Source organism: Neopelma chrysocephalum, unplaced genomic scaffold, assembly GCF_003984885.1.
Source record: "Neopelma chrysocephalum unplaced genomic scaffold, ASM398488v2 Primary Assembly neopelma1_159, whole genome shotgun sequence".
NCBI lineage: Eukaryota > Metazoa > Chordata > Aves > Passeriformes > Pipridae > Neopelma > Neopelma chrysocephalum.
This window is the reverse complement of record NW_020897821.1, coordinates 481,593-732,905: the sequence shown is the minus strand read 5'-3', so window position 1 is coordinate 732,905 and position 251,313 is coordinate 481,593. Positions and strand designations below refer to the sequence as shown.

The 251,313-nt window shown below is 41.8% G+C and overlaps 1 protein-coding gene across 2 annotated transcripts; it reads left to right on the top strand.

The window, feature by feature from the left end:
* The first annotated feature begins 41,791 nt into the window (after window positions 1-41,791).
* Window positions 41,792-218,026, top strand: CHST8 (carbohydrate sulfotransferase 8). Of its 2 annotated transcripts, none has more exons than XM_027701544.1 (4): window positions 41,792-41,862; window positions 84,575-84,798; window positions 214,217-214,254; window positions 216,614-218,026. In XM_027701544.1, exons 2-4 carry the CDS (start codon window positions 84,690-84,692, stop codon window positions 217,760-217,762), a joined length of 1,296 nt encoding a protein of 431 aa, XP_027557345.1. In that variant the 5' UTR covers window positions 41,792-41,862; window positions 84,575-84,689; the 3' UTR covers window positions 217,763-218,026. The 2 variants fall into 2 exon arrangements, with proteins under 2 accessions (XP_027557345.1, XP_027557346.1); XM_027701545.1 differs by lacking the exon at window positions 41,792-41,862 and adding an exon at window positions 42,031-42,077.
* Window positions 218,027-251,313: the final 33,287 nt, after the last annotated feature.

The window sequence follows — 251,313 nt, the reverse complement described above, 5'->3', positions numbered from 1 at the left end:
GTACACAGCACATTGTACACAGCACGTTGTACACAGCACACTGTACACAGCACACTGTGCACAGCACGCCTGCTCGAGACAGCCACAGCCATTATGCACGGGTAATTTTTATTACCCAGGGGCATTTCTCTTTTACATATCCCTAGTTTCAATTTTACTGAAATCGCTTTCTTTTTTATTGGCCCCTTACATTGTTAGAGTGCCCGTGATTTCCCCAAGGTTAGATGATGAATGACAACACATCATACAAAGACAAAATACAGGCATTTGCCAACTATAAAACGGATTTTTTTCATTTGACGCGTTTCCTTTTCTTGTGCAACAATGATAAGCAACCTTGATGGGATGAACAGTGCAAATAGAAGTTTAACAAGCTCTCTTATGAAACCAGGATCACACAAAACATAGATTACATAAAGATACTAGATTTCTACTAACATGATGGACCTTCAGAAAATGGAGTAACCATTACGAAGACAATTTCAAATATAATCCAGTGGGTTCAATCCTGCAATTAGTTGTGCCTGGGCAGCCAGCTGAGTCCTTGAGAGGTTCCTGTGACCACAGCAAAATCAGTGGGAATGTAAAGAGACATAACCTTTAATCTCTACACTATCAAATGCAGGCTCAAATCCTCATTAGCTCAGGGTCCCCTTTTCCCCTTTCCTTTTCCCCAGACCTCTCCCTCAGACCAGGCAGCACAGACACCCACAAGCAGGGAGTGTGCCCCTTTCCCTCCCACCCTCCCGTCTCCTTGTGAGCATTTGATGGCAGCAATAGCTCCCAGCCAACCCCATGCTGGAGGCAGCTTTTGTACAGACAGTATTTTCTGTTCAAACAGGCATTCCCAGCTGCTCCCAGGGAACAGAACATGAATATCATCATTTTCCTGGCTGAAGCTACATGATCTCAGCCAAGCTTCAATCTGACCAATAGGTCTTTCCTTAAAAAGCCAGGGAGGAAGTAGAAAGCAACGTGTGGGTGTCCACAGGCAGGGGCCTGGTGAGACAGTGATGCTGCACCTGTGGATGGAAGGGGCTCAGTGACACTCCACAGAAAGACAGTATTGATCCAAACATGGGAACAGAGGTTTCCTCTCAAACACATGCACATTGTATGGGCAGCAGTGATTTGGCCTGAAAAAAAAAAAAAAAAACAAAACAAAAAAACCCCAAGACAACAACAACAAAAACAACAAAACAAAACAAAAAACCCCCATACCAACTTAAATTCAGATTAGAAAAATAAAGTAAAAGAGAGACAATTTGAACCATTTTATTATATCAAATATTTACAGAAAATCCAATTACCAAAATCTCCACGTGAACACTGTTAGGCTCACTGGTCTGAAAGTGAATATTTTGGTGGCAGAATGGTAGGACATGCAAATACCAAGTGCCCCAAACACTCCAGAAGTACTTCTAATCAAATACTACACAGCTACCTATCCATACCTATCCACACCACACTCGAGGGAGAGCAGGTAGCCACTTTTATCCTGCCTTCTTTAGTCCTGGCTGCTGAGGGTGATGAGGTGCCACCTCAGTCCTATCCCCCTTTTTAAAGAATTGGTGCCAGGCTCTGTGAAGTTCACTGAAAGACTTCAACTGACCCAGGGCTTCGGTTGACCTTTCTACTCTAATTTCATCTTTGACCGGGATGGGAAAAAAGAGACTCTATTGTTAAAAAATAGCAGAAGAGGAAAAAATCCAGCGGAATAGAATTTCAGAGTATCAAACATAACTAAGAGAGTTTTAAGGAGGACTAAGCAGGAAGCATAAATAACATGTAACCCAAAAAGAGCTTAGAAATGAGTTAAACACCTGAACTTTTGAACTCAATCTTCCCACTGTACTATTATATAAAGAAATGACATGATTGATGGACCTGAAATTCACATTTCAAATTTTGCAGATGAGATTAAATTAGAGAAAACATCCAAACCATTTCTAATGCCATGGAGGCGTTAGATTGACTATACCCTTGGATTAACAGATGGTAATTGTAGATACATGAAGACTTTTAAGTCTTCAAGCAAAGGACTTGCAGAAGAAATAACTATTATTTGGAAAGGCACTGGAGCAATCTACCTCATAAAAGAGATAAAACTTACAGCGTAATATTGTTAAGGTTTTCAGCCAATGTACATATGAAATGAAAAATAGAGAATCAGATTGCTAAAGGAATAATGGAGAGATAAAAGGAGCGACAGTTTTATTGTGTGAGGCATTGGCTGGGTGTCACAGAGGCTTCAATCACTGAAATGAAAAAATATTTTCACCATACCAGTAGCAAGCAGAGAAAGAATAACATAATTAAGGGTTTACTCAGGCTGTGTGTCTCACAGTGTGTGAGCTCCTCATGACCACTTGTGTACCAGGGTAGCAGGAAATGTAGAGCAGATGACACAAATACTGTGTAACTCTTTCCCTACGTGTTTTGAGGCAAGTTGAAAACGGGAATCCCCAGAGTTTCAGCATTAGGTGGCAAGTGAAAAGGATCCAAATGGAGCAGCTATAAAATCTCATGATTGATCTAATGTTTCTATGCTTGAAGTAGGCTCTTATATCCAAAGTTCTGCCAATCATATAGAAATTGCTGACAAAACTATGAAAATCAAAACTAAGGGTTTAAAAACACAGAGCTTTTCCCTGAGCGATCATAATATTGACTAACAGGCAGGCTGGGTGCTACAAATGCACAAACCTCCCCATACCAGGTGCAAGATTTCTGCTCTTGCCTACACGTATGTAACCACAGTTGACTCTTTCACCCATGTTCCTTTGATTAAAACTATTTATTTGGGATTTTCCAAAGTCTTCATAAAAGCGGTGTATACGCTGGGGAGAAGTAAATGATCAAAGTATTTGCAACAGCTACTACCTTTTGTAGCCTTGGATCAATCAATACTAGTTGTATCTGGCATTACTGTGACAGACCTGTGCTTTGAAAGCTTAAGGGAAGGCAACGTTGGGTTGGGCTCTCAGGGCCAACAAGAAACAGATGCCACTCACCAGAATTTTTTTAATATACAAAATAAAGTCCTTTTGTTCACATGTAGCAATGATGAAGTAGTGTTATATCTTGATCTATTTGTCACAAAAATGCTATGCGATTTCCAGACCTCTCCCTACCCCTGGCATTTGCAAAACAGGAAAGTTTCCTGCTATTCAGCAGCTTCCACTTAAACTGGGAATCCTCCTGACAAACTGGTGGCACAGCAGTGCAGGGGCCAAGGGTTTGTGTAGCAGTAAGAGCAGCTTCTCTCACACATGCAAGCTTTGGAGTTTGGATTTAAGCAGAGCATTTATTTGCTCACATGTGGACAAACATGGAACCTGGTGAGAGAAAGCTAACTGGAAAATAGCAGCTTAAAATACTATCCTAACCTTACAGGCCTCAGACAGATCTCCTGAATGTGGGAAATGTGAGTTCAAACCCTTTTGGAGGTGAAGAAATCCCCTGCTTCCTAATCAACACCAGTTCACAACAGCAGCCTGCTCTGCCCCGTGCCAAGCACAACTGTCGTGACATTGTCATGACACACCACTCAGAACTATGAAAAGAACAATCAAAACACCTCCTGCTTCAAATGAACCATCTCGATTCACTGCAGGACCTGAAAACACTTTTGACATAGAGTTCCAAGGAATAGAGCTTGTTTTTACAAAACCTGTAAATTTTTAGCACTAGCAGATTTGCCACCAAGCCTTATAATAAGAAAACCCAACAAAACAAAACAACCAAACCAAAACCCGAAAAAACCAAACAAACTAAAATCTTAGATGATTGAAACTGATACTTGTTTTCCTGCTGAGTTGCTGTTTAAATGCAGGCTTAATACAATTTTCCCCTGTAAAACAAACTCAGTCTGGAAAACAGGGAACCTCCTCATCCTGCTTTATTGCTTAAACCAGACCTTCTGGAGACGGTCCTTACTCTGCAAGAAAAACCCTGTTAGCAGTGACAAATAAGGCTGAGATCAATGTTTTATTAAGCACAGACTCCTGCTACAACCTGCACAGATTATTTTAAATCATGTCTTCGTGTCTAAATTACAATTTTCATTTGAATAGCATTTTTGGATAGAGAGAGGATTTATTCTCAAGGTCTAGAGTTCCTGTTGGGGTACCAAAAATATAGCAGGAGCTGTCAAGAAAATATGCGTTCTTTTATTAAATCTATTATCCTGACCAGAGCTCAGTTATGAGGCACAGTACTTATACTTGTAGCTATCTTTATTTCCATTTAGATATGTTCTGTAGCAAAAGCAGCTTTGTCATTCTAGCCACTGCAGTAGCATTGAAGAACTTTTAAAACAGGAGCAGATATAAAGGATTTAATTATTCCTTCCTCGGCTGCACATTCGCACATTTCTCTCTGGAGAAAACAAAAATTCTGCACATACAGTTGTTTGCAAGCTAATGCCTTAGATACATTTCTGAGTAGAAGTTAATTTGCTTGCACATTTACAGTAAATTTATAGCTAAACCTAAGTTTGGCTGCCTCTGAACAAAGCAGCGTGTTTGAGAAATGATAGCCAGTCTTAGGTTCTGTGCACTTATGCCCTGTTAGAGGACAAGTGGTTATGGGAGTCTGCTCCAAAGGAAGCCATTTCAGATAACATGGTACTGAAAAGGTGCACAGATTTCAGAGAGCAAAACTGACAGATATTTACACTTTAACTTAATTATAAAATGCATCTAGATCACATGCAAAATACTAATTGTAGCTCACTGCCTTTTTTTTTTTTTCACTGCCAATATCCAGCCTCTGGTCTCCTGCAACCATGGTGTGACCTGCCCAAGTGGGACAGCTGAAGGAGACCTGCCCACAGAGCAGCTCTTTGTGTGGTTTGGGACAGAATCATAGAATCAGCTGGGTTGGAAAAGACCTCCGAGATCATCAAGTCCAACCCTTGATCCAACCCCGCCGTGGTTCCCAGCCCATGGCACTGATGCCACATCCAGTCTCACCTTAAACACCTCCAGGGACGGTGACTCCACCACCTCCCTGGGCAGCCCATTCCAATGGCTGATCACTCTCTCTGTAAAAAATTTCTTCCTGATATCCAACCTAAACCTCCCCTGGCACAGCTGAAGACCCTGAGCCCTCTTGTCCTACTGCTGCTTCCTGGGAGCAGAGCCCGACCCCCACTTGGCTACACCCTCCTGTCAGGGAGTTGCAGAGAGTGAGGAGGTCTCCCCTGAGCCTCCTCCTCTCCAGGCTGAGCCCTCCCAGCTCCCTCAGCCTCTCCTCACAGCACTTGTGCTCCAGTCCCTTCCCCAGCCTCGTTGCTCTTCTCTGGACCTGCTCCAGCCCCTCCATGTCCTTCCTGAGCTGAGGGCCCAGAACTGGACACAGCACTCCAGGGGTGGCCTCACCAGTGCTGAGTCCAGGGGCAGAATCATTTCCCTGGTCCTGCTGCCACACTGTTCCTGATCCAGGCCAGGATGCCATTGGCCTTCTTGGCCACCTGGGCACACTCTGGCTCCTGTTCAGCTTAAAAAAACTGGGCTTTGCAAAAAGTTCGTCCTCCTTGGGGACAGAACCCTTCATGCTGTGTGTTGTACTGCTGCCCAGGTACCAAAACAAAGGGAAAGGCACAAAAGAGGGACACAAAAGGACCTGTAGGGTTTGGGGGTGAGAGCTTTGAAGTGAAACAGGGGTGGTTGTTGTGGGGACGTGGGGCCATGAATCCTTCCCCGGCTTCAGCAGGACAGTGTTGGGGCTGATGACCAGCGTGGAGCATCTCCTGGGCTGAACTCCTGCTTCCAGCAGCTCCACCAGACTCGTGTTGGAAACACACACAAAGTGCTGTGGAGCCAGGCTGTGGGAAGCTGTTCACTGTGTGTGTGGATGGCAGAGCCACACCGTCCTGCTGAGCAGCTCAGAGCATGCACACGACTCGATTGGAACTTGGAAGTGCCAAAACATCGCTGCAGATTTTGGGACCATAATTTTAAAAGCCTGCTTGAGAATTCGATCGGAAAATATGGAAATTACGTGCATAAACTTAGTTTCTCTGCAGAAGTGACACATGCTCCCAAAGCCTCCTATTGACATGTTTTTGGTGCTGAATTCTCTCTTGAACTTGAAAAAATTAGAGCTCCCAACTGCAAGTTTCTGACTTCCATTCTGCTATATGTTCTGTGCTATATTTGTGCAGATTATCATAAAGGAAAATTAGCATTCTCATAAAGCAGAAGGCTTGTATTAAGGTCATGCAATGGGTATTTATAGTCTTGTTACTCTTTAGTCCCTGGTAACAACTACTAAAATAACCATGTAATGTGATATTATCACACTCCTACTAGTTTCAGTGTGAAAAGTGAATAAAAACATGGTTAAAATTTTCTCCATGGAAGCTCTGAAGAGAGGCCAGAAGAAGGGCAAAGGAGGACAATGAAAGACAGATCTGAAAGCACAGCACATCCTCCTGTTGCTCTGTGTGAAGATTCGTGGCCCACCATGCCCCAGTGGAATTGCTTCACTGTTTTACGCTGCGCCGGCAGGAAGAGAGCAAAGAAAATCAGGGTAGAAAGTGCCATTTGGATTTGTATGGTAACAAATAATATACCTCCAAAAGTTCATCAGTTCAGGCTACAATTCCTCCTTGTGCTATGATTGTGTGAACAAACAGTTCCTTCTGGTATCATGGATTTAAGACACCTGCAGCCAGACTCTTAGAGGAATGAGATGAGATGCTCACTGTGGGCAGTGAGGGGGTGTTTCCAGCTCTGCTAGTTATATTCTTCATGAGCTGCTTCTCCTTCCTTCCACAGCACCCCCACTCCCATTTTATCTCCTTTGCACACACACATACAAGAGACAAACTCTCTTCATCCTCCCTCCATGATACCACATCATTTTGGTCTTATGTGGAAAGATGGAGCCAAGAGGCCAAAAGTTGAGCTTCCTTCCATGGCACAGAGACGGGAGAAAATGATAAATTTATGGCAAATCACAAAGTGTTATCCTGCAAACTGAAGAAGGTGCAAAGCAGAGCCATCTGGCAATCTCTTCTCCCTCCCTCTGAATCGCTGTCACATTTCGAGATCAGCCTGTGTTTTCCATCAAAACTGGGAACCCATGGGCCACAGGCTGGGAAATATCTCTAGAGTAGGTGGAAGAGGGGACAGGAAGCTTGAATCCTTACTTGATACTTTATTTTGTGTTGATTTACTTCCAATCTGCTGCTTCCACTGCTCCTAGGAGAGGGAGGGGAGCTGGCAGCTGGAGGGTAGGCACTCAGTCAGTCCTTTGGCCACAACCATAAACACTGGAGTAGTGGAGGGGCAGGACAGAACCCCAAAATTTCCTGAGGATCCTTCATTTCTCCGAGGTCATGAGACCAAAACAGTTGTTCTACTGCAGGAGACCCCTCCTCTAGGGAAAAACCATCCCTTCCCCACACCCCCACTCCCAAGCTGTAGCTATGCTGACATTTTGCTGCACCAGAGTAAACAAGTTTCTGCAGGGAGACAGAGAGGAGCATGAGCCCAAATTCAGCTCTTTTGATGAAAAGAGGATTTTTCTCGGTGTAGGTATGTGATTGTTAAGCTGTGTCTGAATGGAGTTCATGGATAAGCACAGGTACCCATGACAACCCAGCACACAGAGGCCTGGATGTTCTGCATGGGGATGGATGGGGTAGGACATCCACAATGATGAGGATCTTCCAAACGAGGGATGACAGCAAATTACTTCCATCTGTGATGTAAAAGAAAACCTTGGCATTTCATTCTACATACTTGATGTCCTCTTAAGTACCTTCCCATTTGTCCTATAAATAAATAATAGTTTTACTTTGAGTGTGCTGTTCTCCCAGGTAAGTGGGAAAGGCTTGTTCCCTTATCAAACACAGAAAATGTGCTATTGGCTATAGGAGTGTCAACAAGGCAACATTTGTACAGCCCAGAGAACCCCGGGAAACAAAACAGAAAAATTATACATAGAGTGGCTCCAAGTTTACTTTGTTTCTTGCTGTTCTCATTCTGTCTGTTCCTTTCTGTTACCAATCCAAAATTCTCAAATCTTTTGGGGTAAAATACTGGCTTAACTAGCAAAACAGAACTACTCTGTAATCACAGTTCTGACCCAATTATTTCACTCTGCTTGGCAATCATTCACTGCCACAGGTGAGGACAGCAATGTAGAGCAGTACTCTGGAGTGAAAAATACTGCCCAAGAACAGGATCGTGCCACTTTTTTCCCCCCACACTGTTGTGATGCATCCTTTGGACAGGTCCTTGTGAGGATACAATATATGGCAGCACTTCCATGCATTTGCTTATGAGTCACAGAGAGCTCCATGTACATCTTAGTTCCATATCTCTCCCATAGGAGAACCACTTTTAAAATTTTTTTGAACACAAGCCATAAATCCTTGATCCAGTACTATCCTGAATTGGGACTTGCTCTCATGTCAGACTGCATCACAGCATAAAAAGACAGAATATGTCCTTTAAATGCTATGGAAATATTGCCCCTTACAAAGATGCTTAAAATGCCACAGAATGCAGAGTACACTTACGTCTCTTTTATTCATACTGAGATATTTGAATAGTTCTACTATTACCATTTATTTGATTGGGGCAGTATTTACTGCAACATATTCATGCTAATTCTCAGGCAAGTGCCTCAGCCCAATTTATGATGTAAGTTCTTTCTATTTTTTAAGCCGTTCATGCAGGCTTTTCATTAAAGTAGAAGAGAATCTATAATGCATTCAATATGTAATGCAAAGATTAGCTTTGAAAATAGACCTATTTCTGCCTAAGTCATCAAATATTACATGTACATGAGTCTAAGTTCTGAGAAAACCAACAGAAATGAGAAGCTGCCTCTGAAGATGATTCTGTGGGTGCTGGGAATTAAAAGGATTTTTCATTTGTTCGAAGTCTCCTTTCTACTTCTGTACTCAGATCTTCCTTCCCAAGGCTGCATATCCTCCCTTTCCATATCCCACATCCTCTTTGCCACTTCTGCTCCTAAAACTCCCCCTGGCATCTCCTCCTTTTGCTGATGTTGTGTCCTCCGTCGCGCTTGTCTAAGGTGTGAGACAGGCAGTGTTTCTGTAGTGATGAAACTGGTAACTGGCCCAAACCTTTCACACTCATTTGGCAAAGCTTCTACTGAAGTTTTCAGTTAAATAGTCAATGAGTGATTTTGCCTGATTTGGCCTTAAATGCTGTGTATATTAAAATGGGAAGGAAAGCAAATTGATGCTGTCAGTTAGTATTGAGTACAAAATTAAGAATCAAAGTCTTTTCTCAAATTAGAGCAGACATGAACTCTTAAGAATAGGGCAGAACCTACCAGCAAAACATACAAACGAGTTCTCAACAGCCATTTCTATTAATAATGAGCCACCAGTCCATCTGGACAAGACTTTTAAGTTCCCAGGGACATTTACAGGTTAATAACTAAATGAAATAGGGTGACAAGGAGACAAAGGAACAGAAATCTTCAAGGTATCAGTACAGTAAATGGAAGGAAATGAGAAGATATTCACAGAAGTTCTTTTTCAGCAGTTTGCTGTGGAGGATCTGCCAAGGGCAGAAGGTAAAATGGAACCCTACAGTGACATACAGCTATTTGGACATCTAGCAGTGCATAGCCAAATTCATGAAGAATCTGAGCAGCTTAATAATTTGGCCTAGAGAATTTCAAGGCCAACTCAACATGCACTGGTGAGCCAAGCTAATGCTGATTCAATGTAGTTCTCCAACATACCACTACATGGGACCAAAAACTGCTCGCTCCATATTGGACAAATAATTGATCTGACAACTTCTTTGATTTATTTGGAATAAGCTGAATAATGATCTACCTTCCTCCTTCACATCTTTATTTTCAGGTCATAGAGCTGCATAAATGACTAGTGAATATATTCATTGACCATTTTATCGGATCGATTTTTCAGAGATGCTTATGGACAGCCAATGTTTTTTCCTTTTCATTTTCTTGTTCATGCCGTGCCACTACACTGAGAGTTACAGACGGCCAGGAGCACAGGAATCAGAGCCTCAGGGAGCCCTCAGCCTTCTTGGTTACAAACAACAGCAGCTAGCACCTCTTCATTAGCAGCTATGAGAGGACTTACAACACACCAGTGGCAACCCTGCCTCCATCCATCAGGACAGCTCCCCTTTTACCCTAAGAATACCCAAACCACTGCAACAGTCTTGTGAACAAGAGAAAGTGTGTATATTTGCCTATTGTCAGAGCCTGAAGTATTCCAGTAACAGAGATTTGACAATGCTCAACATTTTACATTTATTTTTAATGTCACTCTGCGTAAAATCAGAACCATTCAAATTCTTTCTGTAAAGATATTTCAGTAAAAGTTTTGCTGGTAAGATGAGAAGATGCTTGTTGTTTAATCCCCCACATCTTTGCTGTATTTCTCCTGCTGTTCTTGTTGTGCTCAGTTCCTTTGCTGTTGGCTCAGTAAAAAAACAGAGCATCCTGCTACTACTTGTTTAAATATATTTGGGGGGAAGAAAGCAAGCCCCCTGCAAAACCCTGACTAACAGGATTGCTGTAAGCCCTTAGGAGCTGCAGCACTGCCTCTGTGTGTAGGTGGCCTGAGCAAATGGCAGACACAGCAAAGCACCAGGAACCTCAATGCTCCTGCAGAGTGGAGGATCGAGCTCAGGCCAAGTGTAAACAAGTGTAACCACATCCAAATTGGGAGCTGCCCCTGCTTTTCCCAGTATGTTTTTTTGCCAAATATGTATCCAGCAGCAAGTCCCTGTAGCCAAGGTGGACCAGCCTTCCAGAAGATCCTGCTGGCCAACAAGGAAGGGCAGCACTGGGAAACTTGCTTAGCCAAAAACTGCCGTTTTACAAACATTATTGTTTAGCATCGCTGTTATCGCTTCTCTTCGTTGTAGGCTGTGTGTAGGCTTCTCTTCATATGAAGTCTGTACTGCCTGGGAAAGGCTCAAAAAGGATGAACTCCTATGCATGTGACATGTTTGCATGACATGCTTGCACATCACCTTTGCTGTGCAGGGAGCAAGGGAAGGACCAGATCAGAAGCCAGAACTTCAGCAGCGAACAAGTTCCCCAGAGATTTCCCTCTGGAGCCCCAGCACAGCAGCTGCTAGGTACAGGTCACGTGGAAGCTTGCAGAATGTGGAAAATCAAACAGCAGTACAAACCATATCAAAGCCCAGCTCAAAATTGGTGAAGATTGTGCCATGCTCTTCTTTAAAGCCTTCTGTTCTGTATGGCAGAGATTACAGCGACGCCAGGTCAAACCCTGAAGCGGATCAAAGCTCAGAGGGACTGTTCTCACACAGAGACCCTACTTCAAATAGAGAAATCAGAGAAGGGGAACAGGTGATAAAACATACTTCAAATGCCAAAAATCATTCCCCAGCTACTGCTGAGCCAGAGGCGCAGATTAACTTGCCATGGCACACAGGGAGCAACAGCATCACCAGAACAAGCAATCCAACTCCAGGGTCTGATGCTGCTTAATCATTGTGAAGGATGTTTGGCCTGTCTACCACATGTACCCCAATCAGAGATTCCTCACACTTTTACAGCAGGCCTACTCATCTTTCTTCCTAAAACAAATAATCTCTCAGGCTCATTGCAAACCACCAGTGACACTTAGTATTCTGATCACTCCGTGCGAGTCCACCTGGTATATTGTGTTTTAAATCCGAGTGCTGTTATGGCTATGCATTTTCACTAGCTCCATGGTACAACACAATAGCTCTGTTCAGTAAGAAGTAAATCTAAATTCCAGTCCTTGACTGATGAGGTTTATATAGGGGGTTTTTTCAGACTTTTATGCATCTTGAAACCACATCTGTCAAAACATGTTAACTAAACAATAGGATACTTAAACACTCACTGCAATATCAAGAAGCTTTTTCTTCCTCCCATTTCACCGGTTACAAACCTTTTTGATCTTAAATGGTGACAAAGGCTCATTGAAAAAGTCCCCACTGTCTGGTAATGTCTGGAAAACACTATTTATCCTAGACAGTTTATCAATGTGTCATTTAGCTCAAGGAGATTATAAAAAGGGATGAAGCACATCAGCTCCAGAGAGACTTTCAGAAATCCTGACAACACCCCCACTTGGCTCTTGGCTCACCTGCCCCCACATCCCTGCATAAAAGGATCCTACCAAGATTTCTACTCTGCTGCCATATGGATGGAGCTGTGCAGTGCATCCTTCAGCTTGGCAGTGGATGAAATCCCTGACCCTGATCCTGAGGGTGTGAAGCGTGATCCAGAACAAGAGGGACCAAGAAGAACATGGCACTTCAACAGCAAAGGGAAGCAAAATACTGGATCTGTTCCAAGGACTACTAACATCACCTGGAGTTATTGTGGAGATCTCAAGTCCTTTGTGAACATTTTTGCTGTTCTTTAAGCAAAGTCATTGATAAAAGTAGGACAGACAGGAGCTCAAGTCTACCTAAGCTGCCAGGTCTAAATAGAATAATGATAAAAGGTTAATAATTTCCTGTAATCCTGTAAACGTCTCTCATTTACCAGTGTCCAGCTCTCCTGGCTGCAGGTACTGCCCATATTTCCCCATTAGCCTCTCTAGCAAAGATCACACTTGCACGTCTCCCAACTCCTTGGTGTGATTTATAAAGCTATCTAACTTGTTTTCTTCCCAGCTTATCTCATGTAACCTATTTGTCTTTTTATCACAGCATCTTATCTGCCCCTTATTTGCAGCAGCTATTTATCAAAGACTTACAGTAATACCTATTCCTCTTCCGTTGTTGATGGGGGTGCCTCCCCAGCCCAAACCCGGGCTGGCCACAGCGCTGTGACGGTGACAAAGCACGGGGTGACAAAGCACGGGCTGCGGAGCAGCGGCACCAGCGGTGCCACAGGGTAACTCCACACGCCTCCCACCTTCCCCTCATCCGCACACACCTCAGGTGAGGTGTCTCTGGGTATCACCAAGCGCGGGGGATGCCCCGCCGTGGTTGTGCACCCGGGGATTGGCAAGGCAGCAACTCTCACCCACCGTCAGCTGTTCGCTGCGGCTGGTGAGGGTGCGTTTCCACTTTTGGAGAGTGACTCACACTCTCTACCTTAGCTTGTCTATGGTAAGTGAGTTATACTGGTATTTTGCTGCATGACAGAAGATTTACAAGTCTTAGATCATTCAGTAGGTAGAGCCCTCTGGAGATGTGCTTAGTTTTACAACTCTATTGCCAGCGCTGTTGCTGCCATAGTTGCGGTTATTTCCAGTCAAACACTGTGCTGTTCTGCACCAGCCAGCGACAGCTCTTTGCAGTTGGTTTTGAGTCTGATTTGCTACTTAACATCAGCTTTAAAGAGGTAATGAAAAGCAAAATAATGACAAAAATATTGATGTTTAATATTAAAAAAAGGCAATGGGAAAAAAATGCTTCCTAGGGTGCACGTATATTTACATACATGTGCACACATCTGTGAGAGAGAGATGTTCCAAGGCTCAGTAAAGCAGCTGCCAGGTATGAGCTCTCCCAGGCAGAAGGGCTTTGTGGTGTGCCCTGGGAATGCAAAGCTCCTTCAGAGCCTTATTCTGTGTATTTAATACTGAAAGTTAAAGTTGTAGCTAAAGCCCATCTGGCTGTGTGTTCTCATGAAGAGATCTCTTCAAACTTCTCTGAAATGCCAGGATGCCACTTCTACCATCTTGAAAAAAGCCTCGTGCAGCCAGGCTGCCTAAAATGCCCTACACTTTCCCCAGCCAGGAGAGGCTCCACTGGGTGCCAGGAGCTGCTGCAGGCAGGTCACAGCCCTCGGGCAGAGCCTGCTGCCCACCATGGATGTTACAGCAAAACTCTCTCCTGTTAGTGGCTGCTTTGTGCTCTGAAGCCAGGGGATTTATTTCTAAATGGACACACACACACCTCTAAGTATACTTTCAGCATACACCTTACAAATTCCTTCTATTAATTAAATCTTCTCTAATTGTATGAGTTCTTATTAGACACATAAATAAATGCCTGACTCCTTTTCCCATGAATGTTACAATAGGTTGATAGCCAAAAAGTAGGAGGTTCCAGGCACTCACGATGTATCATGTTAAAACACTTACTACTTTTTGCATTGTTGTCTTTCTCTTGTCAATTTAATATTTCCATGCCCTTTTATTTTTCAAAACAGCAAATAGGATGAAATTTGACTTGAAATTCTGATTTATTTCATCAACTCCTAGTTTTCTTCAGAAGTAGTCTTGACCTTCTAACCCTGATTTCACACAGAAATTTATCTAATTATTAGCAATCCCGTTCTCATTTACCAGATCTATCAGGTGCAGAAAAATCTTAAAATGGGCAAGTGACAAGCATGAGAGGAATGATGAAAAAGAAAATGAGGTGTCAGGCTCACAAATAAAAGAAGATACAAGAGAGGTACAGTGAGAAAAGCAGAGGATGGGAGCAGCAGTGCTTTATTGGTTGTAAAAGGTTTATTAGCTTTTTCCAGCTATGGCTTTGAGCAGCAGACAGGAGAGCATGTCAGCTGGCCAGGGAAGCTGGCATTAGTCCTGTGCCCTCTGGGGAATGCAATTTCCCCACCCAGAGCATGAGGAAGTTCCCCTGGCAAATTTGCTGGAAGGAAGATGTATCAGACAACTGGGATACTGGAGAAAGGATCCTGCTGCAGTTGGGAGAGGCCAAGGGCTGAAAGTAGAAGGGGGATGACAGGAACTACGAGATGGTCTCCTTTAAATCTCCCACAAAGGCTTCCTCATGCACTGGTTAAGCCCACAAAAATTGAGACATCAGAGAGATGCGGATGGCAGGGCAAGAGGAGAGGTCGGGCCTGAACAAGGGGAAACAAAAGGCAATATTTTATCTGCGGCAGAAAAGCAGCAGGATGCTTCAGGTACCGAGTGACCTGACCAGAGAACACAAAAAGCATTGGGAAGTCTGCAGTAAGGAGAATAATTTCTTCTTTTCAAAATCAAATTCGAGTAGAAGCAGCCTTAGCAAAAAGCCACTTTATATAAATTAACACAATTCTTTCATGTATCAGAATAACTGGCTGGGCCAGAGGACTTTCATTGTGTGCAATTTCCTCCCAGCTGTGGTCCTTTGGCTGCGCCGTACGCGGGCACATGCGACAGAAACGCAATAGAGCTGCTCAGCATGAAGACAAGGGCTGTCTGTGATATTTTCCAGTTGCCTTCTGCCTCCTAAATGGAAAATGAAGGCCAGATCATCTAATTAGCCTGCACTGGCTCACTATAGACGGAGAACAAGGGATGGAGGTGGCTCTAAGACATGCTTATTTCTGTGTGATCGCTGAGCAACCCTGGTTGACAGCAGGGAACCAGCAGCAAGGCCCTGGTGTGCCCACCCCAGGCTCTGCCCCTGCACTGCCAGCTGCTCTGTGTGACATGGCACCCCTGGCCCTACCAGGGCAGGCACCATCACATTGCAAAGGAGGTTGGAAGGTCAGGGAGTTCACAGAGCGTGGTACAGGTAGGAAATTCAGCACGTACCCGAATAACTGAGGAGACTGGAGGAAAACCAGGAGTGTCATACCTCTGTACAGCAGAGGTGAATCTGATGATTTCAAGGCTTTCTTTGGAGCAATAACCTCCATCAACAGGTCAACACCCTGTAGATGGATAACAATTAAGAACTATGATGGAAGTAACTATCACCATCTATATAAAGGGAAATTAAAACCCCAACAACCCAGTCTCAAGGGTACTTGAGTAAGTTTGGTCTCTCTGATTGCTTCAGCCAATTAGTTCCTGAGGTCAGTAGCCTCTAGGTTGTTACACAGAACAAGTCAGGACATCACTAGGGGTTCACCTTGGAGAAGTCATGGAGGAGGCACAGGACAATTGGGAAATGACAGTGCCCCTGCTGAACGTGGGGAGGATGGCAGAGTGAGGAATGAAAGGACAGTCAAGAACACTGAAACAAATAAACAAGTGATTTGTAAGGCCAGGGAGGACACAAAGGAGATGAACAGCACTGAGCATGAATCTGTCATAAAGATAATGTCAAAACAATATCATTTAACTTTGCTACAGGGTAGCAGACCTTGTGGTGAAGGGAGGAGGGCAAATGTCATACTTCACCTAGTAAGTCTCTGACACTGTTTCCCATATTTTTGTAGAAGCTATGGATATACAGTTGAACTACTGTAGGTGGATGCAAGACAGACAGGGTGACTCAAGCTGGGGAGGAGTTATTGATTGTTTACTGTTCAAAATGGAAGGATGCACAAAACAAAGGTATTCCCTGGGGATTTGTCCTGAGCCAGCTCCGTTCAATGTCGCATCACAGTGACCTGGAAGGTAGGATATAGAGTATTCTCAGTACATTTGCAAATGACCCTCAGCTAGAAGGGACTGCAAATGTGTGGGAGGACAGCATCAGAATTGCAAATAGTCCCAACAAGCTGGGGAACTGGCACAAACAATAGGGTGCATTTCAATTAGAGCCTGCAAAAGTACTCCACTGCAGAAATACAGGGTGGAGGAAAATTGGCTAGTTGGAAGTTCTTTAGGAAAGGATCTAAGAATGATAGTAAATTATGCTGAGCAGGAATCAAAAGCACCACAATTTTGAAAGAGACAAACAGGCACTCATGAATAAAGGGATAGTCTGAAAGTTGAGCAGTGTAGCAAGGCTTCTGTTGGGGAAGGTTAGCAGTGCACTGTCCTTCAGGAGAGACCTAAGAGTCTGAAGGAGATCAGTGGGAAAGGTCAAAGTCCAGAAAACAGGCCTACATAGAACTGTGAATGAGTATTTTTGTTTAGCCTAATGCTCTGGTGCAAGGACACGAGGAATCAAATGCTTTCTTTGTCCACAGCTGACAGAATAGGAAGCAGTGGGAACACAGCATCCCCAGCCCTGCACAAAGAGAGGCAGCAGAGCTGGTTTGTACAGACACTGCAGATGGGGGCTTTTATTAGATGAAAAAAAATTTCAAACCCACTGAAATAATCTGAAACCAGTTTAGCATGTGCTCCCAGAACTACTTCAGACTTCAAATCCTATGATGAGAAAGGCATGGCCAAGATCAGCCGACAACAATCAAGGAATGTTGAACACTGAATAGCTGAGTTCAAGGTGTGCCAGTCAATCAAGGTGAAAAAAAATAATGTAAAACAAATCCTACTTCAAGGATAAAAACCCTCCGTGATTTGTATGTTCATGTGATTGCAATATTATAAGAGAGATCATCACATTGAATATTCATAGACTGCCTTGGGCAAGGGCTTAATGTGATTAGAGAAGTCTCTGACTGCCCAGCAATATAATTTTATTTGTTCTTAATCAAAATTTAGGATCAGGCAAGCTTGTGTAATTGCCCTTATAACACTCCCTCACTGGACATCTATCCTGCTAAACCTCACCTCTGACTGTCTAGCCTTGTTTCTTGGGCACTGCTTTTGTGTTAGCTGCACAGAGCCTACCCCAAAGCCTGCAGAAGGAAGCTCCTTAAAACACAGGCAGTGGCAAGGAGCCCTTCATCACCATTCCATCCATCTGCTGTAAACCATCCAAAAGATCCAGCACTTTGAGAGCCACGACTCTGTAGCTGAAGCACACCAGGACACCACTGCAGCCACCAGGACCCACCTCTGGACCCAGCCAAGGGCAGCCCTTGGCCATCACAGCCTGCTCAGATCCAGCACAGGAATCACCCTCTGGAGCAGAATCATCGAGACACAACCAGAGCGAGTCAAACTCATCTCTAGCAAAACCCCCACAATGCCTGGTTCACAACCACCCTGCTTTTTGTGGCTTATAGCCATAATGATAATATTCACCCTGAGAAACTCCCACATCTCCTTCTGACAGCATATACAGTGCTGTAACATTAATGAATTAGAAGGAGGAGAAAACCACTCATTTGGAAGAAGACTTCTGGAGCAATATAAAGCTGCAGGAAACCTGCCTGATTTGTCTTTTGCCGAGTTCTGCTGCGAGCTTTAAATTAACACTGCAAGTGTTATCAGCTGATTCCCTCCAGGAACTAGTCCAGTGAACCTGAGCACACCTGTAATTGCACGTCAAAGTTACACAAACCCCAGTTTTCTGTCTTAGAACAAATTAGGTGTATTTTTAGATTTTTGTCTTCACCTGAATATGAAGCTCCAGCTCCAGCTTTGTAACATTAAACCCACAAAGGTCAAAATCAGAGGAAAATTATTGCAGCGGCCGTTATGAAGAGAAACATGCATTTTACAGAGCTCTGCTGGTAATGTTTTGTTCTGCTTCTCTGTTCTTTCACAATTCTCTGCGCAAAGAGACTCTTTTGACATTGGCATTGTATTCTGCAAGTGCTGGCTAGGAACAACTTCTCCAGCTTACACAAGGTTTTTAAAACTAACAGGTTTTTTAGTATGATCTTCATCCCTCCCATGTCAACTGAGTAATGATTGAGAAAGGCTCATTAGGTTCTGTGGGTTTTCCTTACATCTTGAGTGCAATAATGTGGATCTGTTTGTTTTGTCAGATTAGGGTGGTTTATGAGCTAAGAAAATTTTTACATTATTACAACTTCTATATTCCAGGCAATATATGATGAACAGGACGAAACTTAAAAATATGGAAAAAAGTTTGTGGAAACTTGAGAACATTGAAAACTATATGGAAACTATATCAACTTTTAAAATTTTATAACTCATCCCACATGCTTGCTACTGTTGCCAAGAGCAATCTGGAAGTCAAAGTCAACAAAAGCTCTCACCCCAAGTCATCCATGTCTCAGTCACTATCAAAACCTCTAAATTACATCAGCTCTAACAGTTGGCTCTGATTAAGAGTGTTTTGGAGACAGGATTTAATTCCTCCCAATCTTGGTAGCACAATACCTATATTTTCTCTCAGCTTTTCTTTATGTGTCAGACTTTGCTGTTTCCCCTGCCAGCTCCCTGGTCCCTACTCCCAGGCCCTGCTGTCCTTTGTGGTGATCTTCTGGAGCCTGGCATTCACCAGAGGCACTCAGAGCAGCCTTCAACTGTTTTTCCTTCTACTGAAAGACCTACCCAGTGCTAAAGCAGCTGAAAATCAGGCAGCTGAACATCAGGCAGCCATATAGATGGTTTCAGCAGTGTCTCCGTTAGCAAGTTCAGCTGGAGTGGGTTCAGGACACCAAGGCACATCTCCAGCATGTGTGGATCATGGGTTTAATTTCCATTGGATTTAGCTTGATCATTCCTCAGGGAATCAAAACTTTCTGAAGAGAAAAAACATTAGATACACTCTAAAATAACCTTATAGTCCACAGCACAGTTCAGATCCCAGGGTCCTGCTAAACACTAGAGACCATCAGATGGCCCAGCTCAAGGCAAGTCACTGCCCCTGCCTAAACCACTGTGTCAAAGGCCTACCTTCCCCACTCTGTCCTAAATCATTGGAAAGTTTCTTCAGGTGATTGGGTTCATTTGGGGAGGAATGCTGCAGATGCCTTGAATATCAGGGTATCATGCAAATCTAACAATCTCAGTTATGAAGTGCCTTAGCTGTGCCCACTGCTCTGTATTACATAGGTCTAATTCCCATTTGAACTGCACAACCATTACATTCAATTATCATATGATTTCTAGGAAAGGGTAACATTGCCAAGTTGCAGAAATCTTCCTGAGCTGTTTCAGTCAGGTTTGATTAAAGCAGCAGTGCATGTTTCCCTTCTCTGTGCATTACAAACTTCGTCTACTTCCACTTAGTTACGAAGTCGAGTTCTAAAAAGGCAAACCCCCCAATGTCTGCACAAAGAAACACCTTGATTTATAATCTCAAGGTTGGAAGAAGTAAATTTCCAGCATAGTGAGCTACCCACCTAGCTGCAGTTATTATGTCTTATAACTCCCTCTACACCACGCAGAAAATTTGCCTCTAAGCATATTTTTTAATTTTTTTTCCCCATCTTAAAAATTGCAGGTTACTAAGGAGATTTTTAGGAAGTTGCTCTCAATGGTAAAAATCCACTATCTGATCTCCAGGCAGAATTATAAGTGTGAAACACAGAGGTCAGATCCAACCCTCTCATTAGGAGTAGGTAGGGATTTTCAATGTCAATTAATCAACTTTCCCCCCAAAAAGGAGACTTTATTTCATTAAAACATTCCCTGAGGAGTGTCTGAGTGCCAGCATGGACAAAACAGGCTCCTTTCCCACCTAACTCCCAGCAGAAACTGGACCAGAAAGTGCTGGGGCACCAGGCTGGGCCTCTCCTTGCTCCATTTTCCCATGTGTGATGTTTACTGAATAATTAACCATTTAGTGGCCCCAAGAGCCCATGGGGGCAGGCCAGCAGTTCTGCCACCCTTGGAGGAGCAGCAAATTAGAAGGATGTCTCCTCTCCAGCCCTAATTACAAACCGTCAGGACTGGGTGTTTAACACTGGTGTCCTGACACGTGGCTCAGTCCCAGCATCCTCAGCTGGAATCCCCAACCCCCTGGAATTACTGTAGCTCACTGTGAGCTTTGGCTAAGTACAGAAGGTAGCTTTGGACAGTGGCAAGTTCTTTAAGGATAGTAAATAATAGGGATTTGTCATTTCCTCTGCGAGATGTGAGAAAGGCTATCTGCCAATCTGCCCCACTCACAGCGCTGTCAACATCCCACTCCCTCCACCAGACTTTGGCCAATACATCACAAACTGATGCTCGTGGTGGAAATTCATTAAAAGAGATGTGTCTGGGTTGCTGCTTCTGCAGGAGTGAGATTTTCTTCTGCAAACTGCGAGCTGATAAAAATTCCCTTTGTATATACCATGGTTGTTGAAATTTTTCCTTCTAATTTTCTTTTATGAATGCGTTGGGGAATTTTTGTGGAGGATGTTCGAGGAGAGGACTGCAGAACAGGGAACGGCAGAAATGTGGGGTTTTTCCCTCCTGAAGCAGTCTGCTTTTTATGGAAAAGCTGAAAACATTTTAATTTTCTCCAGTTCTGAACTAAAAATGTTTATTTGTGCATCTTCTAAGGCTTCTACAAGGGATCGAAATTTTTCTTCCAAAAAATAATCGTTTTACCAAAGCAGGCCAGTGTCTCCCAAAGGAATGAATAGCAGCCTGTTCCTCACAGCTGTGCTTCTCAGCCCTGCTCAGCACATTCTGCACATCAGAACGAGAGAAAGATGTGAAGAACTATTGATCACTGCCTCTTAAATGCACTGAAATTCTGAATTTAACAAAAGCACAGGCCCGATGCTGGAAATTTCTGTATGTTCCCAAGGCAAGCACGTTACGAGCACGGCTTGCAGTGAATTGCTTATGGTGCCCCAAGTTTAATTATTTTCCCCAGAACCAAACCTGCCTTGGTCCTGTTGCAGGTTGTAATCAGGGCGTTCGAACAGGCTGTCAATTAATGTTCAGCTTGGGAGATTTTTATCATGTCCATAAAGAATTACACTGTGGCCACTGCACTCACACACTGAATCAAATGGGAATGATATACAGCCAGAGGAAGCCTGAAATAATGCCTTGCTACTAACCTAGCCACATTATTTTAATTCTCTCTAATTCTCTGTGCCTGTGGAAATCCCACAAGAGAAAATCTAAATAAATGAATCATAATTATAAATGTTGTTTATGTAATTGGTAAATGATGCAGAGATAAGTGAGCACTGCTCATTCCTACACAAATACAAATTAAATCTGGACACTGCACCAAAGATGTGCCCTCTAGTAGTCCAGATTTAACAAGGTTCAAAGATTAAAAGCACAGCCCACTACTGTGATTTGTCTCTCTTTCTGTCATACCAACCCATCCTATCAAAGCAGCCCTGTGCACCAAGGGTCCCAAACTGGAATTATGGATCAGATATTTTCAAGAAAACATACAAAGCACATTTTTCACAATCCAAGCGAAAAAGGAAAGGGCAAGATAATCCGTCAGCAAACTAACCCCTTATCAGGATCATAGGCAGTCCCATTACTGCTGTGACAGCCAGCTCAGCTGCGAGCCAAATGCCTGGAAAAGGCCAGCCAAAAATCCATCAGTTAAACCTCATTTATCACCGCTAAAGGAAAAACCAGCACTGCCATCTGAGCTGGCACTGGGGGAGCTGGCCAGCCCTGCCCGTGGAGAGCAGGCTCCAGAGCCCGGGTCTGCGCCTCCAGGGCTGGTCAGGGAGCTGCTCCTGGCGGGAAACAGCCGTGCTCCCATTCAAACCAAAACCTATTAAAGCGGAAATAGCAGCGCAGGGCAGAGTGATTTGCAAAGCTCAGAGGTTACAGTGTGTCGCTGAGTCACTCGGAGCCTCCCCCGGCGAGGACCAACATTGATTTTAATATTTTACCAAACGAACTTCTGAAGTTCAGAAGAGGGATTATTTGGTGGAGCAAGGAAGCCTACAGATAGGCTTTTGGACACATCCTAGCTTTTTTTTTTTTTTTTTCCCCAAGCACAATGCATCTGTAGCTTTCTTTAAAAACATCTTTTCTGGGGACTCCAGTGCTGGATTGACAGCTCCGGAGATTCATTCCGCTGTTTACCCACTGAACAGGCACAACACAGGCAGCACAACCTTTGCTGAGCCTGCCCTACCAATGTGCCTTTGGCACTTCTTAAAAAATTTAACACCCTCCAGAAGATGGGATGCATTGCAGAGGGAGGAGGCTGGAGCACCCAGCGCCTCGGCTGCCAGTGACTGTCACACACCGACCGACAGCGGGAGAGGTGCAGGTACACCTTGACTCGGTGCTGCTGGTGGGCTGATGGCAGTGTTGCTGCTCTGCCCAGCCCCAAGGAGGGCTGTGGAGCAGCTCTTTTTGTGTGTTTGACTAAGAGCACTGCAAGCCTCTCTCCGCAGAGAGGAGAGGCAATAGCATTCCTTCTCCGTTTACCCAGACACAGAGCACCAGGGGTGCAGAAGAGAAGCAGCAGGAGGTGGCCTCCCAGGGCTGGGGGAGTGGGTGCATGGCCTGGTCCCTGCCCCTCATGCCCCCTGGTCTCTGGCACTGCTGCCCTCCTCCCTCACCTCACTGATCAGGCCACTTCCAGGGGGTATCCCAGGGCTGAGCACAGGAGTGCATTACAGCCATGCAAATTCAGAATTCTTCATTTTCAGCAAGAAACCACATCTAGCCTCTAAAAATTGATGCCAGGCAGTTTGCCTGAGGGACCTCATACACAGCAGATTCTCAAAGGCACCGTTCCTTACTCCAGCAGCAGCCTGGCAGTCATGGCAGGAGCACGACAGGGATGTAGGAGTCACAGGCAGGAGCGGGAGATGGAAGTCTGCTGTTTAAATATCTCCTGCACACTGTGTAAGCACATTCAAGCTCATCTTCCCCAAATTGCTTTACTAACCACATTAACCTCTGGGACTCCCCTTTGTTTCCCGGGGTGAGTGAGTAATAACTCAGGGATACAGCACTAATGGCTGGGCTCACTCTGCAGTGAGTGCTGCACGAGCCGACCGGTGCAGTGTGCCCTCCATGGGAAGCTGTGGTTTGCAGAAATGATGTATTATTAGTGCTGCATCTGAAATAACCCAGTAATTGCTTAATGTTTTATATTTACATGGGCTGTACATTATGTTTGCTCTGAGAGAGGGAAGGAAAACCGAGCAGGAAAGGAGTTTGCAATAAACCTACAGTAAGCAATAAAGAGCTATAAATGGTAATCCGTCAATAGCATCAGCTTTGCGAAGGGCTTGATTCAGGAAAAGAGGAGCATCCTCAGCTCCCAACAGATCTAAACCAGCCCAAATTGATGTAGTACCTACCAGGACTTCCTGAAGGATGAACTATTAAATGTAAAGATACATAAAATCTTATTTGAAAGATCATATTAATTATTAACAAGGGGAAGGATGATCTTTCAGATAAGGCACTGGTGTGCTGGGACTCTGCAATGAGCACTATCTCTGCCACAGATTCCTTGCTTCATCCTGTTCCTCCTGTCTTTAGCCTCACAATGGGAATAATTCCTCTCCTTCCCTCCCTGTATTGGGCTGTGCTGTCTTCCTGTGAGCATGGGCAGTTCCTTAGTAAAAGTAGGTCCCACAGGTCAGTTGTAAAGTAAATAATGATTGGTAATATTAATTTTTGAGTATTTCTTCTTTCTCTCTTTCTACCTCAGTAATTGCTTCTTACAATAACATACATCACAGCAATACTCTGAGACAGTGGGTTGGATTTATGTGGGGGGAGAAAGGGGCAAGGATCCATTTTATTTCATTTATATAGCAAATGAATAATTCTGCAGAGTTCACCATATTCCCGAAGAAACTGATACTAAATCAGGTCATTGCTAGGTCATCATTTTGATCCCAAAGGTGTTTGGTCTCCTCCAACTTTGCTGGCTGCATTTAAACTTCTGTCCCTGGAAAATGGAGAACAGTCATTCACACCAACTTGTGGGTGCTCATCTGTTTTCAAAAAAAAAAAAGCTTCTTAAGATTTTAATAGAGAAACTGCCCACCCTGAGAAACACACAGCCAAACCCTCGTGAGTAAGTAAGCAAGTATGTGCACATGTGTGTGCAGCATGATGTGAATACAAACTCAGAGGGACGGTGGGTAACCAAAGTTTGCAATCTACTGGTTTTCCAGGTCTTCAGTCTTCAATTGATGTCACACTGAATGCAAAATGAAACACCTCTTAGCTGAACGGGCTGAAGAACACCTCTGCAATCAGCTAGAACTGATAGCTAAAAACTATTAGGTCATGAATTTTTAAAGTGTGTGCAATGTGGGAAAAACCCACTGGAGAGAGTGTTCTGCACGAACCTGCAGCTGTGGTGGAGGGTGGGGAGGCAGGTGAGACGAGGAGCACCACCCAACCTCCCACCAGCCACACGCTGCCATATGGTGTACTGAGAAACTGGCAGGTATGAGGATACAGGAAAACTGGGAGCTGTAAAAACTGAGGATATTATACAAGGATTACCGTGTTATACATATTGCAGTCCACTGTGGGCGAAAAGAAAGGAAAAAAAAAAAAGAAGGAAGAAAGAAAGAAAAAACCCAACTGAAGCTAATTCCCTCAATTTACATACAGTTGTGTCTTGCAAGTAAAATACAAGATTCTGCCATTCCCAGCTTCTTGCTATACCAAGGGAAAAGCTGCTTCATTGGTAAAAAGGTCGTGCAGGGGTGAGCAGCGACCAGAGCAGAAGGAGAAGCCGTGATAAAGAGTCTGGGGTAGGAGGGAGCAAAGGGCACAGATCCAAGATTATAAAACCCAGGCAGGTCTCACATTAACGTGACAATTGCCTCCTCAAGGGTCTGCTGCCTGTACAAACTGCATGGGCCAGCACCCAAAATACACAATACATCACAGACCGGGGCAGGGCTGCCAGCCTGACTGTGAAGCAGAACTCTCCCTTCCCAGTGCCATCACTTCTCCACACCACCCTGATAATTCACACATATGATGATGTCTGCAGAATAGCCAGGGGAAGTGGCAGAACCCCTTCTGTGTGGCCATGCAAAGGATTTACGCAGCGACAGGGCTGTGTGCCACAGAAGGTAAGAAACCCTGTAGGAGATGCCACCACACCTGGTTGTTGAGAGAGCTTTATCAAAATTATGGGAAGAAAGAACTAATTAGCAGTTAGTTGTAGGAGCAGAAGAACTTCTTAAAAAGGAAGATCTTCTGGCACCTCAGTAAAAAGCAGAAAGGAGAAGAAATATAGAAAGTATGTGAGACTGATGAGAAATTATTTGAAAATTCATAGAGCAGGACTGGGCACTTAGTTACAACAACTGAACAGGAGATGTGTTACTGCTCTATCTGAGCAGCTGCTGCACAGAGAGAAGCCTCCTGAGCTCCAGTGTGCCTTTTCTGGGGCAGGGATTCCCTGCACATTTGCAGACAGGAGAAGGGATGTTTCAAGGTGCAGCACCTCAGAGAAGGGTGCCTGCATCTCTCCCTGAGACGGGAGCTGTGAATGCCATCCAACGTTCAGGGAATGACAGAGAGATCATACTCACCTAATAAAATGTGTCCTGTTATGGACTGACCCAACCCACAGCAAACACAGAGCAAAGACCTCATGGATGTCAGTGAGAAACAGCAGAGTCCCGGGTGGCACCTGCAAAGGACAAATGGAGGAATATTTGCACAAAACACCTCTTAGTGGGACAGTCAGCAGGAGTCTCAGTGAGGCAGAAATGGCAACACTGAGAAGCTGCCTTCCCTCTGCCTTCAGACCTCGTCACAAGGCTTCCTGGCAGCAGTCTGGCCATGGGCAGCACTGCAAAGGCTGAAGAATCTGCCCTAACAATGAGAAAAGTATTTTTCTGACAAAATCCTCGAGGCCCACCCCTCCCTAAGCGCTGTGCAATGAGATACTCTTACAATAGCTTGTGGGGAAAATCTTCCAGTTGGTCAGCCCAGCCGTGGATCTGGGCAGCTTAAGGAGTCTGAATACATTTAATTTATTATTTTCACCATGGAAATGCTCAACAAAACTGACCTTTTCGGTTTCAATAAAACTGGATTTTCCTGCAGGTCCCCTGTCAGCCACTGCAATAATAAGTGGGAGTGCTAAAACCCAGAATTATTAAAAACTGAAAAAGAGTAAAATGGTGCCCCAGCCCCAATGCTGCTGGGCTGGATCCAACTGCACTCACTCTGCTGGCAGAGCCACATTGTCCTTCAAACAGAAAACCCAATTCCATCTGTGATTTTGCTGATGCAAATCTGGAGCATCTGCTAACTTCTATGAAGTTAATCCTGGCTTGCTGGGTCCCACTTGGAGCAGGGTATGGCCACTGCATCTCTGCTGCAACTCCTTTCACCTAAGGCAGGCCATTTATGGGGATTCTTTGGTACTGCTGACTATCCTGGCATGTTTATCCTTCCTCATCAAGTTCTACATTTACCTATTCCTAAGCAGAGCACTAAGACTCAACCTTCAGGCACTGAGGAAGATGCACCTTCCTTTGCCCTCCCTCTGGCTGGCCAGGGCAAGGATGGACAAGGATGCAGGTGGGGAAAGTGAGCAGGATGAGGAAATGGAGAGGGGCATGGGCAGACATTCACAGAATTATTTCAAACCTCAAAGTTTCTTATGTTTTTTACCACGGAGTTATGGCGTGCCTGACCTTCAGACTGTGACCAAGAACAATAGTTATAAAATATGGCTAGAAAAATATTGATGTCTGTTTAGACACATGCATTGTTAAGTATCCATTGTTTGGCAGCAGTTGAACACAGAAATTATTTCTCTCTTGTGTTTAACTTCCCCCAGTGTCTGTGTTCAGGAAGGTATCCTCAAGCCTGATGAAATTCAGGGATTCACATCTAAGTCAATGCTCCTGGAACCAGGTAGTTCTGAAGCATCCAAATCTGCATTTCACATGTCACACTTTTAGCCAAATATAGATATGGGTAGAAAAAACGTAAAACAGAGCAGCTTTTAATAACCCTTTCAGATCCCAGGCAAGCCACATAGTTAACAACAGCTACAACCCCCTCCCATCGTGCCCCTTTCCCCCCCCGCTGCATGCTGTGTGAGCTCCAGAGGCTGCATTTTCTCTTGAGACTCAAAATGAGTTGTTAACACGCCAGTTGTTAACACTGTACTTGATCCAGATATTTCACGTGTCAGACAGACAACAACCAACAACATCTGACTGAGAACAGGAGCCACTGCTCAGGAGGCTGTGATGGGCTGAGGAGTTGCTGTGTGGCACAGGGAGCTCTGGGGACACAGCTCATGGGATCCCACTCTCTGTACCTGCCTCCCCATCCATAACAGACATGTGGCTCCACTAAATCAGGGCTTGTTTGCCACCTCTGCAGTGAAGTACTGCCTCTCTATGACTGCAATGCATTACTGGGACAAGACATGGTCCCTGCCAAGTATTGGTGATGCCATTTCCATGCAAAGTGTGGTTCCAAGCAAGGCTTCTGTGCACGGTGCCTGCTGCCTAAAAGAAAGATGCAAAACCAGACCAAACCTTTTTTCTTGGCTGTTTACTGTTCCTTTGCACTTTCCAAAATACAAGATCGTGCAAGTATCTGAGCTCACATCACTTTCTTTCCTTTTGCTGTTATGACACAAGCTTTGGGTCCCCCCATTTCCACAGTGGAATTAATCCCTGGAGGCCCAGCCTCAGCTGAACTCAGTATTTGTTGGCTGCAACAGCAAGTGCAGAATGTGCTGCTCAGTAGTGACTCTGCAGCTTTCAGTGGTGCCCCCCTGCTCTCCCTTGTACAGAGGCATGAAAGCAGAAATACTCATGTTCTGCTCCTGAGTATCATGGACTACATGGTGATGGAGAACCACTTGGTCCAGATTTTCAGCTCCTGGACAAAATCCAGCTGGAACAGAGAGCTGGTGGAGCCAAGAGCCCCAGTAGGTGCTTCCACATGGGGAACTGCTGAAAGCTCCTGCTCCATCCAAGTTGTCTTAAGCTCAGCCTCTGCTTCAACACAATATTTTCCCCTTGACAGCCGGAGTAAAAATAACTCTTGTTATTGTGAAGACCATCTAAAGTAAAAGCCAACAAAAATAAAAACTTTCTTCCTATTTCTCACTGTCGTTTTTGGAAGAGCTTTACAGCAAAATTGCTGAGGCTGTTGGCATGGGAATAGCTTTTGGTGATACTGTTCCCTGAATGCTGTTATCACATAACTTACTGCAGTTACACAGTGCAGGTGCTGCAGTGGCTCCTAGAGCTGCACGTGGGGTCGGGGCCATTGGGCAGGACATGCATCAGCTCTGTGGGATGAGATGGTCCCTGCCCTGGGGAACTTAGAGCCCAAGGGTGTGATGGCACCCTTGCTAGGACATCTCCAAGTGATCTTCAAGTCCTCAAGTCTTCAGAGAGGTCCAAATAAAAGCAACTCTCAGAAGAGTTAATTCAAAGTTTTAGGTTCACCAGAATAAGCAGATTTATGTTCCCACCCAACAGCCCCGTCTCTGCCCGCTGTGCCTGCACTGGATAGCAGCAATGCCTTCAGTGGGGAGGCTGTCAGGCTCCATCAATACAGGGCAAATTACAGAGCAAAGGATTTTAATTATTTATATCATACCCCCTAAACATAAATAATGTTCCTGAAAAACCATAGCAAAGCCAGCTGAAAAGTAACAGAAATAAAGGGAGCAAGTGAAAAGCTAATCCTGAAGTAAGGATGAGGATGTGCCCATCCATGAGCTCTGAGTTATAGCATTTTATTTAAGACCTTTTATCTGTTGTTTTGTTCTGTTTACTGGAGCTTTAGACCTTTGATCCTACCATTGCATTTGCCAAAGGCAGTATGGATGATTGCACCTGACACGTTTCCTCTACCAGTGACATTCAGATGCCTTTCAGCCATATGACCAATGCAGCTGCAGAGCAGGATGCTGATGGAAAGTGGATTAGGAGATTGCTCATCCTCTCAGAAAGTCACCTGGGACAACTGTGTGTCACTAGACCCTGAATCAGATGGAAAGAAAAGGGTATTTTGCACAAATCGGGAATTTGGTTTAATTATCACAGTTCACAGCTTGGGCAGGAACCCAAGGCAGGAGGCTGGTGGTTCACACTCCAGCAAGAAACATAAGAAAACAAGCCAGAGGTTTTTAAAATAGGCATGACACCTCAGGCAAAGTCTGTGGCAGAGAGAGGGAAGGTCCCAGAGCATCCACATCCCAGCCCTGCACCAGGCTGTGCACGCAGAGAAAGGGTGTGTGAACAGCGCCGGCCTCTCTCCCTGGCACAGACATGAGCTCTGAACTTCCTACCAGCAATCTGGCTACTGAGTCAGAGCACATTTTAAGCCAAGTGCTTGTGAGATGGGTGTGGGGGGAAGGGGAAACCTCTTCATAGTTTATTCTGCAGAAATTAAAGGTTCTTCATTTCAGCCCCACTTGGTACACACGGCGTCTTCGGAAGTGTTCCTTCACATCCAGGTCCAAACACAGGCTGCTGCCACCCCACTGTCCCTATGATATGCAGAAATGGGCTTGCCCCTGTCCCCCTTAGGAAATGTGGTGACTATTACCTTCCCAACACATCCTTCTGTGAAACTGGACTCAAAGGAACAGTGCAAACCCAAAGACTGCCTGGAGGAAATTAAGCAAGCCCCTTTCTGCACGTCATTAAAGCCCAAATATTAAGGAAATAACCTTATGAGCTTCAGACAGTTTATTTCACTCTGCTAGTTCTTCAAATGGCTTTAAATTACACATGCTCAAATAGAAAAGGATGGCAGTGGGTGCTGTAAAGGATCCTGAAAAGGCTGCTGTAACTAAACATTGCTCCTTAACAGGTAGCAGATGAGATGCCAGCCATACCACACAACAGCATAAAATATAAACAGAGTTTCCTAATATTTCTCCTTCACTTTGATTCAAGAAAAAGAGGGCTCCCATTTGCAGCCTATCAAGGAGCACTCTGAACACTGCTGGGATTTTTCTTTGGGTTCCTTGTTATTTATCTATTTTCCTAAGAACATTTCTTAAGAATCATCCACGGATCAGATACTTTCAAAAAAACAAGTTTTTATATTATTTTTAAATACTTTTAATACTGTTACTCCAGTTTGTCTCAGTCTCAGTATTCCCACAGGAATTAAAGCAACTGAACACAGAATCTGCCTTGTTTTCAAGAGATGCAGCTCTTTGTGTGGTCAAAGAAGACAACTCCAGGCATTTGCTCTATACCACAACCTGTCCTCTGTGTAGTCCTTAGCTCTGCTCACCTGTTACCTACTCCCTGGATAGTTTACCCTGCTGCATGGATACAAAGAGAGAAAGTGAGGGTTTGTGTGACAACACACAGTTAGTGGGGACAGGGCAACCCAGTTCCCCTGGGCTGGGAGGAGCCTCAGGGGAGGAAGTCCAAGGCCTGATAAATCCAATTACAGCCACTTAACACCTGCTGGTGCAAAGGCCCACCCAAGGAGGCCCATCACTAATATTACACCATGTTACATGTTGGTAATACCCCCTCTTGCCTGGGCAGGGACTCTGGGGAGACTCTTCCCAAGAGCCATCACTGCTGGGACAACTCTAGCAGTGTTCCAGTGTGTCAGTGCCAGCTGTTGTCAGGAGCCTGAGCAGCCCCTGAAACAGAGGGCTCAAAAGTGCCCCAAAATAAGTGCTAATAGCTGCTGGGTCAAACTCTTTGCTGGCTCAGTGGCCACGGCTACCCTGTGACAGACACACGGGGCTTCCTTCAGCTGCCTTCTCTGCTTCTGTTCCGCTCCTTTGTTAAACATGCTGAGGAAAAGACACTTTCTTTCATAAATTGGACGGTTACCTCAGATTCAGCTTTTCTCTTCCCCTAATGAAGAGCAAGTTTCTACAGCATGTCAAATAAATAGCCCATAAGTACAGGATAGTCAACCTATACCGTAATTCTTGGAAGACGGGGAGTTCTCATGGAAGGTCCAGCCGCGTTTGCATCCGTCACCACCCTCAGCAGAAGGATGACCGGCCTCTTTGAACCAGAAAGCAGCACCACCTCCCTCTTGTTACCAACTGCAACTGCTTTCAAAAGCACTCCCTCTTTTTTCTCTTCAGTTTCCTTTTAGGCTTTTCTTCTCGCTCCTGCCATTGCTCAGCCTGAGAGGCAATGCTCGAACATCAGGTCTTGTTCTGGTCCCCAGAGAGTCTAATTTTTTGAAAAGATGAGATTTCCCAGCATCCTCAAGCCACTTCACATTTTCCTGTCCTTTTTCTAACATAAGCCCTATCCCTTCATTCTTGTTTACCACTCTTATCACCTTTACTATTTTTTTCCCCATTTTTTTATTGACCCATTTTTCTTTTCACCCTCTTCCCTTCAACTCTTTGCTTCTCTTTTTTCTCCCTGCCCCATTCTAGTGAAGCTTTCTGGCTAGATGTATTACCCACTGTGCTCAGGGGAAGCAGTGCATCTGAATTCAAGCTGCACTGTACAACAAGGACAATACTGTACATACACTTAGAGAAACAGCAAATCAAAATCTCAGTTTTCTCCCCGCCCTGTGCTAAACTCCCAAAGCCAGACGCCTCCCATTATCAAAACAATTTTAAATAAAGCTAAGGAGAGAATTAAATGAAAAATAAATTGGGCATTTAAAGCCTGATTCCTGAGCACTCAGCTGCTCTCCCTTCAGTAGCTGCACTGCACACCTTCCATCAGGCCCCGGCTCTGCAGAGGCGTCTCCGTTCGCCGGCGTGTTCCCCATTCTGCCAGAGATGATACGACGCCCTGCATTCCCAGATAAGCAAATATGTCACTCTTCCTTGCCTGAGATTAAAATGAATATGTTAATTTATTTTCTATTTACAGGCTACAGCACAAATCAGAGAGGGAGAGGGAGCGTGTTCTGCTCTTGGCTTTCTGCTCAGAACCGCGGGTCGCCCCAGGGACAGACTTGCCTTCCTGCACACACTTGGCCAACCAGCCCCTCACTGTCATGGTAAACCCTCAGATACTTCTGCATAAAATGAGTGTCACTAAATAACTAATGCTCTGAGATTACATGATTTTGAGCTTTTTACACCTAAAGCAAGTGAATCCTGACCTACCTTCTAACCTCATCCTTTTAGGACAGGCCTTGCCCAGCTGGATGGGAGGCAGAGCACATCTGGGTAACAGGCATTCCCTTCATAACCAATACAACATCATCAGAGAAATAAAAATCCTTAAATTGAAAGCAATGAAAAATCAGAGTGATGCCAAGAAATTCTTTTTTCAGCCCTAAACACAATGAGAATAAAAATTAAGAGATTAGTTGTTCAGAGTTGTTCAGAGGAGAACTAGCTAGAAGGAGACAGTACTACAAGTTTATACATTCTGTGTATTTTCTTTCCATTTTAAAGAGAATAGTTTCTAAACTGGCTGTCACCCATGTGTGAATTATGACATCTGGCTCTGGAGGTTGTAGATACAGAGACTAAACACATGTATACCCCACCCTTACATGCTGACACAGGGCTCTTTCTTGCACTGCTGGAGGGATACAGAGGTAGCAACAAAGAACTGTGTCTCCCACTTTTAAGATCCAGAAAAGGAAAGTCTTCTTGTTAATGAAAAACTTACAGAGTATTTACAGAGATACACACAGACAAGCGTGTGGCATTGTGGGAGGGAAGGAGGGACAATGAGACATGGGGAAAACCATAAAGATCTTCCTGTTCTCAGCAAAACGCACTAGTCCTGTTAAAAGGAAAAAATCTCATCCTGGTAAACAAGCAAATCTCCCAAGTTGTTGTCTAACATGTATCTTTTGCTTTCTATTTAGCTGTACTCTTGGACTACTGAGTTACAGATTGAAAATATGCAGAATCAGTGTAGGGAACCGTAGGCAAAAGCAGAAATAGGTTTCTCCTGAAGACTTAATTGAATTACCCTGAAAAGATTAATTAAAATTGAATTCTCTTTTGACACAAAATCTCCTGTTTCCTAGTTCTTGGTATGTCTATTGCCTAGTTCCCATTAGGAGATATTATACTCTGTAATGAAATAAACTTCAAGGACCCTGTGGGATGAAACAAAAAGTTTGCTGTATTCTGAGAGCTGGAGGAGCAGTCAGGTTCCAATGCAAGCTGGAATGCTTAATGAAAAAGGGTTGACATGTTACCACTGAGCTCCTACCAGTGGTCTCTGCCACTGCTTTTTAAGGTACAGAAGGGCAAGTAACTGTGTTGATTAGAAGCAGCTTGATTTGCAAAGTGAAGCCTAGAGGAAGGTCTTTATTCAGTCTCTCCAAAAACCTGGGGAAATGGGAGGGGAAGGAGGGGATTTCCTTCAACCCTAGGAACAGCTTTGTAACCAGATTAAGAATTATTAAAAAAGAAAGGCCACTGGCATCTCCAGCATAGGGCTGTGATTTTGCCATCAGTATTTGGGGAAGCCATCCAGGGGATCACCTGCACTGGGGATCAGTGTGAGTGAATTAGATACAGGAGTGAGAACATTTACATTGCAATTGGTGCTTCAGGTCTGACAGGCTATAAAATATTGCTCTGTGCTTTACCATATCACACTTGGAGCCTAACACACTGGACATACTAAGAAACCATCCAAAATGGGCATGAGGGCAGAGCCTGGCCCTGGATGAAATAAGGGAGAATTTCAATGCGGTCTTGAATTAACAGGAGCACAAAGAGTCACCAACCACTTTCACTGTATAGGTAAAGCCAGTCTGAGAGAGACAGAGCAAATATTATTTGTGTCTCTTTTTTATTGCATATTCTCATTTTATGGGACTTGCAAAGACAATGAAATCCCCAGTGCCATAAGGCCCCAGAAGCTATCATGGACATCAAAAGGATGATGTTTGTGTGTTGGCTGCTTGGGGCACTGTAAGAGGGCCCACAAAACAGGTACTCGCCACATCCCAAAACTGTGCTTCCAGCTACACAGCCAGCAGCCTCAGAATGGAAAGTTAAAATGTAAACACAAGCTGCTATTTTAGTGCAATCACACAAATGTAGCAGCTTGTGTTCTCTCTTCCTTTATTTCCAGAATGGACGGAATGCCTGAATCAAGCTACAGATATTCCTTTTTCTTTTTTCTTCTCCCTAAGTGCCCAGTCAATTAAATCTTGCTCACATAAGGAATTCTCGCTCGCCTTATTTCTACAATGACAGTTGACAATGTTCAGACTAAAGGATGCCAAAATCTGTTTTTCCCTAGATAGTAAAAATACAAACAGAAATCAAACCCAAGCAGACTAATAAAGGATTACAAGAGCTGACAACGCTTGGTGAATTTGAAAGGTTACATTGCTTGGTTCAAAATAAACCTGAAATCCTGAGTCCGCCCTGAGCTTTTGCCTCCCCTTTTCACAACATTCTTCCCTTTGTCATATGGATAGTTGTTCACAAAGGAGTTCACTGACATCACCTTGCTCATCTAGTCCAGATGGCCCAAAGTGATGAAAATCCAAAGGTATTCCAGGAAGTGACCTTGGAGGTGCTTTAGTGATTCAAAATTCAGGGAAGACTGAAAGCCTGGCTCTGAAAGCATCACTGCTTTAGCTCTGAGGAAAACCAATGCACCTAGGCAACATCTGATTTTTAAAGGACAGCAGCAGATTCCCCAGTTGACAAGACATCTGCTGCACTCTTCCACAATCCCCTATTTACAAAGGAAGTAAGAGCTAGTTTGCATCACATATGTCACATATGTCAATAGCCAGGATTTTTGCCTTCTTACCCTTCAGATTGTATTGCCTCTAATGAGACAAGATGACAATGACTGTTCAGAAATGAGAACGAGAGGGAAGAATCAGGGCAAAATCTACAGGCCAAAGATAGTTTACTTTTTTTTTTCCCCTAATTGATCTGTTAGCTTTCCTCTGAGAAGCTGGCCAGACTAAAAATCGCAGGTCTGTGCTGCCCTCACCCTCTGTGTGTTAACACATATAGAACCTCTGCCCAAACCACACCCAGCTTGGCAAAATAAATATTAAATCAACAGGGGTTTGCAACACAAAAGCCACCCTCTTCTTTTGCTGAGTACTATTTGAAATAAAGATGGATCATAATGTGAGTCATTTGTCTCTCCTCTCTGATGCATTCACACACGCCTACCACTGCAGGGGGATTGAGAGAAGTGACCTGAATCTCAAGCACCCTTGGGTTTGCAAACAAAACCCAGCCATTGAGGTCATGCAAATCCAGGCCTAAATCTGTGGCTTCCCCTTTGCCCCTGGTTTTGCTCCTCTCAGTATTCCACACAGTGGAAGTGCAGGAGAAACAGGGAGCAGTATCATGTAATGAAATCGTGTATCATACAGCAGCTCCAGAATGTGGCATTCCCACTTCACAGGAGGGATATTCAGGCAAGCAGACTAGGTGAAATCCCAGTTGACCACAATACTTGTACTTTATTTGTTTATTGAAAACAGCATGACAGATGCAAAACAATGGTAGAAGGAAGAAAAAGAAACATTGGCTTCATTCACAGGCTCAGCCCCCTCTGCATGAACCACACACAGAATCAATTCTTCACATTATATGTTAAAAAAAAAAGGTAGAACTGTTAATAGGAACATGAGAGGGAGGAGATAGAGGCAGCAAAGAAAAGAGGTGGCAGGAAGGTCTGGTCAAAGGCAGGTTTGTTTTTCCAGCAGGTGGGTGGGATGGACAGCACAGAGGCACATTCCCTGGGATAAAGGAGCAGAAGGCAAGAGATGCTGAAGAGAGAGAAGGTCTGTGATAAGGGATCAGGAGCCAGGCCCAACCTGAGCCTGGGAAGAGTGTTGTGGGTTACACTTTGTACATTTTGCTTTGTTGGTCCTCAGAACGGATGTTCAGGAGCAGGTTCACACGCCTGCACAGTGCTCCCCCTCTGCTGAGTCATACCACCAACTCACAAAACACATCAAATCCAGAAGAATCAGTGCAAGTGCCAGAAGATCTGCCCCTGTTCCCGGCAGCCTAAAAAGGAACTTGTTTATGTCACCTATGAAAGAGCTGTGACACATTCCCTCAGTGATGGAGTGATCCCACTAGGATCACTTTTGCTAGCCAACATTGAGCATATTTTTCTCCAATTCATCTTTCCAGTATGATTTATTCCACACACCCACTTGGGAAAGCATGCTCAGTGTCACCCCAACAGCTGCACAGCACAGTCCATCACCACACTGATGGATCATGGTTCCATTTCTTGTCCAAACACAGTCAATAAGGAGCTGCACATGAGGTGCACACAAATTCTGTCCCTGAGCTTAACTGTCTCTGGAAATGACAAAGCAAATCCATCCAGGACAATGAAGCCATTCCTAAAGAGCCCCAAGCCCCCAAAGCCAGAACTGGATGGGATTGGAATACATCCAGTGGAGACCCAAACTTAGAACAGCACATTGTATCACCTGCAACAAATTATGTCTTGAAAAACAATATTTTACCTTCAGGTTCAGTGCTTTGAAGGGCCATCAGCAATTTCTCCATCTCAACCACCATTGTCCCAGGATGGACAAAACAGGAGCAGTAAAATACTCCAAACCCCTGCACCCCTGTATGTTGTTCTGGGGAGTATTTCAACATACGTGTTTGTACATCCTGTGGAAAAGAATCCCTTCAGCACCTCCCCAGTGTAACAAGGACAAAAGCTCCAGCTCCCAGTTACTCAAGGTGATCCATGGAGTTTCCAAAGAGAAGTTTGGAGTGCCATTTTTGGATTCTGAGTCTGGTAGGTCTGGCTGTTCTCACTTAGACTAAATCAAATGCTTCTCAGGCTTCCCTTTCTAAACCATACTGTCCCTTCTGGGCTTTTTGGCTATATTTTATGAAATAACTGATGTTCTCTGTCTCCAGGGGACAATTTGTTACTGCTGCTACCAAAGGACAAACCAGATGATCTAATACATCTCTTCCAATTCTGTCTTTTGAGGTTTCTATAATTTTTTCAGAGATTTCTATTTTGTTCCCAAAGAATGGCTTTGTACCCTACAATTTGTCCCACTGATATTTCTTGGTCTGATAAAGACATTGCCTCTCCATAGAAACCTTGCCAGATATACCCGTGGAGAAGCATTGCTCCAGGGGCAGAGTGCACGGAATTATTTCATATTTTTTTAATTTTGTTTAAGTCCCAGAAAATGCACTTTTATTCCACTTTCTTCTATCCCCAGCATTACCTACCTACCATTACCTTCCATACCTCGCACTACCTTGTGCTTTTCCCTCTCCCACAACCCCACCTGCCACTGTCCCGTGTCCCAGCCTGCCAAGCTCATCCTCACTGGCTGTTTCTGTGTAAGCAATTTTAAGAAAATGGTCTTTAGAGAAAAGCTGTGTTTCCCCAGTCAGGCCTGGCTACTCTAAGGCACCATCAGTGATATAATCAGATCCTGGGACTGGTCATAGAAGAAATTTAAGTCTAGCCCAAGAGTCTGCAGAGGCAATAGTTTGAACCATGGTTTTATCAAGCACCTATTTCAGCTGGGCACCAAAATGAGAGGAGCTTGCAGATGAGCCTGCTCCCCATGTAGCTTGTGCTTGGGCTCAATTCCAGGTGCATTAGCATCCTGTTATGAGCTGCTTTTGAGGGAAGGATCCAAAGGGAATGAGGGATTAGAGATCTGGGAGACAATCTGGCCCAGATTTGCTTTAGAGTTTCCAACAAGGCTCTTAATTTGCTGCTTTGTTGCACCATTCTGGATGTACCACTTGGAGCTGCCTTTGGGTCTCTGCAGTATTGAAACAGCACTGGGGGAAGGGGAAGAGGTAGAAGGAAAAAATGAACACTTTGTTTTTTCTGGCCTGAAAATTTGCCGGATTTCCAGAAATATATAATATTACAGATAAATACACACACACACACATATGTATATATACTTTTTTCCCCATAAACCTCAACTGCTTTTGCTGCTCCTATAGGAGGGTGGTTTTGAATTATCCCTTCCAAAGCTGGGATGGATGTTTCCAGTGTTGGGGTTTATTAAGTTCCTACAGCAGCTGTTTCCAAGGTTGCTTTGTCATATATTTCTTTTCAAGAGACTAAGAATGGCAGAGGGGCTTTGCAGATAAGGATTTGAATTGCAACCTTTACACTAGAAGTGTAATAGGAATATCAGGGAATTAAATAAAATTATATTTTTCCTAGATGTCTGCTTTAAAAGGAAATTCAGGATTTTATGGAAGCCCCAGAGACAAACTATTACATTATATTCCTCACAGTTGTTATTTGAGTTCTGTCTGTTTGAGTACCACAAATAGCACAGAATCATTCATAAAGAATGGGCAGGAGAGACTGTGTCCCATCAATATTTCAAGCTTGGTTATCAAATCAAGAGAAATTCATGAGTTCTGCTCCAGCTCAACATTTTCAGGTTTGATACTATTGTTTGACAGTTTAGGGGGTTTTCCCTCTGCATTCTCATTGTCTTTAATATTTTATATAATCTTCCAGTTGATGCTATTGTAATACTTATTAATTTATTTTTTTTTTACTTGGCTGGCTGCACTAACCAGTTTTTGCTTTTCTCTTTCAGCAGGGCGAATTCACACTCATTTGCTATTTGTGGGGTGATGACATAGTGTGAAGAAGCAGTAATGATGACTGACTGATAGAAGACACCATATGTTCTCTTCATTTTTCTCTGTGCTTTTTTCTGAGAGATGCATAAAGACTCAGTATAAGATGAACTTTCCTATAAGATATAATATTAAAAAATTACTTTTTTTCCCAAATAATTGTCAGAATGGGGGAAATAATCTTTTTTTCTAAAGCATTCAGACAGTATTGCTATAAATATCAGTCTCCAAATAACCAAGATAAATAATTTGCAGTGTCTTCCTTTAGAAATATTTTACATGTATCTAAGCACCAAAACCAACTTTACAATCAATTTGACTCACCCCCAACTGTTTTCTAGCTTTCCATAGCAAACATTCTGAAAATCTAAGTTGCATTTGCTGATGGCTAAGCAAAGGTAAACAATTCCTTCCAGTTTTAAAAGAAATTAGAATCTATATAGGACTCCTAAGTGACAGTCTGCAATGTATAATAACCAGAAATCCTGATTATAAGCACAGTACTAGTATTGCTAGATCACAACAATAGTAGATTATATGCTGGGATGTTTCTTTGCACCCTGAGCATATGAGTCTGTGCAACTAATAAAAAAAAGATTCCCTTCAATAAATATTGAATTTACTATAACATGTTTTAATATCAAAATAATTAGAAATCTCATTTCTTAGAAATAACTGAATAAAAATCTTTCACTGTTCTGGCATGTGCATTTATGAAGTATATTCTTTTCTTACATAAATATTTTCTTCTTTTTTTTCTGTTCTGTCCTCTCAGTTCATTCTACCCTCTCAAAACAAAGGTTTTGTGATTGTTGCTCTTCCTCCTAACTTTTTAATAGCCACTAACTAGCCCCAGACTACAGCAGAGCCATACACATCATCTGCTTATATTATTAAGCAGTCAGGAGCAGAAACAAAGAAGTAAACAAAAGGGATTCACGTTGCCTTCTGTTCCACTGGAGACAGAGAGGGAAAAAAAATAAAAATCAATCCTCCCAAAGACAAAAATAACCCCCAGAAATCGTTGGTTTGAGATACCTTATTTTTCAAATTCTTGGGAATTTTTTGCAAGTAATAGGGTTAAAATTGAAGAAGAACATAATTGTGAGTCTTGCAGGCAGCGGGGCAGAGAACTCACTGTCACTGACCTAGTGCCAGGGCTCTCGTTTGGAGCTTTGTTTTCAAGGTCATTCATTTAAAGCGTTTTTTCATAACACAACCTGAACAAAGAATACAGAGCCACATTCTGCTCAGCCTGCTCACAGAGGTGTCCACCAGGGATGTAGCAGGGAAGGTTCCTTGTGCCACACGAGCAGGAGTTGGCCCTTGGAGGACAGTATTCTCCCCGGTCACCTGCCATAGCAACAGACATGGAGGAATGTTTTACATTTAGAGTATGCAACTCACTTTCCCCAGTTAGGCTTATTATTTTTGCTGTGACAGCTCATGCGCCCTGCGCCACAGAGAGTAGGACAGAAGGTGCTCAGGTAAAGCAGTGATTGCAGTTTTCACATGTTATTCTTCCTTTGAACTCCAAGTGGCATGAATGCATCTTCCCCTGGAAAAGCCGTATCACGTGCACCTTTTTTTCCTATGACAATAGAATTACATAAAGTCTGGCCTCGAAACTCTCAATCAAATATTCCATCCTATCAGCAAAGAACTGGCTTGCTCGAGGACTACAGAATTGGGTCCCCAATCAATACTTTAATAAATAACACCTACTTAGTCAGAACAATTGATTGATGGGGAGCAGACTAAGTATAATGTATTTCTGCTAATGTAGTCACAGGATAAATGTCATAGTTTATTTATAAAACACACCTGAAACTATTCTGAGGGCTGTGGATAGGCTCCATCTTGACACACATTTAACACTGTACACACACAGTGTCTGGCTGAGGCTGGATGGTGGGGACTCAACACAACACATCTGGCTTTCCTTGTTGGCAAACCCCGCTCCCATGGCTCCCTGGCAGGAAGGGCAGCTCCTGGGACCCACACTCCCGAAGCTCAGGAATGGGTACAGGGCACGCCCTCGATGCCCAGGCTCTGGGGGCACTGTTTAATATAATTCCGGTGTTTCTTAATTTCAGCCAGTAGCCACTTCATTACAGTAGCAATAGCCGGGCATGCCACTGAGGCCACTCTTGGGGATCACAGCCATACTCTGGTTTTGCTCTTATTAGACTTTATTCTGCTGCACAGACGTGCTGAAAAACCTCCCAGTATTTTAGGGTGGGAAATAGCCAGCAGAGAGTGCAAGAGGCCCCTTCTGTACAGTCCATATCCAGGCTCGAGACAAGGCACCTTGGTGCCCACCATGCCCTGGCTGCAGTGAGTCTGCTCCGATTTGTTGTTTGAGGGCACCACCACTTCAATTCTCTTCCAATTAATTCTACTGCGTCTGCCCTTGGGGCGCGTGTTCACAATCGCCTCCTTTTGGGAGCAAGTGTGGGCCACCGATCTTCCCAACTAGTCTCAAAACACATATATTTTCAATAACGACGTCAAATTGCAGCCCGCAGGAGACGCCCGGCAGGATGTTCGTATCCACGCTGAGGATACGGAAAAGCCTCCCTGCCCCGTTCCTCCCAGACGACACCCGGCAGCCGGGGCGCAGAGGCTCTCCCAGCACCCTGCCCGGGACCTTTCCTCGCTCCCCGCAACTTCCCGCTCGGGGGCTGCGATGTCTCCGTGGGAGCCGCGCGGGCGGAGGCTCGGGATGCAGGAGCCGGGTGCGCGCAGGGCGGTCACACCCGCGCCGGCACACACGGCTCTGGGCACACACGGCTCTGGGCCCGCGGCGCTGCCCTTCACACACCGCCCGGCGCAGCCCGAGCCGCGGGGACGCGTCGGGCTCCAGAGGCGAGCGGCTCCCCGGCAAGGCGGCGGCCCCGCCCGCGGCGGGGGACGATGCGCGGGGGCGCGGCCGGGCCGGGGCCGCTCCCGGCGGAGGCCGTACCTGCTGCCGGAGGTGCGCGGGGCGGGGGCCGAGCGGAGCGCGGAGCGGGGATCGGGGGGCGGGGAGGGGGCGGCGGCCTCCCGTCTCCGGGCGGGCTGTCCCGCTTCACTCTCTCCTCCCCGCCGAGCATCGCGGGTGCGGAGCCGCGGCTGCGGCGCGCAGGGCGGCGGCGGGAGCGGCGCGGAGGATGCGCTGAGCGGGCGCGGGAGGCGGCGCGGCCGCGGCAGGTCAGTGGTGAGACCCCCACCCTCTGTCCCCGTCCCCGGGCCGCGCTGCTCCCCCCGGCCCCCCGCAACCCCGGCTGCTCCCCAACTTTTCCCCGCACCACTTCGGGAAAGTGCCCAAACTTGCGATGGGGACCCTCGTCCCGTGTCCCCCCCTTTCCCCGGCGGCGCGACCCCCTCACCTCAGGGCTGCCCTGGCGGCGCCGTAATTCCCGGTGCCGGTAATTGGGGGTGGAGGGGCGGGGGTCACCCCATCCCGCTCCGCTGCCCCCGCAGCCGGGCGGGGCCGGCCCAGCCCCGCTCGGGCACCGGGACACAACTCCAGGTGAGGATGGAGCCGGCGGCTCCGCCGGGCTGTGACTGCTCGCGGGTACGAGTCCGGCGTGGGTTTGTGTAGCGAAAATAACGGGATTCAAAGCAAACTAGTTGATAAATGCGGGCATCTCCCTGGACTGGAAACCCAGTTCTCCCGGAGTTCAGCCTACGCGAGCAGGAGCGGTGCGAGGGGACAGGAGGGCACTTTTTCATTTCTGGAGTTCTGTGTAGAGGACAGGGGTTTGCTTTGGGCGCTGCTCTCCCGGAGGAGCACTTCTCGGCGCGTCCCGATTCCCCCGCCCCTGCTGGGCGACACGGGCAGCCCGGACCTTGAAAAGCCACTTTACACCTCACCCAGCGCTCCAGAACGGGCAGATTCAAACCATGGCAAACACACGGCAGAGGATAATTTGTCCAAGTGTGTTAGCCCCAGTGTGCTCGAGATGGGCAACCGGACAGCCCGGGCACCTGGCTGACACCTGGGATTCCCCGGTGTTGGCTGTGGAAGTAGCCAGAAATGATGTGATACCCGGTCGTAGCTGTGTGGTTATTTTTTTTAAGCTTTCTGAGGGGTTAGGAAAGCCCTTATTGTAATTGTATTATAATGTTGTTTTCTGTCTATAGCTGACTTGTGTTGCGTGCAGATTAACATGCTTAAAAAAACCCTAAAGATGCTCTTTTTTTTTTAATGTTAGATGCTTACCCTGAAATGCTTGTGTTTTATTGCAAGATTTAAAAGTTGCAGCTCCTCAGAGAACAGGCTGAATAGCAGTGAGGGAAGGTGAATGGTAAACCTGAACAGTCTCAGAAGTGAAAATTGGAAATGCCACTGCTAAATCCGTTTTGTTTATTAATGATGCTCACCATTTGAGGGGGGAGATATCCCCAGTTTATCCCAAGAAGATTTCATTTTGTCAGATGCCTGGTGTCTCATCAATTCCTTTCATGTTCCTGGGATTTTCTCTTTTCCAGGCTCAGGCCACAGCAGCTCTCTGTGTTGGGGATAACTGTTAAGCTCTTCTTTTGAATTCATGAGCTTCCAAATTAAACTTTTGCTGACACCTGCTACCTAGCCTGGTTGAGCAGACTGACACTGTCAGCCTGGCTACTGGAGACCTGCCACCAAACAAAGTAAATAGCAAAAAAAAAAAGTGTAAAGTGCCTGTACTAGGTCACACAGTGATTTGGGGGAGCTCTGGGAAACTCTGGTGACTGGAAATCCAATCAAAGTCTGCTTCTAATGGAGCAAACTTTGCAACAGCAATCACAGGCAGGAATTAAATCCATAGAGTAGATGGCAACGGAGATTAATAATCATCATCAATTAGCTGATGGAATCAAACAGAACAAAATGAGGGTAAACAAAAACCTGGCTCCCCCTTCCCCTCAAACCCAGTCCTACCTTTATTTATCCAGAGTCAAGGATCTCTCCTGAGCACTGGTTTCAAGTGCCAAAAAATTTAGCAGGTGTCATAACATAAGGTCAAGACTTAATTATTTATATGGAGACATCAATCATCGTGTGGGGATGATTTATTTATAAATCACCAGAGCTGTAGCACAAGTCAGTGAATTCTGATTTCCTCCTGCTCCTTCCTGAAGGGGACCAGGAAGGTCCACGCTGTGGCTGAGGGACCTCTGGAGCCTGCAGAAGTTTCTGCCCGGCCCCACGTGGAGAAGGCTTTTCTACACCTTTTAAGTCGTGCAATCAAAATGCCACCGGGGAAATCTCGTGCATATTTGCTGCATCTCAGTAATGAACACTTACTGATTATCTGGAGAATTTAGCTTTTTAAACATTATTCAAATTTTTATGTTTATGTAAGCTAATAAGACTGAGGAGATTCAGTAACTACTCTTTGCCTTATGGTATTTGAAAAGTGTGTCCATTGGGCTTAGCTCAGCATCTTCCAGAATCACTTTTCAAAGACTAAAATAGAATCTTTCTGCCTGAAAAAACCCACCCTCTCTGTACTCAGTATAATGTTCTTTGCTCACAATTAATGCCAAAAATCAATTTTCTCTCATGCTTTTTATGTTTCTGCTGATCACAAACAGGATGGCACAGTAAAAGCTTTTATTGCCATCTGATTAGTCCACAGTGGTGGTGAGTAAATAGCTTGGGCTGGTGTGGCTGCAAGATTGCTGTGCTGGAAGCAGCAGATACAGAGAAGGGCATGGGGTGCTGAGCACCAGCCCTAATCCTGCTCTCAGGGTCATTCAGAGAGATTTGGGCACTGTTTGGGCAGAAGCATGACCAGGCCCATAGGTTTTCTGATAGCCAGACAAAGTAACAAACAGGCTCTTGGGATGTTCCTGAACCTCCTCTTCTGGGATTTTGATAAAGGGTTAATTATAGCCAGGCATTCTTGGAGATTTGCCCATTTATTTATCTGTTGAGAGAAATCATGCTACTGAATCTTATTTCCATGACTGTTTTTCAGACAGGGAGGTGATTAATTTTGAATGAAACTGGTAAAAAAAGGTAGAATACAGAAACAGAGAGATGGGAAGGAAAGTTATGGTGAAAATAAGTAGAGCTAGGAGGGAAGGTTTCCTTTGCTTTTCTGTCTTTATCTTGTAAAACGGTGTAGCCCAAACCTATAAGCTTTACCATTAAACAAAGAGAAGCATGAGAAGTATCCAGGGCATCTTGTGATCCTTCTAAACTTCATGGCAGGACTCTGTTTTGGCAAGAGCAAGTCAATAAGCTCTCCTGCACATCCATTATTCTGTTCCCACTGATCTTAAAAGAAGACCATTTTATCATTGTATTTCAGTGACAGAAATACTAAAATAATATTTCACTGGGTTTGTAAGAGGGTGTAAAAAAAGGATGGGTGAGCTTGCAATGTCTTCAAGGAACAATTAAGATATTAAGAGTGTGGGAAAATATTTTTAGACATTAACCAATCAGTGAGAAAATAGGAATTTAGGACCCAATTCAGTTATGAGATGTTCCTTGAGCACCCTCTGGATTTTGCCCAGAGCATGTGAAAAAATGAAAAATTCATAGTATTTCTTGTAGGCAAGACCAGTCATCTGCTTGTGTATTTTTATGGTATACTGGGTATATTTATAGCATTTAGTAATGCCAGCAATGTTCAATATAAAGAGTAACAGATGAATGTATGTGAAACAAGGCACTGGCAAGGCAGGTGGGAAATGATTTCCAAAATATTGCAGCAACCAGGCTGGGAGAAATGTAGTAAGATGGTAAACATAATATAATAGACCTAAGCAGCTTTAACCAAAGCCAGGGTTAAAGCCTCGGCTTGAGTCAGGTTGAGCCCTGTGCACAGGTTCTACAGAGGAGGAAAGCCAGGACTTGCTGTGCAAGCCCCAGCAAAGATGGCTCCACAGTGCTCCAGCCCCGGCACAGCCAAAGGCAAAAGCCACAGTGAAATCACAGTCGAGTGCAAAGAGGAGGAAGGAGGGGAATGAAATTGTATTGGCTCAACTGCAAGAAACAAATCACAGATTTCCCTAATCAGACAGATGATGCCTGACTAGGGCACAACGGAACCACAAAGGAAGGTGGCAGATTTCACAAATTAGTCATGGCAAAAATGGTGAATTTCACAGCTTGAAGTGAATTCATGTTATAGGATGAAACAGCACAAAGTGATTAAGAGCTCTAACTGATAGGAGCAATAAGCATGTGAGACTTAGTCATCACACAGCAGCTGACATTTCTCTCTGGCTTTGGCTGAGGCACAGGAGCAGCACCTTCAGCCTCCGGTTTCTGATGCTGAGTGAGAGATGCTGGGGACAACCACAAACAAACGAGGTCCCACAGATGCTTCCAGGAGTTCTCTGTTTCTGTGAAGCACGACCATGGCAGTCCAGTGGGAGCTGGAGCAGCTGCTCTGCAGGGAGATGTTCTGCAGGCACAGTCTCTGCTCCCAGTGCCCACTGAAACCTGGAGCTGTGGCTTCAGCAGTGGAGCACACACTGTGAGAAGAGCAAATCGGGGGACAGCAGGGCCCCATCTTCACAGCATGTGAAGAGCAGAGAGGGAGGACAGCTGAGAAGGGTTGGAACAAGGGAGGACACTGTTGCAGCACACCCTGCCATGCTGGGGATGACCTTCCAGGTCTGGCAGTGCCATTTTTGGAGCCATTAGGTGTTGGCATGTGCCACCTCGTGGTAACCACACCACAGCATGCATCCCTAATAGTAAACAACCATGACATGGTCCATTCAGTGGCTTCCTTTGCAAAGCCACCCAATTCCCATTCTTTCAGGGGATCAAAACCAACGTCACAAGTCTCTCTCACAGGTGGTGTTACATGACTTTTGCTGGCAAAACATTTCAATAGCTGTTACAGCACACTTTCAAGGAAATGTCTGTTAACAGATACTGGAACCTTACCCTACCATTTGTAACCCTGCTTAGATGAAGACAAAAATTCTGGAGAAAAATGTCGCCATTCTATCTCAGTTGTCTTGATTCAATGTATGCTCTTCTATCATTGCTCTTGAAAACCCATAGAGCAAAATGGAAGCAAAGTGAGCTAATACCAACCAGGACAAGGCCACCCTGGAGAATTCCTCCTCTGGCAGCATAAGCCTTCTTAAAACTCTTCTCCTCCGTGGCAGGCTGTGGCCAGGCTCCGGCAGCGTCCCGGGAGCCCCAGAGCAGAGCAGAGCAGGCTGCCAGGAAGGTTAACAAAGCCCGGCGCTGGCAGGCGGAGCCGGAGCTGCAGTGGAGTCGTGAACCCTTCGGAGAGCAGAGCCTGGCAGCTTTCCCCTGTTTATTGAAGGGTGTTCCAGCATCGCCGGGGCCGCTGAGCGCAGCTGTATTAACAACATGCGGGGAGAGGGGAAGCTGCTGGAGTTGCCAGGACTGAAGCCGTAGAGGAATGTGATGGGGCAGTGCCAGTTCCTTCAAATCCCACCTGGAAGTTATTAGCCATGCGCTGGAGGCGGCGGAGCACCTGAATCCCAGAGTGTCACACACGCACCGTCTGAGAGGGTCCAGCTGCAGCTCCGCTGGGCACCGCGGCTCATCCCTCCGACCCACATCGAGAGGAGAGGAAATTGTACGCTGAAGAAAGACTCTGGGAGGAATCGATCATTCTTGAATGAGGATGGGAAAACAAAGTTTGAAAAGAATTAACATTTCTAAAGCATTTCTGAAGGAATGCCCTTGGACTCCTGGTAGGGGACTAGAAAGGACTTTAAAAGGGCAGGGTGGAGGAGAGACCTCTTCTCCTAAATTGTTTTCAGAACCTGGCAGATTTTGAGAAACCTTTCAGTAACATTTTGCAAATCAATGCTAATTTGATGTTTCAGAGCTCAGCACTTTGCCAATCCACTGTCAAACCAATATTAACCAGGCATTTTTGAGGGCTGTTTATAGCTCAAGGTCCATTAAACATGCAAACCTGGCAATTGTTTCACTTCCCTTAAAACACTTAATTTGAAATGTGTATCAGACCATCCATAAATGGCCTTTCAGCCTTCATCAGAGAGAAGCCTTCCTCCCTTGGAAGTGCGAGTCAGTGCCCTGGGAGAGGAGGCTGGGACTGTGCCGGGGGTGAGGACAGAAGGACAGATGCTGCCTGCAGAGCTGCCAAGGAGCAGCACAGCCACCGTAAAATCTCCTAGGGCCTGATCTGCCAACCCCCACTCATACAGCAACCAACCTCGGGAAGGCCAGGAAATGTTAAGTAAATGGCACTTCTTGGGAGAGCAGTAATTACTCACCTTGGGAAAGGTGGCGGGAGCAGTTACATAAACTTTGTGAGTGCTTTTTGAACTTGAGTGCCTGTGATCTGACATCCACTTGAAGGTGGGAGCTAAATACAAGTTGCTTTATTTTTTAACAGTTGCTAATTTGAGCCAAAGCTGAAGGAGATCCTGGTCTTTAAATTTGGGTTCCTTTAATACCTGCACAGAAATAGTTTGAGATAGGGTGGTTTCTCCTTCTCTTCAGTGTGGTCCTCAAATGCAAACCTGATCCCCTTCTGAGTTGGAAGAATCACAGCAGTAGTTAGCTGGTGACATGTATATTTAGATGACTGACTTTAGGCACCTACATTTGAATATATGATTTCATATGCCTTCATTTTTATGTCCTGAAATGGGGAAAGTACTCAGCTCAAAGAAGATCAATTAATTTTTCTGTTGCTTTTAAGTTCTTTAATGGAAGATGTTACATGAATAATTATTTAATATACTTTAACATGGGGTTTTTTTGCATGAGCTGCTTGATCTGCTTAAAGCATATAAATCAGTATGAGCTGAATTAGTTAAATAAATTCAGAAATCTAAAGGGTGCATCAGAAGCTAGACTAAGGGATAAAAGGGATAAAGGCTAGGTTGCTCTTTCATTTGGCAAAAAAAGCACACAGATTGTCATTTTGTGAACCTGTGGACTTCTCATTTTTCAGGAATCACAAAATCCATTCGTGAAAAGACCTAGGAAATAAAGAAAGAAATTGTATGAGTAGCATCCTGGTCAGTAAAACATATTAGGCTGCAGGAACATGGATGGGATGATGCCATGAATCTCCTCTTTGTGTTGCAGCTCAGAAGAGCAGCTATTTTCTTCATTTTAGCAGATGCCAAAGGCTCAGAGAAGGGAGCACAGACAGAATGCAGCCCCTTTCTTGTGGCAGAAATGTATTTGCCTGGTAACAGAAGAGATAATCCTGTCCTAATCTGCAGTGATCCAAACCTGTTCCTATGGGGGCTGTCACAGCACTGGGGTGCAAGGCAGAGTTGGTGTAATGACCAGCTATTGTTTCATCCTTCCATCTCCCAGTCCAAAGGTTGGTCCATCCAACACAGATTTACACATCCACCAGTTCTAGGGAAAGTTCCTTCCTGCCATCTCTGTGATGTTTCACAAATACTTCCATAGTTTTTTCCAGCTTTCCCAAGAAGTATCACACTCACATCCAAAAACCTTCCAACTGCACAAGCTAATTTATGACTTTTCTGTCTTTTCTTCTTGACAGCTATTTGCATTTTGTTTGTGTTTCTTTGTAGTACCTTTCCTGGTCACAAAGCCCTGTGACAATGTTTTAACAAATCCCTCATAATTACGAGCAAAATGGTTCACATCTCCATGTTCCTTATGGCCATATGAGCCACCCAAGGAAGCTGCTGTCCAATAAATTACTGACCTGTCTGCCTTTGCACGGTCCTCCCCAAACTCTCCAGCATCTCTTCATTGCTTTCCATCACCTTCCTTAGTGCCAAGATGAAGGATGGCAGCTGTTTCAGCAATTAATGCCAGTATTCCTCCTTTGTAAACTAGGGGGAGGGGATTTGCTTTCAAGCTGCCCCTCTTCCCACTGAGACTGGCAATAATATTATCTCACATCTTTAAATACCAGTCTCAGAGCTGATGGTGTGACAGCAAGATGCAGAGGTTTTATGATACAGAAAATTTACCTGGATTTTTTTTTTATTTTATTTTTTCAACCTGTAAAATCTGAAGTGACTTTTCCATCCTTGAAACGATGAATTCATCCTTTTCTCTTAAAAACTGTAATTGTTTAACGCTTTGGAATAGCACTGCCCATGTTGTTTTGTGTGTGCTGCCACTTCTGGAGGACTCTGTGTATCCCCACAGCATTAGATATTGTATATGCACATAACACATAAAGCTCTTCTATTCTGTAGCTTACACAGGAGGTCTGCAGCACTGATGGCAGTCTGCACACAGTATCTACAAATAATAAATCATGACACTTACCTGCACCACGTTCTTCTAACTACATTGCTATTAACCTCTGTTGCAGCACTTTTACTTCAAAATACTAGAATCAGCTTGCTGTTCTACCTTTGGTTTACACGGGGAGAAACCTCAGCTCAGGTTAATGTCAGGAGTTTATCTGAGGTCTCTGTTATAATAGCAGCGTGTCGCTGGCACAGAAATTCATCTGGTTTTCATAAATATTTGATGGGGCTCTATCACCCTCATCATCATTGTGGGCTGGTTGGAAGAGGATCCCCCCGCGATTGCAACCCATTTCCGAGTTGTCATGGAAAGTCAGTTGGTGATATTTCAATCAGAGTGTTCTTATAACAAATTCCATTCAAATTCTGTCTGAAAGAGAGTTAAGGTTTCATCCTGCTGCTTAGAGAATGATATGCTAAATGCAGCTTCCCATGGGCTTGGCTGCAGTCCAGCGCTTTGTAATTTAGAGTTCTCCTTCCCAATTCTGGCTGTGACCTTGGGACCAAACTCTGAAGTTCCCCCAGCTGCCTCCACTCTTTGCTAAAACACTGTCCCAGAGTCCTCACCCCCTTCCCAGAGTCCTCACCCCCTTCCCAGCCAGCACATGGCAGCAGCCGGGCAGCTCCCGGGAAACCGAGGGCAGTGCCCTGGCACACGGGCAGGTGGGAGCAGCAGCCCAGGGAGTGCTCATTTTCTCTTTTTTTACTGGTAGGAGCATTGTTCTTAAACGACAGAAATTATTAGCTGGCTTCAAAGCATGAAATTCATTCACAGAAAAGGTTTAAATTGTATTGGCCAGAGGCGTTTTCTGTAGAGACAGCCACAAAACAGCTCTAATTGGAGATCTCCAAACAGCTGTTGTGCCCTGTGTGTTTATATTGGAAAAGTAACTTCAAAGATTATGTTAACATGTGATTAAATAAAAAAGTTTTAACGTTATTACTGATCTTATTGATAGCGTACTGGGGGTGCCTAAGATGCTTTACTGAGAAATGTGTGTGTTCGTGGCCAGAGGAGCTGACAACCCAGACTGTAACACAGGCCACTTTTAACAGAAAAATTGTGTAATTGAGAGAAATTATTGCCCCTTGAAGAATACATTCATTATAGATTGTAACAGAGATATGTCTCCAGAATGACTGCAGATCCCTTCAGTTAAGGAGCTGTTCAGACATGCCAGTCTTTGAGCTCGTGTACGTAACTGCAATTGTTTTAACAAAGTTAGTGAAGGAAAGTAACTTAGAGGAAGGTGCAGCTCTTCTGTTCTTTTTTCTTTTCCAGATTTTTAAAGAACGTAGCTTCTGGAAATACATGTTTGTATTTACCTGTCTGGATTCCTTAGGATGGGGAATAATTTTAAAATAAAAAAGGGTGCCTTTTAAAATAATGATTTTTTTTTTTTTTACTTTTAAAATCATTACTTTAAAAGTCCTTTAGATTTGTTATTTCATCAGTAATTGCCATGGATTTTCAGCAAAACAAGTGATACACATTTAGCTTTAAAACCAAAGAAAAACAACTTTTCATTGTTTTTGATCTTCCAAATATTGTGTCTGACATTTTTAGTGATTGGCATTTACCATAAATTAATGTGCTCTGTAACCCAGTTGTATCCCTGACCTTACATAGATCTCCTTTGAAATGCTGCTTCTATTACTGTTGTGAAGACATCAGAGAATCAGTATGTCAAGTAGTTCTTTGTAAACAATAAACCAACAAAACCCTCTGCTAGATGCTCATCGCCAAGATACCTCTGGCAAAACATTCCTCAGCTCTCTGGATCGGTCTAAAAATGGTGACCTTCAACTGGAGAGCTTCAGCATACATTCATTTAGGCTTTGTTGCTTCACTTGTAGCACAACCACAATTCAGCAGCTCGGACTGTGGGCAGTGCTCTGTGGAGAGGCCCTTGGACAGCACTGGTGCTGCGTGTGCAGATCCCTTTGCAGCGGTTCCTGAAGGGAAAGGGCAACAGGCAGTATTTATGGCAGGTTTCTCTACAAGAGGTTTCTGTGCTTTACACCGAGTATTTATTCTGGCAGTAGCTGTGTAATTGTGCTGTAAACCACCCTGGGTGCTGGTTGCTGTGTCCCCAGGAGTTTGACTCGATGCCAGCCAACAGTGAGCTCTGTGATAATGGTGTATCATTTCGCTGCGGGAGCCTCGTGCCCGTGGGTAGCAACAGCCTTCCTGCTTCCTCCCACGCTCCTCTGAGCTACCAAATCCCATCTCCAGGGTGTCTTCTGGACTATGAACTCGCTGTTGTTTATTATTAGCACACCTTACGAAGCATGAGGTATGTGTTAGGAACACTTTTCTCTCTCACGTCAGAGAATTAACATCAGCCTGTCTCCAACCTGGCTGACCCCATTCCTGTGCACTTCTAGGACAAAGAAGGAGTGGGGAGAGCTTGTGCAGAGGGGACCCACCACCAGAGTTCACAATTTCCTCCAGGGAAAGCTTTCTCTTTGCAGAGTCCCACTCAGCACTGGGAATCTCCTCATTCTTTCAGTGAAGACCAACCAGCGTTGGCTTTTGTGGTGCTCTGAGCAGAGGCAGCAGTTTCTTCCAACTTTTCGGTGTTGCAGAGTTTTTTGTAGGATTATTGGCATTATTCATGCAAACCTCCAGCTCCTCATCCTTGACTTTGAGACTTCCTTCTATAATCCATCTTGTCAGCAGCCCTCTTGGCTGGCCTTGCCTCAGTAACAACTGCTCCTTCTCCCTGCAGTTCTCCTGACGCCTCTGTCAGAGGGACAGAAAGCTGAACTCAGTAAGAGGGGACTACATGGAATTCATCCACGTTTGGATGAGGTGGGTGCATGATGGACAAAGGAAATCTGTAAGATAGCAACAGAAGAAGCAGCTGGGCCAGTTCAGAGCAGCAGCTCTGCCTCCGTGTGCATTCTGTGCCGTTACCTGCAGCACAGCCTGGGACACCAAGGAGCACTCTTTCCATCTCACCTGGCTGTTGTGTGTCTGATTGAAGCCTCCCTCCTTTTTCCAGCAATGTGTCATCTCACTGGCTGCATGAGCCTGGCAGTTGTGCTGCACTGGGCACCTTCCATGTTCACCTGTCACTTCCTTTCCTCAGGGCTTCTTTTTCCTGCTAATAACTCACCTAAACTTTTTCTTTCTTAGCTTCAGGCCATGGCTCCCTAGCCTACAGTTTTCTGAGACTGTGAATAATTTCCTCCCTTCATTTCTGTTGTTACCTTGAAGGTGTTTTAGGCTGTGGTCATGTTCACCCTGTGCCATCTCTTTCACTGGGCTCTCTGAGTTTGTCTTTCTCAGACTCTCCACATATTATGTTCTCTAATCCATATATCCTTTGCCCTCCTTTGTTTTCATCTTCTTATGAAGGTTGGTTGCTGGAAATAAACAGCATCATGGTTTTAGATGGCCATTATTTATATTGATTTACATGCACTTCCCCCAGTTAGCTGCATTTTCTTACCCGGAGGGGCTATTTTTGTTTATATTGGTTTACGTTATGAAATTATCTCTCTCCTCTCCAAATTTGATTTTTCAAATGAAAATATAGCAAAAAACTCTCCATTTTGCTGCCTAGGTATCAACAGAAAGCAGTAAGACTAAAGAAGGCAGCTGCCAAGATTCCTTAGTTGATTTTTGGTAAAGACTTCTAAGATCAATTTTTGGTAAAGACCTCTAAAGTCAATTTTTGTTTGTTGCAAAGGCCTTGTGTGAGTTCAGTGCAGCTTCTGCACAGGTACCTGCTCGCACAGGAGGGAGGAGTGTCCTCAGGATTATCCCTATGCCATGTGCGAGGACCTCTGTCATTTTGGAAAGTACAGTCAGCTGCCTGCCCCCAACCATTCAGCTTCTCCATTTGGCACAGTTCCCTCTGCTTTATCACCAAAATATGAATTTCTGTCCTATGGGAAGTTCTACGTTTGGTTTCTTTTAAGATTAAGAAAAATCTCAGTTTGAAAACTTGTCATGAAATACAAAATTCTTGGGAAGGAAATTCAGTTTTGGGAAAGCAGAAATGCCCCACCTAGATGATTTTTAGCCAGCCTGGGTACTATGATTTGGCTGTACTGATTTGTAAGGTCTCAGCTCAGCACCCCACAGGAGCTGCTGGTCCCAGCCCACCCTGTCCCCAGCAAACCCCGGGGCTCTGATGCTTCCACCACACAGCACTGCCTCTTTTACCTTGCTGCTTTTTCTAAAGATTGTAACTAATCTACACATGACAAATGTAAAAAGCAAAAAGCCTCAGGAAAAGGTTGCATCCTGTCGTGGAAAGGGAGACTGTGCATGGGAGCGAGATGGTTGTGTGGTGAAACAACTACAGCTGCCCCAGAGCAACAGGGAGGTTGAGAGGAAGGGAGAAGTTTGAACCTAGATTTGTAAAGTTAGGCCATATAAAGATTTCTAACAGTGTCAAAGTACTGGAAGATGGAAACAACCTCCTGGACTGCAGCACGTGTTGCTCTGTGGACATGCTCAGGGTTAGATTTCTGCACGTCTGATACCTGACTACAGCCTGACACTGATGGTGTTCCTCATAAAACAGAACCTTCTATCAAACCAACAGTGTTTCTCCAGCATCTTCCTTGTGCTTCCCCATCACTCTGGACAGTCCTTTGGTTTTGTTTACATGTTTATGGTTTGAAACAACTGTAATGGGTTTGCAATTGGGGTCTCAGTTCTGAAAAATTAGAAGGAAAAGAATACCTGGAATAATAATTTTTTTTTTTCAAATAACTAATTCTTAGTTCTACATTGGCTTATTAAAAAAACAAACCTCCAATAACTAATAATAGCAATGCTCATGAGGACTGCTGACATAAAGGACAGGACAAACTTTCTGAAATATCTCCTGTCTTCGAACTCTATAAATATTTATCCTTAGCAATGATGCTGATTTCACTGGCACATCACCTGTTTCAGCAGAGCCATGACAGGCTGCACAGGACAACACCAAGTGAACAAGTACCTTCTGCAGGGCTCGTTGCTGCCAGAAGGATTGAACTCTGAATAATTTTTCTTTTCAGTGGTTAACCAGAATTAGTGGGGGAGAAGAATTCTTCAGGTCTGTCCAAAAGACAACTCAAGTGTTTAATTTTTATCACTGAAACAGAAATCTTCAAAATTAAAAATAGTTTCCAATACAAAGATTTTTTTTCTTACAAGTATAAAACAAACCAACAGGCAGTTCACAAAACAATAAAAGAAAGATCCCAGCAAGCCTCAGCAAGAATTACAAGGAGTTATAATCTCCTGCCTTTCAGGCAATCAGCGTTTTTAGTGGACACCAAAATGCATTTGGGAAAAGGGCTGTTGCTTCTCCCTTTTAGTTAATTATTAAATTCAAAATGTTTGAAATATGCGTTGTAAGACAACGACTTTATTTTCATTTTCCCAGCAGAGACGTTGACAGGTTCTGGATGATGCTGCACTGAACTGTCCCCTTTAATGACATTTTCTTTTTAATAATCATTGATCCACACAAATTTGTCAGTTCCTAAACAGGAGCTCATCACTCACATTGCTTGTGAGAGCTCTGTCAAGGGCTGAGCATGGCACAGAGGATCTCCAGCTATGCAAGTTTGCCATATACTCACATGATAGGTTGGGTATGATTTGGATTCTAATTTTTTGTGGCTGTTCTAAATACAACAGTGTTCCAAAATACCGCATCGTCTGTCCCTGAGTGCTGACAACATTCAGAAAGGAAAGGTAAAATCCTGTGGTGAATCATAAGCAAAATAAACTAAAAGCAGTACTTGCTGTCTGTCCCCAAGAACAAGAGCTTCTCATCTCCATCTCTGTCCCGTTTGGGCCAAAATACCAGCTTTTTCTTAATTTATTGTTTAAAAGATTGGCCATCCCAGCTCAGTTGTTCACGCAATAGGAACACAAAGGTCTCTCCCATCCTTCAGCAGACGGCAGGGATGGCTCAGCTGGACCCCCCAGCACGAGCCCTGGTCCAGAACCCAGGGAACAGGCTGTGCTCTTTGCTCATGCAGCAGGAGGGCAAAGGGGTGAAAGAGGGCAGGGGGAGGCTGAGGAGGGCATGGTCTGGTGAGACACTGATCCATTACCTGTTCTGTTTTTCCTGACCTCTCTGGACGTTGCTCCCTGTGTATCAGCCCCAGCCCACACCCTGACTGCAAAACACACTAAATAAAATCAGGCAAAGACAGCACAACCTGCAACTGCTAAAGGCAAGAAAAGAGAGGTCTGAGCTGTTCAGGGGCCTCAGTGAGGCAACAGATATGAGGCAAAGGGGGGAAAATGTGCAAGAGGGAGGTGTAAATTTGAGACCAAGAGCTGAGAGTGAGAAGGAGCCAGATGAGCTGAAAGGGGAGCTGCCATCCATGCCCCAAGGGATTCATGGAGAACAGAAGGCTGCCTGGCTGTTAAAGTCTCCTTTCAAGGACACCAGGGAGGACAGGGGAACATTTTACAGCAATTCCCAGTGACAGAGACAGGGTGAGTCTCCCACAGCTGGACCTTGGATCAGTGAAAGCATTGCAAAGCCTCACTTTTCCCTCTCGCTGCTCCAGGTCTTGGTCCCAGAGTCACCTTAAATGTTATGAAAGCAAACACCTGCTGGAAATGGAATTGTAACTTGTGGTAGAAGAGAACATGTGAAGCCCTGAAAAAACACTGACATTACAAAATCATGTCTTAGTGGGTCTGGAGCTAAGGAGCAACTGTGGCTTCCAGCTGTTGTGCAGAGCCTGGAGGGGCATCATCCTCTTTATAACTTTAGGAAGAAAAGACATCGACACTTATGATTTTTTTTCCTGAGTACTATAGGTAAAAGAGATGGGGAAGGACTGCCAGTCCTTTCCCAGACAATCCACTGGATTAGGGAAGCAGAGTCCTTTAGGACCCCTTAGATACCATTGCTACATTTATTCCCTTGTCAGTGATTTCCAGCAATTCTCAGAGATTAGCAGCCCTTTAGGACAGTGCTGCTTGCAGATACATAATGGTCTGTTTTCTCCTTCCCTCAGCATCTCCCCTGAGCTGGCATCCCTGGGAAGGAGAAAGGTTTACAGTTCTTCCCCCCTTTTCATCTTGTATTCTGTACTCTGATCTCATTCTCTGCTGCTATACGAACAATAAACCAGGCACCCGAGCAGGGTCTGTCTTGGTAATATTCAATTTCTCTGTCAGACTTCAGGTCAGGTGGTAATTTTGGGTGAGGTATTGTCTGCAAAGACAACAAATGCAAGGAACCATCTTTCTCCCTGCAAAGGATAAACTAGATGATCCAAGTGATTTTCTCTGTCACTACTATCTCTGTTTCTATTTTGGAATAAACCACTGGACAAAGAGAAGAATTCATTGCTTGGATTGTAGTGATGGATACTTCCAAAAAGCTCCATTTGGGTTATTTCCTCACTGCCTCATAAGGGGCAGGACATGTCCAGTGGAGCAGTGGCAGTTCCCTGCTGTGCAGGGGTGGCTGGAGGGCACAGCATATTCCCCCTGAAGGGTGTCACAGATGGCAAAGATCCTTGGTGTGAATGGCTCGGGTGTTGAAGAGCTGCAGGAACTTAAGAGGCAAATTTTGGCTTTCTTTCCTTATTTTCAGCCTTTCTGTGACGTATTTGATGCTAGAACGAATCCTTAGGACTTGTGTTCTAATAAAGATCTAGAAATACTAAAGTAGGGAGGAGAGTTCTGGGGAAATGCAGCATTTTCCTTCCCTGGAAGCCTGAAGTACATTCATACCCTGTCCATTACTGACCTCAGGGCAGGGGGAAATTTGCACTCCTGGTGCCAGCAGAAAACTCCTCTGTGAAACACTCTAAGATCCTATTCATTATACAGTAAAGGTCTCACAGGTTAGCCTGTTGTTTTACTTTTCAAATGAGAATGCCATAGTCCAGCAAGGTACCAGCCCTCAGCCTTGTACATCCCTTTTTCCAGGCAACTGAAGAAAAAACCCTTTTTGAGTGACTTCAACAAAAGGAACCAAAGATAATTATGTTTATATTATATAAATATGAAGGTGGCTCGTGTATGGTTATACTGCCCAGACTGAGAAATGTCGTTAAAGAGAACAGGATGCCTTGATCCTACAGCGTCCTAATTTTTTCTCTGAAGTAAAACTCCATAGTACAACAGGGTGAATAGTTTTCTTCTGCTGTTAGTCCCTCAATTCTATTAAGAAACTCTTGAATATTCTTTCCCTGACTCTTTCTTCTTTTTCCTGTTTTTGGAGTTGTTTTTTTTTTTGTTTACCAGATAGAGAAATGCTTCCCTTAGAACTTCATTGTAGATAGTAAGTGTCTGTAGCTGACACTGGATAACATTGTCATTATGATTTAGGATTTCACTGATCATGCTTTATTCTTTTCATATTTTGCAGAAGGTTTTTAACTCTCATTTTATGTGTTCATGGAATTGTTTGAAGTGAAGGGGCTCTCAGTCTCCTTTGCCATACTAAAAGGAAATTGAGGAGAGCCTGTTGTTATTACCATGCAGGCTAGACAGTCTGAACACTCTTTTAGCCAGATGTAAATCCACAATTATAAATCACCACGGGAAGGGGAATAACAATCACTGCATTTTGATCTATCACCACAATACTTTTCACAGAAATGTACTGACCAGAATAGGGAATTTAGGTGTATTTTCTATGTCTTTATGCAGTAAACATCTCTTTGAAGCACCATTTGTGCTAGAAGTCAAAAGAGTATCTCTGAGTAAGAACTACTCGCAAAGAAGAGATGGTGCCAGGCTTAGGCAGAGCAGAGGGATTAAAAAAACCCTGCTGCATGGCAGAACTGTGTAGGGCTGTATAATTCCTACAAATTGTGATGTACAGCATGTGTAGCTGTGTTTATGTGATGCATAAATAGTTCCCCCTGCTTCAAAGGGAAGGGCTGCCCTGGGAGCTATGGGACAGTCAGAGTTTAGTTCCTATTTTTCCATGGACTTCTGTGGTATTTTCTGCAAGTCATTTCATTTCATTGTGCCTAAGTTTCTTCGTCTATAAAATAAATCCTTCAAATACAATTGGATCAGCTTCATACAGCAAATTACATCTGATGCTGAATCATGTCTTTTATCTCTCTATCTGCCTGCTTATTTTTATTGTGAGCTCCTCAGGGCAAAGACTATCACTTGAAGTCTCATATATAATAAAAGTGTCTTTAGCACCACAGATCCCATTCTTGGGGACTGGAAGCTCAGTGTAATAAAAATAAACAAATGTGATCAGCCACGGGAATTAAAATAAAGCATCCAAACCAAAGAAAATCTATACTTATGACCTTCTGTCATGAATATACTGGCCCCCAAAACAGATATACTGCTTGGGTGCATCCCTGGGCAGATGTAAAACACTGGCTACACTTCAGCTTTTGGCCAATTGGAAGTGTTAAGGAAAGCTTTCTTGCTACAACAGAGCCATTTAAGAATAAAATAAAGACCAAAGGCTAGGAAGTGGGGTACTCAATGGTTCAGTGACCTTAACAACAGACTGGGAAGGAACATTAATATTCCTGAACCTCTATTTTCATTCGTAGGAGCAGATTGGCTACTCTAAACATACCTGAGCTGGAAAAAAAATGGGGAAAAAAAGGATTTTTCTAAAGACACAGACACATGGGATTGGGGGTATCTGGAAAAGAGAGCTGGGAACACCAACAGGTTCTGCCTGTTTCTAGAGCCAGGGCAACATGCCAGGTTTTGGGGCATGCTCACATGGCATGGAAAGACTCATTAAAAAAGTTCTTTCTTAAATGACAGAAGCTAAAATTTTGTTCTGACTGAAATGTCATCTCCTGCTACAGAATAGAGATACAACATGAATAGAAACATGACAGGGATTTGGTCTGCTGAGCAGTTTCAGAGCATGTTTACCATACTTCATCTGGTCAAAAACCTGAAGAATGGCAAAGGTGGAAATGTTTTCTTTTTTTTAAGGACTGGATTTGATAGATTCAAGCATTAATTGCACATGAATACAGAGGAGATAATAGGCTCATTAGGCTGCAGAAACACTCCTGAAAACCACGTGAGGAGGTGCTGGATCACTGAGGTCAGTCCCTTCTGTTTAAGCAGGAGCTCCTCTCTCAGACAGAACTCAGCGTCTCCCTTCAGAGTTGCTTGCAAGTCTCAAGCCCAGGGTTGTGTCCTAGTGATGGTGTCGTGACACACTGCTCATTATTTTTCATAAATATTAAACTCATTTTGTTCTCAGAGGAGGTCTCTGGGGTCAGCAGACGCCTCCTGACTCTCGTTCCCTGCAGTGGCATCGATGCCCTCTGCGAGAGCTGTCCCGGCAGCTCCTCTTGCTGTGCCTACATTTGCAAGAACATTATTTTCTTCCAGAAAAACATTTCAGTTCTTGCAATCAGTGCTTGTTGCTGTAAATTAAGGAATGAATTGTGCCAAATTGTCCTCCTCTTTTTCTCTCTTTTAGGGTTATTTGCAACGTAGCTTATGCTACTGTCGGTACATCCACTGTGTGCTTTACAGGGAAATGAAATCATTACACACAACACAAATTACGAGACCTCTTTCATAATCACACACTCTTAATTGGCATGTAAGCAACGAGATCACTGTAATACATGCAGTAAAATGTCTCTGACTCATTTTTTCCTCCTAGGTCGAAAGGTCAACGAGAATCTTTTTCTTTAATTTGACAGGCACACAAGAAATAATGCAAGACTCATTTATGGTCAGGTAATGCACAAAGAAATCTATAAATCAAGCTAAGGGGAATATTAGATCATGCTCATATCTGAACCCATCTGGCTTAGTTCACGAAAGAATCAATATAAGGCAGAGAGCTAAGTATTACTCATGATTTATGCTCTTGCATCTAAGGGGAGAAACATTTGCAATTTTTAAGTCTCTTCATCTGAAACAAAAGGGTATGAAAAAGAAACTACAGTTGGCTATTACAACATATGCATTAGGTAAGTAATCCAGTGACAGATTACAGCTGCTGGGGGAAGGGATGGTTCTGGTGGTTCATTCCACTTAATGACTCAGCACATTGTTTTAGTATTCTAATCTTCACACCACCAGCACCACCCCCCCACAAGGTGTATTAGTACAGAGCTGTTAAGAAATAAAATCAGCTAGATTTTCACATTTGATATTTGTAGATGAATTGCAATTGATAATTCTTGGGCACAGTGCTGTTAGAAAATACAACATATTGTAACAGACAGCTTTTCTTCACTCTCTCTTTCAAATACTACTTTCAATGAACCTCACACCTAAAAACGTCTCGTAACTAAATATTAATCCTGCCCCGTGCCATCATACACACATAAGCCTTTGATCCTTCTGTGAACACCCAGGATTTACATGAAAGCTTTCTACCTGTACAGTACATCTCTCAACTAAATAAAAGCTCCAGTTGGCCTCCAGTTCAGCCTCCCCAAGAGGCAGGATGAAGTGTCAGACAGCACTGCCGAGCGCACCGGGGTGGGAGGCAGAGGAAGAGCGAGAGATCTCACAAAGCAATTAGGGTATGAAAAACAGACACTGCAGTGATGGGTGCCATAAAAGCATCAGGGGAACTGGGGCAAGTAAAACATCCATTTCAGCTTCAGTGGTTTGTTTTACATACAGTGCTAATATCCTTCATACAAATACCAAATGCAGCTTAATTTAAATCGAGGAAGACATTTAGACTGAAGTGAGAGCCTGACGTATTTTTCTCCCCTCTAATGTGTGCAAGAAGAATCAATAATTTTCCCAGTGTATGTTGATAAATTATTACATCAGACATTATTGATCCACCCAAAGAAGGAGGTCAAAATAATGGAAATCAGATGGTTGTGATTAGAAATGCTTGGGATATTCATTTGGAAAAGGCTGATAACTAAAATGGTCTATGGGCTTTACACTTATTGATTTAATAAATAGAATAAGCCTTGGTGATCCAAAACAAGGTTACTTGTATAGGTGTTTCAGGGGGTTGTGCTGCTGAAAGCCAGTCTATATGTCTTCTGTGTGTGTTTGAATTATATTTTAGTTCAGCCCACTGAAAGCATTTCATTCTAAACATCTGTTCCTTTCAGCCACAATTTTCTGCTGCACTTTGCTGCTGAGAACACTTAGATTTCATTCTGGTAGTAAGCTTAGTACTTTTTCAAGTATTCATTTAAAAGTTTTTCATATGTTTGTGTCGTTATTAGCAAGGAATACATTCATTAATTTACACACGCTGGGAAGGATCCAAGAGCCTCCTGCACAAGGAGCGATTGTGTTGGGGCTACGCTGTCGATTCTGTCTTGAGTATGTCCTTCTAGCAGAGAATAAATACATCAGTGTTGCATCTTTCACCCCCAAAGACTCCAAAATGTTTTGAAAAACATAAGAGGGCAGTGTGCATGTTAGCAGAGAGCACATCATCCATCCCAGGAAGGCCCAGCCCTTGAGGCATTGTATGGCAGTAGCCTGGCAGTGCAGAGCCCCCAGGACTGCATGGGCAGGGAGCAGAGCCTGCCATATCACTCTCTACACACAGCAGAGAGGAAAAAAAGGGGTAGAATGTGCTTTATCTGACCAGGACAGAGTCAGGATACGATAGCCACAGCTTTCTCTCCTCTTATCTGCATACCACTGGAATCTCTTCTGTTTTGGGAGTCTCACTAGTCTTTGTTTCATATTGAATAATCTGCATTGGAAGAGACCCACAAGGATCATCAAGTCCAGCTCTTGAGTGAATGGCCCATACAGGGATCAAGCCCGTGACCTTGGCTTTATTAGTTCCATGCTCTAACCAACTGAGTAGTCTCAAGGTCTTCCCTCCCTAGCTTTACTGTCCAGCCACTATTCCCCTACCTGAGGCTCAATTTTTCTTTTTGCAATCTCAGCCTCCTACTTCAATGCTTTTGCTGTTAATGTGGGCTCCAGCTGCCTCTTCTGCACAGCACTCCTGCACCATACATCCTCCAGCCAGCAACCCTGCCCTCCCCATGGCCCTGGGACAAGCTGGCCCTTTTTCGGTGCCACTGCCCAGCCCCAGGTGTGGCCCCTGCCTGTGCCTCTGCCCTAGGGCCTTGGCAAGGGAATGTGGGGCACTGGTGGCAGGCAGCAAAGACAAGGAAACAGCTTCAACACACTCCTTCCAAGGACTTTGAATGCTCCTACCAGATGAGGCTCCTAAGGAAGCAGTGGACCAGAATGTGTTTCACCTGCTCCCTCACAGGAGGCGTTTTTCCTGGTACCCATAGGAGCAGGCTGGAGCAATGCCTCTGGGAAGGGTAATTTAACTGAGCATACAGTGCAAGTGTTATTACCACGGCCCTGAACTGCAAAAGAGAATCAGAACTCCACTGCTTTTCTGGGAATGGTGGGGGTTGGTCACATACCATCGGTTTCGAAAGTCCATCTAAAATATCGTAACACAGGAAATGTGTATGTGCAGATATGGCTCATTGAAAGTTAAAATTTTTTATCCTATCTTCTTTCCCCACTTGGGATTTTTTCTCTTGAGCATGAGAAAGCAAATATGCTTTCCTTAAGGCCTCTAGAAATTCCTTGCTCTGGTCCTGGTGCAATGAACACCAAGTGACATTTGAGTTGACAGTAGTTCCAACACCTGGGCCACATGGGACAGCAATACAGTGTGAAAAATTAAAACATCCATATGTACTGCTCCTTTGCTGTGAGTAGAAGGAGATCCTGAAAATTAATTCTATATTTCATCCCAATCATCCTTCACCATGGCCAGTGCCTGAAGAGTTGTGTGTTTTCCCTTGCCAGCACCACATCCAGCAGGCACAGCAACTGCATACAGTTTCTGTCACCAGGGTGACAAAAATCATCTCCCAGACAGGTAGGAAATGATAGAAGCCCCACAGCACATGACTGGATTGATCATACCTGCTCTGTACCAGTTTAACCCAGGCCAATCCATGATTCTATGATTCTGTGAAAGGTACAATAGCTGAGCATAACAAGTTATATTGGCTGACTCAGTGTAGCAGCATCATAGCCTCTCTACTGAGTTACAGTTAGGAATCTGCTTTGGATAGTACAAATGCAACTTTTCCTTCTGGATAAGATCTATATTTGTTCTCTGCTCTATAATAAGACACCTGTACCATCATTATCCCACACCAACTTTATAGGTTCTTTCGGCTGCCCTGATTCTTTCATCCTAAAACTCACCAAAATGAGCAGTGTTAGAATGAAAAGGGCTTGGCTGGGGTGAAAAGGGAGAGAAACACTAATTCCCTGTTCCTGTACATGCTGCAGGATGAAGCAGAGTCTTCTGGGTTATAACAGTGGAGCATGGCAAAGCTTTCTGGTCCTTTCTAAAAACAGCCCAAACTTCACTGGTGTGAGGCCAGGCTGGAAAGTATAAGACAGAGGGTGCTCAAAGGGCCATTGCTAAACATTTCCTTCACTTTCCAGGCACTAAATTCAGCTCTGGACATTACCATGCAATAGTAGTTTGGGATTAGATTAAGAGGTACTTCATGCCTGGGATTACACCCAAATGCAGGGAAGTCATTTCAAATCTCTGAGGAGCAGTCGTACCTGAAGCAGAAAGGCAGCTGTCCCGTGCATGGTGAGGTACTGAGCTCTTACAGGGCACCAGAGAGTAATTTGGTGTCCCTCACCTGAAATGAGATATGATTTCCCCTGTGGGGAGCCTGGTATTTGTACTACAGTCACGTGATAGTGTTTGTGTATCTCTGTTAAAATGGCATATTATTCCCAGGGCTGGTATCTTTTGGCTAAACTAGTATTTCCTGTTCATACTTCATGGGTTTTTTTTTTTCCTGCAAAGCTTCACTGCTTTAACGTTTCTTATTTAGAAACTTTGAGTTTATGTAAATAAAAGCATGACTTTTGCCTTTCCATGGTCTGAAGCTAGGTTAATGCAGAACAGTGCCAAGGAGCAAACAGGGTTAGAACACATTTTAAAATGCCATTTTCTTGCTTGTAATTTATTCTTCCTATCTCTAGCATTCCTCTGCAGAGATATTTATAAAAATAGGTGTTCCATGCAGTGTATATCACAGGTTTATTTAGGACTCTTGTTGAAGATTTACGCTGCTCAAAAGAGCAGTCATAGCAGATAATTCCATTTGCAAGCTTCAACAAAATGTTCTGAGGAAAGTGCTGTTACCACTGTGGAGAATTTTAATGATGGCAGAGTTTACAGACAACTTATTTGGCAAACAAGGCTGGGGGAAGAAAACTCAGCACGTTCCTTTGCCAGTGGTAGGTTTGTGATTTTTGCTGCTGCCTGCAGCCTGTTAAACACACCTTACATCTACCTCCCAGCCCTCTCCAGAACCTTCAGGGCCACGTTTATCCTGCAGTGCCAACCTTGCTCCTCATAAAACACCTCTCAGGATCTCACCTACAGGAGTTGCTGAGCACCTCACAGACTGGTCATTGCCTCTTGTGTCATAAAACTTCTTGTTAGGTAAATGTTTTGGCTTTGCCATTACAATAAGGACAGAAATAACTTTACTAGTAACATAATATGATGCAAGGTGATCATGGGAGAAGCTGGGTTAAGGTACTTCTTGCTTTCTGGGAGATTCCTATTTCATTCACATCTTGCTGACCACAAGTTTCCCTGTTGCAGTAGATTAATACTGAGTTTTACCAATCCATTACCAACTGTTTCAGGAGCTTGCAAGCTGGTAACTCCCTTCACCTCATAGTCCTCACTGACCAGAGACCCTCTCTGCACATTTACACCTGCAGGGACGCTCCAGAGAGTCATCAGTGATATTCTTGCTACATATTGCATGTAATATGTAATTATTATGTGTCCTATATTGCACATAGTGTGTAATGATAGTTAATCCTATAGGTTACACTCATCCAGCTTAGATTCCCTTCCCTGCAGACAAACTGCTTTTCTGTGGCACAGCCTTGGCAAACCCTAAGAACCTGCTCACTTGCTCAGCTCATGGTCACAGTGCAGCAGGCACCTCTGCTGGAAGGGGAAGAGGGACTCAGTGGCTGTGGCCTTCACAACCATTCACTGCTTTCTGGAAAAGGGAATTTGAGCTACTCCTTCTCATACTGTTCCTTTTCAGCAAATGCATCAGATTTTGGCGTTGTCAGTCGGACACCCCTTCATTAGCACTAGAAAAGCTCATCAGTGTAATTCTGTGTATATTGCACTGGAAACCTTGCAAGACACCACAGAAATCCCCAGTGATTTTTTTCCTTTCTCTCATTGCTTTTATGTTGTCAGCAAGAACAAAAGGAGTTTCAGTTAATTATCTGTGTATTTGCTGAAAGCTCTAACCTACATCCCAGTTAGCACAAAACAGTTGCTTGACTGAAGTTCTTGGCAGATTTACACACCTTCTGCTTGTAAGTTCAAAAAAATCTATTCCCATTTTCAAATTTGCATATTCAATTTCTTCTTATAAAAAAAAATAAACGTTCTACTTTTTTTCATTATTCTCCAGTACCTAAGTCAAAGGAGGAGGATTCAGTAGCTGGAAAATAAACCTGAACTGTGGAAGGTCCAGACTCAGCCTCTTCTTGTCCACAGGTTTCCCACTTCTCTAGGCAAGTTCTTGAGGTTTCTCTGCCTCACCTTTGCATTTGTAAAATGTGAGCAACACGTTGTTTTCACAACTACAGATTGTGAAAATCTCACCTATTACAGTGACAGGGACGGTGCAGGGACTAAATTGATAAACTGTACTACAAGAACAGAACGTGGAGGGATTTATTCCAATTTAGTGCATTGAAAATGTATTTGTCTCCATGAATCTGACTTTCTCTTGGTGCCATTCTGTTTTGGTGGACTGTTTCTTAGCTAAATCAGTTTTCTCAGTTCTCTACCCAGCTCAAAGACATGATGCCAGTGTAATGCAGCAGGCAGGATGAGATGGCTCAAAGTATTAACTGCTTGAGTTGAACCACCACCAAACAGCAAATCATGGCCCTAGAGATTCAGGAATCATTTTTTTTTGCACAGTAGCACGTGACATAGCTGGAACTCAATTAATATTTCCCCTGATTTTCCACATAGATCTGTGACCTCGCATACAATATCCAAACAGATCACATGCCAAGTCACAGCCACCTCACTGACAGATACAAACTGAATGTCACCATCCATGCACCCACCATGTTTTCCTCACCCTTGATGGTAATTAAATGTGATTTTTCTCCTCCTGGGCAAAAATTAAACATCTGCAAGATGTGGAGATTTTTATCATGGGTGTGGAGGGAGAGGGGTTCAGATGTCTCTCTTCTTTGCAGATAATTGCTTAGTTTAATGAGGAAGCTTTGGAATATTTTTAACCATTACTTCTGTGCCTTGTTTAATTATTTGCATGTGGCATCGTCAAGTTAAAAAGAGTGTGCATATACAGCTTCTTCTCAGTCTTGTATTAGACATTAATGAAAGGAAGCATGAGGATAAGTTTCTCACTAATGATGATGGAACATTAGCTTCAAACCCCAGAGGTGTCTTGCAAGATACACCAATGATATATAAAGGTCCAAGGAGAGAAATTCCACGAAAAATATTGCCTGGGCCCTTTTGGGCCATTCCTCCAGGAGATACTCTTCCCATTTAATTTTGTAGTTATGAGGGAGGATGGCAAAGAGTAAACAGAAGGTTCTCAGAGACTGCAATGCTCACAGCAAGCGAGCGAGGCTGATAAACACGGCGCAGACGAGACAGCGAATGCCAGCTTGGCATATCCAGGAAAGGTTACACGCCTGGAGACCTGCAGCAACAGACAGATTCATGGCTTTTTTTCCTGAGTCTTGAGCTAGCGAAAAGTTGAGTGTCTGGAGAGGAGCAACGCTTTATGCATTAGTCATAACATTTTGAAGGGCAGCAAATCCACAGGCAGGAGCACAAGGTAGGAGGGAAACGGTTGCTGGTTCTTTTCCTCTCTCGTTCTGCGAGACTCAGTCTCCTGTTACTCCCAGGCATCTCAGCCAAGCAACAAGGAGCCAGTTCAGAGAGGATGGTGCTCTTTTTACACTCTGTGCTGCCTCTTGCTTCAGCAGCTCATTTGCAATCCAGTGTATTCCTTTTCTCTGCTAAGATGGTTTGAGTTCTGCAGTTGTTTTCAGGGCGAAGGGAAGAGACAGTGTTGACCACTGGGAAAACCTGGGTTAGTCAGTGGTAAGCAGTCATGCCAATGTATAATGCAAGCCACATTTAACAGTAAGGGATCTGTTTGCCCAGCTTCAGCTTTTCCTGCAGATAAATTGGGAAGAGCTGCAGGAGGGAGGGTCAGGTGATGCTGCTGACATGGTTCAACCATTCCAACACATCAGATAGGTCTTGTTTGGGGGGTTGTTTATTTTCCTCCTAGTTTTTTTTTTTGCTTAAGAGTGCCTGCATGCCTACAGATAAATAAGTCCATGACAATAAGGCTGCTTTTTTTAAAGATTTTTTTTTTTTTTTTTTTTTTCCAGAACAGTTTAGAAGTAGCCCATGTACACACTGAGCTTGAGAATTCCTCCACCACACAGCTGGTGCTCACTGCCTACGGTTGCTGTTTGCATTGTCTCCCAAGTCCCCTGGGTTATCCTTTTAATGTCTTTGACATTAAACACCTGAACAGTTGCTCAATATACAGGATAGGAAAAAAAAGGTGAGGCAAGACAGATAAAAGATAAATGGTGGTGGCAAAGACGGTATCACTAATGGTTCAAACCAAAATAGCTTTTTTAATGTTTCAGTAGGTCTCTGAAACACAAATACACCACAACCATTAGCCATAAGATGTCAGTTTACTTGTATTAGTCCTGGTGCTTTGAATTCATTCTGTTTTACTGATCTCAAGTATTTTATACACAATTATGATTCTGTAGTGACAGTTTACTTATGGGGGAAAGAAGCTTTAAAGTGTTTTCTTCACACAGTGTGTGCTGGAAGTGTTTTTAAATCAGAGCTAATGGTTTGAAGAGATCTCAGGTCCTCCCTGTCTTGCAACATAACATTTAGTAATAATGCAGTCATGATGCTACTGAAAAGGGGTGCAAAATTCACATGTAAAAGTCAACAATAAAATATATTAGCAATTTGGAAGAAAAGTAACAGAGTGGAAACTGTGGAAGTCTAGAATGAAATCCAAAATGGTGCACTTAATCCCTCTGTTACACCTGAGTATTTTGGGGATCTGACGCTGGTCCAGCCCCAGCAAGACAGTATTTGGGCAAAGCTGTCATTTTGCCTGTGGAGCATGTACACAAGCTCCAGTCACTGTTAGCCCTGAAGGGGGCTGCAGAGCTGCAACATTGCTGTCTGGAACCTCTACTGGCTTCTGCACTTTGTTGAATTAAGCTTTTACAGCAAGGTGTGACACCCAGAGCAGCGCAGCGAAGTTTTGGTGCTAATCACAGCTCAGTGCTAGTAGTCAGCCCACACACTGCTAATTAGGGGGGTAGAAATAATGTTTGATTTGACTTAAATTGTATTTTCCTCAAATCCTACGCTGTTTTTCCTCTGTTGGAGTCACACGACCATGAACTGTCATCTGATGAGGCAACAGAACACATTATGATTACTAAAAGGTACATTTCAGGCTCTGGATATTTCCATCTTGCCAGGATGAGTAGAGGCACCGGTCTGAAAAGAAAATTGCTAAGGAGCCAGAAGTTGCTTTCAGTGAACTTGAGCAAAACCAGGAGGGTGAAAGGAATTCCCTGAGAAATACACCGCAGTAAATCCAGGCTGTGTCGTTATCAGCAGCGCACCCCTCTGGTGTGAACAGAACCCACCACCTGAGAGCTCCTCTTTAAACCAGCTCCTGTGAGCTGCTGCCAGGCAGTGCAGAATTGGCTCCATCAGCCACACTTGTTGAGGTCAGAAAGCACAAAATCTGTTGTGTGCCTTAACTTAATCCAGCTAAAAAGTATGGAGTGACTGGGCAGGATCTGGATCTACCTCAGGAAAAATTAACAGGAAGGGTACTCTTCCTTCTTAAAAACCAGACTTCCCTCTGCTGAGAAGTATTATGGTGTGCATTTACTGCAGCAAACAGCTCCAAGTTTTTTTCCTGGAGAATGGAGTCCTTAAGAGTGTTCTGTATCAATGTAATTCTGGAGTCCTTAAGAGTGTTTTGCATCAATATATTTACCATGCAGGGTATTATAAAATTATAGTAATATTTAAAATATTGGTTTGGGCAATACAGGCCACAGAACTTAGGTTTGTCAAGGAAAGCACCACTTACATCACAAAATTATGACCAAGGAATCCATTTTCAGAAAGGTATCGTTTTGTTAAAAAGCCATTTGGGCAAAGAAAATTGACTTGCTCTAATCAAAACCACAACACTATTACAATGTGAAAAAACAGAGAGGTGACTACACTTTTATGGACATCTGAGCATAAAATGGTGAAATAAGATTACCTATGAAATGAAGGAACACAAGGGCACTTGCTGTCACCTACCTACTGCTCAATCCTTAAAAGAGAGAAATCACACTAAAGAGAGCACCGGGGTCAGGTGAAGAAAAAAATCATGCATCATTTAATTTTTCTGTTTTACTGATTTCAAGTGTTCAAAAGTCTTGAATGGTGCTCTCCAAAATAATGAGGTTTAAAAATAGTAAATGTCATAAATGCTTTCTGGGTTTTATTTCATAATCAAAGTAATTACAACGCTATTCAAGGTTAAGTGCCTTAATATTATTAATAGTTCATTACCTATGATTGATTTAAGAGCCAGCAGCATTTAAAACAGTCCTGCAGACACTTGTTAGCTGGCTACTACCCTTTTCCTAATATGAGTAGCACAACTCCATCGTCTCCAGGGACTCTAGCAAAACATTAGCTTTTGTAACATGACTGGGAAGTTACCAAGTTTGGGTTATTTTCAGTCTGTGGGAGTAAGTTCCTGAAAAAGAGCTGGTTGGGGAATTCTCCAGCAGAAGGTTTTTCAGTAAGAAAATGCCCTTTTCTCAGAACCTAAGTTTTCTTGCGGAGAAAGAAAGTTTGGAAAAATACATTTTTCCCTGGGAGAATGAAAACAAAGGCTGGCCCAGCTGCTGTCTGCTGCACACTCTTCAGATCCACTTACAGCAAAAAGTGAGTTTAACAGCTGCTTCCCAGGCAGGCTGCTGGAGGTTAACAGTCCCCAGCTCTCTGTCCTCCTGCAATGCCACGGCTGCAAAGGCAGAGGAGGAGGATGAAGTGGGAAGGATTAGAGCCCTCCACATGCCTGGAGAACCCTTCCCAAGCTTTGCTGCACAGCTCTCTCACAGTGGTTAGCAGCCGCACACAATGGAAACGCCACTTCAGAGCCCAAGAAATTAGATTTCTCTGCAAATCCATTTCCACAAAAATGTCACTTTGACATTTCATCCTGATTCAATACACCTCTTTTCCCTGGGGAGAAGGGCTTCTGTTTTCCAGACAATTCTGCCCACGTGTCACAGGCTCTCGGGAGACCCCCCTGCTGCCCCTCCCGTGTGTGTGATGAGGTCACTGTGGAGTGACCTTGCTGGCCATGGCCACTGCCACATCCCATGGGGAAGGGTGTCCCCAGGGTGAGGTCTTGGGGGAGATGCTGGGCTGCCTGAGTAAGCAGGTGACAAAGAGGCCTTGAAATTACAGTTGAGATCAGAAGAAAAGCTCAAAACCCTCTACCAACAGAGCTGCAAAATGTTTATTCCAGCCACAGCGTAGAAACATGGGTTTAATGGCCCTTAAATATATTGGTGTCTTACAGCATTCTAGGACATGAATATATTCATCTCTTTGCTTAGTCGCAGGAAATTGCAGTGATGGATTGACATCATTTTATAATTGCATGCGATGCACAACCAAAACAGAGCTCAGGCAGTGAGCTGCATTCCAACTAAATTCTCACTATTTGTTAATAACGAAAGTTCAGCTGGCATGATAGAAGAACTGCATGTATAGGATGAAATATTAATTTACTATGCTTCAGTTGATATTTTTAAGGTAGTCTGATTTTCCTTGAATGCATGGGTTTATCATTATCAGCCTGAGCACAACTAGCACTCTTCAAGGTTTTCTTGCTGAAAAGAAATTGAGCGTGCAAATACTCTTTCATCATAATCACGCTGGCTGTGCAGGGTAATTCATAAAAGAGCCCAAAATATATTGAAATTCAATATTGTTTTAGTCCAAATCAATATTAATAATTGTTTGCATTTTTGAAGTGCAATTTACAATTGAAAAATGTACAGAGATCAACCCATAGTTGCTAACACATCGAATTTTCCTCTTAAAATTAAAGGCACAGTAATTTTACTTCAAAATATTTCTTATAAAGCAAGAGAAGGCATTGATCTGTGAAAACAGCTATCTATTATTTATATGAACAACACTGGAACAGGTTTTAATTATAAATGAACTAAAAGGTCAGGAACTATTTTATTTTTAGGGTCTTGATTTTAAATTTGGGTAGCTTAATAAAAATATTTATGTGGGACAGCTCCCAGTGGAAAGCACATAGAGGGAGTAGGCACACGACACCATATCTTCAGTCTAACCACCATTCTATTGCACCTTTTATAGAACTATGAAATGGGAGGGATTATGGAAAACTAACAATAATTTCTTTGTGCTTCAGTCACAGAACCATAGAATCATAGAATGGTTTGGGTTGGAAGGGACCTTAAAGATCATCTCCTTCCAGCCAGGTTTCAGTCTAGTTTGTTCCAGGTTCCAATGTAGCTCCTTCCATGTTCCAGTCTAGTTCCTTCCAGGTTCTTCTGGATGTGAATGCCTCACTTTCAGTACCAAATGCAGGTGTTTGTGTTTGCAGTGATGTCTGAGCCCTCGGCCAGAACTCAATCAGTGTGAACCCACAGGAGAGATGGTGCAGGCATAGGGAGGGGATGACAATGAGAGCCATCCCCTGTGTTCAATAACCCTTCATGGTACAGGGCTGCTCACTCCAAAGAGGGAAACATCCCTGATTTGTATTATATTTGCTGCTTCAATATCTGCAGCATGCTGGTAGGTGGCTCAGCAGTACAACCAGAGCAGTGGTGCTGGGGAGAGGAATACCACAATGCCCTTTTTCCTCCCCTGGAGGATTCCTCTGTGTCACAAATACTTTTACAGTTGTTCCATTTCCTGGAGCAGGCACCATTCTGCCTGTCCACATTACAGCAAAAAGAGGGAGGAAAGGACTGAAGTTTTTAGGCCACGTCTACCTTCCTCTCACTGAGTGCAGGAGCTGAGAAAGGATGGAGTTACAAACCGAGTCTGATGTCAAATGCATCGAGTCACTGGAGTATATCCATTCCTACAGAGTATCAGTGGAACAACAGGAAGTTTCCCAGTGACATTTAATGATCTCCAATATTTACAGCACACAAGTGTGCCTACCAGCTACTTGCCTTATCTGTTCTTACTGCAAATCACACAAAAGGTGCTTAAAAATAATTGAATAACAGCAAAACAAATAGCAATATTCTCCCACTGTACCAGCATTACAGAACCGATTTTAAAGAGATTTCATGCCTATTCAGGATTCTCATTACAGCTCAATATTGAAAATTGAATTCTGTTTAAAAGGTTTAGTAGTTGCTCTGAAATCCACGTGCTCCCTCTGACTGCTCTGAATTTTGGAGTGTCTAAAATTCTGGTGCAGATTAGCTTACGGAAAGGGAAGAAGTAGAAGTACATCACATATAGGACACCAAGGTCCTTGTGCAGTGACCATCATACTGGGGACTGCTCCCCTGCATGAACAGAACCTGTGGTTCTTTGCCAGACAACCTTGCACCTCCTTTCGTACCCTCTTGTACAGTTACTGCAACCACCTCCTAATGGGACAGCCACATTTCTGAACACAGCCTATGTCTGTCCCTCCGTGGCTCTGTGGGCAGCTCTGCCCTCCTGCCACTCCCAGCAGACTGTGCTGAAGCTGTGGGTGGTGTTGCACCCCTTCCCCAAAGCTGACCTTGCCAAAATGCAAAACTTTTGGAAAGCAAGGAGTGCAAGGGCAGGGCAAACACTCACCACCCTGTGTAAGCAGTGCTCCAGTATAACACCAATAACCATTCCCTTTCAGCAGGCACTCTCTACCCCAAATGCTCATTTTGCTTCCCCAGGAAGCTCCTGACCAGGTCAGAGCTCTGCCCCTCTGCAGCTCCACCAGCCTCCACATGCACCTGCCCTCACTCACCATGACACAGAACCATTTCACTCCTCCTTAAGGGATGGCAAAGCCTCCAGATATTTCTCTTCCCTAACACACACCTGGGAGATCTCTCAGTTTGCAGCAGATCTGCCCTTTGGTCCCACAAGGCACGTGAGCAGGAGGGGCTCAGTCCCTGCTCCAGCCCATGCAGGTGGTGGCACATCACATCTCTGCACCCAGCCAGCTGACCAAGCTCAGTGCAGCTTCCCTTTATGTGCTGCAGGAACATGATAACTGAACTAAAAATTAAAACTCTGTTGTTTGGAAATTGCACTTCAAAATAGAATTTGTTTCGGTTTGCTTTGCAGTATATCCCAAGTAAATAGTTTCCCAAGTAGATCTACTTATAGAATATGTCCTTTCAACTGGCTGATGTGTTTTAACTGTCCAAGTGAAGAACAAGAGGAAATAACTTAGCTCTGACATAGTTTAAGAGAAAAAGCACCTTGACTAAACAGATGGTGATCTTTCATTAGGGAGAAAGCAAATTTCAATGAAAACAAATTAGTCATCGTGGTTGGAAGGATTAAGAGGCAGTGCTAGGTGAGAACAGTCAAATGTACACCTTTGCAAAAGTTGCTAGAGCCCATAAAGGAGCCTTCTCCCCTACCACAGCAAAATGTGCCATTTCAAGGAGGACTGTTTTCTTCTTCTTGTAGTAGCATCACCATGAACCCAAGCAGTGTGAGCCAGGAGTTGGTTTTCTTTCTGCTTTTGCTGTGTTTTGTCTCCCTAAGTGCAGAATTAAAACCACCCTTGCTTGTGACAAAGGTTTTTAATTCCAAGGTTACTGGGGCCATTTCAGAGTTTTCCTGGTTTTCTTGTTTGTTTATGACTCCCAGACACAGAATCTCCACTTCAAACACTTTTATCTTTTAGGAAAAGGAAATACCATTGAGGAATCAAAACCTCCACGCTGTATTACACAAACTGTTACATATGGCACAGTTAAGCCACAATGTGGAAGGAGAGGGCCCCACACATACATATACATAGAGCCACCTAAAATTAATGTTATAAAAACTGTTCAAATCTCAGGATATCAAGAGGTTTGGCATGGGAATAAAACTTTTGCCCAATGGATGGGAACATATTGATTAAGTTTTTACAAACACACACACACATATACGTAGGAATCTCTCTCTCTCTATGTATATATATATGCATATAAGCAGTTCATAAAATTTTTCAGTTTTGTCATCTTTTTGTCCTTATCACAGCACATCTAAAGCTGCACAGAAAAATTAAATTATGAAGGAAAAGATCTAATTTACATTTGCTTCATCTGACATAAAGGAGGAAAGATGTTTGGGGTAATTGCTCTGGAAATCCAGCTTCCTCCGTGTGCATTGTATCTTCTGAAAGAAGGCATTTTCATTTGGAATACCTGGGAAACCTGTGGAAGAGACAAATGAAGCAGGACAACTGAAGAAGAGTATAACCACTGTTATATCATGGTGCAACCATCTAAAAAAACCCTTTGAAAATGTGAGAGTTACTTTAAATATAAAAGAGATTGAGGCAAGTGGAGGGGGAGGGAAGCATTTCAAACCAGGCTTTAACGAGAACCAAGTGGGCTTCTGAATAACTAGGAACATTTCTGCTGTATTTATATACAAGACAGTTCATTGCTTTCCACACAGTTGTTTATATGTAATATTGTACGTGGGACAACATCCCTATAAATCCTGCTGCCAGGCAGTGCCTGGGAAGGCTGGGCTGCCAACGTGTGGGATCTGCCATGCAAATCATGTGCCTTCCCCTCTGGTGTGGAAAAAAGCTGGACAAGTCCATTATTGACACTGTTCACACTGTCACTGCGCAGTTCCTGTGAGATGTCAACTTGAAACAAAGTAAAAAAACTTTTTTTTTCATTTCAAATGCAAACTGCTTTAGAGATTATGGTTCAGTTTAGGAATAGGATTATAACCCCTCGAGGATCTTGGAGAGGTGTGTGTGTTGCAGTACTGAGGAGATTAGTAACACATGACTCCTGCTACGATTCGCACCCAGAAAGATAGGAAAGAAATCTTCTTGACTTTGAAAGGATTATTTTGGTTGTTTACCGAGTGCTGTCCCTTTTGGTCTTAAGTTGTAGATGAAAGTGGAAACCAGAAGTGCCCGCTTCCCATGGCAACATGTGATGGGAATGAGAGGAGCAGCTTTAGCAGCTTTGCCAGGGGTTTTGGAATGGGGAAAAGGGGTCATACACTGTCACTCTGACTTCAGCCACAAAAGACAATGTCACAGCTTTTTGCAGTTATGCCAGAATTCAGGCTCTGGCACATTATGTGGGTTTACCATACTTTGTAGCCATGTATGGGTCCAAAGGACAAAACTGGTGTGTGTGAGAGAGTAGAACTGGACTCACTAATACCTGACAAAACAAGTTTCCACTAGAATAAGAGAAAGCCTCTAACCCCCACCTTTCCTCACTCTTTTCAGTATATGGCTTAATGTAAATTTGAGCAAAAGAGGATCCTGTAATTTTCAAGATTCTCTTCAAGTCAAGAAATCCCCATTTTGCATAATCGGAGGAGCTGCTGAAAGATGAGACGTGTAATGACACCAGTGACTGGAGAATGGAGCCCTTAATAGGCAATAAGTTCTGCCTAATTTCCTGGCACATCACAGAGGTGGTCAGCTCAGGATGGCTGGGATGCAGGAGAGGCTAATTAGGCTGCAGGGAGGAAGAGGTGTCAGCTCATCAGGCAGGTCAGCAGGTCCCAGCACCCGACTGCCAGTTCCTGCCTCTGCCTGGGTTCTCAGGGAAACAGAGAGCACAAAGCAGTGCTGCACAAAGTGACCCAGGGCAGGGGTGCTCACCCTTCCTGAGTTCAGACTGCCCAGCTGGTCTGTGCTTCTGGCAGCACTGATGGGCAGCTCGGGAGATGCCCATTGGAGTCCTGGGGTGAGGGTTCCCCAGCATCCTTTGGACTCCAGCTGGTATCAGCCTGAGCCACCCCTCTCCATTCAACTAGTTCACTTCTGATTTCCAAGGATTTCAGTGTCAGAGGAACCTTTAACTTCACTGGTGATTTCATTGAAGCAGGTTTAATTCCTTTCCGCATATAAAAGGAAAATGTGAATCCAGATCTTTTCAGGAAAGAATTTTGGGGGCATTTCAGGGGCAGGGCATTTTTAACAGATTCAACTTTAAATTTCATATTTCACCCTTCTTCACAATATTTCTTTTCTGTTATTACACAGAGAAGCACATGATTACATATGAAGTTGATATGAACCAGACAAAATGTGTTTTTTTAAATATCATCTGGAAACAAATTTTTCCTTTCCAAATCTCAAGGAAAATCAAAATTTTTTTCCAGTGAGCAAGAATACAGTGACAGAAAATCCAGCATCCAATGAACATTTGATGAATGTAAGCAGCCACGGGATTAATAGTTTTCTACTTCTTTCTATGCCAAAGAAGCTAGAGGATTTGGGGCATAATACTTGGGATTCATTTGCATTTCCTATTTCCAAAGAGAAGTCATGACAGCAACAGAATAATATGACTTCTAATATCTCCACCTCTAGTACCAGTGCTTGCTTTTGTAAAACTGCTATAAAAAGTTTTCCTGGTGAATGTGAATAATGTTTACAAATCCTTTTTTCTTCTGTAAATGTTATGACAAGCATGGTCTAGAAGTCAGGGGTAAAGCAGAGAGTGGACACTTGAGTGATGAGAAAACTGAGTGCCCTGTGTCTGTAAGTGCTTTGAAGCAAGGAAACACATGCTTGGCTCAGCTGCAGAGTTCACACACCTCATAGAAACAGCTAATGATCACTTCAGCAATAATATTCTTTTTCCTATATTCTTGTAAGAATATTATTCCCTTTTTTAAATTCAGCTAATTGCCTGGTGTCACTGTCACAGTTTCTGACTATAGTAGAAAATCTGAGTAAAATTATCTTAATAACACATAAAGTAAGTGCTCCATTATGGTGCCCTTTCAGAACGCACAAAACAAAAACCAGCTGAAGAAAAAACTCCCAGCTGCCAACAGCTCCCAGTGAAAAACTACCCCAGACCAGCTACAGGAGTGCTGAAATTTCACATGGAGTTTTTACTGCTGTCAGGCAAATCTTGACTTATAAAAACATTTCTGCATTAATAAGCATCTCTCTCTGAACTGGCAGTCCGAGCAGCCGACACGTGTCCTTCGCTGGGGACAGGTCAGCAAGGACAGAGGGCACTGCTGAGGCGTCTGCAGGGAGAGCCTGCACAGTGGTGCCTCCACAGAGCCCCACAGCACCAGGGAGACTTCCCAGCTTGCCTCTCAAGAATGGCACAACCAGAGCAGTGGGAGTGCCCGAGCTAATCTCTGCTGCTTAGTACCTGCTTATCCACCAGCACACAAAGTGGAAGCGCAGGAATCCCTGCTTTCAAAAGACACCTGCATCCTGCTGCTCCCTTTGGATACACAGCGGGCTCTGGCTCGGCTCTGAACCCCCAGCCTGCTATCAGCTGCAGAAATAGCAGCTGAAGCTCACACAGCATGAGAAATTAAGTTGGTTTACCATGTACGTGTGAACTCGGCATTTACATTCATTCATAGGTGATTTGTAATTGTCCAATTTAGCAATCAGGAGATGTTTGCAAAGAATTTGGGTGTTCTGTTGACTTGCTGATGTGTATGGCAATAATACATAACAGTGGGGCTGGCATTAGTCTGTGTTTCTTCATTCACTGGGAGCTGCACTGGCACCTTGCAGTGAAGCCTCAGGGAGGGAGAGTATAAAGGTGCCCTGCAGTGAGCAAGGGCTTTACAGGGTCTCTGGCCCACCCTGGTCCTTCCCTTCCCCTGGTTCCACAGAAAAAAGCCTATTTTGCTCTCATCTAGGCACAGTGCCTTTCATCTTCAGGATAATTTAGCTGGGCTGGCCACCAGCTCTCCAGTGGAGTGAAAGCACCCCAGCACCACCTGCACAGAGGGCCAGACAGCTTGGGTTCAGCAGGGTGGGTCCCTGTGAGCAGCCAGCAGAGAGAAAGGAGGGGCTGTAGCTGCCTTGGGCCCTCTGTCATAGAATCATAGAATCAGCTGGGTTGGAAGGGACCTCCGAGATCATCAAGTCCAACCCTTGATCCAACCCCGCCGTGGTTCCCAGACCATGGCACTGATGCCACATCCAGTCCCTCCTGCTCTCTGCAGAGGGCCAAGCTCTTGTTAAGCAACTGTTGGCAGTGCTGTGAAAGCTGCACACCCTGACATTGTGCTTTCCTAAGACAGCCAGTCTCAGATGTGCTACCCTCATGAAACGCTGACCTCAGCTAGAGATCAACAGACCTTTTCCTGGGGCAGCTTACCCCCATACTTTGCTCTGCGGGGTTTTCTTTTACTTTCCTTTGATGCGTCAGTGTAGCTACTGTTAGGGAAAGATCCAGTTCTAGATGGATCAAAGGCAAGCTCCTGAGTTTCTACCCAAGAATTACACCATGCCCTTAGATTTTATCTTATCAATGCCATTTTTCACACAGCAGACAAAGGAGAGAATGTCATGTCATGTCATGTCATGTCCACAAAACTCATGAGTGAACAAACAGCCATGTGCACCCCAAGTGCAGCCTGGCTGACCCACCTGATTAGGAGAGAAACAACAGAGGTGTTGGTAGAAAACTGTCCTATTGTCTTTCTTGGGCTGATCCTGTATCACAACATCAGATTGCTCACAGTGAAAGTGTTCGGTCATTGGGCTGACAGGAGGTGATTGCCAAAAAGCAGAACCTACACAGCGCTACTTTCAGAGCCACTCTTTTCAGAAGATTTAAATAAATCTTTGCAGGGTGTTTCAATACTGTTTGGGAGCATGGGGGAACTGGTTCTGCTTTTGTGTTTGTGAAGAAAAGATTTGGTGCCTGAAAATTTTGTTATAATATGCAAGCATTTGCCACAAATATTTGGGTTTTTTTTTTACCTAAAACTGTACATATTTTTCCTTAAAAGTCTTGCTTTAATGATGCAACACCTATTCTCCTACCTGATGCTGATACTTCCTCAGCTCACAATTCATAGGAGTGCTGTGGTGATTAATGAATGTCTTTGAACTGGAAAGTGCTATCTGAGTGCTAATTACTATCCATGCATACTCATACTTCTGCTGCTTTCAAGTGCAGAGCATTCGCATACCATGGTAATGGGAAAACTTAGGAAAACAGATATTGATACCTAGGAGTTTTATCCACCATAGAAATGTATGAAGGAAGAATAATTTAAAAGTTAGAAGTTTCAATTCATTATTGCATGTTCTAATGAACTGCTCTCCATCTGTTTAATAGGTTCAGGGCAGCTGAAAATGGATTTTAGATTGGAAGCTGCTTGCAGCCTTATCTGCTTGCACTCTCAGTAATGCTAAGTATTATAAAAATATGTTATTGCCCATTGTGAGGAGCACAGTCAAAGTATGTGACCTCAAATGCAAAGTGCGAGTTGAAGGGTACGGATTCATCCAAATTCTGCCTCCCAGATGCCAGGACTCTGTGTGGATCAATCCAAGGCTCCCACATAAAGCATCTCTCTCCCTCACATGCCCGAGGAAGTATTGCCTGAAGAAACTGTTAGCTCAAGCTGCACTTGGGGTTTTTTTGTAGGGATTTTTCTCTCATCCACCTTTAAAATGATGTGATTTGAGTGTAAATGATATTTTCAAATGTTTCCTTAATGAGGATACTTTGTTCACATTTGTCAGTCAGTGCTAACTGCTTTCAGAGTTCCTCTGCTCCTGTAACTCAACCACCAGCCTGGGAGGGCTCGGGAAGCACACACTCAGCATCTCAAACCAGCCATTGCCATTCACCCACTTTGCTCTCTGAGGACGTGTTAATTAAAGTCAACTGATTGAAAAATAATTACAGGAGAATAGGGAGGGGGAAAGCTTAGACCCATAATTTAAAGATCTCTGATGTTTGAGTTCTGTTGAGAGGTAGTAATTTTGTTGAGAGGGAAGAGGTTCTTTTTCCTTCTCAGACTCCTTCTGTGTTCACTGCTTGCAGAGGCATGCAATGACTACAGGCAACAACGAGTGGCCTTTTCTTCCTTCAGATATATGCTTTCATCTAGCTTTTGTTGCTGTTGTATCTTGAGGTGTCCTGAAGAGGCTGCAATGCCTGACCTAAAAGGCTGTGTGCTCCTGGACACAGTTGTCCTATAGGATGTGGAATAATGTAAACATTCTAACTGTTAAAAACTGCTACTGTAGCATTTCTGGCACTAATTAAAAACTGGCTAGGGATCTTCTTTCTTGATGCTGCCTCTACTTCAAACAAAAACATTTCAACAAATCAAATCCAGGGAAAACAGTTTCACATTTTAAGCTAATAATAACAATTGTTTTAGAAACCCATATTTGCTCAAGGGTATAACTCCTTAAAAAATGACCTGAAAACTCAGCATTAAGCAAATATAAACCCCTTGTTGTTTGGGAGTGGGTGTTTTTCAGCTACTCTCTCTCAAATGAGGATTATGTGTTTCTCACCCTCTCTCTGTCCCAGGAGCTGCCAGGACATTCCCAGCAGAGAAGGGCAGAGCTGCCAATGCCTGCCCAGGGTTGGGACAGCCTTCAGCTGCCTGGGGCATCACAGCCTTTCTGTAAACTTGGGCAAGACACCTCCCTCATGCCTGTCCTGTGAAACTGTGGTCGTAGCATCCTCCTCCCCAGGGGCGTGCAGAGACCACAAATGGATGACCAAAAGGAAAACCTTTATGTTAGGAAGTCAAATACAATTTTTAGAAAGCTCTGACTGGACAGATTTACGAAATGATAGTGTGATTTTGGTGTTGTACCAGCCCTGCTGAAGTTGGATTTATTTCAAAGTACCCATTTATCCAAATCACTGCCTGTGTAGCCAAACAAACACCATAGTGAACCAGAGAGGGGGTGGGTCCTGTTCCCTGATTGTTTCCTTATAACAACAGCATTTGGAATGATAACACAGGTGCTTTGAAGGCTAATCTGACTCCCCTAGGACTTTAGAGTTGCACTTGACATTTAAAAATAAATATATGCAATAAATACATGTTCCAAATGTCTATCCATACTACATACACATGCATGCAACAGGCACAGATGGACCTGCACAAGGACTTAGAACAATTTGGCTTCGCTAGTGCTGAAAAACTTAGTGACATTTTCTTTTAGTTTTACTTTCAAAGGTGCGAGAAAGGTTTAAGGTGAAAAATAGTAAAAACACAGTTAATATCTGCCATAATTTTAACAGAAAATAAAGCTGAGTTTGCCTATGGATAGAGAGAATGCTCTGCATTCATTTAAGATACAAGCATCCACTGGTGTTCCTGGCCTGGAGCTCTGGCTGCTTTACACACTGAATAAATATAGTTGCCATTAAACAACCTTAATAACCTTATCAGTCAGAGTCACAGTGTTCTTTGGTGCATTTTAGAAATTTAGAATGCCAGTACACTGCAGAAGATTAAAAACCTGCTATGGAAGCCATGAAAAGCAAACAAGTTGCCCCAACACCAAATATTCCAGGCCCATTTAGGACAAATCTTTAAGACTTTTCCTGACATAACTACTTTGAATCATCACCTCTCCACAACCCATCTTCCCTGCAAAGCAATGTTACACAGTCTTACCCTACTTAAAACACCCTTTGCAAACAAAGACCACCTTCAAAAACTTTCCTTTCGATCAGGTCACATTTGCAATAAGAAATATGAGGAAAGCAAAGTGATCACCCCCCACCACCCGCTGCTGAGCTGCGGCTGAGCCCCTGCAGTCAATAATTTGCTGGTAAAAAATCCAGTTACATTTTAGGAACCAGTTCCACTGCCTGTGCTCTGATGCACCTTTCACTGTGTTACTGAAAAACACAGGATTGGCATAGCTGTGTGGCAAAAGCATTTATTTTAATTAATAAAGCCATGTGACACTGGTAGTAATTGTCCTCTTTGGTTCCCGTTCTTTCACTACTTAGTATCGTACCAGAACAGACTGGGTTCCAGCAGGACTATTCATGGGCTTAAAGCCTCAGGGCTGTGCTCAGCCAGGGGTTTAGAAAGACACACAAGGTGCCCATCTGGGAGCAGGGCTGCTGCTGTTCCTCTGGGACTGCTCTTAACAGCAGGAGTCGGAGCCAGCAGGGAGGATCTGCAGAACCATGGCTCCTGCACAAACAGCCCTCCTGCTGCCCACGCTCTTGCCTCATGTTTCCTGCCAGCCAGTGAAAGGAGGTGCAAGCCCTGTGACCAGGATTTCCCTTGTGTGCTGGTTTAAAGGAAAACCAGCAGGGGAAATGAACTCAACTCAAAGGAGAGATTGTAAGTCAGAATAACAATTTAATAAAATAATACAATAAATACGATTATACAGACAAACAGTTGGTTTTAACCCACAAAACCCAAATGTATAACCCAGCACCCTGGGGCAGGAACAGAGTGGTGTTCATTGGGCCACCTGAGTCCAAAGGAAAAGGAGAGGGTGAGAGTGCTGTTGCAGTCTGGTCAAGAGTGGTGGTTGCAGTCCGGTTGAGAGTGGTGGTCTCAGTCTTCCTCTGGATCCCACGAGTGGTTAAAAAAGTCCCAAGAAAGTCCCAAGACCCCAAGATTATATATCTTCCAGTTCAGGCAGGAATGCCCAGTGCCTCCCTCAGGGCGGGGAGTTCCACAGTGGGTGTGAGGACAGGAGCACCCTCCTATCTCACAGGCCTCTTAACACCCAGTTTGTAGCCTGAGGAGTCAGGGATGCTCTGGGCAGAGGGTGTAAATGGTTCATTGATAACAGTTTCTGGGAAATGGCATGGAAGGCTCTAGAATACACAGTTTTGGGTTACACCCATCCAGTGATGAACTGGTCCCAGTTGTTCTAACTAGGACACCTTGGAAATCCATAGGGCTGCAGAGCTTTTTCCATGGGTGACCTGTGGTGCATTGTTTGGATGCAGCTGTTTTTGTCACAGGTGAAACAGGCAGCTACCAGTTGTTCATCCCTCTCTCCATGTTTGGCACGCAAGGTGCAGCTTTTGGGATCATTTCTTGCACATTACCGCACTTTATGGTTTTAATATTGTTTAATCGGTGAAAAATAAAAATAAAAAGTGACACATGGTTCATTTGGAGGAAGCAATCTACTTAGAGGGCTTTCTCTACAAATTTTGCAGCCATGGCATGACCATTTTTCCCAAAATGTGCTTTTTAACTATATACTACATTGTGTTTTCAACATATTAAAAGCAGGGACATATAATTAAAGACAAACTGATGGGGCAGAAATGGACCAGATGACTGCAATTAACTGTACAAAAGAAATACTAAAGAAATCAGTTATTTGGTCTAAACAAGAACTTAAATCTACTAATCTGCACTGAAAAAATAAATGCTCTATATGTTAAGTTTAAGGAGTTTGTATTTTTTTATCTCTTGTAGATGTATTACACCAGACTTCCAGATGAGAGGACGAGACTATGAGTGAAGAGTGCCCTGGAGATCAAATGCACTTCTTTTCCTGCCTCAAAACTGGATTGATCTGAGAACAGTAATTATGAAGCTGACCTGTATGTTCTCCTTCATCTTGCTGTTTGGAGCAGTTGGACTCGTTGTCTTCATTCACCTGCAGGATCCAGAAGAAATAGTTCATCAGCAGACACCAGGTTAGCATTCCTATTTCTATTTGAATCACCTACCCTTTCATGTTCAGTATTTTGTGCTTTTACCCTTAGCACGTTTTACATATTTCACAGAGGTTGCCTAAAAAAAGGTATGTAATTCTTAAAGAAGGCTATCTTGAAAGTAATTATCAATTTCTTTTAAAAAAAAAAAAGCATTTGCTGGAAAAACTGTTCCAAGAACCAATTAGCTCATTGATTATACAGGGATCTTTGCCAAGGTGCAAAGGGTCCAGCTGGATGGAGTTAAGTTTCTGCTAAACTCGAGACCAACTTCTGCTACCAACTACACCACAATAAATATGAAAGTGAGATATTTCACCAAAAGTTCTGTTCCTGTAAATGCACCCCTCTGGATCTACCTTTGCCTGCATCTGGTATTCAATGTGTCGTGAGATGCAAAATAAGAGATGCACAAATGAGTCACACAAGAAACATAAAATGCTTTGGGATGCATTTATTCAATTTGCTTAACTTTGATTAAACACGTCATAACTATCATTCATGTGTGTGCCATCTTCCTGCACCACTCACTTGAAACTGTGCAAAGCCACAGAGACCACAGCAATGGGACAAACAGAAAACTGTGGGCTGAAACAGTAGTTTTCTTTCAAAGGAGGGGCACACAAGAGGTATGAAAGGGCACAAGATCTCTTGATTTACTTACAGTCCCCTTTTTTTTTTGACTAAGGCTGTAGTGAAGGATGGTTTAGAGCCTTGACAAATGCCAGTGCAGTCCCTCTGGTTCAGAATAATGCCACTGTGTGTTGGGGTTCAGTTCCTGTGCTGGCTCTTACGTGCACTGAAATTGTCCCTTGAATTAATGAGTGCTTTATAAAAAGTCCATTCATTTGACACCTTCATCATATGACCAACACAACTGTGTATATTTAAAAGTATTACTAACATTTTTGAAGGAGCTGAACCGTAACACAGAGAACTCTTAAATAATTACATTAATTGCTAATTTCTGTGTCCAGGTTTATTAAGTGCTTATTTCCATGTCACTAAACGATCTGTGCTTTAATATGTTTATTATTTAGTCCAACTGCACACCAATTTTGAAAGCAGCCACTCAGCTGAAACTATAGAAATAATGAATCTTCAGTGTTGTGCAAAGCAGAGGATTAACTAGTCCCTTCAGTGCTTTTGCAATTTATTTTTGTATGCTTAGATGCAAAAGAGCTTACAGATTAAAACCAGGAGTACTGGCCATATTCAACCAAAACTGCCCAGTAGTTTGGGGTTAGGGGAAAGATGTATGGGCAGCCAGTGTAGGCAGTACTCTAGTACATCTGAGAATGTGTAACTTTACATGGAAAAGTTAATTATTTTCTCCTGAAAGAGAAGGATTTTCTAGTGTTGTTTCAAAACCAGTGCAATTTCCTTTCCATTTCTTTCATTATCGGTCCCTCATCTTGACCTGTGGTACCTCTGTTCTCTGCCACAAACCTCTTGAATGCCAATTGCTGATTGGAGTACACTGTGAAGTGATTTTTGAGGGCATATAACTGGAGAAGGGGGCACCCAAGCACATTTAAATAAAAGCAAGTTTGAACAGAGCTCCTACCCCCAGCAGGGAAGCTCATTCTGGAACGCACTCGATTGCTGTGGACACCTGAAACATGCCAAGGGTGTGTAATCAATTCCTCCAGTCTCACATTCAATTACTATTTATGTTAATAGGAACCAGGCTGTACCCTTGAGTAAAAGGTGCTCAATACAATTACTCTTATTTCTGTTTGGCTGATTTTCATGTGCGTTAAGTGCTTTCAACTCCCAGAGGACTCAGGAACTACTCACATCCCCTGCTTCTGAAAATGATACCAGTTATCACTAAACACATTAGGTGGCTTAAAGGACACAGGAAAAAATATCCATTCATTTCATTATAAAGAGAGGTAAGCATATTTAATTTCTAGACAGTCTCCTGTGGAAAGCTGTCAATCACAGATGACACTTTTGGCATGCTGAGAAGGATCCTTCCCTTCCTCTGTTCAGAGTGTTTCTCCTTAAAGGGGCCTGGTTCTAATGGAGATGGGATATTGCTATAATTTGCTTGCCTGATTGCTCTCTCAATAGAATTGAACAAATGCATGTGTCATTAAGCTACTTAGGACAACAGATTCTGCATGGAAAAGCTTTACTGGATTAGCCTTTGCTGTTGTATTTCCTGTGTAGTGAAACACATTTGCCAGACGCTGGAATCTCATCAGCAGGGCTGGAGACAGGTCACTAACATTTATTTCCCACTGAAAAGCAGCGTAGGAGAACTTTGCATTGTCCAAAAGGACATTTTTCATTGTTAGTACGTTCAGTCACCTTTAATTTGAGATAGTATGACTTATGAAACAAGATTAAAAAATACTTTGGTTCTTTGGTTTTATCTGTCTGTTCTGGAAATTGTTCTTGATTGTTTTAGTTGTAGCAAGCATGACGGTGAGACCTTGATGTACTACTTAAACCAGTATAAAATCCACGGTCATAAAACTTTAAGTAATGCTTACATTACTTTCACTGAGCAAAGTACTCCTGACAGTAGCTGTTTGTGTTGATTTGTTACTATTCATTTATTCTTTCCCTGTGCTTCACATTGCTACCTAATTGTGATGCTGTACTGAGGAAGCAATATCAAAGTAATTTTCCACAACATTAGTTACAATTTTCTTCTGATCTTTCAAGTGAAAAAATCCCATCCTGTTGGCTTCTGTGAGCATATAAACCTTGATTACATTTATCTGTTGGAAACCAATGCTTAGGAAGTACATGTGCCCGGGACAGTGGATGTAGAGCCTTTTTTGCTGATTGACAAACATGCTGTCTGTGTAGTTTTATTTATATAACACGCATCACTCTGAGCAGATGTATTTAAGACAGATAGCCATTTAGGGTGGGCAAAACAGATTTCCCAAGCCAATATATTAAATTCAGTAGATATTCCTGTGGTCATTAATGAGACAATAGCTTCACTTATGACAGTTGTTTTCTTGGCATCTATGAAGAGTGCTCTTACCAGGGAGAAGGAGGATAAAACAGGGGTGTGGACTGAGAAGTGGTATGAGTGATAGTCATACACTGCACAGAAATGCAATGTTATTTTAATAATTCTCCTTGTATAGCTATATACCCCCTGCACATCATCAGAGCAATCCCAGGCACAAACACAGGCTGGGCAGGGAGAGGATTGAGAGCAGAGAAGGACTTAGGGGTGTTGGTGGATGAGAAGTTGGACATGACCTGGCCATGGCTCACCCATGTCCTGGGCAGCACCAAGAGCAGTGTGGGCAGCAGGGGAGGGAGGTTCTGCCCCTCTGCCCTGCTCAGGTGAGACCCCACCTGCAGAGCTGCCCCAGCTCTGGGGCACCAGCACAAGGACATGGAGCTGCTGGAGCAAGTCCAGAGAAGGCCACAAAGGCTCTGAGAGCTGGAGCCCTGGAGACAGGCTGGGAGAGCCAGGGCTGTTTAGCTTGGAGAAGGCACTGGGGAGACTTTGGAGCCCTTTCCAGTGCCTAAAGGAGATCCAAGAGAGCTGGAGAGGGAACTTTTTACAAGGGCCTGGAGTGAAGAAGGAATGGCTTCAAACTGAAAGAGGATGGATTTGGATCAGATACAAGGAAAAAAATTCTTCCCTGTGAAGGTGGTGAGGCCTTGGCACAGGTTGTCCAGAGAAGCTGTGGATGATCCATCTCTGGAAGTGTCCAAGGCAAGGGCTGAGCAACCTGAACTAGTGGAAGATGTCCCTGCCCATGGCAGGGGGTGGAACAAAATGAGATTTAAGGTTCCTTCCAACCCAAATCATTCTATGACTATGATTTTATGACATAAAACTTGGCTTGTGTTGTAATCGTACCTTTATTCTTAAACAGACACACGAAAGGATTTGTTATGAGTAAGTCAAGCACATTTGCACATGGTGCACAAGAAAAATTTAATATATATATCCCCATCCTAATGCTAATGCATGAATGCATGAATCTCTTGTCTGTGACAGAATATTAAACTATCACACCAGGGACACAGTATCTGCAATACCTACATCTGTACTACAGACTGTGTGCTCTATGGACTTTAGTCAGAAGAGGTGGGATAGTCTGAAATGGTATAGACTTTTCTAACAGGAGATTTTACCACATAAAAACTCGGGGACATATTAATATTCCTCTACATCTACATTTGTGTAGCAGATTTCTCTATATGGTGAAAAAGTCTGTGAGAAAAAAAAATTACTGCGTTTTTGCCACATGGGTATTGAATTCACAAACCTGTAAGAGTTTTCAGCTAGAACTTTTAAGATGAATATATATGGTCACATGTTCCTCTGGGAGCTGATAAAAGGTGGAAAATACATCTCAAAGGATCCGTGTTGTGAAAGCTCCAAAAGGGTGAAAACAGGGAGTAGAATGGAAATGGCTTTGCACTCTGACCGTATCAGAATTTGAAAGTCAAATATGAATATAACCAAGCCTGAGATTCTTCTGACTGAGATTCTGCAGTGATTGCTGTCCTTACCTCTTCAACCAGTTTTATTCTGTCATCCCCTTTTATTTTCTACTTTACTAAGGGTGTGATGGGGAGAAGGGAGGAAGGAGAGACTGCGGATGCTCTTGTCCCTGATGGCACAAGGGAGCTGCAGGGAATATTGCAGTAGCGTAAGAGCAAATACCAATGCTCTAGCTGTGCTGAAAGTTACTTATTCAGAGCACACACACCTCGTTATTCACAAATTACACTCCTGTGCACATCTCAGTGCTCACTGTACATTTCCATAATACTGTCCCAGTGCACAGTGCACATGCCACTTGTTTGTCAGACTGGAAACTTTTCATAAATACAATTGAAAATGAACTAGCATTGATACATAATTTCAGAGCTAATTTTCCTGCAATTTACAACTTCCTGTTCTTTATAAACTATTTAATCTACTTCTCAACTGACAGAATGAGCAGAGATCATGAGCAAAGAATCTGGTGACTGTAGCAGAGGCGAGTGGGCTCTCCGATGCTCTTCTGAAGCATCTGTTATGTGTGTAAAAGTAGTTCCACCAACTCAAGAGTGGATGAACCTTGTGCAGTGTCACATCCTCGGAGTCTTCTGCAGCTGAACTTCCCCAAACAAAGCACTTCCCTACAGACTGGTTCCCAATGGTCAGCAGTTCTTGGGATGAAAAGAGAAAGATCTATTTCCTTGCCTGCTGAGGCAAGGCACTTATTAGGGAAATGTGGTCTTACGAGTATGATACTCCCTTTTGTGCTGCTTGAAATGATTGGGGTTTAGATTGTGAATATGAACCTAGTTATTTTTCACACTGGAAAGAAGTGCTGGCAATGACTTCATCATCCTGCTGCTATAGGGGATCAAACACTGGTCAGATGGTTTCAAAGGAAACCCTACATCACACTGCCAGTGCAAACCTGTTCAAAAGAAACGTAGTCTGGTGCTGAAAGCAATCACAAACAAGCTGTTTTATCACAAGTAATAAACAGAGATTGTCTCCTACAACACTTTCTCCCTGCTTTCCTGACTATGCCATATCCTTGGCAGTCTTATGAAAAATGCAGCATTCATTTATTGCATGGTCTTGAGAAAGGGCCACTTTTTTTTTTCTTTTCTTTTATTTTTTTTCACAGTTTCTGTTGACATGCTTTAGCCCAAACCCCAGTAAAGCAAATACAGCTCTTATGCTATAGCATGGCAGGCCAGCATTTATTTGACCAGTGTTTCCTGTCAACCATCAGCAAGTGCTTCACAGGAGTCAGAGCACTTAGGTGTTAAGGCTGGGGATTTGGGACCCAAAGCTGCTGTGGTTTGTCCTTGTCTTGCCCTGCTGCTCATAGATTGTGCTGTATAGTGTTGTATCAGGCAATTCACCCACTAAATGTTTCCGTTTCCTGTTCTAAAGGGAATGCTCTGCAGAGGATTCCAGGTCCCTAAGGACTGCTAGATCCCACAACCAAAATGCAAGACCAAACCATATTAACTATGACATTATTACCAAATCCAGTGCATTACCAGCAGCAGTTATAATCCTACTGCAGTGGTGCACACACACATCAGATGATGAACCACGTCCACTGCCCATTTATTTGATGGCATAGAGACCATGTCACCTAATCCCAGATGTATTTATCAGCGTAAAACCAGAGTGATGTAGTGCTAAATCACTCCTGTAGTGCAGCTTTCACCTCCACAATTTCCCTATCCTCTCCCTGTGAACATTTCTTCTCTGATACTGAATGGTAAAAAAAAAAAAAGAAAGAGGTTTGATATTTCCTTTAAAGCCTACTCTTAAAAACTGTCAGAGGTTGACACTTCTTTGTTGTGTCTGGCAAAATAAAAAGTGACCTGCCATCTCAGAGCTGCATTCATTTATGGTGCTTGGCAACATATCACAGGCAAAACTCAACTGCACTGTGATATACCAGAGTGGCAGCTTTATGAAAGTATATTCCTAGGGAATGAACCTGGATGCTTCTCAGATTCCCCTGGAAATTTGCAGAGGTCTTACAGAAGTGTGCAAAAGTTGATCAGCAGACTTTCCTTTCACCTCAAAACATTTATTCCTAAATACATTGAATTTTTCATACAAAATTTGTCAGCACCAGAAAGCCCTTCCACGTGTCAGGTGTTGTTCAGTTTGTGTGATTTTTAAAACATGATAACACATTGAGAAGCTTAGGTCAGTTTAAAATACTTTCTGGATTTTCTGCAGTTTATGCCATTTTAAATGCGTTTTATACTATATGTTTCCATTTCTGAAAGTTATTAATGTTCCCCTAAAAGCTTATCCAAAACTTCCTCTCTCCAGCAATATCATCCTTTTTCATTTAGTAAACATTAATTTTCCTTTCATGATTCTAGTGGAGCTTGAAATTAAAGGTGGCTTTCTTCTCTATTATGGCTTTCTTTGAGTATCAGCATCAAAACTGCCAGTTTAGTGCTTTAGAACCAGTCAAGAGAGCACAAAAGCCAAATAATTGATCTTGGGTAGGCTCTATACAAGAGCAACTTCTTATGGTCATCTTTATCCAGACAAATAACCTATCTGTTTTTTAAAGTAAATGACTGGTTTTGGATCTGTAACCACTTGACATCCACTAAGTGGTTAACTGATTTTAATCTTATTCTGCACAGGACCTCTCTTACAAGACACTAACTCGTAGCATTAGTGCAGAAAAGCACTTTACTATCTGCTGAGTGTCTCAACTGCTCTGCTCTGGTGCCTGAAGGGCTCTGCTGCCCAAGGGACAAAATATTCTGCATCTTGTGAAATTAAGTCCCATCTTTGTCCCTTTTTTGGTCTCAGCCGCTTCACAAGACCTGTGTGGTGATTAAGGGACAAAATGCTCCAGGCAGGCGCTTCCTCCACTGCCCCTCCTGCACACCAGGGCAGTTCAGACATGCTCTGTCCCTCTTTTTTTTTCAGGATTACTACCCATACCTACAGGACTGGAGTCTTTTGGGGCTTCTGTTCCTGTGTTTGATTGGAAACCACACATTTTCTCATTCAGCTCTTTACAGGGACTATATGTCTGATGTTTTGCTCTTTGTGGCACATTAGCCAAGAGATTCCTGTTTACAGACTTTGGATATCTCTAAATGACGAAAGGGAAACCCACTGTGCCACCTGTATGTGCACACACATGGGCCTGGAGGAAGTCAGGGACATCCTCCTTTATGGAGCAGTGGGACTCAAAACAGCCTTGGGAGGGAAAACAGTCAGGGTGTGACCAAAATTCCTCATCCTTGGAGAAGGCATCTGTGCTCCACCACCCTGTTCCTTTTCTATTCCAATTCATTTACCTTGCTCCTGCCATTTGGCATCATGACTGGCAGTGCTGAGCTTCCTGTGATGATGGCACAGTTGATGCACGGGGCAAACAAAGGTATGTTGGCTTCAGAATTACTTTAGGCTCGAATTCAAGGGAATCTTTGGATGGCCTGGACCCACTGCAGTCAGAGTGGCTGACATGGAAGCAGAGGAGACACGAGTACTCATTCTTGTGGCCAGGAGGACAGAAAGCAGAGCCTAAACAGAGGAAACTGGTCATTTGCCCAGTGGCTACTTGAGAGGGGTGGGAGGGCAGACTCCTTTTCTCAGGCTGTAGAGAGCATACAAGGGCCAGTACCCTACACACCAGTTTTCAGCTTGTTGCATTTTTTTTTCTTGACTTGTTTGACTTGACTTTGTTTGTTAATAAAGTCCTGAACAACTTAATACCCATAAGTCAAGCCACAGGAGAAATTACAGACAGCAATCACTGCTGCTCTGTGTGAACTGAATGCAGCTTTAATTGGGCCCTCCTAATTGTGCATGCAGCTGCTCAGGAAAACATGATGATGCTTATCTCATACAGGAAAACAAACTCCTCTCACTACTCCACTGTAAACAAATGAGAAGGTGTGTATTCGAATAGTTACAAAGGTGTGTATTCGAATAGTTACAAAAGTAAATGTATCCACCTGCAGGTAGGTACCACGAATTTTAGGCCACATATTCCATTCTGTACTCCTTGAGACTTTAATGGAATTCACTGTAATTGTTTAAAACTCGTCCTAAAGACAGTGTTGAGAACTTAAGCATATACCATTTGTATAAAACATCAGCACCTCAGCCACCAAGTTCACTCAGATACTGTGAACAGCCAAGACTAACAGTGGAAACCAATCATCTGTTTTTCCATAAGCTGCTGAATTGAAACCTGACCCCTCCCACTTCATTTAGCTCAAGAGATACTATTACCTTGTAAACAGGAGGCATCCTCAAGTCTCTACCTACTTAAAATTCCAGTTATTCTGCATTCATGAGCTGATCTTTCTCATACTATTGAAGGGAATTAAGTTTCTCAAGAATGTACCAAGTCAGGTCTTGTTTAACACGTGTACATTGATGATGAGTTCAGTGCTGCATGTTAAACCAGCCACATCCCTGCCTGGTCCACTGGCATATTCCAGCAATACCTGCAAAATGCTTCTTGGCATAATTCATATTTTGTAGGAGAAAACCAAAATGAACCGCCCTTAGCAAACCAATATAACAACAGTGTCAGGAACAAAAGTGTATAACTTCTCCCATATCTCTCCCACATAAATGGGAGAGAAACATAAAGGATATGTGCAGCAGCAGAATGGTGGGAAAGGAGGTCTGAGAAACATCAGCTGAGATAACTTCCTTTTCTCTTCTTCACATTTGAAGTTATCTAATGAATGGAGCTCTGTGGGGCTTTTGTAGGAAAACATCCAAGAAGACTAGTTGTGCTTGATATTTTAACTTTTTTTAAAGGAAAATTTAAAAAAATGAAAATGTTTAACTAAGTTAGAAAATTTACTGCAGTTTTATGATGCATGTTAATGGGCAACAGACCCAGAATCAGTATGACTGAAGTTCCCAGGGGTGCTACAATGGAGACAAGGGAAGTAGTAAGGAAAATGTATATTTGCTATAGTTAATTTACAGTAGTTAACAAACTTAAAGACAACACCTGGAATTTTTAAAAGCACCACATATTCCTAATGAACAATAATGATCTAATTATATTATACTTCTATACACAAATCTTTGAGACATAACACGTTCTTAATGTCTACACATTTGCACACCATATCTTTCCTCTTGCTTATTTCTAGAGATCAAATTATATATTCAGTGTATTCTGATTGTTCTCTGCCTTTTCCTCTGAAGGCACTGGCTTCACTTCTTAATTGCGACCCAGTGGAGATAAGTTCACCACAACATAATTTAATGAACTATGGAAGAGCTACCTCTTTCTGCATGAAGTATCAAGCTGCATGCCAGAGGAAGAGTATCTCCTAGGTGATGTTTCACTAGATAATAATGAACAAAGACATTTCCTAAAATAATATCACCCAGGCACAAATGCAGCCCTTCCCCCACAGAACTGGACAACACACAAAGCGAGTTAATAAGCCGAGGACACAGTTCCTAAAAGAAGTTCAGTCACATAATTTCTTCCCTCCGTGAAATCACGCATTAGAAATCAGAAACCTACAGTACAGACAGGTGAATTTTCCACTTTTCCCCCTTCGAAGGCTGAATTGTGCTTGATTTACCCTCCACATCAGTTGGGTGTGCCACCACCACAGTCCCCTCCGACTCTGGGGACTTTCCTTTTTGCCCTGAACGGTTCTGAGCAGCTCAGCAGCAGCACTCTGAGCACACACAGCTGTCAGATCAGCACCTCCTGACCCCTTCACTTCGAGCCTTTGGGAAGAGATTTCTGCAGCATCAGCCTTGCTGTATTTTTTGGTTATTTATATTTTTGGGTAGGGGAAAAAAAACTCAGACTTTTAAACGTCCCACATGAGGTGGCCTGGGGAGCTCAGTGTCCCACTGAGCTGCCTGCAATCTCCCTCCCAGGGAGGTGGCAAACAACATCCTGCCTGCTTCCTCACCTCCCCCATCCACATCTGCTGCTTCCAGACCAGTCCCTACCTTAACTAGCCAAGGCATCCTTCTCTCCCTTGATCTTTGTGTATTTTTGTTGCAATTTAATGTTAATTAGATTTCAAATTCCTCAAATTAGGGAATGCGAGTCAAATGCTGGCTCCTACTGAGTTCAGGAGGGGGGGTATTTACAGGCATTTTTACAGCATCCAGCCACTTTGGTCACAGCTCCACACCACCACTAACAGTCAGTCATGTGATCAAAATGAAAGATGTTTCACAAAGAACTGCTGAAACAGCATTTCAAGAATTCTGATTATTATAATACTCATTAATTAAATCTTTCTGTCCTTTTGGCAGCCAACCACTGATGCTGTTAAAGCAATTCAAATGAAGGGCTAATTATTAATATTCCAAGAGAAACCCTGTTTACTACAACAGCAGCTGCAATTAGCAAGGCAAACCTTCTTCTTGTAGTCATTTAGGGGAATCAGAAGCAAGCACAGCAACACTGGTTTTGATAGTGGCAAAGTATTTACCATCTCCTTCTCCATGGAGAAGGTGCCAGAGTTAGAGGCTTACCTTGGGAAAAGGCAATTCTGCTTTCTGGCTGTGACTTTGGTCCTTAAACAAAGCATTTATTAGACCTGTTGCAGGACTTGATGATCTCAGAGGTCCTTTCCAACCCAGCTGATTCTATGAGTCTATGTAATGATTGTGTTTTCATAGCCTAGTTGCATGAATCTGTCTTCATTTCTTTTATTTAGCAAGCTGAACCATTCTTTGTCAGGAATTTCACAAAGCAGAGCTGCGTTTGGGTTGCTGTGTCCATTCTTCTCCACAGCTACATCTCAGCTGTGGGCCACCTGGAAAATGGGAACACAGGTGCAAGTGGCCAAGCAGGTTTTTTTAGACACAGGATGGGACAATCCACAAGTTGTTTCCTTGCTAATGTGCCCATCATGAGGAGGAGAAAAATTGTATAGACTAGTAAATACAGACTTCACAGCCTAAGCAAACTGCTGCTCAATGGCAGACTGCAGTGCTGGGGTAAGAGTGACCATCAGCTCCCGTTAGAGCCGCTGCCACAGAGAGAAATCCATGTCCCACAGTGAGCTGAACAGCTTCCAGCTGCTGCAACACAGCCCAGTGCTCCCCTTGCCCTGGTGGGTTGTGTTTTGCCCTGGGCAGCACACATGACATCGTGACGTGAGGCCAGTGACAGCCTGTCCAGCCACAGCCAGACCCAGTGGCTCGGAGCCACCCAGGAGGGGTGGCCAAGTCAGGCAGAAAATGGGCATGCAAAATATATAGGAACCACTCTATACTACATTTTCAAGTGCATGGATTGCTTTTAAGGTAGCTAAAAGGTCCAAAGGAAGGGAAGAAAATCAGCTTACACCTGGCAAACCTCAATATAAAGAGGTCTGTATGCCCACAGAATGACTTTAATGGCATTAATAAATTAAAGTTACATGAGTGTTGGAGTTACAGCTTTAGGGTATAATTACAGAAATGCATTTAAAGCTATGTATTTGGTTGGAACTATAAACCAGATATGCTCTCTCCAAAAGCAGATTGAAGTAGAACACGTGTAAGGGGAGTGCTCCACGGCAGATACAAATAACCACACAGCTGAGAAGTTGCATTTTCTCACTGGGCTGGTGCGGGAGCACAGTCAGCAGTAAATGTGTCTGCACTTAATGGCCTTTTTTGCAGCCTCTCAGCTTTATGGGGAAAAGAACCAGCCCCACATTTCTTCAGAAGCCACATTTGTTTTGTCACTGTTCAGAGAACTTTTGGGGATGACTGTGAGATTGTAGCACTCTCTTCCCTTCCCTGTGGTTCCCTGGACTGCTCATCTTTCACACCAGGGGCCACACAGAGACATACACAGAGCAGCACATATTAGATAACACTCTGTTCACAGCAACAACATTTTAACCCTCCTTGCAAACATACACATTTCAGATCTCTTCTTCTAGCATTTCTTTCTATATCTGAAACAACAGAAAGGGAAAGATATATCTGGGGAAATAACCAAATCTTCAGAATGGCTCGTTTGGTTTAAAATTCAGCTTCCCCCAAAAAAGGATGCAGAAGTGATGCATGTAGCCTCTGCTACAGCTGATGCAACCTTGTCCTCTGAGCTGCAGTTCTGCTCAGTCACTGTCCCTTTGCCCAGACAACAGTGCAAGCCCTTGTGGAAGTGAGCAGGACTGGCTGGGGACAGTATCCAGCAATCCTACAGCAAGTTAGAGTGGGAAGGCCCTAAAGCACCAGTGGTCAGTCTCAGCAGGTTCCAATGACACCTCTGCTTTCAAACATCTGCTGTGTTGGGCACAGGGATCCTCCTTGCATTGCTTAAGCCACTCCTACACATAAATAGCTGATTTGCTCAATGATTGTGTTACCTCCTAAAGCAGGTGGAGGCCCATTTTCTTTAAAAATAGCTTCAGAAATCCTGATTCAAAGACCACTGAAGACACCAGTAACTTTTCTATTGACTTGCTTTGGATTATGTCCCAAGCACTTATCAGTTCCTTCAGCCCCTGTGCCTCAATAGAGTTGAACTCAGCTTTCAGAAGACGATACTCTGCTTTTTTCTTATTACTGGTTAAAATTTATATTCACAGTGCAGCACTTTGAATCAGTTTTTCCCCAGATGCTTCTGATGCTTATCCTCCTTTGTTAAAGAGAATGCTACTTCATCTCACAGAGCTGGTGGCCTCTATTCAAACTCTACCATGCTGCAAAGAATGATGTTGTCAGACAGACTGATCTTTCTCCAATAGCTTTTGCAGCACTTTTGTTATAAAGATGTTAAAGATAACATGGAAGAGAAAAGGAACAGATTTAGAGTCTTGGGATAACAAAATACAAAGCATCACAAAGAATCATAATACTGATACTTGTAATTGAAAGAACTACTGAGAAAATGTATCCTGAACTTTGGGGAAGAATAAGGGAAATTAGTAATGTAGGCTGCTAAAAATAATAAATAGATTTTTGTGAAAAAGGATAACAATATTCTTTTTAAGGATTGTAATCATTAAATCATTTTTGATTGTAATCATTTTAATCATTTTTGTAGCTGATACTAAGACAGCACAGCTTCAGGAGTCTGAGCCTCCCATTCACAGTTATGTTAATCCAGGGAACTATTAAGTACAATAAAAGACAAGGAATAGCACATATATAATGGGAACAGAGAGTCACAGCAGCTATTCCAGCTCTGTGAAACGGAAATTGTAATGAACAGATTTTAAAATGCATTGATATTGGGACTCCTTAGTAATGTTACACTGACTTAATGTTAATCCCAGACTTTGAGGCTTAGTTCTGCTCACATGGGCAAGGTCTGTACGTAGAGTGTTAGGTGGCATTTTCTCAAACAACAACAACAAAAAGATCTCAACTCCCCACCATTACACTTTCACTGGTAACTCTACGGGTAGAGATTCATCCAAGTGATAAATACTTTGCAAAACTTCAGATACTGAAGAGTAGAAAGTCTTATAAAGAAGAGCTAATTAAGTGTACAGGGGGCAGAGCACGAGGTTTATTATGCAGATTGCACATGTCCAAAGACAGCTTATGCAAGAGTGAAAGAGATTCTTCTAACACATATCCTCATCCTTCATGGTAATTGTTCTGTCCTCCAACTAAACAAAAAGTACAAGTCTGTAAAGGTCTAAAACTACACGCTCCTAGATTTGGGGGTAAAAACTGGAATCTTTATTGAACTCATGAAATGCAATTTAGAGGTCTTGGGGGCAGGACATGCTAATGAGGAGGATGGGTTATGTTAACCAGGGGATTACACAATTGATTAACATTTCCTGTAACCAGGATTACATGGGGGGGAAGAGAACAAAGGGGTTTCAACATGGTCTGATAACATCATCAAAAAGTCTCTCCATATCCTGCTGCAGGAGACAGCCCAATCAACACAGTTAAATATTAGCAAGTCCTGTAACAAAGCTCCTCAGAGTGAGGAGTTTCTCCCAGCTCCTGCTGTCCATGACCTGCTACATAATCCTGGCGGTTCCTTTTCTGCTGATATCATTTCGGATTGCTACACAGGTCACTCTGAACTCATCTTATTTTGGTTAGATTTCCTATTTCTTGGAGTTAGCCCTTTTCCAGTTAGGAAGAAACAGAAAACCCAACCAACCAAGAAGCCCTAAGACAGTACCTGGTGTTAAATAAAGCCTGGATCTCCTCATTGCTGAGGAACTGCCCCACTCTTCAGCATGGGCTGAGCTGCAACACCCAGAGGGCTCTTGGAGCACAGCAATGGGCTGTTCAATGGCCAAATGCAACCAGTGTGCAGCCAGCAGCTCCTGCAGTCACTCCTGCAAGGTTTCTCTCTCTTTGCTGCACCTGATGAACAAGCTTAAAAGGATAAAACCACCCGAGTGGATAATGTACCTGGTGGGCTCTCTCCAAGTGTCTTTTTCTTCCTTTCTACCTTTGTAAATAAGTTAAAAATGCAGCAGAGAGGAAAATTGCTAATAACACTTCAGACCTTGCTGGCCCTCCTACATTACTACAAGTTGTAAAAAGCCACTGTGAACAGCACAGAAAAGTAGTTATGCCAATTAAAAGGGTTAGAGTAATAATTTTGAAGTAGCAGATGTCTAGCTTGTCATTTTTAAGTGAAGTTGTCTAACACAATTTCTGTATTTTCTGGATTTTTGCACTAAGTATTGTAGCCTGCACAAGCCTTATAATTAAAAACCTATCATAGTGAATAGCATGTACCAGAGTTGAGGATTAGGTGATCTTATTCCTGTAATAGGATTTGCCTGCTAATTGTCACTGAAATGACAGCAGCCTCTGTTAATAGGAGCATAGGAATTGCCATGGTGGCTCAGATCAGCAGCCCTTCTATCCATTAAAATGTCCTGTCTGTAGCACCAAGCAGTAGGATGTGATTTAGAAGAAAATGCAAAGTAGTCTGCTATGGAATAAACTACTATCAGGTAAAGGTTTTTCAATACGCTCATTAGCAAAAGACAGGCTGTGCCCTGGCCCAGGGGCACTCATATTTCTTACAAAACTCCTTTTACCTTGGCAAAGAAGCCCAATCTTTTTAATTTCTCGTCATAAAATTCTCTTCCTGTGACTCCCAGACAATTGCATAATTCAGAGGACATGCAGTGTGATGGCTCTCTTTCCTCTTCATCTGAATTTACGTGTGGCATCACACTCGTGCCCAGAGCAGCTCATGATGGTTGCACTGTTAGAACTTCATGGGGGACAAAGGCCAAAAATTGAGGGGTTCACACAGAAATGTGTGACGTGGTTGTGCAAAAAGTGAGAAGCATAGAGAAGACTCTTTCCTACAGCCTGTTCCTGGAATTATCAACCTTCAGGACCGATTCCAGAAAGCTTCCTGGAATTCACAGGACAACAGCAATGGTAGTAGAAATCGCAACTGAATTCAGTGGTAACTCCTACTGACTTTTGGAGAATAAATTCAGATCTTTAGGCAGGGCTGTCAGGAAGCTGTGAGCTACAGCAGCTTCCCAGGGATCCGGAGGACCAAAGAACCACCTCTGCTGCATCACCATGGTCCTGCCCTGTTACCTTGTACATACAACGTGCAAGGAAAGAGGATGTTAAGGAGGGAGAGGAACAGAGGTGGGTGATGTGAGAAGAGCAGCTCTCTGAATATTTGCCTCATCAAGGCTCAAAATGTCTGCCCATGGGCCAGGCCACCAATCAGTCTGGTTTTGACTTCACTTATAAGCTGCAATCATTTACTGATTTGGGATTCTCCTTTTTTAATACTCTGAAATCCAAGTGATGGTTCAGAAAACTTACACTATGACTTCTGCATTATTGTTACTACTGCAAGAATAAGACAAAACCAAGCTCTGAAAGCAGTACACTGCAATATCAGGTAATTATATCACAATACACTCAAGCTCTTTCAGACCATTCATTAGTCAAACATCTGCTGCAGATTACTATTGGGCCAAACTTGTCTAATAGGTGATTCAATGGACTTCAGTACCATTTAAGCAAGTGAAAATCTGTTCCAACACATGTACTGTCTGTAGATAATTTGCTCTGGTTTAGAGCTTCTTCCCTGCACTGCTCTAGCTTGAAATCCTCTTGCAGTGCAGTTGCTATTTACTAGCTTGTGCTGACACATCCACTTTTTCTGGCTTAACTCGAGAAAATTCAAAATACACACACTGCCAAGGAAATGAATTTATTCAATAAGCCCTGCAATGTCAACTCTTGCTAATTCTGTAATGCTGGAATAAACAAAGCCAGAAATTATGCTTGGCTTTCTAGCCATCAATAAAACCTCATAAATCTGTAAGAACTCATAAATTTCACTCTACAAAACCTGATATTAAGGCAACTCTCAACTTGGAAAATTCATATTGCATTTTAACCGAACAACAAATGAAACTAATATGTATTGACTTCATTAACAATTCATAAATGCACAGAAAAGAAATAAACAGCCTTTATAGCGTTGCCGAGTCTTTGAGGCATTGATTAAACTCTGTAGATGCTGGTCTGTCACTCCAGCAGCCTTTCAATAAGTCCAGTGTTTGTCCATCAATGTCTTTTGTCGTTGGTCTGACTGTCCTGCTCCCGCCCAGGTTGGCAGCTATTTCAAAAAATTAACTGTCACCGTGGGATAATCAATTAATCAAGCGTGAATTGCTTGAGTGAATCCTCTAATGAATGTTAACGTGTAAACACTTGTCAGACACTGGCAGAGCAGAGGGCTGGGTGGCTGGGTGTGTACCTGGGAAGCTGACTGGCAGCACAGCCCCTGAGCGCAGCCCCATCTCACTGCGTTAATAACGCGCGTTGCTGACGAGGATTCCTGTAAAATAGATGAGCTGCAGCCATAACGATTCCATTGATTTTAAAATCTTTCCTCCTTTATGGAAATTGAGGTGAATCTTTGCAGGAGGAAGTTGCTGCCCTGCACGAGGGAGGCGAGTTGACATGGTGTGAGTGGCTGATGCATTTTCATGAGCCGTTGCCTCCTCTCACAAGAGCAGTTTATAGCCAGTCCCCACAATTACGATACTGCTTAGCAACACCCCAAAAATCCTATTGCTCTTTCTATGATAAGCCTCATTCTTAGGGATTACATTTGTTAAATTAATATTAAAGCTCTGCCACAGTTCTCTGTGAAGATGTACATTTTAATTGTTTTGTCTTAATATGGTGGTATAAATCACTGTGGCTGTGATTAGCAGAAGGCATGCTAAAGTATCAATTTTTGTTCACTAAAGTTATTCACGAACCTCTAACTAAATCATCTTATTATCTAAACTGGTCAACAGAATGGGATAAACAATTTTTTAGACTAAAGCGTTTTATTTCTAAGGTAGCTGGATTTCAACCATCAAACACTAGATTTTGTCCCTTGGAAGTTCTGCTGCTTTTTTTTTTCCCAACAAAACTCACAAAAGGAAAAATTCAATGTGTTTTTTTTCTACATTCAAACAAAGCAGTTTTACATATAAATACATTTTTTTTTGAGCACTTCACCTCCTGAACAATCCCCACTGAACAAAACGGCACTTTTTTAAATGAAAGCACTTACTTAGATGAAGGATTACGGATTTAGGAGTCCAACTCTAGTCAGGCTGGTTATAAATTCAGAGCCTCTAGCCATGTATGTGTAATTATGGGCTTCACTGTGCCAGTTTGTGAGCAGAACTCCCCTCTGGTTTACATGGGGAGCTGTGTTGGAGACTGGCCGGATGACGCGGCCAAGCAGCGAAAGACTTTGCATACAGAAACAATTTTACAATATGTCCTTTTTCAATTCAAAATCACAATTTATGGACGGGAACTGTCTTTAAATTTTTTTTTATTTTTTTTTTTTGTAAACGCTGCCTCTGCTCCGAGCACAATTCTGAAAATGCATGAAGCTCCTTTAAGCGTGCCAAATGGCATCCTGTCCCCCTGTGCCACCCGTCAGCGTGTGCCTGTCTGCGGGAAAGGGCACCCGGGAGGGAGGGAACGCGCGGGATGGGCTCCCTGCTGCTCCTGGCACACGAGAGCCGGGCAGATGGGGGCGTGTGCGACCCACGGGATGCGCGTTAATTTGGAAGAGCTGACATTTATGAACTTGGAGCAAACTGCTTCTCATGATTACAGAGTCGTATTTCTGGATGACTTTCCCCAGAGCGTCTTTGGTGGAACACTGGGGCTGTTTTGGGAGGCACCCGAAGGCCAGCCTCAGATTTCCAAGTCTGAGTCAACAACACAGAGCAATCCTTCTAGGAAAATGCCATTTTAATTAGAATGATTCTTATTTAGTGAATTCCGTTTGTGCAAATGGCACACTGTGCTGTGGAGTCACACACACTGGGCTCTTTCAAGTGCTGAGGACTAGAGCAACACTGCATGGGGATAAAAGTAAGGTTGTTTATACATACAGACATTCACAGTCTAATTTAATAACTCTGAAGAACTCTAACTGTAGAAATGGCCATACAGGCAAGTTTACTTAACCACATGCTTGATAAATTGGAGGGGAAATGAATATGAAATCTGCAATTTTAAAAAATAACAAAAAGATTTTAAAATCTTTGTTTCTACCTTTTAATCCTACATTTGCTCGTCATTGACGAGCAAATATAATTCAAAATTATTTTGAATTATTGAATTATTCAAAATAATTCAAAATTATTTTGAATAATTTTGTGAAAATAATGTGCTTTGGAAGAATAAACCTGAGGCCAAGGCTGGAGTTCAGTTTAGACAGCTAATCCCATGGGAGAACCATGCTGCTGCTCCCTACCAGACATCACTGTTCCCTCATTTTGGCTGGCCAAAAAAACTCTACAAACCTTATTTGCCAATGCAAAGTCAGACCGTTGTTTACCAAAGTGCTACAAATGAAAAATAGATTTTTTCCCTGGGTTGTAGCAAGCTCAGCTCAGTTCATCCAGCTGCTTCACCCTCCTAGGTGTATCATTTTGTCCCCAAGGTTGGCTTGAACCAGCCCAGGTTCTGGTTGCAGAATTATGCACCAAAACTAAGGCAGTGGCAGTCTGGGCTCAGCCCAATCACACCTTAATTTATACCACCAAAAAAGGTGCTTTGAGCTGGGATTAACTATTTGACATGGAAATGCCTGACACAGTCAAACAAACCCAAATGTGTAAAGGGTATCAGCATCTGAAAATGCCACAGTCTCTACTACTTGTTATCTGGCAACTCACTTTGCAGAGGTTGTGGGGATAACACACTGCAGTGAGAACATGGATTTGTAGATGGAAACACAGATTCCATTCTGAAAGGTGTCTGTACGTTCTTTTCTGCCTCCCAAATCACACAATGTTATTAATCTAATATAAAAAGCACCAAAGAATGAAAATGGCATCTGAGACAATACACATCACACTATATACATGCTTTTCAAAGCATATAAAGGCATGAAAATATGCTTCCAGTTGCTTTAATGCTACTTACCCTATCTATTTCTGTTTTTCGTAGAATCACTAAGATTGGAAAAGACCTCTAAGATCACCAAGTCTGACCACTGACCTACAAGGCCCAATCTTTTTGCTACATTATTGTAATAGAATATTTACTTAAATTTACTTATATTATTTCATTCATTGCAAACACGCGAAGTTAGTTTCCAGAAAGCAATTAAACTTAAAACCTTGGGCTTTATCAATTTTCATGTTTCCAAAGCTTGAATCAGCTTAGATCAGCCAAAGTAAAGCTATTCTGTTTTAATAAAAATTGACTTTTTTTTTGTATTACTGCCACTTCTCTTGCTTTTTTGGAACCACATGAGCGATAGAGCAGAGCAGCATGTTTCATTCATTTCTTACATTACAGTTTGTAATATAAGTGCTTCTTCTGAATATCCATGAAATTAAAATGTATGTGAAGTAGTGGTTATTTTCACAAGAAAGAGAAATGCCTTTGGAGGAGAGGCAAGCAAGAAAATCCCACCCAGACTGCATAAAATTCTCTTTATCTGTGCCCTCTTGAGTGTGCCCATCAAAATAAAATGCGAAAGAGAAAGACAATGTTTAAGTGTAATAAAAATGTATCAGTTAATAGAGCTATCAAGTTTAGTTTACTTATCCTCATGGAGTCTGATTCTCATTTATGTTTTTCCATTATAACTTATACCCTGGAAAAGTCCATGTAAATGTCTAGAATTATAGAGGGGTGTTAATGTGAACATTAGGTTTATATAATTATATATATATATAGGTTCACATAATTACATATATATATATAATATAATAATAAGGTTCACATAATTATATATATATATATATATATATATATAAAACCAGCCTGGAATCTTCAGAATCTTCAGACATTACTTACAGGTTTTATTCAAGGAACAGACATTTATGCTACTTCCCTGGATTTAACAAAGTCAATAGAAGATATACACGAATGTAAAGGATTGAAAAGCCATTGCCTGTGTTTATGAAGCCTACATGGGGTTCTCAATCCTTTTAAATTCCATGAAGGCCTTTTTGGGTTGATAATAACTATTCCACAATATCATTCAGGTTTTGTTCCCAAGCCCATTTAAGCTGGCACATCTGTATAGCTGCAAAAAAAACAAAACCCAAACAGAAATGCACATTGTAGCAAATGAATTAAACCCGTGACTGCAGTGGAACCACACTGCTGTACATCAGCACATCCTTTCACCACTGCTGCTCTGAACGGGCGTCACCACGCAGCATCTCCTGTCCCTCATTCCCAAATGGCCCAGAGCCTGAACAGAAGTATTCAGCAGACCTGGCCTGAGGTTGCAGTGAAAGTTGGCCAGGTGAAGTGTGCATGGAAACGACATTGCAGGGACACCTGAGAGTCCCATCTATTTTCAGCGGCGCTCACTTCCCTCTGTGCAGCAGCAATGACGTTTCTGACACGTGCTCTGAGCTGTCAGAACACTTTTTCTTAACCTTTTTCTGAAAGCACCTGGGGCTGGAAGCTCCCCACTACCTGCCACGGCCGAGTCTGCTGCAGATACGCTGGATGAGCAATTCCAGCATCACCCTTAAAGCATCACCCCACCAAGAGCTGCCTGGCAAGTTATTGCCTGTCAGACTCCTGCATTTTCTTGTTCACCAAGGCCTTGACTTTGGGGAATCTGTGAAGTGTGTTTCATGTGGTTTCAAATCCATTTCCATACCTTCTAAAGTGCTTTATCCACAGCACATCTGAGATTATCTAACAGCACATCGCAGGGACCTTTTTGGAAAGACTTTGCCTGAAGCACTGATTTTGCAAATGTAGTCATACATGCTGAACCTCAATCATGTGCCTCCTCCCGTGGAAACCAGTGACACTGTGTGGATATTTGCTTTACACTTAATACACTACAGAGGGATACAATAAGGACAGAAAAGCTTCTCTGTGTAAACAGACTAAGGATTGTGAGAAGCTGAAGCAAAGGAACAACACTTACACTTCCTCCCTCATTGCAAAAATTTTTTTTCCCTCAATGGTATTGCTCTATATTTCAGCTTCTACACTTCTACAGCTGTTTTTAATTCAGTGTTTTCATTTTAAAAGGCTGGCTGAAGATATAAAAAACCTGTAGCAGCATAATTTTGAAGGCTATTTGAACTCACAGTATCAATTAACAAGTTTTATTTTAATTATTTTTTATTTATTTGGTTAATCTTAACACAGTAGAGGGGGTTTTTCCTACAGCAATTTCTAATATTTTTCTGTTAAGATGAGGGTGGAACACTTATTTCATGAAACATAAAATGAAAACTACTCACATAATCACCTGAGCAAGGGATTTGGAAAACAGCTCAGGCTTTTAAACAATTTTTTTAAATCATGTTTAAAACATGACAACTACTATTATTGTGTTATTATTTTCACCTTTCCCAAGGCTAACTCGAGCCTTGAGGTCTGTTGTGGAGCACAGTTTGCTCAAGCCTGGAGCACAGAGAGCAGCCCCAGGTGGGATGGCAGGCAGGAATGGCAGGGGTGGTTCCCACTGGGGAAGGGACAGAAGGATGCACAGGCTGGACCAGTCCTTAAAGATCTGAGATTCCCCTGCTGATGCTGAGACAAAACACCAGGAGCAAGGACTGGGTTTCAAGGGCGTGTGGGAGCTCAGGGTGTCAGGAGGGCTGGCAGTGATTGCAGTGAAATACTGTCCCTCCAGCACCAGCCCTTGGCTCACGATAACTTAGGCAGGCAGCAATATCCTCAGACTCCAGAAGCACAGCAGACTTTAATATCAACTTCCTCCTACTGCTCTTTGAGATAAAGGCAGCATGCTCCTTAATCCTACCAGTGGCTTAGCTGTGCTTTTGCACTACCTACAGCTTACAGGATCAAGCCCAGAGTTGTTAAATGATCCAAGAGAAATGTGTTCCAGGATTTTCCTATCTTCAAGCTTTACAAAAAGGCTATTGGTAAAAAAGACAGTGAGTAATCATATTTGTTCTGCTATCAAATGGCAAAATATAAATAAAACATTATCTGAAGCAGATCAATTCAAAATATTTATGCTGCTACTGAATGCTGCTTGAATATTGCCGGGTAGGTCACATGGAAGATGGAATTCGCCTCAAGTTCAGAGCTGGCTGCACATGGAATGCACGGGGTTAATCCACAGAAAGCAGCAAAATACTCAGGCAAAAGGAAAGTCTGGAACGCCCCAGCAACACAGCAGCACCAGCTCAGACCTGAAGTTGTACCACTGACACTCACCTCTAACAGGAGTTATTGAACTTTTACTGGGAAACAATGGATTTTCTTTAAGAAATGCAAGATTCCTGCCCACCTGGTGAGGCACACAGCCTTCCCTCATACCAGTCCATCCCCACCCTTACTCAGTGGCAAACCCTGTTAACCAGCTGGCTTTTTCAGCTAATTGTTTACACAAGCACCTCTTTTCAGGCTGCTGTTTAATGGAACAGGCATTCCTGTCTGCACATACATTGGAAGATTTAGTTTAAAATTTACCTTACACATTACAGATAATAGGATCAGATCTTCAGTTACTATAAACCCATTAAAGTCCTTGCAGGAAGCTAAGGAGAGCTACTTACCTGCTGGATCTCTTTGCCTAATTATGTCATCTACACCAAGTTTTGTTTTGCAGGCAGCAATGTGCACATGCTGTAAGAGTTAATAAACCAGTAGAGCTCTTCCTGTGCTGCTTGTACTTTGTTAAAGAAAGTGTAAATCTATTTAGAAGAGGAATCATTGCTTCCATACAGGAAATTAGCTCAAAGATAGCTTATTTGTCAACTAAATGTATACCTGCATCTCTCTCCCTACATGTAGATACAGAAGGATAAAAATAATCCTCTTTGTGGGTTTTATCTGTTGTTGCTCTAAGTTAACACCTCTGTGCATGGCACAGCTGATGAGCTGGTCTGAGCTCGTGCCATGAACCTTAAGGATGTTGCAGCTTTTCCATTGCAGGAGTGCAATCCTTGCTACCCAAACCTCTCAATCAACAAGCAATTCCAAATGCAACACAGATTATAACACTGACTGAGCTGTTCTGCTGGTTTTGCTTCAGCAGTCAAATCCTTGCACAAATGCAATCTGAAGTACTAGACAGGCTCAACTCTTTCCTGCTCTGTGTGTTCAAGGCACAAGGAAGAACTCCCTTGCACTTTTTAGCACATGACAGCAATGTCACTCTGGCTTAAAACTTTAGATTGAAGATGTAAGCACCAGTAATGCAGAAGGTCTACCAGCAGCATTAGGAGAACTTCTAAAAGCCTAAAATTAGTTTAACTAGGGACCCTAACTTTCATAGCTGCCCCAAGTGGCATAAAAGAAAGGTTTTCTGCTATATTTAACAAGCAGCATGTGTAGGCGTGCTGCCAGCCTTCACGTGGGCCAAGGGACACACAGCAAATTCCTCCAGCTTTAGTGTTTGCTTCACGGCTCCTTCGAAAACAACAGGGGCCAACTGTGTTGATGGAAGCCTTGCCTGAGGTCCCTGAGCAGTCATTAAACCCTTAGCCTTCTGTTCAATATGAAATGACATGCTCATCCTGCATTTCTTTCGCTGGGCTGCTATGGAGGAGCTGTGATTCCATTGATATGCCTGGCTCAAGCCCAAAAATGATTGCACTGCACTTTGCTGGAGCAGCCTGTCAGCTCACATTCACACGGCCGCGCACGATGCAATTGTCTGGTCACCCAAAATAGCTTTGGTGCATATTTAAGCCGTTTCAACGTGGCAATATGAGAATTAATTCCCTCTTCCCCTCTTGGAGGTTTATCATTCGCATGGCAGAGCTGTTCAGCGCGCCCAGGAATCATCTCATTGCATCCCACCAACATATTAATATTTCAGTTTGTTATCTCTTAAGTTATTTTTAGCAGCCGACTGTCCTTGCGTAAGGCTCCGAACCGCAGGGAGATGCTGAGGTTTGTCGTGTGCCTGGTCAAGGACGGATTGTCACACAGCTCTCAGCAGGCTGCAGCCTCGTCTATTATTAAAGTCATCTCTGAACTACCACTGTAACACATGTAATCATCAGACAGGATGTCTTTTCCCACCTGCTCGCTATTTATTACCCTGTTATCCTACAGGTTTTAACAGTAACTTGCATTTCAGCTGATAAACACCTAGAACTGAGACTCACTATAACACAGCACAGAGCATTTGGGGATCAATTTATTTTGAGTGACTAGAGCATGTTCTTGGTTTTTCAGTGTGCGTTTCTATTTTTAGCATTAGTTTAAAGATCGAGAAATTTATGATGATCAAACACAATTAAATATCAATATTCTGGATTTACAGGCAAGTAAGTAATTTAATAAACCAAGTGGGTGCCAGAGTCTATTGCTTTGTCCTTTTTGAAAATGCACAGGCTTTCTATAGGAGCTGAAGTATTAGAATATCCATTTGGAAATGGATTTATGTCAAAGTTTATATGCTGGAAAGATCAGTGGTCCCCAGCTGGAACCTTTGCTGCTTTTTTTTGTGACACAGCAAAGGCTCAACAAGATCTATGATGTGTTAGCTGCATGTACACCCCTGCAACCTGTTAACTGTCTAATTTTTCTGCCTGAGAACAGAACTTCTGGCATTTTGGCAAAGTTAGCAGAGTGCATATAGGTATTAAGGGATAAATTAATTTTATTATTTCCCCCCTTCCAATACAGAGAGCGAGAATGTGGGTAATTGAAACCATCAGCAAGCATTAATGTTACAGCTTTTGAATTTACTGGGCAGAAAACAAGGGAAATACCAATGTTACTGGAGGTACCTTGAGGTTCTCAACCTCCCAGGCTTCACCTTCAGGCTTCACCTTCAGCATTTCTGAAGTTATGGCTTGGTTCATTTTGCAAGCTTGTCCTCCCCAGCTAAGCACATCACACTCATGCCAGTCTCTGCAGGAAAAAAAAAAAAGAAGAAAAACCCAAAACAAAATCAAACCAAAATCAAAACCAACCCCCCCAGAAAAAAATAGAGTATCTTATGTCTGTAGTCATTATCTGATGCAAAAATACTACAAAACTAATATAGAAGGAATTTAAAATCTTAATTCATACTATGCAAATAATAATATAGCTCTTACTGAGCAAATCGTATTCTCAAGGAAAGAGACAGATCTGTACTATTTCTTAATAGTAATTCTACAATCATTCTATAATAGATTACAAAAATTCAGAGGCTCAGTATCAAACTACCTGTCAGAGTATAAGAAGCAGATGACAGGGAGGATATGAAAAACGTAATTAATTGGTTCATAATTTATTTATAAATGAGTAAGGAGTTGGAAGGGGTGGTTTTGTTTAAAACACCTAGACTTCACTGTAACCACGTTAAAATCTCAGCAGGACCGCTTTTAAGAGGAAATGGGATAAAATCCCATAATTAATTAACTTCTAATTTATTCATTAAAAAGGAGTTGCAAGAGACAGGCTAGTTTAAAACACCCAGGCTCCATTGCCACCAGATATTCCAATCTCAGTAAGACAATCAAGTTCTTCATTCTACCCAAGTGTAAACCAATTCCTGTGCCCACATCTGAGGGGTATGTGAGGTGTGTGTGCTTGCACAGGCTCTTTGCACACAACTCCTTGGAAACAATAGTCTTGGCTGTGTTTAAATGGAAAAAAAAAAGCACTTCCCAGAAAATGAAGAATGTGCTGTGATACAGGTACAAGAACAGCCAGACTGTCCCCTCCCTCTGCTGAAATTCACAGGTTGTGAAAAACTTGCTGTGGGTACTTGGTCTTTGAGGTATCAACATATAAACTGCCCCAGGAGCCTTTGGGCTGAAAAACCTGGGATGAGCGCTTAAACCTAGATAAAAAAGCATAGAATTTGGTAATTACAGCTGATAATAGTTGACCGCAGGTCTGTATCGAGCAAAGCACTTCCAGGCATGCTAAGCTTGAAGTAATTAATTAGTTTTGCTTACACAGTTAAAGAAAAGTCAGGTGAATGACTTCTGTAAGTAGCAGCAGCTCTGGAAAAATAAGCTGAGGTTCACTTTGAAAAGACAGATTTCTAAAAGCAGTTTTGTTTCCCTCCCTTTCTACATCCTTCATATTTCAAACCTCATTGTTAGGTCTTACTCAGCAGACAATTAGATAATACGACACTACATCCAAACACATCCATTCACTGCTTAAAGTCACTGCATGTCCTAAACAACCCAATAAACAAAAGGTCTCAGGTGCTCAGCAGCACTTTTCAGGGTAAGGCTCATAATGAGAAGCAACTACTTGTAGGTCGTGCGTGCTTGGTAATGAATGACAGAAGATAAGGACTCTTGTTTATACTCTTCTACAGTAAAAATACTCCTGGCTGCAGCTTCCAGATAATTCCAGTCAGGTTCTGTTGTTGTGAGCAGGTAAGAAAGCACCAGAGAGAGAGAGAGCTCTTTGTCATTTCTTTCCTCTCTTCTCTTCAGACAGCAGCAGAAGGATGGCACTGCTGAGCACTGGAGCAATTCGATCACTTTGAGCTCTTCTGTTTGAGGATGTTCTTGGGGGCAGCTTTGCAAGCCACAGGAAATGTCCTGTGGAAAACAGCTGGAGTTTAACACAGTGTCAGTGGCTCACGAGCCGGGGGTTCATGACTGCTGAGTGTCATTTCACACAAGTGTCATCTGCCTCTCCCTACGAGCATCTGCACATGTTGAATACATATTTAATAGACTTGTTCTGTAAACACATACTAATGGAAACAGTATTTGCTAACAAGGGTAGTCCTGTCCCTGGCTTTTAGTGGTAATACTCAAGGAGGAAGGCGATTCTGTGCTTTCCTGGGCTAGGCAGCTGGATCTCATCGCTGCCCTGCAGAGCCTGGGCTCACATTCATGTTGGTAGAAAAAGTACACTGAGGCTTCTTTTCATATCCATGGGCAAATGCCATAGTTAACACATGTCCCAGTGCAGGAAAACACAAAAGAGCCAACAAAATCTCTGCATATGATCTCAAGGAGGTTTTCTAAGCCTCAATGTCATAGCCTTAACAGAGTATCTATAATTAATGAAATAATTAAAGTAGATTTATATAGAGGCAGTCCAAGACACCAGTGCCAGACAAATGGGTGATTCTTTTAAAATGACTAATCATAACCACAGTGAATGATTGCAGACCAAACCAGTTACCTCACTGCCCCTGTGGGGGCCCTGCAGCCTCTGAGTGAAGGGACAGCACCTTTCAAAAGACATGTAAAAAGTCATGCTCAGGACCACTGGCTGGGCTAACTGGAATAAACTGCTCTGGTTTCATTCACACATTGCAGCTATTTTACAGTTTGTTTTCAATGTAGTCTGAACTAAACTCCACAGCCCCAACTAAACACTCCTGAAATCTGGCATCCTTCTAGTGCGATTGCTGAGGATTTGTGATGGAGCACAGCTTTGTGTCAAGTCTGACTTTCTCATGGAGATTCATTTCCATAGTCTTTTATTTCCCTTTGGCTATAACAATTCACAGCCATGACACCTCATGGTATGATATGATAAACTTGCAGAGCTTTGCAGCAGGAGCTAAAGGAAGGTTGTCACTGATGCGTGTTAGTGCAGGGCCATCAGTACCACTCCTATTAAACAGTTGGATATTAAGGTTCCTCTCATCTAAATAACTGTGAGACAAACTTTTCTACTGCATAAATCACATTGCTATCAAGGGGTGAACATGCAAACAGATGCTGTATTAGGAACCATACCTCAAAACAGCCAAGGCAAACCCGCAATGATAGGAGATCCTTCCTATTCATAAAACACCAACACCTGGCAATAGTATCTGCTGAAATAATAAATTTCTTTCAAAGATAGGAAGCAGAACATTAAAAGGAAGCAGACTAGTAGACTTTTAAAAATATTTGCATATTTGCTGATCTAAAGAAAAAAGCTGCCTGACAAAAGGATCCAGGTTACCTGAGAAATGGATCATTGAGAAGAAGAACATAAACCTCCTCCCTGCTATGTGCAGCTTGTGGTAACAGGGGAACCAGGCCCCTGTGTTTGATTTCCCTGCACAGCTGTGCAGATCCAATGTCAAAGACACTGCTTTAGGGGGATGTTACACAGGACACACGTGGCACTTCACTAAACTAAGTCCCTCTGCTGTTTTCCACAGCAACCCGATCCTTCCCTTAGATTTTTCATTAAAGCATAACACAGGTACAGTGAGGCAAGAAAGGGTTAAAAAGAAAATCTGGTCTTCATACTTTTTTGATTTTGTGAGCATGAATCTCTTTCACGGAACAGCTGTCAAGTCAGCCAACAAAACAGGTCTGCTTAGGTCTCCTGATAATACCAACTGCTGTTGTTCATGTATCCTCAGTGACAGCAGCAAGATGAAAATCGAAATGAATCGCTCTACAAATGAGACACTTTTCTGCTTTGACTTTCCAAATGTGACAGTGTTGTTTGTTTTTTCAGTCAGCAACATTTAGAGATGTTGGAAGGCTTTGGTGTCAGAAAGTTGCTCAGGGGGGGCAGTTTCAAAAAGAAGGAAGAAAAGGGAGAAATCTGCATAACAGGTGCTTGAATGATAGTGTTTGAGTTTCTGTCCATTCATAGTACTGCCACAAAACTGAAGAGCAAAATATTCCTAATAAAACAAACTACTGCAGGCTTTGAGTGACTGTGGACATTTCACATCTCTCTACAAAGTATTTATTCATTATCTTTACTGTGCTATGGGTGCAAAATATCGGTTCTTGTCACACACGCTACTGCTCAGCCCCAGCTCCCACTGAGGGGCTGCAAAGCACAGACACATTCCCTTCCCTACTCTGCTTAGGAGAAAAGTGTTTCTCAACAGATCATAAATTACAGAGAAAAAAAGATTGTTAAAAGTGTTCTTCTTCAATATGAGTTTGAAATAGGAATATTTGCCCTTCTATCCAAAGAGCTGAAAACACTCACCAAACATAAATGAATTAAGCATCTGCAGTATATGTAAAATAAATATTTCTCTCCAGCTTGCCCTGGAAGAACCTAAGGCTCAGGGTACCCAATGAAACTCATCAATTCTCTCTTGTTTTGTGATATGTAGCAAGAAAAAAAATTAAAGTTTTAAAAGAATGATTTTTTTTAACACTTGCATTAAAGCTCATTAGCCATATTGAAACAAACACTTTACACATCCAAATGAAACTTTCCTTTTAAAATACATCTTCATTGTGTAATTCTTCTCCTTATGTAATGCCAATACAATACCTATTGCAAGGAGCACAATCCAGCTTTTAGATTTCCCCACATTTTTGAAAATAGAAAAAATGTAATGCTGACTCTAAAAAAAAAAATTAGAAAAAAAAATTTTAAAAAGGGAGAAGGCTTTTAAAAATACATTCTGTATTAAGTTCATTTGGCTTCAAAGGAACATAGACCTTACAGACAGGCCTGTTAGGATAGATCAGCTCAGGGCAGTACTGCATTAACACAAAAATATCTCTCACATCAGTACTATCTCAGTTACACAGGAATATCCCAAATTTCTAGAATCTTTTGGAAGTTTTACTTGGAATCCTCGGAGCAAAAATCCATCCTCAGTCCATGAACATATCTCCAAAATCCACCCTTGCTGAACAGTTGACTTTAAAATTTCCTGTTTAAAGCAGGCTTTATTTGAGGGGATAGCTGTCCAAAATCCCTGGGTTTGCAGGTGCCAGCTATGAGATATTCACAATTATGATTTCATAAGTAATACCAGTATTATGTGCTAACAGCACTTCCAGTCTGAGGCCCTCAAAGTGATTTGCAAACATGCCATGAGTGTCCCAGTACTACCAATGAAGGAAGTAAACTCAGTCATTTAGTTACTTTATACAGAAAAACTGTGGGATTTGTCAAGAAACAGTTTCAAGAACCAAAATTCCAGTTTTGTGCAGCCAGTACAAAGCCATATTGTCTTCCTTTTTTTTTAATTTTTTTTTTATTTAGCTATTTTCAGATTATACAGAGACAAATTTTTCTCGAACCATGTGGGTAGATAAAGACAGAAATTCTCCATCTTGAACTGGTTATTTATGATAACCAGATTATTTTGCATCTGGTCTTCTTTGAAGCTGAGGAATAAGCAAAGATGCAGTTGCCCAACAGTGCCTTTTAAGATCTTGTACTTTAGATGCTAAACTAAAACCTATTCTTTAAAACACTCCATGCTCAGAATTATTTCTTTTTTCTCTTTTTGTTTCCCACCCAAAATAAGTGATCCAGAAGATTAAAAAAAATTAGTCGGGGAAGGGGAAGAGGCAAGTTTTTGGTTTCTTTTCAAACTGCTGAAATTAGGTGTATGTTCTGCTGAACAAGTGGCATTGTTACTAGTGAAGGGACAGTGTTGCTGTTAGAGATTTGCCTTTTGATCTCATTGTTGAAAGGTATTCACATATGACCCTCTGCTCCCTCTGAAGACAATCTCTAGAAAAACTGAGATCAGACAACCTGTAGGATAGTCAATTATATAAAATCTTTCTCAGATGACTGAAAATAGGGCTGATAACTTGCTTTCTCTGCTTGATTTTAGTCCTAATGCTCGTGCATCCCAAACCTCCCTTGGTCCATCCGTGGAGGATGCCAAAAAGCAGAAATATTAAGTATCTTTTTTAGGCACTCTGAATTATTATAAACAAGCAAGAGGTGGCTCAATCAGCAGGACTGCACTCGGGAAATGTGAGATATGGAACAAAGTAACAAGCAATCCTGAAGTGCAGGCAAAGGCTCTCAGTGCTGATCAATCATTTTGCATCCCTTCACAAAGGGAACAGAGCTGGTGCCACCTGGTGCAGTGCAGCAGTCCCCAGCTGTCACCAGAAGAACTCGCTCACCTGTGGATTCCCCCACCCAGGGGCTGCAGGGAGGGCTGGTGGCACAACACGGGGCTGGGGGGCTCCAGCAATACCAGTGCCCCTTCCCTTAGCCAGGGGCTGGAGTGCTGGCATCACCACAGGCACTCTGCCTGTGATTTTCACCACAGGCAGCCTAGGAAATTCCAACAGGAATAAGTAACAGGTTGATAAGTAATGCAACAGAATTTAATTACGGGATTTTTGGCATCACTAAGCCAAAAAGAAAAACTAGTAAGTAGGAGCTTCCTTGCTTGGTAGCAACAGAGTGTGTCCCTCCTCCACAGCAAACCCTGCCACAGGGACACACACAGCAAATGAGTCTGTGAGCCACTACAGATTTCAGCCTGTTGATATCAGGCCATTGCTTCCCCCTTCTGATATTTTCCATGTGCCGCCTTCTCCTTCCTAGTTCTTCCACAGCAATAGCCTTTACTTTTTTTAAGCCTCCAATATTCCCCCCAGTGCATCTGACCTGTTTCTATCTGACCACCCCACCTGAAAAGTAGTCCCAGCCTTGGAATATCTCTGCACTCCCCTGACAGAGCAGCATGACCAGAAATTATAAATTACTCTATTGTGCCCCAAAACTGGCAGTCTAGGCTGCTTGCTGATGCATTGGTCTACAGAGAATACTCCTGTCCTGGCCATCCATATGCAAGACTGGAGCTGAGGTGAAAGAGCAAGCCTGGCCAAGGGCTCAGTATGGGCATCCCAAAGGGACCACCCCAAGGACATCAGGTATGCCAGGTATGCCAGCTTGCCCTGTTCTAAGATATCAGTGGGTTTTTTCATAGCATTTTAAATGTATAAAGAATCTGCTGCTGCACAACTGAGCTGGGTTTGGGGCTGCAAAAAGGAAGAAATTTTCACATCTGTCAGATTAATTTAAATGAGGTTGGTTAGTCAGAGCAGTTCAGTGGTTTGGAAAGTAAAAATAAGTCCTTAAGAGATGAGTGGGACCTCAGGGAAAATGATGATAAACAGACTCACCAGCAGGCTATGCAATGTACTGCAACATATTATATCCATGAGTGTGAAAGCCATGTGTGTATCTGTAATTTGCACATGCACACACACATTCACAAATCAAACTCTAAAGAAAGAGTGAGAGGTCTTTTGTCCCTTAATGTATTAGAGTTGAATGGATTTAATCAGCAGGCTGATAAATGATATACCAACTTAATTTGCTCAGTTGCCAGGGCATAGGTTTCATGCAGCACATGGCAGTGCCCTGTTCAGGGGATGAATGGCAGCCCCACAGCCATGGCAATGGCCCTATCCACGTGCAGACAACAGGCAGGCACTGGCATTTGCTGTCCTGAATTTCCTGCTCTGTGCTCCTGATCCCTCCTTGCTACAGTGCAGCTGGTAAGTTAATCCTACCTTAACAGTTTTCACACCATCCTAATGTCCTAACCTAGCTCTACATTTGAAGAATCTGTATCATAAGTATAATATTTCATGTTGTATTTAGTCACTGTATTTGAGCTACACCAGCAAGATGTGACATTGACTATTTCCCAGCATTTTAGAATATGCTTCAGAAGCCCAGGAAGCCCAGGAAACCCAGGATTATCTCTTTTCTTTGTACCTGAGCATTTCTTTTTCAACCCAAGTGCTCATTTGACTGGCTTTTCTGAGTGTAACACCATAAATAAGCACATATTTCCAGGGTTATAGAAAGCAGGTATACTTAAGTGTTCGAGCATCAGCTGTTGATCTTTGCTCCTGTACTTTATTATAGTGTTACTACAGCCCCTAAATAACACAGGACTGAATTGCCAAACTAAAAACAAACCATTTGCACAGATTCTCTGTGACAAGTATAGTAGGACCCAAATTACTGGGTAATTCAGCTTCTCCCAGTACTGCACAGAGTAGATCAAGCCACGAGACTGTGATCTTTTTTAGACCAGTATAAATAACTAGATATAAACTGGTCTAACAGGGATCAGGAGTTGATCCACTGAGTACATACAGCTATCCCTGTTCATTTTCTCTGCACCAAGGGTAAGGCAGGATCCTCTGAGGCAGAGTGTGCTGCTGGACAAACACATCATGTGAGGGGTGAGCAATTGGCTCAGGGGTCGGGCACAGAGGGTGACAGTGACTGGGATGACATCAGACTGTGACTTGTCACTGGTGGGACTCCACAGAGCTCCATCCTGGGCCCTGTGCTCTCCAACATCCTCATCAATGACCTGGACTCGGGACTGGAAGGGACACGGAGCAAGTTCGCAAGAACTGGGAGGGGCTGTTGAGTCCCTCGAGGGCAGGGAGGGCCTGCAGAGAGACCTGGACAGATCCAAGGGCTGGGAATCACCAACCATGGGAAGTTCAACAAGGGGAAGTGTCGGATTCTGCCCCTGGGATGGGGCAACCCTGGATGGACAGACAGAGTGGGAATGAGAGGCTGGAGAGCAGAGCTGGGAAAGGGCCCTGGGGGTGCTGGTGGTGCCAGTTGTCCCTGAGTCAGCAGTGCCCTGGCAGCCAGGAGGGACATCCCTGTCCTGGGGCATCAGGGAGGGGATTGTCCCGCTCTGCTCTGCCCTGGGGCGGCCTCACCTCAACATTGGGGCAGTTTGGGGGGACACAATGGAGGGAAGGGATTGAGCCATTGGAGAGTGTCCAAAGGAGGGCAAAGAGATGGGGAAGGGCCTTGATTTGAAGCCGTGGGAGGACACCGAGGGCACTTGGTGTGTTCAGCTGGAGCAGAGGAGACTGAGGGGAGACCTCCCTGCAGTTCCAATGCCTGGGCAGGGGCAGAGGAGGGGCAGGGACTGAGCTCTGCTCTGGGGGGACCAGGGACAGCAGCCAGGGAATGGCTGGAGCTGTGTCAGGGCAGGCTCAGGTTGGATCTCAGGCAAAGGTTCTTCCCCCAGAGGCTGGTTGGGCACTGCCCAGGCTCCCCAGGGCAGTGGGCACAGCCCCAAGGCTGCCAGAGCTCCAGGAGGGTTTGGATGATCCTCTGGGGCACAGGGGGTGACTCTTGGGGATGGGTCTGTGCAGTGCCAGGAGTTGGACTGGATGATCCTTGTGGGTCCTTTCCAGCTCAGCATATTCTGGGATTCTGTGAAATGTGTGGGAAGGTCTCAGCCACCACCCTGGTTATAGGACAACTCCAAATGGGCCTTTCTTCAGATTATCAGAGAGTCTCTGACAAGGGCTAAAATTGCCCATGAAGAATTAAATTTGAAAGACTTAGGGAATGTTGTTGCAAATTTTGTTCGTTACAGAAAATCAAACAACACACAGAACAGGTAAGTCCTGTGGGAGTAAAATGCACAAGAAGGTCACACGGGCCAGTATATGGTGACAGTCACATTTTCTGAAGCCATCAGGACATTCCAATGTATCCTGTGTAATCCCTCCCTCTGTGCTTAGTGCTGGTGGAACATCACTTCTCAAGAAAGACTTCCATACTACTTTGGTTAAAGATACATGAAAGACTTAGGAAATTCAAAGAACTTCTTGCAGACATTTTGGTCCTGTGATATATTTTAGCTATGATTTCATCAAAAACATGGAGGTATTAATGATATAGACAGAATATATAGTGCAAAATGTTTCTGACAGCGGAAGAAGCAGTGATTTAAGTTTACAGAAGATCAGGAGTCATTAGTTTTTTCATTATTCTCCTGATTTGATTTTGCTATTGTCTTTTACTTTGCTTTTGACATAGACCATGTAAACTGAGTTGTAGTAAGAAAGCTCCAAATAAGCTTCTGCCTCTCCAGCGTGCTGGAATACATCATGCTCATAGTCCCTACGTCCTTCACTAAGGAGATTTTTCTGGGAAGTTTGTTTCTCCTGCTTCCTGTTTCCACTACTCTGTTGATGCTGCAAAGTAGTTGTTTAGAAGTTGTTCTGCTGGGAAGCTGACTTTGGGCAGAACACTGCACACAACATTTTTCACACTATAAATTTAAGAGAAGGTAACCTCATTATGCAATCATTCTTGTGAACATTAGGAAAGCTATTAAAATTTGATGTGATCATTTATCACAAGCATAGTTATTACAAATACTAACACAACAGATGTGATTATAGTTTACAAGTCAGTGCTACATGGGAGGATGAGATGTTGGCAGTTTTTTGCCACACTTGGCTTAGAATTAATTCATATTAAATAATACTTTCAATGCATCATTTTGGTTTTTTCGCTATGCTCCCAGATGGATGTTTGTCTTCTAATATCTCACAGTTTAAGTCCTGTAAATAGTTGTAATTTCCAAATGTTGAAGTAGGTAAATTACCAAATAATGCCAAATATTGCTGCTCCACATGTCAACTACAGTTTGATACAAAGAATTGGTTGTGCATTTTTCAGAGTGCAGGGCACATTGTACAAGTTAACCAGCTTTACAAGGAAATGTTCCCTCTGGCTTAATACTAGAAAATATTTCTCCTCAAAGGAGATTATTTATTTATTTATTTATAACAAAAAAAACACAACAGTCCTACCATATGGTTTCATTTCAGATATGCAATGTCAGTCAGGCACGCTCTGTTAGTCAAAAACATTTGCCTGCTCTGTGTCATCTGAACAAATCTCTGTTCTGTGTTTACATTTTGGACCATTTCTTTTAGACGTACATATTTGCTAATATCAAAATGCTAAATAGATCAATAATATGTCAAACTGTGCAAACAGGAGCAGAAGATGAGGTGTGCAAGCATCACCCTGAGACACGTGATTGACAGTTAATAATTTCCTATCTAGTAGTCTACAGATAAGCTCATTTTTGCTTTCATCTAAATTCAAGAGTATATGCAGATGGCATCAGAAGTACCTATTCTACACTCATTTATAGTGACCCTTGCACTCAGCTGATCTAATAACCTCATTCATCAGATGCTGTCAAAAATATGCAGCTAAATAAAAACACTTCAAAAATTACCAGAATTACTACCTGTAACTCCAGCATTTTCCTACTCTACCTCTTCTACCTGGTTTTCAAAAACTGTTGCAATGAACAAAATATGGAGGTTCCTTAAAACCAGGATAAGAAAGAGCCCACATACCAGGCAGATAGAAAATTAAAGTTTAAGGCAGTATGAAAATACTCCAGTCTTTGAGTTGCTAGGATAAAATGGAACAGATACCTCTCAGTATGGGGCTGTCTTTGAGAGCAGCTGAATTCATTGCAATCTCACTGCTTAAACCAGGGAGAGGTGAAACAGAACAATTTATCAGAAGTCTAAAACCGTATTTTCATCCTGCTGCTCTCCACTCACACAGGAAAAAACATGAGTTGTTTAGAGGAACCAGAGGTAGGATTACCCTCAGGGCTGGCAGGGAGAGGAACACAACTGGACTGAGCATTTGCCTGCGGCCCTGGCACCAGGGCTCCCACCACTCCGGTCCTTCCCGGGATCCCTGCCCAGCCAGCCCTCCCCACCAGCCCCTGCTGGGGCTGGGGCACCATCACATCCCCCAGAGCTGACAAGCTCTGCACAGAAATGTGAGTGGTGAATGTTAACATGCTGAAACCCATAATGCCTTCCAGGGCAAAGCAGTAAAGCTGGGCCTCCCCATATTTTCTGTGAAGACAAACCAATTATCAGCTTTTATACCTTAGATGAGTTTAAAGGTTTTAGCCAAGTTTTTTTCTAATTTTAGTTGCCACAGGAGTTAGAACCAGAGTAGTTAAGCTGCTGCTTTCACTTACCACAAACAGTCGAAAACCCACTTTTTTTATTTGACCCCAGATGGCAATTTGAGGAGTAGAGAGATCCAGGAGGCTCTATGGATTAACAGGTGTGGCATTTGCTTGGGATATAGATGATCTAAGATCCTGTCCTTGCACTAAATTAAACACAACAGGATGTTCAGGCTGAATTTTGCACATCCCTATCAGCCACACATTCTGACTCAACAGGTATTTAATTCTTTCTGTGAAAGCGAAACAGTTGCAGCAGATGAGTTTGAGGGCAGGGACCTGCACTCCACAGACCTTGGAAGGCAAATTTGCCCCAAATATTCACACCCTTAAAAACTAGACAGGAGGACACTTAAGCTGAGCTTCTGACTGACTGATGGCTTATCAAGGTATCATTCATTACCACAGACATTAAAATATGTTTTGCCATCTACCTTAGGGCGGAGTATACAGCACACTGCCCCAGAAAAAGCCACAAACATGAATGAAATTGCACTCATTGCCAAATCTGCCTAATCTGCAGCCAGTTACTCATCATGTCTGCAGCTCAAGGAGACCATTTTGGCCACTCTTCCTTCTCCCAGTTGCCTCCAACTTCTGCATTACCTGTGGAGTGGCTCCCTGGTCACCCCAGGGTCACAGCCAGCAGGGCTGGGTGTCCTTGCCTTCTCTGAACACCCTTCCCTGTGTCTCAGGCAGTTGCTGAGGCAATCTCTCTTTCACCTGCCTTTGGTGCAGCTAATAGAGCCTGACTGCTTCAAAATGCATGGGGGTGGAGGCAGGACAAAGGGAATGCTTCAGCTTTATGGAAATGTTATTAAAAGCCTTTTCAGAAGTTGCTTCTGGGGTAAAAAAAAAGAAAGGGGAAGCGAGCTTTGTTAACAAAACACAGCCCCTTGAGACATATTTTGTTTGCCAAGCAATGTACACAAAAACCTGATTAATTTAAAGTTACATTCATATATTTTAAACAGCCTTAAATTATTGATTTCCATTTTAAAAATATATCCAAGCACAGTTTCTTCAGTAATAAATTTTTAAGATGGTGGGACATTTTGCATCATGTTGTTCTCCAGAGACTTTTCCTTGTGTCTTGGGTTGTTCATTAAGCCAGGAATAGTGGAATGGGAAGGACTGGACAATATTAAGCAAAATATTTCTGGATCTGGACTTACTGGGCACAAGCACTGGAAGTGGTGGAAGAGGAAAGAGGGAATTGGAGGCCCCGTGCACTGCTGAGCTGGTGCACACTTGAGGCAGGAGGGCCAGTGTTGAGTGCTAGACCACAGGGATGCCCACAGCATGTTTGCTGCCACAGGCAGCTGCTGCAGGCACTGCCTGTGTAGAGGACAGCAACTCAACACAGTGTTTATTGTCAAAAGCAGAGAATTCAAAATCTGCTCTGCTGCTGTGACCCCTGAATGAGCCTGCTCTCCTCCCTGCCTCCCTGCAGACCCGAGAGCATGCCCCCACTTCTTCCCTAAAATTTGTTTATACCATATCTGTGCTGAAAAGAACTTCCCTGCTTAAGCCAAGAGGCAGCTCCTACATAAAGATTTCCTACTGTTTCTGTGGACAAATCAAGTAACCCTTTCACAGGACAGCATCTCTTGCCATTCTAGAATTGTCCAAAGCAAGTGGTTTAATAAACCAAAAAGCAGCAAATTTGCACAGAATTTTTAATACAATGCTTTGCTTTTCAAGCTGCAGATTGAGTGAAGTTTTACACACAGGTGTTGTACAGAAAAGTCTTCATAGGTTGAGATTTAAGTCAGTAAGTTGTTGCAATTTGTTCTCAAAAACTGGGGACAATAGAAAGCATCTAACCTGCCTCTCCCCAGCTCTGCAGAGTGAGCAGAATGCACAGTGAAACACTATCTGGACTGTTGCTTGATATGGAGAACAGCTACCGAAGCTGAAGCTTGGAAGCTTTTGACAATTAGAGCTCTGCCCCGCCATCCTTCAGTGAAGCTGATGGGAGTTCTGCCTGAAATTGGTTCTGTGAAGCCAACAATGTGAGACTGCCATGAATATTTTAAAGTAAAGGAGTTGGAATACTCTAATGATCTTATGTAAATCTAGTCTAAGAATTTCATTGGTAATTTTTTTGAATGGGTCATTAAGCAGGGGAGAAAAGGTTGGAAAGCAGTCTGAAAAGGAGAACATTTTCAAAAGCCAAAATACTCCCTGAATTCTTCAGAGCCATCCAATTAATCTAGCTTGGGGAAAGGAGAACAAAGTCACAGAGCATCAAGTACATGGGCAACTATAGGCAGATGCTTCAGTTTGTCAGGAGACTGCAGGAAGACAGTAACGTGCTTAAATGCTGAATTTGAACCTTATATGCATTTAAAAATACCTATGATTTAGCATTTTTCTCCATATCATTAGTGCTAAAAACAGAAGTCCCGCAAAAATTCAAGATTAACCAACAGTAAGAAGCATGGTGGGGCTCCCATGGTGGGAGTGCAATGGCACCTGGCTCACCTAAAGCCCTCAGCACTGCAGAGTCTGGTGCAGGACACTTGTTTGATTAGCTCGTCAACTAATTATGGTTTTGTTGTGAAGCAGCACAAATATTTCTCAAGGAATTATTTAAAAAAAAACCTCAGCAACAAAACTGCCGTTGGCAGCTGAAGGACTTTACATGCCTGATTTCCTTAATCTTTATGTGAATGCATATTATTTGTAATGTGGGAAGGGAATATTTATGAATATTTTTGGTGAAGAAGTGATCAGGATAAAGCTACATATGCACAGTGGGCAAAGAGTTTTATATTCTGTGTCTGGCACAGCTCACTCCTTAAATCTCATCAGTTTTTTGTTGACCTTTCTCTTGAAGATTTATTCCAGAAGCAGCACTACGTCAGCAGCATCTATGCCACGTTAGCAATTAATTATATGTATTTGGAATGTTGCAATAAATAAATACTTATTCAGCACGTGCCCAGGAAAAGAGGTTTTGGATCTGATTTAGCTGTACTCCGAATCATAAATGCTGTCCAGCCCTACTCCTCTGCAGGACAGGTGTTGTAGTAGGTTCTCTCTCAGGCTCAGGAGTTTCATAAGCACTGATGGCACCTCTCGACCAGTTTTAATTTTGATTGCCACCGTTGTTTGTTCAGGGAGACAGAAGGCACCAGCAACCAGGATACATTTAGAACATATTCCCACATATTCCCACATTTTTTCTCTAATTCCTGCTGAAAATGTTCTCTCCCTATCTGATCCTCATGGCTGCAGCACAGTGACCAAGTTCCTGACAACCTACAAGATGACACCTTTAGCTCTATGAGGTAAAAAAGAGCCATTATCTTGGTTTGGTGGCAGGGAACTGAGGTTCTGCAAGGCTGACTGTCCCCACCAAGGCTGCAGTGACAGCAGACAGTGGGTGCCACTGCACACTCAGGCCACGTGTGGCTGCTCAAGCAGCAGTCACTCAACCATTGTAAAGGAGGCCACAGAACAGCAGTGGTGCACAGATTTAGGAGCCCTCCCCCCGTATTTCTAGGGCTTGGCAAATTTTTCAATGGAGCAGTCATCTGAAATGCTTGGATCACTAGACTGGGTCAGCTATTCCACATGTAAAACCTGAATTAGCTTCAAAGTGGTACATGTCTTTGAAAAAACAATGCTATTATAAATAGCAAATTATTTTTTACAAAGAAAAAATCGAGTTTTCATGGTTTTACCTAGAGGTACTGCTGATGGCAGCAATTCTGGGAAAAGATAAGTTTGGGTTTATGTGACAAGCAAATCTTCACAAGTTACTCAGGCTGTTTTGTCAGAAAACGATGACCTGCTGAAATTATTCATGCAATATACAGATAAGATCTGGGGCCATTCCAGTGATTTAATAAGACAGGGACAATGCCAAGTACAAATAGAAGTAAAGTTTGGATAAAAACATAGCAGTCAAGCCTCCTGCAAATAGCTAATCCAGATGATTAAACCAGAAATCCATTAAGATAAATATCATCCTTACTAACCCACTTAGAGACTTCACAAAGAACTCAGAAGATGGCATTTGTGCGTGCTACAGGAAAAATTGATATTCAAAGATGCACTCATCATAGACAAAAGTATTTAGACTGCTTTCAGAGAGAATTAAGAGATCTGGACCACTCAGAAGGGTGAGTAAAAAAACTATTTTCATGGCATGTTGTAAAGAATAACTAAAATAGATCAGAAGAATTTTACCTAAATCTCTCGTTACAGATCAGACACTTGGGAATGTCTTTCTCTGTGCTTGTGATTGAGGAACCCAAATTCCTCTGTTTTTCTCCCTGACAGCAAGTGTCTGCTTTGGCCTCTAACAGAATACTCTCCCCTAAATGAGGCTCATAAAGTAGAATAACACTTCCCATCCATACATCAAACAGGAAATTTGTAATGGGACATGGCAGCTGAATACAAAATGACTCGGTGTGAAGGCATCTCATGTGCTTCCTACAAAAACACTATGCTTGAAAATACCACACTGATGAGGAAGTTCATAGTTTTGCATGCCATGAAGCATCAGAAGCTTTTCTTTCATTCTTGTTAGGAATTAAGAACTAGAAAAGAATTCTTTATACTTTTGATAGGGATGGAAACTGTTGCCTATATTTAGATTTTACAATAATCTCCCTTTCAGAACCCTTGAAATAGGTCAGCATGTGTATTGGATATTTATAAACTGGTTCATTAGTTGATTGCTTCTTCCTTCCCTCCCAGATCAAATTACACAAAGAATGAACAGGAGCATGAAAATTCACCTAGGGCCAAGGTATTATTGATCCTAATCATAACATTATAATGTCAACTCCTTACATTTACTGCTGTACTAAATGTTAATAAGAGTTAACTCTAAGTTATTGGCATTATTATGGAAAGAAATTGGATAACATATTTCTTTGTAAATTCCACCTTTTCATTCTGTAAATATCAGTGCATGTTAAATATCTGAATTTTCACTGCATTAAAGGTTCTAAAGTTCAATGGTAATTAGTGAAATCAGGTGCCAAATGACTCAATTCCCAGAAGAGCAGTGTTATAGAAGGAACTTTGGCAAAATTCCAGAGACTGAATCTATAGTATAATTAGTATAAACCTCACATTTTTAGCATGATATAATAATTACATAATTTTTTCTATGGACTTTGCAAAACACTACCTAATAAAAAAAAATTCAAAGAACCTTAACTTGACCAAAATAAGAGTTAAATTATCTTATAATGCTGATGTTAATGTTTGACGGAGAATGCAAATTACCTTAGGAAAAAGCCTGGTTAGTTGGGTGGATGTTACTGCAGCACAATTCAGAAATCAAAATTGCATAAATCTGAGTGCTGTCTAATGTTCCTTAATATTTACTCTCAGCCTCATTTTCCTCCCACCAGAATCATTGCTGTTTCACAGGTTTGATAATGAACCCACCATCAGTGAGAGGTGGTACCTCAGAAATGAGAGCATACATATCTGTAACCAAAGGAAAATAACTAAGCCGTACACAATAATTAGCAGCCATGAATTCAAAATCTAATTTTAGAGTCTTCATTCTGGAAAGCCTGATATTATGATCTCTCTCACATGAACAGCACTAAGGGATCATTGAGACAACATAGTTAAGACCTTGCATGTAGGGGATGATATCTTTCTGGACATCATTTGATTCCAAAGGTAAATTCAAAGGTCCCCAGTGCTTATCTCTTATTAAAAACAATATCTCTGAAGATAATATTTTAATTAAAGCAATATCATTTCCTTGAATACACAGCAGGTGCCTCTCTCACAGTCTCTTGGCAGTGGTCCATTTAGCCTGGCCTTAGGTAACAATGGCTGTACAAGGAGCAGTTTTTTGAGACCCAGGATTAATGAAACCCTTATTTCCTGCAGATTTGTATGTCATTGTTGACTGAAGAACTGAGCTGCTTAAGCTGAAGCTTTTCTAGCAGTTGGGGCATTTATTAAGTCTTTTTGCCTTGCAAATTCTTGCACACTGGCATGAGAGCTCACACTGACACCTTCCCTTAGTGGGGGCATTTGCAGGACTTTCTTACCCAGGTGTCCATTTCCATGGATCTGTAAGAGTGTAATTATTGCCAAGATCCCTCCTGCTCCTTTTGCCTGATACTGGCTGGTGTGACAGGCAGGAAGACACACATGGACACATATACACTTGCATAAGTCTTTTCTCCACATAAACCAACTTGTTTTTTAAAAGAACTGTGTGGCCCGTGCAGGGAGATTGCACAGGGCACACTGCCTGGCTTGGTGAGTATAAACACTGTGCAGCTGCTTGCTGTCTATGCTATGACTGGAAACACAAAACCAACTCTTCCTTCTGCTCTACTCCCATCTTATTCAATGTCTCTCAGCCTCGAGAGGGTTGTCCCCCATGGGAATCAATGTGGCACCTCTGAATCCTCTCACTGCAAAGCACTCCTCAAGGGGAGAATCATTATAACTTCATGATAAACAGTGCACTGATAAAGGTGGCCTTCATCATTTTATATTGCTGGGGTCCATTCTTCTAGCCTTTCTCAGGAGAAGCTTACACGATGGGATGTTAAATAACCACCTAATCTCAATGACACTGCAACAGGCACATCCTCAATTTACCACGTGGGAGTTTTCCCTGGCTAAGGAAATTGGCTGTGCAAGGCTGATTAGGACTTAAAACAAACTAACCTATATTAGGTCTGTCAAGAACTGCAGTTTCTATGACTAAATTTCACAAAACATTCATAGAATCATAGAATATGTTGAGCTGGAGGGGATCACTGGGTCCAATTCCAGGCCCTGGAACAAGCTCATAGTGTGCCTGAGAGTGTTGTCCAAACCCTCCTGGAGCTCTGGCAGCCTTGGTGCTGGGCCCACTGCCCTGGGGAGCCTGGTCAGTGCCCAACCACCCTCTGGAGGAAGAACCTTTTCCTAATACCCAACCTAACTCTCCTCTAACACAGCTCCAGCCACTCCCTCGGGTCCTGTCACTGGTCACAGAGACCAGAGATCGGTACCTGCCCCTCCACTGCCCCTCAGGAGGATGCTGAAGGTCTCCCCTCAGTCTCCTCTTCTCCAGCTGAACAGACCAAGTGCCCTCAGTGTTCTCACATGGCTTCCACTCAGGGCCCTTCCCCATCTTCATGGCCTCCTTTGGACACTCTCCAATAGCTTAATGTCTTTTTTACATTGTGGTGCCCAAAAAGCCTGTCGTTTCCAGGGCCCTCCTCCTTGCCCTTCTTGCCCTTGAAAATCAGGACAACATTCTCCAGCTTCCAGTCAGCCCAGACCTCCCCGGCTTCCCAAGGCCACTCACAAATCAGCGAGAGAGGTTTTGTGATGACATCAGCAGCTCTTTGAGAATTCTGGGATGAATCCCATCAGGCCCCACAGGTTTGCAGGGATCCAGCTGAAGCAGCAGATCCCACACAACTTCAGGGTTGACTGGCTGTTGATCATTCTCACAGCCATGGTCCTCCAGCTGAGGGCACTGAGACCACCTTGCTCCATCATCCATGTTGAAGACAGAGGCAAAGAAAGCATTAAACGCCTTTGCCTTGTCTCTCTCCCTGTTTGGGAGGTGACCATCCCCATCCTGGAATGGGCCAGTGATATTTCCATGCTGCCTGTTGCCATTAATGTATTTTTAAAAACTCTTTTTATTGTCCCCCACACTTCTGGCAGCTTCAACTCCAGCTGAGCTTTGGCCTCATGAATTGTCTCCCTACAGCAGCAATCAGAATCTCTGTATTCTTCCCATGTCACCTGACCTTGCTTCCACTGGGCACACACCTTCTTTTTTTACCTTATTTCCAAGAGAAGATCCCTGCTCAGCCAAGCGGCCTTCTGCCTCACCTGCTTTGACTTGTGACATTTGGAAATTGCTGCTCCTGTGCCCTTAGGAGGTGATGTTTAAAAAGTGACCAGCACTGATGGACCTCAGCACCTGCAAAAGCATTTTCCCAGGGGACTTCACTCACCAATTTCCTGAAGCCTGCTCTGCTTCATAAAGTATGGTATCTAAACTGCTATCTGTTTGATTGATAATTTAATATCTTTTTGGATTTTTTTTTTCTGAAAAAGGTTCACCACTTCAAATGAAGGATGCTGTGCTTTTAATCAAATGTCAGGTTTGAACATCTCAGCTCCTGTCCTTTGGTGGAATGCATTTGGCAATGCAGGGCATGTCAAATTGAATAAAGCCTTAACAGGCAGGTAGAGGAAGAGAGCTCCTGAATATGTTCTCCTGCTTCAAGGTTGTCCCTTAGATTGCAGATTGGATATTCATTTGCCTTGGCTTATGTCAGGGAGTGCTGGCCTAGACTTTGAGAAGGACTTCCATTCCCTCAGAGTTTTAAATTTAAGGCTGAAATCTTGAGCAAAACTAAATAACTTGGGGAGAAAGATTTGAAGTAGCCAGTGTTTCCTCCTCTCATTCAGAAACTTTCCAACCACTGCAACAATTCAGCTGAGTCTCACAGCAAAAATCTCCCATCCTCCTCCCAGAGAAGGTTTATGTAAATCTTAATTACTGCATCACAGTTTCAATATTTACTGACATGCTGTAAATCCATTGTGTACAAAGCAGACTAGGATCCAATAATACAGAGGCATTGTTTAATTATATGTTTATTAGAGCAGTAAAACTAATAATCCCCAGTAAAATCTTTGAAAATTATCCAGTCATGACAGAGTAATCACTCTCCTTTCAGCTCAGGATAAAAGCACAGCAAACAGACGTTATCACAAAGCTGTACCAGGCACAGCGACACGGCCTCCAAGCCCAATTCATCCTGCCAGCCTCACACAATCCATGTTTCTAAAAACATGCATTGGAAAAGCAACGGAATAATTCAAGTTTTGGTGCCTATATCAATTATTTCATTTCAATGTGTCTCACTCAAAGAGAATGGATTCTAGACATCCATTTTACACACACAGCTCTGATCCAAAGCCAGCAAGAGTTAGGGATCTCCCCTTTGTATCAGCTGTCTGTGAATGAGGCCAGTCCTCACAAACTCTCTCTGGGGTTTCAGCAGGGGGAATCCAGCAGGGTTTTTTGGTATGTGCAGAACACATTCCTGTTCAGTCAGGTGACATAAGGGCACTTGGCTTTTTGCAGGTTTACTGTGCACGTGCCCTCTTGGTTACAGTGTCCCATAATGCATGAAGGAATGCAGGCTGGTCATGCAACAGAGAAAATGTATATTTATCCCCAGCTTTCCCTATAAACTAATTCTAGTAGGGAGGAGAACACTTATTACAGTGTACATGTATTTTTCCATGTGGAGACAAAGCATCAATGTCTCTTTATCCATTTGGGAGTTAAGAAGCTGTTCTTTAGCTTGTGGGCTGTGGCTGTTGCTAAGACAACTGCGGTGCAGCCACTGACAATGTCCGTGATCATGCACCACAAGCTGTAATTTACCCACAGGTTTCTCATTTATTAGAGCAGAGAAACAGCAGGATGGTTGCTGCACCTTGTCCCACGTCATATGAGTAGCATGAGCACAGTGTGAGTGGCTGACACCACCTGTTCTGGGTCTAAACTGATGCTGCATTTGAAAGGAAACCCAATACTTGGTAAATGCTTTGTCAAAGGAAAGTGTAACCTCTGAGCCTGGGAAAGAAAATGAAGGAAAACCCTACTACTTTGTAACTGCCTTAAATAAAACACAACTGTCCACACTATAGACTTTTGAAGGACTTACTTGATTTTGGTGCATAACTGTAATGAGATTTAAATGTAAGATTCTTTTAGGGGAAATGAGCGAAAACCAGCACAATCCGGGGCTTCACATTTGGCCTGGCAAGGAGTAGGGCAGTCATCAGGATTCTCATGCAGAGCCACCAGTACCTCAGGTAGTGTGTTTTACCACTTGGGAGGATGAGCTAACAACAAAACTTCTTTGCTCTAGGGGTGGTCTGCACCACGCTGTTCACCTGCTGAGAACACCTTCAGGATGGGCCACCAATGTTACAGTGTCAGCCTGGTCAGGAGCAGCACCATTACAGTAAAGCCTTCCCTACTGCTGGTGGGCTTCTACAATGCAGAGTTCATTTGGCCAGGAGAGTCTTACATTCCTGTACTGGCTAGGATATAAAATTACTTAGGGGGCATCTCTATGGCCTGTGTGTTATAATCCTATGACCAGGCAAAATTAAATGATAAGTCACTTACTAAATGTTAATAAGATTAGAGATGAGGTGAGAGGTGGTGTGCTATGTGTGGGCTGGGCTGAGCAGTCACCTGCTTGCCCAAAGGCAAGACTGAAAGACATGATGGGCCTGAGGCTGGAGAGAAAGGCAATGCAAGAGGCCAAGCAGGCAAGAGAAAGAAAAGAGCACCTGCACACACACAGGTTACTGGAGGAGCTATTAAGGCAGCAGCACCTGTCATCTGAATTCAGTAAAGCACCTTGCTATTTCTGAATTTCCCTTTTAAAATCCTCACAGCACTTGCAGTGCACATTGGTGTCGTGTCGTCGCTGCAGCGACACTGGGACATCACAAAAAGCTGCTGCTTGTCTTGTTTTGTATATCCAGTGTTCATAGACATGCACCTTGTGTTCAGGGGCTTGTCAGTACTGAGCAGTCATGTCTGCATTACTACTGATAACAAGCATTAGTGAGGAAGGAATTGAAAGACAACTATAGAAGGCAACTACAAAGCGCATGTCAAATATTCATTTTCTTGTAATCCAGTGCTTCCATTTCTCTCAGAGTCCCCCATGTCACCAAGACATCTGTAACTACAGGTTTCCACTCAGATTTTCTCGTGGACAACAACCAAGCCAGTCACATTATTTTATTGAACAATGCTTCACACTCTACAGTATATAGGTCTTCAAAATCCTTCTTCTGCCTCCTTGTTTTGTCATGTATTTATTCTGTGCATAACTATTTCAGTTTACTGCAATAAAACCCATTCTCCTTAAGGCACATTCTATAATGAACAAATAAAAAAATGTTATTTTATTCAGAATGTGTTATGAACAGCTTAGTATCAATTTTAAGGAAGTATGACTAGCTTCCTAATGGCTTCTTATTTCAGTTATTGCTTGCTACATCTAAGCCAGAAAAATGCTTTAAAATCATTCCTATTAAAGCATTTCAGGGTTTTTTAGCAATGCTTAGATGTGCCATCAGGAAAACATTTTAAATAACACACCTAAAAATAGAACTGTTTCTAGAGATCATACAGGAAACATGCCATAAGGGAAATATGCTTATGATAAAAGAGAGTTCCTATACATATTCTTAGCTTCATAAAGCCACTTGAGAATCCCAGTTTAGAGACAGGAAATTTATGTACCTTAATCCTTATTTATGTTGCTTTAAAATCAAACTGTCTTCCAAGATGCTGATGTTCGAATGCTCCAGTTATGTCCCAAAGGCCCAGCACTTCAGGAAAACTTCTGTCTTGATGGACCCCAATTTCAGATTTAGGTTTTGAGTGTTATTTTTCCATACTTAGAGTCACAGTGGAATCCACTATATCTGAACTCAAGCAACTAGCCCAAATTTTCCTGCAGCAATTCACATCTCCTAGGCTTCGACACATATTTTGATCAACCTATGCATTCCCTGTTTTCAGCTTCATAATGGAGTTCTCCACATTCCACCGAACTCTGTGGGACTGCTGAGCATGAAAGAAATGCCAGAGCAGCAGGTGATGTGCACATGTACATCCCACTGCAACTCTTCTTCCCGGTCTTCCTTCCTGCATTACTTGCCTTTTTCCCAAGAAACACCCAGTAGCATAAACCAATATACACTAGAGCAGTATCACAGAATATTTTGAGCTTGAAGGAACCCACAAGGAGTCCAGCTCTTAAATGGATGTCCTGTACAGGGATTGAATACATTACTCAGTACTGAATTAATTCTATTTTGACTCCATTGACTCCATGTTCTTCAGTTACAATGGGCTCTTAAAACAGTACAGATATGCAGAATCAAGGGATGGTTCCTCTTGTTCTCTGTTTTCTTTTCAAACAAGTCTGGTCCACAGCCATTCACTCTTACATTTCCCTGTCATCACCGTAGCTGAGCATCTTCTACAGAAAAGACAGGCAAGTCTGTTGGGCTCCACAGATTGTCTGCTTCTTGTTTTTCACAGCATGACAGAATCAAGTCCAAGGGAGAAATTGTATTCTTAGGTAGAGGAGGGTGGGTGTTTGACACTGTTTGAACTGTTCTGGTCTGTTCAGCTGGAAATATCTACTTTAGTAATGACTATTAGTAAACAAAGATGAAAGGATTTGTGTTCCTTACATTCCCTCAACAGCATGTAAGGTGATACATGATGATATCTCAGTGTGCCAAACATTGTCCTGAAGGCTTCAAACCACAACCATCACAATAGACTTAGCAATTGCTCAAGAGCATGGTCAAGCTCTCCTTGAAATGCCACAGAAGAGTTAGACCACATCAAGCACAATTAGTAGGTCCTTCATTCTCCTCGTAACAGTACCTATAAATAAGCAAATTCAGTTCAAAATCTATCATAATTTAAAAAAGAAAAAATCAGTTAGTTGTAACTAGGATAAAAGGAACTAGAGAATGTCTTAAGTGTCCCCTAACTGTGGGAGCTGTTCTTAGAAAGAATGACTGCTTCCTCTGTTCCCTGGCTGGACAGCTGATGATGATGAATTTTGGCATGGATTGTATTAATGACAGTCATTTCTGTAAAAAGACAAAAGCCCAGCCTTCTCCTCACCTATCTTTTGAGATTATGGTAGAGATTGCTGTCTTCGTCTAGAAAGAAGAAAAAAAAAAGTCTCTAAATTCACTGAGATGTGTGTATTCAGCTTCCTATACATTACTATTTTTTTAATTTTAACACAGGATATCATTTCTATTTATCAATAACTTGACTTCCTTTTTAATGTATTACATTTAAAAATCCATCCAAGAGTATGATACACAGTTCAGTGTGACAAAACATGATGCATTAAGATATTCCATTAAATCCCTACAAGCCCCTTGTCTCTCAGTAAAAAACTATTATGCTGGTGCATCCTGATTTCCCATTATCTTCTACTCAGTCAGAAAGTAAAGAGTTAATTCCAGTACAGAAGAGCGAGGTCCTCGAATTTCATTCCTTACTTATTGACTCTTTTCTTTTAAACCACTTTAAAGAGCAAGTGCTCTGTTTTGGGAATTGAATCACAGGTTCTCTTTGGAATGGCAACCCCTGTCAATCTTACACATATGAAAGGGGTCATGAAAATTCATATCTGCTTGGGTCCCTATAGGGTGATATTTATCTCTGTTGGGTCACCTGCAAAGGTACTCAATTCAAAAGTAAAACAGTGTTCTAAATGTCAGTAAAGGCTGGACCAGGAGTGGTTAGAAATAAAAGAGATGAAATGGAGTAGACGTCCCCTGAAAGCACAGGATTTCATAACTATACAGGTAAAAATTGTGTAAATACAAATTTGTATTTGAAGGGTGCTTTGTTTAAGTAGTAAGTCAATAATAATTCAAGAAGGAGAGAGGAAGCAGCGAATACTCAAAAGCCCAGAGACAGCAGCGACTGAAAGATCTGTTGGGCTGAGGTTTTGGCTGATAGAAGCATTGACATTTTTCAGGGGGGAAAAAAAATCCAGCAGATTTCATAAAGGGAATTGAGTTTTTAAACTTATCCAAAGCAACAAAGGATTTTCATTTGTGTGGAGAGTGAAGGTTGATGGTACAAAACCAGGCTTTTTGTTAGGTGGGGTTGAGATTCTCCATTCTCCAACACTGTTGTTTCCCATCACCCATGCCCAGCTGTGGCTGTCCTTCCTCGTGGCACCTTGGCCTGCTGACAAAACAGGTCCCTGACAACAGCAGGAGGAGAGAAAGAGAAATAAAAGTTCAGAGAAAAGAGAAATTACATAAATATTACCCAAGTAAAAAGGTTTTGGTTTTGAGTTTGGTGTAATATTGGACAAGACAATGTTCAGTTGTCATAGTGACAGGATGTGGCAAATAACAGAAGTGTGTCAAAAGAAAAGGATAGAGAGGAGCTGCTAAAAGAGAGTACAGGCAACTATCAGCCACCAAGGAAAATTCCTCTCCTAAGACTAAAGCTCAAACTTCCAAAGGCATACAAATTTCCAAATCTAGGCATCTGTATTTGTTTCAGTCTCCTGTGAGATTAAAAAAACCTGTTTACTGACAGAGATAATTCTTTAAATGTAGCTGCTATGGTAAATTAATTACTCATAGCATTTTAAAATAAGACAACATTGAGGTTTCCTCCATTGGTAACATGGAAACCTTCTACCTTGGTAGAAGAAAGGAAAGAATAAGTGACTGTGAAGGTCTTTTTCTTAGACCTTTTCTTTTAAACATCTAAGTGTCTGTGGTAATCTATCACTAACAAAATCCAGATGATCAAAGAGCTTGCTATAAGTCTGAAATGTTCCAAATAAAAACACATTAGTTAAGTTGCAAATCCCTGAACACAGTTAAATGTCATCTCAGTTCGGTGAATTACCCCACTAATGAAGGAAATATAACAAAACTGGCCTAAATAGCTATTCAATAACTGCCACCAGTGACCCTTTAAAAGGAACTAATTTTGAAAATGTCGTGATTAAAAACAAATATAAAGTATTCCTGCAGAGCAATTGTAGGATTCTTTATGTCTGACATGCCTTCACTAATGAGGAAAGATACAGAAGTTAATTATCATGAAAATTCTTGTCACCTAATACTATTAAACTGGACTGGCTTTCAAGGGGCCCATAAGCAGTTTATTGACATGTAATTGAAAGGTTCATGCAGTGAATTATAAGTAGTATAGAATTTTGGAACAGAGGCACAGAGAACATTTCTGGCTCCCATAATTATTTACTATGCAAAATATGCACCTTCTATTATTCATTTGTATATTAACAAGTTATACTTGAAAGAATATTGATTCCCATGTTGTAAAGGAAATGGCAGCAAACCCACAAGAGTTGAACAAATCTATTTGTGGTGTTTTTAAGAAAGATATCTACATTAGAGTCTGGTGCTTGAGAAATACAAGTCTGTGCTTATAACATTCAAAAAAGGTTACTTCTTCTATTTAGCAAACTAGGTATTTGTTCAAATAAAGGACAATATCCTTAATAATTATTTTTCAAAATTAGGGGTTTTTTTATATTTAATATCAGTAGTATGGGAACTTGCCAGTACACTGAAATAAAAGAATTGTTTATGGATTTAGCTCTGCAATACTGACAAAATAAACAAATGAAATGCAAATAGATTAGGTATTCTCAGCACAGACTGCCCTGTAATGATTGAGGCACAGAAGAAGCAGTTACATGGTGTGAGAAGCATTTCTGGAATGGCTATTCCCTCCTGCTTCTGAGGTTTACATGTAGTTGATGAAAAGGTTTAACTTACTTTGTTGGTGAGGTGTCTTTGTTATCTCAGCACCCAGGCAAGCATTTGAACAGGAGCAATATTGCATTTCTTTCCAGGGCAACACCACTGGAAGATAAGAGCAGCTGACACACTGCACACGAGCCCACAGGAAAGGAAAATCTAGCAGTTGAGCTGAAATTTGGTTTATCACAGAATCAACAGATTGCTGTTTTATTCTCAAGGATTCAGTGAGAGGTTTTGGCATTAGTCAAATTCTCTCTTCTCCTGTCCCAAAAGCAGCTGATGCAAACAGGCTTGTCATGTCTCATCCATCTGCAAAGTGTCCAGCTTCTCTACCTCGGGATCTGCCCCCCCCAGACGTTACATTTCATCCAGCCAAGTTTGGGAATACTACAAAAACCAGGACAGTTTTGTACAAAATTGGTTTTTGCTATTAAAGCTTTGTGCAGCTGTGAGAACATGAAACCACCATAATGTACATATAGATTTATTATTTTTATAAACTGTTTTATAACCAGCTATTTTTCCTCAGCTGTGTATTGTCATGTTATCATCTTGCACATACTTTGTATATTACTTTTTTTGTAATGAATTCAGTGCCCTTGATTAGTATTTTAATTTTTTCCCTATCCCACTTTTTCTTTCTTCCCCTCCCCCATCAAAAAAATGTACTATGTAATTTATTTAAAGCAGGGAAAACAAAACAAACAAACAAACAAACAAAAACAAACCCAAAGACTGAATTAAGTTCTATGAGGTTTTCAATTTGGGGCTTTTTTCTTTTTCCCAAGAGGGTCAGTTATTAAGCTTTACTACCTTGATATAGTCACTTTAACTTAAGACCTTTAAGCAGGTGGTTGTCTTGCAAACAGCACATATGGGCCATTTGAAACAAAATTTGGCACAGTCAGCAAACACACCCAACTGAAATGAAAACAGTCTCTGAAAAGCACCAGTTATGGAAGGAGCAATTTCAGACAGCAGGAGTCAGGAGGAGTGCTGTGAAGATACCTGTAAATAGGGGGGATCCATAGTATGTTCATTTAGTAAAGCCCTGTGTCCCACTGCTCCTGGGGGGACAGTGTCAGACACTAAAGTGGAGGTCTGGAAAGCAAAGCCACTTTCAGAAATGAAAACAGTGGTTTGCAAAGTTGATTAAAAAGCGAAGCTGGCTTTTAGCACTGAAACACTTGATTTAATATTAAAGGTCTTACACTGCACTTCAAAGCATCCAAAGAACAACACTTCCCAGTATCCACATTACAGCACTGTCATACAAACATCTGCTTGTACAAACGTCTGTCAGCCTGTTGGAGCGAGTCCAGAGGAGGCCACCAAGATGACCAGGGGGATGGAGCAGCTCAGGAAAGGCTGAGAGTTGGGATTGTTCAGCCTGGAGAAGAGAAGCTTTGGGGTGACCTAATTGTGGCCTTCCAGGACCTGAAGGAGCCGACAGGAAAGAGGGAGAGAGACTCTTGACAAGGGCCTGGAGGGACAGGACGAGGGGGAATGGCTTCAAACTAATGGAGGGCAGGGTTAGATGGGACAGTGGGAGGAAATTCTTCCCTGTGAGGGTGGGGAGGCCCTGGCACAGGTTGCCCAGAGAAGCTGTGGCTGCCCCATCCCTGGAAGTGTCCCAGGCCAGGTTGGACGGGGCTTGGAGCAACCTGGGCTAGTGGAAGGTGTCCCTGCCCATGGCAGGGGGTGGCACTGGATGGGCTTTAAGGTCCCTTTTAGCCCAGGCCATTCTGTGATTCTGTGATTCTATGATCTGAGGGTGCCAGTTTCATAAAGACCTTGGGAAGGAGAGCTGTAATCAGACAATGATTAAACCATTTCTGGTGACTTGATAAGCAATAGAAATGGTGCTGAAGAGACCCTGAGAACTAATTAAATAAAAAGGTGTCAGATGCAGCACCGAGGCTATGAGAGAATAAGGACTTTAAGCATTTAGCTAAGCATTTTAACTCTCCACACACAGATTTCTCTATCAAAACAATCTGCAGCATGACTCCCCACAATTTAGCCTACAGTGCAACCTCAAAGCAAATGGTCTTACAGCGTGCTAAAAAAAAAAAAAAAAGAAGGGGAAATTACTTTCTTCCCTGAACTGATAAAATTTACCCATAATATGAATCATTTGACTGATTCCAAATCTACTAGCCAGACATTTGCACTGATAGGATAAGGATAAATGTTCCTACTTAAGGAATGATTTTATAACCTGTTATCAAAATTACAATTTATTTTTTTAATAAGCAAACAAACAGCACTTTGAAAGAGAGATATTTTGTACCAGGCACTAGGCTTTGTTACAGTGAGAGAAACCAAGCAGTGAGAGTGCTGGGAAGGTCAAGTGAATAGCATCAGCTCCCTGGGAGTGACAGCTGGGCACAGCCAAGTGATGCTCCTTGGGCAAGTTCCTGTGCTTCCACTGCTCCCCTCCCCTGCGTTACAGCCCTGCTGAACAAACACCTGAATGGGCACAGCTCCAGGACTATGGAAAGGGGGGAAAGAGCTTCTTTGATACCACAGAAAATGCAAGGAACTATAGCCCAGATAGAAAACTCCCAGGCATCACCAGCCCTGCTTCACTCCACTTTTACCACAAGCCAACCCTCGGCTGTGCAGTAAAATCAGCACAGCCCCAGGAGTGACAAAACAGAAAGCCACTGGGTTCACCTGAAAACAGAACCCTGGCTGTATGCTCTATTTACCAAGGCAAATGTGATTCAGACTGCAAGCATGGGAGGTTTTCCAAAATAATGCTTTCAGGATGTCTCATTCTTCATCTTGCAAGAGGAAGACGAGAGCAGGGGGAGCAGAGTCCCGGGGCCATGGGCTGGGGTCCCTTTGTGCTGGTTGGGCACGGACACAGAGCACCTGGGAATCCACACCCTAAACCAACAAGGCATACTAACAGTGTGTCCAAGGAATTGAGTTTGTCCTCATTCTATACAGGAGAGCTGGGCCACAGGAAAATGAAATTACTTGTTCCTTCCACCGAGGAGTGAGCTCAGAGCTGTGAAAAGAAATCAAAGCTACTGAATCCTTCCCTTCAGACTTTATCTGCACAAGTTTCTTTCCAAATCCATTGGATTGTGAAGGTATTTTTCCCTACATTACTAGTTTACACTAGAGAATTTCCAAACAATGAAATGCCCCAATTCAACTTAAAAGTTTTACCCTGAGTAAATGAAATCTTTCCTAGGGCGTTATGCCAAAGCAGAGCACCAGCAGCACTGACAGCTCTCACCCAGGGCACTCTGGACAACCTCTCTCCAGCCACGGACACTTCATAGAGTGGGAAAACCCTGAAGAGCCACAAAAAAGATGAAAACAGCCTTTGGGCTGGATTTTGGACGCCAGAAAAGTTGTTACTGTTCTAAACACAAGGTCCCCCTGAGCTGTGTCCAAGTGCCTGCCCCTACCCAACCAGGCACAAATGCCAACGTCTGTTCTCCCTACGGCTGCACAGCACAGGAAAGTGGGAGAATTAGACCCCAAGTATAGCTCCTGACCCTTGAGAAAAACCAAAACCTAGGTGTGAAAACAAACAGGAATGCATTTTCCATGCTGACAGTGCCAATTTATGTGTGGTAAATCTAAAGGCAGACAACGTGATTCTACCAGGGAATTGGGGAAGTGGGGTTAAAGGGCCGTAAGTGTGAGTCTTTTCCACTACGCTCCCAAAAGCTGAGCTGATTTTGAAAGCACTCCACGTATGCTTTCTCTAGTATTTCCATAATAATTTGCCTTCTTTCCCAAGATGCTACATGGTCATATACTGGCCAAGTTTCGAAATTTAATCTGAAAAATGCTTGAATCTGCACTAGTTATGTTTACAAGGAAAAATTTTAAACCTGCCAAGAGTTGTAACACTGCAGGATGGAAAAATAAAATAAAACAAATGACTGTATACTTGACACCCCAAAAAAATTGTGTTCTACTGCAAAGCAAACTGAAGCCACAGGAAAGACTTCTGCTAGCTTTTGTGGGGTTTGATGCCAGCTTTTGTACATCTGCAGCATTTGATGCCAAGCTATGGATGGGACAGAAATCATTAGCCAGTGTTCCACCATTTGTTGGCATATTTTGTGTTTTACTTTAATTTTAACACCGTCTCTGGCATTGTATTTCCCATTTAAGAGTAATGTATTCTTACCTTTCCTCCACAGTGCATTTCAAAGAGCATGCAGCCAGTTGTTGTATTGCTGATTTTACCAATTCAGACTTCTTTAGTAAAGGTTTGGTTTTAATTTCTAGTCAAATGTAAATTAGGAGAGGTATGAGACTACAGCAAGCTCAAAAGTTTTCACAATGGTCATGAAAGGTGCCAGGTTGATAAAAGTTGATAAATATTTTGTATTTATCTGCATAATAGGTGCAGCTGAGAAAGCAAATTTCAACACCCTCCTATGCCATAAAGCACCTACCATTCAAACCAGCCACTCTAGAGGTGAGGAAAGGTGAGCAGCTTAAATCTCTTCTGCTCTGCCCAAACTGCATCCCCCTCACAAGGACTGTGCTTTGTTTGCAAAACAAAAAAATATTAAATTTAGGCTTCCATCCTCCAACAATGACAAAGCAGCTGGGCTCTACATCTCTCAGAAATACCTGCATAATGAGAAGATCTTCATTTGGGCATATGCAGTCAATTTTTGATGCCATGTCTCTTTTTACTGTGGCACTGACACAAATTGCATCAGAGGCGCCACAAGTTTGGTTTGGGGAGAAATTAATTTACACCTTGTGAGGCAATTTAGGTTGCTCAGTTTTTATCTAAATGAAGACTACACAAATACACTGTCATATGGAGGAGGGAACCTGATCTCTCTTATGTGACCGATGGCTACGAGGGCATTTCAGACTGCAGCAGGTACCCTCAGCAGATGGCAAGTCACTGAAAGCTTCAGATGTTCTAAATTAAATGAATCAAGATACCACTTGTTCCAAGTGAGTGGGTGTTTAATCACATTCACCCTTTGTATTGTTGAGAGATAATGTTGATTTTGGTAATAAAAAACCTGAGAATTGTGCAGAAGATGGAAATGTGTTTTAAATTCAGAACAAAAGGTCAATTTTCTACTCATAATCAACTCTTCCATTCTCCTGTCAAACCACATTTGAAAACATTTTTGAAGGTACAAAAATCTGGCATTTTCCATGGTGAAAGTAAATAAGTTTTTATAAGGCTGTGTGCAGCTGATCCTTTCTGTTACTCAGAAGTACAGCACAGATTATCATCTCTGATCTCAAACCTTTAGACTTGACAATCCTTGGGTGAAAATTCACATGAAAACATGAATCATTTCCATACTCAACTGCCATATGAAACATCATGGCACTGATTTGTACACATGTATTTCATTAATCTCATATTAATTATATATATTTGAACATTAATCCTTCATATTTTAGCTGCACTATAAGCCTTCATGTCTGAATAAGCAGTTATGGGGTTTCAATAACTCCAAAATGAAAAATTCATTATTTCCATTTCCATATGTGTTGACATACATGGAAAATGAAGTTATCTTCATAGAAGTCTTTGCCCTGATTCAGGGCCTTGAAGAGTCATCAGAGGAATCTTGTTGCATGATCAATAGCACTGGGAGCACAGCAGACTACTCACTGCTACTCAGAATTCTTTTAATGGGTTTTCCTCAAGGAAAGCAATTGTGTTTCATGATACAAACTGACAATAGCTGCTACTTGAGCATGACAGCAATATCAAATATTCTGCTTAATGGCAGCATTTGGTCAGTATTGAGAAGGAAAGTGGTGTTTTACCAGGTGTTGATTAGGCATGAAATGTTCATCTCCTGTGTTTTATCAAAGAAGCTACTCTAGAAAGAGTAAAAAATACAAGACAAAAAAGTTGAAGTGCAGTGAATATTTTATGAATTCAATTGATATTTTATTTTGCCTTTTTAGATCTATCATCTGCCCATGAATTCTTCCTACCACATGCAAACATGCTGCATTCAAAGCTCTACAGAATAAACTACTTTTCCTTTAAGGCAGATAATGGGATACACTGTGGTGTCCCAATTAAGAGAATTTTACGCTGTCTAATTAAGGCTCAATTATGGCTCTAGGAGATTGGCCTGGACTTGGGTTGAATAGCAAAGAATTTGAAGCAGCAAGGCTGGAGACATTCAGCCTGCTGGGTCATTACCAGCCTTAACATGTCCCCAGAGAGTCCTTGCCAGCAGCAGCTGTGCTGCAGGTGGGCAGATGTGGCACAGATGTGCAGCACATCTCCTGAGACAGTCCTGCCCCACCTGCCAAACTCACTGACAACAGCCTGGCTGGCTAAGGAGACAGAACCAGCTCCAGCACCACCAGGACAGACTGTCCTCTCTGAACCCTGGGCATCTGGAGTAACATCAGGATTCAACCCTTTGGGCTCTGGAGGGAGATGAAACAACCTCTCACACAGGCCAAGCACCTGGGGGATACAACAGCTCACATTTTCACAGTGTTGTTTTCTAGAAACTAACCATTCTGTGGTGAGAGACCACAAACAGATGCAACAGAGGCAAAAGAGAAAACCCAAGCAACCTGTTTGCTGTCACTTTAGTATAACGGCCTTAACACTTTGCACATTGCTGAATCCCAAAAGAAAACATCTGCTTTGTGTTAAGAATAGTAACAGTTATTTATTATATGTCTATACTGGAGACAAGGACAGACACTGAAGTAAACCTTCCAAGGACTTCACTGGTTTGGAAATGTGTCCCAGGGCAGCAGGTAACTGCAGCCAACAATGCCCTGGGCAGCAACAGAAGGCTAAATGTTTTCACAAGGATGAACTGTTCTTGAACAAACCCTGTGATGTGCTAAGGCACAAATAGGCACTGATTCAAAATCAGCCACATGTGTCTTCAGCTCCAGGCTATTTTCCCCAAGTGGACAGGTTTATAGGGGCCAATACAGAATGTCACTGACCACACTTTTGAGTTGTCTTTGTGGAAGCAGCAGCCCTGAATGTTATTGACAGAGGACATGTGCACACATATATTGAGTGGATACAGATACACACACACACAAGCTTTTGCCACATTTGGTGTTACAGAATGGAGCACCACATCCATAGGACTGTTAACCTTCCCAGCATCAGCAAATGCATTTACTCATCTGTGTGATGCTAAGGAGAGCCCTCAGAGATGAGAGCACCTATTTCCCCAGCTCTCTCCTGGTCCACAGCTCTCCATGTGCCTCTGCAGCTGCCACAAGAGTCATCATTAATGAATGTCTGACCAGGCTCCTGCTCCCACAAAACTCATTACCTCCTCTGGACAATCATTTTAGCAAAGAGCAGAAAATACTATAGGACTAGAAAAAGAAAAATGAGACTTGGTAGGATTACAAAGATTAGATGGGTTTGTTAGACTGGGAACAAAATCAGGTTTCCTGTTAGGAAAGGGAGAATGAAGAGGCCCATTTCCAACCTTAATTTTAGACCCTTCTGGAAAGGCTGTAATGGGTTTGGAGGAAAATGCTTCTCAACAAGTTTTCTACTGCCTCAGTCGAAATTCCACTGGGTAGTCTGGAAGCATCCTAGAAAGACCTGACACATTAATTTTTATTCTGTGTTATAAATAAATAATATTATTAAATAGGAGAAAGACGCAAAGTTTAATATCAGTGTTTACAGTGCACATAGAGGAATTCGTGGGCAGAAATGGAGATGCTGTCAAAGCACAGCAACACAGATGCAATTGTCTTGCTCTGACACTTTTATGCATTTTTCAAGCATGATAGCAGGGAAGGAAAAGCAGCCTAGGGAGAGAAAACACTGCTGTTATTACAGCTACATTTTCAATAAGAGTTAAATACAATAAAAACTTAAGTATCCAGGAATAGTGACTCTCTTTTTTCTCCACCTGGTGTAACATTAAAACAAGTACAAACTGCATCCATCATCATCATGTAGCTGTAAACCTTGTGTCTACTGCAACAGATTCAAAGGGTAGATTGCCTTCCAACACTCTTGTTGCCCAGGAATATGTTTTTGTTAGTCCTGTTAGTCTCTATTTAAAAAAAAAAGGAGCTATGTAGTTCCAGTACTAAAAGATGGTCCATGACTCTGCAGTTTGTTGTTGTGCTTTGTTATGCTGTGAATCCAAAGGAAGGAATTCACAGCTCCCAATATTCCCCGTCTTTCTTCCTTGAATACATGGAAAGCCTAGGTTCCTGCTGAAAATACCTAAATTGGCTGCCTAAAGAGAGACAAACTCAACCCTCACAAAAAACCAACAATAAAACTAGCCACAGCTCATAAGTTACTCTGTTGGTAACTCCAGTCTTTGTGAGCAGCACAGCAAGCTCAAAAATATCCAAAGGCAAAAGAGTGATACAATTCCGGTCTATAAATAACCAGTATAGATTTCCCCCCCAAAATCTCCATGCCCATGCTGAAACTTCTGCATTCTAGATATTAAGATTTCCTTTTAAGATTTTAAAGCTGCTGGAACAGCCCTTCCCTTGGTGGCCCGTGGTGCTGCTCAAGGCACGACCTCCAATGATTCTGTGTTAGAAGATCCAGCCGAAGGTTAGGGTGTGATTTGGTGAGGGCAGTCAGGAACTGCAATTTTTGCCTGCCTTTGCTGCAGGAGAATTTACATGTTACAAAATAACTGACTGTGGACTGGATTCTCAAAAACATCTTATTGACTTTTAAGTCAATGGTACTTGTGGTCTTAAAAGACTTAAGTGCTTTTGGAAATCCAGCACTAGTCTGTAAATCAGATTTGTTCTGTCCAGTTTGCCCAAGAGGCAGCACTTTCAAGTTTTCTTCCAACTCCCAGAATCAATGGGCACCACAACTAGCTCCTTTATTCTTAAATACAGAAAGTGACTGTTTCTTATCTGAACCAAGAAACAGGTAATACTCAAACCTTCTGAAACTTCTGTCTCAGGTATGACATATGACCACTTTAAATATTCTTACTAAAAATAAAAATTAAAACCAATTTTTTTTTGAAATAGAGAAACAATTAAATTGCTAAGTTTCAGTTCCCTTGCTAGGAGAAAAACCATCACTAACTTGGAGAGAGAGTAACAGTCCCATCCTTGCCATGAACCTGGATGATTTTATGATTCTATAATGTGTCGAGGACAGCATGATGTGGCAGCCTATGCACAGGCCATCCCCACCTGCCCTGTTGGTCTCCAGACATTTGAAGCAAAACTGCTCTTACTCTTCTCAGAGGTCAGGAATCTACCCAAGCTGTGCCACGGGCACATCAAATTTCAGTCTGTGTGTTAAACAATGCCAGCATTTTCCATGAGCTTCCAAGAAAATACAGTCAGAATCCATTCAAAGTTTTGAACTTTTAGACCATGAACAGTAACAAATAATATAAAGAATTGCAATCCTTACCAGCTTTTGTCAGTCACAAATACTGGACATGAAATGTAATTGGCAGGAGGAGAGAATTTCAGGTAAATTCATAGATTGCCAAAGAAGACAACTAACTAAATGCCAAGTAAGTGCCTACTGGAGCACTGTCTTACCCTCTGTTCCCAAGTGCTTCCTGAGACTGCCACCCCTTTTGCACACAGCTCTTCCAAAGCATACCTGGTTAAAACATGTGCAGCTATTGGAAAACATAGGTGCAAAATCCCTTACATCAATCAGGCTTCAAAATGCCCTTTTAAAAATGAGCAAAAACGTGTAAAATTAAGCCTTCCATTGAAATTCCTACCGCTCCTAAACAAAACAGGGATTACATTCACTAAGCGAATTACAGGATTATAAATGATAACTGCAATTATATATGGCAGAAAGCAAGCTTACAAGCTCATAGGGATATTGTTTGAGGTTTTCCTTGCTTTTCCTTCCCTCGTTTTCCTTGTAATGAAGAAGCTGTTCCTGGCAGATGGAATTAAGCACGAGCTGCTTTGAATGCTTTTAGTCTGTCACTTGGCTTTACACTCAAGAGCTGACACTGAAAGTAACTCCCTTCTAATAACTCCACAACATATTTTCTGAGTACTCCACTCTCTAATCAAAACCATGGGCCCTTTCCAAATGAAGTCTGACAGACCTTAACATGGCACTGGCACTTTGAATACCAGCTGAACTAAGTCTCTCTATTGCATGTGAACTTTAGGGAAGCATAAAATTCTGTTTTCTTTGGTTACAATTTGTGAACATCTAAAATGACAGACATGATGCTCCCACTCTGCTCTGCCCTCACGAGGCCCCACCTGCAGCACTGAGTCCAGGTCTGGGGCCCCCAGCACAACAGAGATGTGGACCTGTTGGATCAGGTCCAGAGGAGACCACCAAGATGCTCCAAGGGCTGAAGGCCCTCTGCTTTAGAGGCAGGCCAGGAGAGCTGGGGGTTTTCAGCCTGGAGAGGAGCAGTCTCCAGGAAGACCTCATTGCAACCTTCCAGTACTTAAACGGGGCTTTTAAAAAAGTGGGAAAGGGACTTTATGCATGGGCAGATAGTGACAGGACCAAGGGGAATGTTTTTCAACTAAAAGAGGGGAGATTTAGGTTAGATGTTAGGAAGAAATTCTTTACTTGAAGAGTGGTGAGGCCCTGGCACAGGTTGTCCAGAGAAGCTGTGACTGCCCCATCCCTGGAAGTGTCCAAGGTCAGGTTGGAAGGGGCCCTGGGCAACCTGACTCAGTAGGTGGCAACCCTGCCCATGGCAGGACAGAATTGGAACTAGAACTTCAGGTCCCTTCCAACCCAAACCATTCCATAATTCTCTGAAAATCAAGTCCACAATGTTGGGATCATTAATAGCACTGTTACTCCTGACTTCTTGCCTCTGTGCATTGAAATAGTTTCCATCCACAGAGTTGAAAGCATTTGGAAAATGTTGATGGAGTAGGAGCCTAACTGCCTGTCAGCCTGCATTGGTTCCCAAGAGAAAACAGGCACCCTCTGAATGCCTTTGAAGCATCTACTGCTTTCTGTTTGCTGCATGTGGACCCTCAGCATGGACTTGGAGGTCCGTGCTGCTCTGGCTGCCTGAAATTCCTGACTGTGCTGGGTGATACCTGTGCTACACTTCTGCTGTACTGCATGTTGTCTTAATGTGAGCTTAATTAAAGTGAACACTGTTAACAGGAAATTCCTTGAAGGGGTAGGAATAGATCTGGGAGTTCTGAGTCCTGAAACCTACCAAGTTGTTCTCCCTTCTGGTTATCTGCATTCCATTCCCATTCAGCCATTTAACATGGACTAAACTAACTAAGCTGCGCTGTGTTGAGAGGTATCCAAATGTTAAGAAGGGACATGAGATGTTCCAGTGGTGGACTGAGATCCCTGCATGACACCTTACACACACAGCCTGAATCTGCAGTGTCAGAGCCTCTGTTACTGCACCGAGCCCACTTCCAGATGAAGGGATGAGCCAGGCAAGGTCCCGGAGCCACGCAGCCCCAAGGCTGACACTGCAATTTTCAGCAGTTGTCACTGGCACAGAACTTTTTTCCCTTTGTTATGAAACTGACTTTGAAACTTGTTACAATTTATATCTGAAATAAGTCAGCAGTGTAATTGTTACTGTTTCACTGGAGGGACAGCCTGCCCTGTGTGCCTGCCTCTGGATGTCATCAAGGTGTCCTGGCTCATGGGATGGCATTTCCTCCTACCCTGAAAGCTTCATGCTCTGATGGAATATTGACACAAAACTTATGTTCATCATAAATCCTCAAACACTAGCTTATTATTATTATGCTAAGGAAATGCTCCCACTTAGGGAAGCTATCCAAGGATGGATACTGTGTAAAGTCTTTCTGACAGCAACTAATAAAAACGTTCACAGCTATGGCTGCAGAGATAAATCTCCACAATAGGCACGGCAGCTGCTAAATGAGAAGTGTCCTGTGTTGGCCACAAACTGCTTGAAGAAAAGGAGGCTGTCAGGGATAAGCCTGTTAAAGACACAGCAGAGATACAACCAGAACTGCACACAGAGTAGTGTGAACCCATAACTCGTCTGGCCATAACCCAGCCGGGCTCCCTTCCCACAAATATCTGACAAGATCTCTTTCCTAGCATGTACAAGGAAATTGCTTATCAGTTATATTTAACCTTAAAATAATATTAGAAAATATCATGTGCCAAGCCTGCAGGAAAGAGGTGACATCACCTGAAAATTCCTCAGTATAAAATGACATTTCTGGAGGTAACAAAGTGCAGTGTCACATATCTCAACCCTCGTGGTACAGAATATAAAAAGTTGGAGAGTATGGTCATTGACTGAGATTGTAAAGGGGTTTAGCCCTTTACAGACCTGTGAAGTGCTATCCTAAGTTTTTAGGCAGAATGTAATCAGCAAATACATTCAAAATACATTCTACCCTTTAAAACAAAAACAAGCAAACCAACCCCAACTAATTAAATAACAAGTAGCTTCCCAAGCAGCAAAACTAATGCAGGGTGTGGAGTCTCTGGTGGCTAATAGGGTGAAAATACTAATTGAAGGTTCTCTTGTGTCTTGTGGTGTTCATAACATGTTGTTAGAGCACCTGTGGAGCTGAAAAAAGACATCGCTCCAAAGCTGGCAGCACTGGTGGATGTGCAATCCCTGGAAGAGTAGTTCATAACACTGGATAGCAACTGGAGCTCCAAAATCCAAGATAAAATGAAACTCCCCATCTTATATTTCTTTAGGAATGGTCTGTTTCTTTTGTTTGCTTCTGCCAAAGTAAGCACCTTGAGAGCCTGCTCTGGGTAGATGCTGTGCTATGCTAGTCTTCAAAGACTTTCACTTCCTTTATGAGACAAGCAAGCAATGCTGATGCAAACAGAAGCTTCCCAGAAATAATCTTGCTAAACAACAGAATTCCTAATTCTCTTTTCTCTCTTTGCACCCTGCTATTCATGGTATAGAAGGCAATGCCCTTGGTGCACCAGCTACCACACTATGGGCACTCCCTTGAGTCCAGTCTGCAAGTAAAATCCTGTTCTGAACTGGGAGCACTGCATCTTCATGACTCAGAAAGAAGCTAAACCCAGCTCAGAAGACATTAACTGCATTCTTTTAGTTTGTTCCACAGATTTGAGATTTCAGAACTCTATGCTCCCCCCGGCAATTTTAGCAAGGAGCCATTATTTTTGTTGGAAAGCAGGTTCCATATGTGGGTATAAAAGCCTTATTTGAGAAAGGCATCTGCAAGATATCTCATTTCATCAAATCTAGTTTTCAGGCTGTATATTTGAACATATGATATTATGTTGCACATAATAAAATATGTGCAACAGACACTGTCAAATTCATCAGTTTTCAGGAAGACAAATAAAATTCACTTTTGTGTTTCATTTCATTTTCACTGTTTCAGACACCTTTCACCCTGTATATTCATTGGCTTTTCAACTGCTGCAGGCAACTACAAGCTCTGGAAATAGTTCCACTGGTACCAAAGACACTACACTGCAAGTGCTTTAACACTCTGACCTCTACTTATAGAAATTTATGTGCATCCACACCTACCTAAATAGTCGTGGTGTCATGGTGAACAGAAAGCTGAAAGAGAATTTTTTGTTTTCACTTAAAACTCTTTTCTTTTCTCTGAAGCTTCACATTCACAATCCAGAGACCTTCCTGTCAATCATTCAATTTTTGAGAAACTTTATTGCCACTGAACAAGCCTGGAGATTTTCAGACTTTTTAGCAGACTGCACCTGAACAGGGGAAACCTGACAGCATAAACCTGGACTGCTGTCTGCAAGACTAGGGCTTCTTTTGCTGACCAGAACCTGATTTGGTGACCAGGAATGTAAATACATCGTCTCTCACCCCAGTTAATGAAATTTCACAACACCAAAGATACTTGAAATTCATGAACACAAAGTTCTGCAAGGTTGCCTCAGTGATCGTCCTCAAAACTCTGAGCTATTCTTGGCACCAATTTTTTTCTTTTCAAAACAAGTTTTAAAAGAGCAAAGTGAGGATTTTTTTCAGCCCTTCTCTTGGAGTAGAGACAGGAGCTCGAAGTCTGTATCATCCCTGGCAAAGGGCACAGAAATAGCCAAAGTCCTTTACTCTGTGTGGCTCCAGAGCACAGTCAGCTCTGTCACAGCACTCACACCAGGGACACCCACAGAGGGTGGCACAAGCTGCCTCCACAGGAGCCTAATTAGCATTTTCCCCAGCTTCAGTGAAATTTTAGCCAAAGTAAATCCAAACATGCTGTATTAATTGCCCTTCCATTAGAGTTTTATTAGCTTCTGAGTGGAGAAAAAAAAATAAAAGAGAAGAGAAAATACTCATATAATGGGAAATTAACTCCAGAAAATCGTATAATATGGTAATTGCTAACCATGTGACCACACACTACCTACTTTCTGGGATGGTTTATTTCAACCACATGCTACTATTTTTAGAGACTTTCTAGAGTACCATAAGTACCCTTAGATTACAGCATAAAGTTAATTTTCTAGAATTTTCAGCCATTTAAGGCTCTCCTGACAGGAAAAAGAAAGAATTACAGATGCAGGTGCATTTCAGACTGTGATGCCCAATTCTATGCTTTTAATTTTGGCACCTTTCAAGTCAAGGCTTTATTTTTTTCCTGAAGATGTGACAGGCAGCCACTTCGATCCCTACCTGCTTGTGACATTCCTTTGTGCACTTGCAGGATTGTTCTCTTTTACAAATACAGACAAAATTGGAGCTTAAAAATAAATGAACATTGTGCAGCATGGGGAGCTGATGTCAAAGTAGACTGAATAGGTTTTTATTTAACGCTGAAGTCTGTGCTTCCTAAAGCTCCCAGCTCAAAGTGTTGTAATTCAATAGCAAATTAACACAAAGTAGCCTCATGGAGTAGACTTTGAAAATGAGCATTATACACCTTCTACCACACAGACAAAAGAAATATCCTGCTGTAATATGGGAGATTTTCCAGCTCCGATACCCTGGTGGGAGATAAAAGAATCCTCACATCCACACCCACCAAGAGGCAGCAGAGCTCAGGCATAGTACATGTGAGCACGAAGGGAATAAATACCTTTGGGAAGAAAAAGGAACAGGGCTGACTCAGAGTTGAATAACACAGAGCACTGTTTCAAGAAGTAGGAAATGTGTTGGTAATTCAGCAATGTAAACCCACAAAGAGGGGTGTGGTGTGGGTACAGCCACCTGGCCAAGGTACCCAGGCTCAGGGAGCTGTTTAAGGATGTCCTGGTTGAGGGAACACAGAGGGTCATGGAGCTCAAAACACTTAAACAACTAACTTAGCAGGAGAAAAAGTGAAATTGCCAGTCAAGGGAAAACCACATCTTCCACCTCTGCAGATGATCAGCAGGGGTTCTGCAGTGTGATATTTATTTAATTTACAGTACTGCAAAGAAACTGCAGCCTGGTCTCCTTTCAAACCCCTCACATGTCTCTGCTCACAGAACCCAAGCCTTTAGGTTTCTGATATGAAAGAAAACTCCTGATTTGGAATAGAGTCTTTTCCACAGCTCCCTTTTGAAACTATTTTTCCCATCCAGCATGACTCCCCCTTTGGGGGCCAGGCCAGCTGATCCAGAGCAGCATTTCTGTGTTGCTGTTGAAGGGTCCCGGCCAGGCACTGCGGCCCTTCACCTGCCCACCACACCCTCTCCTCCTCCAGCAATTCCAAAAGACTTGCTTATAGCATAAAGTTAGGTTTGACCCCTAAAAGTGCAGAATTAGCCAGGTTGTGCTGTTAATTCTGTGTGTGATTTTGCAGTCTCCAGTGTTTGCAGCCCCTCCCTCCACTCACCACCCACAAGCTTCTGTCCACGTCTGCTCCTTCCACACACACGTGACTAATCAATAGAATGAGCAGGCTTAAGCTAGGGCTGATCTCTGAAACACATCATTAGTGTTGCCAGCTGATAATATCCCTTTTAACAAGATCTGTGGCAATCTTCTGTTTAGTTAGTTCCCCACACATACTACAATCCTTGCATTGGTTGATTTGTATCTTCAGAAAGGAGAAACTACGTGTGTAGGTATCACACTATCAGCAAATAGTTGCTTATCTCTCATTCTAGTTTTATTAACTGACTGGCAGGCTTGTTAACTGCCCATAAAATTACAGGAGATACAATTAAAAACATAATCTTATTCCTTATTTGTTTGTAAAACCTGCAAAAGCATTTTGTTGCTCATATTTTTGAAGGTTTCTGCTCTTCACAGCGCTTCCATCAACTTGGCCAACTTTATTTCTAATTTAAAGTTACTGGGGAATCTCTAATCCCATACTTGAAATTCCCATTACTGGGGGCTCTAATCACAATTGGTTTGGCAAGAAACATGTTTACACAGCTCCAGTCTGTTAGTGCCAACCTAGACACACACTCCATCAAAATTACCTGCCTTCAGGACAGGAGCTGCCTTTGCAACACACAGATGTGCACTCACCCACAGTCAAACCATTATTAGTTACAGTGTTCCCTAAATCAGTCGTTTTTTCCTGCCAACATTACAAAATCAGGATTTCTTGGGAGTTACAAGACATTAATGGTAAAGTCAAAAATTTTAAACCGTTATTTTCTTGTTCTTTCTTCTTTTTCACCTGGCACGTTCTTTTTGATGAGTAAAAGATAAAATAAATGGATCCCTACTATGCCATGTGAATCAAGCAGCTTTGACTTCAACCTTTCAAGCAGAAACATCACTATATAACTCATTTATTGAATATTTGAGTCCTGTGTGCCCTGTTTTGGGCGGCAAAATATAAGGCAGATATTGAGCTTTTAGAGAGCATCCAAAGGAGGCCACAAGGATGGGGAAGGGCCTTGATTTGAAGCCATGTGAGGACACTGAGGGCACTTGGTGTGTTCAGCTGGAGCAGAGGAGACTGAGGGGAGACTTCATTGGAGTCTTCAACATCCTCATGAGGAGCAGCTCCAATCTCTTCATTCCAGTGACCAGGGACAGCACCCAGGGAATGGCTGGAGCTGTGTCAGGGCAGGCTCAGGTTGGATCTCAGGCAAAGGTTCTTCCCCCAGAGGCTGGTTGGGCACTGCCCAGGCTCCCCAGGGCAGTGGGCACAGCCCCAAGGCTGCCAGAGCTCCAGGAGGGTTTGGACAACGCTCTCAGGGACAGGGTGGGATTGTCTGTGCAGAGCCAGCAGTTGGACTGGATGATCCTTGAGGGTCCCTTCCAACTCAGGATATTCTGTGTCATTCTGTGTGCTTGGGCTATTCAGCCATTCATCACCACCTTCACAACCCCAGCTTAATACAAAAGACATCATGTCTTTTCCAAACTTCTCCATGCACTTTTTTTTGGAAACTGTTGATTAATCTCAACTCTTATACTGGAATTAATTGAAAACATCCTTCTTGAGCAAGATGACAAATATATAAGTTATAAAAAACTAATTAATCTCTAATTTCATGCTTGCCCTTTCCATGAAGCTCATTAAGCCACCATACAGCACTTCAGGTTTTCTTGAATTTACTGATCACATCCACACTGCTCTGGGTAAAGGTCATTTTACAGGTTTGTGTCAGTCTTTGTTTAAGGGAGCTTTTGCTCACAGCTGTTTCACCTTACTCTAAAAGTCAGAATGCACAGCCTTGATGTTCCTTTGTCCTGTTTTTCTTTCCCTCTTTGGCATAATTTTCAAAGCATTTCACTGAAGAACTTCATGTCAGAACCACTTTTAGCATCTCTAGGGGTTCTGCAGGGGCAGCAATAAGGTCAAGTCTTTTAATAATAACATTAATACCCTCACCATCAGACATCCAAATTATGAAATACTCACACATGTAGATAATACTGTGGAAATGTTTATGGCAAATATTACGTCTATCTCAAAGGTGCCCTGTTCTCCAGTGACACAGGGGATCAAGAGTTGGCTAAATAAATCAGCTGCAAGCTCTATTCCAGTTTGCTGGTACTTTCTACCAGGACACTCAGCCCAGCAGGTACCAGCATCCACTGAAAATTCTCCTTCAACCTGTGTCACATTTAACAAATGCCTTAAAGCAAAGTCTTGGGAATATCCTATTCTTTAGCAAATGCATGGCTTGCATGGCAAACACTATCTTGATTTTTAAAAATGCTCTCTAGAAAGAGCTAAATATTTACTCTTGGTGCTCCATCTGATCTGTGTAAGGTACTGGTGTCATTTTTGTCCTGAAGATGAGAATCGATACTTTCAATCGATACTGGCAAAGTTACCAGAAAATGCTGTGACATGATCAGGGTGGAAAAGACTGAACTTAAAATTTTAGTCCATGCACGTTACAATGAACATTTTTCTGCCCCTGTGTTGAAGGGCTTTTGTTGGATTGCTGAAAGTTCGGGGCCTGGCAAGGGGTGTCAAAACCAAAAAGACAAACACACCTTGGTTCAGCACAAACACACATTTTTCCAGTGAATAGTCAGAGAACTGGAAGCTGCAAAGCAGAATATATACACTTGAACAGAATGCAAACTGACTCCTTTGATTTCAAGCATCAAATGAGTTTTTTAGTTAAGTACACTTTCAGATAATTCATCTACTACATCACGTACTTTGAATCTTCACAATGCAGCCCATTGGCTGTATTTTATTATAGCCATGCTGAAGTAACTAACTCTGTGCATGAAAAAAGGAAAAGAAAGATGTTAGTTTGTTTTCCTGTTTAAACAAAACACTTGCTCATACTGAAAGGGACATATATCATATGGCAGACATACATAGCCAATTAATTTGCTAAGAAGATTTATAGTTAACATCTAAATATATTATTAGATGGGGAGCAGAGAGAAAGGTCATCATTCATTAGGTAAAATGAGGGAGGGAGAATTCATCTGATTAAAACATTAGCATATAAATATGATAGGATTCCTGAACAACCACAAGTTCTTAGGGGTACAAGTCACCCCTGGCAGACATAATAGAGCAGCAATCAAAATGGCAGAGAGCTGCTGGGGGGAAGGAAATAACACCGACTTTGAGAAAAAGGATAACTTCAACATAAGTCTTTGTAAAACTTTGTGATACACTATTGGAATGCATCATAAATTCCAGAGGCTGTTAAATATATTGCCTGGGAAGAAGAGTGTAAAAACACACAGCTAAAGTACAATTGGATTACAAAAGCTTTATAAGTTACTGCTCTTCATCTCAGTGGCTGCAACTGAGTGTGCAGGCTTTTAGCCTGCTCTGGTGCACTGTAAACCTCAATAAGGATTCTTGCAGTAAATAAATTTCAATTCACCATTGCCATGACACAGAGTTTGTCCAAAGGCGGTGACAGTAGCTCAGCTGAAAATGAGAACATAGGGAAAACACTATAACCTGGTCACATGGAACTGCAAGCTCACTTCCTGAGGGCAGTTTGCTATGAAGCAAAGGGAAAAATATTTCAAATCCTCACGATATTAGACAGAACTTTATAAAGAAAAATATCTTCCCTTACCCAAATCTATCTTCTACTTTATACCTAGTTGGTGTCAACAGGCTTAGTTGAAAACACAGTACGTAATGGGTATATACAGACTCTGATAATAAAATCTTGGTATTACAGTATCTCACGGTTCCTTTGTTTCACAATGGCAAATTTACTGTTGCTAAAGGAGGCTGGATGTAAACCATAATATTTTCACAAAGTGTTCAGAAGCATATTCAGTCTCAACCTTCATTATCTTACATCCCTGCAGTGAGCAAACTCATCCACAGACATCTGAATTCTGCTTCTCCAGAGAAGAATGAGACTAGGCATCCTAACAATCCTCACACATAGCAAGAAATTGTTTTAATTGCTTTATCCACAGTTCTCCAGCTCTCAGAATCAACCAACAAAACAAACAAAAATTTCCGTCTGATATAAATAAATCTCTCTCCATAAATCCAACCTCGCAATTACCTTAATTTAGAGATAAAGAAATAACTGCATTGCAGTTTATGATCACAGATCCAGAGATTCAAATGAACTCAGTAAATAAACAAGCTGTGGTTTGCTACACACTGCAAACCAGATTCCTCTTCTGCTTAAGGTATTGCCAGGGATATTGTCTATCATAAACTGGATACAGAATCAGGAAAGAGGAAGTTATCGATCTTATAACGTGCAGAAGAAGAAATCAGTAACACAAACACACTGCCTTGGCTGACACTGGTTAAGGACACTGCCAACATAATAAAGAGAATTAGGGAAACTGAGCTGATGGCACTGGAAATAAAGCAGAGGGGCAGGAGGGCAATGGGCAAGACTGCTGAGTCAGAAACTCAGTGTGACTACTCAGACAGCAGCCCTAAAACTCAAAATGTAAACCAGGTAAATGGAATTTAAGGGCAGAATTCATTTCATTTGGATATCTATTGACTTGGTTCCTGGTCCCAATTCAGTGCTCAGCCTGCAGAGAGCCCACAGAGCAGCAGGGCCAAGGGAAACACTGCCCAGCCCTGCACGAGGCTGTGCCAGAAAGGCCGTGCAGGATCCCCCATGTGCACTGCAAAAATCAAGGCTTGTTTTAAGGGGGTGTGACAAAAGAGTTTAATCAGCAGAAACTCAACTCGTAACTTCCAGGATTCACCAAGAACCAAAGGGTGAAAGCAATCCAGTGACAGCTGCACATCCAGTCTAAAAATTCAACAACAGAGATTTAACTCTTATTCAATCACAGCACAGACACTGTCTTTGCTATTTGTTATTCTAAGGTAAGCAGGAAGCTTAAGAAAATAGAAAGATTACCCCTGCAAAAAGTGGGATGAACTTCAGAGTGTGCCTGGAGGGATGGGAACCTTTACTGCTGACCAGCAGAGCACAAAGTGTCCTTAGCACCTTGTCCATCCCGGAGGTTTGGACCTGGATCTGGGTTCAACTTTATCCCCACTGAATCCTGTGCTACTTCAAAGCAGCTCTTATAGATTAAATTATTGCAGAGAAGTTTCCTTCCTGCATAAAAAATAAGTTATATTTAATATAACTCCTTTACATAATTGGTAACATTTTTCTTCAGCAATTAAATTTGTATTTATTTAAATTAATTTCTTCAAACATTAGAAGCTAGATATCCTCTGCAAGCTAGAGATTTATATTTAAAGTATTTGATAGAAATGGAACAAAGCCAGAAAACACATTAACTTTTTGGGCTTCGAATTAAAGGTCTTCAGAAGCTTCTCTTTTTTTTTTTATTTCAAATTTATGAAGCATCTTTAAAAAACACAGTCATGTGGACACTTGAAAATTCTGAAAATTACACTTCAAGCATCACATTACAACTATGCTCACGGATGAGGATGGAGGCAATTCTTGCCTGTACTTTGGGAAGTACCTGGTTTTTCACCATTATTGTTCTACGAAACAGCAACTTCAAGTGACCTCATGACCATACTGAATTTCCATCTTATTTGGTGGGATTTGACAACTCTAACAGAGTCTGCCCCATTACATAATGTGGTTCTCCTCAAGTAAATCTTAATGGCCATAATTTACAAATTATGCCAGAGCACAAAGAATAGTTCAGTCACTTGGGAATTACAGCAAGCCATCATCATTGAGAGTGATTAATATCCTAAATGCAAGAAATGGAATGCTTTTATACAGCCCCAGTGTAAATAAAAGACTGTCAGTCAAAATGGGGGGCCCAACAATTATGAAAGATATGTTTTAAAATATTTATTTCAGCATTTGTTGACATATTACTATTCAGTGGAACAAAAACTGCAAGAGCAGAGAAGGAACCTGCTACCATGGCTGGAAATTTAATCATTTAAGTATTGTCAACTTCATAACTTATTGATCATGTAGAACATCTCCATAACACACAACACATAGAGCCTCCCTGGCTCCTGAATGTCAGGGAGCAAAAAAAGAGAAAACAAGAACATCCTCTAACTGACCCTGCACAAAAATGTGCTTTGGGGGAACTTCCTTTGTTCCTCCACACTATTCCTGTACAGTGGCTGTAAGGGAGTCACATGCTCACAGATCTTTCCAAACATGCAAGACCCTCATGAGACTCTTGTTTGAATCACTGAGCAAGCCTCTTAAAGATCTGGAGTCTAAAGAGAAGTTTATCTTTTTGGCCCACCCTGACAGAGCAAGCAAATCAGAACAGGGAGTTTCAAGGAAGTTAGCAAGAACACTAAAAGCTTTGGGGAAAAAAATAGAGGAAAATAGGAAAATTCAAAGATTCAGATTTTTTTTTTTTAATGCAGAAAAGAGAAGATGAGGAGAGGACAGGAGATGAATTCTCTTAATGTAAAATAGTCTTACTAGGAGGGAGCTTGATGAATGATTTTCTGCGTCTGCTGGGGAGAGACAAGACAAAATTGGCTTAATTTTCACTGGAAAGGACTTAGATTGGGCTAAACTCTATACATCAAAAGGCAATTATAACAGGACAGGTGGCTAACAGAGGTTATAGAAACCCTATCATTCTTCATAGGCGCGGGTTAGGTAGACTTCTGTCAGGCAGAGTGGAGGTGTAACCTCCTCCTCTCAAGAGCTGCTGCTCCTAAACTTTTTCAGCCTAGAAAAGCTTTTTATGTGTACTGTGTTTCAGCTTGCCTCTAGGCCTGTTATGTGATCCTTTATAAAGCATGTTGAAATTAAGACAGTATCAGAGGGGTGCCCTCATGGACCTGCCATCTGATAAATTCTACTGATGTCTTTGGCTTCCTCCCACTTTATCCACAGTCTGGGGAGGTTGTGCCTGTAGCTGTGGGTGGAGCACAGCCTCCCCCTAGTTCTGGAGACTCTCTGGAATGATGGGAGGGCTCCAGGCTTTCTGTGCTCTTCACACTTCCAGGAGAGGGAAGGTAACTTGTCAAAGAGGAACCTGTACTTTGTTCAGATCATGCAAGGCCTCGGGTTCTTTGATCATCCTACTAATAAGCCATTAACTACTCCTAAATATACCTCTGCTTTGCTGACCCTGAGTTTCACTGAAGTCCCTTTGCAACAGGCAGGAGTGGTCCCCTCAGCACCAGCCAACCCTGCACAACTTCCCTCTTTCTGTCCTGCTCAGCCACACTAAAATAAGGTACTTACTTCTGTCAGGAAAAAAAAAAGCCATGGAAAAGAGGAATCCACAGGATTTCCTCACTGCTAATGAGTGGATGAGCATTTAATAGTTTCAAGTCAATTTGAAATGTCTGGTTGTTCTTCAGAAGCTTAACTCTTAATATTCCTTCTTAACTGAATACCACGGAAATAATGATGAATGAAGTTGTAACTCTGTCACATCTATTGGGTGGCCCAATATCAGACTGCACAGGGCCAGTGATGAGTCACAGCACAACAGGAATTTGTATTGTCTGCCTATTACTGGTGGAATTTAAAAATAGCTTCAGGGACTGGGTTAAGTACATGTGATATGTGGTACTAAATGACCTAGTGATGCACAGAAGGAGCCTTGACAGGTACACAGGTCAGTCCAAACTGAAAGGAAAGGAACAGTTTCATTTCCTCAGCATTCTTAGATTTAAAAAGCAAACCAAAATAGAAGCAAAATGCAAAGCCCCAAACAAACAACCAAAACACCACAACCTGGAACTCCCAACAAGCTAAGAATTCAAAGTTAAATGTACAAGCAACAATTCATTGTGTTGAAGGGTAAGTATTAAAAAAAAAGCGTTTAAATAACATCCCTGTGAGTAATGACATACATGGGACTCTAAAGTGATGTCATGCAGCAATAATAAAATAAAAAAATAAAGTCATATTTTTTAATTTGGTTGCTACACTCTACATATACTGGTAAAACGGTATAAAAAAAAGATTGTAGTTTTTCATCCTTAGATAAAAATGACTAAAATCTACTTCACTAATTATCCATTGTCTAAAGAAGGCCATGCTTATGATGCACAGATAAGAAAGCTCATTTAGACCTATTTGTAAGAACTGGGATTTGCACTTTGAAAATAATTACAGCCACACACTCACCCTGCCTCACATAATCTATCATCTGATTATTACTGTCCACCCACTGAATTTTAGTGATGCCAAATGCATCTCATTACCAGGGACACTGGGACTGGAAGGCACTGTAAAAGCATAAGACAGCACTATCACAAATAGTATCAACAACAGTAGGTTATTTGATAGGTCTTGCTCCCAACCCCGGTATCTCTTATGAATTGCTTTCATTAAGTGGCTCAGAAGCCTGAGGTTATTTAGAAATTTGTAACTGTCAAATTAGACTTTCTGATAGAGCAGCTTTGGTACAACAACACGAGAGCATCTGGAGAGTAAGGGGAGAAACACTCTCCAGGTGCCTGTCAGTCACCCACCAGAGATCAGTGGGACACTTTTGCTCTCCTCTTCACTCTCATTCCCCCATGAGGAGCCTTGCAGGTCAGCCCTGGCCCCAGCCTAAGTTCATGCTCTCCTCCTGCTTTTCACTGGTGTGTCAAGCACGAGGGAAGCAGGAAAGCTCTGTGCAAATACCCAGATTGCAATCACTGAGGCAAGGGTGGGTTTAACCTGTGAGAGAATAACTGTTGTGCTACAGGCGGCCAAGGGAACCACCGAGGAACAGCAACACAGGGGTTCTGTTTGCACAGATCTGAGCAAGCCCCACAGAACCAACTCACTTTGTGTCAGCAGCTGCTGTGTTCTGTCTCCTCTCACTGTGCCGTGGGGTTTGATGGCCAGTATCTGAACGATGGTTGAGGGTTTTAGCCCAAAGGGAGTCTCTAAGCCCAGCTCTTCTGAGAGGGAACAACTGAGGTCCATGCCAAGACCTTCTGGAGCTGTAACTACCACCAGGGAGATGTTACAAATATCCTGTGCAGCTTGGAATAAGGTTTCCAAGCTCTACCACCACTACCAAAACTACCAGGTTTCTAAATGCTTTTTATTTATAAGATAAAGCAGAAGAAGCAGAAAATTATTAGACACCAATTAGGAAACACAAGCTAGGGCTGTACTGACTTCTGGTGGTCAGCATGTCTTTTCCCTTGCTTTATCAGTCTGCTCCCTCATTTGGACTAATTATTGTGGCTTCCGTGGTGCACTGGCTTTGCAGCCTCCATCCCTCTCCACTGTGAATTCCCATGATCTGACCCAACAGGCAACGACAGATCCCTAATTCTTTCCATGATGCTCAGCACTCTTTCCTTGTTAGACCAAGATATGTCTTTACATACCAAAGTATTCTAAGTAAACCAGCCTTTAATTCAGTTGAGTCTTTGAGATACCAGTCCAGAATAGTGGTGGAAAAAAGAACAGAACGAAAAAAAGCAAAGATCCTGCATATTCACACAGACTGACAGAGATGCACAAAAAATTGCCTCGGTATCAAAGAGTACCAATGAGCTGTGCATTTCCTAAAGCATTGCAAGCATCCTCTTTAAAAAAACTGAGCTATGAAAGGGGAAAATTAACAAATATACTGAGGACAGTGCTTGTAAAACACAGTTCTTGTAAGCCAAGTGTATTTTAAGTATATATAGCATTGCTATAACAAAAGCACAGCAGGTGCATAACTGAAATTATATTGTCCTTATTCACAAGAAGTATTTTCCATATGTGAACAGGTACAGCTGAACACGACACACAGCAGGAGTGCAAACCCAACACTCATAAAGGATGGTATTTATGGAGTTCTCCCTGCAACTCAGCACCACGAGAGAAACCCCCTGGGCTCTCTAATCTAAAGAGATTCTAGGGAAAAAAGAGATGTAGCCCTTTTGCAGTAAAGACAATGAAGGAAGATGACAGTTCTTGCTCACCCAATTTTACTAAATGATAATTAGCATTAACTCTGCCACTTCAGCTGTTTTTGAGTTCAGCAGGAGTCAGGAGAAGCCAACACCTTCTGAGTAGCAGAGTAAGGGTCAAATGCTTGGAACAGAACTGCTGCCAAGGGAATTGGATGAAGAGCTATCTGCATAATTCTGTATCATTTATTAAAGCTCCTTTTTGTTGCTATTTTAAACATACCCACAAGTGCCAATCTAGGAAACAACTGATGTTCCAGGAATTTTTCACTCCATGTGCTTCTAAATATCTAGAAAAATCCAGGGGAAAGGGAAAAAAACCTGCCAACCTCTTCCTTCTCTAGGTGATTCTGTCTTCACCTCTTGGACATCTGAATCAGTATTTTCCTAAATTAGAAGTCTGTTTCTGGATTAATCTTTCTTAGCTTTATCTGGGTTGATTCTTAGTTAAATCACTGTTTCACCTATGGTCTACCAAATCCAATGGAGTAATTTATCTTTTGTCTGCAGTAGCGGGGTTATGTTGCTTGTGTCAAGGGTTCAGGTTATGGTTCAGCATTTAACTCACTCCTGGAGAATTCTTTACTGTCATCTGCAGTGACAAGTGGGTGCAGTTTTCATAATCACAAGCAAAAACTGTAGCTGAGAAAATAGATGTGTGGCTGCAAACCTTCAGAAGGAACATCTTGACATTTAAATCCAATTACCCTTTCTCCTTCCTGATGAAAATATGATACCAACTAGTGGGAAATTCTCCTAGACAAATATATCATATTCTCCAGCTCCTATAAACTTTTTGGCACCACTTTTGGTGTTACACATTGCATTCTTTATCAGGCACTTTTACAAAATAAAGGGTTACAAGTGTGTAGCAATTGATAGGTGATGCCAAGAAGTCTATAAAAAGATTATTTGGAAAGTCTTTATGGAATGATGATCTTCTCCCCAGTTGAAATCATTAATTGCAAAGCTGGAATGAACTCCAAGGTAAGACAGACTATTGCTCTTTGTAATAAATTAAACTGTCAATCACTCAAAGCACCTTTAATATCATACTATTTCCCTGAGCTCTTAAATTACAGGCTGAATTTCATTTATCAGCCTGCTGTATGTGGAAAAGGATTAATTAAACTCATTCCAGTATTACAGTAAGGCTCTATTTCTCTTAGTACTACGGAATAATTGACTGCAAATGAATTGAAAAGTGGGTAAGTAATTGCAGTTATTATTCTGACGTAAATATTAGTTCTCTTTTGACATTTCAAAAGATTTAGTGGAGGCACTTTAGTGATAAGACAGATCATTACCCTGGCTAGGAAGAAGAGATAGCATAGAGAAAGTGAAATTACAATCATTAGTTTAGATACCTAGAAGTACTATTATTTGCTATTTCATGCAGTTATATACCTTAAAGAACATTTTCATAAACTGTTGCTCCTGATTTATTGTATTGCAGTAAAGGCAATGCATTATATCCTGGTGCTTTGGAAAGAATTCCGAGGTAATATGAGTTCTCAGAGTGGAAGAGGAATGAGTGGGAGGTTTGTCTCAGAGACAGTCATGACACTGCCAGTGCTATAAAATTCAAACCAACTGATTGCCATTGTGAATGACTAATTGTCATGAAAAAATTATACCAACAGTCACATTGAACAGCAAGAAATCACTTTTTAATTGGACAATCAGAATAGCTCAGACGAGAAACTGCAACATCTTCAGAATAAGGAAAAGGGTTGCTGTTCTGAATTGTGGGTAACATGAGATCACTGAAACCATTCTCTAAATATAGCATCTCCTAACATCTATCTAGAGATCACATTGAAAATCAGCAGCCCAAAATTTAGCTTCTAAGTCTGCATTTTCGTTTTGGGATAGGTAGACTGATTTCAGCCATTCCTTGAGGCTTGAAGACAGTGTCTTAGAACATTCTTGTAAAGCAAAACCAGGAAAAAGAAAACTGAAGTCAAAGCCTCTGAATCTGGGTGGGGTTTTTTTCCCAGGCTTTGTTTCTTTTCTCTTTTTATTCCTTAAATTCTCTGTAGTTCTGATTCTCAGCTCCTCAATAGAAGACCACAAGAAAACTTCAAAGCACTTTCAGCAGCCCGACCTCTCGAGCAGTGACTGAATCGAGCATTTCATTCCCCAGGATGACCTGGCACCTGCCTGTTTTGACTGAATTGTCAGCACAGTTTCTGCACATTTCAAGTTATCACCATGAAGTTGCAGTTTAGACAGACTTTGCTTGCTATTGTTTATCTCCCGCACTTCTTTTTTCAAGCTAAGACAGGCTGTTTACCTCACAGAACTTTAAATAAATGTTTCTTCCTCAAGTGCCCAACATACAAACCTGCCAAGGAATGTAAAGCATTACAGATGATATTTAATTTCTCTGAGGATGTATCTGCTCTTTAAAGATATCCTATTTTCTTTCCTTTTTTCCTCCATTAACTGAAGAAAACTCTTCAGCAGTTTGGACTAATGCTTAATTTTACATCTTTGAAAGCAGGGAATCATAAAACAGATATTTAGTACATATTTAGCATTCACAGGCTTTCTAGTAGGTTGTGTGTAATAAGTAGATAAATGCAAGGTAGTTTTGAATTATCATAAGGATACCTGAGGGTGAGTAGAACCAGAAAACCATTTAAATCAGTTAATTCAGGCAGTAAACTAACACATTAAGACTATGCACAATCATTGGTAAAGGAACTTCAGCAACAAGAACATTCTTCATCACCAAAATGTAAAGATAAACTCAATGTTTATCAATAGCTCAAAATAGGCAAGACATTGAGAATAAATATAAGAACAGCAATTAGTATATTGAAATGGATAATTAATCTATTTCCAGATGTACTTTAAAGACCATTTTGATATCAGAGATTTTTGTGTTTATTCCTTATAGTTTTGTTATGAAGTCCTGCATTTTCTACATAGTAAAAACATTCTGCAGCTAGATGATTAAGTTTGCTCATAATTCACTGTACATTAGGGTAGCAGATCAATGTGGCCACTGAAGCAAAGTGGTTCTTTAAATTAAAAACAAATGTGTCTGTAATTTGGGGTTTGCCAATACCCTCCCTGCCTGACTTGTCACCAATTATTTGTTTCAAACAGACAATCAGATATAGCTCTTATGACACAATTTAAAAACCTAGCTGGAGACAATTAAAACAACTCTGTCCTCATTATTTGCTTCACCCAAAAGACAGAAGCAGGCAAAAAGAGAAATGAAAATAGGTTACAAAGAAAAAGTGATCAGGCTATTGACAAAACTACTCTAAGACAAATAAGCCGTAACCTTAAGGTGTGACTGTTTACACCCCATTGAAAGTTCAATGCCTTGAGTAAACCTCTCAAAGGGTCCTTTAAAACCCTATAAAATTCCTCCTGTTTGGCAAAGGATAAGTATCTGCTTGAAAGGAAAAACCAGAGGGTCAGATGAATTTCACAAACTTGTATAAAGGATCATGAGTTTTATATAAATCTGTTGGAAATTAGGCATATTTCTCATGAAGAACAAGGGGGCAGGGGGGAGTAAATGCATGGCAATCCCAGAGAAAAATATACCAAAGATGGGCTAAAAATGACATGAGCCAAATGAAGTTGTACTCATCATGCAGACACACACAGATCAATGGAAGGGCAACACTTCAGCTAAACCAGTCATCACTTCATCAAAACCTCCAGGAAAGAGGATGAAGGATATTTTCAAAAGTAGTTTAATTTTTAGGTGCCAAAATTTGACTGATAAAATCAAAACGAGCTTCAATATTTTGCCTGAGTAGTATTTCCTGGCAGATGGGAGAGCAGGAAATATGGGGAGAACTCTTGGATAGGTTTGCCTGGGAACAATCACGTATTTTGCAAAGGGAAAGCCTCTGCACGCCAAGCTCTGCACAACTTTCACAGCATCTTGTCTGCCTTTTTCTAACACTTTAGTTGCTAACATCCTGCAGCTCCACAAAGTCACCCACGGCAGAAACCATGCAAAATAAAAATCACAGCCCTTAACCAAATCCTGAGAAATGTGTTTAATGCAATAATTCAATCAGAACTGCCATGCTTCATAGGGTATGTAAGACCTAAGACACAAGCTTCTCAAACATCTGAGGAATATTGGATAACAAATGGAATTATGGCAATAAAATGGTAAAATCAGATTGGAATACAGTTGCCCAGGAGGTCTATTGCAGAAGCAGGAGACAGGACTGTCAGATTCTCCCCCTGGCTAAGCACAGTTGTAAATTGGTGGTTGCAGGTAAAACCTGTATCTTTACACCTCAGTTTTCCAGCTGTGAAGCTTGTGGGAAATCCTCCCCTGTAAGACACTGATTTCTCCAACAAAGCTGTGTGGTACCAGTGTGTTAGCAACATCCCAGGGCTCCTGAATCCTTAGCACCAGCTACACAGACAGAGGCAGAAACACAAATACATGGATTTCATTTGAAGTTACAGTTAAGAATTGTGGAAAAGCACAGTTGAGGAAGTGCTTTGAGGTACTCCAGGTGTAGTAACTTCAGGCAAATATCCATCATGACACGATGTAGGTAAGATTCTTGCTGACCCAGAAAGGCTCAGGCATTTATTCAATGGAAACAGGTATAAAAGCATTAGGATTATTTAAATAAGTTACCATAAAATTAAAGGAATATCTGCATCCGATGCTGACTCAAATTGAATCAGTAGAAAAGCACCCATTAACTTTAGTAGAATTAATATACAGCCAATTCAATTAAACTCTATAGACAATTACAGTCTTGATTTTGTGTAACGTGGTATTGTGTGTAAGTGCTATTGATGCTTAAATTATCCATAAAGTTTGAACTATGAACTATTCCAAACTTCCAAATTTTAATGAACTTAAAATTTAGCATAAGAGGCTGCAACTGGAATCTATATCTCTTCACTCCTATTCCTTTGTGTGTTTGAAGTTGTGAATGCACCTCTGGCAGGAGCCCCTTGTGCCCCTGTGTGTGTGCAGGTGGTACCCAGCTGATTCCAGTGCCTCCTCCTGCCCACTGCCCACACACTGACCAATTCCAAACTCCAGATTAACAGAGGGGGCACAGCACAGCACATTTCAAATCCAGTGTTACATTCATGACATAGTTAAGGTTAACCACATTGATTAAAATTTTCATTGCATAAAGGATTCAGGAGAATCTTCAGACTGCAGTGAAAAGCAGAGGTTTAACAATGCCTGGCAGGCTTCTTTCTTTTGTAGTTACATGTTGTGATCTTCACTCTGGTGACACCTCATTACCCAAATAGGCAGTACTGCCAACTTTAAATTTCATCAAGCTCATGGTTATCGGGGTCTTTGATCTAATTGCTGTGTACGTGCACAGGAGAGGGGAGTTCTTTTGTGTTCAGATTTCAGTTTTCTCTCTTATCTCCCTTCTTGTGCCACAGTTGACTGACACACTCTTGACTCTGTCCCCAAAGTAGCCCATCACACCCTTCTCATTTAATATTATATCCTTCTCCCACTGCCTGTAATAACGCAGCAATATCATAAATTGTGTTTAGTCCAAATCAAAAAGAAAGTACCCTTTTTCCTTTAGCCTTCAGAAAGATGTGAGCCAAACACATTTCTAGGACGACGACTCATTTAGATACTGCCTTCAAAGCACGATTTTGTATGTGCCTTTTAAAAATTGAATACCAGAATCCTGCCAGCAACTAAAGGGCATCATTTCCTAGGGTTCAGGAAGGCCAATCCACCTTTGCAGAAATCATTTTGTTATTCCTTAGCACATATCTGAGCTGGTCAAGTCAGGATTTCAAATGAGTTTCTCGCTCAGCGTGCGCCGCTCGCTTCAGAAGGGACCTGCTGTCAGGAAATGTCCAGGCAAAGGCATCTAATCCCAGCTCAGCTGTCTGTGGGGTCACAGGCACTGCAGAAAACATTTCCAGACAGAACAGGCTGCCTAGCCGTGTGCTGTTGCTATTGTGAATTAAGAAAGCCCATATTGAGTTCATTCAAATCATGTTCTCTTTTTTTCATTTTCCTTTTTTAAACATTTTAGTGTTGCTTCGTATTCAAAGGAAGCCTGACATTGTGGCAGGCAGGTGGTAAACACACAAACACTGCATGTGCACTGCTTTGCTATTCCACCAGTAAGTGAGGAGTATTTGAATGAGTGTTCTTTTCACCTTGCTCCTACATGTCCTAGAATATTTCTTTCCATTTCCAATTGCACAACAGCCCAAATATTGAACTAATATTCTTTAATTATGGTCCTGTTGCTGGATACTACATAGAATTTTGATCACATCAAAATCCAGCTGGTTTGCCTCCTTTGACACACAAAACCAAATTTATTTTCTCAGAACTTCAGGCATCATGATGGAGGCAAGCCATTCACACACATAGAAGATGCCTTGATTGAATTGCTTTCTAATTATTCTTAGAAAAAACTATAAATTATAATGTTGCTTGCCTAACTGCTATGAAAAAAAATTCATTCAACAACTGCCAGAAGGCAGCATAGAAAGTTTTTGAATGTGATCAAGAAGTAACTTGAAAACAGAAAGTAAATAAACACAAAATGAATCTTAAAATTGTATTTCACAGAGTCATGCTTTAAAGATCCGGAATTCTACTCCTGGTGAAACTGGGCTCCAAAACTCCTTAGCAGTTAGAATTAAAAGTTCTAATTAGAATGGAACATCACATTAGTTGACTAATTGCAATCTCTGAGTGGTCTCTGGGAAGTGTTGTTTTAAGCACCTGTTCCTGGCCCATGGGCCCTGTGGAGCTACAGCAAGGTCAGCACACAATTCAAGTGTCACATCATCTTTTCAGCTACAGAAAGACATCATAAAACTGATTTAACTGAGCCTACATTTGCTGAGAAGTAACTGGCAAAATGGACATCAAACACCAGTACAAACCCCAGTCAGACCCCTAATTATTTAGAGGCATGAACAAATCTGTTAGATCTAAATCTCCCTTCTCCCTCTTCACAATACAACGTACTCAAGAGACAGATATTCAGTAACTGTTCACACCAAATCAGACCCTGCAAAGCCACGGGCATTTTTTACAATTTAAAAGCTAAATCCTGCTCCTTGGAAACCAAGCTGTCATCGAGTTTAGTTTGCCCCATCACTGAGATACACCCAGTGAGGACTGTGGGCTCTGCAGACTGAAGGGAGAAAGCTGTGCAGTTACCTGTCAGATTTTGGGAGATGAAGGCATGCTTCACAGCGTTGTTTCAGCGCTTTTAAAAATTTAATTCAGCATTTCGACTGCTAATATGCACACATGAAATCCGATAATCCAGGTGGCAGGAAAACTTCTTAATATACAAGGTCACAATGGGAAGTTGGGGTTTGGGTTTTTTAACTCCACATGAAAGGAAAATACAACCTTTTCTCATGGGTTTAATATTAATTAAACATGCATAGAACTCTTGTGCTGACTGCACTATGCTACATGGTCATTTCTTTTCAGCATGGAACTCTTTAATTTCCTGTAAGTCCATTTAGAAGTCTATTACATTAAGGGAGGGAAATGTATCACTTTGGTAATTATTCTGTTTACACTCACACTGAACCACACAGCCTTAACCACAAGATGGATAAAGATTATTTCCCAGGTGAATAAGGGTTACATTCATGGCCAAAAAAACATGTGTGGCGTGACAAAGTTACAAAATGCCTTCAGATCTGTGTGCACGTCTGCTGCTGGAGTCAGGAATTGCTCTGTGAACATAAACCAGACTAACACTGATTAATGCTACATGGAACATTCACCTACCATTTCTACCTTACTGAAGGGAGTGTCATCCCTTGCTGGTTTTGATGCAGCCCAAGAGAAAAACCGGGTCCTGTGACTTATTTTGATTTTTAATAAACATTTTTAAAAAGGATTGTGCTCAGCTACACAATTTGGATTTTAAACTGTGAGAGCAATACAAAGTGCAAAGACTTATCTCAGTTTCAACTAATCATGTTTTCATTAAGGGACACTGAGGGACCACCAGGGATCTTTCTCCAGGAGCTCTCTGTTTTATGATCTCTTTGTAGTAAATTACAGGCGAGATTGTCTTTCCTCTCCAGGCTGATGTGAAAAATTAAAGAAGGCATTGGAAAGCTGTCAGCAATAATCTGAGTCCTCATAAATGGCCATAATAGTAATTAGCCAAGTTGAAGTAATTTCAGATTCAGGGAATTAAAGTTAAAAACACTATCAGACTGAGTTTAGAGGATTTTTTATATGACTGGGACTCTGGTTAGGGATAAAAACAGTTATGACTTCACCTTTTTGCATGAACTTACAGGAATTATACATGGTTCTCTCACAGAAATCCTCCTGAATAACTATTTTAAAATATTGAAGTTTGCAGTTTCTTATGCTGTTTCTGAAAGTCATTCTCTGAGTTAATAGAAGGAGAAACTGAAGAATCCAAAATTAAAGGATTTTAACCGTGTTAGAGAGATATTCACGTTGGAAAGTTCAGACTCATATTCTGAACTTCCCAAAACTGGTGGGAAAGCAAAAGGCTATAGGAAATTCCAGGCTGTCCATGAGAGAAGGGGGATTCTCACCAGAGGATTCCTGTCTAGATCACCTTGGTTGGAGCATTCAAACACAGACCAGGCTCCCAGACACGACTGCTGTTTACACTGCACAGGATCTTGTCAGCACTGCAGAGGGGACTAACCAGGCTCCTTTGGGAAAATTCTGCCAGCTTGCATGTGAACTTGAAATTGCTGCTTTTTCCTTTCTTAGAGCCAAATCCCTCATACCTTAAGCCTTCCACAAATAAAGAAAAGGCTTTATAAAGGAAAATTCTTATCAAAATACTGTTAGTTGCATGGTCCAATTTCTCAGTATTGTTGGTGCTCTGCTGCTTTCCCTCCTGTGTCCGAGGCGCTCAAGGCAGCGCGAGCGGGCAGGACGCTCCTTTCCCATCTCACACTGTGCTGGCAATAGATAACGTGGCTCAGTAGTGCCCCAAAGAGCTTGTCTGAAACCAGCACAAACCAGCACCACTGTACCTTATCTAGGGTTCCTGTTTGTAGCATTGCTGGCAGTTGTTATGCCACTGACTTTTGTGGGTGCTCAGGAGCAGATGCTGCTACAGCCCAAGCACCAGGCTCTGAACTATTTCATCAGCGGAGCTTCTTCGAATGGCAGAGGAAAAAGAACAAAGTTAATTGGGGAGAAGAGAATCTAGCATAGCATGGAGAGATGAAAGAGGAAAGAACAATGCAAAAATTAAATTGTGAACCAAATAGGAGAGGCACGCTGGGGAAGGGGTCAGGAACCGTGTGGAGGAGGGCACGAAGACCAGAGGGTAAAAAGCTGATTAGCTGGTAACACACAAGCAGATCTGAACTGGTGAGGTAATTGTTTTAGGAAGTAAGAGAGACTTGAAACAGAGACACAATAATGATACCACGTACAGAAAACCCTTTGAAATTTTTCTTTTTTTCAAGAGAGCTTTATACAATAAAAAGAGCTGAAAGGGGAATGAGGCTGTGATAGGAAGAAGAATTCAGAAATTGCAAAAGGCATATGAGCAAAGGGAAAGCCACAGGAAAAGATCTAAATGTGCAATGCATTTAACATCAGCTGCCCAGCATCTGCAATGTCACAGTATTGATGTTTGGTGTCCTGGAGCTTTCCCTTTAAGCTGAAAGGGAAATCAATTGAACCTCAAATAGCAAAATTTTGGCTCTGCAGAATATGGTTTTACGCACCACTTTTAGGCAAAATTCTTGCAGAAAAGGAAAGCAGACGGGTGATTTAAATTATGATCATACTGAAATGAGTAAGGAAGCACAGCTTCAGAACAATCACCTCTTAAGTACTAGGATTCAACTTACATTTTTCTTTAGAATACTCTCCTGTATTCACCTGTTCCTTAAGCCTAGCTGTGTCATATAGTTCTGCTCAAAAATATTGTTGAATGTAATTCATAAAATCCCTTTTAATTCTTTTGGGAGTCATTGAAAGTGCTACAGCGACCTTCGTGTTTCCAAAGGCAGGTAAAGTGTTTTACTGTGGAGCTGTGAAAGGTAGCATTAAGCAGTACAAAATATGAACAGAGCAGAAACCTGCTAAACTACAAGGGCGTCACAGAATCACAGAAAAAATCAGGTTGCAGGGCATTTCTGGAGGTTTCCAGTGCAACCTCCTGCTCAAAGCAGAGCAGGCTTCAAAGTTAGATCTGGTTGCCCGGGTCTATCGTACCTTTCTGAGAGATTACCACAGAGATTAAGGATAAGCAGATATTTCTAGGAGCCAGTTTTCTTCTGTTCTCTCTGTCCAATCAGAAATAAGTGCCTCTGAGTTCTGAAAAGCAGCCTCACACATCAGAGAACAATCAGACTTCCCTGTTAGGGGGGCAAACGCATTCACCCCGAGCAGATGATGCTTCACCAGGTGCTAGTCCAAGAGAACTGAAAATTGCATTGTATTGACATTTCTGTTTGGAAGAAGAAAGTGAAGTGCTTCTGACCCCAATAGTCAGATTTTCTAGAAACTGATTCTCTCACAGATAATGGATTCATTTCTGCAGCATAAACCAATGTCCTCACAACTAACAGGCTTTCAAGGGAAGAAAAGGATGCTTCAGCCCCAGTACCATGAAAATCCCAGTGATACCAACAGGCTACTTAAACCACAACTAAGGCTGACCTCAGTGTCTGAATGCATGAGTGAGCTGTACAGACACACAGTGAACCAACATTTCAGCCCAGCACCAGACTCCCAGGAACACAGAAACAGCACAGACTGCTGTTAACACACCTGAGGGGGGGAAGGCTGGGAAGGGAAGGAGAACAGTGGCTTTGGTGAACACCCCAGGTCCCCACACTGAATAGAGTCAGGGTGCTACACTGAAGAAAAACAAACACACACAAAAAAGTAGAACTTTTGCAAAACAGTTACTAGTTTCCTGGTTAAAAATGAGTCTTATTGAACACAGTAAAAGCTGTAAGAGTGCTCTTTTCCCTCCAGTTTTACCAAGACTTCCATTAAATGATGCTGACATGCAATTACTGTACTGCTAAATACCAGGCTACTGCTGAGCTTTGACTAAAGGCCACTAATGCATGTACTGGCAAATAGGCACTGGATCATTGTCAGTGCTGGGGAAGGCAAAGAAAGAACTACAGTCTTAGTCAAAACTGTATTAAACTCCTATTTACCATTGTTTTCATAAGGAATAAAAGTCTGAAACAGAAGTACAGTGGCTTCTACTTTGCAGTCAGAATATTTGCAATCCAAAGTGTTGTTTTATGAATAAGTTTCAAGAACCAGGGTTCAATGGTTGCAAGAGGAACCTCTGAATTTTCTTCACATCAAGTGACAGGCACTGCTTAATAGGGAATCACAGCTTACAACCCAGCCTCAAACTCCCAACGACATTTTTACACAGATGGTCCCTTCCCCACCAGAGTTTATTGCTCTAGACCCAGTCCTCTGACCTGTGTCCTTGTGCCTTTGCCTGAGGACTCAACACAGCTTCAGGACCTGCCAGAGCCTCACAACTGAGCTGCCCAACTGGCACAGCTTGGGACCAGGAGTGTTTCCTCACTTCCACCATCCGGGACCAGGTCGATCTGGCTTCCACAGCAAACTCTGGGTTAGGGAAGCAGCTGTGCTCAGATACACAGCAGCTGAACATGCAGGTTGTGACAACCTCACCAGGGGTTCCCCTCAGCTCTGAAAGACCCTCAGGAAAAACTGTGGCGAGGAAAAATGGAAAGGGAGCCTGAGGGAAGCGAACAGCTCGAGAGAGTTTAAACAGAGACAGGCTCAGGGGAGACCTCCTCACTCTCTACAACTCCCTGCCAGGAGGGTGTAGCCAGGTGGGGGTTGGACTCTTCTCCCAGGAACCAACAGGACAAGAGGGCTGGGTCTTCAGCTGTGCCAGGGGAGGTTTAGGTTGGATATTAGGAAGAAATTTTTTACAGAGAGGGTGATCAGCCATTGGAATGGACTGCCCAGGGAGGGGGTGGAGTCACCATCCCTGGAGGTATTTAAGGACAGACTGGATGTGGCATCAGTGCCATGGGCTGGGAAGCACAGGGGGATTGGATCAGGGGTTGGACTTGATGATCTCGGAGGTCCCTTCCAACCTGGTTGATTCTATTCTATGACTCTATTCTGTGTGTCCCTTGCAACCAAAGAGAGCAGAGAGGGGCTGTCAGGGGCCCTGTAGGAGATCCACACAGTTCATCATATCCCAGCCATGCACAGCTCATCCAGGGCCATCACCCATCTGGGTGGGATGGGGCACACACCAATGAACAGCCCTGATGGAAAACTTCTGCACCCGAGGGGAAGAGACTAACCATGATTTTACTTCCCAGGCTGCCATGCTGTATTAATTCTCTTAAATTTAACATGGTTTTGATCACAGAAAGCAGCACTGCAATGCTCACTCATTGATGCCTCTGAAAGAAAACATCACAAATAAGTAAAATAAGCTGTCAGAACTGTCACTTTTCTACATGTTTTATTTAATACAGATTTATTAATCCACATTAACAGTGAAGTAGAAACCTTTTGTTATAGAGAGAAAAAGAGAAGGGATACTTGGAACCTTTCAAGCTCTTAGAAGCCTGCTAAGCACAGGAGAGTATTATGAAAACACTTATTTCAAAATCCCTAGAGAGAATTAAGCTGTTTCTAATGTGAATCACATTAAACACTTCTATTATTTAAAATGCAATGTGAAAAAAAAGTATCTGCCTGGGGCAAAATTTTATAAACAGAGACACCTAAAAATATTTGAACATGAATCCATGGCTCTCTTTACAGAAGCATTTGCACAATGGCCCATCCTTTCTGCCTGCACAGAGCACACCTTTAGAGCAGCAAAGGGGTCACTCTGGGCTCTTTGGCACCTGGAATTTGTAGAGCTCCTGGGTGCACATTGCTGCATCCTGCTGCTCCCTCACTGACCACACCCAAACTGTGCCAATCCCACTGGCTGCAGGTTTGTCCTTTGGAAGCTTCATTGTCAAAACATCCTTCCTGCCTTAGATTTAGTGCTTAGACTACTCTAACTTGGGCAAAATGACCTTGATAAGTTACACAGTGTAACAGAACAGCACAAATTGCTTTGCCAGGCTCACAAACACTGACAAACTCTAAATTTCACTCAAGTTTATCATGATCCCTAAGAGTCATTGAAATCTTCCCAAACACATCACTACCTTCAATCACATCCATGCAGTGAGACACTCCAGCTTTTTTATAACCCTCTTATTGCCTGACAAAGGCTTCTCTTACGCTGAATTAATTTCCTTTGTTGTTGGAGCAACAAAACAAACCCCTCACAGCAGCCAAGTGTTGTGACAACCTGACCTTCCTCATCTTCCTCACAAACATACATTCCTAATGTCCTGAACTGCAGCAGATAATGTGCTAGAAATCCACAGTGCTGCAGTTAACAAGGGTAATCTCATTGTTCCATATTTTAATTGAAAGGCAAATCTGCTGGAAGCAGGGGTGTCTGCTGTCCTGCACCTGCAGACTCCTCTTTGTTTGGATGCAGAGTAGACATGGAAACACCCCCACCTTGCTCTGAGAGCATCGTGGGTCTCTGCTCAGGCAGCATTATCATGCAAAGCAGAAAGAAGAGGGAATCAAGCCCAGAAAACTACTGCTCAAATTGTCATTTGACATGAGACGTGGCAAATGCCAAGAGCTCTTTATGGAGCAAACCAAGACCTTTAACTGTTCAAAAGACAAGGAAGGTGGAAAGTCTATGTGAGTTTTAGGTTTTTCCTGCCCTGTTTTTGTTGATCTCAGTGCAGTTTAAAAACCTGCATTACTGAACTAACAAGCAAAGGGAGATGGAAGGTTGTCCAAGGCTAAGTCAAGAATCCTTAGCAAAGACAGGAATAAAACCCCAGCAATTCATGAGCCTCCTGCCTTAACCTCACACTTGGAAGTCAAAGGCATGATGTTCTGCTGAACCTCAGCCCTCTAAACTCCAACCCTTTGTACTTTTTGTGATCAACCTTCGTAGCTGGAAAAAAGCTGAACTTTTGAGTCATTTTTTTCCAATAAAGTACAGACAATAAAACATATTGCAAGTCTACATTTATTAACCTTCTTGATCCAACACAGAAACCAAAATAATTCAGTTACAGGAACTGGGTTTAATTCTGTCTTCAGCAGCTACAAAGTGCAGTTATATTGTAAAATACATTTTTTTATTTGTTTTTTGGAGTCTAATTGTGATCTATCGTTCCCCATTTCAGTGGTATTTGGATATCACTATGTTTCTGTAATGTTAATAACATCATAATCTTCATTAGTATGCAAATCTATACCATCTGACAAGCTCCTGTTCTCTTCCATGAGCTCCTTTGTTGTTCTGGCCTCATGAATTTCATTATAAGACTAGATTATTATCAGGTAGTGGGAAGGGAAGAGTGGGGAATAGAGAGAATGACGTGGAAATTATAATCTCTTGCTTTAGTAATTAATCCAGTTTCATATTCCAGTTTATTCTTGCACAAGCTGCTTCTTAGAGAAAAGGGAGCAAAAGGGAGGAAATTCTTACAAAACTGCTTCTGTACAGTGACCTTTCGAGCAGATGCCACTGCAGGGGTGGACTGGACATTTCAGACCTTTCAGACAACAACAATGATTCTATCCACATGTTTTTTCCATTCATAGCCTTACAGGCAGCAAAAGAAAACAAAAGAATTCATGCTGATCAAAACTGATGGCTGTTTCCTCTCCAATTAAACTGACATCAATTATCAGTCTTAGTCTGCAATCACAATAATTATTTAAAAACCATAATTATTCTTGGAGCAGTCTGTGGCTGTAAAAATAAGTACTATCATCACACCTGAAAGGTATCTAGACTTATTTAGTAGAATAAGGAACCACTCCTTTTAAGTCTTACAGAGCCCAGAAATTTCTGTAAACAAATACAATTCCTTAGAAAATAAATTGGAGTCACTAAAGTTGTGTTGAGGTCCAATAGTAAACACAGATTTCTATCCCTCCTGTAAAATTTCATATTCAAATTCAAAATTTTACCTGAATTGCTGCTTAGATATTATTAACACCAAAATCAACCTTATTACTAAAACCTACAGTGCTCCATACAAAGAGCCACATGTAGAACCTGGCTGTGATGTTTAGTCAATTGTAGAAAATCTGATCAGCATTAATATGGGATTATCTTCTCCTTTCCTGTTAAATATGATTACACATCAATTAACATGATCATGTGATTTTAAGTAATATTAACTGCTGTTGTTTATTAACCAATTTGTTAGAGGTCTCCCCTTCTCAAAGGAGATTTTTGTACTAGAACAAGAATTATGTCCAAAAACTCCAGGAACTCTGTAATTATTCTAAGCTATTTATCACAGAAAAGATTAGTAAATTCAACAAGAATGCCCAATTTTATAAGGTATTTTGGATTACTTGTCAAAATGTGTGAATTATTACATTATGTGACCTACAATATAAGATTTCTTTGGCCTTTTTTGCCATTTAAAAAGTACATTCAAATGCTAATATAAATATGTTTATATTTTTAAATGCAGACTAGCAATTCATAATTACACATTCATTCAAACACTGCCAGTTTTCCTATTTTCCTAGTGGGGGCTGTCAAAAACCAGAACTTTCGTCATACTGAAGTCTCACTGACACGCTCAGAGTGTTCCCTTTATTCTCCTCCTCATTAAGGAAAAACCTGTCATTAAAAGAATCTATTTAAAGCAAGCAAAGAAGTGTGTGAATCTATTTAAAGCAAGCAGGGAAATGTATTTGGACTTTGATTATGGCAATTAAAAAAACCCTGCTATTCAAAGCTGGTGATTTTTTTTTATTACTTAAATGACGCTTCACATTCTTCTGAGACATTTTACTCAGAAGAATGTTAAATTAGGTGATAAAAGGTTACTTTTGTCTTTCAAGCCGGAACATGTAACTATTATTTCTTATCTGCCTAGAATTAGAAAAGCTTCAATATCATATATTTTAAGGGATTCATTATCAAAAGTCACCAGACTTCATAAAACAAACAAATGCTTCACTTCCTGCCCTTGTTTAATCCCAGGCAAAAAACTCCTCTGCGTTTTGAAAAGGAAGATTTCTTTCAACATTTGATGGAGCAATAGCTTTTTATTTTCAAATTGCACAGACTGTAGTTAGGAAGCCATAACCACCTTTCTTTCAAAGCATGAGAAATGGGAGGGTTGTCAGGAATATATTTTAAGAGGAAGGCTTAGACAGAATGGGGTAGGCAAAGAAAAACAATGTTCTTATCTTTTTTTTTTTTAATCCAGAACAAGACTAACATGCAACTTCAAGTGGCCAAGTAGGTCAGATCACAATGCAAAAGAAAGCACCGTGACACAAAATCTTAATTCTCTTTATCTCCTGCTGATTTGAATGTTGGAAAATTTTTCATACCACATACACACACAAAAATTTCTACTGGCGGCATACACTGAGCTGAAAAATCCTATGATGACTTACATTTTCATATACTTTCAAAGTTTTGACTACTTATCCATCCTGCTGAAATTACGTCATTTCAGATCTCTAAAGAGACTTGCAAAGTACTGTTTTTAGATAATCCATCATTAATTTTTCCATCACTAATCTTCATGCCCATACTTCCTACTAAAATCCAAATGATGTTGGTCTGATGATGTCAGGATCCTGCTTATTCACTTCTGAACAGATAAGTAGGTAGAGTTATTTATAACACAGTTTTGATAAGAAGTAAAAAGTACATAATCCGTGCCCAATGTATAACAAAAAAGGACAAAATAGCAGGATTAAGGATAAAGAATAATATATATATCAAGAATATGTATGTTTTATCTTTCCAAACAGCTGCCATTTGGTGCTGCTGTCTGTTGGGATGTGCTGCCCTCCATTTACAGGAGTTTAGCAATACCCAGCACAGACAAATACCAGTTCCAATAGCATCACACCAGTAAAGGTACTCAGCAATGTGACTAGCTGATAATTATGCCTTCAGCAACAGGCTTAATTTCAAAAATTAATAGCATCATGGATTCTTCTCCCTCCATTATCTTTCCAAGATGATCCATGCTCTTCTTCCAGACTTAACCATCCCCAGTCAAATCCACTGATAAGCCAATCCAACACTAACTTTTTTGCCTGTACTGTTTCAGCAGGTGTCTGCAGATTCAGTCATATAAATCTAGAGATAGAAACAGAAAACAGAAACTCTCCAAATCCAGCTGCTAGCCCGTATTCTAACTGTTTTAATGGACTCTGAAGCTTTGTCATCCATGGCACATTCAAATTCCCAATTCAAATTCCCAACATTGCTGCAAGATTAACTACAGGGACAAGGGTCTGAGTGTCAGAAAAGCAAGAGCTGGTACAGAGTCTGAAGAGAGATACTCCTAAGAGTCACCCAGGAACTGCAAAATACATCAGACCATTCAGCCTCTCAAACTTCATGCATTTACAAAGCATAAATTGTTTGGCCTTGCACTTCAGAAACAAGCCCTTTTTAACATGCTCCCTTCTATGACCTTGAGCTAAACAGGATTCTTTTCATTTCTGGTTGACTCCAAAACTGGATCATGTCAACCAATTATGAATATTTTTCTATCTACTAGGAAATTATTGTTTTCCTCTATACTTTAATTAAAGGACATCTACCCTTGTGATAGATATTTAATAGCTGGCAATTTTTTTTTCAGATCTAAGGATGTCTTGCAGTGACTACATATTAACAGACATTAAAGTTCACAGTGCCCCAGTAAATAGGAAAGCTATAAATGACAATGTCAAAGAACTATGGAAAAATCCTTGAAAGGGCTTATAGTAAGAGAGAGCAGAAATACTGTTTGACAGTTACCAAAACTAAAGAATTTAATTTTGTTTTGACTGTCTCAACTCCCAACATACAAACCCCAAGACTCAGCACTCACATGATACACAGCAGTTGCACAGAAAGTCCTAGCTATTTTTCACTTTTAACCTCTTAAATGTTTATGCAGTCCAACATGCTGGTTGGTAGATGGTTATTGACACCACCCTACATAATGCAAGAACTTTAAAAAGACAAGAAAAATAGTAGAAAACTAGAGTCAGTGGGAAGTCAACAACTTAAATATCTTTGCTGAATCTGCCTTTCATTTTTATGCAATGATTCTGCCTGGGTAGAGTCCTATCCAAGGGGGGGTTAAATGTCATCTCTGAAATAAAGCTCTTACCAACTTCAATGGAAGGCAACAATTGAGTGTCATATCTGAGTTGCTCCCCCTAAAACTCTAAGAGAAGTCAGAGCAGGGGAGGAGCAGCCAGCCCATAAACATGATCCTGTGCAGTTCCACTGGTTGGGATAGCTGGGGAAGGAAAGGTCCTGAAAGGGAAACCCCACACAAAGCTATTTTGCACTGCAGATGGTAATTAGAAGCATATAGACGTCTACCACAAGGTTAAGAAAACCTTTTCTTTGCTCTGAAATCTCTAGAGTAGACTGAATTTACAGGCAAAACATCCAGTGACATAGCTGTGAAGAGTGATCCACAATTTAGCACTTAGGAATCATAACTATTGCCCTCACTCTGCTGTAATTCAGACTTTGGCCATTCAACAAAAGGCAGAGACTGGAAAATGGCAAGTCAGGAGTGACTGAGTGGGAGATAGTGATGGCCTGTGAGAGCCTTTGCTGAGCTGAGGTCATACAATTCAATGGAATTGCACAGTTAATGCCGACATTTTGATTTATTGTAGTGTTAGATACCGAGGTATATATTGCATTTGAATTCAAAAAAAAAGAAAGAAAATATATTAAAACCAAAACCATTTTGCCTCTATCAATTTAATTAAGCTAGAACATGTGCCTGTAGCACAATGCATTTGCAACCAGCAGAAGTAGGGAAAGGAACACAAATGATATTTTATCAATTATTCAGACACAATTACCACCAAGTGTGCTCATACAAACTTTTTCTAGCCCATCTCATCCCATCTATTTCAATATGAATTATTCACTAAAGAATTGGAAAAGTGAAAAGCTTCAAATTGTGTCTGTTTTGCTAGAAAAGTTTCAGACAAAATCATCAAAATGTCCTTCTCAGTCTTAAACAAAATGTTTCCATTTTCTCTAGTTAAAATAATTCTTAATTTCAAAAGCATGTAACTTTGAATTTCCAAAAATTTGAAAGAAAATTAACAATTTGAATGTATAATAATATCTTGCTTATACCAAGACAATATTTACATAGTTCTTTAAAAATTATAATCTCTATAAGAAGAAAACTCTCTCTTCATCTTTAATTATTTCAAATATGCAAAAGCATCCACATTTGGCACTTGAATTCTGTGACTGCAATCCCTGTTCTTGTAATTGTTCCTAAACCAGGGAAATACAGTATTTGTGTAAAATAACCAAAAGGCATACCAGTAATCATACTTTATTTAGTAAAAACAACTGTTATTATTCAAATTATTTAAAAGAATGCTATCTAATCCCTGGGAAAATCTTGTGTTAAATTGGATAAATTGAAATTAATATCATTACTTTTACAGAAGGCATTTTATCCCATTTTTACATCCAGCACATTTCAATTCATAATTAGAAGAGATACAATGAACGTGTCAAATGAAAGCAATTCAATAAAACCTGAAAAACGTTTCATTTTTCCTGTTAATACACAGACCCAGTGAGAGTGTAGGTAGTCAATAACACATGGCCTACAATCACAGTTAATTATGGTATTTTAATTGTCAAAACCAGAAGCATTTTAGTCTCATCACCTCTGCTTTCTGAGAATGCACTGTGTGATTTTGACAGCTGCAGGATGTGTTGGGCTTCAAAGGAAAGAGGAAACCAGCTTGGGATGTCTTTTTGATTCCAGGCTGTTGTGACCTCCTGCTACACAGACAACTATCCATGAAACTGGACTGACACTGTATTTGCCAGCTGACTGTTCCTATTTCACAGGATATTTCTGGAGACGTTACGGTAGAAGACAATGAAAAATATAAGCCTTAAACAGAACAGCTCAGGCTTTAGAAACACTGTCAAGCTTTATCACTAATTAATTTCTCTCTCAGTTTGAGAACAAAAAGTAATACAGTGAATGTTTTCCAGCCCTTCATTGTTTCCATTGTCTCCAAGTTTTCTCTTAGGCAGCAGAGTTTGTAGAGAATGACCCTCACAGATTGTATCTGGAGGACTCAGTATCCCAGAAATAATATTAACAACTATTAGCATTTAAAGGAGTCACATTAAAACAAGTCTACCAAAGTTCCATGCAGAAGTTCACCTCTTTAAAAGCCAGAAACAGTGAAGTGCACCTGGAGCCATATCCAATAGATCTTTAAAATGACCACCTGAAAAGAAAAAGGAAAAAGTTCTTTTTGTCAAGCTGAACTCTCAAGACTTCCTTTATACAACATAAAAACCTGAAATGCATGTTACTCTTACTAATTTTTATGTCTATAATTCATTCAGTGAGACTTTCCTTCATGTATCCATAAAGTGATTCAAACAACCGAAAGGGTCTGAGTAAACAAAGAGTTGGTTTTCATTTTAAGCCTGGAACAACCAGGCTTGCCACTATGGAATTTCAGTTATTGCATTTAACATGGAAAACTATAGTTTTTCAAAGAGAGGAAGTTACATTCATCTCCAACAAATGGGACTTTGTCTCTCACTCAGGTTAAGTCATCATGCAGTGCTACTTCCATAATAGCTTTAATGAAATGTGTTCTCTTTTTGGTCAGGTTGGAGACCACAGGAGGGCACAGCTGGCTGGCTGAGCCTTTGGACTATGATGGCACTTCTGGCCAAAGTCAGTGACAGTTTTGGATCAGCCCTGCCATCCTCAGCACAGAGGCAAAAAGAAATAGATACAAGAGTGACTCCTGTATTTGTAGCTGGCCAGCTGAAAATGTTGATGCCCCATGGAAGAAAAAGCAGCACTGGACTGCTCTGCTAAGCATGGAAAACTTTTGTCTTAAAATGTGGCCAACAGAGGAGCCACCGATCACAGCTGGTACACTGTGGGCCTTCCACTGAGGGCTTGTCTTTGCAGACATTTCTGTATAATCAGATACTCAAACTGGATCTTTCTGTCCTCATAAATGAGCCCAATTCCACGGGCTCAGGTGCAGTTATGGCTCAGATAGAAATTAAAATGGTGACAGTGAACCAGATTTGGTTCAGCTCCCTTGATGGCCCTCCCCAGCTGGAATCCAGTTCAGGGCTTGGTGTAGTAGGTGTGGGTTAAATAGCTCCAAAAATAGGTCTGGCCCAAAGATTTTCTGCCTGAGGCAGAAACAGAGCCAACCAACAAAGCAATCATTATTCCCATTTTCAGGAAGGAATGACTTGCGTAACATCCCACAGGGAACCTGGAGCTAAACCTCAAAGCTGGTAAGCCCAGCTTGCTGCCTGGAAAAGATGGTGCAGATATGATACTGTTGTTTAAGACTCTCTGAAATCAGAAGGATTTTGACCCACATGGACTCATAGGTGTTCAGCATCCATGAAAAATAAAAGCTACATAAGAAGGATTAAAGAAGACAGAAAGAAAATTCAACTGTTTTTTATGGAGGTTGCTGAAACAGATTTCCCTTTTATAACTATGCTGTGGGGCTCAGTAGGAAAGCTGATTTATCCTGTGAGTGCACAGCAGTTGCTCCCTGCTAGAGCTGCTGTTTAAGTTTAATTGGAATACACAGCACTTGTGCAATGTTTATATCATGGAGAACATCTAAGAAAAGCAGAAAGGCCCTCTCTCAGTTCGATACACTTACTGCTGTTGTGATCCTGATCACTGAACCCAAGTGGAAATATGAACCACCAAATGATTTCTTTGCTGCCTGTTTTAGTCAGTGGCTCCAGAGGCAGAAGTGACTTCTTGCAGAAGAGAAGAAAAACAGGCCAAGACTGGGTAACTCAGGGGACTGGCAGTGGGGTATGGAGCCTTTCATCTACAGGTCACTGAATCCAGCAACCAAAAAATTACTACCATCAAATGGAGGTTCAGTGGCCTAAAAGAAATCATTTAAATGGCTTCTGCTTCATACAGGCACTCGCAGCAGAGAAATTATTGCTACAATTAGCAGAACTGCACAGTCATCAGTAAAGCTTTCAGTCTTTTTTTACATTCTCAGAAATAGAGTTGTGTCACTGAAAAAATGAGTATTTTGACCAAGAACATTTATCATTAACCTGAAGGTTGGGGGGGGAGGTGTCCCATTTTTATTATTTTTTGAGTTTTATTTAGCCTCCTTTGATAGTTTTCTTTGCCTTTCCCCATGCTGTTGATCAGAAGGTAAAAGCCCTCTAAAAATGGCTTTTCCTAAAAAGTAATTTACACAAATACTGTGAGGTGAAAGATTGCACCATCCAAACCAGAGCCTTCCACTGTTAATATATTTGCATTTGGCTCAAACATTAAACACAAAGTATTTATAACTGAAAACTTCCTGTTTGCCACAAAACTGGGGGGGAGTTTTTGCATAATCTATAAAATCCACAGAATTTCAAGAGAAATTTTAGCAAATGTTGCTACAGAGGAGCTTCAATAGTAGAGCATAAGGACCACTAGTGATTAGTTTTGTGTCTTTGGAAGGAACCTGTAAAGGTCATCAAGTCCAGCCCCCTGCACTGAGCAGGGACATCTTCAGTGAGATCAGGTGTCTCAAAGCCCTCTCCAGCCTGACCTTCAGTGTTTCCAGGGATGTTTCCACCACCTTTCTGGGCAACCTGTGCTGGTGTTTTACCACCTTCATTGTGAAAAATTTCTTCCTTATATCTAATTTTAATATCTTCCTGTTTTTAGTTTGAAACCATCACCCCTTGTCCTATTGCCACAGTCCCTACAAAATGTCTGTCCCCATCTTTCTAACAAGCCTTTGGAAAGGTCACAGAAAGGTCTTCCTGGAGCCTTTCTCCAAGCTGAACAACCCCAACTCCCTCAGCCTTTCCTCATAGGAGAGGTGTTACAGCTCTCTGATCATCTTTGTAGCCCTCCTCTGGCCCTGACCCAGCAGCTCCACATCTTCTCTGTGCCAAGGACCCAGAGCTGGATGCAGAACTTCCAGTGCAGTCTCACCAGAGTGGAGTAGAGGGGCAGAATCCACTCCTCTGTTTATTGAAACAGAAATCATCTTTCCTTTTGGATATATGAATTGCATCCATTGAAGTCTAAAACACTGCTTATCCATCCTCCAAGTGGCACAACACTGGCTGCCCCTCTGCTTCCATGCACAGGGCCATACACCAAGAGAAAAAAAAATAAAACCAATTTAAAAGCCTCCCTGATGTAACACAGAAGTGCCAAAATTAGGGTGAGGGATTTTTTATTTATTTATTTTTCCCACCATTTTGAACAAATCATCCCAGAAAGGATTACCCAGCTGTAGCTGTTCAATAAAAATTTTGTCAAGCCTTTCTATTTAATGTTATCACTTTCTGCGACCAACACTAAACCCAGTGGAGTCAGTGGTTTATACATGAGACATCCTCCTCCTCCAGAAGCCCTAAACAGCATTAACATGCCCTTCTTAACTGAGAAGCAACTGATACCAAGCATTTGGGAAAGCTAAAGCCAAGACATTCCTGCTGCATTTTGCATTCCAGTTAATATTTCTGGTTTTATTAATCTAATTATGCAGGTACAAGTGTTACAGCAGAGGCCACAGAGATATTCACAGTTTAACAGTTAAAGAGATGTTTGTGCTAAATAAATTTGTGCAGTTTCATTGTGAAAATTCTGCGTTCAATAGGTCTCATCAAATCTTGTTGCCCAGATTGCTTTAATAGCATGTTCAGCTGTAGAACAAAACATGCAAGGGCAACAGTTCAAGAGCCTTTTCTACTCTGGTAGGTCCATGTAATGTTTCTGCAGTTAGAAAACTCATAGATACACACACATGCTCGCTGGATTTCTTTATTGATTAAAAAAAAGCTCTCTGCATATTTATGATAACAGTTCTGCAGAGCACCCTGAGCATTATGCAATTTAAAGCCTGATGAGCACCCAAATGTAATATTATTTTTTTAAAAACAAAATTATTGCACACATTTGGAAGATGCAAATAGATTGTTGAAAATCTGGCAGTATATGACAATAAAAATGCAATTATGTCTGTGAAACTTCATATGCTTCACACTACAAAGTGTTATACAACAGCACTAAAGATGTGTTACACAGATAGTTAGAATTTAATTTGGGGGTATGACAGATACCTGAGTCCATAACAGTCACTCCAGCAAGCATCCTTTTAGGGGCATCCACAAAAGCAAACAATGCGTTTCCTATTTCAGAATAAGATAGTTATTACAAAGGAGACAACCTTTAGAGAAGTATATGAATGGAAAGCTCAAGGTTTCTTTCTAGAAGATAGAGAACTATTAAAGTAAGCTGGGATTTTGTAAAGGTTAGGCTTCACAATTCTGCCTCTTGATTATCTTGTAATAAATGGCTCATTTATTTGAACTTTTGGGGGTCTTTTTTGACATATTAGTTACGTGCACAATGTAGTTTGACCTGTAATTCTCAGCTGCAGCCAGGCATATCTCGTACAGTCAGTGTTCCTCACACTCAGCTCTGTCTGTAGAACAATACCCAGTTCTAGTATAGGAGCTACTTTAAGCACTGTAGATAAAAATCTGGTCCCAGTGCAGCGTCATGGCTTCAGAAAAACAGATATTATACCATTTATCATGTAATTATATTCCTGTAGTGAGGAAGAAACAAAAAGTATCTCAATGAAGTATAGAGGCAATTAAGTTAATTGCTATCCTATAATGTTTTAAGAGAATACCATCCTTTTCCAAACCCTCTCGTAAGTTTCCACTGCAATGATTCTTTTTCTGTTCTCAGCTTTGTAGGATGACAGAAAAAATCGACAGGAAATCACTGGCTTTGATACAGAAGAGAGACTGAGGGCCACGACCGAAGTAGAGATTTTTCTTTTTAAATTAATACCTGCACCAATTTGCACAACTATCAGACATATGCTATGAGCTGTGCTTTTGCTTTCCTGGTGTGAGGGGCTACCACAAAGAAAGGGTGGGAATGAGAACTGAAAAAAGCCACAGTAACACATCACACTTCTGTGAGTCCTAACAGTTGAGCTGAAGAGCATCTCAGCTTGACAACCCCCTACAGGGCACTACAACCCCCTTCTTGTGCTCTGCAGGGCACAGGGTTAGTTGGTGTTTGACCATCCAGTCTCAGGGAAGCAGAGCCCAAACTCCCTCTAACTTGCAGTGTCCTGCAGCCCCTGCTGTGCTGTGGAACAGAATAGCCTGACTCCAAAGAGAAGACACAGAGTAAAAACTGGGAAGTCCCACCATTGCCAGTGTCACCCCAGGGTAGGATTCAAAACTACAGGAATAAAAGCTGAGCGTGGAGCATGCTGCCCCCAGGATTGCATAGGCAGGGATGACAGGGTAGTGATGAACACTGGTAGCTTTTTTCAAAATGGAACTTAAATAACCTGGGAGATAAAGGAAATCTTTAGTAAGGCAAAACATGGTTGAAGAGGAGTGACTGGTTTGTCATGTTTCTAACAATGTCAGCAAGGAATCAGTATAGGAAAAGCAGGGGAAAGTAATCTCTTGTGATAGTTATGGATGGCCAATCCCACACACACATTTCTGCTCCTGAAATTGTATCTAGCTAAAAATTCTCCACAGTCAACCAGACTGTAACATGCCCTGAAGCTCCTCAGACCTCAACCAACCTACTCAGAGAATTTCCACTTCTGACACACTCTCTGTGCCTGTATTTCTATACCACATATTCCATATTCTTGTGCCACAAGACACAGCCTGTCCTGTTGGAAGGTCCCTCGGGCATCTACAGGCAGCTGACACTCATTGCAGCTTCAGCATCTGTCAGGGAAATCATACGAGCTTCTTCCTTGGAAAATGGCTGCTCCCTGGAAGAACAGTTCTCTTCCTATTGCTGCAGGGCTTTCAGGAACCTCTGCAGTAATTCAGAATTCATCGATACAGCTGGCAGGAAGAAAAGAGAATGCAGTGATCCAGCCCCCAGCTGGATCAGATGTGTTATAGACAATTGCATTTGTCTATAAAAATGGTACCCCATAAGCTTTTGAAAAAAAAAGATGGTAAAGCCTTTCTCCTATGAGAAATTACCTTGGAAATGATGTTAAAGCCTTTCTGTGACTCTCGTCCTGCCAAGCTTGGTACCTGCTGGTTTCTTTAATCACAAGAAATCCAGTTACCCCATACACAACTCTTTCTATTTCTCTCCCATTCTATAGAGTCTGACTGTACCTAGAACCCTTTCATTCTCTTTCCTCTGTGTTCATTTTCCACTGAATGCTATTCTTCTGGGTAGCTGCAATACCTACTGAATTAAATAGTTTGTATTAACATGAATACATAGTATGTTTAATGTAAGAAACACTCTCTAGACCAATGTATTGCACAGAACTGTCACACTTGGTGTAGGTTGCAAGGTAATGATTTTGTAGGCATTGACTCTAGAATAGGTTGCCTATTAACTCACATATACATGCTCTTCTATTAATTATGTTAGCACAGCCAAACGATAACATGGCCACTATATTCCTAACTAATATTGCTACAAGGTGTGCAGCTGCAGCATGATGTTAGCCATGGGGCTACAAAATTACTTGTAATACCCATAACTTCTGGAGGGATAAGAGAAATGGGACTTAAAATCCTTAATGTTCTGTTAAAACACTGAAAGGAATGGTATCGAGGGATGAGATAAAACACCGAGGTTGTAAGGAATTAATGATACACGAAACTGTATCTTTTTACTCTCTGAGTGATCCTGTAAATCAGGACTATCAAACAAAGGTCAGGAGAGAAACAATTGGAAGCTACAAAGATAGAGCAGCTGGGAGGGGGGGAAGCACATAAAAATGTCATTATCATATCTTTGTTAAAAGCTCACACCCAAGTATCTAATTGCAAGGGTAACACCTGAGTGCCAGTCTCCTTTGATCCACACTTTGCTGTCTGGAGTTGGGCAAATCATCACTTCGCTGCAGTTCTTTTCTTGCCAATGGGTAAAATACCTCAAAAGCAAGCAAATTGTGCATATTAATTACAAAGTCCTCAGCTGTTTTAGTGTTTCCCACTTTGTACCCACCAGGCACGTGCTTCACACGTTGCAAGAGCATCAAAACAATGTATGTACATCCAAAAATTCTTCATACATTTCACATTTTGGGAAAACAACCACCATTTTCTGATGTATGTAAACCATATTTTATAGAGCAAATGGGTTATTAATGCAGTCCATATATGTGGTCTAATCCTGGCACTCCAGGACTGCAGGTAACAAACATGGTCCTGAATTTAGGACTTCACTGTCTGACCCATGAGGGAATACTTGGCAGTCTGCTACAGTCAGCCAAATTCCTGAAATAGTTAAGAATTTACTGTGCATAATCTCTCTCATCATGTCAGAATAATCTTAATTTTTCCCTGAGGTTGCTTCAGAGTACTTGTGAGAGAGAAAATCATTTGACACTGTGGTTTCCTCAGCACTGTTGATGAGCTCTGTGGCCTGCAAGGCACAGTGTGAGCTGGGAGCACATCACACAGATCTGCAGCATGGAAGAGTTTGCCAGAGGTTAGGGACAGTATCTGTAGCCTTACTGCCTCCTGCTCTGGGAAATTCTACTGGGTAAAGCTGAGAAAGAAAGCAAAAAAAAAACCCAAACAAAAACAAAACAGGAGGAAAAAGAGCAAGACTCTGCTCCAAGTGAATTCATTTTGCAGTAAACATCATCCTCCAGAGCACCAGAGAGCAAACAAGCAATAGCTAATGCAAAATCTCTCATAAAAGCACAATCACTGATTGAACCATAACTGTGGGATGGTTTGTGCACTGTTTGAGTTTCAAACTTCATAATTACTTTACATCACCCATTAACAGTTGTTCACTGTAAGTTTTCTTACACTGTCAGCTGAAGAGGATCCCTTTTGGAAAAGACTGGCTTTTCTAAAAAAGATTTGGTCAGCCTTACATTCATGGAAGCCTTAATTTTATCCTATAGTAACTGGAAGAAAAATAATTGGGCTGTAGGTCAGATGAAGTACAGTCAGACTGTATTTTCCCCGATATATCCTTAATATAAGAAATAGCAGATATACAGCAGCTGTACCTAGAGTCACTTGCTAATAATTAAGTATTTATGATTTCATCTCCTTGCCAGTTTTATACTGCATACTGAAGGAGGCAAAATGTATTAATCTGACACACAGAACTTTTGTTTGGAAAAATAAAATCTCTCTTCACAAGATCTGCATAGCCATCTGAAATACTGTTTATTTACCTCTACAGTTTAATATGTATTTGGGACTAGAACATACCATTTAAATGCTGACTCAAGTGTAATACTCTTCTCCCTGTTACTTGTGGAAAACAGGTTTTTGCACAGAATCAAAAAATGAAAGAAGGTCATGACATTCTAGTGGGGTTTTTTATGGTTTATGAAACCCTTCATTAAACTTTTAGAAGACACAGCCTCGAATGGCTTTGGGAGAAAGCAAAAACCTCAGAGTGCTTCTGGGGAACATCACCTGTAATTTATTCACTTGGAATGCTTTTTATGGTGCAGCCCAAGACAGATGCATGACATGATTCCAACATCCACAAACCCGAGGCATGAAGTAATCGAATCCATAACCAGAAGCTGGTAAATGGGTAGTCTTATGAGTTATTCTGTAAGTGTGACATGGAGAACAGCTTGCTTCACAATCATTATTTTGCTGTAGTGCAGAAATCACGTAATGAGGACTTCATGCTGTTAGGATCCTAAGCCTTGATTGTTAGAACATTGCAGTCATATTAAAAAAATGATGTATTGCAAGTAGATAGGGAGAAAAACAGTAATTGGAAGCTCAGCAGTGGGTTAAAGCCACAATTTATTTACCATTTCCCTCGCATTAGATGAAACATTAACAGGATTATTAATAAAGATTCTGTATTGGGTTTTCATACAGCAGCAACATATCATACTATTGTGCTGCCAAAAGCATGTCAGTATACTTTTCTTAAGGCTGCAGAGAAATCTTATCTAGTCTAAAATTACTGAAAAATGTTAATTTTTATAGTTGCTTGAATTAGGACATGACCTTTAAAGTAGAGAGGCAAAAACCTTACATCCCTCCGACGATATTGATTTCTTGGTTGCACAAGGTGCATGCATTAAGGAAATTGAATTACAAATTAAAATTCAGCCCTGATTTATTAAAAATCAGGTGCTGATGAAAAGTGTTTCTCTTTACAAGATGCTTTCTAATTTCCATTGCAATTGCTGTCACCAACTGGAGTCATTAGTCCCCAGAAAAGCTGGTGCTATTTTTGGTCGTGCAGTTATAATTCAGAATTGTTTCAGGCTTTTTGCATTACTTCCCCATTTAGTTGGGAGTTCTTTGGTCTATGACATTAAAAAAGAAAAAAAACAAACCTGCCCTTCTTAACCTGTTGCTCAGATGCCCAGAGCAATTTCAGAGATGGGAAGGGGAAGAGTTGACCAAGGGGTAGCCTTTGACCTGTGCAAATGTGAGCAAGTTTTGTTGTGGCAGCAGAACACTTCTTAGCAATTCACTTGTTTGCCAGTTGGACTTCAAAGACAGTTCACTATTTCAGGATAAGGAACAATAAAAATATTCCTCTTGAAAAATGTCTCAAGTGAAATTAGCCAAATTGATTCAGGCTTTTGCTGTGGCAACTTCTTGAGACAGATACTGCAGGGGTTTTATTTTTAAATTCCTGAGGTGAAATAATTATATAAAGCATTCATTTTAGTAGTTCATAAAAAATAATGTGTGTATGGCAATTAAGTATACAAAATTTCCTATAGTTTTTAGCTATTCCCAGTTCATTTACTGAGGGGAAAATGTCCTTTGAACAGCTTTTAATTTATTACTTTTATATATTTTTATATATTAAACACACTTTTTTTTTTAATTAAGTAATATACCTTAGGTCAGTCTCAGAACACTAACTTTTAAACATGAACCCAGCTGCTGCAGATAACGATTAGATGAAAAGTCAGAAAAAAATAAACAGGAGGACTTCTGATCTCAGGTGAGGGATGAGAAGGAAGCAGCTTGCTTTGAAATAATTATTTTACTGCAGAGCAGAAATGGCATAATAAGAACTTCACGCTGCCAGAAGCTGTAACCCTTGATTGCTGGAATACAGCTGTCACATTAAAAGTGACACATTGCCAGTAGATTGGCATAGCTGCAGTAATCATAGACCTCACATCTGTGCTCCACTTGCCCAATTAAGAAGCTTCTTAGTGCAAGGTTAATGAAATTATTTAATATGCTTTATTGCAGCAGGGTTGTTCAAAGAAGTCAATGGAAAGGTACATTAAAACTTGTTATTATCATTGATAATAGAAACAAATTGAAAAGCCAGAACTTATTGTTCTAACAAGCTGTCTTTAAGAAACCACTGCGCAGAACTACAGGTAGTTTACTCACATTGTTCAGTTATAGCCATATACTTTAAAGATAAATGCTTAAACCAAACCAGAGAAAACAGCTTTAATTAGGACATTGATTAGACAAAACAAGCTTAAGCACATCTCCAAGGCAGATCACACCTCTACATGAAATTCCACACTTCTCTATGAAATCCTATTCCTGGTAGGAGCCAGTCTTCATTGCATCTCAACTTTTTATTACACCCCTCCAAATAATAGTGAACAGAAGTGATACTTGCAAGCCTGGAAGTACAAAAAGTGTTGTAGGTACCAACAGGAAGAACAACTGGCCACAGACTGAGTGGTTCAAAACAGAACAAGAGCAAGTCCTTTCATTGCTGGTACCATCAACTCAACAAAACACTGCCTGAGGTAGAACCTTGCTTGTAAACTTCCACATTTCAGAAAGAGAGAAATAATGTATTGAAGTTCCACCAACAAAAATTGCCTTGCTGTGAGTACCTTCATTATCATGAATGCAACAATTTTCAATATTTGGATATACTTCTCTGTCTTGAGGGTGGTACAGTCTTTAGTTCTGGGAATAAAAACCTTATAATTAAAGCCCAGTCAGAGCTCATTTGAAGTCTTTCTTGTCACTCCAAAGACTTCAGGAAGTCAAGCAAAACACTCATTATACAATTCACAATGATCTACGGAGTGCTTTGATACTGCAAATGTTACAGAAAATCCTAGAGCAAGTTAGAATTAAACTGGATTAAACAGAGAATCTTTGTAGAGTCTCAACTGGGTAGACAGCATCTTCATTTCAGTTAGTCACTTGATTTGGTTGGTTGGTGATTTAGTTTGGGGTTTCGTTTTGCTTTGTTTTGGTGTTTTTTCTTTGGGTGGTGCAGGGTGGTCCCCACTGGCTCCATGAAAAAAACTTGACTGTCATGATTTAAGCCCAGCCAACAACTGAGCCCCACACAGAGGAGTGTTCACTTCCCCCACCCACGGTGGGACCAGGGAGAGGATCAGAAAAGTGAGAAAAGTCATGGTAAAGACAGTTTGACGGGTAAAGCAAGAGCCAAGCACACAATAAAAGCCAAACAAGAAATTCCTTCCCCCCTTCCCATGGGCAGCAGGAGTTCAGCACCTCCGGGAGAGCAGGGCCCCATCACACACAGTGATCACCGGGGAAGGCAAACACCACGACTCCCATTGTCCCCCCTTCCTCCTTGTTCCCCCAGCTCTATACTCTGAGCAGGATGCCATGTGCTATGGAATATCCCCTGGCTCAGTGGGGTCACCTGTCCTGGCTGTGGCCCCTCCCAGACCCTTGTGCACCCCCAGCCTGCTGCGTGGTGGGGTGAGGGACAGAGGGGGCCTCGACCTTGTGTAATCCCTGCTCGGCAGTAACACAAACATCCCTGTTTTATCCACACTGTTTCCAGCACAAATCCAAAACACAGCCTCGTGCAGGCTGAAGAAAACACTGAAGTGAAGAAACAGCGAAGCAAATTAACTCAATCCCGGCAAAAGTCAGAACATTCACTAATTAACATTTGGTGACAGGAGAAAGGGAAGAGTTGTTAGGAAGGTTCTGGCTGAGTTCAACAGAGGCAAGTCAAAAGTAAACAGCAATAAGGAGAAGGAGAATAAGGAATGTCACAGGTCAAAGAGAGGTCTGTGTTATTATGGACTCGTGATTTTCTGACTGGACAGGAACAGAAGGAAACCAGTTCCCAGAGACATGGCTTGCCTGTTTCTTTCTGTTTGTGGTTTGTTTTTTTGATTTGGGGGGTTTTGCTGGTTTGGTTGGTTTCGGTGTTTGGTTGGTTGGTTTGTTTGTTTTTTTAACTATTTTATAATCTATTTGAAACAGATGAGGAAGATATGGAAGTCTCCCTAGAGCCTGTATTTTGGTTTTACCATCAGCCCTGGCTAGAGGCAGTGTATGATATAGTGCACCCATGCAGAGTCAGGCCTGCTAGACTCTGTCTGGAGGGGGGAGTGGGGTAGAAAAAAAGGGAAAAATAAAGAAAAATATAAATGCCACATGTGTCATATTGACAACCTTGAGCAGTCAAAACCATGAGTCAGACTCAAAAGTACCATAATTTGAGACTTGAAGTAACAAAATGAAAAATCTGATTAAATTTTACTTTGCTATATGTTTTGAGAGGGTCTTTAGATCCTGTTTTCCTGGCAACTCACTTCATTACCCACAGTGACAGTAGCATAAGAAGAGGTAGAGGAAAATCAGCTCATGAAAGCATTAATAGAAGTCCTGCCTTTCCCACTGACCTGTAATATTTTGAGTTCCCCAGCTGAGGAACACAGCAGATTATGACTTGGCTCTACAGGGTTATTAAAGCCCTTGAGCACTGATTGGCATGAAATCATTGATGGAAAGTTACATGAGCAGCAACATCAGAGGTTTAAATCATAAAAACCCCACAGACATCCTTCACTTGCAGCTCTGCTTCCACATTCCTCACACCCCAAGAAAGTCTGCAGGTATTTCTTCTACCAATTTCCTCTCCTCCTTCCTGCAAAAAAAAATACTAGTTTTCACAGAAGGAAAAAGAGAAATGCAGCTGACTCTGCAGTTAGATACCTCAGTGTCTTGCAAGAGGAATAGGAGGAGCTAATACTGAAAATATCAAATACCTTTGTGAGGCAAAAGATCACTTCCCAAATGTCCTGTTGTGAGATGCGACCGGGGAACTTGGATGGGTCCCTGATGACAAAGCCTGAAGTCTGTAGGAGTTTCCTGGATTCCCTGAGAAGTAGGTTGGATTTGTGCACCTGGGGAAACAGTTCAGAAACAGATGCCCTAGAACTGCTTGAAGAAATGCAAAACGAATTTTTGCCCTGTGGCATTTGTTTGCCTAGACTGAGCAGTTAATTGAGCAAAGAGCTCCTAGATGTGATTTGGGTAGGTATGGCTGGACATGGAAGACAGCTTTTCCACTCTTTTGAATGGTAACAGGCAACAGGAAGCTTGTTAGTTTACTCTTCATAAAAAATTCACATTTACAATGAAGTCTTCTAATTATCTAGCCAAATATTTTTATTTCTGTGTGTATGCTTACCTAGAGTGAGTAATATGTGCAAAGCATTTCAAACCTCCTCATGATCATTTCTGTCTCACTACAATTTGGCAATAACTCAGATAACCACTGAATAATTTAAACACCAACAACACCTATCCAGATGAAGGAAGAATTTCTGTGTTTCTTGTACTCTTGCAACGTGAACATAGTAACACACAGTGGAAAAAATACACATAATTGGGTGTTAAAAAAGAAAAAGCTTCATGAAGTAAGAAAATTCACCACAACTGTGAATCCAGTCACTGTGATTTTAACGGATATGAAGCCATTTCTGCCAGTACAGACTTAGCTCACTGAGCAGTTTCATATTTGCAAGCTTCATTAGATACATACACTTACTATTTCCAATCGCAGTGAAAACATTTTTAACACCTCCTTTTTTAAAATAGCTCAAGCTATAGCATCAAATTGTGTCATGCATTGCCAAATAAAAATAGCATTATCAGTCTTTATTTGATGATGCTGCTAGAACAGGCCAGTGCCAGGCTCAGAGCACAGAGATGTTGGCACCTTGCTGCTGAGAGCCCTGCAGCTATTTATGGGGCAGGCTGGCAGCCATGGAACTCATTCAGAGATTCTTTAAAATGTGACAAAGGGGATCAATGTTAAACTCCATGTAAGAGAGAGGATTTTTTACAGTTTATGTTCCTACGCCTTCTTTTTCCTGCATTAAAGGTAGGGAAGGTCATCAGGGCGAGGAGGATTAACAAAGATAGAGGAAAAAAAAACAAAGATGCATTTTCAATGGTTTGTTATTAGGCCTTACCAAAGAATTTAATAAGTTGAATTTTCCTATTAATGCAATTGAAAATTTAATGAGCTTCTTAATTTATGACTTCACTAGGCTTGAATTATAAAACAATAACACAAGCTGCACTCTAATTGCCTGAGTGTGCCTGAAGATGACAGCATGTTTAGGCTTTCACTTTAGCATCTAATCTAAATATATTAACAAATAGCACAAAAAATTTGCAGTTGTTCAAAGAGACAGGACAGAATTAATTATTTTTTTGTGACAAGCAAAACCATTCTATTAAAGCCTTATCCTTACTGTTATATTCCACATTGGGATGGAGAATTTCCAGGCTCTTTGCTTAATATTAATACAGTTCTGTGGCACCCTTGAGAGCTTGTTAAGAAAGATTATTCCCACTAAACCAATAACCTGAAAGAAATTGAGCTGGTAGTATCATGGAACTTTAGGGGCTGAGCCAGGTCTTAGGTGTGGAGTGAACTCAGCTCTTGTAAACATGCCTGGAGCTGTAGGCACATCTCTCTTCAGAAGATAGAGCCTGTTCTTTGCCCTGTTCCGTGATACCTTTTTCTTCACTGATTTCACATCCATTTCAAAGCATCCTGGGGTGATGCAGTTTCCAAAAAGGTCTCTGTGCTGCTCTGCTCCGGGTGAGCATCAGCCTTCCAGTTGGGAGCTCCTGTGTCCTACAGGGCAGTCCCAGGCAGTGGCCTCAGCTCTCCCTGCTCCACTCTGCAGAGCAAACAGCTCTGGGCTCAGCCTGCTCGGGCCACAAACCTTATCAGCACCTCTGCTCACTACAGCAGAATGGGCACAAAGGATAATTTTCACATGAAACCCAGGTTTTGAAATTTGTCTCCCATTATGCCAACCAAAAATTTTCCTAGCAGATAACATTAAAAAAAAGGTGTTAACATCTAACAGTTTTATGCTCTTTCATGACACTTTAATAACAGTGTTACCTACAAAATTGTTACATTGCGTACGAGTTGACATTTATTTTTTTAAGTTGTCTGCACTGTTCTCTTCACAACAGAAAATGCACAAGATTAAAAATTAAAATTGAAATACTTCATGTTGCATTAGTAGACTGTGCGGGGGGATTGGTTGATTTGGGGGTGTTTAAACATATTATGATTGATGCTTCTGATAGTCATATAAAATACATTGCAGAAAATACCACTGTAAGAGAAATTGAATATTCCCAAAATGAGAGTTTTCTAAATTAATCTGGTGTTTTCATTTCATGAAAATTAGGTTCTAATCTTGAATCAAAATCCTGTTTTCACCTGGATCTTAACTGAAAAAAGCAATACAGCAAGTTTTTTATTTTGTCCTTGGGAGGGAAGACAGGTTTGTTGCTTAACTACTCGTGCCTTTGCACTCTGACACCTGGAATAACACTATTCATAAATTTGAATTTTTATTATACCTGTCTGCAAGTCTTCCCATGAGGTGGTGGTAAACTTGTGGCTGACCCAAAAGTTTCAGAGTTCCAGTGAATTCCCATCCAGCTCAAATGAGCCACCTACATAACATCTGTTAACTCCCTCCTGTAGGACAATTGTTCTCTGTCCAACAGTACAACTGGTCACTCTTTAAAAGGTCTTTTGCCACCTGTGTGGCAAAAAGGAGCAGATTTCTGGAGTTTCTGGTTGCTAGAAGAAGGTGTGCATCACTTTTTCATTTGTACTGGCTCTGCTCTCAGACAATTTATTGCAAAAATACAAAATCTCATTGCAGGTGATCTCACTGGCAGGTGGTAGTTCCTTCTTCAGGAGACAGTCTACTTACTTCAGAATTTTACATGTTTTGTTAGTGGAACTAATTGATCTGGAAGGCTGTGAATCACTAATTGATATCTAACATTGCTTAATTTACTACCAAGACAAGCAAATTGTTTCTATCATTCAATGTACTGATTACCTTATTTCTTTTTAAGAAAGAAACTTCTAGTTTTTGCAGTCAGGTTAGAGTTTGAGGAAGGGGAGGAAAAGAAAGACAAGAAGGATGCTGTTTATGGGCATTAGTATTCAAACAGACCTTCCTGACCTGTCCCTTTCCCCTCCCCCTAAAGAAAAGACATAGGGGATGAACATGAATAGAAGTAGTTTCAGGGTCTAACAGTGCAATTTGTCACTGCCAAGATTCATCAGTGATACAGGATTACAAGAGGGAACAACTGAAAGGTTAAGGATTTATCTAGAACATCTGAAACAGATATTAAACTGAGATTTATAGCAAAGTTCTTAATGAAAACTAATGTTTACTGTCTTAGCTACTGTCGTACTGGAAACAAAGAAACTTGTTCCTTTTCCAGGAGCCATCACTGACCTCTTCACTTGCTAGCAACACTTAAGAGCAGGTACATATGTTTAACATTTTGTATTTTGACTTTACTGGGCAGATATTTAGAAGAGAAAATAAATATGTTCACAGGAGTGAAGTGCTGTAAGTGCTGTGGCAACAGCTCCTGGAGATGATTGTGAGAAACAGGTTTGAAGTGTCTGAACGTGGTTCGCTGCCTGCCGAGACTAAGACCCTCTGAGCAATAAAAACTTTCATAAAGGCTCATAAAGGCAGTTTTATTGGTTTTGTAGAGCCATCATCAGGATTTTCCTTTCAATATCTATCTAATTGCATGCTTTTTAAAAGAGTTATAGGCTCGCAGATTTAAGGGAGGTATTTAAAAGACGTGCAGTTAAGGACGTGGTTAGTGGTGGGATGGCAGTGGCGGGTTAATGGTTGGACTCAGTGATTGCAAAGGACTTTTCCAACCCAAATGATTCTACAGTTCTTGTAAAGATCAATGGAAAACTAACGGCCCGTGACAGGAGTGTAACAAGCTCAACATCCCCGTGGCCCTGCTGCTCTGCAGGTTCATCACCACTGCTGAGAGACTGGGAGCTGCTGGGCCTGGAATGAGCCACATAAAAACCTGGCTGCTCTAGCTCTCAGTGCATAACCCAGTTATGAACTCCATAAGGTTCTACAAGAACATCTTTTTTAATATCAAATCTCAAAACCAAAGTCTTTCATGTACGTTAAAAGTAGCAGCTTCAGCTAGAGAGAGAAAGGGAGAGAAAGAAAGAGAGAGAAAGAGAGACAGAGAAAGAGAGAGAAAGACATTACAATTTCCACGTTGTGCTTTTTGCCCTAAGTGCACCTTATCTACTTTTACCTCTGAATTTGGACAACAAAAATCGACTAAAATATTTTCTGCTCTTATTAAATTATCTTTAACAAGATTTGGCTTCTTAGTGTTGCAACTTATTTTCTGAAACACTGCATGGACTTTTATTTCATTTAAGATAACTTTTACTTGGATTGAAACCACAGTATTCCTATAAAAATATAGGATACGATGTGTTTATTACTATGTCTCTCAATTTCGATAAAGGTGAGGTATAGAAGGAGGAAATTTTTATTCAATAGTTTTGAACAAGTTGCAGAATTTTACATGTCATGAATATCTGGACATTTGTTTGTGTTAAAACATTAAATACAGATAAATATAATTAAATCCCATTAAAACAAATGGCATTCTTCACCTGACCCAAGGGTTTTGTACTACTTTAGTTTAGTATTCAATAATTCTCTAATTCAATAACAAGTGAATCAGGGTACCTCAGTCCCTGTGTAGATTTAAGGCAAAAGAAATCCCTATCTGGCTTTCTAATTATTTATAAGTTTATTGCTTAAACAAAGCCACATACAGATAAGGGAAGGCAGAAAAACATTCAAAACATTAGAAATCCTAATAGGCACTTCTTTTCTTTGAAGGTGTTTGCATAAATTCATTTTGGCTATTGTGATGCCTTTAGGGTGTTGACAGAGAAGAAAGAGAACACTGAAAACAAGGGAGAATTTGTGCAAAGCAGTAAAACAAGACTCATTCCTTTTGGAGGACTCAGAGAGGAGTATGCTTTAAACAGAGATACTACAGCTAGTTTTAGATCTCTGTGGTCTTAATATAACAGGGAGGAATTTCTTTGAATTATTTTACTGACAAAGGTGAAATCATAACTAAAAATTACAGGAACACACTTACTTTAAACAGTGTTAGTTATGCAGATTTTGAGAATATAACCAGAAAGTAATTTTCAAAAGAATGTTAAAACTACTTGATATAATAGCCACATATCCTGTCCACATCCATATTAGTCTGAAATACTCTGTAGAACCAAGTAAAACTTACAAGCCCCCCACCTAGAAATCACACAAGTGGTTCATATATACACAAATCTAATTTTCACAAGGAATATTTCTACTCTGTACATTAGTTATTCCCTGTGACACTCTAGAGATAGAATGTGAGGCCAAGCAACTGGATAATATTTGAAAATCTATCCCATCAAAGGAGCATGCACAGTAAGAGCACCAGGAAAATGTCTGTGCCAACAATATTTCCGTCAACATTAACATACAAACACAGGCAGAACTTGGAAGATAAACAAGGTGACACAAAATGATTGTGCCACGAAATCCTTTTGGGCAAAAGTTAGGAAAAAAAATTATTTGTTCAAAAGCACTGTTGTGATCAGCAATTTAATTCTGAATTAAGGACACCACTATTATAATGTTCACAGAGCACCAACCCCTTCTGTTCTTGGTTAATCAGGTAATGTGCACTGCACTCCTCTGAGGAGGGCACATTCTTCCTATTTTATAGCTGGGGACAGAGAGGCAAAGAGTTAGTGATGAACCCAAGCCTACAGACCAAGGCAAGCTCATAACTTTAAGTTACATGGGCTTTGAAACCTCCCACATTGCAAACTCTTGAAAATTAAATGCATTTCAAAGATAATCAGCAAAACACAAGGTGAGTGTTGCCTACATTAGTAACTGTCATGGTTTAACCCCAGCCAGCAACTAAGCACCCCACAGAGGATCACTCAACTTTCCAGCCTCCCTCCTGTGGGACTGGGGAGAAAAGTGAGAAAACTCAGGGCTGAGATAAAGACAGTTTAAAAGGCAAAGCAAAAGCCACACACAAACAGAGCAAAACAAGGAATTCATTGATCCCTTCCCATGGGCAGCAGGTATTCAGCACAGCCCATCAGGTGTTCGTGGTGACTTAGGAAGGTAAATGCCATCGCTCCAAACATCCCCCCCTCTTCCTTGTTCCCCCAGCTCTATACTCTGAGCAGGATGCCATGTGCTATGGAATATCCCCTGGCTCAGTGGGGTCACCTGTCCTGGCTGTGTCCCCTCCCAGACCCTTGTGCACCCCCAGCCTGCTGCGTGGTGGGGTGAGGGACAGAAGAGGCCTTGACCTTGTGTAATCCCTGCTCGGCAGTAACACAAACATCCCTGTTTTATCCACACTGTTTCCAGCACAAATCCAAAACACAGCCCCATAGCAGCTACCCTGGAGAAAATTAACTCCATCCCAGCCAAAGCCAGCACAGTACAACCTCTGAAATTGCCTGACCCATACATAACCAGTTACTAAGAGTAGATTACTTCAGAATTTTTCTTCTATTAATTCACTTCAAAACAGTATCTGCTGACTTGTGATTTGACAGAATGGTTTTCTCATGAAACACACCATTATAAAGTACAAAATTGGGCGCTACAGAAAAGATCTCTTGAGGACCAAGTGTTGCAAAAATACATTCAGACTCTATACCAGAGGTCCTATATCTAAACTTTTAGGATATTACAGCTCATCTGCAAAAATAAAGAATGCAATGAAATCATTCAAGTCTTTCAGCAAGCTCCCCAAGCTAATACCCCACTACTAGGCTAGAACTGAGTACCAGCTCAGTACCTCAGTAAGACACAGACTTGCTGAGGAACACACTGCCAAACTTTCCCACTGTGTATTTCTTTTATTACAAATCTAGTTTGAAACCCTGGTCTGAAGAATCTTGACAGTCACCGAGGAAATCACTCACATTGTTTCTTCCAGCACTTGCTGTCAGTAGATTGGCAATTAGCACTTTCCTTAATGGGGAATAAGAGGGAAAATTATGTCAACTGAGAGGCTCGTTTGTTTATAAGCAAAATTTGAATCCATAGCTCCACTTAAGAGGTAGTGAATTGAGATCAGATCAAGCTTACTATAATTTCAGTTATTTGATTTTATTATTGTAAGATATTCTTATAAGATTATCAGCCCTGCACCACATAGAAACCATGCAAGTGAAAATGCAGGTTTATGGAGTTACTCTGAGTAATTGGCATGAGAGATTCTCTGAGGAATATGCTCTGAAGGATTCCATTTTTGTGCAAGCAAACCAAATGCACAAGGAGTTATGGGAAGGGATTTGAGGCCATGCTACTATGCATTTTCTCCAAATAAATGGAATCTTTTTGTCCTGTATAGCAAAAAGTACAGAGAAGCTATCTGAAATTGCATGTGGCGTGCCTCTGCAAGGCTGAGTTCGTTTCAGCTCCACCAAGGAAAGTTTTGAGCATCTGTGAAAACAGAATCTGAGATTGCATGAAAAGCATAAACCCAATTCCTGCCAGAAGGCCTTAGTTGCCTTCAGAAGAAAAAGAAAATCTAAAAGGGGTAAAAAGCAGCGAAGCCAGATTTGCATGAGGAAACAGAGACATTTAAATTCATTCTAAAGAAAGATGCAAAACATTTTTATTTCTGACTTAGTCCTTATGGTTTTTGACATCTTCACTTTTTGGATAATTACAGTTTTCCTACAGGGCTTTATGACAGTTTTGTAAATGCTGTCCCTCTTTATGCAAGGGGAAAAGGTCGGAAAACAGCGAGAGTTTGTGAAGTAGTGATGTTTTTTCCATGCATATTCCTGATGGTTTTAGTTTTTCTTGAGGCAGAGACGCAAAGAAACGCAAAAGTGTGACCAAAACTTTATTCCAAGTATTTTTTTAACACATACTTATTTTTCTTTACTAAAGGCCTTGCAGAAATCAAAAAACTCACTGAAAATTTGATCCGATATTTTTCTTAAATAAAATTTAACAGGAAGAAACTTGCTTTTTGCAAGCCCACACCAATTTTCAAAAGGCATGGTTTCAGTGGAGCAGCACTAACTGCCCAATGCTTTCTGGTACAGTGAGAAGGTGCAGATGAGTAAAGAGATGAGCAGAGCAGTTCACCATCACTTGTAAAAATCGATCATGTGTCACTACTTGCTCACTGAGGAGCTGATCTGGTACCCACTGAAGTAAACGCCAAATTTTTCATAGTTGAAAAAACAGTGCTATATAGTCATAAATAACTATTGCTTAAATAGAAGCTACAGTTCTAATACTGTAATAAAGGGGTTTTTAAAGCCATGCTTCCAGCTCCAATTCTCAGAGTAGCAAGTCTCCAGACAGTGGAGTTCCAAGGTTTTAAATATTCTGTTTCTGAACAATAAGTAATAGAACTGTGGGGAACTCAGTGGATTTAAAACATAAATTCTTTTACTTTTTCTCCCTAATGGATCAACTGTAAGACCATGAGAAGTCCACCAAATGGGATTTGCAAATAATAAAAGGTTTGTTTCTGATGAAAACTATTCCCTTTACATGTAGTAGACACCTGCAGTTACAATGAAGTGATGACTTCAAATGCGTTTAACATAACATCAAAAGTGGAAATAAAGGCTGAAATTAATTGACTTGTCACGAGTAATATATTTATTAATAAGGAACTCAGATAAACACAAAAGACTGAGACTTAGAGACTATCTAGTAGAGTTACACATGCTACTCTAATTTAAAAATAGGTCTTTACACATAGAGTATAACCTGTATGCATCCTCAGCTAAAACCCAACAAGATATAAAGTAGCTCAGTAAGGAGTCCACATCTGAAGCAAGAGTTGCATCCCAGATGAAACAAAGAGCCAGACAGGTAAAGGTCTGTATTGGCACAATTTTCTACAGTCCTGGGGTTTAATCAGCACTGGAGCAGAGGCAGCAAAACAACACTGAATTCCACTGTGTAAGCCAAACACCCGGTCAGTGGTGGTCAGGAAATAGCTCCCACTGTCAGACCCTGTCTCTGAAGACTGAAATAGAGGGGCAGATTTTGTCAGAGCTCCTTTAGCCAGTGCATAACAGAGAAAAAATTGTATATAACCATATGCAAGGTACTGAATGAACCATGGTTATATTGAAATGCTCCGAACAACAATTGTCACAGAAAAGCTATCAGTGAAATCAGGCACATTCACACACTTTCATCAGCTAAATAAAAGTTCCATTCCTAGCTAACCATATTCAGCAACCAATTGGCTACTCACTGTTTGTATGCACTGACTTACAAAATCAGATGATTCAATTGTCATAGCAACCGTATCCCAAATTTGGATTGTCAAGGTAGATGCAAACAATTCCATCTCTCAGTTCATACAGCCCCTCCTTGGGCTGATGCACCAATCTACACTGGGGTACTAGAAAAGTCAGCAAGTGCTATTATGTGTGAATGAAAAATGCAGGTATGCCCATAACATGGCAGTGGCAGAGGGATTCTCATTTCAGGTACCACTGATGCTTCAGAGTGACAGAGAGAGGCAACTACACTAGAGCCCTCTGGCTCCTGCAGCAGAAGAAGGAGCACATGTGGGAAACAGGGAATAGTGACCAGATGGAGAATACCTGCCTTTTCTCCCTGCCATAGCAGGTGTGACCCCTTTAGAAGACCAGTGTAGCTCATCCAGATGTGTAGATGAAGAGAACAGTCACCAATCCCCACAGAGGGCTGTTTCTCTCTCCCCCCTCTCTCAGGTACACTGCCACACCACTGCTGCAGCTTCTTTGTCCCTTCTCTGCCAGCTCCCGTGTTTCTGTGTTGTGCAGAGGAGGGGAAGGAAAATGCAGTGACCTGGCAGAGGCAGTGACTAGGAGAGTGAACACATGAACCATGTGGAGAGATGAAAGCCATTTCCTTCAGCAGCAGCTCCCTGTGCTCCCTGACTCCAAAGTAGTTGCAGTCAGCTGGGGGTAGAAAAATAATGCTAGAATGGAGATGAAGAGTTGTGCTGGGAAGTGTGTAGGGGGAGAGGCAGCAAAGGCCTCCCTCCAATGCCAATAACAAGCTGCAAATGGATCAGACCCTGGGATATCCAGTTTGTAATGATAAGAGTTGTGAGCAGCAGTTAATAGAGCAAATGTCCTCCAAATCCCACTGCTGCTGAATTGTCTGACAATGCTCACATGCTCTTCGTTAAGATCAACCCATATGTCCTATAAGCACCTGAACCTACCAGACAGACACACATCATGTGAAACATTAAGTGCCCTCAGCAAGGCATGTCCATTTTAGACTTTCCAGGTGACTCCCAGTTTTCATTGTCATTTACATAGCCAAGGAGAAAACATGAACATAAAACTGCCACCGATGGAGGAATTCTGAGTTCCAGAAGTTTGAGAACATCTTAAAATGGCCTGCACTTACCTTTAAAAAATATCAAGCTCACTAGAACTCAAGACAAGCACTTTGACTCTTCCTACCTGGGTTGACAGCTCAGGACAAGTCCTGGGTACCACATAATGTCACCTGAATCCTGGAAGTTGTGAGCACTCAGTTTTTGAGCAGAACCATTTCCCCCTTATTCTTACTGATACGAAATTCAATTCAAAACACTGTTCTTATGCAAGCAAATTGTTCTACCCATCAGTCACTAAAATCTGGCTGAAGGAGTGCAAGTGAGCTCCTTAATAAGAAACAGAAAACCCTCTACAAAGCAGCAGAGTAGAGCCAGTGAGAAATGACTAACAGCAAATCACCACTGCAAATCACCACTGCTCTTCAGTAGCTCAGGAATAAAAGGCCTGGCAAAGAGCTCAACCCCTTACACCTCACTTTCCAAGAACTTCTTGTTTCTCACAGGTCAGGAATTAAAGTCTGCCCACTTATCACCCCTTCTGCACCAAGTTTTGTAGCTAGGTTGTAGGCATTACTCTTTTTTTTTAGTGATCCGTATTGATCTCTTATGCTAAGATTTGTCAATAATGAACTATGAGAACAGGAGAAAAGGAAACTTTATCAGTTCCAGCTAATTGATTGTAACATAATAATATACAACATTTGGATACACATCTGTGTCATTTGATCTACAGTCAATCTATCAAAGCAGTGAACTTCAGCACTCAGGGGCATGTCTGTGTAGATCTACCTTTTAAATTTTGCCTGCAGCCTTCTCTCTCTCCGTTCTAATGCTTTCTTTCCCAAAGAAACATCTCTACAGAGTGACATGAAAGCAGTCCAAAATTCTACCTGTATTACTTTGTCTCCTCTCCAGTAGAAAGACCACTGAAGTTTTCATGTCCTACCTGCACAATGTCCTGAAACATTTCTGGGGTTCTAGGTGATCTATTCTAACTAGATACATGAAGTCAAATTACATTAAGTGCTTGCTTGAAATTCACTGAAACTCCTCTGGTTACCTGAATAGTTCTCACAGGCTACTAAATATAAATGCAGTGCTGTATTTTAAACCTTAGCTTTTACTTTTTAATAAATCTGAAAAAGTGAAATGTCCTTGCCAAAGTCATGCTACGAAGGGAATATGCAAATATTAAATATGAGAATGAAGAATAACTGAAAGGTATTAAGTAGAAATTGCAAGTAACTGCTGACAGTGCCTGAAAGCTAATGATGCTAATTAACAGTATTCCCAGGGATAGGTCCACAGAAGGAATGGGGAATGCACAGGCTTGACTTTTCCGCCTTCTTAATTTATATTCGATAAGAATTCTATAGAGTCAGAAAATGGCAAGTTCTAATTAGTAAGGCTAAATAGCAAAGAAGACAAAGTAAACAAGCAGTCATACCTTCCTCATAATAAATTCACAAACAGCTTTTCCTATTCTTTCAATTAAGCTTGAATACAAAGGGACTCTTTCCTTTATCAGGTACCACAGAAACAGCCCAAGTTAAGTCACAGGATTATTTAGACAAGGAGATGGATTCAGTATGCATTAGAACATCAGGTCATTTTGAAAAAACAGAGTAGTATGTATTTTTCTCTAAGGGTTCATATACTTGTGCCATTGGCATGTTGCAAGTCAAAGAAATATCAGGGTTTCCAAATTTCAATTAATAAAATAATCTATTCCTCAAACAACTTCCAATCTCAACAACGCAGTAGAGGACAGATAACAGAAAGCCTCTTCACAAAGTCTGGATGTAAATTTATAATTTTTTGGACAGAACCAACACCACAGTTTCAGGCAATACTCAGCTACCAACATCACCACAGCTATGTAGGACTTACCTGGATGACACAGCAACACTTTAATTGGGTTTAGATTCAAAAGGAGTTTATCCCTCTAAAGTGCCTCCATTTCTGTTTCTGCTTCTCTCCTTGGTTTCACCTTGATGAATCCAAAAATTTGCAAGGCAAACCATATGGAAACAATTATTTCTCACATGGAGCTGTGTTTAGAATAACTGAAAAATAAACAGAGGTGTCAGGAGATGGTATTTCTGACTAGTACAAAACACAAATGTACAGCAACACAGGCGTAAGGCAGGTTGTCCAAAAGATACAAAGCCTTTATGAGGGGGAAACAACAGCAGGAAGACAGCCTGGGTATTTTGTCTGAGAAACACAGTGTAGGTATAAACACTATACTCGGGTGGCACCCATATTTAGAAACAGTGGGTACCCAGCTTGTACTCTGATCTTTTACTCCAGAAATTACTTACTGGAAAAGGCAAGGAAAGCCATGTGTAGGATAGCCTAAGTTAAAATATCAAGAGGGACACTGCACCAAGAGCCTTGGCTACAAGGGAGCTAATTGGGGAATGAAGGGGGAAGCAGTGACACCGTGGCAGCAGCCACAATACTGTGCTGCAGAATGATGGCTCTGTGCAATTGTGCAATTCTGCTCCATCCAAGCCCACAGGATTGGCTCCTGGGACCACAAACCAACTGGGAATATCAAGTTTCTGACACTATTAAAGTCCTCACGTGGCAAACATTAAAAGTCACTTAATGTGTGTACTGATCTCTACTTTGGCTCCCCAATTTATGATTTTTTTCTTGTTCAAACTGACGGATGAACCGAATGTTTTTAATTATTTCCATGGTATGCCCTTCAGAATTGCATTGCCTTCCCCACATACAGTGCTTCTGTCCAGAGACTCCCTTGCTTCATTAAGATGGAAAGTCATTTCAGTTACAAAAAGCCAGAGTAATCGTGTTTTAATCAACTGAAGTGCACACAAGCTGCTACCATCATAGGCATCCCATGACACAAGTGCAGCAGCACGAGGCTGCAGTGCCTGCTGCCTGTGGGATGGTGGAACCACAGATTTGCCTGGTTTAGAAATGACACCCATGGCTTCACTGAGCTCCAAAGTCTGCCCCTCTGAAGCTGAATGGGATTGAAAAGCACAGGATCAATAGGAAGTAACTGTGTGTTAGCACGAAACGAGCACAGGAGAGGGGAAAACAAGGCTATCTTCCTGGGAAGTACTCTGCTTCACCACAACTGCTTTAGAATAAGCCATGAGTCAGAGTTCAAACTCCCTCAAATAGATTGCATTAAACTATTAGAAATTGCATGCTTGGCAGTGGCAGGATTGAAACAAAAAGCTAAGAACCCAGGAAAAATCTGTTACCTGATTTACAAGAGGAACTCACCCATGAAAGAAGGCTCAAAGAGACTAAAAAACCCCAACCCTTGGCAGATTGGCAAACTTCTTATGCCTTCCCAAAATAGGGGGAAAAAGATGCTATTTATCAGAGTCACACTTAACTACTCAGAGCTCCAGAGGGCTACTTTGGAGCCTGGGAAGTAGCCACAGAAACATTCCATCTTTTCCGCTCTGTGCAGAGGAAACAACCCTCAGACCTGCCTTTGACAAGGGGGTGTATCATTAAAGCAAAGCATTCCCTGCAGGAGTTTACCCATCTGTGGGAGGTGACCCCACACACCCACAGCCTCAGTGGGGAGAAATCAGATTATACAGATTCGCTGGACAGCTTTGCTTCTTTCCTGATGCACAGTGTCAGATGTGCCACTGCTTTGCTAACCCTTCTTTACTTGGCCTTATTAATTCATCTGCATTAAAATGAGATCCTGGGTGTGTAGCTTTGATGGAACTTCTGACAGCATTTTTCCTAATGAAATAAACTACAAATTTAAGTTAGAAAAAGGACATGAACATAGCATGTAATTAAAACATACACACATGTAAGGTCTGTTCTATTAATAAGGCCTCAATTTTTTTAGAAAATGCTTTCATTTTAGAGGTTCATATATTTCAAAAGTATTCCAAATGTGTACCCTACATCTGTATTTTAAATGTAAATAAAACCAAATCATTTACAAGGCAGCAATCTTTAAAATAAATAAGTTTATTTAATGAGTAATTGAATTCATATGTGTAAACAAGCGGACACCAGAGTAAGTTAGGATCAGATGATCAGATATGGGTATATCCTTTATACTGTACAAGCTAAGAGATCATTTTAAATTCCACCAAAAAAAAAAACGCAAAAAAACCCCCAAAAAACAAACCCCTCACCTTGAAAAGAATTATCTGACCAGTATTTGGGGGAAAATCCTTTTCAAACTAGACTTTTTTCATGCTTGTCAGAATTCTGAGTACTGACCTATTACTCATTCTGCAATTAAGTACATGTTGTTGTCTCTGAGTAAAGACCTAACACTGGGGCATGTGTGGATAGGACACGGCACATGAAGTGACAGAAACAGCCCTTCCAGAGGACGTCTCACAAATCCATTCAGATGAAGCAAACAAGTGCACACTGGGTACAGAAGCCCCGTGAGGGATGAGTTGCAGATGCAGACTTGAAGTTATCATTTTTATTAAAAAATATTTCAGCTGTAGTTGAGTCTCAAACCAGAGAAAAACACTAGAGGCAAAATAAAATTAGGTCTTGAAGCAGAGACAGAGGAGAAGGCAGAGAGGTAAAACTGTATAACATTACACAAGGAAGATAAAGGCCATTTTATTGTGTTGCTGGTAGCATTTGGAAAAGGAAAAAAAGCTCACGGTGGGTTTCACTACGTGGTAGGACTGGATGGAGCACGAAGCTCGTACTTCATGAAAAACAAAAGCAGATATAAAATACAGGCCAGGCTCAGGTCTGGAAAATCATGGTCACACAAGGGGAGGAGAACTTAAGCCACACACAACTGATAGAAGGATTCTGTCTCTCAGCTCTTCCCTCTGTGTTGGAGCAGCCCTGAGATGTTGGTCATGGTCATGGCTGGCGTCAAACATTTCTGAATCAGTGCCTTCAGCTGGGTGCAGCAGACACCAGTGGTTTATTCAAGGCCAAAAATATTCCCACTTTGGCAATAGCACTGTGGTAAGAAACATGGATAGTGAAGATGTAGCACAACATTAAATTTAGATTTTGATTAGTATAGTAGATCTGTGCAATCTAATTTCCCCAAGTTCACGGCACTTAAGAGGGTTTTTTCATGTAGATTTAAATCTGAAGTGACAGACTGTATCATGAGAAAGACAGCTAAAAGAAGCCAAATTTAGATGTCACAAATTCAGAAAACATTGAAGAGATTGGCAAGTGCTTCTCCAAACATTTACATTAAGCATGAATTATTGTTCTGATTACATCTTAAAGCCAGTAAATGAAAAAAACCCATCTTTTTAAATGGTTACTCATCTCCTACTAGCATTTTTTTTAATTTTTTTTTAAAGCAGTGCATATCAGTAGAAAATATTAATCTCTCAAATAAGTTACCTCTATGAAACACTACTACAAAAACATAATTAGTCAAAATTAACCACAAAATAGCTGGGTCTCATGCCTCTTCTTTGCAGTTTTGTGGAATTTTTTTTAACAATTCTTAGTCATGGCAGAAACATTCCAAATTTAACATAATTTGCACAAAGTGTGTGGGTTTGCTACAAGGTATCACAGCTCCCCTTAAGTCAGGACAAATGACCACAACTGAAAAAAACTAACCCTGACTTTTATAGTATAATTTGGACATAGCAAGTGCTCCAATATTTGCAACTGATTCCATTCAAGGTACTTGCTGCTTTCTGACAAGTCTTTCCTCACCTGTTTATGTTTCCAACTGTAAAAAGCTCAAAATGCTTTTGGAAAGGGAACAGAATTGTAGAACTTCCCCATGTTATGAGTTAAGCAACTACTCCAGTGAATTAATGATGCCTTAGAGCAAAGGCCAAGCAGCTCAAACGGCTTAAAATTACGCCCTTAGGGTTAGCAGGACAGGAGAGGTTACATCTGCTGAAAAATACAATATTCTCATGGTATAAACAGATCACCCACGCTCTAATATCAATGTTTTCAGAGTGCTGTGCTCAGGTTTTGCTGGGTTTTTTGGACAGCAGTTTCCTGTCCTGCCTTGCTCTGTAGCATATTACACAGCAGAAGAATAAATGTGGGGTTTTTAACTGATCACATCAGGAACTGGACAACAGCTCAGTAACATCTCCTAAGGTCTGGTGCAAAAGAATCAGTTTGAATCCTCCAGAACCCACAGAAGGATGCTAAAGGCCAGATCTGTTTTTATTTAGTATTTACCTTCCTACTTGAATTTGCAGCTGAACACTTCTGAGAAGCAGCTAGGAGAAGGCTTAAGATTCCTTCTGCAGGATGTCTAGAACTAATTTCTGATAAAGTAAAAATAATATACCCTTCTAGTAGGCATAGAATCACAATATCCCACACCACCTTCGGTTGAGTTTATTGCTAACAAGTTGAGTTAAAGCTCAAACTTAAGCCAAAAGCGTCATGAACACTGTTAAACGAGCTCTTAGAGCACAGAAATAACCACGGCAATTTTACTTAGGCTCTACTACAAATACCAGTTTGTAGATCTGATTTAAAAGACAAAGCATGACTGATCACCTAAGCTACTTCAACTGCAATAAGGTGCAATGTGAACTATCCTGCAAGGTGCTTTCCTAGTACCACAAAAATCAACCTGATGGGACTGAGCCATCCCAGTAATGCTGTTACTTCATCCTGGACTTATTACCTTTACCTGTAACAAGTCCAAAAGGCTGTGGATTCATCATGCAGACTTATTAAACTGAGGTTTTCAAGCAAGAGTGACAGCGATGATAACAGTTTTATCAGTTGAAAAGCCCTAAACAAATTTCATAATTAAGTTGTGTTTTCCATTATGCATTCCTCTTTTATAAAGTTATACTTAGCAGAGGTTAGGAACAGTAAAGAGATCCTACACACCTGCTAAAGCTGTCATCTAGGATTTTCACATCTTTATTATTCTATTTTCAGGTAAACATCACTGTGAAAGCCAGAAGATTAGACAAAACACAATTCTGTATTGTTTGTCTCTCCAGAAGTCTGCAAACATTGCTTCACTTGTACATAACTTCACTGTGTGCTGCTGTGGTTTTACAGCAGAGGAGAGTGCTCCATGTTACCATGATTAATTACTATACTGTCCAAAGTTGCAGGGGGAGAAACCATACATTTACTTTTGGCAAATACACAAAGAACAGCCTTTTTTTTAGGGCTCTAACCTGGAATCACGGTTTTCTTGTTCTGCCACTGGCCTTTAAACTGGGGTTAAGCAATCACTTTTCTCCATCTCAGTTTCCCCATCTGTAAAAGGGAAAGAGACATTCACTCCATTTCACAATTTTTATGATATCTGTAAATAAAGAGGCCTTCCAAGGAGTATTGTTACTATGAAATATACGTTAGTTATGATTCACCATTGGTCTGTTTATCATTGCATTAACAAAACTTGTTCCTGTTTTCCTTTTAGCTACCAGAGGACACACTGGTATCAGTCTAGCAAAAAGAGAAACTAATGGGTTTTTTTATTTCTAAATAATTACTTTACTTTCTTTCTTTGTTTAGGGATAAAATATAACATGGGATTCCAGCAACCAAAAAAAGTAAGTTTTCAGAAGTGCATAAGGAAAATTGTATCCATATTCCAAGTATGGAGTAGATAGAGATGGCTCAGATAAGGCCACTACACCAGAGATGAAGCACTGAAAAGGAAAGATGCATCAAAAACTTTGCCATGAAGTGCAAATTTTCCTTTTAAAATATGAATGTGATAAGCTACACAACTTTAGTTTTATAAGTTTTTTTTTCCTAGGCTGAATATTGCTAAAAGATACTGTAAACTTTGCCTATAATAATATTCTGAATGCAATGGTACTGATCAAATGAATGTCTTGAGAGGTCCTTAAAAACAGGCTCAAGAAGAATCCTGGTGAAATTCCCCCATCTAGTGGCTGTCGGCACTGAACAGCTGCCACGATTTCGTAGTTAAAGGACAGGTACAAAATATGCAGAGGAAAACTGTGCAGCTGCCGGTTCTTCCCCAAATGCCACGGCCTGTGATCCACACCACCCCACCTCTGCAGCTCCAGCCTGGCCTCCTGACACAAGACATTCAAATCATGGCATTTGAGTTTCCCAAAAACTCTGGGTTCAGCATCATTAAAGGTTCACATTTCTAGGAAGCCTGAATTTGATAAGCTTGAAATATCAGCCGTGTCATGAGTAAACGTGGAGTTAAATTACAACCACTCTGCAAAGGGTAATATTTAGAAATAGATCTGGTATTTACACGCACACGCACTTTGGCTACCAGCAACAATGTCTGAAGATAAGAGCAGAGTACAACAATCACTCCCAACAACTGAATAGTGCCTTGCATGACAAATTATTATGTCTGCACATCACATACCACCTTCACCACCAGAGCAGCCAGCATGAGAAACCTGAATTCTGCAACAGTACCCTAAAACTTGTGTTTAATACTGATCTGTTGTGCTTGAGTTTTGTATAAGTTATCAATTTAAGCAAGTCACCTACAAAATAATACAATCTGATTTTTTTTTCTTTTGTCACCATTGCTTTTTGTAATGAGCATTGAACCTCTTTTCTGAGACTTGTTTAGTGTCTGACCCTCAAACAAGAATGTGACAAGATATAACCTCCATGACAGCAAAAGTTTGTTACCTATAGCACTGGCTTTTTTTCAGCCAACAAAGACTTGTAAAATTGATTAAGATTTAATCTGCCACCTTGAAAGATCATGACCCTTCTAATCCCCATACTGTACAACTTAAAATTTGCAAAATATCTTTTTTTAGGCCAGTTTGAAATACTACTGGGAAAAAATAAAGACCGAAAATCAAAAATTTAAATCTATAAAACCTCTAAATAACCACTAAGTACTTTGGGTCAGCAATAAGCATTCTGCAACTACATCTGCTCCTCTGTTGAAATACTCCCTGGTGGTTCATATGCCACTCTGCTCCCAGGTGTCCTCAACACAGGGATGACATGTACTTAAACAGTGTACAGAACCTAATTTTACTCTTAGAGGCACAGACTATACAGGATTTAATTCAGCTGCTTTGAGAAGCAGAAAGTAATGGAGCACATCTGGGCTTTAAGCCAAAAGAAGTATTAACCAGTAAGATCCCCCTAATGAAAAAGAGCAGGTCCCAGAAACCCTTATCCATAGACCTGCTTTACTTACTCAGCTTTCACTTGCCTAATCCCAGCCAAGCTTCATTCCCACCCCTTGCTGCCTCTCATCAAGTCTCAGCTGCTCTGCTCCCGGGCTCATCTCCCTCAAGGCTCCCTTTGGGGTGCCCCTTCATGCTGCTCTCACAAAACCCACTTCCTGCATGCCAACCCTCCAAGGTCTCACTGCAGTCCTTTCTGCTTCCCTCTGCCTACTCTTCCTCCCTCTACATCTTCACTCCACCTTACCAGCTCTGCAAACCTCCTCCCTTCCCTGTCAGGCTTCACTCTGTGCAAAACCACCTTCACTGCAAAGATTAACTGCTGAAGTGGGGGGGTCAGGGTGGGAAACACACCACACAAACAAACAAACCCTTCCATTTGTGTGACAACAGGAATAACTAAACAAGTCCTCAAAATACTCAGATACCTTTCAAAGAAATTTCAAGGATAACTTGCCTAAGACAAAAGTATCTATCAAAGTCTGGGTGCGCGACCTAAAACACAGTTAAATCCAATTCTGAACTGGAAATTACCAGTTCAGGTTCATCTCAGCCTTTGAGTTTCATGTAAGCACAGAATCAGGTGACAAGAGCAGAGCCCTTACCACACTGCAGGCACAGTGCTGAGGGTTTGTGGCAATGCATTTTGTTGGACAATTCTGCTGAACTCAGAGTGTATGAAAGATCCACATGAAGTTGTGCAAGCTGTTAATGGTGACAGTCTCTCATTTGCTAACATCTTTAATCTCTTTTTCCTCATCAGGACTGTGTTTCCAGCAATAACCAGGAGAGAAGATTAAGAAAAAATACTGCAGATGGAGCAGCACCAGTAAAGCAGAGCGACTCATTAGAGCCATCTGAAAGTGTGCCCACTAAGCTTCAAAGCACAGACAGAAGGCAAAGCAGCATCATGTTTGCTATGAAAGATCAACAGAAAGGTGAAGAAACTGATGCCATCAGGCTCCATAAACGCAGGAGGAGGTTTATAATTAAAAAGAGCCCAATTCTGATTTCCATGAACAGCTCCGTTCTCAACCTGCCCACACTCAAATCTGAGGACAGAAACAACAACAAGTGGAAAAGTCTCTATCAGATCCAAGGAGAAAGGAAGCGGATTATGAGGGAAACTTGTTCAAAATACAAGAGTAATAACAGAAGAATAATCACTCCTTATCATGTCTCTAGGATATTTGTAGAAGATAAATACAGAGTTTTATACTGTGAAGTACCAAAAGCTGGCTGCTCTAACTGGAAACGGGTGCTCATGGTGCTTAATGGCCTGGCTTCTTCCACAAAAGACATCCAGCACAACACCGTGCACTACGGGAACTACCTGAAAAGGCTGGATGGCTTTGATCACAAGGGAATTTATCACAGGCTCAACACTTACACAAAGATGCTGTTTATCCGTGAACCTTTCGAAAAGCTGGTATCTGCATTTCGGGACAAGTTTGAGCATCCAAACAACTACTACCACCCGGTGTTTGGAAAAGCCATCATTTCCAGGTACCGGGTCAACGCCACCAAAGAAGCATTAAGGACAGGCTCTGGAGTCAAGTTTAAGGAGTTCATTCAATATCTCCTGGATGTACATAGGCCAGTGGGTATGGATATACACTGGGATCACGTCAACAGGCTTTGCAGCCCGTGTTTAATAGACTACGACTTCGTGGGGAAATTTGAAAGTATGGAAGAAGACGCAAACTTTTTCTTGCACTTAATCGGTGCTCCACGAAATTTAACTTTCCCCAAGTTTAAAGATCGGCACTCCAACGAAGAAAGAACTACCACTAAAATCACACAGCAGTATTTTGCACAGCTTTCTCCTGCCCAACGACAACAAAGCTACGACTTCTACTATATGGATTACTTGATGTTTAACTACTCAAAACCTTTTGAAGACTTATATTGATTTGAGAGCTGGGACATTTCCACAGTCACATCAGTTGAATTGTATAACAAATCCAGGTGGTTTCTGTTTATATACACTTATGTGTTAGTGAACAATTGGTTGAAGAGCAGGAAAAAACCCAAAATAGAACATAAACAGATGTTTACACCTTCACCTTAATTGCCTCCTTTTTCAAATCATATTTTTTCTATAATTTCTCCATACAAAATGTATGTACATATATGTATAGTATGTTAGGGTGCCCAAATAAAGCACAGAATTTTCTATGCTGGTGTGGCCTGTGTTTGCACTGGGAGGACAATTTCAAACCAGGGAAACACAGCTGGCAATTCCACAGTAGAGCCAGTATCTCAAGCCCTTTGCTGTTTAGAAAATAAGTCTGAAGGTGATGGAGTAGCAAGGAAAAAAATACACTAAGTAATATTTACAGTTTGTTGAAATCTGCAAGGCATGAAGCCATACACTAAACAGGCACTATGTTTTTGAAGTTGGATGTTGATTCCTACTTCCTCATACTCATAAGTTAGTTAGGGAGAAAAAGTCTAATCATACTCCCACTGTTCAAAAACACACTGGTGAAAACAACTAATACTTAATGACCATGTGAGAGCAGTATTTAACCAGATGTTGCAATTTGGAGTGAGGATGTGTTCTCCCCCTTCGATATTTCCCTTATGGCACATTCATCTGCAAAAAGATAAAATGCAGGCGAACATTTGCATCTTTATAAGTGTTATTAAAATTCTTTTAATCCTTTGCATTAACATAAATCTCTGGTTTAATCTTCATAGTCACCAGGAATATCAAATCTTTCCCTCATAATAACAAGCAAGAATAAATGCCACTTCCTGCCCAACAGGGTAGTTCTTTTCATTGCTGGAAACACTTTGCACTTGCTTATTTTAGTAACAATTAGATCTGACTTAACATGCAAAAAATATTCCAGGTGTTTTGGTTCAGTTGTTCATTTTCTGTACTTGAGGAGACTTTCTCTCATCTCTAGCAGAACGTCTCGTGAGAATCAAATACTTGACCTTCCCCTAGCTCTGTAAATGTTCACACATTCTGTATACAGAACCCTTGTTCACATGTCATTTATCCACTTCACAGGATGACATTTAAACTGGTCATACTGGAACAAGGATCAAACTCTACCACAATGCCAAACTTGGGCTCCCCAGTAGTTTCTAGAGTTTGTATTTCACAACCAAGAACACACACAGGCACTGCACAAATGTAAACACCTAAGAAACAACATTTGTTTCAATGTTTCACGTTTCCAGGTTCAGATCCTCATACAGATGTTTCATGCATTGGCATCAGAGTTTACCCAGACACATCCAATACATTTTTGGGGTTTTAAAAATTTGAATAAGGAAAAAATTGTTTCAAAATACTTTGTTGTGAAAGCTTTACTGACAAATACTTCACATGTCATGTCTGACATCACACTGTCCATTGTTGTTCAGAGAAAAATTGGTTGCATTAGAAAGGTATTGTTGAACTTACGTTGTTCCATGAAACCAGTTACTCTTCCCTGTCTGCCCAAACTCCTCATCACTGCTGCAGCAGTTAACCACCTACCCACCCCACCTTCCCACCCACTCAGAGACCTGTTGATGTGCTCACATGACTACAAAACAGCCTTTTTATTCAGAGTTCTTTTTCTGCTAGTCCAGCTCAGATCAGCAGTAACAGTCTGGGGGCTATTGCCTCACCCAACAGGTCACAGTCAGGAGTATCCAGAGTAAAATAAGGCACATGAATCACTCCCTAGTGCACATAGGGTGGTGGGATTTACTGGGGCATGAGGAGGCATAGTCAACACCACCATCAGGAATTTGAATTAAGCCATACTTAGCGTTTAATGATATTAAGTGCTCCAAGAATTGATGGTATTCTAATTGATAAATTGATGGCCTGTGGTTACAGAAATCACAGTCACCAACACAGGGAAAGGATACAATGGATATTGTAGCCCTCAGAGCTTTTTTCAGGGTCATTGTACCAGAGCACAGTGTGCTTACCCCTGCTCCTGCAGACCAGTGCTGAGTTCATTCCAGTTAGCAGGTGAACTTCCACTGGGAGAAGAATCTCAATTCACATTATTGCAGCACCATTACAGCCAAAGGGAACATGCAGACTCGTAGGTTTGCTCTGCGAGGCAAACCTGGGCATCATTTGCATTCAGATCTCTGCTGGTTTTACAGTGCTCTAAGGGTAGGATTGAGGAACTTAATCCTTCAGCCAGATTCACGTTGAAGACCTGACTCTCCTTCCTCCTCCTCCTCCCTCATCCCAGTTCCTTTTCAGTTTAATCTACACATATACATAAATTCATAGAGTCACAAGGTCACATTTACATCTGAAAGACTTTGTTGGTACACTTACACAGCAGTAAGTGTTCATTGTATGAGTAGAAAGAAATACCAGCAAAGTTGCACTTCTGATTGCATCAAACCGGTATTTTTCCTACCTCTATGCCCCCATATCTATTTCAACTATTTTACAATAAAAGAGAACAACAAGGAAATAACATTTTTAATGACAAATGAAGATGAAGACTCTGACAGGGTTTTATTTTGTCTGGGTTAACAAGCATTCTTTAAGCAAAAACTGCTCAATGATTTGCATGTTTTGACAAGTTGTATATGGCACAGTAACATCTGTTTTATTGTATCTCAAGGAAGACAGAAGTGTGTTTTTAATACTCAAAGGTACTTAATAATGGCTACTTGCATTAATTTGGCTTTATTACTTCCATCTCCTATTCCTGACTGGCTGGTAGAAACAAGGCAACAGGTGGTTTAAAATAAAAAATCTCTAAAGATATATTTTAAAGCCAGAAGAAATGCAATATCTTGAACAAAAAAAAACTAAGGCAGAAGACAAGTAAACTAATATTTTCATATCAATCAAAATGTTTAAGTAAAAAGCAACAATTTTGACTAGATGGTATTGAGTTTTCAGACTGCTCATTTCCCTTTGGATTATCTTGTCTTTTCCTCCACGTATAAAATCTTGGCATTTTCATTTCTGATAATGCAATTGAATTTTTTTCAGAGGTGTTCATTCTGCATTCATTCCCATATCTTATCCTACTCTTCATATAGCAATATTTCATTCCATATGGAAAATTAAAGACTATACAAAAAATCCTACTTTCAGACAAACAGCCTAGTTCAGAGGTCAGCCAAGGTAAACATCAGACAAAGTAATTTTGTCAGTCCAATTGGTTTTTTAATTTTTCTTGATGTATCTTAGGTAAGAGGTGAATTTTGTTACTCCTGGACTGATTAAGGTAAGAGCTAGGAGTATAGCTCAGTAAAGGGTTTTGCTATTTTTGCTCCTGATCCTTTCCTGCCCTACCTCTCTACTCTCAGCTCCTGTTTTCCTAGAACTTTGTCCTCCCTAAAATTAGTAGCTGTGAATAGCTCAGGTACTGACAACAGTCCAACTGCCCCAGCACCTTCCCCCCACACCCAGGTTAAACCAACCTGCTTCCAGCCTCCAGTACTGGAGACACTTCATTTGATTCTACCTGGGACAGCTCTCCATTACATCTGGTGTATTGATAACTCCTAAAATCCATATTTCCCACCTTGGGATTTCAGTGGTCAGTTTATTCGGAGTAAAATGTTCACAGTAACAATTCAGAGGTAAGGACCCAGCTAAAGCTGTCACAGAAGTTGAGGTGTGAAGGCACACGAACACCAACAGATCAGAATCTCAGACCTTACACCTCAAAGTAATCTAAACCTACAGCAGAAAAAGGGATTAACACAGGTACAAAAATAAACTGTGTGAACTAAATAGTTGTTCCCTGAAAAAAAAACTAATAAGAGAGCATTTTAAGATGAGAGACCATGTAAACAAAGCCCAGTTTCTTAGCCAGCTTTTGCAGCCTTGGCACTCCCAGCTGCCAACTGCTGCCCTGCCATTCCATAGGTACTCCATGAGAACTAAACCAACCAGTCACTGTGCCCAGAGCCAGCCAAGTGAAACTGCTGACCAGTGCAATGCACAGTTTATTATCTGGCTTTGCAAAGTCTCAAACTGAAGGCAGCAATAATCTTTTAATTAAGGGATAATTTAAGAACTTGACACTGGGATGCTCTGTAAATGAAATTCATTAAGATCTAAGCAAACTCATCTTCTTTGAGACCTCTGTGTACCTAAAAAAAGTCATCCTTGCAACGTGCACAAATGGAGTGATGGTGATTTGCTGGTTTTTGTATTACAAAAGCCCCCCTGCTACAACAGCTCTTTACCATGGCTGACTGCACACCAATGGTGTCAGTTTATGGAGGTTTATGCCTCTAAAAATAAAAGAATCAAGATATTAAAGTGAGTTTTCTTAACTCATGCCCAAAACTTTTCAGAATTTCTATGATGGGGTTTGTTCCATGACAATCACCAATATTTGAGCACATCAGACTGCACAGTATCAAGAGACAAGATGAATTAAGGATAGAAGATCACTTTTTTTTTTTATCCACAGTTTGGACTCAATTGTCTAAGAGGTATTTTCCAACCTAATTGATTCTGCAATTTTGTTTACTGGTTTACAGCTTGTCTGCATAATGATTGAAGTAAAGGGTTCTTAAAGTTTTTAAAAGATAGGTATTGGGTTCTGTTGATCCCCTTCCTCCCCACCTCATTTGAGCAACTTGCTGAGAAAATTCACTCTTTGGGCAATCCAACAATATCTTTTTTGAGAGAGAGGGATCCACACAGTGAGAGCAATGGACATGTATGGACTGCATGTACTACACAGTACATGAATTTATCCTTAATTTCTTCACACATCTTTTCCTGTTTGGGCAACACCATCTCTGACAGTAGAAGCAAGAGCACACCTATCACAAATCCATGTACAATTATCTGCTTATACACACACATATAAAGTACATAGGAAAAAACCCATGCAAAGAGCATTAAACATACTAAGGCATCTCCAAATTTACAAATGCATGGGAGAGATATAACCCCACAAAAATTAAAAATTTAAACTGGAAAATGAATTCAAGGTATAGCAAACTTATGCATTGGTTTGATAGCTGTTCTTAGTTTCTTTGTACAATAATACAAATTACTTTGTCGTGCCAACTCAAATGGTACCACATTACCAGGAAGAACAGATAAAAACTGACTTTTTTGTTGTTTTGCTTAACTGTTGTTGCTTTCTTATTGACACAAGTTGCTTTAAATCACTGGGTTGACAGACGTTCTTATTCTACCCCCAACAAGAAATCACACAGGTAGCTGGGCATACTCCAGCCAACTGCTTGGAAGAGAAACATAGCTGTACAAATCTAAGCCTCACCCACACATTTTAATTTCACTGATACTAGAAAACCATCTGCATGCAGCAGTAGTTTTGTCTTCAGAGCACGACACGAGACAAGGCTGAGCACTGTTAGAGCTGCTGTTGCTTCAAGGGCTGATTTTCAGGTTGGCTTTGTCAGCTGTGGTGATGGCAAAGCCTCAGCACGCACCTGCACACTCCTGAACAATGACTTGGGAAGTGTCCCAAGCCTCATATGGCAAGATGCACAAAACTAATTTTTGTCCCAAGACAACAGCTACTGGTTAAGAAGAACCAGGAGTTTTCTTGGCTTTCCTCAGTGGAAGCCAGAGGAAAGCCTGTAAACAAACCTCTCCAATGGCTTCCAGCACGATGCTGCTGTAAAAATGCACAACAGACAGTGAACCTTCTACATTACTGTACCAGTGACAACTGATACTTATCCCTGACGAGTCACTATTGCCAAAATTTCTCAGAACTATGCCTTCCAATAGAGGTGTCCAGAACTCAACGTGCAGTAAAGATTCACAATGGATTCAAGGTTTAGGAACAGTGGGCACTCACCCATTCCACACTTTTTAATCCCAAAATACACGAAAGCATTATACATAATGCATCCCTTGAAGAGTAAGGGTAAGACAGCAAAGAACATACTGACACAGAAGAGGAAGACAGACATGACTAAGCCTTGCTCACTGCCATCAGACTATTTGGGTGATATATTATGAAGTAATTGAGACAGTTAGTCGTGACTCATGGTAGAGAATAAGAATGTTTGCTTTTCAACTAGTCCAGTGGAAACATTCAACCTTGTACAAATATTTTCTGGTGTGGTTTAATGAAGAACTCCAAATATTTAGTTTAAAAGTCACATTTTGGGAAGCCCTATGCATACACACATCTCAGTGGATGACTAACTTGCAGGTAGTGAGAAGCACACCTACGTAACACCTTCTACCAGGATAAATGTTTTAAGTGTCATTTTCAGGCAGTTTGTGCCACAGTGATTTTTACCCAAATCATCTCATTCAAATTCTGCAATCCATTGCCATTTTTGCCACCAACTTCTTTTTTTTTTAACTGAAGACACATTTAACAGAATTGCAGCAGAGGTCAAGTTTTCCATTATGTTCCTACCTTGTACGAGACCCAAATTCTTCTGTTTAAATTCAGCTATTACTGTAGTGCTGGCCCTGTGTTTCACATTCAGCTTTATGAGATTCTCTATCAGTGATCTTTTCTAGCAGTGTCATCTTTTTTTTCCTGGAGCTCAAAATTACACTGTCAAGTTATGAAAAATGAAAGAGGCTTTCACAATCCAACTTTTCCACAATTATTTTCCCAACCTGGGATCCCTGTCCAGATTTATTTTCACTTAATACAGGAAATTTCCTCTCAACGTATCCAAACATAAGCATGTCACCAGCTGCAAAAGGTGTTAAGATTAAGCTCAAGCAGAGAGAACAGCAGCATGGGAAGCAATGGCCTAAGGCAACTGCACTAAGAGCTTGTCCCAATCCATTAAACACTAGTGGAGGTGGCTTCTTTCCCAAGAAATGAAAGCTCCAGGCTACAGTTCACCTTCAAATTCATAGATACAACCAACATACATTATGATCACAGGAAAAAGTTATTTTATCTTTGTTTTAAGTATGCATGCAGCCACTATAACCCTTTCTGTTGTACGCTGATGGAGCCACAGAGAAATCCCGTGGAGGTGATGCCAGCCCACATACAGATACATGCACTAAGGACCACAGGGCAGAGTTTTAGCTGCCTGTTCCTGTAAAATGTCAAATAGCTGACCTGTTTCTACAGCTCTCATTCACAACAATACTCCTACACTTAGTAGTAGTCAGGTATGCTAACACTTAGGGCAGGTAACGGGGAGCTTTGGCCTATTATTTATCTGTTATCTGCCTGGTTTGGGTCTGAGCTCCTAGAATTGCTCTGCTTATCTTTGCCCATTTCTGATGTGGAGGAAAATTCAAGAACTATATAATCCTTAATGTTTTACACAAGTATTTCATTCACTGATCTCAAATGCATTTAATTCACCTATTGCAATATATCATGGAAAGGAGTTTAGCTTGGGGGTTTTCCCCACCAATGTTACCATAATATTTTTTTCTTAACAATATGAGAAAAAAAAACCCAGACAAAGTCACTACAGCACAAGTAACCTGACCAATAAAACAGAATGTGATAGAGCAAGAGGCTGCAATATTTATATAGTCTCATATTATATTTCTCCACTGAAATCCATACAGACATGAATCCTGCTCAAGTGACACACTGTGTACTCATCAAGGTGATACTGTCTTTATAAATCAGGCATACAGTGACCATTTCAAGCAGTGTGGAAAACACAGCAGACATAAGATGAGATGGGCTATGAAGCCGGCAATTTATCCATGTTTATCCTTGAAAAAATGGGGTTTATTTTTATTATCTAAAATAAATCTGAGAATGTCATTAGATCATCCCACCAAAATTGAATGTCAGGTTTATATTACAGCCTACAAAGCACACAGCAGCTCATAATGATCAAAAACATTTTACCTTGGAGTTCTTTCATAGCGAGTTTCAAAACTGACAGTTCAGAATAACAAGCTAAGCCTGCCATACTTGACCAAAACATACAGCTTATGAACACTCAAGATTGAACATGTGCAGGAGTAAAATCAATTTTAGAAAAATTCAGAAGATAAAGGGTTGATAGTACACACTGTTCATCCACTTTTTCCTCTTTCCCAAGGAGCTACTTCTCCCCCACTATTCACCATTCTAAACCAGGAGAAGTAAGTAATTACAGAATTACAGAATTACAACAAAGACTGGTCTCAAACACATTTTCCCATTCCCTACCTTCAACTCAGAAGCCTGTTTCCTTACAGATATACCTGACCAGCAAAGTACCCTGGAGTACTACCTTCCAAAATCCTGAGCTTCCCAGTCCAACTGGCTTTGAAGGCATTGACTCTTCTGCTCTGTTTCTGCAGCAAAATGGAAGAACTGACACAGCTATTTAAGGAGCACTGTCCCCTCACTGACTTTGTATCAACCTGTGGGTGTTTGAACCTCAAAAGTGTCTGACTGCACTTTTCTTGTCTTCAGTTCAGATTTTGTGTTGTAGCCTTGCAGATTATCTGCAACCAGAACAATTTCAAACACAATGGGTTTGTTTCTTACATATCAAACTCTCCTATCCCTCCTGAAACATCCTCAAAGAAACAGGGCTGGGGAGAAATTACACTGCCCTGCCTGCCCAGCCAGCTTTTAAATGGCCTGAATCTTCTCAGCACTTTCACATGCTCCTGCATTTGGACTAACACCCACCTTTTGCAGGTTTAGTGTGTGGCACAAATGTCACACGATGCCAAACAGACAGATCTGCCAGTTCTGAAAATCTAAGTCATAGTGTGGATTCACATTCTCCCCGAGAGCAATTAAAACCTGCAGATACACTCAGCCTCTCTAAACCAGGTCTGTGGAAGAAATGCTAATGCAAATCCAAGTATATACATCCACACTTCAGTTCTGCCTTCATTGACTGTTTGATTGGTAATTAAGGCATATATTTGGTTCCACAGATATAGAAAAAAAACCAAATCCCAAAGGAAGCAGTCGAATCTGAGCCCAAGGTTATTAATCATAAGGCCTCTAATTGTATATAAAGTATCTTTACTCCCTCAAAAATGTTTTTTTTTAAATATTATGGGATTTAAATATGTCACAATATTCTGGATATCTTGATTAGATCTCCTTTAATATCCTGCCTCCGAATAATTCGTAATTTATTTAACACCACTATAAATCTCACAGAAATGAAGAACTCTTACTAATCATTAAGATTAAGCAGAATTTTTAGCCTGACTAGACTAGCAATAAAAGTTGATAAGGGGAATTTTTTTTACTTAAACAGTGCTTTTTACTGTCTTCTTGTAATTAAAGTTTCAGCTAAGGTCCCATTAGGCTGATAGTGATCCCCCCTGTGAGTCAGACAGACCCTCAAGTCTTCAAGTTTCCAGAGTTAAGTCTCATTGGTAACTGGCATCTGGGAAGGTTTTGACTAAATCAAGCGAAAACTCACTAAGATTAAAAGCCTAAAGAATTCTGCTCCTCATTGACATTTAAAGTACTTTCAACATCATTCCCCTGATCCAGCCAGATCACATGTCCTCACAAAACACCACGTGGGATACTTTAGCCTACCTTCCCTTGCAGTCAGCCAAGTACAGGTGCCAATGTCAAGTCAGGTGTCCAAAGCACATTAAAGTTCACCATAAATGCCTTCCCTCATTCAGTGGTCCCTCAAGATTAGGGCACAAAAACCAGTACAGTAAAAGTCAGAGAGGACACAGAACCTGTGCCGTGCAGAAATCCAGCTACAGGGCAAAAGGAAAGGAAAGGAAGGGCTACACAGAACCTCTGAACAGAGGAAGAACTGGCTGGGAGCAGCACTGCAGGATCTGCCCAAGGGAGAATACACTACCTGTGCCCCTGGGCAGCTGGGACAGGGCTGGTCCTGCAGTGGAACTGCTTTATGGGCACCCCTCAGATCTACAGAAGCTGTAGCAGGGGCATTCTTGCTTCTTTTATGGCTTCTATGCCCCTTACATCTTTGTGGTCCTTCCACAAGAGTCCCTACTTTGATAAAAGCCACCACATTCCTCCTGCCTCTGGCAAGAGCACTTCCAAATTTCTTTTCCACACTATGATCATGTGTGTTCTCCTTGGCACTGCATCCATTTGTCACCCTCTGATCCTACTTTCACAGTTTCTCTTCTGTGTAACCCTTAGTTCCTTCAGGAATCCCTCTCTCAGTCTTTCCCTCTCCCCTCAATCAATGTGCCAGATTGCAAGACCCAATTCAAGCTTTCAGACTCTCTCCTTCATGGTAAAGATATTCTAGAAGTGACTGGACTACTGGTCTCCCTGATCATCCAAACCAACTTCCTCCATTCCCTATTCACTCACTTTTTCCCCCTCACAGCTTATCTGTAGCTAATAAGCCCAGATATTTGCATATCTATAAATAAGCATACATCTGCTGTCTTCCAAGTCATGCTAGTGCATCCTGAAGAAGTTCAGCCTAAAATCTTTCTTTCCAGTACTTGTTTCTCTCCACAAATCCAGAAGACTTGCCCACAAACTCTGGGTGGGCCAGAAGGGCAGATCTGTGAAAGGCTGAACAGACGATCAAAACCTCAAACTCACAGCACAGACAAGGTTGATTTCTCTACCCCTCAAGGTCTTTAATACAGTTAAAGACAGCTGGACAGTCCATCCAGAAGGATGGGTAGTCAAAGCCAGAAGGGTATTTCTTTAAGAAAGGGATACCCCCATGGAGGCAATGAAAGTATTTCTGTTACCTTAAAATATGCATGACAGCTCAGGGCACAGCTGCTTTTTTTATTTTAAGCTTTAACCAAACACACCTCAAAACAACCATTAACTCTGATCAAGGACTGCTCTAAAGCAAGCATTAGAATAAAAAGGACACCACACCATAACACTGTGAGATCCTGTATTTACCATAAAACAGAAACAACAGTGTATATAGCATTTGATCAGCTGAAGAGTTCACCAATCCCAGCTTTGTGTGTTAGTATTTTCAGCTCCAAAGAACTGGAAAAACTAACAGCATTGTAGCACAGCCAGTGAAGACAAAGGGGAAGTAAATCAAAGCACCAAATGGAGAAGAGGTAGAAATCCACACATACCAGCTCTGCATTCAAAGTTACCTTCCTGCTTAGAGAAAGGTTTTCCCTTTCATTCCCTTCTGAAGCATTCAATACAGCTTAGTGCCAAAGGCAAGTTTCATATTCACTAGAACAATTCTGATGTTCTATTGGAAGTCTTATGCAGCTTGTCCCAGTATCTTTCTCTGCATCCTACTGCCTGCCTGTAGCCTTAAAGAACAAGGACATTTTTATTGCACAGGTGATCTGGTGACAGAAAAGTATAAACTGTTCATGTAAAACATCAGGATGCAGTTTTAATATCTGAAGACCCATGTTCCAGTTTTGGGGAAGATAAGGTATTTTGGTGGAAGAAGAAAGATTTTAAGATCTAATTAAGTTCCTTAACTGAAAGTATTTAAGTTATAACACTTTGTGCTGTAGGTACTTAACAGAGCTATAATCCAAGAAAAGCAATTATTATTATTATTTTAAAATACAGCCTGTTCTTTCAGAAAGAAGTGAAGGAAAGATGCTACCATCATTTAGAAGCACAAGGAAAAGCACAAGAAGATTAAGTAACTCTTGATCACAGACTGCTGAACTGCTTTAAAGATCAAGTAACTACAGCCAAAATCATTCTAATTAGAACTGATAATGTGGTAAAAAGGTGAACAGTTCAATTAGTTCTTCAAAGATAAAAATTTTCACAATGAAGTTTGTCTGAGACAAAAAGTCTGAAACATATGTAGGGGTGCCAAGGCCATCCCAGCAAGAAACTACTTGTTTTCTCTGTGGGCAGAATAACACTGAAGAAGTGTCCTGGTCCCCTGGCATGCCCCCAAGCACAGCACTTCTTCCACACCACACCAGATTTCCTACAGGGTCAGGGAAGCTGCCACAGACACTTTGCAAAAGGCCACAGGCTGTGGAATGAATGAATTTATTGCAAATAAGAAAATGGTCACAGAAATCAGGTATCTGAGCTGCTGCTCAGTCTCAAACTGTCACTAATCCTTTGCAAGACACTCTAAATGGATGCACAGGAAGTCTGTTGGAGGTTTTCTTAGGTTGAGAATCAACACTTCATATGAGACAGATTAAGAGTACTGGTAAAAAACCAAACCAGCAACATGGCACATTCCAGCAGAAGGACACATAGTAGTCAGCTCTGTGACTGATCACTGCTGTTTTCAAGTACCACATAAAAGCAGTTTAGAATGGGGAGAAAGAACAAACCAAACTTTCATATTACTCAATAGGAGGAACCTACTCAGTCGTCCAGAATGCATCTCTCAAAATCCATCTCTCATCACCTACTGCAATCCTTTACTCTTCTGTCATTCAACCTTGTGAAACAAAAGGCCCACTTGAAATAAGAACAGGAAAATGCACCTGACAAATTAAGATATGTTATTTATCCATATAGAACTCACCACATTATAGGACAGCTACTACCTTGGTATGCTGTTCTTTCACTTCCACTTCATTTTTGCCATACTCTCCAGGGTCTCTTCATTACCTAGTTGTGATACTAACAATTATTTGTTAGCCACAGATTATTTAAATATCTGTCTTGAAGGAGGTGATAGATTATTTAAATATCTGTCTTGCAAGAGGTGGTCTTTTCCTTTGAAAACTAGAAACATCAGTTTGCATCTCAAGCAACAGTGATCTCAGGTTTAAAAAGAAAGGGAAGAAAAAAAGAACTTACCCTTCATAAGCTTTCCCATTGGTTTTGAAAAATCTGGCAGCTGCCCAGGAGGAAAAAATTGTCCCAATAATAGAGGCTGTGCTGCTGAAAAATGTCATTTCTAAAACTGTTGATCATTAGCGAAACACCATAGATCAGGATCTTTTTAACCAGCAGCACTAGAATAACTGGAGAGGGTGACTAAAGCCAGTGAACAGTTTTCCCCATAATTACTGAAAAATGAAACTAATTTCTTTTCACCCTGAATAGCTTTCACCTCTTGCCAGAAGCATTAATGTGGAATACGGATGTTAATAATGAGGATAGTAGGAACGAGGAGTGTTTTAAGATTTAAAGGCTGACTTTTTAATGGTGTTCATGTGTAGTGTGGCTTGCCATGTAATTAATGCAACTCCTTTTTACCAATTCAAAAATGTATACTTCTTTGCACAGAGCTGCAGTTCTGACACTATTTAGGTCAACTCTTAGTCCTTTTGCATCCTCTCTCTTCTCAGATCATTAAGTACTTTGGATGACATAGTAATACAACTTACTTTCATTTTGTAAGGTCTTTCACTTTCCAAACATAATATAGCTAGAACTGCAGGATATTTTATGCACTGAACACCCCACCTAATAAATAAGAAGACTGACAAAGTATTCAGTAGAAATGGACATGGTAAATCTGTCCTACCTTTCCCCAGGCGCTGCTTGCATTTCTTGTGCTGCTCTCACAATTGCAATCCCTCCCATTCCAGCTTTAAGAAAACTAGCTGGGGTACAAGCAACAAAACTGGAGCAGAACAAGACACTATCACAGAATTACCAACAAATTTTGGAACATTCTTGAGCTGCTCACATCGAAAGCCAGGCAGCTTCAAGCTCAGAGGCCCCTGTAACCTGTGGTAGGTACATGGAAGTTATCAAGGCTTAACTATCCCTGTCACAACCCTTCCTCCCATTCACATACCTTCAGACCTGCAGAAAGACTGAAAGTTTTGCTAAGTCTTTACCCTCTTGAAACTCTATTGGTGTGAAGCACAGCAAGCCTAACCCTCCTCTGAGTTTTCTTGTAAAAAAAAACCCCAAAACCCAAAAACCAAAACACCAACACACACATCATGTGAAGCATTCCTTATTTTTCCTCAAAAAAAAGCCAGATCTGAGTAAAACCTACAGTTTCATAATATTCTTGTTTAGGGGGGTGGGGTAAAATGCTAGCAACTTCTTCACAGCTATATTCCACAGGCAAACTTGGATTAATGACCAGCCAGACACTCTTGGCCCCTTGACCCTCAGTTATTACCTTTGCTCCAGTTCCCAGAAGGTTTGGGATCACCAACACAGTAACTGAAGAATTTAATCTTTTGTGTCTTTTAATCAAAGAACTAATACTGTTGCACAGCTTTAAAATTCATACATCTATGACTACATTATTTCAAAAGACAGAAATATTCTTTGCTAACGATGACAGCCTGGCCACTATCTGCTGCTCTGATCTCACATATTCACCTGTAGACTTTAATCTCAGAATATTCCATAAAATAGAGGACTGTTTTCATGCCCTGTTTAAATATTGTCCTATCAAGAACAGAAATAGTGTGAGCTTGACTTCAAGACATTGGATGACAGGAAAGAAAAAAAAGAAAAACCAAAACCACCATATTGTTGGGGAATATAAACATGTTGTAAAACACCAGCATCAAACACCCAGTACACAGCAAGGCCAGCAGGACAAGGTTTCTCTAAGTCAGCTCAGAGCTTCACCTTTCCCAGGGACTTTTTCTCAGTCACTTAGAAAAAAAAAAGGAACCTACAAATGTCTATTCTGTATCTTCTGTAAGTGATAACATTTCCATGAATAGCACAAATTGATGGGGAAGGTGCCTTCTCTAATTACTCACTGTGAAAGCAGAGTCCAAACTGGAATTCACAATCAGCTTAAATAATAATCGGTCTAATGACTAGGTTGGCAACAGACAGGAGCTTGAAGGAACAAAATGAGTTGCTGCAGGGTTATCACGGGGGAAGCTGTTGCTTATGAGCTAGGAGCTGTTGAAAAATCTCCTCTGAGAGTTTGAAGAGACTTGCAGTGAAGGACCACAGAGATCCAGCACCAACTGAAACAGTTATAAATAATTTTGTACCAATGCACTTTCCATACACCAGCAGCCAGAGGATGCAACATCCCCAAAGAGACCAGATACATTTACAAAGACCACCCCCACAGAAGAGGAGACTGCAAACATTTTTAACATACTGCAGCAGGATGAAAGCCAAGGACTGTAGAATGAAAACCTATGTGGTGAAGATGTCACCTTTACAATTTATACAAACATTAAATTGTGAAGGTTACAAATAAAGCAAAAAGAACGAGTGACTGCTCTCAAATAGATAGACAAGCAGAGGCTTACATGGGGTAAAATCAATTGGCTTCTGCTTTGTAATGATTCATGGCTATAAATCCACACACAGAGCCATATGCACCACCCTGTCAATGCCTGTGGCACGGAGCAGCACTCCCCACCTTTGCTACAAAACACATTTTCTCTTTGCCTATTGCTTCTTGTAACAGATACAGAAGTTTTCTTTGCTATTTCTGGCAGTGGGATTTACTGTATACACATATTAAGGAGTTAACAAAAGATGGCACAGATACAAATCAGTAATTCTTATGTTCAAAAGGCTCCTGCTGCAGTAGGGACTGAATTCTGTACACTTAAGGAACACTTGAAAGGCTGTGGAAACATTCCTGATCTTTGCGTGCATATACAGCCAGTAAAGAGGAATCCTGGGGACTGTGTTCATCAGTGGTCTTCTGCATCACTCACTCCAAAATTAACAAGGGATGGGGTGGGGGGGAAAGAGGTAGTAGCAACTCACATATTTCATTTGTATGCCATGCCTTTTTTAATCCTTCTCAGGCTTTGCCTCTACATTAGCTCTCTACCTAACCTCACCACAATCTCTCAAAAGCACAGGCTTGAATCCCGTTCCATTCTATCTTATTTTTCACCAGTACATGCCACATTGAAAAACCTTCTTGTGCAGAAGTCAAACCCCATTTGGCTATTTTTCTCTGACAGCTGCAAACCACAAAATGTAGTGATGATATATTAGGTCCAAACATACCAGATGTCTGATTCTTTTATCTTGCTGTAGCTCATATTATTGTTATATTGTATTATTGAGCAAGCCTTCATCAAGCCATAGCATAGCCACTAAATGTTCTCCAGCAATGAAACCAGTCCTACTGCAAGCCCATGAGAACAGGGGGAACCCTCTCTCTGCATGGCATAACAAATGAGCATAACAAAAAACTCGGGACAGACATGAGATGAAGACATGGCTGACTGCAGAGCTTCAGGAAAGGTAATTTAAAAACTAGTCTTCTCTCAGGTCTAGGCCAGAAGTAGGAACAGAGCAGAGGGTGGTCAGTGAGAGGAGAGGGCACAGAAGTTCTCTTTAGAGAGCTGTCACACTTAGATGACTGTCAGGAATTCTCAACAGACATGGCAGAGCCCAGGCAACCATTTTGGAAAGGTCCTTCACTAAGCACACTAAATTACCATAATTCTCAAATAATTGCAAGCCCTGTGTATTTTCTGAATTCACACGTACAACTAGTTCACAACTGAGCAAAGCCCAGCAGCTCCCCCAGCCCGTCAGCAGTGGGTCAGTCTCTTGGGTAGATGGGGCTTAAGGGCAGGTACCACGGCACAGCTGGAGCTCCGTGAGGGGCTGCAGGAGACATTTATTTCTCCTGACACTGTAACTTACTGTGTCAGTCACAATGTTATCTGGGTCACCGCTACAAGTTTCTGCGGCATCAACAGCAGCAGCAGCTCTGCTGGCAGGCTCCCCTTCGGTCCCCACAGCGATGGAGCATTAGCATCCAGTTCTGAGCACTAGAAAACTTAGATTACAATATCTAATCCAGGCAAAACTTCAGTCCACGTTCCAGAAGAGAGAGGAGAGTTCTCAGTGAACAGCAGCATAATTAGCTGCGTTCTGGCTGTCAGACATCCAGCACGAGGATTGCGCTGCAGCTGCCAGTTCCACCTCGGAGAGCAAACTTAGTGCATTTACTCCTTTCTTCTCCTCTCCCTCGATTTGCCTCATCAAGCAGTTGTGAGGCAGCAGAACGGACACGCGTTTTAACCTTCCCCCCGCTGCAGCCCCGCACAGGTTGCGTGGGTGCTGCTGCCTGTAAATCCGCGGCAGAGGCACAAGGCCGGCGCAGCCGGAGGGATGCGATGCTCCTGTGCCGTTTCCATGGCAGTGCCGAGCCCGGGGGCTCCAGCCCTGCTGTCTGCTGCCTTCAGAGGGAGAGCGCACGGGCTTTCTCAGGGCTACACGGCTACTGCTGCTGCTGCTTCCTTCAGAGCCCTCTCAACAGACCATTTCCATTGTGTTTTGCCTTTTCTCCACATCCCCACTGTTGCTAATTAGGCTGGCACTTCATGGCACCGACGATACTCAGGGCTTACCCAATTAAGCAGGCACCCAGCAGAAGGTGGTCTGTCTCTGCACAAGCCAGGCCAGCAGGCTGCACGACACCAGAAAAAGCTCATCTCTCAGGGTTTTTTTCCAACATTTTTTTATTTTTCGTTCCCCTTAGGAGAGATCAGGAATTAGGTGCACTCACGAACAATCTGAAAATTAGGCTTCAGATTTCAGGGTTTTGATTTATTTTCATTTAACTACGTTAATTAAATTTTGGGGGTTGTTTCAGTCAAAAAAAAAAAAAAAAAAAGGCGAACTACAAACAACCACACTGTATGACTCGGAGAAAAGTCCCAGAGTTGCTAATAAGGTGATTACAAATGAACCTCTGAAAACAAGCAACAGCCATCAAAAATTCACCTGATGACCTTCACCCTCCCTGCTTCCCCCTGGAGGAAAAAATTGTAACAAGCGAAAAACATTCTCTCAAGTACAAAATGCCCAACTCTTGGGAAAGGAAATAAACAGGCATTTGCAAAAGTGACCTCCTGCCCTGCTCTCTAGGATGACATTAAAACAGGAATAAAGACTCAGTGTCCAAATCTAGTTGTGATTAACACAGGATTCAGAGACAGAGAGAAGGAATTTAGTTACAAGGAAAATTGGCTACTCTTTCATCTGAACCTTTCTTCTTTTCAAGAAAAATATTTTTCCTTAGAAGGGGGGGAAAAAAGTCAAAACTTTGTGTCATTCCCTTTTCTTTCCTATGACAAGCTGTCACTTCTAGATATGGAAACCATATCACCATGTTGCTGGAGAGGATAAGTGGGGCACGATTCCTGCTTCCCTTTGATATGAACAAAGATTAAAGTAATAAAAAACTAAGAAGATGAGAGGGAAGGAAAAGCAGAATTTTTCAGCAGAGCTGACGTTATTTTAGTATGACATTCCATGAAGCAACAGTGGCATCCAGTGGTATATTTCCATAAGCAAGTTTCATATCCTACTTTCACTAACTTCTGGCTTCCATCAGATTTTTTTTTTTTTGGCAGCAGGTTCTCAAGGAACCTTCCCCCTCTTCCTCCACCATACACCATCACAACAGCCACCACACACCAGGCCATCAGCACCAGTAATGGAGACTGAGATGCACAAACATAAGCTATCAGCTTTCTCAAAGGCTGTGTATCACATCTGCACAGCCAGAAACTTCACATTGTTACTGAGAAGCTGCAACATTGATACAAACACGTTCTGAAATTATTTTCAGAAAAAAATGTGACATTTTTGTCCTGGTGCCCACAAGAGTGCAGCAAAGAGAATCCTGTACTGTCCCCTCCTCAGTCCCCCTCCTATTTTGTTTCTCTGCAAGGCATTATGTTCATTCTTTTCTCATTTAGTGACATTAAGATTATTTTCACTTTATGATATCTAAGTAGATGCTCTGGGCAAAAATGAAGGGCTTATAAGAAAATACTACAGAGGAAAGTCCATTCAATGAATTTATTATGGTATTTTCTGACTGAGATCACATTTGCAGTTAAGAAAGCACCTTGTGCTAGCACAAGCTCAGTACCACCATCAGCTGTAACTTAGTAAGAAGGAGAACTGTCTCCTCACCAATACAGACCTGAGAACCAAAACATGTCAGTCTGACCCTCAGGTCCATCAAAACTTCTTGTTGGATTTTGTTTTAGGTTAGATCTAGAGATCTTTTAAGATAATCAACCTCAACTTCACTAAAAATTATGTTTCTCACTTAAATTTCCAAAAGAGCTAAACTAAAGTATCTACTCCTTTTTAATAGCACAATTTCTCTACATGCACACTCCAAATTAACCTTCAGAAAGCTATTGACTGATGTAACTAGGTTCCTGAAGAAAAACATTAGTCTTGTTTCCCTCCCAACGTAATAAAACATAAAACCAAGCATCTCATGAAAAGACTGAAGCTTGGCCTGCATCCAGACTTCATAAGACAATCCAGTAACAGAGTTAACTGATTTTTAATTGATGTGGTTTCACAAGTATGAGACAGCCTAGACAATCTATTCCAGCAAACACAGACAGAAAAGGATAATTATTGCCACACTGCTGAGGAAGAGGAGGTAGATTTGGGAGGAAGTGTTCAACACTGAACTAAAGTGCACCAAAGAGTACCAGAAAACCCTCTACCGTGGGCCTTCTCTCAAACCCATTTAGATTATCCAAAACTCTAACAGAAGCTGTGTTTCAGTCCTGCTAGCACAGTACAATTCATTCTTTGGAGTAAAAAATGTATTTTATTCATCATGGTACCAAAATATCAGAGTTCCTAAATATCACCCATTTGTGACTCTAACAATGAGGTGACCTGAGAAACAGGTTGTTCACATGTGCTGATGCTACAAGCCTGATGTGGCTGAGCAAGCATCCAGCCACCAGGGATGGGTCCATCCCATTTCAGTCTAGCACTGAAATGCTAGATTTATGAGTTTAGGTATTTACTAACTAGTTTCCCTGCTTGAACTGGCCAGTTCCCAAAAAGCGTTATTTCTGTGCAAGCAGGCAAAAACTTGCAGATGGAACCTGCCCCCAAAGCAGGAAAAAGTCACTGCCAATAGTGATTCAGAACTCTTATAATATATTGTTCTAGCAAGTGATATGCTAACATCAGAAACAGAACAAAAAATGCATAAAAAACGAAAGAAACTCAAGACCTTCAATGAAGAGGAAAACCCCACATGGTTGGGGCAGGCAGTTATGCACAGGAGATGAGCCTGAACTACAAAGCAGAGCTGTGATTGAACTTGTACTGTGCTTAGGATAAAGCAATCTTTCAGTAGCAAAGTCAAAACACCAAAAACTCTCAGACTGACATGGGATGATCAATATCCTATGGAATGAAACCTCAGAAGAATCAGGTGTTTTAAGGCAGAGCTGAAAGATTAAGATGAATTCTCATATTTTCTTTCCCCTGGGCCTCTGAGCTGAGCTGAACATTCTTAATACATAGAGTTCCCAATGAATTGCAGGCTCTTTTTCCACAACATACTTTGGATATAAATATAATAAAGCAAGATCTCTGCAGCTCTGAGCCCACCCTGATTTCATGCGTGTTCTGACTTCAGCAATGTGACACCGAGCTCTATTTTTCCCCCTCTTCTCCTCCAGAGTTCTCCCCCTGTTTCTCCTCCCTCATGCCTGCAATATTAGGCCATTCCCACTGAAATGTCAGGCTCTCCCACTCTGCAGCAGAGCACGCTCACCTTCACCAGCTGTAAGGGAGCAGAAACCAAACAGGGGCTCCAAAGCTGGGCTCCTCCAACTGCATCTCCAAGCCAGTATCACACCAGTATCTCCCAGACCAGCAAGCAGGGCTGTGCAGCATCGAATGAGCCTCATAATTTGGGATTTGCAACTGGAATTAGTATTACAGAAGACTCGATAAAGAACTCAAGGTTAGAAAAGGTTAAAAAAAGCTGCTAGGATATTCATCATAGCCACTTAGATGACATTTTTCTAAAAAAAAAAAACCTTGGATACTCAAAGGGAGATAAGCCTGAACCATATTAATTTGTCTTTAGTGTAGATTAAGAGTTTGGGGAAGGAACTTAACAAAATAAGCTTTCTTTGGTAGCTTAGAAGAAGAAGAGATCACTATTTATTAAGAACACAATCATCTTGCCATGTTTACTGGTTTGGACAATATGAACTATGAGATCACCAGATATGTCATTCATCGGGGTTTCATCTCCAGCAGTGGTTTCAAACATCATATAATGCATTTTCATGTCAAATAATCCCATTTATCATGGATCTCTTGCTTCTGATACCATCTTTCCACCAGATGTCACACTTCCCCTTTACCTGGTAACTCCAAACCCATGATTATAACCCTGTACACAGATGCATTTGTTCATTTGCTGACCACTTCCACAGTCTATCCTTAATTAAATATTAGCCCTTCTATTTGGTTTGCAGTAACCACACTGCATTAAACATCACAACGTGTATTACTTGTGCAGTTAAGTTCAAGACCTCACTTACATAGTGGTGTTTACGTTGTCATAACCAAAAAAAAAATCTGTATTGTTCTGTTATGGTCTAAACCCCACACACACTTGTGTGCATCAACAGGTTATTTAAAATTACAAGAATTCCTTTCCTGATGGCCTTTTTTAAACAGTATTATTCTTAGTGGTGTTATTTTTCAGGCCTCTCAACGCTCTAGAGTAATTAGAGAAAAAACATGCATTCACATTGACCAAAGGCACAAAGCAGAAATGTTATTTTCAAACCCAAATGCCTAAATCCCAGCACTAAACAAGTGTTTTATGATACAATTTAACACATGAAAAATTAGGGGGTTTAAATCAATAATATTTTAAGCATAAGAGCAAAGTTTGGTCTAACCCTGCCACCTTCTGAGATGACTTGTTTCGTTTTACTTTACCATTTCAAACTGCTGTGTCAGAAGTAACCCACTAGCATTAGCTGTCTTTAGAGTCTGCAACCAGCTTTCTCCTGTTTTGATAGATGCAATGTTAATACAATAATCTAGAAAATAATCTATGGAAAGGTATGATTTTGAACAGAGCACTACCTCAGCTTCAGAGTATGCAATCACACTAGACTGCAATGGTTTATAGATTTATACAATTCCTTTCCTGTCCTTTGACAATGACCTATTTTTAGACACACATCACACTGAGTGGGTATGTCACTTGATAGAATACCATCCTGAAGATTCAAGTCTGTCATAAATAAATATGTAAGACAAACTGGTACATACAAGTTGCCTCTGAGACCTGCTTTCAAGTCCATTCCAGAACGCAGTGAATGAAAATCATTTCAAATGAATGTCTGCTGGTCTCTGCCATGTTTCTTCTCTGAGAATTGCACATCACAACACAGCCCAGCGTTTCCAAACAGACAGCTCTGAGAAGGGACAGAGGAAGACAGAAAGGAAACCTTCCACTAACCAGGTGACAACCCTTTTCCAGCTCTTCTCCTCCCTGCCTCTTAGAGGGCAAGGTCCCTATTGACATTCAGTTGATGCATCTATTAATTCTGCAGAAGGAAAAATTACCACTTAATTAGAAAAACGAATAAACATCAGTATCAATAGCAAGGCAACCTGCAAGGAGTGTTATTCTGAGGAGACAGCAGTTGGGTTTTGGGGTTTTTGTTGTTGATTTTTTTGTTGGTTTTTAACTCCACCTAGGAAATATCGCCTAGCAACAATGGGAGAACCCTCCTAACAAAATGAATCATGCAGGTATTGGCTGTTTATTCCCATGAAGGGCTGTGTTTCCACCCTGTCAAATGACATCAAGGCCATGTTGCCAGAGGCACTGGGAGTTTTGACCTCTAAAAGGCAATTTTCTCACTGTCTGCTCAGAAATGTAACATTTTTCATATTGAAGGCTTTTATATCATATCTTGTAGGTTTCAGATCTATAAATAACATACTAAAATTCTCCAACACAATAAAGGACCAGCGATTATCTTTTGCTATTAACACTGTAAACATTAAATATCACAAAGTTAGCACTCTATTAGCATAACTATCAGGCAACACACACACACATACAAACAACAAAAACCCACCACATTAAATTGCATGACCAAGTTTACTGGAAATGATCAGAGGCAAGAACTTGGTTCATACAAGTTCTGAATTTGATAAAGAAAATATCCACTAGAACACCAGATACCCCTGCAAAATTACCTCTGGGTTTCCTTGACCAAGTAATTCCTCTCTTAATTTCTTAATGGAGCTATTACAAGGAAGAGTTTTAAGTTAGAGGATGAACTAACAGCATGTAAACAGAAAAGGTAAGACCTGTTATTTGCATAGAATGCAGCAAGTATAATTCCCACCAATAAATGGGCATGTGTGTGTGTCCCCTCCCAAATTAATTCTTATTAAAACCTTCCCATATTTTAATTGCAGCTCTGCTCAAAGCAGAGTGAGCCAGTGAGCTTTGGTCCTAAAATTATTGCTTTCCCAGTTGCTCTGCAAAGGATGAAATGCAACCTCTGACAACTCAATTTATCCAATAAACATAGTTAACTGCAACCCTGTACAGCAATACTGTGTTTTTCAAGCAAGGAGACAATGAGAAGTAGGAGTCCTAGAACACCACAAGCACTGTTCTGCAAACTGCACTGTTAAATACCATCGGGGGGGTTGTTTGCTTACTTTTGCCCACGTTGAAAGTCACCAAATCTTTAAGAGAATCAGCATTTGCAAGCCATGGAGAGGCAGGAAGTTGTCCCTGAAAACATCAGCACCATCACAAAGTTGTTGTGTCATTATTCTATCATGGGAGTGATGGTTGATGGAAAATCCCCCCTGAGCCAGCAGTGACCACTCACAGCCCAGAAACCAGCGGGATCCTGGGCTGCAGCCAAAGGACTTTGGGCAGCAGGTCGAGGGAGGGGGTTCTCCCCCTCTGCTCTGCCCCTGTGAGACCCCACCTGGAGCACTGAGCACAGGTCTGGGGTCCCCAACACAAGAAGGACATGGAACTGTTGGAGCAAGTGCAGAGGAGGCCACAAAGTTGATAACAGGACTGGAGTACCTCCCCTATAGAGACAGGATGGGAGAGCTGGGGCTGTTCAGCCTGGAGAGGAGAAGTGGATGGTCAAGAAATTAAATTCCTAAGACTACAAATCAACTTCCACAATCAGAGATGATCTACAAAACAAGGAGGTGTGAAATGAGATATGAGCACTCAGTGGGCTGGGTTTTACAAACAATCAGTAACTGTTCTCGAAATAACAGAAAGTAATCTTGAATTGTTAAGTAATCATTTTCTTCAAAAATGCACAAGAAAGATCATGCACTGCATATTGGCAACCTTTCCCAGATATCTGTACTTTGGAAAAGATATTTTTGCTATGCTCTTCAACAAAGTGATTTTTTTTTAATTTGTAGAAGTATAAAAGCTAAAGACAAATTATTGTTTAGAACATTTTTTAATATTAAAGCAAAATACTGAAGTGCTTATTATCCTATTCAAGGAGTTTACTCCAACATTTTCTTAGAACTGACTTGTAATTTCCTACACCATGTATTTTCTATCCCAGGAATGCTGTGTTGCTCTTAATCAAACACAGTGTTACTACTCTGTTACTTTCTATAAGCCACAAAGAAACAGTAACATAGTTTCAGGTTCAAACACTTGACTTATCTGGGAAGCCAAGTGTCAGCAGTGTTGGCACTGTACTCCTCAGAAAGAAAAAAAAAAAAACCTGAAAAAATCCAAGAGTTGAGAAAGGCTCCCCATGCTTTGCAATGCAGTGTGAAACTTGAGAGCTTATTGATATCTCTATGGATAGATTTATTGAATCATACTGAATCCAACTCCTATATCATCTCCTTTTGATTTGGTTTGTTGAGATAAACCTTCTTCCTTATTATCAGTCTCAGAAAGAAATTAACTCCAAAATAAACACACACTCATATATAGAAATGAAGTATTTTTAATCAAGTTTTTTGCTTGAACTTCATCACTAAAAGCAAATCAGTCACATCCTCATCACAAATGTGTATTTTAGGTGTGTGGTTGATACTGAGTTTATAAAAAGTATGTAGCCATAAAGCTGAAGAAAACGCATATAAGACACTTCCATATGTACTTGAAATTAGCCCCAGGGAGAAAAAACAACTGCTATAAAATAAAACCAGAATCTAATTCTTATCATCTTATAATTTCTCCCAAGGACTCCTGACAAAACTTCATCCCAGCACATAGACACATCCAGAACACAAGGAACACAAACTCCAGCTCTAGAACCAAGCGCGGGTCTAAGGGCAGGCAGCCCACTGCCCCAGAGCAAGGCTTGCAGCAGGGATCAGCAGGGTCATCCCTAGGGATCAGCAGGGCCATCTCCAGAGATCAGCAGGGCCAGCCCCAGGGATCAGCAGGGCCAGCCCCAGGGATCAGCAGGGCCAGTCCCAGGGATCCATGGAGCTGCTCTTCTACTGAGATGGATAAAAGCAGGAGTCAGCCTCACCCTCCCCCCCAAAACTAGTTCAGCTGACAGAAGGAGGAGAACAAGCATTTGGTACCCAGTGAGGAAGGACTGAACAGAGCAGAGAAAAGAGCTCTACAGGAAATCAGCCAAACTACTGCTGTAACTGTATAAATATCAGATATTTCTTCTGTGGTACAGCCACAACAGCAGAGTTAAGTGCAACACAGGACCTAGGCAGATTTATAAGTAATTTTTAATTAACTGAACCCTAGAATATACCTTTGTTGCTACAATACTCCTGAGAGCCCCATAACACAGATTAGGCTACCACACAGGCATTAATTAGAAACAACAACACTCGGCACCTCTCGAGGGCCGCGCTCCCCCGCAGCTCCCGACACCGCTCCCCCCGCGGGCCCTGGAGCGGGGCTGTGCCCGCAGCCCCTCCACCTGCCCTCCGAGCTCTCTCCCCGCGCCGGGGCCGCCCCGGGCACACCCGCGGGCTGGGAGCTCAGGCGGGGCCGCTCCGCCGCCCAGGCCCTCGGGCCCTCGGTGGCGCCGGACCCCCACCCAGGAGGGTCCCCCTCAGCCCAGAGGGCTGCTCGGCAGCACTGAACCCCCCGAGCCAGGCTCTGAGCCCCCCGGGGACCCCTCCCAGAGCCGGGCCCAGCCCTCAGCCCCGGAGCGCCGCTTCCCTGCAGCGCCCGCAGCCCCCGGAGCATCCTCCCGTCTCCACGGCAACAGCGGGAGCGGGAGGGCCGGGGGCCGGGGCGGGAGCGGGGGGACGCGGGGGCTCCCCCGGGCCCGAGCGCGGCTCCCGCACCCGGCCCGGCCCTGCGAGCCCTCCCCGCACCCACAGCCCCCCCCGGGGCCAGGCTGGCGACTCGGGGACACCAGAACCACAATCCCCCCACGCCTGTCCCGCGCCAAATCCCGACCTCGGCGACACGAACAGGGAGCCACAGCTTCTGTCCTGCATTATTCATGCTCTCAGCATTGGATATATGGGAAAAAAACTCCACTAAAATATCTCTCTCTATATATATATATATATTCATTTAAAACTATTTTTCAGATCGCTTCAAAATTCAAATTAATTAAGATTAATTAAAAATTAAATCAAAAATAAAAAGCTCCAAAAGTGATTTTTTTATTTCACTCACATCTTTAATGTAGAAGTAACTCCAGTGGGGTTGGTATTTTTAGTTTCATGCAGCATAACAGGAGAGATGGGGACTTGCTATTCTACTGTGGCAGAGCTGCCAAGCAGGGAACAATGTGGACGGGACCCTTCCTCTGGGGAAACCACGGGCAAAACACGTGTAAGGATAACACAGAAGGAAGACTGTGGCCAAGATGTCCTCCAAGAGTGGCGTCCAGTCCTTGTCCTTCCCCTAAGCCAGACCAGTTTCCTACAGGCTCCACCAAATGGAGAGAGAAAAGGGAGTAGAAGGGAGAGCATCTTCTCTGCTTCTGCCATCGCTGACCCCAGGGAAGCCACTGCTGCAGTCACCCACCCTGCTTTACCATTCCCCAGGGGCATGAAAGAAGAGCCTTTAAACCTCTTGGAAGATCTACCCTTTTCACAGGCAAAATGTGTGCCCCCCCCTCCCCACCATTCTGGGAATATGAATGTAGATGCTCATGAAAAGCAAGTAAACACCTGGCCCACAGGGGGAAGAGTCTGTGTTTGAATTTCAGGCCTGTGACTGAAGAGAGAAACTCTGAAAAGCGGCCAATGAGAAGCAATAGGGGATCCTGCACAGACCCAAGTGTAATTCTTATTCACATCCCTTATCATTTAATCAGAGCTGATGATAAGCAATTGTGTGGTGAGTGCTGATGCCCGGGTGACAAACGGGCTCCAGTGTGTTGGACCACACAAAACCATCACTGCTCCAAAAATTCCCAGTATCACCCAAAATAAGACACAAGAACTGAACAGCAAAGCAGCAAGAAGAGGAAACTGGAGGGTTGTGACGATGTAGATGAGATTACTTGTCCCTGGACACCTTTATGGCCCTGTTGACTGAAGATCATTTTCACCTGTTCAGTTCACTTACCCTTTTACTACTAAATCCTCAGAGGAAAGCCAGGAGGTCCCTTTGTTATGTCATAACTCAGGAATATCTGGTGAGGAACAGGAGGTGGTCTAGAAGAGTAACTCCAAGATAAGGTCCTACAAGGAGAAACACTTCTGAGCAAGCAGATGAGCAGCCCAGGCTGATCTCCTCTGTTACAGATAACACAGTGTATTCAGAATTGAGGGATTAACGTGAAACTGTTTGATGCGAGGACTTTTTGAATACCTTTATTCACCAAAGGATATCACATCTGAAAATTTACCTGCACACTTTTCCCAAGAGGATGTCTTGACAACAGAAAGCTTAACTGAATAACATTCACAAAAATATTAAATGTGCACAACAGTCCTTTGCATAAAGCAGAATCAGTATAATGTTCCAAAAATGAACAAAACATAACCCTGTAATTGCTGCTACAAACCATTTTAAGAAAGCTACCGTGTTGGGTCTAGTAGCATAAAATAATTTTTATTTCAAATTGTATTGAATTCATCTGTTTACAGATTTCTTCTACAAGTTCTACATTTCAAAGGTTGATTGCAAACTAAAAGCTGGATATAAAAATACAGATTTTAGTTCCTTTAATAGCCTTTCAAACTGAAGACTGTCTACAAGGTGGCAAAACCTGTGGCATTGCAAGAAAACACTTGAACTAAAGGTTAAACAAGGGTTTAACAAAGACTTTGATTATTCTCTCCTCTGTGCACCATTTAATATGCACTTCATGATGAGAAATATGCCTCTTATTTAAGGAATTTATTGCAACAAGCATTCCGTTGTTCTTTATCTGAGAGGAAATCCATGACAGAAATGTGGAATGATACAATACTTAAAAAGTCAAGAGTGCAAATCCATGAAAAATGCACGTGCATCCTCAAAGAAACAGGTTAGAACAGGTAAGTACAATTTCTACTGCTTGGCAATACTTTTTCTATATCAGAAGCTTTGGGGGCACTTGTTTTATTAACTTTACACACTTGCATGACATCTGGTGTGATACCATGGATATAAAAAAATGTTAGAGTCAGGTTGCTGAAATTTTACTCTCACAGAACACTGGTCTCTGCTTTTCCAACCAAATACACTGTTAAAGTAAAGAAGTAAATCCCTCTGTGTCTGCCTGAAAGGATGCCAGGCAGGGAAAATGAAAAGCTGCGAATAGCTGCATATCTGAAATCAGTGAAGCAAAGGAGAAGAGACCATCAGGGAGACTGCTAAGGTCCCTGATTCTCAGGCCCAGTGTAAATTAGAGCCCAGCTGGCAGTGGTACTCGGGAGACCATACGCTAGCCGAGGATGGCTGGAGCACAGCATGTTCCAATCATATGTCTGACATACTGCCTCCTTTCCAAGGGTCTCTGGCATAGCGGGATTTGGACGGGCTCTCGCTCAGCTGGCCAGGTTCAGAGCTCTCCTCTCCTTTGTGCTCAGACAATGGCAGCGATGCTGCAGCTCAGCTCTCCCGCGGCAGCCCAGGACGAGCCGCGCTGCCACGAATCACCCCTTTGGTAGGAGCACGTTCCCACCACGGGGTGTGGGGGAAACGCTCCAGCTGAGCCCTCCTGCATCACAGGTGGGCAGGGATAACCACAGGGGGGGCTCACATGCACAAATCCTAGACCACAACACCGATACTGCTCCCTTTTCATACTGGGAGCAGCAAGGAGTTTTGTTCTGTGGTGCTTCTGTCTCACTCCGCAAGTTCATCACAGTCCCACAAATTCCAGTTCACCAGTCATTTTATCCAACAGATGGACAGGGCAACCCCAAATCAATTTTTTAGTTTCCTCCTTCCAGTTGTGTTGTTTCTATTGTTTAGACACTTCCGCAACTTAAAAGTGTGCTTAACTGCATCTTTGTGTGCTGCTAAATTCAGATTCTGGAAGAATTTGCTCCTTTTTTTTCCATTTTCATGTCATTGTCATGATGCTTTACTGAGCTGCTGCTCTCAGGCTCTGTCCCTGCCATGCACGATCCAAAACACTCGCTCTGGTATTTGCCAAAGAAAAAGCACACTGAAATGCTGCTACATAAATAAGAAACTATGATTCTAAAGGTGCCTGTGCCCAAAGATCCTAAACACTGTAAATGATTTGTTACAAAAGGGCCATTATGGCTCTTTTTTTCGTTCTCTGTATTCTGTTAAGTGATTTTTTTGCAGTTTAACATATTCCAGACCTTTGCTGGCAGAAGCAATTCATATAACCTCCCTTAGAAGTGTATTCAGTTGGGAGCTGCCTGGCTACACAGGATTTTATACATCGTTCAGCTAAGTCAGCGATCCATATGCAAAAATCAAGTGCTCAGGGACACCATGTGGATTTGTGACATTCTTCAGAGTACATTGTGTCTCTAATAAACCAATGAATGGATTAAACTCAGTCATAAAAATGTTTTTTTCCCCTCCGTGACATATATAATATGGATAAGCTTTATTTAATAAGTAGCTAAAAACTAACGCCAAGCACGTTACTAAAAAAGGTTAAAAATACACTCCTCAGTTTTACCACCTGCTTAAGAAGAGGAGAGAGAGCACTCAACAAAATGTATAAAACTGAGAAACACCATGCTGAACACTAATGTGGGACATCTTGATTAAGTAAATTTCATTTTGGAAGCTATTTTTGGCTTATAACAGTTGGAAGCAGAAGAGACAAGCAAACCTTCCCTATACTGTATTTCCTGACAAGTTATTTCATCTTGGCATTCCAGGATAGATTATTTCTTTGTATCACACTGTTGTCACGAGTTAGGCACTGAATAATGGATAGTTTTAAAAGCAGTCCATCTGTATTTAGTCAATAAAGTAATGGTTTGTAAACTTACTCAGCAGCAAGCTGTTTCTTGAAAAGAACAGAAGAGCATTCAATGGAAAAGACAAGACTTGGTGATTTCCTAATGATCAGATTCTGTTCTTTGCATGGTCATGCTTTCTGCTCTCAGGAAACCCCTTATCTGCCTACAAATGACAAACAATTATTTGACTTAATTAGCAAACCCTGGGTCGAGTTCCTGTTCCAGAATGATTGGCACTGCGACTGGCTTGAAAACTTGCTTCAAATGGGAGATGTCCCTAATTTTTCCTTTCTATTTATTGCTCATATGTCAACTGACTGTAGCAAGTGTTTGGATTTCAAGATGCTTGAGATTTTCAGGTTTCTTACAGACCTTTCTGGCGGCCCAGTGCATTTGTAACACCACATCTCCTGCTTCTCTCTCATTCCCAGCGCCGGAAGGGATGGTGCCAGTCACAGGATCCACGGCCGCCTGCTCTGCACTCAGATGTGTTTCTCCCTGGTGCCTCTCTGGTCTTGGAGACAGGGCTAACCCCGGTCACACCCGTGAAAACTCACTGAAGGAAAAACACTCACATAGGCTTTGCTGACTGGAGGTGCCCCAGAGTCCAACAGCTACTTTTGAAGCTCCAATTTCTTACTCAATCTTCTCTCCCAAGACAAAAGTCCATCTGTACTACAGTGGTGTCTTCACTGTGACTGGGAAGAGTATTAATCTACATACAGACCTTGATTCTTTTGTTTTAAAAGAACAACCCCTTAATTCTCATTTATCTGCTTTGAACATTTAATGAAATTATTTGTTTTCTCTCTTACTTACTTACTGCTTTATCTTGAAATGCCCAGTAGAGCACTGTGGGTTTTAGAGAGGATCAGGCAGTCCATGGTTTTCTTCCTGCACTTCTGCAGTCGATGGGAAGGTCGGTATCATCACCAGGAAGCCTCAGGTTAAGATATGTAACATAAGAAGTCCTGAAGTCAGGTTTAAACCCCGTGATAAGACACATAACATAAGGAAAAGAGTAAGGATTAGGACAGGATGAAGTCTATCACCACCAAGTTATACAGGGCCTTCAAGAACAACACCAACTGGACGTTTTTGTTACTCTAATTCAGACAACAGAAGGGGTTGACATTATTTTTCAATTCATGATACTTTCTTGAACATGATACATGTTGCAAAATATATTTGGATCATCTTTTCTATAGAAAATTTATATCTCTTCAAATCAGCATATCTTCACAATCTAGCAATATTCTGTCCTGTAAAACACGCACAATTAGTTATTTTTGGAAAACAAGAAAAGTGGAGAAAAATGAGCTAGGTGTTTTTATGGGCTTCTCTTTGACACTGTCTGAAGTGTATCAACAAATATTTTACGCATTTATTGAAAAAACTGAAAGTAAACTATAGAACAATTAGATATAAAAACAGATTACAGAAAGGGTCTGTCCAATTCCATTTTAAAGCATCTGCACAGAATACAAAGAACTGTTGGTAAGAAAAAAATCTAAAGTATTTATTTTGAAGTATTTAGTATCATAATAAACACATGCTGGGCATCTGGCCAAGAACTCTTAAACACCTATGATAAGTTACAACTTATCATTTCTAATTATAATATCCTGCAACTGAGCTCAGGAATCTTCTGTTACAAATTTTGTTTTGCTTTATAGGGAGGATAATAGAGTTGTTGAGAAAATAAGTTATATTCAGTTCTAACAGTATTTCTTCTTTTTTGTTCACTACATGCTATTTAATATTTTTCTTTGTACACTTCGTAATAGTTGTGCTTTAAGTGAAACTCTGAAAAACAACATTAGGATTCAAAATGCGCTGGAAGATTTTATTTTCAGGGTCACAAGTAGCATAGCGAGATTTCTCTCTTAAACAATGACACTTAGTATCTCTGTAGTTCTATGAATACTTTTGAAGTGTCATATTAAAACCAATCTCTTGGCCTTCAGGCAAAGAGAAGCAATTAGTCTTGGAGTTGTGAATAAATAAAAATCCATTTATATACCCGTCCTTGACACGTACCTTGCAAATCTTAGAAACTTCATCTAGTGGGAAAAGAAATGTTAAATCATGAGCACCAATACTAATCATACTGCAATGTTGCTTCCTAAAACTGTTTAGTTTATATCAATCTTTTAAGTATTAATTCATATGTATATATTCATACATATTGAAACACAACAACAGAAAGGCACTCACACATTGGAGTGAGAAGAAAGAAATGAGAGCGTGCATATAGAGCTGTAACACGTACCTTTATTACCCTCAACATTAATACAGGCAAGAAAAAACTCAAAGCTCTCGAGTACATTGTCCTTTTCTCAGATAAGGTAAAAACAATCCCGTAGAAGTTATGTACCATGCTCATGCTTTTTCATCCCAAGTGCTACTGTGTCTTTGCTTTGATCTACAAGCAAACAAACCAACCCAATCTTTATTATCCGTGCATCCCATTTCCATGCAACACAATTAAATAGTACCTGTCACAGATGTGTTGGGATGAGTCAGATCACAATTTCTACTTTTCGTTCAAGTGCAGTATTTTTAGGTCTTCTCCTTCCTCTTTACTGTGCCTCAGTGCAGAAGCATCCTATTTTTACAACGCTCTGATTGCTGTTCCAGATTCTCATATTTATTTTTCATTTAGCAGTCAGTAATTCACAGAGGAAGTAAAAATTATGATGCCAAGTCATCCCAAATAATCCGCCCGCACCCCTACGGAAAAGTTGAGTGGAACTCGGGCTGCACGACAGGTCACTGAGTCTCGGTGAAGTTTGTCCTCCCCGTATCCACTTGTTGACCAGAGTGATGAGGAAATGAGAGTACTTAGGCTACAGCCTTGTCCAACCATCAGGTGAAGCAGTTGGCTGGGGACACGCTTGTGTTCGGAGGTTATTTTAGAATGAAATCCACCCCTTTGTGCCGTGCTCGCATAGGCAAACAGTGTCCCAGCCTGGAGGTCGGCGGTGGGACGGGGACCCCCACAAAGATCACACCTGGGCTGATGGGATGGTCAAGGAAAACAAATTTTAGTCTGTTCTGGATGCAAATCTCTCTGCTGACCTAGTTCTCATTCTCCTTTTCATTTCAGAAGCTCAGCTAAAAATCCATAAATTAAGGAAATTAACTGATGGAGCCTCCGGCATCTTTGTAAGCTATTTAAATCTTTAAATTTACAACATCTTCTGCATATATCAAGTAATTGAACTAACTGCAGGGATGTAACTTTAATGAGAAAATTTCCCTCTTCTCCTGTAGTTTGTACTCTAAAAAAAAAAATTTAAAAAAAAAAAGCTCCCCTTAGGAGAAAAGTTTCTGTTTATTCCTGCCACGGAAGAGAACTTTAAAATAAAATTAAAAAAAAAAAAAAAAGCAAAACACGCCAAAAAAACTCAGTTTGGGGGGGCCCTGCCCGCCACCGTCCCCCGCGAGTGCTCCGGGGGACGCGCGGGGGGAGCGCGGCCGTTCCGGGCCGGGCCCGCGGGGCCGCGCGGTTGCGTAACGGGAGCGCGCGCGGCGCTAGTGGGCGCTGCGGCCCCGCCGAGGCCCCGCCGTG

Bases quoted from the DNA above. Each gene is read 5' to 3' on its own strand.
- CHST8 (XM_027701544.1), top strand. From the start codon at position 84,690: ATGAAGCTGACCTGTATGTTCTCCTTCATCTTGCTGTTTGGAGCAGTT. The intron at 84,799-214,216 runs GTTAGCATTCCT...TTCTTTGTTTAG, and splicing joins AGTTCATCAGCAGACACCAG to GGATAAAATATAACATGGGA. The intron at 214,255-216,613 runs GTAAGTTTTCAG...TTTCCTCATCAG, and splicing joins GATTCCAGCAACCAAAAAAA to GACTGTGTTTCCAGCAATAA.